The sequence below is a fragment of the Paralichthys olivaceus genome, chromosome 8 (assembly GCF_024713975.1).
Source record: "Paralichthys olivaceus isolate ysfri-2021 chromosome 8, ASM2471397v2, whole genome shotgun sequence".
Lineage (NCBI taxonomy): Eukaryota > Metazoa > Chordata > Actinopteri > Pleuronectiformes > Paralichthyidae > Paralichthys > Paralichthys olivaceus.
In genome coordinates, this window is record NC_091100.1 from 3,750,537 (window position 1) to 4,030,285 (window position 279,749).

Genomic DNA, 279,749 nt, shown 5'->3' on the forward strand with positions numbered 1-279,749 from the left:
AGGGGCTTCCTCTGGTGTCACTTCTTCAAACTGCAACCAAAGATTTACTGTGAGCGTGTGGAGTGACCTGTACAGTGGCTCATGACAGACAGACAGACAGACGGACAGACTGACAGCTGACAGACAGACGGACAGACTGACAGACAGACAGACAGAGAATCAGGTCAACATCAGATTCAGAATCAGACGCAGTTCGTTGATCCCTGCAGGGAAAAGTTTTGTTACAATAGTTTTAGCCAAGAATATAAATATGTACTGACCAAGACAATAACATCTAATAGAAGTAAACAACATAGGTAAAACTATAAAATAAAAAAGGTTTTAAAACATATGTGCGTTATAATACAATGTGTGAAATGAAGCTAAATAAGAATATATAAAGTACAGTAAACACAATAAAGACAGAGGTTTCTGGAATCAGTAGGTTACTGATATGAAGGAGAAAAAAATAAAATAAAATAAGTGTAAATAGATAAATAAATGCAGAAATAACCAATGCAATGCATAAATGAATGAGAAAATAAATACATTGATATATATTTATGTATTTCTATTTGTTATAACATTTATTTCCACATTTGTCTCCAGATTCATTCATTTCTTTCTACATGTATTATCACATTTATTTATTTAATTATACATTTCTACTATTGCATATTTATCTATTTATATTTTAAAACATTTTTATATTTCTGTGTCTATAGTAGTTTGACCCTGTGGCCACTGGGCTACACTCTCAGTCCAGTAGATGGGGGTCAAGATTGTTTAATCGGTTTTACCAAACGCTAGAAGAAGAATCTGTTCTCTGTAAAGAGGAAGTGTGAGTTTCTATGTTTCTGTTTTTAAACGTGTTGTTTTCCTGGAAAGAGGAAACATGAAGTTCACAGTTTTAAAAGTGTTTATCTGTCAGCACTGACGAATGTGCGCAACCGGAAGAACTGTGACTGTTTTTTTAAATCTCTGTTTGTGTTTATTACGCGACTTTTTACTTGTGGAGAGAAGAAGAAAAGTTTTTGTTTTCACCAGGTAACTTTATGCTGTTTTCAAGCTTCATTGTCAGAAGGTCAGTTCAGTTCACTTTAATTCAAAACGTTAATTTAAGAATAAAATAACCCGGAACTCACAAGCTCACGTGTCAGACTCCTTTTAAATAACAGCAATTTTAACGTACAAGCGTCATTTTTATGGTTAAAACAATGGAGTTTAAACATTATTCTGACTTTGTCTGAGTCGTGTCTGGCCGATCTGAAATACGGCTCACATGTGATTTATTTAGTTTGCTCGTATTTCAACGCAAACCTCTCTCTGTTGAAGTTGGTGTGGATTTCAGTTTGCAGCTTTGATCAGAGTCAGTGAGATCAAGAGTTTACACCGAACTGTAGATCAGTTAAAGTTATTTTAAAGAAGTGTCTAATATCTGCAGTATTCAGGAGGGAACGTTTGAAATACACCAGAATAAACACACCGAGGCTCATCAGTGATTTACAAATACAAATACAACCAAACACATAGAACTGGAATCAAGAAAATAATCAAAAAATAATATATTCATGTAAATATAAAATCATCTTGCCTGAATTGAATTAAATTATAACTTTTTGCCTAAAAAACTATAAAATAAAGAAAAATCTGTCAATTTCACTAAATACAGAGACATCACTACATAGCTTAATTAAAACAAAATACAATGTCCCATCTAATTTGAACAATTTCACTTGCCTCCTTTTCCATAATGTTTAATTTTTCCTATTATTTTCATGTATGAATAACAGACTGTAAAACAATGTTTTGTGCTGTTTTGAAAAGAACAGTCTATTGTCTCACGTCAGTCTCCCACAATGATCTACTCCTCTGGCTCCACAGAATGTCCTCCGCTCTTTCTCGTCATGTCCTCTGGGAGTCTGAGGGGCTGGTGGCCTACCTCAACCCACGGCCCTGGACCCCAGGCTCCAGTATCCTGGAGAGCTTGAACCCTGGCAGCCCAGGAGGAAGCATCTTCCACCTGCAGGAGCCTGAGTACTTGTCCTGGCTGCTGGGGGCGAGAGCCGTGTCGGAGCTGCTGTGTGAGAGGTTGGGGGTTCGTAGGTGTGCGCTCGTCAGCAGACCCCACAGAGACAGACCTGCCCAGGTGAGAGCTGGAGAGTGCAGCCAGTGAAACCTTTTGAAGGTTTATGATAATATTTTAAAGCTACCTTTTTTGCCAATATTGTTTTGCCAGCACCAATGTATCTGCATTTCTGAAGCTATGAAGTCAAGCATTACTCAAGAGTTTTACTTCTGCCATGATGGGAAAACCCTGAATCTTTTAGTCCCTCAAACGTTTTACAAGTGAAATAAAAGGTTCTTGCAGACAAGTGGAAATAAGGCAATTTAACCCATCGATGGCAACTACATCCTGTTCCACTCCAGTCCACCAGATGGTGATATTGCTGAACACTATACACATGAGGCAGTAGGGAATCCTCCAGCACAACAACAATCAGCAGCCCACAGGTGTTTAAAACAGTGGATGTGACAGTTTGTCTCATTCATGTTTTCATTTTTCATGTTATTTTCATTTCCACAGATTCGTGTCCTCCCCTTACATGGTCTGGATGCACAGTGGCGCCCTCACCTGGCGGGAGAGGAGGAGCACAACGCCCAGGACCCGGGGTACTGCACGTCCAAGTCAGCCCCCAGATGGAGCGACTCAAGCCTGACAGAAATCCAAACCAAGATTCGAGCCAAACTTCCGTCTCCCAACGCTGCTCCCAACCTGACTTTCCTCGGGGACGACCCGGCTCACCCCGGGCTGTTCTCACGCATTGTGCGTGGGGAGGAGCAGCAGTGGCGTGTGTGGGAGGACGAGGGTCATGTGGCCTTTCTCACGCCTTTCCCCAATTCCCCTGGACTCACTGTGCTGGTCCCACGCCGACCTCTGACCTCGGACATATTCAGATTAGAAAAACCTGATTATGAAGGATTGGTGCTGGCGACTAAGAAGGTGTCCCGCCTTCTCGAGGAGGGGCTGGGTGCCTCTGGGGTGGGGCTTATTTTCGAGGGTTTTGAGATTGACTACGCACATGCCAAGTTGATACCATTGTTTCCACCTTCATCATCAAGGGCAGGAAGTGACATCACTAAACCTGGAGCGCCCCAGTTTTACCCCACCTACCCTGGATATGTGAGCTCAGAAGATGGACCTGAAGCCGGCCTGGAGAGTCTGACGGAGATACACACCAAACTGACTCAGGTCTAAAATGATTCCCGCTCGTGTGCTCACACGTCACGAGTGAAAACTAAACCTTCTTCATTTCATCTTTATTTCAGAAAATGCTTTATACGTTTATTTGATCAATACAAACATTTAAAAAAAATTTTTTTTAAAGTATCTGCGTGAAAATCAAAATATAGATTCCAAAGATAATTCTAAACTTCAAATCTTTTCAAACAATGTGTACCGAGAGTTTTTAATCAGAACAAATACAATGTATATTTGTGTATTTTATGTTTTTAGTATATGGTCCAATGACATCATGTGCCTGGCCACTCATTACATTCCTGCTAATTGGTCCCCCAGTGTGTTTGTCCCATGATGAGACTTAATAAATGACTAATTGTTTAATCAGTGCTCTGTGCCCCAGTCACCGCTCCAGGCCGTCATTACAGATGTGTACGTGTTAATGAGAAGTTTTTATTATTGAGATGAGAGGAACCAAATCAACTTTTCAAGAAAAATGTTAAGCTTTAAGGCCGACAGGGAAACAATTTCACAGACAAAACGATTTACAAAACCTTAAAATTATTTATTTTCAAATCGTTATTTTACCACAAAATCTATTGTCACAGACTAAACTTCGATTAAAAACATTCAGAATCTGGAAAATCTGCCAGAATGTGAAACAAATATGTGTTGTTGAATCCATCTTTAACTAGGTTTAAAATTTTTTCATTAACATATTAAATACATTTACAATTTATGTGTTTAAATATTATATGAATTCTGCGACTGTTCGCTATAAATTGCTGTAACGTTCGGTGACACTGACACAACGAAGTCAGTTTGAACCAGATGTTGTTGTGACTGTTTTTGGTTTTGTCCGGCAGATTATTAATTTATTCGTGATTGGTGAATCGATTCCTACACCTTGACATCTTGGGGATTCTCGGACAGACTCCGCCTGCAGCACCTGATGTCCTTAAGTTCCATCTTGGTGATGTAGAGAAGAGGCTCGAGGCTGCTGCTCAGGTCCATGAGGGCGAACACGCTGGTGCTGATCTGGCAGTGATACTGCAACAACGAGTAGTACGCTACAAAGGGCATGAGCGCCACAGGAGGCAGGTAGTTGACCACAATGATGACCAGGATGATCAGCACGGTCTTAAGGGCCCTTTTCTTCACTGGGTGCATCACCTCCTTCCCCGCCACGGAGCGGCGGAGCACCCAGATGATGGAGATATTGCAGAAGACCATGACTGCAAAGGCGAAGAGGATGACGCCGCCGAAGATCCCGCTGGCCTTCACGACATCCAGGAGGCTTTTGGCGACGCCATAAGCCAGCGTGAAACCCCAGACGACCACAGAAATGCCAATGCGGATCTTGTTGTCACGGATACCAGTGAACAGAACTGGGTGGACCACTGCGATGTAGCGGTCGAGGCAAATACACACCTGGGGTAGCAGAACAGTGAAAGAGGGTGATGTCGCTGCGCTGTTTATTCTATTTCTACTTGTTTCAGATTCAGGGACTTAAATCTGAATGAGTGCAGAAGATTTAAAATGAACACTGAAGTAAAGAAAGTGCATAAATATGAGAATAATCAGACAGAGGCAATTCTTTAAACCTGGAGATAAAGTGATCCAAGTACAAAATAGTGATAAATGATCAAGATTAAAATGATTTCCCTTGACACAAGTTACTAAAATACCTTGATGAGATTTCTATTTAACAAAAGAATAATTATAAGAATAAAGAAGATATGATGCTATTTGATCAAATTCACAAGACACTTATCTGAAATATTGGAAACAACAACTCACCAAAAAGAGCGGTGCTATGTCCTTGACCCCGTAAGTGAATCTCTGAAAGAACCAGATATTGCTGTCCCCCAGCAGCAGGCGGTTCACCATATCTATGGGTGTCATCAGGCAGAAGAAGGCGTCCAGGACGGCCAGGTTGAAGATGAAGGTGTCCGAGGTGGAGGCGTCGCTCTTCTTAGAGGCGATCTGCCAGATGACCAGGATGTTACAGGGGGCCCCCACGCACAGGTTCAACACCTTGACCATGAAGTAGAACACGTAGCCGTAAGGGGCCACTGCACACAGCGGGAACTGGTACCATGGCGGAGGTCCAGGGGGGCCGCCCGGGGTGGTGGAGTTGACGTTGCCGGTGGGACTCAGCGTGGAGTTGAACATCGTCGGCTGATGCAGGTAGAAGAGGCTGGAATGAAAAGAAAGAAGTTGGGATAATGTTTCTGAGCATTACTGTCAGAAAGGTCATTTCATCTTCTTACCTCAACAGGGTTCACGATGTCCACAGTCCGACTGAGCTTCACCATGAGGAGAGCTTCTTCATGTGGCACCACATCAACAGGGCCAGTGGCTTTTTAAAGACCATCCACTGGGACCGGTGCCACTTTTGGATCGGACCACTCTGATGAATAACAGGTATCAATATTGTGTCTGAAGCTGAACTATGATTGGGCAGTTATGCAAAATAGAGCTGCTAAGCCGTCTTCAGTGATTGGACGGTTTGGTTGGCATGTAGAAGTTAAAGACGCCCCGTGGGGAAATGTTAATGACTTTATTGCCTTAGTCTTAGTAAATGAAAGAATGTCTTTGCCTGCAGGACATATACAGTAACTGCCTCTGTGCAAAGACTTCGACGTGTCATACGGACAGAGTAGTATTCTGAGAATCTGCGTTTTTCTTATTCACGGTTAATGCCAGGGTGTAAAACAGTAAGCTGGTCCCAGGTCTGATCCTATGGGTGCTCTATGTACAGCAGCCCTGCAGCCGAGCGTTCGTCCCACTGATGCAACTGTTCAGTAAACAGGTGATGCAAGGTAAGCAGACTGTTCATGAGAAATCTAATGCAAGGTGTTACTAACTCGCCCTGACTGGGTTCAAGGCTTCAGAAAGAAAAACCCTGAGGGCACACGAGCTCGCAAAGTCGAGACAAACACCCGCGTTCACACATGGTGTCGTTTGTGTCTCACTTTTATGCCAACACATTTTACACATCCGCACTTTCCTGGTCATATGATTCCTGGTCAGACTGTTAGAACAGGAAAAGGAAACGTAGGATCCAGTGTTCTCGGAGCGTAACCATAACTAGTCTATTGTAACCATTGTAGCCAACATTTAATTTCAGCATTTTGTTTGTGCAAAACACCTCAAAACTATAGAATGACGTCTAGTTGACTCAGATATTCAATAAGAAAAGTCAAAGGAGAAGAAAAGGTAAATAGAAGTAAATGATATAAAGATATATCAGGTCATGTTGCCAGTTATGAAAAGTAAAAAAGTGAATATCCAGCTTTAAGCAGAATGTAGCAGGCAAATGAATAAAAAGGAAACTGACCATGATGTTAAAATAATGGACAGGATGTGAGGATGCAGCTCATGTCCAGGAATAAGTAAAATGAGGTGGTGTCACAATAAACAGATGATGCTGTCTTTACGCACCGGGTATAAAAACACACCCAGCGTTATATTTACATCCACAAGTGTCTGTCAGCTGTTTGTCTGCGGCCGTCAGAACTGATCTCCTCTCTCAGGTAAAGCGATTGTGAATGTTGCTATGACGGAAGCTGTTTTTATTTACTTGAACCTTAAGTGTTGTAAATGCACAGGTTCATAAAACTTACATTTAAGATAATCTAAGATAAGTAAATCCTTCATTAGTCCCACAAAAGGGAAATCTGCTGTGTTGCAGTGGCAAATAGGACAATAAAAAAAAATAGCATCAGTAAAAGTAATAAATAAACAAACATCCAATATAAATGCAAGATAATTAAAGAGAATAGAACAGATACAGTGTGAGCATATGAATACTTTAAAATGTGTAGAGTACATGACTGTATCTTAAAAAACATTCAGCAGATATATTTGATCACATCTGGATGATGACCTACAAATAGTTAATAAAAAAAGGGCAGAACAGTTATTTATGATTCAAATTATACAGCAGTGACCTCTGTAAAAGAAATTGTGTCACTTTAATTGTGAAAGAAAATAATTTAAGTACTTATATTATTCAAAAGTTGGCCTCTTCGTATTTCCCTTTGTTGCATCATGCTTATCTGGCTTTTGCCTTTCACTTGTTTTATTTTTCTAAATAAATGCAAAAAATACATTAGTTACAATGATTCAGTCTAAAAGATAAAAGATGTGCAGAGTTTTTGATCATTGGGAGCTACAAGAAGTTTGAGCAAGAAAATGGGTTTGTGTTAAAAGTTTTGGTTCTTTCAAAAATGTTTATACGCCCAGAATGAGTGTTCGTAATAAGTTGATATACTCTCTTACTATGACCGCCCCCATGTAACAGCTCGGGGACTCACACTAGTTTTTATTTCATTGCAATGTAAATTTAAGTGATTTTCCCTGCAGGCGTCTGAAAGATAAATCACAGGAAACAAATGGAAAGGTTAGAGAAGTGAGTTTGTTGCCACGACACTTTACTGAATTCAGAGAGTCCGGAGCTGCTCCAGCAGAGACACAGAGTCAAAGTCAACACAGACTGTGGTTCCACCGGACGCCTCACACGCCATCATGTAATGTAAATCTATCGAGCGACCGGCTGTCTCAGAAACTCAAAGATTTAAAAAAAAACAATGTATAACATCACCACACAGAATAAACCCAGAGCTATAATAACAATAATGATTTGAATGTGAATTTGCATCATGTGTACAACACCTGGCACAAGAAAAATAAACCTGTGATGATGTAACGATGGAAGAAACTGGTCAGAAGCTTTGAATCTGTCGGAGAAAATATAAAAATAGATTCAATTCTTCAAAACAACATGAAAACAAAATCTACGGAATAGTTTCTGAAAAGACTTTCTGTATCGGTCTCTCGTTACCTCGGCCGAGGAGGTCACGTTTTCACCCGTCCGTTTGTCTGTTAACAAGATTACACAAGAAAACTCCAGATGATAACCAGGAAACCCGGTGGACGGATCAGGGGAGAGCAAAACATTTCTGTTTCATGTTTCCTCAGGGAATAATTCATGGATCCTGATGAAAGACATTTGTTTAAGAGTGTGGATTCATTAGGGGACTGTTGGGTTTTGGCGGAGGTCTACACAACAACAACAACAACTGCAGAACATGTTGAAAACAGCTCCTCTTGAAAAGCTCCTCTGGCTGAAGTCTGAACATTTCCTTGTTTGTGCATCGAGCAGATAAAGTTGTTTGCTTTCACTTAGATCTTCTGCAACGTTCCGCTCTGTGGGTTTGTCAGTGCAACTGATGGAATTCCTCGTGTAGTGTTGATATTTAAAGCTTTACAACATGTCAGCCCTTTAAAGGTGAAGCCAAAAAACATGTCACCGCTAAACCTTGTCTCCTCCATGTTAGCATGTGGGACATGGACGAAACTAAAGTATTAATTAGAATTTTTTTTTCTCAAAGATGGCTTCGTCATTTTAGCTTCTAGATATGTTTGGTTTAAATTAGCTATTGATGCTATAACACGGATGAAATGATGGACAGCTGAGAACGGTAGAGCACAAGCTCCTGTATCCAAGATATTTTGGCTTCGTTTTTGTGCCAAAATATCCTTTTGCCAAAAAAAGGATAGGAAGCTGAGATTCGTCACATCATGGAACCTTTAGAATGTTTAACACACGTGACGTTAACACTCCCATATTTTTTTTATTTTGCAGATATTCAACTGAGAAATTCATCTCAACCTCAAGTATGGGAAACGTCCCCGGTAATGAAACCATGAGCAACAACACCTCATCAATTCGGTACGATAAGATCTTCTACTGCTTCCTTCCCACGACGGTCATCGTGCCTCCACTTGCAATGCCGGCCAACGCTCTGGTCATACGCCTCCTTCTGATCAAACCTGGCATCTGCTGCTCCTCGGAGATCTTCACACTCCATCTTGCGGTATTAGACTTTTTCTTCGGCGTAATGATTCCCATTGAGTTCATCTGGTTTGTGTTGGTTCGATCCCTGGAGACGGCCCACTTCATAGCTTGGAGTTTGAATCAGGCGGGAAGGCCGATCCTGCTCTCCCTGTTGAGTTTGGACAACTACGTCGCAGTCTGCCATCCGCTGGTCTTCCTCCGCCTCAAGGATCCCAGGCTGAGGCTGTCGCTGTGCTTTGTGGTGAATGTCGTCACGGCTTTCTCTTGCTGGCTGATGAAATTCTCCAAAGTGTACAGGTGGAAGGTGATGTCCTGGCTCCTGTGTTGTGCCATCGCGATCACCTCGACCTGCAACGTGCTGATTCTCAGATCCCTCCGCCAAACAGGCCCCAGCAGGAAGGAGCTGCACCCGGTGAAAAAGCGTGCATTCAAAATAGTGCTCACTTCCTTTGTGCTGATCATCGTCCACTACTCCCCTTCCTTCTTGGAATACCTGCTGAGGGTGTTTCTTTTAGGTCCCTTCTCAGCCCTCGCCAGTTTGACCTTCACGGTTCTTTCTTTGAGCAGCGTCGCTCAGCCTCTTTGTTATCTCCAGCGCACCAAGCAGCTGCCGATCCCATGTCACCGCAGCTCTGCTGCTGAGACAAAAACTGTTGCCACGGTTTAGAGACTGACCTTCGTGATGGAGCAGATCCAGAAGTTTCCTATTTCTTTGCAGCATTTCCCACAGAATTAATTCAATCCATGGCGGTCGCTGTGGTGCACAAAGGTTGTATGCCACCTGCAAACCATTAGGTCTGACTGTCTGCGTGGATGGTAAAAACTTTATTCGAGCAAACACAGGGCAAATAATGCGGAATATAGCATCTTACACAGCTACTCAATGCAGCAACAGAGCAAAACAACAAGTTAGAGATGTCTTATGTTATTTTAAGGGGGAGGAAAATAATGTTTGGTTAATTATGAATCTGACAAATTAGAAAACAGTCCGCTGCCAGAGTCGAGATAATTATTGGGAAACGCTGCGTTGTCATGGAAAAATAGGGCATTAGTCTTAGCAGAGGTTTGTAGCGTTTTCATCAGTGTTTGTTTGTTAGTTAGCAAGATAACGTAATATCTATGTAGATGGGTGGGGCCTGATTCAAGAGAGAACCTATGACTTGACAGTTATGTTTCCTATTGTTCGGCTTTGGTGGAGGTACGAGATCTTCTGAGTGCCGTTCTAGTTACATGTGAGATTATTCAAAGGTTAAAGTAAGTATGGTTAGTTTCTGCATGTGTGTAAATACTTACAAACATAAAATTACTAAATTTGTATCTTTGATTCTTAAATTTGGGAAACAGGATGTGAGGTGAGGGAAGCTACTCAACATTGATTGTGCGTCCTCAAAACCATTAGTTATTTAAAAATGTGCTTAAATTATACGCTACTACATTGTCTTTGTGTTTGTGAATCTGTTTCTGTAATGAGCATGTTCAGCATTGGAAAACATAACTTTTAAAACAATAAATGCAATAACAAACTATATATACTTCAATGTTTTTATTTAATAAATCATAAAAACATCCCAGTTTGTCTTACAAACAGGACAAAGAGAACACGTCAGGCAGTATCTGCTAAATGATATTGTTCAATTTAAAGAGAGAAAACAATTGTTAGCCATGAACGTCTAAATGTGTCATTGAAGCTACTTTCTATGAACATCAGCTGTGTTTATATTTAAAAAAAGATGAAGCTAATTGACTCTGATGAACATTATCTTTCTTCTCTATGTTGTTTCATTTGGCTTTAAACACACAATCACACAGTTTGCATTTTGTCTTCAGGTAACAGACACAGCATCGTGACTGTAGAGGCTGTTCAACAGCTTCAAATATATGAAAATTAATGTAGGAGGAGACATTATGAGCTAAACAAAACACATCCGATATGATTTTCATCTCAACAGCCAATCAACATTCAATTCAGTTGATCAAAAGTTCTCCAAAGTCATAATTCATGGTGACATAAACAATTTCCAACGTGTAAACTTTAACGATTATACACACGTCAAGTCGATCCGACAAAAAAAAAAAAACCCCACATGAATTCAGACATGAATATTTTCATCTTACAAATAAATAACATCTTTCTCTCCTGGTTGCGTCGCTCATTCAAAACTAAAAGTTTCACGTACAAGGAAGCAGAAACGCTGACATCACAGAGTCAACATGACTCCGCAAGTTTAGAAAAAGAGGTTTTCAAGTATTCAAGTACCAGCAATAAATTACTGAGCTGAAACTCACCAAAAAAAAAAGTTGAAAGTGAATGAATGGCTGCATTTTTTACCTTTCGTATATAATATTAGATTCAATTTAACTTACAAAGAACAAACGATGCTGAGGAACAGACATTCAGTGCTGCCTTGTGTTTACAGGACTCGATTTACATGCTTGACTGAAAACTTTACAAACTAAATCTTAAGTTTTGACCTTAGACCTGCACTGATTCAATAATGAGTTGATAAACAAAGCACATCCATAGCTATCCACTCAAAATGTACTCAATACTTTTTTTAACTGAATAACTTTGCATTTCAGACTGTTGGTCCAACATAGTAGATATCTGAAGCGACACTAAGGGATGTGGGAAAATTTTAATTGCACTTTCACTATTTTTGCCATTTTTATATCCTGAAGATTTAATGTTAAAAAGGCAGATTGATCAAAAAAGAAAATAATAATAATGTCAAACATTCAGCTGCTCCACTGTACCTTGTTAAAAAATGTGTTTTACTGCGTTTTATCTCCGGTGGGATTGTAAAGCAGGAAATATCCGATCAAAAGTAAATACTTATTAATAACAGCAAGAGTTAAAAAAATAGATTTTGTGGCACACTCATATGTCTGACAGCATAAAGCTCCCACACGGTTATACTAGGTAGATTTTTGGTTTTAAGAAATATAATTAACACGTGGTAATGTACATTTACTCAAAGCCAAGTGTGCACTTCAGCTTTTGCATAAAAAAAAACCTCCTGTGATTTGTCCACTACAACATTAAGCAGTTTCAAACCACAGCAAACCTGCCATTCATCAACATCAAACACGTTTCAGTAGCATTAGCATGGATTGCTTTTCTTTAAAAAATAAAAACGACATTTCAAATGTCCCTCCTGATATGTATTAGTGAGACAAGGTGTTGCAGTCAGTGGATCTCACGTGGAGGCCATCTTTCCGTGCACACGGAAGCGGTACAGACACGTATATTCCACGTGACCCCAGTTACTGAGGACACGCAGCTCCACACATCTGTAAAGCTCCTCACTGGGGTTCTGGTGCCGGAGAAAAGAGGAGAATGGAGAGAGGGAGAGAGAGAGAGAGGAGGAGGAAAGATAAGTTAAATGTGAACATCATGTTCCGGTCTAATATATAGAACAGGAAGTCGTAAGGTCATAATTTGACTCTTTGTAAATATGGTCTTTGTCCATTTGCGGTCCTTTCACATCGGCCTTGTCTGGTCCGAACTTTTCACTTACGTTTGATCCAACAGATCCAATGTGAAAGGTTCCTCTGAACGTTAGTCCGACCAGGTTCAGACTTTCAGGTGTGAAAACATAAGATTTGATGGTTTGAACTCACCGGCAGCTGAAACGTCTGCGTCGACTCTCCGTTCTCATCGTAGGTGAAGGTCCCCAACAGAGTTCCTTCCTCTGTGTCGTTTGTCATTCCCTGCGAGAGAAGTTACAGGCGTCAGGATTGCGAAGCCACTTTTTGTGACTCACTTTTTTCCCCCACTAAGGTTTTAATCACAGGGCCTCGTTTATAACGAATGACACCAAACAGTGTCAAGAGAACTCACGTAGACTTCAAAGTCTTTGGGTGCGGAGTCGATGCGGCCGGTGGGGGAGTTGTAGCGCGGGAGGTGGTCCAGTGTCACATGAGTGATCCTCACAGGGTGAGACAGAGAGATGACAAGAATTCCCTGGACACCGTGAAACGCCCAACATTTCCCTGGGAGCATCACAGGGTAACCCTGCGGAGGGAGGGAGAGAGGGAGGAAAAATGAAACTGGTAAATCTTCACCTGGTTTCAAAGCTTTGAAAGGAAGAAGACAGAGGAGACTGAATAGCAGAGGACGGACGGACGCAATAAAAGTTCAAATGTGAACGACCCCAGAGAAGAAAACAGAGGTGTTGTTTCATTTTACCTGGATAACAGTGCGTGGGCTTTCTGATGGATACCACAGGGGGAAACCAAACAGCGTCACACACGCTGAGCGAATACGATACGTCTCCGAACACCTGGTACTGATCACACTGGCACCTACACACACACACACAGGTAATTAGTATGAATGCTGAGTAATCTGTAAAGACGTATGGTTGAGTAAAGTGACGGTGACATGGAGATGTTCCCGACCTTGAGTTTCCAGGGCAAAGTCGGCCATTTTATCAGCCACGGGACCTCCAAAGTCAGAACCGCTTCCTTTGTCACCAAGCCTGAGGACGTCCTGCTCCTGACACACAGTCACACACGGGACATCGTAAACATCTAGAGCCCGTCAGTAGTCTCAGAGTCCAGATCTAGATCTCGAGTGTCTCTCCACGTACCTTGATGCGGTCGGTGAGCCACTTCTCCATGGCCTGTTGGAGCTCTGGGGTCAGATGGTCGCGGACGGGGGCAGTGTGGGTTTCAGGACACGGGGCTGGGGGAGGCATCAGTTGGATGGATGACAACTCCTGGGAGAGCTGCAAGAGAGAGGCGGTCACGTTTTAGTCTCACGATCTCAAATAAACGTGTCAGCAGGTTGGATTTCTGCGGACATCTCGAGCGGCACTGTTACCTTGGCATTCTCAGCCTCCACAGCTTGGATCCTGAGGCTGAGGCCGGCGGCAGCAGTTTGACTGTCCGTCTGATATCCCACCATCTTCCTGTCCAGGCCGGCGACCTCCTGCTTCAGACGCAGCCGAGTGTCCGAGTCCACGGCGCCAAGACTGGCTTTAATGCCCTGCATGTCCAGATTCACCCGCTCCTTCATCTGAGAGAGACAGATGTGGACCCAAAATGTTACTGGTTCTTCTCGTCATCATGCTAAAATCAGCGTGTTCTCCGTCATCACCACCGGATGTCACTGGATTTCATTTTAACGCTAATCTCCTCCACCTTGACCTCACCAGGTAAAGACCATCACACCACCCACAGAGCAACAGACAGATTCTCTCACCTGGGAGAAAAGCTTCTCCTGCTTCAGCAGCAACTCTGCCTGCAAACAAACACACACGCAAAATTAGGTTTAGTATCAGAATTTGACCCTTTTTGTTAAATTATAGTGGAAATCTTGAGGCTTTTTATACAAATAGATGTCGGTTGAGTCTCTGTTGGTCGAGGAAAGAGGTAAAACAAAGACTGAGCCAATAGCTCAGTGAGAAAAGTATTGCAATTTGATTCAAGCCTCTCACTCTGTTCTCTGCTGGTCACAGACTCGTGTCCAGCTTCAGATCACAGTTCCTCACAGATCAACAGTAAGGGCCATGACTTATTTATCAAAGTGAAAATACTTTATTTTGCAGCCTCCAGAATTCTTTGACCTGAGTTCGTACTTTCAAGCTGGTTTACAAAAAGACTGTTTTGGTAAAATTGGAAAAGTTACAACATGAACTGATGATCTGCTTCTTACCAAAAGATGCTGCATCTTCGCTTCTACAGCGGCAGCAACGACAGCTGGATCCTGGAGGAACAGAAACACCCAACATTCACATCCCAGATGGTATTTGTCATAAGGAACTATTCTTTACACTTATGTTTGTCTCATATTCTGTTTTTTCTTCATTCAAATGTTTTTCTTGTGTAGTTCCACTGGAGGAGATTGTCGGACCTGCTTGAGTCTTCCACACACACACCCACAATCAACAATCCAATCACAACCCCAGAACCACAGCCCCTCGTGTTCTGAACCAACATCCGCACAGTTACTAATATGCTTCAGAGTGCGAGAGGATCGTCAGCTCGATTGTAAAGTCCACGTGTTGTCGCTACTCAGAAGCAGATGACTCGTCTCTGGAGTCTGAGTCTCTGGAGGAAATCATCCAGTGGCTTGTTCATCTCTCTCTGGACGTTCCCTGGAGTTGCTGGTCTCTGCGGAGTTAAAGGCCGACGCTGCAAACCTGACTGATTTGATAATCTACGATACCGTGAGTGGCCCTTACACACTATTAATAGAAATGCTTTAAGTTGGTTTGGGAACACACACCCACACACACACTTCCAATTCTTGGAGGCTAAAATGAAATTACAGACAGAAACACAAAATGAGTGACATGCAGGTGAGTCCTACCACCACAGATGCATGGTGCATGGTGTTGGGTTGTTGAGGAGGAGGAGGAGGAGAGGCGGAGATGACAGGTCGACTCTCGGGTTTAGTCGGTGACGGGGTCTTTGCGACGCTCATGTAGGAGATGAAAGAGGTCAACAAGGGGAAGAGGAACCACACACCTGGAGAAAACAGGAGTCATAAGAACAGTCCAGAGAAACAAAGATACAGTCTGCGAGGAGTAAACATCATCTGGTGACATCACCCGTCTAAGATCGAAACACTTATGAAACCTGAAGTGACTCATTCGATCACACTGAGGTGGGGGAGCAGAGGAAAACTGTGTGAGTCAAAACACGCCATGCCACCTATGCAGACCGACTTCCTGGTACTACTTCTAATCTAAGTTAAGTAGTTATTGTTTGGAATTTCATTATCCCACTTTTTTTTTTTTTTTTTTAACAAAATGTACAAAAATATAAATAGAGGTAGAAACCAATCATCAAAATTTAAGGATTCTTGCAAGAATCTAACAAGGTCAGTGAATTCAATGAATAACAAAAACATATGTTAGAAAGTAGAACAGGGGGTCCGCTGGTTTGTTTGTCTTAATTAGTATTAAGTTTAACTTAAAACTCAACATGTCCGAGGGGACGACGAGTTGTCTCCTAAATGTAAAACTTATAAAAACCTTATAAAATGTCACTTACACAGAAGCACGAGGAGGAGGAGGAGAAACAGGCCACAAGCTTTCTTCATGTGACTGGTGAAGGAAGCGTTTGCTGTGGGGAAAAAATGTAGAATTACAGGGATTTTAATAATCTGGAGTTGAGACTTGTGCAATGATCGTGAAAACACAATGAGACAGCTGTACGTATGCAGACACGTGGCAGCGTGAACACATGCAGCACAAGTCGTACTTAAGAATGCCGGTAAAACAATGTACACACCGAGTAAACACAAAGACAAACTTCTACCGACAACGTACCTAAAGCTGTCAGGTGCGTTACTTTGGATCGAGCTGCTTCAGCCATCAATGAGGCCGAGTCTGCGGAAAAAGAAACTAGACAATGAGATTATTAAATCGTGAGGCCGGACACATTAAAACCCATCATTGAATGTTTGTACTCACCCATCAGACTGAAGAAGGCACTGCTGATTCTGCTTCTGTATCCAGAGCCGGGAGCCCCGCTCGTGCTATCAGAGCTGCTGGGGGCAATGAAGGGCCTCTTGTAGATCCCCTCGGAGGACGAGTAGCCGGAGCTGTCCACTCCGCTCTGAGTCGGCTCCTTGTGGTTGGGCCTCAGGTGTAATCCCGGCCTAGTGGAGCTGTAGTGTCCAGCGTACAGGCTTCTCTCTGGAGGCACCGAGGGGCAGCGTGTGGGGGTCTGACTGCCGGATGATGACGGGGTCAGGGCAGGCCGAGGGGTGGCTGTGGTGAAGACAAAGGGCTCTGTCCTCATGATTGCCTTGGGCTGGCTGCTCGAGGGAGAAGGACTCAGGCCTGAGAGACGAGGACGAGGAGAGAAAAGTAATGAACTGTCTGAAGCTCTAATAGTATCTCGAGAAGTGTAATTGTGATGGGTACTAAAGAAGTGCAGTGTCAAATCGGTGCTATTTGGAAATGCAATTAATCCAAAACTTATTAAAATTAATAAACTTTCAACAGGTCCAATTTACAATGACTTTGAAATTGGGAGATTAATGGTGGCAAGTAGACAGATGAGTTTTTTTAGACAGACTTTTTCTGAACTGCCCCTGTTTGTCCCCAACCATGTTTCATTCATGCTATCATCATTATTATCTATTTTAGCTTTGACAGGAAATGATCTCATTATTACTCTGAAACAAAGGGGAAGTTGTTATTTAGTTTTTACCATCACGCTGGTCTGCAGGGACGGGCGACTCGAGGCTGGGTGAGCTAGCATTGCTATTGGCTCTGCTGGAGGTTCGGGAGCCGGCCTTGCGGGTCCCTGCTTTCTTCTTGAAAACCCTTGGTAAACAAAACACACACACACACACACTTATTCAAGTTAACCTTAACATTACAGTTTGCACTTAAACACACACACACACAGAGTTACATACTTGACAGGGTTTTCCCGGTAGGTTATATTCGTCACGCTGCTTGAGTCAGACTCTTCGTCTGAGTTGTAGTAGCCACCGGACAAAAGACGAGAGCTCCTTCGAGACATGACTGAAGGACAGAGAGACACAGAGAGAAAAACAATAAGATAATAGGACCAAAACTAAAACATCCAAATTAAAGGTTTCTGTCACTTTAGGTAGTTGTTGTTATCACACTGATGTCTTGTGTCTCCTAGATTCGGTGTAAATCAAATATTTGATGCTATAAAAACAGGGTGAAAGGTCATTAGAAGTAGCAGAACTTTTTAATAGCAGTTTAATAACAGTCGTCATACATGAGTTTAAGCAGTGGCAGCATTAGCAGCAGTTCAAAGTGGTGCCAGTTAAAAGGAGATATTAGTTACACTAACAGTTTAAGTATCTGACAGATGCTCTCTTGGTTAATCTTAGCCGCCTGTAATCCAGACTAATCTACAGGAGCCGTCCTGCTGCTCGAACACTCACTGAGAGCCACAGAGCATAAATTAAAAAAACATCTAAGAAGCATCTGAAGCTTAAAGAACAAACGGAGCCGCTGTTAGCGTGCTACGACACATTCAGAGACACATGCAACACATCACAGCAGATTACAAACAGCGTGCGTTAACTGAGCCAGCATAAGAATAACGTGGAGATAACGTCACCGTTAAACAGACGGTAATGTAGAAGACGAGAGCAGTGACAACAGCCTCATTCTTTGTTTCCCGGTGGCGTTTGTGAGAAAGTGACCAGTTTAACTTTCAGACACGCTGCCATCACAAAGGTTACGTAACGGGGCGTCTTAATCTGAGCGATCTGATTGGTCACTGGCGTGTTCTTATGGCGCGGATCATTTGCATAAACCGCAGCTCAGGAGTTTAACTACTTGTGTTAATGTTTCACGTTTATCTCTGTTTGTTCCGTGAAAATCCATGGAGCCATCATTTACTTTTGTAATAAGTAACAGGGAGATTTATCACAGTGTCAGTGTTTCCAAAATATCTGTGAAACTAAAGCTTAGAAAGGCTGCTGGGAATTACGGTAAACAGGTCTAATCCACGTTCATTACTACTTCAAGACTGCTGTAAACAAGTTGCACAAGTATCGACTCATCTGACTCCATGGTCATGCCAACAATTTAAAAATATATCTCCATCCACACAACCTTCGTTTTGCAAATTATCTCCATTCAGGCAAGAACACAAAAACGACTACAAGCGCTCAAACAACAAGCATGCCGGGCGGGTAGCTGACGACAAAGACGACATTTAGGATCCGTTGATCTAGCTCAGATTTTCTCCATGTATACAACACATCAAGAGTTACGGGACACATTTTAAAAAGAGGACAATATCTATTCTATGAACAACCACTTCTGTAGGAAAGAGATTCCTCTCTGGGATCCAGTCTCATAACTTTACAGTATATCCTGCGTCCTCCTGTGACGGATTAACATGTTAAGTCTTATAGAAGAACTAACCTGGTGAGGGTTTGAGTTATATTCTTACGATATGTTCGGCAGGACTACAGCAGAGCAGTAACTAAGTCATGCTGCTTAAAGAGCGGCAGCAGAAAAGGGAAGCTGTGGTTGCTTGTTGGCGGCAGATAGAGACAGGAAGTCACTGTGACAGCAGAAGCGTACACATTCTCTGAAAAGGGAGCAGAGGCAGCTCAGGTGCTCAACATCGCTATATTAAATGTCAGCATCTTATTCTTTGACTTTATCCTCCCCCACTGAGCGACGGAACAAAGTAAATGAGGAGTCTCAGCATAAAAAAATTAAGTTAAAGTTTCCACTGTGCTACACCGGAGCAGTGATAACAGTTATATTAGCTGCTCTCGCTCTGCTGTGGTTTCATCTCTTCTTTTTTATCCAACCAGTCACTAGGCTCATTATGTGCATTATATTCAAACTTGCACCCTGCAAGATTTTCAGTACGGGTCGTGGTAGAATTTGCGTACATCACTTGATGGGTGATATTACAGGCAGCCGAGATGCTCACTGACCACAGATTCAGCTACTTGATTTTCATGAGCAAATTTGAATAGCTGGGATTAGAAGGATAGTGACATATTCCTCCATGCTACAATGACACTCAGTAAAGTGCTTTCCTCCAACAGCCCCCCCCGCATGAAACCACATTTAATTTCACTGAATCTAAATTTGGATTTGCAACAAATTGCACAGAGAAAAGTGAAACCTTGGTAAAGGCCCCATTATTGGCACAAAACAAAGAGAAACAACGGTCACAAATCTTCCGATCCGTCAACAGCTGGTATCTGTAACTGCAGCTGAATACTTTCTTTCCTTTTCGCACGGTTACGGTCACATTTCTTTCTTCCCAGCACGTCAAGAGGCTTTAGCTCAGAGTGTAGAGACGGGAGCAGTTTGCACTTTAATTCCCTCAAATCCTCCTGTCCACTTTAAATGGCCTCTGAGTGCAGCCTAGCGCAGCACTTTTACACTCCTGAACACACCGACCCCCCCACCTTATCCAAGCAGAGGACACCACAGCACTGAGCTGATCCTCCTGCTTTGCTTTCATTGACAAAGATTCCCAGTGCTGTAGAAACACACCACACATTCTTCCATAACCATACCCTGTTTGTTTCTAGATAATCCTCCGACCCACTTAATCTACAAGTCAAAAAGAATTTAAATTCTCCAAAGATCACGATAAACCATGTTTTGCTTTGGTTAATGTGGCGCAGCACGCAACTCCTCCCGTCCCTGAGGTGTGACCGAGCCATGAATGGGCACATCTCAAAAAGAAGGGAATATTGCCATAAACAGATAGAAGGAAACCTGCTTCAGGTCCTGTGTGGATCATGTGCAGAAGCAGCTGTTCATTCAGCCTATGAATGCTCATGTGAGCCGTGTGACGTTACAGCATCGCTTCCAATGATTCCAGTGGAAAATGAACAAACCCTCGCCAACGTTCACCATAAAGAACAGCAGCAGAGGAGCACATCACATCTGGCTCGTGTCAAGTATTGTCAGAGCCCGGCCCACAGGAAGTGACGTGGAAGCAACACTTGAGGGTGAAACTGTCTCCTGAACATCAACATGCTGCCCCTGTAATCCTCATGAAGTAGAATGGCACAAAGTAGAGCCATTCATACACCGAGGCCCAACCGTCCCCTTATAGATCCAGCTTTTTATTTAGATCTGCAACAACTCAAAAGCTTTGAGTCTTTTTTAAATCTAATTAATTTTTGGGGGGAAATCCACTTATGGTTTTTTTGTGTAATCCTTCTGACAAACAAACAGGGAAACAACAAGGAGTGTTCATACAAGTGAAATTATTTTGGGGAATAAGAGAGTAATGCAGGATGGACTGACTCTGGTGAAGAAGAAGACAATCCTCACATTAGAGAAGATGGGTCCATCGCATTTTAGGTATTTTGGCATCGTAAAATGACTCAACCAGTTCATCGTATCAAGATAGAAGCAACTTTCTGTCGATCGACTAATCGTTTAATCGCCCGAGCCCAGCGGTGAACTAGCATCAGAATCTGAGGTAGCAGAGATCCGGGTGTAGTGCTGATGTTTACTCAGGGCCGGGCAGGGCGGGGCGCTCTAACTGGTTTAGTGCCCTGACCACAGACACATGGCAGGGCACAGACAAAGAGAGAACATGACATGGGAGGATAAGAGAAGTAATAGAGAGAGAAAAAGCTGCAGCGGACTGATTCTGACAAAGACAAAGGAAGGGAGGAGAGAAAGGTGGAGAAAGCACAACAAAGATGAAAACCTGAATGGTGGACAAAGGGACAGAATGATAAAGGGGAGAAAAGATGAATGATGTTTGTAAGAATGTGTGAAACAATGTTGTGGGTTGAAGAGCCAGCGATGGAGTTTGAGTTTTTTTTTTTACAAATGAGAGGAAAAAATGCAGGAATGAGAAGCTGGAGTGAAAATAAGAAGTAACGAGAGGGCAGCGACAGGAATGCAGAGAATTAGTCTTCATCAAACCCACAGGGGACTGGCAAACGGTTTGATTCTGTGGCTAACTTCAGGACGGTGCCAGTGTAACATGACGCAGACATACGGAGCAGATGAGTCATCTGGCTTCACGCAAATTACCCCATCGCCTTTGAGAAGAGAAGAAAACTAGTTTGGCAACAGTTTTTAAAACTGAGCAGCTACTTAATAAGATCTGTTTGTATCAGCGTGGACCAGATGTTTGATTCTCATCTTTCCAGTCCTCTCTGTGTCTTTACTGCCATAAGTTTACAGTCGTGTGCAGCTGCGAGCCTGACTTCAGGAAACTTCCTCAATTCTCATTTTTATTTTACAACCGTCCCCTAATTTGTTGCAGCTGTTTTAAATCTGCATCTCGGTTTATTTCTTCTGCTTATTTTATTTATTAAACTACATTACTGCAATTCTCTTGTGTTAGTGTTATGGATCAGCTAATAAAATGAATTAATTTCAGTTACGTCTGCTTACATATCTTCTTATGCTTAACACCAGCTATGATAACTAGTAACTTATCATCAATTTATATCTAAGTAACTCTAGAATAACTTTTATTTAACTTATAGCTGATACACATCATTTTGCTCAGTCTCTGCATCTTATTGCATCAGCTCCTCAGCCACATATAAAACTTTGTTTACATTTAACATGAAGAAAAAGTAGATTTTTCAAATTCTATATATTTGGTAATACTTGTGTTTTTTAACTATACATAGTCTTATTACATAAAAAAATAGTATGTTAACTTAACTAACCCAGAATTTTAAATATCGGTTAAACATCTATTCCTCGTCTCTTCACTGTACATATTTTTATTAATTTTACACTATGTATATTACTTTCTTTTCCATTCATATCTCTCTGTATCCCTTACACCTAAGTATTATTATCCTTAAGTTGTGTCACTTATCACTTCAAAACTAATTTAAAACAAATTTCTCCCTAATCAAGGATTTTCTTAACTTATCTCAAATCTAAATCCTAAGTAATGCCCAAAGTTACTTTTCATTTCAGGAGAGTAAATATGATTTAGGAGCAGACGTGTTTTAATTGTTGTGGTTAGATTCTGGAACGATGCAAGTTTTAAACTTTAGTGTTCCTCCATGTTTGTTTTCAAAAAAAACTCAGTGAAGCCTTTGTTGAAGTTTACAAACGTGACACACTTGTTTGCTTTTAAACTTTTGAAAACTTGATGACTGAATAAAAAAAAGAAACTACTTCGATGTAAAGTTGAAATAAACACAAATATGTTTTTTGAATGATGCTGACTGGTCCCTGAACGCAGCAGCAGCAGCATCCTCCTCCTGAAGTGACCGTGAAGAAACAACAACTGGACCGAGACTCCGGCTTCAAGATGTTCGAAGGAGATGAACCCCAGTTCGAAGGAGATGAACCCAAGTTTGAAGAAGATGAACCCCAGCTCAGTGTCCACCTTAAACCCCTGGAATCATCTCGGAGACTTGAAACTCACCTCGTCCAGTCGCAGCGGAACCAAAAAAAAAAAAAAAACGTCGCCGAGTTCAGAAGCTGTCAAACCTCCAGCTCAGCTCCGGGAGTCCTTCACGCAAACGTGTCCCGACACAAACAGCCGCGTATTCACCGAGGGACGCCCTCCCCACCACCACCAGGTCGGAGCGGGGAGCCGCGGGACGTGACAGCGGGCTCAGGGACTCGAACACACGGACAGTTGCTGTGACAGCTCCGAGGATTCGAACGCTACTGATGCTAACAGCAGGGGCAGCCACACTTCCGGGTCCGGGCCCTACAGAATAAAAGCTGCTCGCGTCCCCAGTTAAAAACACAAGAGTGTAATTATGTGTTTATATGTTTTTGTTTCGAGAAATTACTTTAAAAAAACACTTTTAAATCTTATTTCTGCGTTAGGGATTAGTATCTGTGTGTATGTGTGTTCCTCCTTTGAGCTCATGTGTGTATTTCAATCTATGTTGTGTTGTATTTTAATTTGAAAAATAAAATAATCATTACTTCAGTGTTCTGCATGTTTTTATTTCCATTAATTAATTTTATTGTTATCATTATAGGTTTAATGATTTACTTTAATATAAATTCACTTTTCTCTCAAGTTATGTTTAATCTTTCTCAAGTGAAATTACATTTTGAGACCTTTGCATAAATATGTACGTTTCCAAGTTTTTATATAAATAGGTTGTATTTGTGTTAACTTTTTATCCATGGTTATTATTTAACAAAGTTTATGGTCAAACTGTAAAATATTGGTAACCTTTATTTGTCGTAACACATTCAAAAAAATATATAAATGCATTTCTCTCAAATCAGGTTGAATTTGTCTTAATGTTTAAATTACATTTGCATGCTGACAGGTGATAAGATTTTTTTTTAAACATGGTTTGATTTCAATAATTTAAGTATTTGTTTGTTTTTATCTTCATTAATTCTAACATTATTTTAATTCTGTGTTTTAATATAAGATTATTCATTATGTAAGATTATTTATCAGGACGAAAAAAAAATTCTTTCATTTCTTTATTTTCCCTTCTTCTTCTTCTTTTTAAATATATTTATATATTTTTGGTCCACGTCCATAGAAATGATGTTGTACACTCACACTGAAACTGTTTCCGGTCTCGTCCTAAAGGTGGCACACACAGGATCTGACAGTAATGAAACCTAAGGGCGCCCCCTGGTGGTGATCTACATCGTGTGGCCTGTGTTGAGCTGCTGTTGAGAGCTTCTGACACACAGTGGAGCCAAATAACTGTTCATGTTCATCCCTGCGTCAATGCAATATCATTAAGATAATGCCTGTGGCTTCTCTCATAGATTTATATCATTATATATATATATGTTTACTTTACAGTGAATTCTGCCTGATATGTGTTTTATTATTTGTTCACATTTGCATCATTGTGGGAAGATTAAATAGTAGGAGGACCTCTCTGTGTATTCTGTGATGTAATGCGGTTTAAAAGCGCCACAAACTGCAGTAACTATAGTTGAAAAAGCAGTATTTATTGTAGGACGGATGTATTACTGCACACTAGTTTAACAGAGACAGTTATACACTGTGCTGATTATCTCTTCTCCAAAACATGCACTGTATATAAGACCTTTTTAATGTAATTTGATTCTCTGAGGTTAAAGATGTGACATCACCAGCAGCAGGTGATGCAACCAGTCAAGGTGAAAACGTCAGGGCAGGATTTTGAAACCGTTCCTTTGGTGTGCTCGTCACACACCAGAGACTGAAACCGCCGGGAAAGCAGAACAAAATGCTTTTAAGGGAAACCCTCTGGGCTTCGGTTCTCTTTGCAGTGTTTCAAGTATCTCAAAATAAACCCAATCTGACCTTATCACTGGGCAGACGTGGTCCAAACAGAGGGAGGGTGGAGCAGGAGAGAGAGGTATTTACTCCACAGGTCATTTTTAGGGGGTGAGCAGCTCAGAAATGCGACTGGTATGTCTGGATTGTTCTGTATTTGATAAATAATTTCAGAAGAAGACTATCAGCAGCACAGACAGGGCCCCTGACCCCCGAGCTGCACCAACACAATATATGTGTGTGTGTGTGTATTATGCATGAACATGAGGTTTTGTGCATGTGTATTTACGCCTGTTGAACCCATTGTCTCCGAGTCTGTTATCATTATGCAGCAGTTTCCTCCGACTGGGGAGAGAGAGACAGAGGGGGAGGGGGGGAGAGGGAGAGAGAGAGAGGGAGAGAGAGAGAGAGGAATACACTCAATTATCTGTTTCTCAACAATGAAGAGTTAAAGAGTTGACAAGCTCATCCCCCCCCCGAGGACGACTTTCATCACAACACTTTTTTATGAGCTCTTTCACTTGTCCCTCCTCACTTCAACACACACACACACACACACACACACACACACACACACACACACAGACACACACACACAGAGGCAGACTCCCACCCTGCTTATCTACCAAGCTGGTGCCTCAGACACAACCAAATTACGTAAACAAACAGCTGACATCATGGGCGCACGCACACACAAACACAAACACACACACACACAGAGTACATAACAGTGACTTACATTCATTTCATGAACATTAACATTAACAGTCAGCACTTGCCTAACACTAACCATTACCTAAAACCTAAACTTGACGTTAACCTAAACCTTAAAACTTGTCTTCACCTTAAAACCTAAGTACACACAGTACACACACACAACTACTCAAAGCTTTCCTGTTACTGGTCTGAAGTCATTTGGTTGGAATGTGATCAAAACAGTTAAAGTGTTTGTATGTGACAGAGAGTGTGACGTGCCGGGGGGGGGACCACACGCACACACACACAGAGGCATTTTGACAGTAAGACATTGTAAAATATCTACTCAGACACACACACACACACACAGACTGTATGAGTCATCACCAGCGATCTCTTATCAAGGTGTAGAAGGCAGCACATCGTTAATCCACCAGTCACACTCTGAATGTACACACTGTACTGCAGCTGTGTACGTTGTGTTTACACATGATAACGTTGATCTACTTTGCAAATCTAGAGTCAGACCTGTTTGTTTTGTTCCTGGATGAAGGGGACAGGTCTTTGAGCCGGCTGTTTGAATACAGTTTATTTAAAAGAGATGCTGCGTATACCTCAATATGTTATTTGAGCTGTACGACAAATCGTATTACTCAATTATATGAGTAATACCCCATCGTTTATTAAATGTATAGACAATCTGTCGTTCTGGGTTTAATATGGCTCATTCCAGTGTTTCAAACCCTCTCAGACCTCACAGGGCCAATGTTTACGGAGACTCCGCCGTTCGGGATGTTCTTGGGGTGTATATGTGGCAGCCACAGTGTGAGTGTGTCGTGTGCTGCCCTGTTTCCCTCCGCTCCATTTATTCTAGGTCACATTCACTGAATATTTCATGGCTCAAGTCTGGTGAAGAGCTCAAATTTAGATGGTTAAATCTGGGATGGGGTCCAGGCATCTATCGGCCGACCTGTGCCACCTTTAGTGAAGTCAGCACATGAAACTGAGTCGTCCTGGTGAGTCCGTCCACGTCCAACCATTAGATATATATATATATATATATATATATATATATATATATATAGGGTTGCGGAGCGAGCTGGAGCCAACCCTAAACTATTGGCAGATATTTAATGTAGAATAATCCTCAAGATGTTTTCACTAGATAGTTTCATCTAAATTGTATGAATTGTAGTTTTCTTAACCCCAGAAAAGACCCTTTATATTTAAATACTTATATTTACATGGAGTGGACCCTCTCTATGGAGGCTGCCATGTTTTTTCACATTAGTCCAGACTGGACAAACTAAACACCTTTAAGTTTTTATGACAACTGAAGCTGCCACAGGTTCTTTTTCATGTTTAGAAGTGGAGGGGTGATCAACACTTGATATCACAAAATTCTACAAACTGTACCTTTAATATAAATTGTAACGTTAACATGAATCATCATTATTTTCTTTCTTCAGGCCTTTGAGGTTGGAGGAATGTTCAGAAAATCCACCAGACACACAACAGCGTTACCATTCATCTGTCACGTGATGAATTTAAGTTCAATATTCAGTTTCAGCCTCCAACAACTGCTGAGGGAAATATCTGGCTCCTCTGCTAATAAATGCTCCACTATGTTCACCAGCTTGTTTTGGACTCTGTGTTCCCCACAGTGTTGAATAAGGAGCATATTATTTTCATCTTTTAAATAGCTAAGTTAGGTGTGTGGGCCGTTAAAGCCAAAACCATCAGCTAAAAGTTTTGACAGAATTATTAAGGGACCACCTTGTTTTCCTGTAACATAATAATAATAATAATGATAATAATCATAAAACCTCACTTTAATAGAACTAATACATACATGGGAGCAGAACAACACAAAACCACACAAAAATAAGAAAGATCACAAAAAATTAAATATTAAAAACTTCCTCCAACTATCCACAGAGGAAGCCAAGCACATGTTGATATACAAGCACTCGACCAATTGAGTTTTTAAATATACATATATATTATACAACTTTTTTAAAGAAGACATAGTTCATGATTTCTACTAAATCCAGAAACCAGGATCAAAACATTGTTGCTTGGGAAGTCGTACCCTGTGTTGTTACTGAGTGAAACAATTAACGAGAGGATACAAAACATGGGAACAAGGAACCACAAGTGCTTACTCTGCCACAGGTGTACGTCTCTCACCGTAACACTCCTCCTCTCACATCGGTCTCTGACTCACCTTGATGACATCGCTGCGGTGAGGTCAGCGCCCTGCCCGGTGGACAGGGAGCGGATTAAAGCTGCGGAGCGCTGCTGTCACACTGGTCTCAGGGCGGCTTAAGCCTGACCACGCGGGGCCGCTCCGTGTGGCTCAACAGATTACAATGTGTGCCACGCCGCCGGTGATGTCATGAAGTTCAGCCCTGCACATGACCTATATCGGTACCATCGGTCTTTCTTCTTTAATGTCATGGTTACGTAAAATCTGTTTAAATACTTGTCACCTGACCTGTTGTGTATCCTTATGTCACTTTTGGAAGACCTCTCCTTATAAAGGTGCGTCTCCCGCTTCACCTGTTGTACTCTGTGGCGGAGCTACGGGATGTTTCAGTCGTTCAAATTTCAGTTTTTTAGCCTCTCCGATATTATGTTTGTAAGTTCACTCGCTGACTTAATGTCATTGTGTTGTATGCTGATGTATTTCTGTTGTTCAATCTTCATTGGGGCTCAACTGATCACCTCCAACTCATTGTTAAGCCCCCTGGTGGAACCTAATAGAAGTGATTTGACTGAGTTTGCTGTGCACAAGGAAGTTAAAGAAAAAAACTATATAGCAGAAACTTTCCAGAATCAGTTTTCCCATGAGTCAGCACATCAACACATTTGATTTTCTTCAGAACAATAATGTAGGTGATTAAAAAACAATGTTGTGTGTTTTCCCTTTAAGAACACCGTGTTGTTGAAAATGCCTGTTATGGAGGGAATATCCATCCTGTTTATTCCATCCAGCACATTCCAAAAATGACACAGGTCGCACTTCGTCATCTTCCTTGCAGGAAAACAGATTTGAAGGTGGAAATGCCCCTCGGCTTTCTCATGAGGGGCGTTCTTTGGAAAAATACTAAAAAAAGAAGCAAGCAGCTGCCAACATGGAACTTTATAAGCAAGTGTCTTTATTTGGTCAGTCAGGGAAACCCCACTAACTCCGTCGTCTGTGAGGACGACTGATTGGACAGGAGAAATGGACAGTTATCATCGAGACTGTTTTTCTGGGTTTGAATTTCTTGTGAGAGCAAGTTTTACAGTCTCTTGACTTTACTGGTCTGTTCACCACTTTGTAGATGGAGCCTGAGATAGGGATGTTTGCCTCTTTTCATTTTCAACCAAAACCTGTTTGTGCTTATTTAAACAGAACGTCACAGAAATAATCACCGTGGCTGCAGGGTGGTGCACAGCAAAAGGGTACATTTGCATTCCCACATTCACCTCCTGCAGGGAAACCTTGGAGGAGTTCAGTGCACGTCTGAGAGCAGTGCCGGTGTGTGAATGCTAGTTACTGTCGGCTCTGCCACAGGGGGCGTGACACATGTTCAGCGCTATCGGCGGCTGGAAACGCGAATCGATGGTAACTTCATGTTTTCACCAGACACATGTAACCATGAGGAATAAGCATCTGACGTCTGTTTCTCTCTCTCTCACATACACACACATACACACACACACACAAACACACATGCACGGTTTGGTGAAGGCCATGTCCTCTTATCTTTGTGTTTATCTGTGTGTGTGTGTGTGTGTGTGTATTTCTTGAGTGTAAGACCTTTGGATCGCAGACATTTTCGTCGGCTCTCACTTTCTCCTGCACCTTCAACGATCTCAAACTTAGTTTCAAGGTTAGCGGTTAGCGGTCAGTGGTCTGTGGTCAGTGGTTAGTTTTAGGTTGAGTGGTTGGGAACAGAGATGTAGCTGAGGTTGATGAGGTTAAGGTTGGGGAACAGCATTCTGTCAGAGGTTCCTCACAGAAACTAAAGTATAAGAATGTGTTGTGTTGTGTGTGACACTGTAGGAAAATACAAGCATGAAACAGTGTGTGTGTGTGTGTGTGTGTGTGTGTGTGTGTGTGGTACAGGGGTAAGTCCTTGTCATATAGTGTCACTTATTAACGAAGCGTTCCTGCAGTCTCGCCAGTGGGGAACTCTTTATCAGTGACCTCACAGCTAGTGGACAGAGAGAGAGAGAGAGAGAGAGAGAGAGAGAGAGAGAGAGAGGGAGAGAGGGACGGAGGAAAGGTTCCTTAAAAGGACAAGTTGTGTTGTTTTGTTGGTTTCGGTCGTCAAACAACCTCTCATCACTTCCTCAGATTGTCCTGTGGATGAGTCGACCGGCACCAGAGCCTCAGTGAGAAGAATGAACCTCCTCAGTGGTATATTTCTACCGAGTGAGTAAGAGAAGGTGCTGTTCTACACAATCCACCGCAAGTTCTGGCGTAATTAATAAAATTATAGAATTAAACACAGCGTTGTTGACACTACTCAAAATCAAAAGTACGTTTTTTGGCAATAACGCTGAATTTACAGAGTAACATGACGCAGCAGTAGAAGGGTTTCTAACTACTGCTGCGCGTACGTGCTAATTTCTTCTTCTTCATTTTGGCAGTCTAGACGCTGACGCCGCACCTTTTTCCGGTGCAATGCTATGACGTGCATTGAACTTCTTCTTCAGCGTTGAGTTTGAAAGAGCGACTGAAGTAAAAGATGATTAAAAACTTCTCTGTACACCTGCTGATTGAGGTGGATGAACGAGACAAGCTTTTAATTTTTCTTGTTTTAAATTGAGGTGTAAAAAATGGTAAAGATAAGAAATGGCTGCTGCCAATTTCTGCTTTTGACGTACTTTGTAAACTTTGGGAATAAAGTGATTTAACGTGTACTGTGTTGTCATGTATGATTTTGTTCAAATATACATTTATATGACAAACAGTATGAGTGAGAACTGTCTCTGTGCTTTTAGACAGCTCATGTGAAAGTTGGTCTTATCATTTCTCTGAGTGTAAACCCCGTGAATCACTGCAGACGCATCACAACAAGACTGTTTGAGCCTATAAATAGCACGAGGGCTGTAAATTGTGTAACGATGGATACGACCACATCAGTAGAAGTACACACAGACACATGACGGAGAACAGTGTGTCGTAAATACTTCGACAACACAAAGGGGAAAATGTGTGTGTGTGTATTTCATTTAATCAGACAATCTGACTAAGAGACAATTTATCTTTTTCGCAGTAATGACCCATTCCACACACCTCACCTCTGTCTGATAAAACCACAGTTTCTGCCGCCGGCCAAAGGGCAGCACCGGAGCGGCTGCAGGAGCTGGTGCCTTGCTTGACGGCAGCTTCTCTAAGGAACGACTCTGGCTTCCTCGTGTTAGCCTTACATGAGATGCAAACCATCAACCTCCCAGTGACGGGTTTATCCCTCAAACTTTCACCCACCTTTCCTTCGCATGTGTGGGTTTCTCAAGTGTGTGCATGCAAAACCGTGGGCGTGTTCCTGAGCATCCGAGCGTTCACGGATTTACAAAACCAAGCATCCCCACCTGGAGGGAGCTGCAGACACCACAAACCTTCTCCTCCTCACCTCCTCAGGGAGTCTCCCTCTGAGCTCATGTCTGGAGCTCTGCCCGCAGCCTGTCTGAACCCGAATAACCCGGCAACACTTTTTCTTACTTGACTGTGTATGTCAGCAGCATCTCCTCAGTAACATCACTGTTTAATATTCATTAAGTTTGCGAGCGTTTAGCCCAGAGGGAGCGTTTTCTTTAACCCTGGCTCCAAGTTCATTTTTGAGTTTTCTGTCACACGTGAAGGGTTTGAACGACTGTGCGCAAAGTACCCTCATCGCCCCCTGGTGGCTGGCTGCAGTTTAGATCATTAACCTGGCCTCCTCCATGTTAACAGTTTGGACATAGGCTGGATTGTATTGTTCAGCTTCACTACACAATACGCGATGTGAAACACAAGGGTTCTCTGAAACTTTGATGGAGAAAGTGAATAAGAAATCAGAGCCGTTATAAAAGTGGAGAGTCGCTGTTGCGCTCTTTTGTCACATGTCTGAAGAGCAGGTCATGGTGCGCAGAATAATCCAGCTTAGAAAAATTTAAAATAAATACTCCATTAAATCAAAACTGTCGTCACTCAATAGAATAAACTCTGCTTCGTTTGCTACGTCTCGATAAAGTGATTGTGCAACGAACTGTGGTGAAGCTATATCGGGCAAATGGAATTTGTTATTGATTTAATGATTGCATGATTGTTGAGGAGTTTGTTTTTTTTAAGCATGTGTGAGTGTGTGTGGAAACTTTGGGTCAGAATGTCTAATGTAGGACTGAAGCCTGAAACCAGGATCCACCCAGAGAGCCTCACGCAGGTCTTATCAATGGAGCCATTGATACATGAAAGGCCAGGACGGGTGGAGCGAGTGTGTGAGAGAGCACGAGTGTCTGAGTGTGTTAGAGTGAGTGAGTGTCTGAGTGTTCGAGGGGAAGAGATTTACGAGAACAAATCCCCCCAGATGTAGAGTGTGAAGCAAACTTCAGACCTCCATGTTTGTCCAGTTCACGACCTTCAGGGAGTTTGATTTTTTTAACGACCTGCGGACATCAGACCTTAACTTTCCGCTCGCACAACGTGTCTTTTAACTTTCAGGCTTTCAGTGTAAAATGCAACTGCAAGTGTTCATGTTCTCCGTGTATTTGTTTGCGTTGACCCACGTGGCTGCAGGACCTTCACTGAGATCCAGTACAGGAAGACAAGTTGGAGCTTTATCAGTAAATATTCGTGAATTGTAAATGAACAATGGCTTTCAATGGTTTTCCTCCTCCTCTCCTCCTCTCCTCCTCTCCTGGCCCGTCTGTCACCTCCTCATATCTGTCTCATCTGGTTTCCCTTCACTCTGTGTTTGTCTGTGCTCAGTCTTCCACAGTAAACTGGTGTTGGAGCAGCTGTCTATGTTTTGATTTTCACTTGTTGCTCTGTGTTTCAGTGCTACCTGAACTGTGGCTCACTCTCAGCGTTCATCCGGTGAGACACACACACACACACACACACACACACACACACACACACACACACACACACACACACACACACACACACACACACACTCAAACACAAACACACACTAGCTCTACATCAAACAGCAGCGCATCAACAGAGGTATGATGACACTTGGATGACATCATGAAAATTACACCGAACATTAGACTGTAGCAACAGCAAACAGACACGAGCAACATCAAAGTACATTCACATTTTATACTGATGATATAAAATAAAATATAAAATAATCTTTCTGTCTATAACTCTGTGCACCTTCTAGTATTATGGTCATTCATTATGAGGGCTTATAAAATGAGGATTTAACTGGGTAATAGTAGTTGTAGTTAAAATAATAAATGTTCATTGGTAAGATAAGATATAAGATCTGTGCTCTCTAAAACATGTAAGCACCTCCTCCATGTTAGTGAATGGGACATGGACCAAAATAAAAAGTCCAAGTGCAAGTCAAATCATTTTTTCTTACAGTAAAGGCATTTTCACTTTCATACACAGAGGTACGTTCAACTATTTAAAATCTGAATAAACACAGTTTAAGATTGAAAGATTAAAATAAAAGACGTACAAACTTGAAAGTTGCGGAGTTCGATTTTCACTCAATTAAAAACAGATTATTTTATTACTGTGACGGTCCTGAGGTGCACGGGTGGTGTCATGTCGGCAGAAGTCAGGGATTAGGCAAAGTGAAGGATTTCCAGACGTGTCGATATTCATCCTCTGGAGGGAAAAAAAGAGAGAAGGAGATTATCCTGATAGTTGCGTAATCTCGGTGTGTTTGTGCATGAGTGTGTGCATGAGTGTGTGTGTGCTGTGGTGAGCAGACAGCCCAATTAGTCACTCACTCAGTCGAGTCCTCGGGCTGTGAGCAGACACACACACGTCACATCAGGCGTGCAGCTGCAGAGCTGTGTACACAACTTTACACTGAGGAACACGACCGGTGATGAAAGAGCTGCAGTGTCACTTTTTCAGCTGTGGTGTAATGGGTATCTTGGATTTTCCCTTTTCTCTCCCTTCCTCTCTCCTTGTCCCCTTTTCTTTCATCTCAATCCCTTCTTTCCTTCCTTCCCTCACCTTTTTACCTTTCTTCGTTCTTTCCCCTGCTCCCTCTCTTCTTCCTGTCCTTGCATTGGCGTCTCTCCCTCCTTCCACCACTCAATACCAACTTTGGGTATCTACACCTCTTCATTCCCTCATTCCTGGATCTTCCTCTTTCCTCCTTTCCTTCCCTTATCTCCCTCTGTCTTTTTCACTCAGTCCTTCCTCTCACCTTCTCTGATCTTTCCTCCGTTCTTCCATCTCCCCCCTCCCTCCATCCACGATCCAAAAACCAGCCATGTTTCTTAACCTCTATAATCTAATTTAAGCAGCTAGACTCATGATGTCATTCTTTTTCTCCATCTGTTTTTTCAGCATCCCTCTATCCCTCTCTTTTTTACTTGTTCATTAACTTCTCCAGGGATTAGGTGGTGATGTCAGTGCACTTGATTCTCTCTTCCATTGTCTCAGAGCTGTAAATCCCCTCGATCTGTATCTGTTAGTCTGAATTGTCTTTTCCATAATGAAAACTATGACAGTGTGTGTGTGTGAGAGTGTGTGAGTGTGTGTGTGTGTGTGTGTGTGAGTGTGTGTGTGTGTTTAACAGCAGTCGTTAAACACTCAACAAAAGGGGACAAGTGAGTCAACAAGGGACGTTTTTGAGGTCGTCTGTTGGTCATGCTTTAAATAAATGAAAGCAAATAAATGCAAAAATGCAAATTCTTTACAAAAATATGCAGAATAATATAAACCAGACAGTCAGTTTCTCTCTCTCTCTCTCTATCTCTCTCTCTCTCTCTCACACACACACACACACACACACACAAAGTTCAAGTGGAGTATCAACATCTTCAGTGTTTGAAACTAAGAAATGAATTGCCAGAACACTGTTATGTGAATTCCTCCATATCATTTTACGCCAACAAATAGATTTTACAGACACATATGAGGTCACTGTGATCTCGAACTTTGACCTTTGACAACTAAAATCTCATCAGTTCATCTTTGTGTCTTTTTACCACATTTGAAGAAATTCCCTCAAGAGGTTTTTGAACTGCGTCGTTCACAAGGCAAAAAAAATGTCCTCTGTGAAGTTCACAGTTTGTCCTTTGACCTTTCGACAACCAATTTCAAATCAGGTCATCCGTGAGCCCGAGTGAACATTTGTGCCAAATCTGAAAATCGCCCTCCGGGCATTCTCGAGGTCTCGTGTTCAGAAGAATGGAATGGGCTGATAAACGGATGGATGGATGGATGGATGGATGGATGGATGGATGGATTGCCAACCTGAAGATATAATGAGGAAGAATAAAAATTGTAAAATGTATAGTAAAATGTGTGTGTTTGTGTATACTTGTGTGTACCAATCTGATAATGACACACACATATATAGCTGCTTGATCTTCGTGTTCTCGTATGAAGATCAGGTTTGCCATTATTATCGGATTCAGAAGATTAGCACACACCTGCATGGCAGTACATTAGAGAGCTCTCAGATTGGTGTGTCTGTGTGTGTGTGTCTGTGTGTGTGTGTGTTTAAATGTGTGTATTTATGTGCATCACACACTAAACCATCTTGAAAGGAAGTGAGATGAAAGAGCTCTGGCCATTTGAACCTCTTTAACTTTCAGCTTCCTGTTATTACTGCCCTGCCACTGATCAGTTCCTTCATGAAGGACGAAGCAGCAGAGCGGAGGACACTGATACTTCATCCCCTCATATGGTTCGTGGGTTAATCTGCTGGTGTGAAGTCTCGCCAACGTACAGACTAATGTAGACAGGAAACAGTGACGACAGTGACGTGAGAATTCAACGTTGAGAACACACGTCTCTCATCTTTTACTGTGGACAAATGTCTTATAAAACCAGATTTAAATCCACCGCATCAATTAATGAATTATTCTCTGAGGAAATGTTGAGTTCATGATCCAGAGTCACACCTAAATTTAATGGGATCTTCTTTGTGTCATAACCGACCCGTCCACAAAGTTTCAGGGAAACTCTTTGACTCTTTGGTAATAAACGTGCACAAACACATTATCTAGAAATGCAAACACACACTTGACTCCCCACTTCTTCAGGATTGACATCTATAAGTTTGTATATAGTTTCTGGCACGAGTACACACACACACACACACGAAGCAGCAGCACGCACAGTGGAGTATTAATATCAAAGAATGTAATGAACGTGCAGGAAGTCCAGTAAATCAGATAGTGTTTGTGGAGGCAGAGTGGAAACCCGATGCCCTTATTACCTTATCACAAGCTGTAGGAACAGGTCGGCTTGTCACTGTGTGTGCGTGTTGCCTGGTTAGACTTTAAGAGAAGGTGCATTCCAGAAATAGTTTGAGCTCACAGTCATTTTCTCCTGCAGTCTCTCTCTCTCTCTCTCTCTCTTTCCTCTTACATCTTTCATTAACCCTCCTCACCTGCCTTCCAGTTCTGACCCATTTTTCATCCTCCCCTTTTTTCTCTGGGAATAGTGAGACTTCTGACACGGTCACGCTGCCCACAGGGAAAACCAGACATTTCACATTTCCTGCATTTAGTTTGTAAAACTCTTGATTAACTCATAAGATTCCTCTCCGTGATGTTGGAGGACGTTGTTCTCGATACCGATCGACAATAATCTCAAAATTATCTCAAAATGAAAAAAAAAAAAAAATGAATGAGCTGTGATCCACTGTTGAGTTGCATGAGACCAGAGTGACTCACCTCAGTCTGGGGTCAAACGTTAAGTCATTCCAGACCCACACCCACAGTCTATGAGTCAAGTCCTGCAGGTTAAATCCAAACCAGGTTACAACTCTTCATAAACAAACCAATGTGCAGGTCTACGGACGCATGTTGCATCACTCTGCTCTGCTTTTCTAAAATTAACGAGTCGCTAATTCAGAAAAACAGATAAAAATACATTTCTCAACTGAATACAATAAACTTCCATAAAGGTCAGCTCTGGAATTATTTTAAAAAAATGTTATTTTTTTCTTATGTTTTATGCATCTGCAGTTTCACAGTATTAAATTACCAGAGCTTTTTGAGGCTACATGATTTTGATTTAATTTCCAAATCTACAACAGCACACACCTCCACCAAGGCCCGATGATGACAAGACCCAAGTCAAGATCTTTTTAAATCAAGATCCATTAATTATTCTCGGACTAATCGACAGAAATGTTGAAAAACGTCATCTCGCAATGACAAAAAACTTTATTGGTTTCTTCCTTCGGTCATGTGCAGTAAAAAAAAAAAGATAAATATATAGGATTCGCCGTTTTCTTGCTGCTTTTATCTTTTTTTTTTTACTTAAATCAAATCTCCAAACCCTGTTTGTTCTGGATAATGAAAACAAAGTCTGGAAAGCAAACAGCTCTTCTCTCCACTGCATCTGTTCACACAAATGATTTTCAGTGTAAAATAACTTGATGCATAGACAACCTACTTCACCAGCTTCTCAAAATTCAAGTGTTTACCCAGTCTGAGCTGCATTCAGGACAAGGACCCTGACTATTTGGGGTCATACACAGCCAGTGTGGAGCAGACTGCGTGGTGAAAGGATGAATGTGTCCTGAAGTTCATATTCCTCCTGCGCTGACGCATTTCCTCTTCTCCACATATCCACACAGACTTTTCTTAGCTCCTCGGTAAAAACCACAACTGTGCAAATTTACACAGAAAAACCACCAGAACTTCCCCACACGGTAAATTTAGGGAAGTGGCTCTCCATCGAGCGTGTGCGATATGTGCGTTTGCGTCTGGCGTACGTGCCGTCTGAGCCTCGGCTGCGTGCACATGTGCGCTCACACCAGCTTGTGCTTTTTTTGTGACATTGATGAAGCTTTGTTCCAAAATTAAGAGCTCGGGTCCTCGTCGGTTTCTAGTCTGTTTGCCCCCATGTTGGGGAAGTAACCTCGGCTGGAAAGAGCTGTGGTCGTGCCTCACTGAAAGTCGTTCATCGCGGGAAAAGGAAAGGTTAACGAGTCGGAGAGGTGGGAAACACAGGTGCAGGGAGGTTTTTCAGTAAATTCAGATCTCTCACTCTGCAGCCATGATGCTGCAGGAGGACAAGGAGGAAGAAACTGGATGGCAGCAGGATTCCTCTGTCGTCTGTTCACTGCTGCTGCAGAGATTTTATTTACACCGCACTCTCTGTCACCACATCCCTAAATTAACATTGACTCTAGCTTTTTGGTTAAGATGTTCCACCGGACACAAATATAATCTAAATATGAATTACTGCAATGCACCTTTGCACAAGTGCTGTCTTTGAGTTTAGCAGCAAATTTAATGTGAGCTCATATTTCAAATGTGTGGTTGTAAAATCGGTTTTCTCATTGTATAACTATTACCTCCAGGTATTTGCATCAGTTTTTTTTGTTTGTTTGTCGGCAGGATTGTGTTATAAGACAGAATGAATTACTCAGAGATGTGGAAAGATGCAGTGTGGGTCAGGGAAGAAGCCATGAAAATTTGGTGTGGATCCTAATCAGGGGGCAGATTCAGGATTTTTCTTTTAACATTTCGAGATAGAAGATTGGAGATGGAGATTCACCAATCTCCCTGGGAATAATTCATGTACAGAAAGAAAACCTTCATATATAGGGAAGTGATATTTATGAGTGTGTGCACTTTGGTTCAGCTTGGTTGAACTTAAGGGAGTGTCGGGCCTTGGCCGAGGTTTGCTCTCTACTGAGCGTCGTCAATTCTCTTAAAAAAGGAGGAACTGTCTGTAAATTTACTAAATATAATTTGTTGTTGTCTCGTGCATCATCCTCGTCGTATTCTGGTTCGAGGAAAGTTTCAAACCAGAGCAGAGGATTTGCCCCTGAGGGCGGCAGAGCGGTGGAGGGACGGGGTGAAGGAGGTGCTTCCCCGTCTCAAGGCCGTCATTTGTTTTTACAACGGAAAATCCTGTCAAAGCTTCACAGCTGAAATTTTTAAACAACTTAGGCAAACGCTGCTCCGCACTGAAATAAAACTCTCATTCATTTCTGTATGTTTCTTGTGTTTTTAACTCGTAACACATCCCATCCTTCGCAGGCCTCATTAAATTATAGTATTTATACTCTTATGCCTTGTTTCCACACAACCAAAAGTGTATTCACTCCCCATAAACTCTATTTCATTAAATTCAGTCATTTCACCTGGAATTGTTTAATCAAATAAAAATCTGAGTTAAGTTTTAATTTATTTTGGTTAAAAAAAAAATTAAATAAATGTGTGAGACTTCAATAAAGATATATTGATAGTAATAAAATAGACATTAACAATGTGCTTTGACCAACCAAACATAAAGCCACGATTTTAATCCGATTTTCCACAAAACCCGGTGACGAAAAAAACCAACAAAATTATTCTTTCTCACATTTCTGTGCATTGAACACGAGGGGGTGGACTCCATGCGTGTGAAAGGGACACGAAACAAAAGTGTGTGACGATGAGGCGTGAGGTGAGGCGGCTGACGTCAGATGATGGTGATGATGATGAATCACAGCTGGTTTTTAGCCAAAACAACTTAAAATGAGACAAATGAGACAAATCCGTCCTTCAGTGGTGACACAGGACTGAGACACAACATGAGCTCCTCAACTTCCCCAGGTGAACAGAAAACTATTTTCTAGTTAGTAAGTAATGAACTGCTCTCCGTTAACTAAATAACAAATAAACAATCTGTCTGTTTTGAATATTACGACTTTATTTTTGAAATGGCAGAACTTTTTATCCTAAATACTCAACACGCTGTACCCATCGCTCTAATACAAGTGGTGCTGTGTTGCGTTCACTGACCTGAGAGGAATACAGGAAGGCTTTGTTGGCCTGTTTTTGAGTATTTCTGAGTTTCTTTTTGTATTTATGAATCAAACTGTCCTTTTCTCCAGCCCCTGCTATGAGATCAAGTCAGCAACACAGTGAACGTGTTAAGAAAGTGCATGAAGGGGCTTTTTGATGTATGACACCGAGACCTTACAGAAGACCTACGGAAAAGACTCGTGGCCTGGATGTGAAAGGATCACAGGGCGACGAACAATGTGAGGATTGAGCGTGGCTGAGAGAGGAGGAGGAAGAGGAAGAAAAAAGAGAGTGAGGAAGAGGAGGAGTGTGCAAGGCTTCCAACCCCAGAGGGCAAACCTCATGAAGCTTCAGAGGACTTTTTCTTTTTGGAACGTGGAGGAAGGCGAACCTCCAACAGCGATACAAGTGGAAAGTCCCACTAATTTGACAAACCACCGCTCAGATCAAAGCCTGTGTGTGTGTGTGTGTGTCTGTGTGTGTGTCTGTGTGTGTCTGTGTGTGTGTGTGAGGACAGTGCTACACCTGTGAACACCTTCTGGAGGAATTGAAAATATGACACTGTAACGTTGCAGCGTGAAGTTATGAACTGTTTGTGTTCTTGTTGATATTAAACATGCTGCAACAGGATCTGGTTCTGAATTCATAGAATTCATAGTCGAACATTTTACGTTTTAATTTGAGCTTCACCGTAAATTCCTATGTTTCATCGTATTTCTATGTAATATTATTTATCGAGTGTTTGTTGTACTATATCATGCCAGGGTACACCAAGTGTTTTATGTATTTTACTTGTACAGGTTGTTATTTGGCTCATTTTTAAATATTGTATTGTTATTGTCTTTGTTTGTATATATTTCTAATTTTGGCTGGAGGGACTGTGAGGGAAATGAAGTTTCATTTTCTCGATCAATAAATTATTTCGGATTTTTGATTCTTTATTGTATACGTACTTGTTGGAGGTAATATAATAAAAAAATCTGAATCAGAAACATTAGAACAAACATCAGTGTGAAAAGAATCTCTTTGGAAAAAATGACTCTGACTTGTACTCTGACATTTTAGTTTGTTCCATGTCCCATCTGCTAACACGGAGGAAGCGTGCTAGCCACAAGGGGGCGATCAAGATATTTTGGCCTCACTTGAGGGGAGCTGTCTCAACAGTCTATGCTGTCACACCAAATATTAAAGTTCATAGACATCGTATAGTGTTAAATACGTGATGTAATGAATCATGATTACATTTTGAATCACACTGTTTGTTATTCTTTGCTCTGATTCTCTCTCTGACCCTCGTGTAACAACAGTGAAGCTTCCCCTCATTAACCAGACTCAGGGTCATTAACGCCACGCTGTCACTCCCACATGTAAACACAGCGACATGAGGAGCTGCACGTTTCCCCCGCAGCTCCTCGTGCTGCTCTGTTTATCTCAGCGTGTTCACAGCGGTGACACGGTGACGTCACCGTATCCGTTCTGGTGAACTCAGTCGGTCGTTATTGATCGATTCCAGAGTGATGATATTGGTGTTCTGATTTGTGGGAGTCACTCATTCACCGATGTGTGTCAGCTCCTTTAACTCTTTCACGACAGTTTTAATGAGAAACTTCACTGAACTGGATTTTTCTGTGATCAGACGAAGTGAATGTGCTTTGATTTTTATCGAACAGTGACGCAACATTTGCAATGAAAACAAAACCTGAATCAACAAATAAATCACCAGCAGAGAAATACTGGCAGTGAAAACTGTTGTGTTGGCATCGAGTCAAGTATTTGACAACTTATCCCTGAGAAATAAAACACAACCATCACATTACGTTCTTCTTCTTTTGTTTTTTACATCGTGAATTTAACTTTATTTTTTTCATTGCCAATGTTTTACTTTAAGTTCAGCTTTTGTTTTCGATGGATAAATACATTTTCACAGCTCAGAAGACCAAATCAAAGTGAATGATGAAGTTGATTGATTGATTCAAGTTATAGTGAAGTTGCCCCCCCACATGGGCCTTCACCTTCTCAAGAACATATGTTTTTTATCCCGATGGTTTGTTTGTCTGCAGGTACAAAGATGAGTTTCACAGTTTGTCTTTATGATGAGAATTATTGAGGCTGTTGAGCATAATATGATGTTTTTATGAAAAGAGCACGTGTAGTAAACTTGATTGATTTGACTTTATCGTCCATGAGATGTGATCTATTAGTGACGGAGCTGCAGGTGTAGGGGGTATAGCTCAGTGGTAGAGCATTTGACTGCAGATCAAGAGGTCCTCAGTTCAAATCTGGGTGCCCCCTCTGTATTGTTTACTTTACATTTGTATTAAATCAAAACCTGCAGATATACACGAGTATTTCAAATGTTGGGAAACCTGCAAAAAAAGAGCAATTCACACTTTTCCCATTTCCTCTCCTGTTGTGTCATGACTCATGACCGTGATAGAAATCAGTGTGTCAGAGGCAGGAAGTGGAAACACACAAATAACGTTACTGTGGTTATCCAGCTCAGTGAAAATTCATCAGTCCGTTGTTTCCATGAAATACTGAGCCATGCTGATGTATTACAGAAACATTGTGTATGAAGAGGGGGTATAGCTCAGTGGTAGAGCATTTGACTGCAGATCAAGAGGTCCCCAGTTCAAATCTGGGTGCCCCCTATAGATTATTTAATGAAAACATGGACAACAAAACCAGTGAGACAGAAAAGATTGTGATTTGATGTGTACTCATGATTCAACACACTCAGCTTCTTATCCATCAAACCAGGTAGGATGAACCCCAAGACTCACAGTATTCACTACACCTATGTGACGAGTGCTCACAAACGCCAAAGAATTATACTGAAGCCGTTTTTGAAATAATAATCAGAGTACATTTTGCTCCGGTAGAGTTTTGTCTTGGCCCATATCCCTCCATTCCACCAAGTTTCAAGAAAACTGGCTCTGTAGATTTTGCGTAATCCTGCAAACACACAGACAAACAGACAGAATGAGCCATGAAAGCAGTGATAGTCTGTGATAGTCCAGATGTCAGCACAGACCAGAGAGCTCAACGTGAGGGGGTATAGCTCAGTGGTAGAGCATTTGACTGCAGATCAAGAGGTCCTCAGTTCAAATCTGAGTGCCCCCTGTGGTTGTGGTTCATCTGGGCCGGAGCCTTGTTTACTTTATAACTGTGGTTTGATTGTGAGCAGGATTACACAGAAACAACATGAGTGGATTTCCACAGAACTTGTTCAGTGGATCCTACATGTGCTGGGAAAGAACCCGGACGTGGATCCGGATCAGGGGTGAATCCATGAATTGTTTTTCTTTTCCTTTAACAATGTGAGATACGGCATATTTCTACATTTTCATTAATTTCTCCAAAAATTTAAAAAAACAGACGTATTTCGGGCGTTACTATAAATGAGTGTTTGCAATTTTGTGCAGATCCAAAAGAAAAACTCTGGATGAATTAGATTTAAATATGGTTTCACTGGAGTGTAGCTGCTGTTTGTTAAAAAGACCTGTTTTATTTTGAAGGGGCGTTATGGGATGTTATCATAGGTTATACCTCTCACAGTGTCGGGGGGTGTAGCTCAGTGGAAGAGCATTTGACTGCAGATTAGAAGATCCTCAGCTCAAACCTGACTGTCCACTTCAACTAAGATGTCCTCAATACACATGGGCCTTCACCTTCTAAAGAACATTATGTTTTCAATCCCGATGGTTTGTTTGTCTGCAGGTACAAAGATGAGTTTCACAGTTTGTCTTTATGATGAGAATTATTGAGGCTGTTGAGCATAATATGATGTTTTTATGAAAAGAGCACGTGTACTAAACTTGATTGATTTGACTTTATCGTCCATGAGATGTGATCTATTAGTGACGGAGCTGCAGGTGTAGGGGGTATAGCTCAGTGGTAGAGCATTTGACTGCAGATCAAGAGGTCCTCAGTTCAAATCTGGGTGCCCCCTCTATATTGTTTACTTTACATCTGTATTAAATCAAAACCTGCAGATATACACGAGCATTTCAAATTTTTTGGAAACCTGCAAAAAAAGAGCAATTCACACTTTTCCCATTTCCTCTCCTGTTGTGTCATGACTCATGACCGTGATAGAAATCAGTGTCAGAGGCAGGAAGTAGAAACACACAAATAACGTTACTGTGGTTATCCAGCTCAGTGAAAATTCATCAGTTACGTGCACATAATAAAAAAAATTCCCTGTTGTTTCCATGAAATACTGAGCTATGCTGATGTATTACAGAAACATTGTGTATGAAGAGGGGGTATAGCTCAGTGGTAGAGCATTTGACTGCAGATCAAGAGGTCCCCAGCTCAAATCTGGGTGCCCCCTATAGATTATTTAATGAAAACATGGACAACAAAACCAGTGAGACAGAAAAGATTCTGATTTGATGTGTACTCATGATTCAACACACTCAGCTTCTTATCCATCAAACCAGGTAGGATGAACCCCAAGACTCACAGTATTCACTACACCTATGTGACGAGTGCTCACAAATGCCAAAGAATTATACTGAAGTAGTTTTTGAAATAATAATCAGAGTACATTTTGCTCCGGTAGAGTTTTGTCTTGGCCCATATCCCTCCATTCCACCAAGTTTCAAGAAAACTGGCTCTGTAGATTTTGCGTAATCCTGCAAACACACAGACAAACAGACAGAATGAGCCATGAAAGCAGTGATAGTCTGTGATAGTCCAGATGTCAGCACTGACCAGAGAGCTCAACGTGAGGGGGTATAGCTCAGTGGTAGAGCATTTGACTGCAGATCAAGAGGTCCTCAGTTCAAATCTGAGTGCCCCCTGTGGTTGTGGTTCGTCTGGGCCGGAGCCTTGTTTACTTTATAACTGTGGTTTGATTGTGAGCAGGATTACACAGAAACAACATGAGTGGATTTCCACAGAACTTGTCTGACGGATCCTACATGTGCCGGGAAAGAACTCGGACGTGGATCCGGATCAGGGGTGAATCCATGAATTGTTTTTCTTTTCCTTTAACAACGTGAGATACGGCATATTTCTACATTTTCATTAATTTCTCCAAAAATTAAAAAAATCACACGTATTTCGGGCGTTACTATAAATGAGTGTTTGCAATTTTGTGCAGATCCAAAAGAAAAACTTTGGATGAATTAGATTTAAATATGGTTTCACTGGAGTGTAGCTGCTGTTTGTTAAAAAGACCTGTTTTATTTTGAAGGGGCTTTATGGGACATTATCATAGGTTATACCTCTCACAGTGTCGGGGGGTGTAGCTCAGTGGTAGAGCATTTAACTCTAGATTAGAAGATCCTCAGCTCAAACCTGACTGTCCACTTCAACTAAGATGTCCTCAATTCAAGTTATAGTGAAGTTGCCCCCCCCACATGGGCCTTCACCTTCTAAAGAACATTATGTTTTCAATCCCGATGGTTTGTTTGTCTGCAGGTACAAAGATGAGTTTCACAGTTTGTCTTTATGATGAGAATTATTGAGGCTGTTGAGCATAATATGATGTTTTTATGAAAAGAGCACGTGTACTAAACTTGATTGATTTGACTTTATCGTCCATGAGATGTGATCTATTAGTGACGGAGCTGCAGGTGTAGGGGGTATAGCTCAGTGGTAGAGCATTTGACTGCAGATCAAGAGGTCCTCAGTTCAAATCTGGGTGCCCCCTCTATATTGTTTACTTTACATCTGTATTAAATCAAAACCTGCAGATATACACGAGCATTTCAAATTTTTTGGAAACCTGCAAAAAAAGAGCAATTCACACTTTTCCCATTTCCTCTCCTGTTGTGTCATGACTCATGACCGTGATAGAAATCAGTGTCAGAGGCAGGAAGTAGAAACACACAAATAACGTTACTGTGGTTATCCAGCTCAGTGAAAATTCATCAGTTACGTGCACATAATAAAAAAAATTCCCTGTTGTTTCCATGAAATACTGAGCTATGCTGATGTATTACAGAAACATTGTGTATGAAGAGGGGGTATAGCTCAGTGGTAGAGCATTTGACTGCAGATCAAGAGGTCCCCAGCTCAAATCTGGGTGCCCCCTATAGATTATTTAATGAAAACATGGACAACAAAACCAGTGAGACAGAAAAGATTCTGATTTGATGTGTACTCATGATTCAACACACTCAGCTTCTTATCCATCAAACCAGGTAGGATGAACCCCAAGACTCACAGTATTCACTACACCTATGTGACGAGTGCTCACAAATGCCAAAGAATTATACTGAAGTAGTTTTTGAAATAATAATCAGAGTACATTTTGCTCCGGTAGAGTTTTGTCTTGGCCCATATCCCTCCATTCCACCAAGTTTCAAGAAAACTGGCTCTGTAGATTTTGCGTAATCCTGCAAACACACAGACAAACAGACAGAATGAGCCATGAAAGCAGTGATAGTCTGTGATAGTCCAGATGTCAGCACTGACCAGAGAGCTCAACGTGAGGGGGTATAGCTCAGTGGTAGAGCATTTGACTGCAGATCAAGAGGTCCTCAGTTCAAATCTGAGTGCCCCCTGTGGTTGTGGTTCGTCTGGGCCGGAGCCTTGTTTACTTTATAACTGTGGTTTGATTGTGAGCAGGATTACACAGAAACAACATGAGTGGATTTCCACAGAACTTGTCTGACGGATCCTACATGTGCCGGGAAAGAACTCGGACGTGGATCCGGATCAGGGGTGAATCCATGAATTGTTTTTCTTTTCCTTTAACAACGTGAGATACGGCATATTTCTACATTTTCATTAATTTCTCCAAAAATTAAAAAAATCACACGTATTTCGGGCGTTACTATAAATGAGTGTTTGCAATTTTGTGCAGATCCAAAAGAAAAACTTTGGATGAATTAGATTTAAATATGGTTTCACTGGAGTGTAGCTGCTGTTTGTTAAAAAGACCTGTTTTATTTTGAAGGGGCTTTATGGGACATTATCATAGGTTATACCTCTCACAGTGTCGGGGGGTGTAGCTCAGTGGTAGAGCATTTAACTCTAGATTAGAAGATCCTCAGCTCAAACCTGACTGTCCACTTCAACTAAGATGTCCTCAATTCAAGTTATAGTGAAGTTGCCCCCCCCACATGGGCCTTCACCTTCTAAAGAACATTATGTTTTCAATCCCGATGGTTTGTTTGTCTGCAGGTACAAAGATGAGTTTCACAGTTTGTCTTTATGATGAGAATTATTGAGGCTGTTGAGCATAATATGATGTTTTTATGAAAAGAGCACATGTACTAAACTTGATTGATTTGACTTTATCGTCCATGAGATGTGATCTATTAGTGACGGAGCTGCAGGTGTAGGGGGTATAGCTCAGTGGTAGAGCATTTGACTGCAGATCAAGAGGTCCTCAGTTCAAATCTGGGTGCCCCCTCTATATTGTTTACTTTACATTTGTATTAAATCAAAACCTGCAGATATACATGAGTATTTCAAATGTTGGGAAACCTGAAAAAAAAGAGCAATTCACACTTTTCCCATTTCCTCTCCTGTTGTGTCATGACTCATGACCGTGATAGAAATCAGTGTGTCAGAGGCAGGAAGTAGAAACACACAAATAACGTTGCTGTGGTTATCCAGCTCAGTGAAAATTCATCAGTTACGTGCACATAATAAAAAAAATTCCCTGTTGTTTCCATGAAATACTGAGCCATGCTGATGTATCACAGAAACATTGTGTGTGAAGAGGGGGTATAGCTCAGTGGTAGAGCATTTGACTGCAGATCAAGAGGTCCCCAGTTCAAATCTGGGTGCCCCCTAGAGATTATTAATGAAAACATGGACAACAAAACCAGTGAGATTTAATGTGTACTCATGATTCAACACACTCAGCTTCTTATCCATCAAACCAGGTAGGATGAACCCCAAGACTCACAGTATTCACTACACCTATGTGAGGAGTGGTCACAAATGCCAAAGAATTATACTGAAGTAGTTTTTGAAATAATAATCAGAGTACAGTTTGCTCCGGTAGAGTTTTGTCTTGGCCCATATCCCTCCATTCCACCAAGTTTCAAGAAAACTGGCTCTGTAGATTTTGCGTAATCCTGCAAACACACAGACAAACAGACAGAATGAGCCATGAAAGCAGTGATAGTCTGTGATAGTCCACATGTCAGCACAGACCAGAGAGCTCAACGTGAGGGGGTATAGCTCAGTGGTAGAGCATTTGACTGCAGATCAAGAGGTCCTCAGTTCAAATCTGAGTGCCCCCTGTGGTTGTGGTTCATCTGGGCCGGAGCCTTGTTTACTTTGTAACTGTGGTTTGATTGTGAGCAGGATTACACAGAAACAACATGAGTGGATTTCCACAGAACTTGTTCAGTGGATCCTACATGTGCTGGGAAAGAACCCGGATGTGGATTCGGATCAGGGGTGAATCCAGGAATTTGTTTTAGACATGGTTTCACTGGACTGTAGCTACTGTTTGTTAGAAATACCTATTTTATTTTGAAGGGGCATTATACGACATTATCATAGGTTATACCTCTCACAGTGTCGGGGGTGTAGCTCAGTGGAAGAGCATTTGACTGCAGATCAAGAGGTCCCCAGTTCAAATCTGGGTGCCCCCTGAAATTCTGATTAAACTGTGTTCATGGGTGAATTGTTCAGTTTACAGCTGACACCTTCTAGACTGTGGCTGAGGTGTGATTTTGCTTCATGTGCTTAAAGTCTGGATGTGGAGGTGCATCAGAAAACCAGCGTGTGCTCCTCCTGCATTAATAAAAGGTGGTGCTCAGTGCTTCACGCTGACGGAGCCTGGTGACAGCCTCGTTCCACAGCTGCTCCACGCTCATTGTGCTGTTTGTATATTTAGCTGCTCTCTTCCACTTCCTCTGCTGTTGACGCTGGGAAAGCACACAACAGTATCGCCGCCATTCCGCCCTCTCGGCATCCTCCCCCCCTCTTCCTCCTTCACGCCTCCCCTCGACTCGGTGCTCCCTCCTTAACTCGTCGTCTCTTCAAAGCGTTCGTTGAGAAAGAAACTCGGAGGTGATTCACAGAGCCACAAACAATGCCAATGGGCGGCCGTGGTTTTCCGGGTCACCCTTAAATTTTTGATTGACCCCAGTTCAAACACAATATGAGGCTGAAAATGGAATCTGGGTCTGTAATGTCTAAATTGAGACCACGGCGGGAAACACCAGCAGATATTAGTCATACTCATAAGTTGGCAGCGTTGATCACTTAAGTATTCATGGTTCCACAGTGATTATTCCATTGTGTACTTAAGGGAGCTGTTAAACTCATTTTCCCAAGGATCACATGAGCTGTTGGATCTCACAGTCTGTACAACATACAGACACACAAAAACTCACACAAACTCTGTGCACGACTACATGTATTATTACTTTATTTACATATTTCTTTCTTTTTATGTCTTCGCAATGAAATAGCCAAATAGGACATGTTTTCGCCCCTGGCCGTTTGCTTTGTTCAGCAGGATTACGCAAAAACTACTGAACCCCGACCACAGCTGCATGTAACGCCCCCCCCCACACACACATGGGCCTTCACCTTCTAAAGAACATTATGTTTTTAATCCCGATGGTTTGTTTGTCTGCAGGTACAAAGATGAGCTTCACAGTTTGTCTTTGTGATGAGAATTATTCAGGCTGTTGAGCATAAGATGTTGTTTTTATGAAAAGAGCACATGTACTAAACTTGATTGATTTGACTTTATCGTCCATGAGATGTGATCTATTAGTGACGGAGCTGCAGGTGTAGGGGGTATAGCTCAGTGGTAGAGCATTTGACTGCAGATCAAGAGGTCCTCAGTTCAAATCTGGGTGCCCCCTCTATATTGTTTACTTTACATTTGTATTAAATCATTCCTTTCTCATCTCCGCTCCTGTCGTGTCATGACCGTGCTGGAAATCAATGTGTCAGAGCAGGAGTTGGAAACGCACAACACAAGAAAGTGCCATGGAGACCAGGAACAACATTGTGTGGTTATCCACCTCAGTTAAAATTCAACAATTACGTGCACATCGAGAAAAATCATTATCAAGATGTAAGAAACACTGAGCTATGCTGATGTATTACAGAAAGGTCACAGTGTACAGGGGGTATAGCTCAGTGGTAGAGCATTTGACTGCAGATCAAGAGGTCCTCAGTTCAAATCTGAGTGCCCCCTGTGGCTGTGGGTCATCTCACCCAATGCTTTGCCTTATTTAAAGTTACACATGTGACTCTTAACTTCCAGTGAGAGTGAAAACTATAAAGTTGTAAATCTGTTGTCTCAGAATACATTGAAATGAGTGAAAACTATATACAACTGGTTTGACAATAAACATCTTGAACTTTTACAGGGATGTAAAACTTCACTTTCATAACTTAATTCCACTAATTCATGTTATATAAATAGAATATATATGTAATTATTGATAAAAGAATTCAGTAAGAGTCATTAGATGACGACAGTATTATTCCTACAGCTGCAGAATGTAATTTTCTTCTTCCGGCGACCATTTGATTTCTCTTCATGAATTTATTATCCTTCCACCGTAAAGGTCAACTGTATCTCAGACACTGTTCAGTGTTTGTGTCTGTAATCGTCAAAGAATTTCACTAGTCTGGGTTTCAGTTAAAAAAATGTGTAGCTTCTTGTGTTCGTCTAAATCCTGTTTTCAGATTCCAGACATGAATGAGACAAATTCAAAAAAAGGTTGAATCCATTACTTGACGGCAGCAGAGACAGAAACGACATCACGTGAAGCGAAACAATGCTAATTTAAAATGTGAGTGGATTTTTATGGCCACTTGTGATTTAAAATAAATAGACAGAGAATAAAGTCCTTACAAACCATAAGGTTGTGATAAAAGGTGCAAAACATTTAAGTTTTGTCTCATTAAAATGTTGTATGTTTGTTATTGATATATATTTTGCCTGGCACTGTTCATGTTTGTTAATGTTCCTTCATGCATCGTGGAATTTAGGATGGTTTTTTAGTTTCAATATGATTTAAGAGGTTATGATCGATTGGGTTCAGTAGTTTTTTTAAAGATTTTGCTGACGGACAAACAGCAATGCAGAGATAACCTCTGTTCAGTTATCGATCCTGAGGGATTTATCTCAGTGTCGATACAGTTGTGCCTCAGACAAACAGTTGTGTGGAGGTTGCGCGTCGTCGAAGTGTGTGACCCGCGTTTGAACTTTGCAGAGAGAGCGGCGGCTGTTCGCCTCTATCCTGCAACAGGCTGCGGTGACACAGGAAGCTGGCAACAGGACAGGAGAGGGGGAAAAAAAACCAGTCCATTAATTAGGTCAGGATATTTGACAGGAAGTTAATTAACACTCTCACACGGAAGCACACGCTCAGTGAGGTTTTCAAAAGGGAAGCAGGGTAGTGGGAGGAGAGGAATCACACACGTGGAATAAATAGAAGTGGAAAGACGCAGCCTTCAGAGGATCCGACAGACAGATGGTCCGACTTTAACTCACTCAACTCATCTTTTAACCACCTCTCACTGTCTGATGGATGAATTACTTCAGTCTAGTCAGAGGGAAACAGTTTGTCTGACCTCAGAGTCTGGATCGCAGTGAAATCATTATCTTAGCTCCATCTTGATAAGTCATTAGATGTGTCCGGACACACACACACACACACGTTAGACACAGTCAACACATTCAACAGACATGCTCCTTTATTCATCCACCCTTTTTTTTTTCCAGGGGAAAAGATTTGGTCATAGAGTTTTTTTTCCCTTCCCACAAGTGAGACTTCAGAGTTCAGTCACGTTTTATGAATCCTTCCTTTGATTGTGTGTCAGAACCAAAGTTTTCATGCAGCAAACCAATGTCGACAAATCCATCAAGCATAAGCAGACGACAGGACGTGTGTCAGACAAGATTCTTCAGTGCGCTCCCTGAATTACAATGTGAAACTCAAACTAACAAATGGAAAAAATGGAACAAACACATGAAGCTTGGCGTAAAAACACCCTCAATAATTTATTTTGGCTTCTTTTTATTCATTCTATCTCTGGTGAGAGTCTCAACTTAATCGCTTTTTGACTTTTCAGCCTTTTATTGTTTTTATTTTATTATATTTTATTATATTTAATTTTACTCTTGCACCTGATGAGAATTGTGTTGATGTTGTGTTGCCTCTGTGCTTCACAATGAAACCGTGATGTCACACACACATCCATGGCTCCCAGTGACACCAGTGCAAGCTGCATACCTGCTCAAACACACACACACACACACACACACACACACACACACACACACACACACACACAGTATAGGACTACATCTCCTTCCTCTCTGACATACTGGGAATTCCACGTTTAACACCGAGGACTGAGAGCATGCACCACTGTAAACCTGATACACTTTCAAATTGTCGCACACACACACACACACACACACACACACACACACACACACACACACACACACACACACACACACACACACACTCACTGTGCATGTACACTGTGGTCACTGTGGTCATAATTGAGATGAGTCGTCATACCTCATCCTGTGTGCAGGAGCAGTGTGTCCCCACAGTCTGTATCACCTCTGTGAAAGGTCAGTATTTATCAGTACATATATACATGGCTGTGTGTGTGTGTGTGTCTGTGTTTGTGTGTGTGTGGTCCAGGAATAGCTGCCCTGGGACGCCTGTTTCCTCTGTCTTCCCTCTGCATGGAGGAAGAATAAAGCAGGACCCCTGACTTCCACAGCGATCCATCCAGCCGTGACCCCAAAATGAAACCTCAGAGCTTCCTGGAAAACAGTGCCAGTCTGCTCTGGAAATGTGCACGTGATTTGTCTCCTGGTTGACGATCTTCTCAGCGCAAGACGGACAAATGACATTCCCGAGTTCTCGGGACAAACCTGTACAGAGCGAGAGACATCCAGTGTTTATCAGAGAGCTGTTTTCACTCTCCTTTGCTAATTTTATGAGAAATATTATGGATAAATAAATGTTGTACTAAAGAAACTCCACAGCTTCTTGAAAGTCTAAGATCATGAACTTTTATGGTTTTAATTGTCAAATCTTTAGATTTATTTCTGTCTGATGTGTTTGAAAGACAAAACAATTTTCTTCTTCAGGTTGAATCTGCAGTAAATGTTTCCTCGGTGATGAAGCGGTCACAGAATTGTCCAAACTTTCTGTTCCTCGTTGTTTGGTTTCACATCATCGTGCCTTCAATCCACAATAATCCCAGAGGATTACAACAAATGCAAAGTGAGTTTTTCTGATAAAAAAAGAACAATAACAAAGATTTGCCCCAGATCTCACTCAGAATGTCCTGAACCAGGCAGAGCTTGCAGATGACGTAATGCAGATTTGGTGTTTTATATTAGAGGAAGAGAAACCGAGCAGATACATTACAGAAGTTAATGTTCCTCTTTATTTTATGATATATTCTGGATTCCAACATAACGAAAATGAAGCTCAAAACCCACAATCACCTTTTACTATTATTTTATTTTATAATATTTGTTTGCCTGGAGACTGAAAAACAAAGTAAGAATTTCATTACTTGCACATGACAATAAACATCTTGAACTGAATCTATTGGTTTCAATCCCTTTGCACATAAAGACCAAGGCTAACTCTCTCTTGGCGTGTTTTCATGGAACAACACCATAAGATTCTCTGCCGCCCAACTTGACCTGGACTCCCCGGCAGAAGAGATATGGTATCTCAGACTCTCCTGGTTAAATAAATGATGGATAAATTTTAAAAAAAACAAAATTCATTTAAAACAATTAACATTTCCAGATGATGTAATGTGGTTGTTTATGTCATCACTGCTGTGGTGAAGTGTTCTTTCATTCTAATTATAATAACCTCAGATAACAGCACTTTAAATAAACATCCAAGAGCAAAAAAACCAGTATCACAACATCAAAGTTATTATATTACCGATAGGAATGAAAACTCTTATATCATGTTTCCTAACTTCCCCTTTAAGAGCAGCCATGGGCCCCCAGGTCTCCCTGCTCCTAATAAGGAGGTGGTAAGTCCTGCCTTCCAGAGGAGAGGACCTGGTGCAGAGTTGAGGACCAAGGTCAAGTTTGGCACCTGAGGACTCGTACTTCCAGTTAGATACTTTCAAAATAAAACCTTATATGTACTGTCAGACAGTGACATAACTGAAAGACAAATACAACACGAACACCATCAATCATTAATATATCAGACGAGGAAACCATTTAAGTATTGGAGTTATTTTTAACACAGATAATTTTTACTTCTTGCGACAAATACGTTTGATGGTAATCTATGCATTTTATATATGATCTGCGCGATTTGTACTTTGCAATACTCCATCGTATGTAAATATTTGTTATTTTCACGATTAGCAATCCTTTGTTTTCTTTATTCATTCCTCTGCTTGGATGTTTGGTTTAAAGTCAATAAATTCCCCTGCAATTCCAAACCAGCCTCTTATTTTGAAAAGGCAAATCTTTCGGTTTCCGGCGTGCTTCTGCGTTTCTCTGTCTGACTTGATGGTTTAAAACTTGCTTCTGTTAGGAAAAGCTGCTCCACCGCCCGAACGGCAAACACAGAGGAGACGCGCAAGAGGCGAGAACAACCTGATCCAGCGGAGCCAGTGAGCGAGAGGCAGCAGATACGCGGGGAGGCAAAGTGTGAGACGTGCAGGGAGCTGACAACCACGAGAGAGACATTCACATCGGAGCAGATGCCACGAGCAGTCAAGTGAATCGCGCCGGGATGAGAATAATCTGACTCCTTTTTGCCGCGGAGCTTCCAGAGAATTACGCACGACGCGCTGTTCCAAGGTGACCAACTTTTACGCGCAGACCTCTGGAGTTGTGGGGGTTTTACTCATCCTGCATTTTCTTTTTTTTTTACACTGAAGTGCGATTTTGAATCGGGGAGCTCGTTACCTGACACGTTTCTTTGGAGTTTTGACATTAAAGTGGACGCATCTGGCACCTTTACGCATTTGAGCACAAAAAAATCGCACATTTGGAGACATTTTTCTGGAATCATTACGCGGACTCCTCATCACACTGACTGATAGAATTGGAACTGCGTCGCTGTAGATTCCCTCAATCACAACAGCTCGCGTTTACGCACCTGTCCCACTGCAGCCGTGACGTCTCTGGTAGTGAGTTTTTGGGTATGGACACAGTCAGACGTCTCGCCTGCGCGTGAGTCACCGTGAGCAAACATTTGGACAAGCGTCGCTTAAAGGCAGTGGCACATTGCGTTGGGATATCTTAACGGTGCGCGTCTCGCACAGGCACAAGCGGCCAGCGCGCGGCACCGGGACCAGGCTCGGTGCAGCCGGGGGATTGGACACCGACGTGCTAAATGCCCAGCCGGTCGCTTGCGGCTCCTCAGGCTGGGCGGCGACATGAGGTCCTCGGTCCTGCTGCTGCTGCTGAGTGCGCTCTCAGCGGCGCTTCTGAGGCTCGGCAGCGCTGAGGTAAGACCGGGAGGTGCCGGTAAATGCATGACCGAAGAGGGGACACACGGATTCAAATGTGTTGACCTGTCAATGAACAATGGATTTAAAGATGGAACCATTAATGGTGCAGTTGTTCTTGTGCACTTGTTCTTTGCTATATGAGAGAATACTGAGAGAAACAGATCTAGGACCTGAATTTAAAATATTTCCACCATGTCAGAATAATATCCTGGTGATTTCAACACCTCTCACAGTGAGTGGGCCACGGTGTTCCATTTGAGAACCACTGCTATTAGGGAACCAACCACCAGCAAGAATATCAGAAAAACTTTATGCTTCAAGGTAACACAAGTCTAATTGATTTGATTGGATGGGTTGGGTTTACCTCCACTGCTCCACCTGGTTGAGTCGGAGGAAAAAGATGCCTCCGACTTTATTTTGTGCTCTTTACCAACTAAATCCTCTGGATGGGGTGAACGGTGTTGAAGATGTTTTATTCCCTGTGACCAGTTTCTCTCTCCGATCTCTTACCAGCCTGTAAATACTCAGTCGTCCTGAGGAAACATGGGAAAAGCTTGTGTCTCAGTTAGTGTGTGTCACGTAGACAGTGTCAGTCGAAAGAGGACGAGATATCTGTGGTGGACACGAGAAGAGAATCTGACATCCATAATCCCCCTGTGGTGATTCTACCACCTGTGCATGGGGATGTTTTCTGAACTGCACCTTTCTGAGCGTCTGTACCTTTTCCTCCTGGGCTGCGCCTGTTTCTCTCCACGGTTCCTTTTTTATGTTGCGTGGTCGTGATTCTCCCGAAATGTTGCAAGAAGAGTCACAGTGTCATAGAGAGAGAGAGAGAGAGGAGGGGAGAGAGGAGGGGAGAGAGGGTGAGGCAGGGCCTTGGCTTCGGGCCAACAGCAGCAGGAGCTAAAATCTACCCATCAGCCCAGCTGCTGTTTTCACTGTCGCACCACAGCATCAAGGTCCTTGTTGTCACTCTGTTGATGAAATCATTTCTCTCTCAATCACGTTATTTCAGTGTCTCATTAAACCTCATGTTTGCAGCAGACGCTCGTGTCTCTGCACATTGATACCAACAGAATTTCCATTCGTTGATGGAGATGTTGATCCTCAAACATTGAACAAACTTCATGAATAGATTGAAGGTGTTCGTCCGTTAGTTTTTCTCTGTGCCAGCGATTCTGACTCGTCTTTGTCCCGTTTTTAACTCTTAACTGTTGGTTTGCAAGATTACGCCAAAACTCCTGGATGGATTATTGCGAAACTTGGAGGGAGGATGAAGTGTGGGTCAGAGAGCAGCCCATTATATTTTGATGCGGATCCAGTAAATTTTTCTATCACTTACTGTAATATTGTGAGATTTTGCATCGTTCGAGTTGATTTCTCAGAGAATAATTCATCGATCTTGACGACTTCGATTTTTCTTTGGGCCTTGGCGGAGATTTGCTCTCTCTGAGTTTCCCTCAAGTTCTTCTCAGGAGAGGACGTAGACGTATCATATCAGTCCTGTCGTTCTTATTTGATCACGTCTCTGCTCAAAACACTTGTAGGTCCTGCGCACGACCTGTCAGCTGACCTCTGGGAAGCCTGTGATAACATGTTCTGTGTTATGATTTTGGAAAACGTCTCATTATTAGTTAAATAGAAACAAATATCTGCTGTTGTTGGGCGACAGGACGTGAAGTCTGCTCTCTGGAGTTTCACTGTACGTTTGAGCATCTGCAGCATCCATCCTGGTGAGCAGTGTGTCAGCCATGATGACGTGTTCTCAGCTCTGAGGTTTTGATCTTCGGCACGTTGAGCTTTGACGTCGCGTGTTTCTTATCAACCGATGTCGGAATCTCACGGCGTCTCTCTGGCACAGCTTCCTGAAACAATAAACTGTATTCAAAGATCATCTTGGTCACCCCCTGGTGGCTGGCTGCAGTATAGCTCATGAACCCCACCTCCTCCATGTTAGCAGATGGGACATTAAAAAGTCAAAGACTGGTTTCTGTCTTCTTAACTAGTTCTTATCACACAGGAGCACGTACAGTATCTGTGGCTCTACTCCACCATCACTACTGCCACATCTTTATTTACAGCCTTCGCTTGAAACCAATGAACGCAGCAATTCACACGGTCCACAGTTCACCTTCCCCCGTGAGCCGCTGCCACGGAGGCTCAGTGCCTTGCACAAGGGCTTTAGGCAGTCGGGCGTGAAAATGGCTGTCACTGGACTCGACCAGTCGTCCTGTAGTCTGCGGGTTAATCACGGAAACTATTAGCACCTCTGATGACTTGTGCGTGAGGAGATCAGCTGCAGCTTGAGGTAACACTGGAAAGATCTGACAACTTTTTATATTCAAACGAACACTGACCTGACATGTGACCTGAGAGAGAGACGGCATCAGGTCGACGTGTGAGTCACAGATTCTGAACTGTGTGTGTGTGTGTGTGTGTTTGTGTGGGTGTGTGTGTGTCACTCTCTAATCCTCATCTGGTCACAATGTTTAGTCCTGTGATGGAACAAATGGAGACATCTTTGACGTCGTATAGTTCGTCCACAACTGTCTTTGGAAAATACTGTGGAAAAGGAATACACATGAATGCATGCAAGGACGCACACACACACACACACACACACAAACACACAGACACACACACAGAAATCATCAGAATTTACAACTGAAAGATCCTTTTCTATTCACTGTGCAGCTGCTGTGTCAGTGAGTAATCCAGTCAAAGTGTGTTGCTTATACAATATGTTCTTTAACACACAGACACACAGACACACACACACACACACACACACACACACACACACACACACACACATTGAGAGTTGTTACGGTTCATTTTTAAATCCATTAAACAGAGGTGGAGTCAAACACACAACAGCCCTCACTCACCCGCTCAGGCCTCAACATTTTCATCATCTGTCGTTTCAATCAGAACTACTGCTTCTACACACACACACACACTCTCACAACGACACACACACACACCCGCATGCAGCTGATTGGTGGCTTTTGAACAGGTTGCTGTCAGACGGTTGTCTCTGCGAGCGAGCCGGGATGATTTGCTGCTGCCTTGCTTGATCCATTTTACATAAGAACAGCAACTAATCTGCCGGGGATTTCACGGACTTTGTGTGCTGTGTAGCTGTGTGTGTATTTGTGTGTGTGTGTGTGTGTGCACATCTGGGTGCCTGGCCGAGTGTAGCTGCGTCATGTGTTAGTGGACATATGTGCTTGTGTTTTTGTGTGTGTGTGTGTGTGTGTGTGCAGTGGGGGGGTTATGCCTCTGTGTGTGTGCATGTGTGTCAGATAGAAAAGCGCAGTGGCACATAAGAGTATTTGTTTGTAAGCCCCGTGTGGTGCAGCATTAGAGGAAAATCTAGTCGAGGAGTCTTTTCTATAGGTTTTTTAATAATAGGAATAAAAGTAGTGAATAAAAAAAGTTGTATAGAAATGTTTTCATATCCAATATTAAAAGTTTTGTAGGTTTGCCACAGATATGACACTTTTGTGTGACTGGGCCCTAAAGCTGTTAAAGTGGAGCCATCAATATAACTTCCAACTTTCCCGAACAGCAGATTATGTCCCCTCCTGCTAAAAGAACTCAATTTATTCTATAAACTTTAATGAAGTAGTGTGACAGCACTCGGAGCAAACTCTGACACGTCTGGGTTATGTGCCTGTGGCTGCTTCACAATAAAAGCACCCCAGTGACGCCTCATTGCTTCCAGTCATCCCACCTGCACCGGAGGGCTTTTACTTTGAAGCTAAAGTTAGTCTGTAAAGCTAATTATTAACTTGAAGTGGCTGGTGTTCATTTACCTGCTGTGGCTCTTTTTGAAATGGACGATTTGGCGTCACCCTTGGGCGGCTCTCATGTCGTCCATCTTTATAAACACACACACACGTCTATGATTCTGAGACACAGGAACAAAGAGCTAGAGGAGTTCACTGCCTCCACTCAACGACAGTCGTTCCTCCTCCTTCTCCTCTTTCCATATTGTCATTTATTTTCCCCTTGTCATTTCTCCTCTATCCTCATCTCTCCATCCGTAGCATTCTGCTGTTGGAGGGGAGACGTCCGTTTATCTGTTGTGCTGGTTTGTGTGCACCCACATCTGTATATGTGTGTGTGTGAGTGTGAGTGTGTGTGTGTGTATCGAGTTTATGCGACAGTTCGTTGGCCATCTGCCGCGTATGATAAAAAAACACATGTGTTGTGACAGCGCGGTGTGATCGTGAGTCACTCATCACACTGTGTTTTTGTATGTGTTTACTTTCTATCACATTGCCTCCAACTATTTTAATGTTTGCATGTGTGTGTGTGTGTATGTGTGTGTATGTGTGTGTGCGTGTGTGTAAGCACTCAGCTGGACCCATAATTACATTCCATTACACTTCACCTTTCTCCTCAAACATTCCATACAGTCTCTTTGCCTTCCAGGCTTCCTCCGAGGCCCCATGCAGTGTGTGTTTTCATGAGTGTGTGTCTGTGTGTGTGTGTGTGTCTGTGTGTGTGTGTGTGCGACCTGCTGGTAGATCATGTCATGTTAGCAGACAGCCTTCTCCACCCAACAGTTCAGCTACACACTCTCACGCAGTGTGTGATATGAGAAACTTCAAGTCCACAGTCTTCTCACTCATCACAAACCTCCACAGGCCTGTTTCTGTGTGTGTGTGTGTGTGTGTGTGTTTGTGTGTGTGTGTGTGTGTGCGTTACATGGAGAATGAGGAACATAGTGTCAGAGTCATTGTGGCTAATTTAGCTCTTCTGCTCAAACCACTATTATTAGCTTGTTGTCCAATCCCTGCTCTTTTTTTAACCAGTGGTTTGTTGTTTGTCCATGTGAGGAACTGTGTGTTGCACTCTCCAATGTGTGTGTGTGTGTGTGTTGTGTGTTTGCAATCAACACTGGGGCTGTAATGATGCAGAGTGAAAACTGCCCCTGCATCTGTGTGTGTGTGTGTGTGTGTGTGTGTGTGTGGCCCTCTGGACAAACTGGGCGGACAGTTAAGTGGTTAAGCATCCGTATGAGAAGTGGAAAAGATGGGGTGAGTGATTGTGTGTGTGTTTTTTAACTAGGTCAGCCAGTGGCTCGTGAAAGTCATCCAGGTGTCCTGAGCCGCCGCCGCCCACAGAGCGAGAGAGATGGAGGGAGGGAGACAGATAGAGAGGAATTGAGATATATATGTGGTTGTGGCACTATTAGAAACCACTAGAATGTCACTTAGTCTCTTTTCAAAACCACATTTAGATTTTAAAGCTCCAGATATTTATTTGGACCTGCAAATTAGGCAGCAGTCCTGAAAACACATCAGTTTTCTTCCTCAACATCCATGAATTACACATTTTTGTGCTCAAAGTCAACTGTACAGTGAAGAGTAACTGCAGGGGGCACCCAGATTTGAACTGGGGACCTCTTGATCTGCAGTCAAATGCTCTACCACTGAGCTATACCCCCTGATACCCAAACTAATCACGAACACATGTCGCCATTGGACTGTATCTGTAAAACTAAGTAAACACACTATATAGAACGTTTTCATTCATAAATAAAACATCAGAGGGTTGGAAAGAGAAAAAGAACTGATATAATTTAAACCCATTAATGTTTAACTTTGATTAAACAGTATTAAAATGATTCTGCACTTTAATGGATAAACCCTCCGACTTACTTAGATTCAGATTCAGAGTTCTGCCTTCATCATTGAAGAGGCGACGTGTTTACTCATGAGCTACTTTAAACACTTCATGTCTGAAGTCATTTTGTATCGTGCAGGAGGATAAGAGTCTTTTTACTTTTCTCCTCTAAAATATTTTCTCCTCATACTCTTCACACTCCTTAATTTGTTTTGGCATCTTTCTGGCATGTGACTGTATCGAATCCTGTTGCAACTGCTCCGAGATAATATCGACTTACAGCCAACCAAAGCAGAATGTGACACAGAACACTGTGCAATCTGCTTTTGATCTCCACGCAGAAACCGCAGGAGTCTCCTTAAGAAACAGCCAGACTGAATCTGTAATGAATTCCTGCAGTGGCATTCATTAAAAGTTCATTAAATATCACGGCCTTTATCTTTTTCCCGTTTGAAAATACACGACTTGCATAACTCGGTTAAATGAGAGCAAATTTCGCACAAGTAGTGTGTTGTATAACGAGCAGATGTTTTCTACTTGTAGTGTTGAAAAAGGTGGAAACAACACAACACAGAACGTAAATCTTATTCTTGATGCTTAGTGACAGAACAGAAATGGAGAAAGTGTGTGTGTGTGTGAGAGAGAGAGAGAGAGAGAGAGAGGGTTTCCTGTCTTACGTTTGAGGGTAAACAGACGAGGAGAGAGTGACAACAGCAGCAACAAACACAATCACAAGCATCATTTCCTCTGCAGGAGGAAACAAAACTGGAGCACGAGTTGAGCTAGAGGACTGAGATGGCTCTGTCTCTCTCTCTCTCTCTTCTCTCTCTCTCTCTCTCTCTCTGCCGCAGTTCATTTCAATCCTTTCAATGTTTCAAGATAAATAACAAAATTAGAAAAACACACACAGTTCAGGGGCGGGACCCTCCGAAGGACGTAGTCCACCAAGGATGAATACTCGAAGACTTGACTGAACCTGCAGCATCAAATAAGATGTCAGGCCTGAGAAAAAGAGTCTGATCCAGAAGAACTGGTGCAAATCCAATCACCTGATTGCTTCATTTTGCAACCGATGACTTTGCACAAGAACTATGAGATATGGAAGGTTTCTAACACCCTGGTTATCTTATCTAGTGTCGGGGGGAAAGTTGCTGTTGGACAGGTCTTGCCTCATTATGACTTATTTGTTGAAATTAATCTTTATTTAGAATTTGGGGCGTAGCTGCATATTCACCGGGTTCGCTGCACCGTTGGTGTTTGTAAAGTATCATCAGATTAAAACAGTGTCTCTCTCCACAGGGCGATCCTCTCCCTCTGTCGCTGGTCGACCTGGTGAGGAATTCTCCCATCTCCTCTGTAGACGAGCTGAAAGTGCTGCTGCTGCAGGAGGCCAATGCAATAGGTACTACACACACACACACACACACACACACACACACACACACACACACACACACACACTAATTACACAGACGTGGAGGAGGTGAATCTGTGTGAGGCCTGAAGACATAGGAATGCAGTAAGAGAGTATCATGCCAAGCACCATGTTAAAGCAATATTTACCAGAGACAGCAGAAAGACTGATGAACCAGCTCAATGTGTGTGTGTGTGTGTGTGTTTGTTTGTGTGAGTGTGTGTGAGAGAGAGAGAGAGAGAGAGAGAGAGAAGTTGTGACCTTGGTGAGCGTCAGACAAACTGAGTCAGAGAGACTGAGAAAAAACTTCACAGCACAAGGTCACTGCATTGTTCTCCTGCTCTGGATTCCTTTCTGGGTTTTGAAATATAGATGTGTGTGTGTTTGTGTGACAGAAATACACACACACACACACACACACACACACACACACACACACACACACACGCCCTACATCTCCAACCCCAAACAAAGTCCAAACAAACTTGTGCACACAGTCAGACACGCGCAGCTGATTAATTCATTATAAACGAATCCCTCTGAGAAACCAAGTCACACATACATATATTAATGGATTGTCGTTTGATCATCTGTTAATGCATAAATAACACAGTGACATAACAGCCACCATGGAGAGGAACCAACAGAGGGAAGGAGGAAATGACTCAAACTGTTTGTACGTGGAATCATTTTGAAACCGAAGCCCCATTACGAAGTTTCAGCGAAACAAGAACGATTCACTTTATTCTCTTTCCTTCCCCCTTCTGTCTGCGGAAGTTACTGAAACCTGCATTCTCTCCAATGACCAGCAGAGGTCATAGCTAGTACCGTCCAATGGGTGCAGGTGGAAGCTGTAGGTAGGCGTGTAGCGTTGTCAAGCTCCACCCCCTGCTCCTCTAAATATGGTTACTTGGTTTTGGTTTCAAAAAACCAAGATGGCCAAAAAGGACAAAACGCCAAATTTGAGATTTCAAACCAGTGGATGCTCTTATTTGATTTATGACAAAATTCCAGCAAAACTAATGATGTTAACATCCGGCAGTGTTTTGTTGTAATTAGCAACAGTAAGCATGACAACACGCTAAATTAAACTGGGGAACACTAAGAATAAACATTAAACCTGCTTAGCATCGGTGTATTAGCATGCAGACTTTAGCCGTGCAAATAAAAACATGACCTTTTAATCTCTGAGATCAGATCTGAAAAAGAAACTGTTTCTAAGAACAATAACAAACGGTTCTCTCTCTGCACCGGCCGTTAATTAGGGCTAACAGGCAACCAAATACCCCCTACACACACACACACACACACACACACACACACACACACACACACACACACACTCCCGAATGCACATGCACGCACAGTGACCAAAGGCAATCAACACCAGGGATATAATTAGCACCGAGGGGGGCTACAGTATGTAATGACGGCATGTGCAAACACAGACACACACACACACACACACACACACACACACACACACACACACACACACACATTTAGAGAACCACACATGAGTTATATTTAACAACTCTATCTCTCCTCAACAGTATTCTTGACGGCGGGAAGACAAATTGTGGCAGAAAATAGCCTAATTGTTTTAGCAGGGGCAGTAAAAAATGTCTTCCTGTGTGCCGTGAACAATGAGCTCGGCTAAAAGCTGCTAAAAAAGCCTCACATGGCTGAAAGAGTTCTGTCGTCACTTGTGAAAGTGCTGGCCTCGATGTTGCCCAGTTTTTTTTTAACACAGACGTTGGAAAAATCCTTGATTTTATTAACTCCCTAATTGTGTTTTTGTTTTTGTCTCATTCTCTTTTCCCGTCCTCCCTCGTCTTTTTCTGCAGAAGAGGAAGAAGATGAGCAAGACGTTCTCACAAACCACACCCACGGCAGATATACCAGAAGTCTTGGTAGGTTTTTTTTTTTTCTTTGTGTCCCTTCCTGTTTATTTGTCTTTATCAATCCTTCTCTTGCTTCCGCCTGTCTCTCATCACTCTTCGTCCTGGTTTTATATCGTTGTGCTTCTCCCTGTCTGACCCTGCACAGTGGAGGCACAGCCGGCGCAGCAGGCGGCCTGTAAAATTCGGACAGAGGTGATGGAGGTGACCAGGTCCATGCTGGACCGCCGCAATGCCAACTTCATGCTGTGGCCGCCGTGCGTGGAGGTGCAGAGATGTTCGGGCTGCTGCAACACGAGGCTCCTGCAGTGCATCCCCACCGTCACCTCCAGCAGATACCTGCAGGTACACCGTGCACGCTGCTGCCATGAACTTCAAATAGATTCAGTAACTCTGGTAACATTTCCTTTAAAGACTAGAACCAGAATAACACGAGGATATAATCGTTTTACAAAATCAATTTACAGTGTTCCGCTTTTTAAATTTAGAGATTGGATTAACATTTTGCGAAATACAATCAAGCATTTAGTCGGACTGGAAACACGCCTGGCTCAAGAAACATTATCATATGTTGTCTGTTACTCCTCCAACACATAACGTTCAGCGTGAGTCAGAATCTTCTATAATCTCAATCTGAATAAAAGTGTAAAACACTGCTGATGGACTCTCACTCAGCCAGGTCAAAGGTCAGATTCTTGAAAAGTGTGTTTTAATTTTGTTCAGTTAAATAAACAATATATTTAAAAGTCATTTCTCTAATGTTTCTTTGTTCCTCCTCTCCTCCAGGTGATAAAGATCCAGTACATCAACAGGAAGCCTCACTACGACAAAGCCATAATCTCAGTGGAGGATCACGTCAGCTGCAGGTGTCAACCTGCCACGTCTTCCACGTCTTCCTCGTCCTCTTCATCCTCGTCCCCCTCGTCCGTTCCCGTCGCTCGCTCCCCCGTTCAGAGCAACCCAAACCCCCCTCCACCACAGCAGCCTGCCTCCTCCTCCCACCTTCCCCTGCCCCTTCCACGATCAGTCCACCCTGTTTCGCCCAAGAATCACGCATCCAAGGCTGACCTCCATCGCCATGACGACCTGAAGCACAACCAGCAGCACTACCATTCAGAGGAGCGCGAGCCGGTGGCCAGGCAGTGGCAGCAGGGCAGCTACACCCAGCTGGTGCACTGGACACAGCCCAGGGTGCACCAGGGGCCCGTGCACCAGCCGATCGCCGGGGTGCTCGGATCCGTCAGCAGCTGGCCGTCGGAGGCGAGGGCGGAGCACAGCGTCCTGGGAAGTACGCAGCCGGTCGGGCACGGGAGTGGGTATGAAGGGAGCAAGGAGGAAGACGTGGCGAACAGTGAAGGGCATCATCCGGACCACGCCCAGAGGCAGCAGCAGGTGCTGCAGCATCAGCAGAGACAACAGTATCAGCAGCAATATCTGTATCATCACCAGCCACATCGTCCACAGCCGTACAACCACGGAGGAGCCGAGGAACCAGAGCTGAGGACGCAACATCGACTCAACGCTCCTCAGTCCGACAGCGCCTCGCCCCCCGTCAGCCCGACACACCCACCCGCATCAGAACAAAACCCCACCCTTCCTCTAACCACCAATCAGAAAGACTCAGTGACCAGCCAAATAATTACAGAGGTCACAAAACAGACTGAGACTGAAGCAGTCAGTCAAAAAGAAGGGAGCGAGAGGGAGGAGAGCGGCTCGGCCAATAGCGGGGACTCGGCCAGCGCCGAGCCGGCCAGTCAGGGGAAGGAGAGAGACTCTAAGCTGACCATAGAGGATGGTCATTTAACAGAGGAGGAGAGGAGACACAAACTTCTAGAGATGGTACAGAGTGAACCGGATAAACAGACTCCTCTTCATCCTCATCCTCCTCAGCAAAGACCAAAGCCGACCACGTTTAAAACAGGTGCCGCTCAGCTGTGTGAGAATGTGTGTGTCAGTGTGGATGCTCATAGAATCCTGATTACATCCTGATTGAGTTTCACATTTCAACGACTAGGCAATTAAAAAAAATTAAAGTATAAAATAGAGATGTTCCAAAACCATTTTAACTTTCAAGACACTGATTCTAATACCTGGACTTCGACGATACTGAGCACTGGTCTGAGATACCATGCGGTTAGAAAAACAACAACTTACTGTATTCAGTATATTTTAACAGCTGTCGTATTGTGTGGCTCAGATCAAACCCAGTGAAAAACAATAGAACTTCTTCTAGTTTCATGGTCGTAGCTGAAAAACAACACAGATGAATGAATCTATGAAGAGGCCGTCAACAGCAATCACTGAGAATCTTCAGCTTGAAACTGAATTTAAGTCTTGCATATGATGCACGTCGCACGTTTTCATATGTGGGACATGTAAAAAATTCTAATCAGTTCCCTTGAATTCAATCAAATAGCACAAAATTGCAAATCTTTACATTTAAAATCCTGTAAATATGCCATATATGTGAAAAACATTCTTGACGCCGGTTTGGTTTAGCACCAAAATTAAAAAATGTCCTAAACCCCTTCCACATTTTTCCACCATGTGTGTTGTGGCAACAAACAAACCAACCAAACAGCCAGGGATGACAATATAAATATAAATTTAAACCAAGCTTATTACACATACTGATGATTCATACGTAAATTTGTAGTTCAAACGTCAACAATAAAAACGGGGCCTTTGTGTATTCAGTACAAATATTACAGACACACCTCTTGGCGCAGTTCCACAATGTTGCTCCGAGCCAAAAACAATTCTTTGGAAAAATCTGGAAGATGCAGGATACATCGATACACGTTGGAGAACTTGTTTGTACAATTGCTGCTCTCGTTATTTGTTTTCGAGGACAGATTTACGGAGGGTTGACAACCGTTGTGTTCCAGTGGTCGTGTGTGTGCGCTGCCTCTGTGCCGGAGCGTGTTGTAATTAGAGCGGTTCACGTGTGAGAGAATCAGTGTGAGACTTTTCCAGGGCCGGAAGCAGCTCACTGCACACGTATGACCGTAAACACCACTTCCACGTGTCCTGCTATTCTTCCTCAACCCCCTGAGAGCCTCGCGCCCAAACAGCTGCACTTCCCACTGCTCCGTGTTCCACTCAAACCTGCAGGCTTTGTTATGCAGGCTTCAAGGTTATCAGGTGCCCTTCAGAGTGCAGCGAGAGCCACGACAGGAGCTCCACGCCCAGTTTCTGTTCTCCCCTGCTGCTCTATAACGCTGTTTACACCCAGATGAGACTGTTTAAGGAGACGTATTCTGCCTGTGTTCAGAATTTAAATTTGTTTAGTGGCTTGAAAAGGTTTACGAACTCTAAAAACAAAAACTCAAACTGTCCAGTGCTGCAGCTCCTCTGTTCAGCCTCTGTCTGAAACACTTGGTTTTAGGCTCCTGTCTCTTTAAGGGCCCCCCCCCCCCCGATAAAGCCCAGTCTGCTCTGATTGGCCGACTGAAATATAAGTGTAAAGATATCAAATCGTAGAAAAGCCAGATCACATCCAGCGATGGAATAAAACAAAACAACAAAATGTTATTAAATGTAAAACTATAAAAACTGCACAAATACACAAAACTAAAGTGGAACATTTTTATTTATTTATCTTTAACACAACTTATCAGACAAAACCACTAAAATGAATTTCTTTACTGCTTTGTTTTGTTGTTTACCCTCATATTTACTTTATTGTCTTTTTTTTTTTTTATCTCACCCAGTCGACTCTACTGTGGCCCCCATGTCCCCCTCTGCACGTCAGGCCCCGTTCCGTCCGGCCTCCCCTCGCCGCAGGAGGAAACACCGCAAACGCATCAGCAAAGCCGCTCTCAGGGCCATGATCATGTAGAGCTGCAGGTGAGAGGATGATCTTTTTGTTTTTAACGTGACGCTGCCGGGCGGCGTAATGTACTTTAAAATCTTTACGAAGTATTTTTTCGATGAACTGAGGGATATTTTGAGGAGCTTTAAAGAAGTTTTACAAAAGTGTAACAGTGGAAAATGAAAAAAATATCACAGTTATCTCACGAATCTTCTTTTCTTACAGGAGACGCTGAACTAATCCAAAGCTTTTGACTCGACGCGTTGCTCCAAACGGAGAGATGAAGAATGTGGGATTCTTGAATGTGCCGACGGTCGACTCTGTGGACAGAGGTGACGGACACTGCTGCTGTTTTTCCATTGGACGACTTCAGACGCAGTTACCGTTCCTGCTCCAGAGCTGCCGCAGAGCATCCAGCTTCATGGATTTGAGAAGAAAAAAAAAAAAAGAAGTGCAATCTTATGAACTCGTTGGACTGGAAGTTATTTGTCAAACTAAACACTGGATCTTAATCCTATGAACCACGAACATCCCGCTAACGAGGATCGATGGAAGTTTATCAGATGCCCAAAGCTAAAGTGCTGGAGCGTCCTTGCAGTCGGTGGCCATTGATTGGCTCCTTTGACATCGAGCTCAACTACTGATCGGTGAAGCGGACGATGACTCGGACTATGACGTCGCTATTTGAGGCTAAATGTGGAGCACAAGCTGAAAGTGGAGACGTGGAGGACTGGATTTCTACACTGGGACAATAACTGGAAATGCAGCTGAGGCCTCGATGCCAAACATTACTGTTATCTTACAATGTCTAACTGTATCTAACACTGGAGTAGCCATACACTGATCATAACACTGACCTTAGAGAAGTACTCCGCTGTGTACTGTAGCTTCATGTACTGGAAAATATCAATAACCTGCTCATTTTGTACTACTGCCGGATCCAAACAGAATAACAAATGCCTGCCTAGATAACGTGTTATGAATATTCACATTAAAGCAAGTCTTAATGACCTGGCTGTTAGAGACGCTGTTATAGCCAACACTGTATAAATGCTTTTAGAAAAACGATATCAAGGGGGGGGAGAGAGAAAAACTTTATTTCTTAACTTATTTAAAAAAAAAAGGAGGATGCAGAGTTCTCCGGTTCTCAAGTGTAATTATTGTTGCAAACGTTTCAGATTATAATTATTGGTTGTCCAACTGTTACTGTTATGAATGTTATTTTTAATATAAAATAAAAATGTTCAAGAAATATAAAGTTAACTTAGAGTCGTCTCTGCTTTTGTTTCACTTTTTTTTTTTATCCAAGGAGTCAATGTTTTGTGGAGAGCAGAAGAGACAGAAACGCAACGGCTTTTAAATGTTTCTGTATTCATATGAAGATAGAGATTAACGGAGCAAAAACACCAACAATAAGTTTTTCTTTTTGTGTTTTGTTTGGAGAGACGTTCTACTTGTGTGATAAAAGAAATCAGTCGGTCTTTAAATACGGTTCGGTGAATGGATGACCTCAAATATTGGCCGTTTGCCGCCAGAGGCTAATTCATTGTCAGACGATGGGTTCTAAGATCGCCACAAACTCAACAAGGGATGTGTTCTGGGAAGAACCCTTTACATTTTGGTGCAGAACTGGATTAGAAATCGTTTCATGTCTTTCTTTAACATTGTGTTTTTCACCAGAGAATAATTCAAAAAATCTTAATGAAAAAATGAAGCAATTCAGGTCTAAATAAAAATCCAGGTCTGGTGAATTGAAATGCGATTTCATAATGGGATCCATGGGCCTTGATGGAGCTTTGGTTTTATACCCCCCTCAGTAACAGGGGGTGTAGCTCAGTGGTAGAGCATTTGACTGCAGATCAAGAGGTCCTCAGTTCAAGTCTGAGCGCCCCCTTCAGATGAATTTCACTGAAACTCAACTCTTGGTGAAAATGAAGGCTCTGCCAGGGACCTTTAAATTCTGGTGAGTTTAAATACAAGAGTCAGTCTGTTGACCTCACTGACCTGAAACAAAATCTTGATGATTAAATAATATTTATTTGTGAGTGTGTGAAATGTGGTGCAGCTCGATTGAAGCCTTTGCAGAGATATGTCCTCTTCTGAGTGCCAATCTAGTATTTGCATGTTCTGTATGTTAAATGACGTATGCATATAAGTACAAGTACATGCATTTACATGCCTGTTTAACTCTTAAGTGTGTGTGTGTGTGTGTGTGTCCGTGCACTTGTACAGTAGACCCGTCTGCTAATCTTTGCCCTGCGGCTGCAGCTCTGTCACGCAAAGCGAGCGAGGGGTCAGCAGAAACATCCAGTTGGTATAGCAACTTGCCGACGGACACGTCAACAGACAAGTATCGTATGGTGAAAGAGAGATGAGGGAGCGGGGGGCACGGGGGGAGGAGTGTCAGTCCCAGGAATGGACTGAAGATGAACGACGACGGAGTGGGAGAGGGAGAAAGAGGGAGAGAGGGAGAGAGGGAGAGAGGGAGAGAGGGAGAAGGCCCAGCCAGGGGTGAAGTGAGTTGAAGACATCACGGCAAAGTGAGAAGGAGAAAAAGGCAGAAGAGACAGAAAAAAAAATAGAAATGTGCCAGAAAAATATATGACAGAGTAAAAAGGTAGAAGCAGAGAGAGAAAGACAGACACTTGTCAAAAAGAGAGAGAGTCAGTGTAAATGTCATTCTGTTGAGCAACAGGGTTTCCCCTGCAGACCTAACGCGGTCAGCAGATTCTTCTCTCTGAGAACGATGAGTCAGCGAGTACGTTACCAGGCCTCGAGGTACACAAACACTAATGAACACACAAACACACACACACCCTTAATAAGACTGTGGGAATATGATTTTTTTTTTTTTGCAGGATATGTTCAACATATGTCTGAAGTTTTAAATTCTGTTGAAGTACTTGAACTGTTTTACGGCAATAATAAGAATTTTCCAAGTTTAAAAATGTTTCCGAGGCTTTAAAAGTAGAAGGAGATGCTGACGAGCCTTTAAGCTTCCTGAAATAAATAAATTAAATACCACGCAGGCCAACCACAGCAGAGATTGTAGCTTTGAGTCACAATGAAGTGTGGCACCAGAAAAACCTTGATTGTGAAATCCAAACGCAAAGAAGCCACAAGCTGCTCTAAATTGGCAGCTATTAATAAGAAGGAGGAAGAGATAATAGAAGAAGATGATGAGATCAACAGATGAGGATTTTGGATAAAATCCATGATATAATTAACACTGCTGAATTCTGGGTAATTGTCTGTTCCTTCTCTCGTCCTGAAAAACTGAAAAAAATTGTCTTGCCGGTTTTGCTGATCAAACGTTTTCTACACGCGGGGGATTCTGTCAAGAACACAACGTCATCAAGATCGAATCTGTGACATGTTTCTGAGTTCCTGGAAAGGAGAGTACATCCCCTCTCCTCCTCTCCTCCTCTCCTCCTCTGCTCTCCTCCTCTCCTCTCGGTCATGAACCCACGGTTTGGTCCAGCAGCCAGGAGGCATCTAGGTGTGAGGTCGTGTGGTGTGATGAACCAATGAGGGTGAGCCAAAGTTCAGCCGGGTCACAGGGGCCAGACAGACTCCGTGCACATGCAGGAGGCGGCCATACTCGTCCCTCTGACGAGTGTGCGTGACTTTGTCCGTGTGTTGTGAAACAAATGGAGAGTGTGTCTCCTGGCACAGTGTCCCCCCCCCCCCCCCCGCGAGTGGCTTAATGAGCTGCTAGCTGGCGGCCAATCACGGTCACCGGCAACCTCCGAGGTCACACCAAGGCGTCGTGCGAAAACAGTGCGGTCGGCCCGCCCACGTTTGACGCACACCTGACAAGATGCACACACACACTTGAGGTGGGGTCACGGCGGTTGGGGCAGATAAACACACACACACACACACACACACACACACACACACACAGATGTTTACATGCATATATGCAGACAAGTTACGCACACACACAGACACACCTTCCTGACTCACCGCTGTGTGTGTGTGTGTGTGAGTGAGATCTTATCCCTTTCACCTGAGGGGAGACATGACACGACTCCCCAGAAAATGAGTCATGGGGAGCTGAGTGGAGCTGAACATGCACTTACTACACACACACACACACACACACACACACACACACACACACACACACACACACACACACACACAGAGACACACACAAGTCTCTTCTTAATTACTCCATTTTTTTTAAATCAGTAGGGTGAATAAGGTGAATAAAAACAAGACAAGAATGGTTCTCAGTGGAGCTCTTACCTCCACAAAGGTGCAACTTTCCCTTCAAATTCAATAAAACTGCACCAGACATCACGGATATCTTTCTCAAAGCGTCAAATGTACATTGAGTTGAACGTAGCTAGTAAGTCCCAGGGACTCAAGCTCTGTTCGAACCCACGGTTTTCTCTAATACCTGAAAAAGCACGAATATAAGTGAGCAAAGTTTATGGTTATCTTTCGAAGTTAAAGCTACGGCTGTAAGATTGATAATAAAACAAACTCTCTTGTCTCGGCTCACTGTCAAACAGAGATTTTGCGATTTCTGCACGACAGACGACTCAGAGGCGCCGAACACAAGACGGAAGAATTTGTGTTGTTTTTGTGTTTTTGTGGAAGAAAAACTGAGAATCGTCTGAACATTGACGATGCTGTCTCTGAAATGAATCTACGTAAGAGGGATTTCACACAAGCTTGTTTCTTTAATTTGACTATGAACCAGACTGGAGATGTTTAATTTGATGCCGTTTTTGAAAAGGGAGTTTAAAAATACATATGTATTTAACGTTGAAAAGTCAGATTTAAATAGATTCTATAGACAAACGTTCAGTAAACTCTTTATTCTGGGGTGTTTGGCTCAGTCTGACTCTTATTGTGACAGACTATGTCAATATTATCTGTCTGTCCCAATGGGGAAGTGAATCTCCCTCCTTCCATTTGTTTGACTCTCTGGAGGAAACCCAGCTGACCACCCCACCCCACCTACAACACACACACACACACACACACACACAGACCCACACACACACACACACACACACCAGTCTCCCTCCACCACAATAGTGTTGTCATGTGCTGAGAGTGTGTTTGTATGGGCTGGGCTGCTGGTTTGGTCTCCCTCTTGTTTGCTGTGGGGGTGTTGTGGCTCCATGTGCAGCCTTGTCTCGTCCTCCCACACTTTGTCCTCAGTCCACCCTCTGTCCCAGGACACACGCATGCACAGCCCATGAGCACAACATGCTGAACACTCATTTACAAATTCTGGCCTTCCTCTAGAGGACTGGACTGTAGGGAACCTCCTGATACGATATTTTAACTATCCCCCAACTTCACCCATGACAACTAACTTCAACACTTAAACTTGAGCAGCTTTCCGTCTTTCGGGAGAAGTGAAAGTCCGGCTCCAGATCTTGTGAAAGAAGGTCTGAAGCCAAGTTCTAAGTTGCTGAGTGCAAGTAAAGTCACACGTATTTGTAAGCAAACTGTCAGTCAGCTGCAAGTCTCTCAGTTCTCTGAATATCCATCATTGAATCAACAGGGCAGTGGTTTAACACTCTGCTGAGACCAATTCCTCACAATGCAAAGGCCCAGAAATGAGATGAATGTCCATCGAAGGCTGGACCCATGTTCTCTTTTGTATTAGTCTGGGATTCTGCAGGGAGTCGGGTCAGAAGCACTGAGGTCAAGTTCAATTTAAGACTCAAGTCATAAACTGAGGTCTGAGCCACACGACTGCGTTTTTCAACTTCGCTAGAGATACGCCTGGAGTCCACGCTGCTGGACCGGGTGAAACTGAGATGTTCTGAAACGATGACGGAGACTCGAACAACCACTTGCTGATTGGGTCTTTTTTTGGGGGGGGTCTTCGTTGATTCGTCAGGCTCGTATCACGTGACCCCATTCCAGAATGAAAACAACCGGCTACTAGAGTAGAACACAACATGGAGAATCGATTGCTTCTACCTCCTTATGTGCATCTCAGAAAACAATGAAGTAGCTCATCATGCTCAACATTCTTTTGAAGAAATGAAGAAAGACCTCACTTTACAAAACGGTCCAAACTTTTTTAAGAATAAACGGCTTTGTGGTCACATCATTCAATTTCCTGTTATTATCCGAGGGAGTATAAACTCATAATTACTGGACTAAGTGTGTGGGAGAGAGAGGAAGATCGTCGTCTCTTGCATTTATCCGTCACCCTCACATAAAAAAAAAAATCTATTTCACCTCCCACCGTGAGACGTTCGGATTCTTTAGAGAATTCTTCGTCTTAACGAATATGTTTTTTGTCCGGTGGGAAATTAACTTTCCTTCACAGGGAGCTCACTCGCGAGGTCGTAACAGGAAGTTGAACGTGCCCTCATGCTCGGTCTGAAAATACTTGGAGAGAGTTTATTTGCACAGGGACCCGAAGTCAGTTGTTCATTAACCGTGAATTTCAGTCCGGAGAAAAGCTGGAGCCCGCAGACACCTCGCAGAATTTCAGGAACAAGTTTATTTGTCCCGGGGCTCTTGGTTACGGTCACTAAGTATTAGCTCATTTCCAGATGTGGAATGAGGTTTACAGAAGTGAAACAAGAAGTTCATGTTTGTCCATCCCCCCCTCCTGTCCTGTTTTTCACACATAAGTGCAAACACCACCCCCCCTCCATGTATTCCTGCATTTTTTTTCATCGCACTCTTCTCATCACGCTGCTCTGCACTTGTTCTTTACATGAAAACAGAAGGAAAGCGTCGTGAAAAGAGGAACAATTCTTTCCTTCCAATGAAAGTCTCTGGGTGTGTGTGTGTGTGTGTGTGTGTGTGTGTGTGTGTGTGTGTGTGTGTGTGGGTGGGTGGGGGGTGGAGGGGGATAATCCGGTATCCTTGTTGCAACATTTTCTATATACTCACATCCTCAAAAACACACTAAATAATAATCGCTAATAACCTTGAATCATGGTGACATCATGGTCATTTCTCTCATTGAGATGTGAATATCGACTTTATTTGTGCTTAGGATGTGCCGACTCTGGCTCAGGACGCATCCGGACATCAACCAATCGTTGTGCGAGTGAGTGTGTGCATGAATGGGTGAAGCCAACGTTTTCTGCTTTGCGCAGCACTTCGTTAGAGGCCCTTTCCCGTTTCAACACGACCTCGTGTTTGAGGTCTGAGTGTTGTGAGTTTGCTGCAGAAGGACGAGACATCGAACACGTCTGGGACGGAACACAACCGATGCACCATCCTGATCGTGGCTGTAAACTGCAGCCATCAGTGCTTTGCTCACTTTTTTCTGCAGCTTCTCAAACAACTACTGCCGCTGTTCAAATAGCATCTAATGAGCCCCACCCCCACCCCATTTCCTCATAGGGACCGATGAGGACAGAGCTTATACCGAACATCACCACCGTACATCAGGAGTGGATCCCTGCAGCCAGGAGGAGAAAGCTTCACGAGAGGCCGGAGCTGTGACAGACACCGATTAAAGCTCCTGAACGTTACTAATCTGAGTGTGATGATCACATGTCCACATATCTTTAGTGAATATCTCCTTCATTAATGGTCAGATTCTTCATTTTCATCTGTTCTGTTATCTTTTCGTATCGTTCCTCCTTGGTAACTCGCTCACCTCCTCGTCACTCACTCTTTGGTGTGTTAACAGTCCGACCTCACACTCAGCCCTCTCACTCGGTAATGACCCTGATCTCTGTCTCACTCTCTAATCCGCCGTTGTCCTCACTGGCCCACTGCTTATTATCATGTAGCTCAGCTGCCCTGTCATACCCTCTCCTTATAGGACATGTGTGTGTGTGTGTGTGTGTGTGTGTGTGTGTGTGTTTTCTTTGATTAAAACTGATTCAGGACATGTCGTTAGTTAAACTGAGCTGAGGAGTCACACACACATGTAAAAACCTCTTAGAAGAGATTGCAGATTTGAATGTGATCTACTCAGAGCTCGTATATAATGTGAGTTTATAAATGTTGTAGATAAGTTACGCTGTGTGCACCTGTGATGACTTGCATTTGAATTAGGGCACGTGCATGTGTGTGTGTGTATACTTGTGCACAATTTTGTGCTCACATGTGTGTAGAGCATCGTTTCTCTCCATGCACTTGTTTGTTTGAATGTTTGTGTGCTGTAATTGGTTTGTGTGTGTGTGTGTGTGTGTCTGCATGTTCCTGCATATCATTAGCATGAAGTCAGTGCAGTGGAAACTCTGACAGTGGAGGTGTGCCGCAGCCTTGGAGGCTTTAGCTTATGTAAGAAACCAGGTGTATCTGCTTATTAACACACAAACACACACACACAAATATAAGAAACACACACACGAAGAAAAAGATTCACATCTTGTCGCATCTGACAAATGACTGTTGACCTGAAAACTGACCCAAGATTACCGACTAACATCTCAGTGAGACCGGAGCAATTTTATTACTGGTAAAAACATGCAAAGAAATTACATAAATATACATTTTCCATGTGAATATGTTATTAAACTATCTTAATTTTCCTTCTTACATGAGGAAACATGGGGCTGAGAAATCATGGTAAATGTGTACAGAGGACAAGAACAATTACAGTCTCAGAATCTTGCCATTTGTGACTCTGACAAACAGATCATCATTCTTTTATCACGTCACCACTGGACCCACCAGTGCTTCTGCCTCTCAGATGTTATCTCTCTGTTCCTCTCCTTTGTTGACAGCTGAAAACCACAAGAACAGACTTTTCTCAAAGTCACAAGTCAACACTCAACATCCTCTCTTTCTTTTGACCCCCCCATCCCAGCAGCACCACCGCCCCTCACACACCCCCTCTGTCTGTTTCTCTGGATTTTGACAATGGCATTTTCTGTGAGCAAGTGACTAAGACTCAAAGAATGTGAGTCTGTGTGTGTCTGTGTGTGTCTGTGTGTGTGTGTGTGTGTGTGTGTGTGTGTGTGTGTGTGTGTGTGTGTGTGTGTGTGTGTGTGTCCCTCTGTACTGTCACAGGCTGTCAGGACCAGAGGGAGAGAGAGAGATGAGTCTCATGAAATGACAGCAGGACAGTATTTCAGCCTCCCATTGTGGTCGAGTCGGGGTCACGGAGTTGGTGTGACTGTCAAAAAGGAGCGAGAGCGAGAGACAGAGAGGGAATACAAAGCGAGGCTACTTTGAATGTCAAAGTGTGTGAGAGTAACTCGACTGCGGAGAGGACTGTTCGAGAGAGTCGGAATATTTTATACCCAGATTAAATCTAATTTTTGAATTTTTTGCAAATGGAAAATCTAATCTAGTTAATTAAAAAGGTCTGATTTTACCAATTAATTAATGTTTTGGCAAAAAATTACCTATTTATATATTTTTGTCGACGTGTATTTTCTGAGAACTGCAGCCGTTTGTTGACGACAAGTTAAGTTTGTGAATCAAAAGAATCAAGACAGCGAATCATAGAGCTGAAAATGCTTCAGTATGATTAACTCACATACATATCTGTAAGAAAATCCCACACTGGATCGACCTTCATGATCCAAATCAGTCGTGTTATCTTTGACAGACCTCAGGTCTTTGGTTCTTATTTTACTCGACGTCTCAGAATTCTTTGATTCGACGAACCACAGCATCCTTCCATCTGTCCTCTCTCCAGTATATAGAAGCATTTTAGGCAAAGCGCACTTCAATGTGCCCAGCGTGGACAAACACTCTTCTCTAAGGTGCCAGGGCAGCTTCTCTTTGCAGCATCTTCTACTTCATTGGGTCCAATTATCCACTAACATGGCTTCTCATCCTCTGTCTACGCAGACGACACTTAACTAAACCTCTCATTGTCGCCAGATGAGCCCACAGTCTTGATTCTTGACCCTGATTTTCTAAGGTCACCTACTGTACTGGAGCTTTCCTGATGTCACTTAAAGATGAGCACCCTTTAAAACAGCAGCCACTCTCTTAGCTTGCTAAAAGGTGCTCGGCATCTTGGCTAAGTTCTTCTGTATGTGTAGACTGTCTCAGTGTCTTCTGTCTCTTCATGTGTTCTTAGCCTGACTCCTACTTCTTCTCAACTCTGAACACAGTTCTGTATGAGCACAGTGGCTGCAGCTCTGGCGTGTTTTGCATCAGAGTGCTGTTTTTCAGCTCCTGAGACGGGAAGTGCTACCTTAGTAACACGACGAAAACACAGGAAGTACAAACTGCGTGCCTCGAATTCCAACGTTAACATCTTACACCAGTGATGGAGAGAGAGGGAGAGAGGGAGAGAGGGAGAGAGGCAGAGAGAGAGGGAGAACAATGAGCAGTTTCAACCAAAAAGACATAAATGTTCAAACTGGAGCGCTGGTGTCAGACAGATGGTTGCACACACACACACACACACACACACACACACACACACACACACACACACACACATACACACACACACACACACACACACAAAAGGTCAATTATGAAGATGTGGAAAGAAAAGACAATTAGGGAGGATGTGGACGAATACACACGTTTCTCCAGAAAACAGTTGCAGCGGGAATCTTATCGTGCACTTAAAGCGGAGACATAAATCATAAAAACCTAAAACTTTCCTCTGGAACATTTCCTGACACATTTCTCAAAGGAAAATAAATAAAAAAATTCACCTTGTCCCTCTGCTGTAATAGAAGCAACTCTTCATCCTTGGACGGACCGACGGTCCACTTGAGTGATGACAGCACTTACATTAGTCCTCCCTTTGTCCCTGGTTGATTTGCTGTGGTGCAGTAATACCTTTGGATTACTGTGATGAGAGGAACAAATACTTTTACACTCTACTACATGTAGATAGAGACAACTACACGTGAATCAGTTCTATAATCATCCACAATGTTGAAATCGGACAATGCTGCAAAATGCTGCAGTGTTGGATCTTTTCAGATGATTTTTTTGACCTCCACCGAGGAGGTTATGTTTTCATCAGGGATGTTTGTCTCAGTGTTTAAGTCATTTTGAGCTAAATGCGTCTTCCATCATGATTGTCAGTGTTAGAATATCAGAGCAAACGTGGATTACAGTTCGTACTCAGACGTGTGGACTCAGATGTGAAGCCTTTGTCTCTGTGAGCTGCGTCTGCTCGTAACTTTCCTCTCGAACTCAATCTGCCGTGACTCTTCGTGATTGGATTTCTCGTCCCCATTAGCGCTACATGCTCTTCAAAACATTCCTGTGAGCATCAGGCCGACTTTATCTTCACACACACACAGAATGAGCTCGTCCCCTCGAGCGGTTGCGATAACAGTTTAAGCGCAGGCCGTAAAAGTAAACGTTCCCAAGAATCATTCATCGTCTGCACATAAATGTACAGTGGTGCGACGTGGTGTATGATAGGGTTGAGATGAGTGCATGAATTTCTCGGGAGATTCAGATTCTCTGTACGTGTTTGTTGCATTTACATCTGTATTTTTATCCTCTAGCTTTAATCAGATCATGGAGGACGGATTTTAAGGGCAGGTCTGAGCATTTTCTCTCACTGTTCCTTTCCTCCTATTGCTTAAATCAAACTCTCCTCCTCCTCCTCCTCCTCCTCTCTCTGCCGTTTGGCCTCGCATCACCTCTCTCACCCTTCCTCTTCAGCGCCTCCCTCCATCGCTCTTTCTTTCTCTCCTCCTCTCGGGCCTCGCTGTTTGTCAGCCGGGCTCGTGAGTGACGTTATTATGTTGGCATAGATTATGCTCGGCCCAAACGCTGGCTGGATTTACTCCTCTGCCGCTGCTGGCTCCCACTGCCCTCTCTCCATTCTTATCCTTGCTCTCTCTCTCCCAAGCTGCCTTCCCCCTACCCTCCCTTCCTTCCTCTGCATCCCTCAATTTTCTCCTCTTCCAAAAACTCTCTCGTTCCCCTTTCTTCATCACTCCCTGTCTTTCATCATCTTCCTTCCCTCCTCTCTACCTGTTTTGTACTTTGTCATTTCCTCCTCTCTCATGACTCCATCCTTGTCCTCATCTGCCTTTACTCCCCCTCCACCCCCCCACCAATCTCTCTTTCCATTCTCCCTCCCTCCATCACTTTCAGCACAAGGCGGCCAAAAGTATGTGGACATGGAAACGCACATTAGATGATTGTTAAAATTTAATTCTAAAATCGTGGGCAGCACTATATTAGCTCAGACATTTTTGTTTTGTAAATGTAGGTTTAAAACCCGTGACATCATTATGTATTTGATTAAATGTTGGTAATTCTGTTTATTGCATCTTGTGTCAGTCAGGTCGTACACAAGCTCCGCATCAAATGGACGCAGGGTATGCGAATCAGCAACCTTGCGTACGCGTAGCTAACATCAAGTATATTCCGACCCTTAGTCTTTCCTCTTTACCTACTTCTAAAACTTTTTCCAATCCCGGTGGCGTGCACTTTAAAAGTCTTTTTAAAAAGTTTCTCCACTCTGCCTCCTCTCTGCACACACATCCCTCTCTCGCCTGTCCTCCCTCCCTCCTCCCTCCTCCCTCACACTCCGTGTCCCTCTCTGTTCTGACAGTGTGATCCATGGGGGCATTATCTTTCCATTATCTGTCCATCCCATAATCGTTTCCCTCACCTCGCCCGGCGTCTCTGGAGAATATTAATCAGCTCACAGACAACTCTAATCACTGCTCTGGGGCTATAACGGGAGCTGCAGTCCATCAGGCGGTAACCACACACTCGCTCGCACAAAGACACACACGCAGGAACAGTTTCCAATTAGTCTCTCACTCTCTCTCTTACTCAGGGCGTTATGTTCACATAAATCATAAAATAAAAAGCTTAGCACCTACAGATTTGGCCGTTATACAAACTGATACACACAAACTTGAGCAATTTGTCAGGTTTACCCCCAGACTTCACACAAAATATACATTCCAACAAGTCATACATCACATAACCCTGGTGTGCGGTATAAATCAGGCAGGAAAGCATTTGTAGCATCAGTTAATGACCTTTGAGATGCAGAGGATAGCAGCTTAGCAGCTATCATTTCCCAGACAGCTGTCATATCTTAAATTGTTTCAAGAGGTTTGAGGAAGCCCACAACTTACGTTGGTTAAGTGTTGAGCATTTCTTTAAGAGATGGATGGAAACTGCTCGTACGATGGCATGCATCTACGGAGAGGTCCAGTTTAGTATAGGTTACACAGGCAGTGATGTTGTAGCGGATGTTTTTCTGGCTCATATTTTAGCCCCTGAAAATCATCTGAACAATAATCTGAACATCCATTCAAGATAACTACGCCCGGCATTTTCCATTTTTCTGTATCCGAATGGAGGGTGTGTCACAGCTTGTCAAATCCTTACGTGTTAAATTGATAATTTTAGGCTTTAAACATAAACCTGACTTGACTTGACTTGATAACACAGCGAGTCGAAGGAGGTTTAGTCTCCGAACGGTTCCAGGGACATCACAGCATGTTTTATTGCGGTGGTTTTTACTGTGCCAAGATCTCAGTCTCGTTGAGCATATTTGAGCTGCTGTCTTGGCTGTGGAGCGAGACTGTGCAGCCAATGTGACGGCCAATTTAAAGTAACTGCACAACCCAAGCATCAGAGTAGCGAGGATCACGCCATAAAAAGTTTAATGATATGAAGTTTTGGATGGTGGGTGGGAGAATGGAGAAAAAAGGGACAGAAGAAAAGTGTCAGAGGACACATAGCTTTTGGTGAAGCTGGTCAGGGACGGATGTAATAGAAGGGGGCAGGAAGAGACAAGAGGGGAGGATAGTTAATCAGCCATGTGTCAAAGGTGATAACGGTGTAGCTGAGTCATGGACCTGCTCCCAAATGTAAGTTCACAACTGAAAGTAAAGTTATTTGCAGCCTGAATAAGATACTAAAAAAGAGTCCACTCAGAAATAGCTAATTTGGACAACTACAGTAAATCAAGGTATTCTTTGTGTTGTGGCATTACATTATAATAAAAACATTTTTTTCCATCCATCCATTCATTTCCTTCAGTTTATCTGAGGGTTGTCAGGTTGTGGGGCAGCAGGCTAAGCAGGAAGTTTCAGGACATGGAGTCTACTTGAGGGTCTCCTCCCAGTTGGACGTGCCCGGTAAACCTCCGATGGAACGCTCCCAGCAGGCATCCTGAGAAGATGCCCGAACCACCTCTGGCTCCAACAACGGGCTCCTTGAGGTGACGGAGCGGTGACTCTACGTCCTCCTTCTTTCGGACGCTAAACCAGAGCTTCACCACAACAGTCCAGTGAAACGCCTTCATTACCGCTAACGCCACATCGACCTGCTCGTTCATCGTCCCCTGACTCGTGAACAAAACCCCAAGCTATTTAAAAATTCATTTTTAATTTTCCAGACACTGGATACCTTTATGTGTACGTACATGCTGTATCACACTGAGTCACCGAGCCAAGTTCATCCCATAAATCCTTCCGCGGCACATAACTGAAGCACAAATGAATCCAAATGGCAGAAGGACAAAAAGGGCAAAAGATGAAAGAAACGAAATGCCCCCCCCCCCCCCCCCCCCCCCCCCCCCGACAGACCTCTTTTTCTTTACAGAATGATTTTGATTATGAATGGCTGCCCCGGGGAGGAGGAGAGCAGAGAAGAGGAGGAGAGAAGGGAGGGATGAAAGGAGGAAGATCAGAGGCTGAGGAATGTTCGCCATGGGGGGTACACGAGGACTAAACACACATGAGGCCATGGATGTCCACACGCGTGATTATCAGCACATGTGTACCTTTAAAAAAGAGGAGTATGTGGTATCATGTACATGCAACTGCACAAACTGGCAAATGCACAAGAACGTGGATCTGCTCACACACATTGCTACACAAGTCGTGTCACGATGTCAAGAGCGGAAAGAGTCCTGAAATCCCCAAATTCTGACAGAGTTGGAAGACAAGTCGGGAGGAGTGCAGTGTAGCGTGAGGTTGGATTTTATGGAAAGATAAGGGATGAGGGGTTGCATGAGGAAGTATGTGTGTGTCTGTGTGTCTGTGTGTGTGTGTGTGTGTGTGTTTGTGTGTGTGTGTGTGCGAGCGCAGATAGGCAATAAATCCCAAGGGGGACTGCAGCAGACACAGCTGTTTCACACCCGTCCAGATGTCAGAGGAGAAGGAGAGACAGAGAAACATAGAGGGGGGAGACGGACATGCACAGACCCATACTGTACACATCAAAGACAGTACAGTAACACACACACACACACACACAGACCCACACCTACACACTACAGATGTCGTTTGGACTCATTGAGAGCATCAGGAAACACTTTGAACTCAGCGAACAGGCTCCTCTTCCGCACCGCGGTTAAAGTGTTGGAGCCGCGAACCCCCGGCTGTGACCTGCAGAAGCTGCTCTGACGGAGGTTCTGAGTTCTGGCCTCTGTCACAGCAGCAGCTGGCTGGTCCGGTCACGTTTGCTGTAAAAATACTAAGCATGAAATCATCTCTGAGTTTGCAGCTCCGCTCTGTGAATTTCATCCAGGTTCACACAATAATCTGAATAATGAATGTTGACATTTGTGACGATAAAGAATAGATAATGACTCCATCTGCGTTTAAGTTGGTTGCATTTTTACCTTTCACTTTTACTATGACATCAAATCTGAGCCCAGGGAACCAGATTTAAAGAGAACGCGGAGCGGATGGTGCTTTGGTTTCCTGTTGGTCACTTTCCTCAGGTAGCAAAAATGGTGGAGCAACCAAACTTACTGCGGAAAATCTGACTGACAAAGACAATGAGGAGCGTTAATGTGCGGATGTGCCTCAGGATGTAGAGTGGAGTTGAGTAGAGTTTCTAGTCAAACACGATTCTAAATTGTGCTCGGCCTCCACAGGCCAACACGTCATCTAAAGCTAATGGGCTTTGAGATTGGTTCGTCATATACATGCATAAAAAAAACAAGTTAGCACGAGGGGCAAAGTTTGAACAAACAAACTGTCCCATCTGACATGTTTTGGTAATTTAACGTTTGGCAGCTTCAATATTTGTCCAGTGTAATTCAACTCATTTACAATGAGGTGCAGCCCTTTCATCCCCGCTGTGTCATTTGTGAAGCTCGACTGCAGCCGAGGAAGAGAGCAATAAAGCGTGTTTGGATTGGAGCATGATTGATCTGCCCACGGGCGGCTCTCAGTGGGAGGTGACGGCAGCGCCTGCCAGCCGGAGCCACATTTCATCTGGCTGCGCCTGAAGAGAGTCGGACCACGGACACAGGTCAGACTGACCGTAGTTCTCTCACCGGCGGCCTCTCGCTTTCCTGTGTCATCTTTCACTCTTATGCTCATGTTGCTCAAGAGGTATTTCCTCAGGTTTGTAGGGGGAAATAATAATTCTGCATATAATTGAAAACTAAACTATTGATTTGAGTGTAAAATACAGGTTGAGAGATGTACTGCAGGTATCTTAGAGAAAAGGTATAATTGTACTTTTTGGCATTGTGTGTAACCCAGAACAAGACGATTAAACAATATCAATACATCGGTTTACGAGGATGATGTGGTAAAAACTCCAGGTTGAACAGTTCTGTGTGTGCTGTGTCTGTTTGAAGTGTTAAAGGATGTGAAGGTTGTGGCGTCTGAGTGAAAGACGATCGTTCTCCCATCAAGTGGCTGATAGGGGATGGATGGATCCCCCCCCCCCCCCGCACACACTGAGAGTATCACTAAAGAAGGACTGTATCTGTTTCCCTCTTCAGGATGTTGTGAAAGTGAAAGTGGAGCCGTTTGCTGTCTTTCATACGGGTGCACACACAATCACACACACACACACACACACACACACACACACACACACACACACACACACACACACACACAGGCATGTAAAACCTGCATCTGTCACCTCTTTAAGTGGAAATTTAAAAGTGATCCAAGCGCAGCTGCATGAAGATGTTTGAAGGGAGAAGACAAAACACCAAACACGTCTCCTCCTTGAACCATAACCGACAGTTTGGTCTTTTCTTGTGCCGACAGCCACTGAGCAACCGCAGTATCTTGTGTGAGGCCACATCAGACGCTGAGGAAAACCTTTCCGAAGCTAACTTCAATATGCAAACGTCAAGGGGCACCTTCACCACCTTCACTCCATCCTGCGCTCTGATTGGCTGATTGGATACTCCTCGATATTTAGCCCAAAGGTCGGTGAGCCTCACTTGTACCTAGCTAAAGGGGAACAGGGTCAACAACTGTATGATACTAAATAAACTCAGAGCAACAAGAAAACATCACATGCACTGCAAATACTCGAATTTATCTTTCAATTCATGGTATCGGTTTTCTGGTTTTATCTATGAACTGCTGTAGGGAGGGTCTGTATCAGATCATTAATCGTATTATAGGATTAATCTGGTGCGTGACAGTTTCCACACCAAAGAGCTGCATCACAGCCTGACAGAAGACACTGGATTCAGCTGTGTCACCGCGAGACCAACCACAGAAACCAATTCAAACACATCACGGTCGGGGGGGGGCCACTGATACGCAACCGCCACAAACAACAGCGGAGGTGTGAGTCCTTCGGTAGTTTATCCACACGAGGCCCATCAAGGGCAGCAGCTCTTTGTTTGTCTAAACCCTAATTACAGTTTGGACCGTCATGAAACAGCTTCCGCTCTGACATCAAACACAAAGTCAGTGAAGTACAAAGGCTTTCATTTTTTCCTTTTGTTTCAGATGCCAGCGCAGCAGAAGGGCCAGAGCAGCGCGGGAGGAAACGGTGGAAAGATAACGGGATTCAGAACGAGTCGGCAGAGAAAGAGAATTGGACAAAGACAATAGGGGAGACAAAAATGGCGCGGCGACACAAGGAGACAGACAAGAATGGACGAGAAATAGAAACGTGATAAGAATGATGGATGTAGAGAGAGAGAGGGAGGGAGGGAGGGAGGGAGCGGGAGAGCTGCACATACACATCAGAAGAGTGGAAATGCCATTACGAGATGAAACAGATCAGAAAAAAACGAAAGTCACAAAGTTAATTTACAAACTTCGAGAACGAGCGCCTCCAGTTCCCACCTCACCAGAAAGTAAATGAGCGAGGTCGTAAATCGGAGGGACTTTTCCTGATTGTTTTCCTTTCTCCGTCACTTCAGGTTAACAATGGTCTATTCTGTGTTTCACTGGAGACGTAACACACCCACACACATGCACGCACTGTTCCCAGTGTGTGTGTGTGTGTGTGTGTGTGTGTGTGTGTGTGTGTGTGTGTGTGTGTTTGATATTTCTGGGTTCTTCTGATGACGATGTGATGTGATGATGATAACAGTTTATTATTGTGCACGTAGGTGTGTGACAAGGAAAGTGTGTGTTCCTGTTTATCAGTTGTCAGTTTACACTATCCTGTGGAGGTGAGGATGTGTGTGTGTGTGTGTGTGTGTGTGTGTGTGTGTGTGTGTCTCCTACATAATATCCGCTTCTACCTTTGTACTTTGCAGCTTCCAAATTTCTCTGTTTTGTCTCCACCAACATTTTAAGGGTGAATTAAAACGTTGATTTGTCTCATTGCTGAACTTTAACCAACGTTTTCCTTCCTTCATCGTTCGTTTACGACAAATATAAAAGTTTATTTTAACAATCCGTAACAATCTATTTACCAATCTTATTAATTATGGTTAATATCCGTCAAAGTCCTAATGGAAGTTGAGGACGACTCACTGGACACGTTGCCGGTAAATCATAAGACCGATACACGAGGACAATGAGAAAACAACAGCAGTTCAGTGAATCATTCAAACACACACAATGAACAATAACAAAGCAAATTCAGTTTCGTTTTACGAAAAGCATCGACTATAACACCTTCGCTTCAGACAAACCAGGTTGGATGAACACAGAGTTTTCCAACGTCACTCTGCAACATGTTCATGAAGAGCTCTGCACACACACACAATGAAAAGAATGAATTTTCAATGAACTTGATTTACCTAACCCCACTCTGCACGTGTCTGGACTGTGGGTGGAACCAACACGGACACAGGAAGAACATGCAAAGTCTACACAGAGAGTAAAAGAAGGAGAATCACCTTAAATACGTTTGCAAAGAGAATCAAATAAAGTTATAAACTACGAATTTGAAAAGTCTTCCAGTGCTTTTCCTGGATTCTAGACTCAATTTTAATGTTGAAGTTAATCTTTGATCTTTTTTCTCAAAAAAATCCCAACAAACTCCATCTCTCACGCGCTCGCTCACAAAATAAATGATTCTCCGGGCTTAATGTAATCCAGCAACACAGATGTATATCTGTAAATCTCCTGTTTTTATCATTCTCAACATCAAAAGTCTCTTTTTTTGTTTTTCTATCCTCCTCCTCTTCTCGACCTTTCAATCTGTTTCTCCCTCTTGAGTCCTCCACCCACCTGTCCCAGCCCCTCACCAACTTTTAGACATTTAAGATCTCTCACACACACACACACACACAGTATCCTCACACCAACGTCTCAGGCCAAGTTCTTGACAACAGACTCCCAGAAGTCTCTGCCTCCTCCACAGCTTCATAATTGACCTTCTGTGTGTGTCTGGCCATCTGTGTGACTCCACTCGTCCTGTTTGAACATTTTCACTGTGACTGCTGCTCACTGCTCCAACTCTACTTGTTTTCTTTGCCCTCTCTCTCTCTCTCTCTCCTTCGTCTCTCTGCCCATCCCTTCAAGCCCAGCGGGCCTAAACGGAGATGACAGTATATCGATCAGTTTCTCCTTGTCCTCCTCCTCCTCTTCCTCGTCCTCCTCCTCCTCCTCCTGTGAGATGGAAAATGTACCGCAGTATCCTGCAGGTTTAACCGGTCGTGCTCCTGCTCTGACTGCAATACGGCATCAATCATATGGATTGTTTGTTATTTTCCATTTTGGCGTAAAGAAATAAGGCTTGCACCCAAAAAACTCAGGGGATTAAAACGTTAAAAATAATTCTATTTGGTTATTTTATCACAAATTCAACGTTATAAGCAGGAATGAAGCAATAGTTATTTACCATGTGTTGAAATATTCTAACTGTATTTACTATTTCCTGGAAACAGGAATGAAGCTGCGCAGAGCGATTAAGGGCGATTTAATTTCTTGTCCCGGAATCTAATTTACAGGAAGCTGCTAATGGTGATGATGATGATGATGATGATGATGATGATGATGATGATGATGATGATGACCTTGATCATGAGGACTATGTTGGTGCTGTGTCTCTGCAGCACACAGCCAGACTGACCCCCTCTAACAAGCAGATCAACAGCACCGCTCGGTGGTGATCATGGGGAAAGATTTCATCACAGGTTCACAAACTCATATTTAAGATTATTATTAAATCACCACACACACACACACACACACACACACACACACACACAGACACACACACACACAGAGTCGGTGATTAGTGATGTAATATTCACGGCTCGATCGTGAATGACTCAGCATCTCAGTCCACCTCCTATAAAAGGCTGTGATCATATGAGATGAAAAATAAATAAGGAAAATTGATGAATCCAGGACTTCTGTGTAAATTCTTTCACCTGTTCACTGATCAGGTGATCACACATTCATCATTTTACAGAAGAGGATACACTCTGCGAGTACTTTTACTTCAAATACGTTGTGTATTTGAAAGCAGTTACTTACTCAAGTATTTAAGTAAAATGTTTTTTATTTTTTATATAAATTTATATATATTTTTTTATTCTCCTCTTAAAATATGACAGAGAACTATTCGTTGTTAACAAATTACATCTTAACCGATGAAGTTATTACATCTAAATAAATGTAATGCATCATAACCTGTGAGCAGTAAAACAGCGCCTCCTTGTGTTGTCAAATGAAAATATCAAGCGTGTGTGTGTGTGTGTGTGTGTGTGTGTGTGTGTGTGTGTATGACAGATCTCTACATGATCATAAATGAGGATGAGGAGGGTGAATGTCTGGCGACTGGAATAACATAAGATGAAGATGGATTGAACTCATCACCAAAGACCAGGAGCAGACAGACGGACCCATCTCTCACCAGGCTGCTTGTGTGTGTGTGTGTGTGTGTGTGTGTGTGTGTGTGTGTGTGTGTGTGTGTGTGTGTGAAAACACATGTAAACACATACACACATCTTCTTATTTGTCTTCGTTTGACTCGGTGTCAGTGGTTCTTCGTCACTGTCTCTCAGCAGAAGAAGAGTAACACAACAACGCTGTGCTGCTCACATGTGAGGTCTCAGTATATGAAACCTTTAAAGTGAATCAATTAACAGCAACAATTAGACTCTGTGCTGCCCGATGACTCTGCAGTACCTCACAGAGGCCAACGAGGGGCAGCACCTCACAGCACTACAGATTTATGAGGAGCAGTTGATTCAGTTCAGATCATGTATTGTAATTCTTCTTAAAACTTCAGAAACCCCCCAAACCGCTGAATTTGAGCGACTGTTGCTGCAGTTTTAGTTTCCTCTGTTGTTAACTGAGGTCATTCGGGAAAGTTTCGCTCTCACACCTACGCTCGCCTGTTCCCATTCCTCACACCGGCACTTGTGCCTCATATTCACAACCATCACTCACTCTGTGTCAGACTGTCTATCATGCCGTTCCTTCAGCTCTGCATGGGCCTGATTGTTTCCCCCCTGCAGACTCCTCAGACTTACGTCTTTGCCCTTTTTCCTGACTTCTCCCACGTCTTCCTCTGTTCTTTCACTCTCCTGTTTCTAACTCCTGACCCTCACCTTTGCCATTGCCTGTTCCTTCTTAAGCAAATATGAACCCTGACATTCCATCGTTTGGTTTTTCTGAGTCATGCATTCACCTGTTAACTGACCTGTGACCATTCTTTTCCAAGTGAAACAGTCTTTAAAGTGGACAGAGAGATAAAATCATCAGGGTTGTTTTCCTCAGACTATAGCGAGCGTCTCCAGATCAACAGAGAACTATATGAGATTTATAAAAGTATTTCCTACATTATTTATTCTGTAAAATAAAAGTTTTCTCTCATCAGCAAACGCAGATGAAAGCATGAGCCTGTGAAAGGCTGGTATCATCAGATATTATCGGCCGGCAGAAATATCAGTCGAGCTCTGCTGGTACACGTCCAACAAATGTTTAGCCCACCTTCTATGAAAAGGTCTAAAAAAAAAAAACATTTTCAAAAGCTACATAACTCAAACTAATGGTGGGGTTTACCTTATCAGGAAACTTTAAATGGATAACCTCCTCCCTGCAAAAACCCCTTCAAAAGCAATTTGGGTCGCAGAATAATGTGATTTTGAAAAAGCAATCTCTCGAAACAACTGCAGTGAGAAACAGCCACAGCAGAAGCGGCAACTTATCATGATGTGATTTAGCTGCGCCCCGTGCTATTCTGAGTGGGAACCTGCCGCAAATGGGAAAGTTTTATTCCACTAAGGTTTAGATTTAAAATACAGGAGTTGCCAAATGAGAGAAAAAACAAGAGGAGAAGGTGATTCAGGTCGAGAACCTCACATCTGTTTATTTCACTCAGGAAGGTTCAACTATTTCAGTCCCCCCCCCCCCCTCCCCACTGGTAACTCACCTGTGGTGGTTGAAAAGAAGATTTACGATTCTTTAGGGTATCACAAAAAAAAACTGATGCCAGTTACTGTGGTAACTGGAGGAGGGTATTTTTAGCCGCGCCAGCAGCTCAGCTCTGTGGACGGATATCAGTCTGTGGCTCCACTGCGTTTGGTCCACATAGAAATATCTCAACAACCACACAATGGATCACTGTGAAGAAAATCTGTATTCACGGTGGCCAGAGGATGAATCCTCAGTAAAACCCTGACATTTGATTCAGCGCCAGCGCCGACCACTGTCCCAGAGTGAACCAGGGGCAGCTTCACCTCGTGGTCTACGAGCTGCAACATGCGATGTTAGCCATCCTAACTAGCTGCAAGCAAACACGCTGGGCCCACTGAGAGCGTGCTGGCACTGAATATCATGTTCATAACCTTCAGTGTCAACTCCACTGGATAGAATCCCATCTCTGCCTCACCGGTGATCCACCGAAAACTGCATTCGGAGTTTTCAGTGTCCCACGCTGTCACCCACGGGCTCAGGTTGACGGCTGTCAGTTACCAGCAGCTCGTCGTTCATCCTCATGGAGACATGGAGACATGGAGATTCTGGAGATTCTGGAGATTCTGGGGCCAGAAGTGCAATATTAGCATGACAGCTAATATTCTGATATTGAGATTGCATTCAAAGTAAAGATAAGACACACCGCTGAACTGCTTCTGCTCAGATTAGCTGACATAAAATTATAATATATACATTCTATTCTGACATTCATCATGAGCTATTTGCATGTGTTGAGCTCTCTCGTCCACCGTACTGTCAGGTTTAAGATGAAAGCATCAGATAAATGTAAGTGGTGAACAGCAGGTCAAGACCGTGGTGGGCTTTTATCACCGCAAATACGAGGCAGTGACTGAAAACAATCACACGGCTTCATAACCCCGAACAAAAGGTGTTTGTGCTCACGAGGGCACGGCTGACTTCTGCACCACAAAGAACCACAGCGTTTATTTCACTCCGCCGGCCCAGTGTCACCGCGCTCGTCAATCACTGGGATTCTCATTTGCTCTCTAACAGTGGAAAAGCCAATCGATTTAATTGGAAACAGAGTCACATGTATATAAAGTTATCGCAGAGAAAAACTGGTTGATCATCATGTCCCCTATATCTCGGTGAGAGTGAATTACAGAACAGAGCCTCCACATCAGTGTGCCGGGCTTCACAGGATCAGACGATCAACGAAAAACCCATTAACACCTAAAAAAAACATAATTTACACCCACGTGTCCAGGGAGCACATCTGTATTTTAGGATACTGTTTAAAAAAAAACCGTTCTTTGGACATTTATCTAAAATAAGTTGCATTTTTTCCCAAACTGGCAACTTTCCTCATTATGAAGAAGCAGATAACGATGTGAATTTGTCGTCAAATTCTGGACGTATTTCCCCTAAAATGCTTACTCCTCGAAAAGGAACTAAACAAGCCCATGAATACTCAATAGAACGAGGGTGCTTCCGCTTAAGTACGGGCAAGTTCCAGTCACCTCTGGTGCGATGAGCAACTTTTAAAGATGCATAACTTACACGGTGTCTGGGAGAGGCGGTGGAACGGGAATATGAGGGGAATAATTTTGCATTAGAGATGAGGGAAAAACTGTCCTGCCAGCAGAGGCAATATCTGAATATCCTGAGGCGAGTGTGAATGAAACGCAGACACATGGACGAAATGTGAATGTGTGGCGTGCGTGAGACAAAGACATGGAGGACAAAAACAAACACAAAATCCAAGAACATGTTCCCACAACCGTCTCAGGTCCGATTCCAAGAACAAATGTTCGCACGCAGCATCGAATTATCACAAAATACCATCAGGTGGTTGAAAGCAAGAGTGATCTGGCAGGAAGCTGTTGGACAGTTGCCAGGTAATATGTGCTCCACCCTTAAAGAGACAGTGTGGAGGAGACTGTGCAACAATATATAACGTCCTCTTACTGTTTGTATTCCCAGAGCTGTTAACTACACCCCTCGTCCATCTTCTCCACCCACCTCTCTTCTCCAACCCCAACAGGTGGAGGTTAGGGTCAGTTTCTCCATACGCCCTTGAAATGATGAACGGTTCTTCATCTTATTGGCTTCAGATTGTCGTTTGGACGCACTACGTTCAACGTTATAAACGTAGAATAAACAGACGAGCCGTCAGAGCAGTGACGGCTGGGACCGATAAACCGCAGCTGATTCTCCAGTTCAGGTTCTGTGTAGTCGAGCTTGACAGAACTTTGAATAAACAGGTGAGTCTTTGTGCAGCGGCAGGTCTTTACCTCAGGTCCTGTGGACAGAGTCCTGCTGCAGGTCTTCATTACTGCAGGTCACTCTGACAGTTTCAGAAAGAAAAGCTGCATCCAGCATCACTGAGGGCCCAAGTTAACGGCCCAGTCCAAACATGCAGGTTCAGAACGAGCATTGCACTGGAGCAAAAAACACTGAATCAACGTACACTGAATGTAAACAGCTTTTTATTAACAAGAGATAAAGAAGTATAAAGTAGCTTCAAGCTCAGTCAGCAAACCTCTGAACTGTTTGGAGTATTATTATTTGTTTTATACACCGAATGTTCTGTACTCTGAGATATTTTCTTCAGGCTGAGCTGAGCTGAGCTTCCCAGGTTGATGTTAAATCTACAACAAGCCCGGTGCTGCTCTGCTTCTGCAGCGTAAGAACAAATCTAAAGCTAAGAACTTAAAGATGATCATTAAATTAGTAGAAATGTGAAATGTAAAGGACATTAACTCTCAGTGCCAAGTAGTTTCTCTACCTCCCTTGAATGAACCTCAGCCCTTCTCTCTCAGGCCTGGGTGTTGTAAACCGAGAGGTCAGAGGTGAAGGTCACATACAGTTCCCATGGAAACTGATTGACAGGTCTCTTGGCATTGACTTTCTGAACCCTGCTCTCCTTGATCATCAGTTGGACGTCCTCGTCGTCCAGGATGCGGATGAGGTCGCCCTCGGGGTCGCGGTAGTTCACGGCGATGTCGTCCTCCTTGAAGACGTTTCTGAGACACGGAGACGAAAGTTCAGAAAGTTTAAACCTCGGTTTGAAAGGATAACGTCAAAGCCTAAAGTTTCAAAAGAAACAATCTTTGAGAAAAAAATCTGTTTGACTTTCTAGTTTTGGTTTGTGTCCCATCCACTAACATGGAGGAGGTGGGGTTTATGACGCTTTGGCTTCACTATCTTTTAAATTCAGTAAATGGTTCACATCAACATTAAAAGAAAGTAATGTGAAGTTACTTTTATTACAGTTTAATGTCGGATCACAGTAAATGCTAAAGTAGAGAGCACCACCTCTAACACTGTAACATATGAGGCACAACGTGACGAAGTATTAAATCTGATGAAGGACAAGCCCAGGAATATTTAAACACTTCCTGCCACCGAGAAATGGAAGGACACGGGAAGGACACCGAGATCTGGATTATCACGTAAAAGTCACGTTTTATTCGTGGTAAAATCTCCACAAAGTACTGCATGATTAACGGTGTGGTGAGGATCAAATACTATATTTAAATATAAGAACAGCAGTGTGATACGGTCAGAGCTAAAGACAGAATCACCATCAGTGAGGTATGTTTATTCTTCCTCTTCTCGTCTCGTCTCCCCCCCCCCCCATCTCATCGTCCTCCCCTTCCCTTTATCAGAACCGAGCTATATTAAAACTCAGGACCAGGGTCTCATCCATCCTCCTGCAGTGCAAGGTACTGGGGCCCGAACGCAGAAAAACAATAATGAGCAGATAAGCAGTGGAAATGAACTGATTATGAACGGGGAGGACTAATCATCACAGCGCTCACCTATCTAAATTACCAGATAATGAGAGATCGAGGGAGAGGGAGAGCCACAGAGAAAAAGACGGAGAAGAGCAGATATGACGGCGTAATGACCATGTGCATCCGGTGATGGCGGCGCGGTGGGAAGGGAGGTGAGGGGAGTCGGAGGTCCCACAGGAACCAATTTGATGAGGGGTGATGATTGGCAAACGGTAATTTGCAGGTTTTTGCGGCGCACAACAGCCCCGATGGCGGACCGGTGACTTCGACTCATCCGTGTTCTGTCTAGAATTTTACTGCGACTTCACGATCATAACACTCAGGCAGAGAAACACACAAAGGTCCGCAAGTTCAATCTGAGCATATCGGGGAGGGACAGTGGATGTAAAAATGTGTTCGGCCGCGAGAAGAAAAAGCTCGGAGCCGAGACGGATTCAAACACTTCGCAAAGCAGAGGTCAAAGGTCACCAGTCGGCAATTAGTAACTTTTCACTGATGTGAGACAGAAGCAAGAATCTGAGGCTTTTCATTCCTATTGTGATCATAATAGTATCATGGACACATCCTCCGCTGACTTCACTGCAACCTTTCATCAAATATGTCAGTGTGGGATTCCATTAGCACATTATTTAGAAGGTGTGGTGATTCGCTCGCACGTGTGAGAGGCTGCATCCGATCGTTTCCCCGAAAACAACTGAGCAACAGTCCAGAGGAATCATTAACACATTATTTCTCTCAATTATTGTTTCCCACATGAGTGATGGAAGAGACAGGAAACACAATATCTGTTATTGCTTTCGTACATCGAGTCGTTTGTTGAAGAAAATGAAAACTGCGTGTGTTCTCCGAGGTGACGTACCTCATACGAGACAGTAAGTCCTTGTATGTTGGCTGGATGGTGAGGTCCTCCTGTACACACACATCTCTGCACAAACACAAACACACAATCTGAAAGGAGAACTTTTGAAACTGTCGAGGTTTGGACGTTATTAAGCCGTTCGTTAAGCCGTAATGTGATGTTTCTAACTCCTGGTATAAATGTAGTTTAAGGTGAACTTTTTAGTATTTAAGTATTTTGCCTTTTTTCATGACGTTTATCTATGTGTGGTCACATTCTAAACATTTTAGCATCAGGATCAACCTCGACAGTCGATCATATCCAAGCAAGTCTTCACTCAAACAGAATCTGAATCTGTTAGAATATCTAGTTTCAACATTACAAAACTTTCTTTTGCAAATTTGTGTCAGTAAACTAACGGACAGGGGTGAAAGTATAACCTTCCTGACGAAAGGTAATTAAACACACTTAAGTATCTTCTTGAATACACACAAACACACATCCACACAGTTCCTCCTGAGCAGACCTGGTGACGACTCCAGAGGGGGTGAACAGGAAGCAGCGCAGACAGCTGTAGGTTTGAGCTCCACCTTCACCTTCTGATTCACTCTCTGGGAGGGGCTTTATGATCTTCACGAAGGATTCTGGGAAAATGCCCGTCTGATTGTTCACTGTGCCCTGAAGAAAAGAAAAGAGGAGAGAATAAATGGTCGGACTGATAAAACGCAGACGATGGGATGAGTTGATGATTTGAAGGAGAGAAACACGAGGACGGAGCTTCATCTAGAGACACGTTTTCCAGACTAATGAAGCTATTATTCATAATATGCTGCTGACGTTACAACCACTCATCACAACCGTACAGCGTTTAATACCCTCCAGGTGTCTATTTACTGAAAGTCTAGAGAAAATTACACGGAGCACATCTCCAGCCGTTTGCTGTAAAATGAAACATCCAGCTTATCAGAAAATACTATTGTTTGTTAAATCGATGAGAGCGTCCCATCAGTCCTGAGACGTGCAAATCACTACAGGCTTTTTATTTTCGAGCATTTCAACGATCTGATGCAACTCGTCTAAAGGTTTTTACAGAAGCCGTGATAAACCAGGACGTTTGTCGAGGAGCTTCCTGGACCCTCTCAGGTTTGTTTGGACGAGCTGAAGACAATTTTAAGGACTTTATTGTCAGTTTTGACTTCTTGATCCAAAACAAGTCAGAGTTTGGGTTTAATATGAGTGATCTGGATAAATGCTGTAAAACTACAGGTAACCCATCATGTTCTACGACCATGCCATGAAAATAAATTCGGATTTGTTTGATAGGAGAGTTTGCCTTAGAGTTTTCTCTTCTTCCATTTTTTTAAGACTGCAATCAAGATTCGGGGAATGAACAGCTTTTAGTGAATGGAGCTGTACTCCACCCAAAATAAATTAAGTACTAATACCCAGAGTATCTCTGTAGGTGACAAAAGGAAGTCTAAAGATGATGTTAAAGATCCCTATCGTATACTTTATAATGTCATATACGCTTCTTTCCTCTCCACCACTCAGTTAATCTAATTTCAAGAATATGGAAATATTTTGGTGATTTCTTAGTGATGTGGTTTTTGTGAGCCCTGAGAAGCATCACAGCAGCGAGCGCAGAAACTTTGCAGCTTCTCCTGCACGGAGAAGTTTCTCATGTTCTCTGGGAATCCTGAAACTGATGAGATCTCTCTACTTTGGTGCGTTGGAAACATTTACCTTGATGCACCAGTCTGCCCGTTGGATTTGTCACGCTCTCCACCCACAGCCTCTCCCTCTACTGACTAAATCAAATGCACTCAGTCAACTTTTCACGAGTTGTAAGTGTTGCATTAACCTCGCCCACCGTAAAACACAAAAAAAAAAAAAACACTAGGGTGGATGCAAAGTTTCCAAAACTGACCAACGAGAGTGTTTGCAGCGTTGCATAAGAATAAACAGATTATCATTCTTCTTCTCCGTGATGATTTCTAGGATCCGTATCGAGAAAGCCAGGGGCAGGATAAGTGCATCCTCCTCCTCCACTCGCTCCCTCGCTCCCACCACAGCTTCCACCTCGTCTCTCTCTCTTTCTCTCTCTCCCACTCACCCACTCCCGGCTTCTCATCTCATCACTCCATCTCAACACCTCACGCATTTTCATTAAACACGTTTCCTGACCTTCTTCTTTGCGTACCACGTGACAAGGCAGGTTTTCTACGACAAATGTTTCTCGGCATTGAATTTCCATGTTGAGAAGCTAATTAAAAATGTCCCACATCCCTTTTTTGGTACGGCAGCGACTTCCACGTGACACTTGCAGTGTGGAATCAGGTCATTTTGTTCATTAAGTAATTGTTCCTGTAAAGGAAAGTGGAGCAGGACACCTCCGATCACACCAGTGACTGTTCTGCTCTGTTGCTATGTGGAGATGACACAATTTGTAATCTTTCTTTCAAAGTGTCATTAAAATGTAGGAAAAGATATTCTTCATGCGAAGGTAAACGCAAAAGGAAGGAATAAAGGAGCAGGTATCATCAATTACGACAAAATTAACGAGTATACACAGGCGACCGACTCCGTTCCCCGTTGTGCAGTTTCCTCTTTTTCTGCTTCCGGTAAGTCATGTTCGATGTCCCACATGCGACAGAAACTGAGTTCTCTCACGTCGCTGTCTCATCTCTTCAAGTTTTGATTGACACAAAGAAAAGGTTACGCTGTTGTTAAGATATAAAAAACAGAATGTACACAACGCCCGAAGTGTGTTATAATGTTGTGCCTCAAAAGATCCAGTGGAAAGATGAAGAAAAGGGACAATCGAGTTCCCCCGGGGTGTCATGACTCCATCACTGCCACTGGGAGCTGGAGTTATTAGACCTCAGAGTAAATGTGATTGTTTTATATTCTCATTAAAGACAGGAGACAGATGTTTGCAGGTTTTTTTTCGACCGATGGAAAAGAGTCTTCACATAAACCAACAACTATTCACACCTACGGTTCAACTAGAGTCTCCAATTAACCCAACCTGCAGGTCTCTGCACTGTGGGAGGAAGTCAGAGAGAAAACCCAGAGGAGAACACAACACCACACAGAAACGGCCGAACCAGGATTCGAACCATGAACCCGATGAGGCGACCGCTGCACATTGTCATGATTTTGGTGCTGTGCGATGTGCTGCAGTTCCCAAACGTGGAGCGACGACAAGATCGCAGTCACACAAATGCTTTTCATTTTGTTTCTATTCATTCTTATTTCCTTCCATCTCATCCTCTCATCCTTCTCCATCTCCCCTTTTTCCCCTCTCTTCCTTGCTCTCTTCATCCCAAACATGTGCTTATCTTTTCCTCCATCACTTTCCTCTTCCCTCCTCCACTCTTTAATCTCTTTCCTTCCCTCCACCGTCCTGATCAAGATGCCTCCCTCTCTCCCTCTCTTTCCATTTTTACACTTGTGCGTCCTCTCCCCCGCCACCTCTTCAATATCTCTCCCATCCCTCCCTCTCACTCTCCATCCATCTTTCACTGCCTTCCACTCTCCTACTCTTACTCTCCCTCCCCCTCTCTCTCTTTCTTTCTCTCCTCCCTCTCCCACTCTCGCTCCCTCTCTCTCCGTTCTTACCTCCAGCCAGTCGGCGTTGACTCGTCGCAGCAGGAAGATCACCTCTCCCCTCTTCAGGCTCAACTCCGCCTTGCCATTGCCGCGAAAGTCAAACATCGCCTGGAAGACACACACACACACACACACACAAAAGTCAGTGAGAAGAGAGAGAGAAGAGAGCAGAGAGACGGACACACTCAACTCAGAGAAAAGAGACGCTGAGAGCGGACAGGTAAGACTTCACACACTTTTAACTGATGGAGAATAACGTGATGTATGAACAGTAAGAGAAGAACAGAGAGAGGAGGAAGAAGAGACGTTTTAAAAGAAATGATGAAGTTCAGGTTTGATGTGTGTTTGCATGTGGAGCAGATACTTGTTATAATGTATGATAGCATCTCGTATTATTGTTGAATCCAGCTGTGTGATGATGCATGTGTGTGTGAGGTGGAGCTGCAGTGCTGATCACTTTCATTATCAGTTATTACGTAGATTTGAGATTATTGTCCTTTCTGAAAAAGTGACACGTGTCAAAGTCTGAGGTCCAGTTCTTCTTCTTCTTTTCCGGCCAACTTCCAAAAATCCAATTACATTCACGTCACAGTGACATGAACGTGGTACGATGCATGTAGTAGTTAGTGTGTGTGAGAGAGAGAGAGAGAGAGAGAGAGAGATTAGGTACAAATGTATGAGCTGTTTGCTAAAGTGATGAAGAGGAGATGCCCCGCTGCAATGCAAGTGTGAGTATGTGTGTGTGTGAGAGAAGCTAATCAGTCCTAACTCATGGTCAGCCGAGTTAAATCAGCATTTATGTCAGTGGGGTCGTTATCGATGCTTAAAACCAGATCGTTGTCTCCTCCATAGACACATGGATGAAGAAGTCGCCTGAAGTGGCACAAACGTGTGTGTGCAGGGGAGAGAGAGAGAGAGAGAGAAACAGAAAGTGAGAGCGTAAAATTGGAAGAGCGTTGGAGCTTTGGAAAACGAAACGGGAGCCCAAAAAAAGAAAAAAAGAACGAGGAGCGGTTAAAGCAGTGGGAGGGAGGTGAAGGAGAGGGGGAGGAAGAGGAGGAGAAAAGGAAAGTGAAAGTTGAACAGAGGTGCTGAGAGTTGGTGGGATACAGTAATCCTCGCAGGACAGAGTGTGAGTGAGGGAGTGAAAAGGAACCTCTGCTTTCCTGTGCCATGGGAGAAGAGATGAACTGCTGCATTGACCAATTTAAAATAATGATTACATTGTTGGTGATCACCTGATTTTTACTCTAGCGCCACCATGAGGTTATTACAATTATCTGCACATACCTCCAGCAAGGCCCAACAGCCCACTTGAATTAAATCAAGCTCCACCAAATTACAAACACTCATAGATATCAGTCCTCTGAATATTGAATTAATTATTCCCTGGGACACTGTAGTGAAAAACTCACAAAACACCGTCTCTCACAACGACCAAGAAAATGAAAAACAAAAATCCTCGGTCATACGTGAGTGAATATGGAGCGAGTATCGCTGGTAGACCCAACACTCATTTCACCGTTCACAACTAAAACACTTTTATAATTCTGGTGAATCTCTACTGACAACTATCTGTTACCAACTTCACAGAAAAACGTACAGATCGGATGAAAAGTTTGGTTTGACATGTTGTTAATTAAGAATTACACATAAGTACGTGTACATGTTCAAGCATGGACGTGTCTGTAGGTGAATGATGGACTGCATGTGCAAGTGTGTGTGTGTTAGTGAGTGTGTGTGTGTTAGTGTGTGTTAGTGTGTGTGTGTGTGCATGAAGAAGAAAATGAGACAGAGGCAAGTGGCCGATTAATGAAGCTGGGGAGTGAGGGAGCCGGCTGGATTAACAATCCACTGAGATTACCCTGACCCTGACCCTGACGACACACACACAGACACGCACGAACGCGCGCGCACACACACACACACACATACAGGGTTTGAATTCATGGCTGTTATTTTTAATGCATCATTCCAGAAGATGTTTCATAATCACGCTGACACGCCGCTGCCTGTAATTTATAGATGATGTGAAAATGTGTTACCGGGGCGATAAGATACTATCTCCAACAAAAACACCAAATATGATGTGACAAAGCAATCCCTCCTTTCTCTACACCTCCTTCCATCGCTCCCTCTCTCGCTCCATCTCCTCGCCATCATCATTCTACCTCTTTATTCCCGTCCTTGTCCTTGTTCCACATTTGTCGCATCTGTTTCTTTTATTCAATTTGTTCTTTTTTTTTTTTTTTCTCCCAGTCTCCACTAACAGTTCATTCTATTAATAAAACCAATCCATGACTATAACAAGTCCGTTCTGTGGACAGTTGACCAAATAAATAATGTATGTGTTATTTAAAAAGCTGCATTAAAAGCAATCACTTCATTAAACTCGATTTCTTTTCACCATCTGCTCACGTGAAAGTAAAAAGGTGACCAACAAAGACAATTATTCACCCTCCAAGTTAAGCTACTGAAACTGAAATCTGAAAAACTGTCCAGAAAATCGGGATCAGACATTTTCCTGAGTTTGTCTTTCACATGTAAAGAAGCAGCAGGAGATTGTTCGGGTCAGACAGGACTTTGTCAGGAACATTCGAGCGAGAGATCTCGGATGTGCTGCAGGAGGTCCCGAACAACTGACTCGGTCATTTGCGTTATCACATTCAGCCCCTCCGGAAAAATACAGCAAAGTATCCGGACTTCAGTTTCATGTCTGAAGGCAGCTCACTGACATACATACAACGACATCACCACGACCCTGCGAACCAAAGACAAGGGGCTCGATCCTCCACTTTTTTCAAATACCACCATGTGGCATCAAATCTATCAGAAGAATGCACACACCAATTTTCTACTCGGCAGTGCGAATAGACCAGAATGCAATGCTGCTTATTTCGTTCGTCTTCCTGTTCGCTGCAGCTGCTCCGTGTTGATGAGTCCTGGGTGCCCGATGGAGAGCAGGTCTCTAAATGTAGCCGTCCAACCCTTGGGTTCACGCAGCCACAGGAGCAATCATCTGGTACAATTAGACTTGCTGCCGACCCCGCCTTAATGAGCTTGTTAAACCTTTAGCTCATTAGTCTGGCAACAGGGAGGAAGAGATGAGCGTTCAGGGGTTTTTTTCTTTCTCTCTCTCTCCCTGACGTTCGATAAAAGTGTCACATTTTAAGTAGATGGCCCACTTCCTCGAAAGCCCGGAGAGAAGGATCATAATACATGAGTCTGAGAATGAGCACAGGCTGCAGAGGTTGTGAATCTCTGTGTGGCTTTTCAGCCGTCACGCAACACAACAACAGGATGGATTTGGGTTTTATCAAAACTAATAGTTCTGCGTGAAGAACATTCAAAGTCAAACGTTCCCCCTACTTCTCAGACATTACTGTACCTGGCATTTGTTAAAGTTTCTGACCGGCTGACGAAGTCCACAATTAACTCTCTGTCTGAAAATAACTGTCTCTCATGATGCTGGATGCTCCACTTTATTTTTATTTCACTGCTAAATGTGTCCGTCTCCTGCTCGGCGATTGACAGGCAGCGTAGACTGGGTTTAATGGGTTCAGCCGGAAACACCGAGCCCTGTGATGAATGAGCTGCGACAGTGAGATAAACGAAGCGACCAAACATCGTAGAAAAGCAGAGTTGGATGATTTTTATCTGGGTTTTTCACTGTGACTCCGCTTTTAAGTTCCACAGAGTGAATCCAGTCGACTCGGGAAACCTGCTGACGAATCAGCTTCATCACTTTAAACGTACAATATGTAACTTTGGCCACTAGGTGTCTCACCATCGTAAGAACAAACATCGTGAAGCAGCTCTTGTCCCATAAAACTTCTTGGGTCATTTAGTTTTCCCAGTTTTTTTCTTCGTCGTACATCGTACAAGTTATAGCTTCTCATTCCTGCTCCGGTTATTTGACCTCTTTGACCCTTCTACTGCATATAATACACGTAAAGGTGAACTCAGGATTCTAAGGTCGTATCTCTTCCCATTGAGAAGTACCGAGTGTACTTTACCTTCATTTAATCTTTTTTTTTCTTTTTCCTCCGAAGGTCTTTATCTAAAATAGGATCTAATTTCTGCTTTAATGGCTCTCACTGCAGAGGAGAAGGAGCTGAGCCTCAGTCGATCACGACTGCTTTGATTTTTAATTTGTAATTTTATGGGGTTTTGTGCATTTTTTCACTCAATCTTTTCACCTCTTTGACTCTTATCGCTCCGACAAGCTGTTCTGAGAGAGAGAGAGAGAGAGATGTTCCCATTGTCCCTTCCCAAAGCCAAACCTGGACTTTTAACGTTATGTAACCCGGTTGTTGTTCGGCCTCGCTCAGGTTAAACCCTTTGAAAAGCAAATAAAAAGAGAATTTATGCCAGGGAACTCCTTTTATTGACAGTCAGAACTGAAAAACAGCGCTAAAAATTAATTAGCGTAACAAGTATGTCCTTTAAACTGCTTGAATCGTAATACTTTCATAAAGTACACGTCGCTGTTTTACTTGCAGCATGAAGTATCGCCCAATTGCTGAGATTTAGAAACTCTGTTAATCACTTCTTCTCTGCTCTTCTCTGATTTTTTGTAACCTGAGTGAAACTAATGTTCTTTAAAGACCTGGTCCGGGATCAGTGCATAGATTCACGTACACACCGATGCATCACCTTCAGAGGCATTTCTGACACTAGTGTCGTTATCCCAGTGTTTCCCATTAACTATGTAGACTGTAGCAGCCCGCCACTTTCTACTTTGTCCTGCCACAGTTTCATAATGAAATTACAATGAGTAACTTGCAGCACTATTTGTCGCATGCTCGTGCTGTGGTCCATCATGTTGTTACCGTCCACGCAGACGGTCAGACCTCACATTTCGGCTGCAGTTGTGGCATCCAGTTCAGAAACTCAGGTGTCTGAACATCTCTAGTCTGTTCCCGCTTCGTTGTCTTTCGTGCCCCACTTTTTCTAATCAGACAAACTACCCCTCGGGCTCGTGCATCACTAAAAGCTCACGTTAACCAAGAGCAGCTTTTCCATTTGACCTTGTTTGAAACTGATATCGCCAAAGTCAACAATTACTCATCACACGCTGTGGGGTTGAGCCTGAGCTGATGCTAAGTGGAGTGGAATGAAGTGTTGCATAGTGTAAACACCAACGTTGGTACCAGCTCTACTGTGACAAATGCCTGCGCCCTCCTCCAATCCATCAGGATCAGAGCGGCCATTGATCATTGTTCGGACGGAGTTTAACAGCCACTTCCCTGCACTGAAAAAGACGCACGGCGGGTCACACACACAGAGGAGCATCCATCTTCCTCTCTTAGAAGGAGAGAGCGAGCTAAAATAAATGTTGAGTAGGCTGGTGGGTCTGGTAGAGTAGAGCGCAGCGATGTTTTACATCTGTGTGGGAGAGAGGGGAGGCAGAGGGGGAGGACGGAGTGAAATGGAGTTGCTGCTACTAGTTTGGCAATAAAAGACCAGTGAAGTGTGCAGTGAGGGATTCAGTGTGTTTGTGTGCAGCCGATGGTGCAAGGTTAGGACAAGTGATGTAAGGGGATAAAGCACACAAGAGCTGCAGAAACACACACACACCCACACACACCCACACACAAACACACACACACACACACACACACACACACACACACACACACACACACACACACACCACCTGCAGATAAGAACTCATGTTACAGCTTGTTCTGGCTGTAAACACAACCACTTATAAAACGAGACAAACACAAACACTTGCACTGCAAAAATCTCCAGTTTATCAAGATACTGAATCGTCCAAACTTTACTTTTCTAAACCAAGTTTTTAAATGTGGCTGCGAACAATGAGAACTTTCAACACAGATTAATCCGACAAACACCGATTCCGTCTCTGATGAAACTTCAGGGGAAAAACGACGGATGACAAAGGAAAAACCTTGAGGCCAAAGTCACATATATGTATATCAATTATTTGACTTATTTCAACCATTCACTCATAGAAATCAACTTGATTTAACGAGTGAAGATTTAAAAAAGGACAATGGGTAAAGGTTGAAATACTCTGCACACAAAAACTGCTGCACTGGCAGATTTATTTTACTAAAAGAAACGACACAAGTGCATATTTGAATGTGGCATCATTAGCGTGCAGAAGCTCTATCCATCCGTTGAGAGGGGACTGGGATGATTGACACACGGTGCTCGGAGCAGCTTCCTGTGAGCTTTTCAAGACCAAATGAAAATGAACTGTGCAACAAAGAAACACGCAAATAAAACATAAACACATCACACTGCAAATCAGATGAAACCGTAGTATCAACATCATTACTCCCACACACACTATTACTCACAGTCACAAGTGTAACTGCACTGATTCGATTTAAAAATAGGTATTTGTGTGCATGCTCTTGTTCTTCTGTCTTTGTGAGGACCCCTGCGAGTTGCACGCATTAAGAGTGGGGACCTTTTTGGCTGCTACTCACTGAAGGTTGAAGCGTTGGGGTTAAACAATAAGTACAAAAGGAGGGTTACTGGAGGAACTGTGTCAACAAGAGTACCGATCGATCGGCTTCTTTGCCTTCTGGGAGAACTTTAACTTTCAGGTCATTAAAACTTCAACTCTTGACCCAACTGAGCTCCTGCACCTGCAACACACCAGCTACAAAGGTCACACGCTAACGCACAACTTTCTGCAACGACTTCAGGATATAAACTGCCCCCCTCCCCCCCATATTCGTTTGAGCGCAGAGTGTGAACGGAATAAAAATGAGAGGATGCAAAGAAGAGGAGGAAGAGAGGAGGAGGAAGAGAGATGGAGGAGGAGAGATGGTCACAACCTTGAAAAGAGATGGAGGGAGGGGAGAGGAAAAAGGAAAAAAGGACTTAAGGGGTGTTTAAAAAAAAAAAGGGAGATGAAGGGGGAGAGAAGGTAAAGTCAGGAGGGAGAGGGAGGGGGGAGGCTAATACGAAAGGAGAGAAGGATACAGAAATTAAAAGAGGAAGTGAAGCGAGGCGGGAAATATTGATGAGGTCAACGGAGTCACAGGCAAGAGGGAGGAGAAGAAGAGTTGCACAACACTTTTAAAATCATCCTCATTGATTTGTCACATCAGTCGATAGAAAGTAATGCAGAGATGTGGACGGGACAGAGTGTGTGTGTGTGTGTGTGTGTGTGTGTGTGTGTGTGTGAGTGTGTGTGAGTGTGTGTGAGTGTGTGTGTGTGTGTGTGTGTGTGTGTTGACAGGATCATATGTTATTTCTCGGGGTGATGTGGTGCATTCTGCGTGGTTGTTAGACTAAGGAGTTGTTGCTCTGTGGGTGGCCATGGAGATTGTTACCAGAGCAACAACAACAAGAAAGAACGATTAACAGCACATAGATACCTCTGCCCTCGGGGAGGAGAAGAGGTCCATCTTCGGTTTGACGGTTTTTCTAAAAGACAGACAGAGAAGAGACGAGTCAGACACGTGAACATCGTCAGCAGGCGTAATAAACAGCAGAACGCATCATCTCTTGATTAATTATAATGATAGTTATCAGAGTTATAACTTGATCTGTGTCGCACCTTCCACACAAGAACTGCAGCTCAACGTGCTTTACAGAGAATGTAGGTAAAAACAAATGTTAACATGTAATTCACGTAAGAGAACAGATTTTAAGAGTTTAAGTTCAAATGACATTTAAACGAAAAGGAAAGAAAAAAGAAAGATAAATTAGAAAACAGCAAAGTCAGTTTGTCGGTCGCTCCATCGCCTTCATTCAGGAAACAACAATCTTAAACTGCATCCGAACATTTTCCGTGAGAACACAAATGTCTGAGTCAGCTGCTCTGGACATTTTGTGGAACTATTGGTGCAGTGAACCTCGTAAAAAGGTCAGAGCCCATGTGAGCTGGATTATAGCTGGAAAATGTCCAGACACAGCGAGTAAGCACATGTGTTGATGACGTTTCTCTATTTTCTCTGAAAGAAATAAACATCAGGATTCATCCAGTCTTCTCGCACCATCTTTAATCTGCTGGAAAACATAAACCCAGTGATTTCTGCGTTCTTCAAACACGAAAGAGAAACTCTCCGATCAAAATGTGTTTGTTGCTTCAAACTAATCACAGATGGTGTGATGGATGTGTTGTACTACAGATGTGTATTTCGTATGCACGCTATCCACCGCAAGCATCTCCGGGGCGACTGTGATATTAAAAAGTGCAGTGATTCAATAATTAAAAAAAGAAACTCAATGATCGGGTAACTGCCACGAGGTAATTAGAAAAACAGGTGAGGTGTATGAACGGAAATTCAATAAACAACTTGGATCACTTTGTACCAAGTGTGGAAAATTAAATTACATCTCTCAACTGCAAGAATTTACAGCCAACATCTTGCAAAAATCAGGTGGTTTCTAGGGCAAGGAGGGAATCAAACGTGTGGCAACACCCAAAAGAGGAAACATCACAGTTCCGCGTGTTGTTTCAAACACACAAACCGACCGTGTGTCCGTCAGAGTAGCAGCAGATCAGGTGTAAGAGCAGAGGAAGTAACCAGAGTCGAGCTTTGCATCATTTCCTGTTGAGAGAGAGTCCCTCTTTACCACATCTGCTGCAACCTGACCACAGGCAGATGAACCAATCAGAAGCCGGAACGTTCGTTATAAATGAGGAAGTAGAGCTTGGAAAAGAACAATAAGGTTCAATGAACTTTTCTCGGTTCTAAATTTATGTATCATCACCTCTATTGCTTCCTCGTGACTTAAATGAGAGGAGGAGGAGGAGGAGGAGGAGACGGCCGAGGCAGTCTCTTTGTTTTATATCAACATTTCTAACTCCAGTCAACAAACTGTTCTGTGTTGTAGATCCTGACATGACGAACACAACACACTGTTGCATGTTGTATCTCTACATGTGTGTCTCGTGCATCCATTCATCAAGTTTCACAAAATCCAATAACGTGCAGCAAGCGAGCGGCTACGAGAGATGTAACGTCAGCAGGGGATCAGACGACGAGGAAGATCGCGTCGCTTTAATTTGTCCTTCAACAGATTAAATTAAAAAACGTACAATAGTTTAGTGTGAATAAAGAGTCACGAGGACGAAGCTGGTGTTTTTATCCTCTTAATAGATCAGGAGTGATTCGGTGATTGGTCCGAACTGTTCAGCGTCTCCAGCCGAGCTGTGTTTTGTCTTGTTAGCAGGGTGTGCAGTGGGGGGGGGGCAGTGCTTACACTCTGCGGGTCGGTGGACGGAGACGCCTGAGGGCCAGAGGTTGATGTTTGCTGTCCCGTTCCGTCTGGTAGAAAAACATCCGGAGAGCCTCGTCGAGCAGGAGCCATATCGGCAGACCCAGAAGCCCCTGGCACAAGAGGAGAGAGGGGGGATGAGAAGAGGTCGGCTCGCGAGGATAGACGATTGGATGAAGGAGCAAGATGAAGGGAAGAAGCGTGAGAAAGGTGGAGATGAAGTAGAGATGGAGAAAGAGCGTGGAAGGAGTGGATGAGGAGAGAGGGAGAGAGAGACGTAACGAGAGTGATCACAAGTGCAAGGCGAGAGAAGGCGAGGGAACGTGGCAAAGTAGAAACCACGTAGGTTGAGGGGAGAAGCAAAAAAGAGTAGAGAAGTGAGTGAGTGGGAGAGAGGGAGAGAGAGGGAGAGAGAGAGAGAGAGAGAGAGAGAGAACCTGATCGTGTTGCTGCAACATGTCAGAAGTCGCACAACTACAGTCAGTCAGACGTGATGTGGGCACAGGGCAGAGCAAAGAGAAGGGAGCAGCAACGCCTACGTGCTGAGCTCCATCTGCAAAACCACGGCTGAAATATCCGAGTCAGTGCTTCTCCACCTACAGCATCGCTCAGCCCACCGAGCTGTAGGCTCCTGCGCCGCACGCTGCAGAGGAGGCCGACCGCTCCTTCCCCTGCGTTAAAACTCCAAGTGATTACCTTCATGTACGTGTTGAGCTCAGGGATTCTGCTCTCTGCGATCTCCTGCTTGTTGCCGATGAAGACTTTTCCTAACGAGAAATATGAGAACAGAGAGATTTACAGGATGACATCATGTTGTTGTTGCTCAGTAGAAAAAAAAAACAATAAATGTGAAAGTTCCCCCCTGTGGGGTTTTGAACCCGTGGACGCACATACATGAGGGGTCACATATTGTAAATTCCTTTGGTTGATTGACGGGGGTGGGAATGAAGAGGCTCAGCAATGTGGCAACAAAGACAGTAATCAACACGTCTGCTGATGAGAAGCAGAACAATTTCAAGCATTTTTTAAAGTTTTGCAAACGTCTCATGAGTTGGAGGAAGAATCCAGAGACCAGTTTATCCAGAGATAAAGTTTATCCTATCGTATGGTAATACAGAGTTGAAGGAGACCTCCATGAAAGCTTCTGATAAAAAGAGTATTTGTGTTTTATACAAACTAATCTGGCTTCTGCACATTAATGCATGTGAGTGTTATTTCTCCCGCTGCTCAATTTCTTGAAAAACACAATCTATCCCAGCACTTTCTGGGGTTATTGGCATTTTTTAAATTGAAAAAAACATCTTTCTTGAAACGTAGCAGCCTCCGTCCTGACTATCGCACCAAGTCCAGTCGGAAATTAAGAGGCGCAAACTCCAAACACTCTAAATCAGCCCCGTCCACGATTCATCGAGTCCATCTAACAGGATTTAGCACAGTCTTAATGAGCCCCAGCAATATTCAGCTCTCGCTCTCTCCCCTCAGTTCCTCTCATCTCACTCACTCTTCAGCTCGATAACTCACTCAAGACAGAAATTCACCCATTCACTCTCCATCTGATGAATCATTCACTCGCGTCTCTTCATCTCTCCCCGAGCCGCGATGGATAAATGTCCTTTTGACCTTGAATCTATCACACAGCTGTTTCTATTTCTGTTTTCTATTGTAGGACGTGTGATGGATCTGGTCCAGACAATATTCAGGTGACTCATAAATAAAAAAATAAAAAGACTGAGAAACAGATGAAAAAAAAAAAATAGATAGATATTCTCTATTAGGGATTTCTCATTAATCAAAAAATATACTTTTCCATTATTTTTTTTTCTGCTCCCACCCGACACGTCTGTCTTATTCTCTTTTCGTCCTGATGAGATCTGGCAGTGCAATTAAACCCATCAGATCTAATATTATCCTGCAAACTCCTCAGTGGCAGATGCTAAATCAGAGTTTGTAGCAAAATAGAACTTTCCCAATATAGCAAGAGACAATGAGGGAGACAGAATGAAATCCGATGAGGACGTTCAAGTTAATTTTCACAATAGAGACAAATGTCTGCATATATAACATGCGACTCTAGAGTTATATCAATCTCTATAATGAAAAAGAAAGAACGAAATTTAAGATTTATGTCAAGTACAGCGGATATAAAGGGATATCAGATTCCCAGAATTACTTAGACGTCCCCATTATTGAAAATAAGGTGAAGTAGCTGAGTAGAGAGAAACCCTGGAAACACCACGTTACCCCTCAAACGAGAGCCGGAGACAGAAGGTGTCCATAGATTGTAGTTTTTTGGAAACCGTGCTAATATCTGTATCGTTCAAAAAGACAAACTATGCATGCTACAAACTTTTAAAAAAAGAAAACAAATTTAAATACTGTTACATTACACCTGGATAAAGGTTACTCTATATTTTTCCTGCCATTACAGAGACATTCTGATGCGGAAAAACGGCCTCATTCTTCAAAAGGCATTTCACATTTCGTTTTCACCTTCACTTTAAATGCATTTTTGCAAATACTGCAACTCCGCATGTCAAACCGTCCGCTGAGGGCAAGTTAAAGCACCTGCCAAGAATATGAATCATTTGTACCTTTACTCTGACACAGAGCAAATAAAGCTGGAATGGAGGAAGAGACGTGCGGGGCAGGACGGACGGGGGTTAGAGAGAGAAGAGATCAGGGAACAGCAGGAGCCTTGTTTTGTTGGATCCTCAGTTCAGCACAGGTGCAGCGTGAAGATGAGACAGATGCTGTGAAACTCGAGCACACACAAGATCACTTGTGTTTTTTTCTTCTGGGTCCTTATGCGCGGTTGATGAATAACGTCTCGCAGGTTGTTAAAGTAAGTGATAAAAAGATAAAAAGATCTGGGGCCGAAACTGAAAGAGTTCCTTCTTGGCCCGTGTCCCCTCCTTCCCCCGAGTTCCATGGGAATCGGTTCGTTACTTTTTTGTATGATCTGACTCACAAGCACACAAGCCAACCCTGAAATGGACAAAGGGACAGAGTGAAAACCATTTTGATGAAGGTCATAAAACCAACATAGATATTCAGACTTCAGGGAACCAGCAGGTTCGCTGATGCTAGTTTCACTGACTGTAGGGACAGAAAACCGTCAGCCGGTCGTTCCATCGCCATCATTAGATGGAATGATGAAAAATGTGTAAATAAAAGAATTGTCCAAGAGTAATACCTGGACCAGACACACACACACACACACTCTGTCCTCATCTCTCCCAAATCAATGGTCTGAGCCTCCCATTCGAAGCCTTCAGGCTTTTATTGCTGCAGATGTTGGTTCCCAGGCTCCGTTAATCATCACAGACACTGACGGCGGCTCCTCAGACAAACAGACGGACTTATGGGAAAACAATGAGCTGCAGAATAAAACCAGAGCCACTGAGCAGACGAGGACAAACACGGCAGCTCGGCCGACGCCTGAATATCGGTCCGGTGACAGTCTTGGACATCTGTAGTGACTCTGAGAGAAATTAAGAAGGAAACAATAATAAAAAAAACTGTAAATACATTAAAAAACTTACGGTGCTCAAGCTGAAATTGATACAACACAGATTAACTATTGCACAATAACTGGATTTATGTCTGCCTCAGTTTGAAATGGGGCCCTTCAGCCTCTGAGTGGTTCTAATTTAAAGTTCCTTCTCCCACCTCTTAATCTTCTTCATCAACAGCTCACTTGCACGGGCCAATGACTTTTATTCCCCGGACCTTCGACCATTAAAAGTCCAGACGTGCTCTGATGCTTGTATTTCTTCATTCTGTCACTTCATCATTCATTTTTTTCCCGCTCATGCAACTCACCTCCTTGTCATCCTGCGACTTCATGCTGCATTGCTGTTCCCACGTGAAACACATTCCCAGCGGGTTTCATCTTTTGAAATAGTTTATGGTTCGGGATTTTCTACAAATCACGGTTTTTCTCTTTAGTAAAAAAAGACCCGCTGACTATAAATTACCTAATCGTTCAATCTGTGGAGATCCTGTGGGTCGATACGTCATCTGAGAATGAGCGGGACCCAGAGTTGAAGTCAAAAGTTATGGCCGTGACCAGGAGGTGTAACAAAGCAGCCACGAGATTTAGCTCCACGCTGCGGACAACAGTTCTACGAGGAGAAATACTCAAACTTCTTCATTTGACTTTAAAAAATAACTTTCTCAAACTGTAGCCCTCAGTAGAGCGCACACCTCCATCACGGCCCAACATAAATAACATTTAGAATTCCACACGCTCACAGATATCAGTTCCCTGAATATGCCTGAGTTTCATTTCATTTTCGTTCCCTGGGAAATCTGTGAAAATGTCAGAAAAAAAAGAAAAAGAAAAGCTCTATCTTGTAGAAGTCGAAAGATGACGTGAGTAAATGTGTGAAATCGAATTTAAGAAGTTTTACTGGTAAAAAAAAACCCCATTTGACCTCAAAGGGAGTTTGCACATTTGTTGAGATATTAACAATAAATCATTAAACTTCAATTTGATTAATATTTAGATTCAGATAGATAATATCTCACATTCACCAGGGATGCAACGCAGCACTTTCAGGTCTCGAGCTTCACATTATTATGCAGAAACATGTTCCTGAAATGTGCCGTCACTTTCCCCCCGTGGTTTGAGCGGAGCTGGATTTATGGAGGAGCGAGTTTGCACCAAAATTGGGTGAAATTATAATCGGATCTGTAGGAGCCGCAACACTAATTAAATGATTAAACTTATTTCAACCACCACTCATGTGTTTTGGGATTATCAAGCACGTCCATCACATCTAAATCCTCTGAATACTCACAGACAGGAGGGACGATGATTTGTGATAAACTCTACGTCCAACACATGCAGCGGATTTAGATACTTTCACAAAAGCACGTTCAGATGGGTTTCAGTTCTTCAGCCACGGGGGGGAGAACAGCTGCCACCGCACACACCCAGTCTGTTCCTCTCCATGTGCATGAAGCGGAGCAGAATGAGTTTGCATTTGAAGGTGAAGGTTAAAGAGTGATTCGGCAGAAACGATGCGGGAAAGCAGAGTTTTCCTCTGCAGTCAATCAGCAGCTGAGCCTCCACACAACGGAATCACTGAGCTACTATCTGCAGACTCTAAAACCACGAGAGAATTTATATCAATCTTTCAAGTATATAACTGATTAATGCAATTTTATTATTATTATTATTATTAAAAATGTAATAATGAAAATAATAAAAGCAGCTTTATTGGGATTTAATGGACGTGTGAGCGAATCAAGGTCCCACTGATAAACTTCAATAAAACAAACTTATCAGAAATACTTGAACAAATAAGATTAAGATTTGACACTAACATGAAGGTGGTGGAGGATATGAGCTTTACCGCAGCCAGCCACCAGGGGGGGGGGGGGGGGGGGGGGGGAGATTGAAGCACTTTGGCTCCACTTTCATCTCATCATCTGTTTAAAACACTGACGCCTCAGGAACAACCCATGTTGCCTGGAGCAGAATAACATTTGGAATCCGAGACTGTTCTTAAACATAGTTCAGACGAGACATTTCCTGTGAGATCTGAAGGGATAGATTTCAGAATCACACATCGTGATGAACTCCGCTTTGAACCGTGTGTTCAAGAAACACACACGTACAGTATTTAAACAATCTGAAACCTGACGCCGGTTTGCATATTGTGACGTGTGTGAGTGTTTGGGTGTGTGCAGTTATCAGATGGAGAAACACACACACACACACACACACACACACACACACACACTCACCTGGCAGAGACGGCAGGATGCAGGTGTTGGGAGCAGGTTTCTCTGGGTCTTCAGGCGAGTACCTGGACTCCAGGACCTGGTGCAGGTTGAAAAACTCTCGGTACCTCCTGTAGATCAGATACTTGCTCCCTCCTTTCGTCTTCACCTCAATCACAAATCTCTGCAAGACGACGAGAGGCAGAAATGAGAATTACATCTGTATGCAACACTTTACGAAGTTTGCGATTCCAGACTCACAAAGTAGTCGATGAAACCTTTCTTCTCCTCAATATCAGCGATGGTGGCGCTGATCGGGACGTTATTAGGCAGCTGGTCGAAATCACTGAGAAACACAAGCATCACATGGTTTTTTTTACACTGAAATACAAACTTTAATGATTTAAAATCTCATCAGTGCCATGCTCCTGGGAATCAAACTTCACTGTCTTCACTTGCTCAGTCTTATTATAGTGTTTTAAGTATTTCTTTCACTGGCACCTCAGTTATACTTGTTTATTCTACTGCAGCTGCTGTAATACACACATTTCTCCCCTGGGGATAAATAAAGGATTATTACAGGATTCACTTATTTTAACTGGCACCACGTATTAAGTCCTCAGCAAGAATTGTGGGTGAAGCCTGAGCTTCGAACCTCAACTTTGAAAAAAGTTGTGCAATATTGTTTTTAAAAGTTAGAAAACAAGGTGAAATCTTTTATCTCCGGAAAAACTAATTCACACCCTCACCTCCGCTCACCTGGCAACTTCTAACACAATTTCAAAAACTCTCTTAATTGCTTTTAAAGCCAGACGGGCGTCTCCCTATATTTCAGACCTTTCAGGAGCCTGAGCTCCTCTGGTGAAGTGTTTCTAACCATTCTGAAGTCTAGACTGGAATCCAAAGCAGACACTTTGGAACAATCTAAAAGACATTAGAGAGCAGAACCTGTGTCATCTCACTTCTCAACATCTAAAACACAAGATTGAAGTTTGAAAAAAAAAAACTAATATCACATGATGTAGAAAGCAGAAACAACCATTCAACGTTTGATTGAGGGGAGATTCCCCTGAAGTCTGACGGTGGAGCGCAGAAGAACCTGAAACAGAAGTAAAAGCGCTCACTTCCAGGCGAATCCGAGAATCCGGAGCATCACACACACACTCACCTCTCGTCTCGGAGCTGCTGCGGCAGAGGCATCGTGAAACTGCGGCCGCACACGAACTGCGCAACTCGACCCGTGAGCGCGGACAGACGCGTCCGTCAGCGGAGGTGTGAGGCTGCAGACTGAGCGGAAACATGCGACAGGAAGAGAGGGCTCCATAATAAGAGCAGAGGATGCGGAGACAGCACATGACCCTGCAGCTGGGATGGTCCAGATGTTAGAGATGTTTTGGAGGATGGTTGGGTTAAGATAAGTTGAGATAAGTTGAGATAAGTTGAGATAAGATAATCCTTCAATGGAGAAATTTGCAGTTGTACAACAGCAAGAGTTAAATTTAGTAATATCTAGTGTTGAAGTTTTATGTTGCAGCTGAACAGCCCTCACCTCTTCTTCCAAACATGAAGAGGAAACTGTGGGAGACTTTATTTTTTATAAAAACTCAAAAGGTGTTTAGTTTGTCCAGTCTGGACTCATGTAAAAAACATGGCTGCCTCCGTAGAGAGGGTCCCCTCCATGTAAATATAAAGTATTTAAATATAAAGAGCATTTTCTGAGGTAAAGAAAACTACAACTTATACAATTTAGATGAAACGAACTAGTGAAAACATCATGAGGATTATTCTACATTAAATTTCTGCCAATAGTTCCCTTTCACCTAAATCTTACACACTGGACCTTTAAGTGTGAGGAATATACAAATATATAACTGAATTAAAGTAATATATGCAGCATAAATAAATACAGTGAACCTTCGATAGTGAGCAGACAGATGAATGTAGCGCGGTGAATTTTCCTCGGTTGAGAGCGTGAAGGTTCAGCCCACGATGGTGCGTGTGGTTTTACCGGGGGCAGAGCGGGTTGTACATCAAGTGTCAGCTCAGTTCAATTCAATTAAAATCCACCACATTGTGTTTGTAAAGGTGTGACGTCCTCTGCTCTTATATAACGTGAAGAAAATGTAAAGTATGAGGTTTGGCTTCATTAAACAAACACAGAAAGACAGTTAACCGGTTTACACTGCTGCTGGGCTGGGTGTTCGTAAACCTGCTGCATCTGCCGTGAATTAGTTTGAATCAGATTTTAAATATATGAAACACTTGGGTCACATCATGTCTCTGCGCCATAGATTTTAAATAAAGATGGAAGACATGACAGTGTCATAAAGTGGTTTGACCTCCCCCTGGTGGTTGGCTGCAGTGATGCAGTCATAAACCCAGCTTCTCCCATATTTGTGAAAAGGTCACGGACCAAACTAAAAAGTTCAAGTACACATTGGATCATTTTTTCTTAAAGAGAGTTTCTGTCACATTCATTCTTCTTGTAGCTGTGTTGACTCCTCCTCAGGGAAATTTCCCGCCCGTGATGCTGAACTGTAACAATCATGCCGTCCTGCTGGTCTCTAACTGTGTGTGTCTGCTGTCTGTGGATAGGGCGGCCGAGCACAGTGAATTTATTAGAGCTGTTGCATCTGGAAACCGAGCAATGACACCGCAAGTAAATAATCAAGACACAACAGGAGCCTGAAGGATGCTGGAAAAAAATGAGGGAGGCTGAATATTTATCTGACGGGTCTCTGTGGATCAGTCACGACGAGAATCATCCGCTCATGAATAAAACAAGACACCGAAATTCTGTTTTAGTTCGATTTTTACTCAAAACTTCTCTGATAAAAGTTTGGATTTAGTGATTTGCCCAAACGACAAATTCAGAAAATGATTAAATCTGAGGTGCATGACTCCAGCGTCTTGTTCTACCAGTTCTACCTTCTAGCCGGTGAGAGTTCACGCACCGCTGTCACACAAAGAATCAGCTGCAAGGTGCGTAATTACATTGTGTAATCTTCTTATGATGAATTCACATGGAGTCATGTTGGAGTGAAAACCATTAAGGTTTGTTCAGTTAATATTTTCTACAGATTTCAGCCGAATAAGGTGAAGCGACACATTTCCAACATTAAATCTCAGGTGATTAAATTCAGCAAAGTGTGTGGAGAGAGTGAGACAGAGATCTATGGGCTCCATAAGAAAACATTTTATCACCTCTAAATCTCAATTCATATCTGGCCTTAAATATTTGATAGCGTTATTACGCCCATTACATTATATAGTAGCTTGGACATCCTTCAATCCAGAGACACCACAGAACCCAAGAGCTGACCCCAGAGAAGAGAAGAGTCCCCTCCGTCAGAGTAAATGTGATTATAAGAATATTACAACACAAACGTGTTCGACACGAGCAGCAAAGAACAAACTAGAGGCCAAAGTAGATTTAAATCAGAGGCACAGTGAAAAACCGACAATGGGACATTTCTGGGTCAGAATCGGGTCAATATGCAATATTCAGCAGGAACCTTCTGGTTCACGAAGCAGAGAATCATGGGTAATACCCAGCGTTCAGTTGTGTTTCAGTTCAGTGGGACGACGCAGTGAAAGATTGACGGTCTTTGTTTTTTTTTTTTCTGCACAGTGAAACGACTTCATCACATTATAAATCCCCACATGTGTCTGCAGAGGGCGCTGCTGATCAGTCAAAGTCACACAGAGCGGCTTTAAGCTCAAGATGAGATGTATTGTGTTTATATCTCTAATCAAGCGTATCTCTCTGAGCAAATCACACTGGGCAATGGTGTGTCAGTGACTGTGCAAGAAAAAGTGCAGTAGAGGGTGACGCTGCAAAGAAGAGGGCCTGTGTGTGTGTGTGTGTGTGTGTGTGTGTGTATCTAATATATATGTATTCACAATAATCTTCAGTTTAAATGTTTTTGTTCACCACGACATTAAACGATCAAATACGTACGAGCAACAACCTGTTTTCTGATTCTCTCTCCATCCTCCAGAGTCCTGCTCTCTCTCTCTAACGTTAACAACATTGTGACTCCTTCATTATCCACGCTAACGGTCTCAGCCTGATTCCGTCTCGTCCTTGACAAACTCCCGAGTCGCCTCTCCTCAATTATTTCATTGAAATAATCACATCCATACAATTCCTTACTCTGCCCGTGTTCTCCCCACCTCTCTCCTCCCTCCATCATTGTTCTGCAAATACTGGAAAATGCTGATGAGGAGAAATTGAATGGAGGAGACAGCGCTCAGGACAGAGAGAGAACAGAGGGTCAGCACAGGGCATGACGAGACAGAGAAGAGCAATTTATTCCCCCACACTGGCGACAGTGGCACGAGGCATCATGTTTTCTGCTTGTCCTTGTGTCTGTGCGCACGCATCAGATGGTAGGTCCGTCCGTCCAGGTATTTTGGACTCGATACCTGAAGAACGACTTGAGGGAATCGTTTCAAATTCGGCACAAACGTTCTTTTGGACTCACGGATTAACTGATTCAATTTCAGTGGTCAAGGGTAAAGGTCAAAGTCATGACAGCCTCACAACACAAGTTTTCCTCTTCTGGAACATTTCTTAAATCTGCCTTTTCCAGAATTTCTCCTTCATGTTTTGGGAGTAACGCTCCGTAGGTCCCAATTCATTTTGGACCTTATGAACTTTACTACCCAGAAGTTGTTGGAATGGATATTTCCTCTACATTGGAAATTCTTCTAGTTATAAAGTTCTACGACAACAATTATAAGATAAGCAAACTTTGTTTTTTGGCATTTCGATGCGAGGACTTGTTACAAAGAGTCCAAGAGAGGCAGTGAGGTCGAGTTTCTATTTCCAATGGGAAAGTAAAATTAAGAACTTTTACTTCTGCACCAGTTTATAAAATGCTCTCGTTTCGTTCAGTGCCGCGACTCCGTTAGATGAAAAAGGTCCCAGGACTTCAAGTTCACGCCAGACGAAGATTTGATGTTGAATTAAAGTTTAACGGTTGAAAACATAAAAACCAGAACCTGCCAATATTAACTCAAAGGTGCTCAACAGTATCCAGAGCTTTAAAAGTTAAGTATGGGTTTTAATAGTAAAAGATCTCACGCCCTTTACTTTAACTGGCTGCAGCTTTGTAACGGCTCAAGTGGCTCATATCTCTCCTGCATGCTCCGATCATAATTTCATTCATCTCTCTGAGTGGGAGCAAGATGATTCACGACATCACCTCACAAAAGATAAGAGTCAGACAGAGACACAGGCTGTCAGAGCTCTTACCGGATAGAGATTGATGGGTGATAAGACCAACACAGATATGGACGCACAGAGAAAAGGAGCAAAATCGTTGGATTACAGATTTATGTGAAAGTGAAGGAGGAGGAGACGTGAAGGGGAAATTAGCAAAGGGATTAGATGAAAGATGAGGTCGTTTGGGGTGAAAGACAGAGACATGAGCACGTACGACCTCAGTAACAGCTTCCTGCTCTCCTGCTGTCCAAGTTTGGTGAATGGGTGTATATGTACATACACATAAGACTTTGCATGAAGTTTAATGTTTAAATATAAAAAAAAAGAACTTTAAAGCAAATTAATTTAATATATTTAACAGGACAAATGTTTAGTTAACAAGTCGTCAGCCGATGAGCGACACCAGCTACAAACTGTCAGCCTGCAACCTCGATGGTTCTCCTGCTTATCTTGAACCAAGCATCTCTCAACTTATTTTAAAGTGACAACTGTGGCAGAGGGAAGACACAGACTCCAGAGCTGCGAGATTACAGAATAAATCAGGGCAGATAAGAGTAAAAAGGACGGACGTGCGTAAAAAATAAATAAAGACGAAGACGAGGGTCGTGCAGAGAAGAGGGAGAAGCCCTGGGTGGAGATAAGGGGGCAGTTAGATAAAGTAGTGTTATTAATAGGCCTGTGTGTGATCTGTTAGCGCTGCACAGAAAAAAAGAAACACACAGCCGCTCTACCTTTCTCAAGATAGAGAGAATACTGAGAGGAGGGGAGGAGGTGGTGGGTGGAGGGGGTTTATGGTGTAAGTGTGTGTTTTGCAGCCTTAAAAGTCTTATTGTGTCCTCCTGCCCAACGAGCTCGTCTTACCTCCATCACTTCTCCTCCTGCCCTCTGTGTCTCCTCCCCGGTGCATCCATCCATCCATCCATCCATCCATCCATCCATCCATACATCCATCCATCCATCCATCCATCCATCCATCCATCCCTTCTTTCAGACAGTACAGAGAAGAAATATTCAATGTTGCAGCAGAAAATATCTGATTCACATACAGGACTCGGGTCTTTGGTCGGTGCGAGGCTTGAGCTGCAGGCCACTGTGAAAATAAATGGAATTCATAATAACATAATATACATCCTCAGTGTGTGTGTGTGTGTGTGTGTGTGTGGCAGTTTAGCAGCAGTTATTAGTTTTACATATTCTCGATGTGTTTCATTGTTGTTGGAAAAAAGAAAGATTCAGGGCCAGATGCTGAGTGAGACTACCTGTGTTAATAAAATATACTTCAATGAATAATACACTTGCTGTGCCATGACTCACTGTTCCTCTACCAAAGTTTCAATCTTCAATGATCTCTTGTGCGTTCGCGTTTCTGATCTGAAACCATGTTGACACACGCTTCAAAATATTAAACTTTTGCCTCCTTCAGGGAAAGTTGACTGAGAGTTTACGACTGAAAAAAACTTTTTAAGATGCAGATTCTGGGCTTGTTTCAAAGCAAATGAAAAGACAAAGATTAAATCTCAGTGGAGCTTAAATATAACGTCACATGTCGAGGAGGTCAAGGACACTTTGGACAACCAACCACAGCTTTTGTCAATGAGGGTCAAGGATGTTGTGAACACACTTTTGGCTGCAGGTATGTTTTCACCCCAGAGAAGTTTTTAACAACTGTGCTAATAGATACCAAGAACCAGAGGAACAGGTCGGATCAGTTCGTTGTTTCAAACCAGGCGACCTTTCTGTCTCGACCCGACTAAAGTACAAAGACCTGAGACCTGAGACGTTGATTTATTCTTCAGATATTCAGTCATTAGTGGGAAAGTTTTAACAGCTCAGCACAAATAAAGTTTCTCTAATTGCCTTTCGACGACTGTAATGGGTGGAGAGACAGTTGAGAACAAGCGAAGAAGCTGTGACTCGGGACAGAGCGCAGGTCGTTTATGAATCGGAAGGTCGGTTGTTCGATCCCCGGCTCCTTCAGTCTGCGTGTGACAGTGGATGAATGGGTGATGGATAGAGAAAGACTGTGACCTGTAGTGTCAAGTACAGAAAAGAAAGGGTCGACTGACACTTTGTCCTTCACTCAAGGAGGTGGAGGATGTATGAGGGATCACCACAGCGCAGCCTGCAGGGGAACTATAGAAACTACTCCTCTGGGCTCTGCCACAAGAGAACACACACGATTGAGCTCAGTTCCCTTTTAGACACGAACACGTCCGTCGAACATCTGTCTTGACAACTGGACACTTGATTCCAGACGCTGGCTGTAAACACAACAAGCCTGAGACTCCAGCTCAGCTCTGACACCCACAGGCTGCTGCACTGAACTGCAACTAAGGGCAGATACAGTTTTCATGTTTTCAACCTTCAGGGAAACATCCATGTCACATTTTAGCTTCAGCTTTACTTTCATAATGCAAAGCGCGGTTTTCCACTGTGCCCTCAGAAGTTCCACTGGAAAGGTTAAAGGTTAAATGACTTAATGCTGCATAACTCACCTTACCTCATTGTGTAAAGTGCTTTTAGATACTGTATGCTGTGATTTAATGTTGAAATACACGTTAGACAGAGGAGGTGTAGTTCAACAATGTATTTCCAACAGAATGAATCATGCATAATAAAGTGCATCAGCTTATCCACCAAACCCTCCACCTCTTGTGCTCCCGTCTCTTTGAAATATTGCTCTGTCATTTCTCACCCTGCACCTCTTCCTTCTCTCCAGCTGACAAAATGACGATGACAGATCTGTTGAAAGCTGAGGAGATCAAGAAAGCTCTGGAAGCCTTCGAAGGTCTGTAACCATTGTAGGATTGACGTTCACGTTCTCAGCAGACACAGACCCACAGAGGAGTGATACTGACAGTCACAGTAAACGCAGACACGTTGTTCAAGCCACATAAATAACCGAACTAAACATTTCTCTTTTTGCCTCTTGAAGGAGAAACATTTGATCCGAGAAAGTTCTTTGAAATGGTCGGGATGAGGGCCATGTCAGCCGAAAACGTCAAGAAGGTCTTCCGGGTCCTGGACGTGGACGGCAGCGGATTCATAGAAGAGGAAGAGCTCAAGTGAGGGATTCACAAAGACCCAGAAATACACAAACACACATAAAAACAAGGCTCTAGGCCAATAAGCAGTAAATTGAGAAGTCCGTGCTCTGTCCTGTTTTCACTGAACACCGTGAGGGATGATTCTCTGCAGGTATGTGCTGAAGGGCTTTTCCAAGGAGGGCAGAGATCTGACTGATGCAGAGACAAGAGAATTCCTCAAAGCAGCAGATAAAGATGGAGACGGCAAGATCGGCATTGACGGTGAGAGAGAGTTGTGTATAATTAAAGAAAAGAAGGCAGAGGCTGCAGCACAGGAGCATCCAACTTCAGATATAAGCTAAATCAAAACAATGGAATTTCAGCCGTGGATCATTTGTCTGAAAATAAAGAATATTGTTTTGTACAAAACGCACATCATGGTTTATGTGTTCACGGGAGTTAATTTACTTCAGTTTGAACAAAAGTCATCAGTGCATCTCTTAATACTTTGCAAACAGTATTCAAACAGAAATAAACGGAGCATCTGTTCGACGAAAATTAATAAAATACTGAGCAATCAAGTGCATATTCCCATCAGCAGGACAGAGTCTGTGGGACTGAGTAAAAACAAAGCACAGTGTGTGTTTGTTTGTGTGTGTTTTGGAAGAAGTGTAACAGAGTGGCTCATAACAGTTTGAATCACTTTTGGACAGAAGACCTTTTTACCAAAAAAGCACCTGATCCCTTACATGGAGGAGGCGGGGTTACAGACCTTGCACTGCAGCCAGCACACCAGGGGTCGATCGAGACGCTGTGGCTTCACTTTTGCGGATCAGTCATATCGTCCATCTTTAGATACAGTCTATGGTGCATGGCTCACTGGACAAGTTTATGCTATAATTTTCACCGGAGCTATTTCTGCCTCGACAAGTCTGGAACTCTGTAGTTCAGGAAATAATATAAATCAGTCCACAGCTGCACAGAGTCTACTCAATAGATTTTTTTTTCTACAATATAGAAATAAAGAATACTGCCATCATTTTCCTTTCAGCTGTAGAGTCTGTCCTATAATCTTTGAACTTTTTCCATTTCGACTCTTCTCTTTCAGAGTTTGAGACCTTGGTGCATGAGTAGGGGACGGCTGAACACCCCTCCCTCCTCCTCCTCCTCTTCGTCCCTGCATTCATATTTTGTAACGGCCACCACCAAACTCCTGTCACCTCCCTCTGGACCCCCGAGCATGGAGTCACACCAGAGCTGCTCCCCCACCAAACCTGAGCAGAAGCAGGCGGGCAGGAAGTCACCGTGAGGAGAAACATACAGGCGTCATAGGAACCAGTTTCATTTTTTATATATATCACATTGACTCGCTCATGCTGTTTGAGTTTCAGAATCATTCTTGATGATTTCATGAGGATAGTTTGTGGTCTGAAAACAGGTGGTGCTAGTGCTGTAGATGGTGTAGATGTTATAAAGACTCCTTGAATCTTCCTCTGTGTATTTCAGGTTGTGCATCTTGTCTGATTAGTTTTACTTCTAGATGTTCACATAACAGTGCACTTTCCTCCCACTCCTCCTCCTCTTCATCCACCTTCCCTCACCTCACCTCCTCTCCCCTATCCCTTCCTCCTCCTCCTCCTCCTCCTCCGCCTCTCTCCCTGCCTTCGATCAGATGATGTAGTTAAGTAAATATGATATATAAGACGAGCTGTGAAGGGAAAAAAAAGATCTGAGTAAGAAATGATAATAAATAAAGGTTGAGTAATAACTGTCTTTTTACTTATTGTTGCTCACAGTCGACACAAAACATTCAACTCACTAAAACACACTGAACAATTTAAAACGTGTCACAGAACAGCGTGAAGCATAAATACTGCGTTAGCATCAAATATCACTTAAATCAAATGTGAAAGGATTTGTATGTTTAGATCTGTCAAATCTGATCTTCATCACATGACCAAACCAAAACGATGACAGAATAAAAGAGCTTCGGTAAAAGAGATCAACTAAATAAACACGGGTTGATATCAGCTGATAGCTGTAGCTTTGTATTTATCAGACAGATCTACCATCTAAGGAAAAGATTTCAAGCATAATGTTGTAATATTGCGAGAATAAAAGTGCAATTTAACAGGAAAAAGTCATAATATTTGTAGAATAAGTCATAATTGAAAAGGAAGTTGAAAATATTGTAATTTAATTAGAAATAACTTGTAATTTAATTAGAAATAACTTGTAATTTAATTAGAAATAACTTGTAATTTAATTAGAAATAACTTGTAATTGAACAGAATGGAGTTTTAATTTATAAAGAATGAGAAAAAACCCACAATATAATCGGAATTAAATTGACAGTTTTTAGCGATATACTGTATATAATAATAACAATAAGTGTATTTCCTACAAATTTTACAAAAGGAAACCAGCACCTATCAACATTAAACTTTATGATTTTGATATTGAATCATTAAGATGTACTGCAGACTTTTAGTACAAGAAACACCTCATCTTATCTAATACGGGACAAGAAACTCAGCAACTCTTCCTCAGCTCTTCTGGATCAGACCTTCACGTTTCAGATGAGACGACATCACACAGAAACAAAATAAATGCATATCCTGCCTCCACAACCTGATCTGGCAGCGTCACTCACAAACCCCGCCTGCATGAGCGCTGAAGGGTCAGTGGATCCGAGGAGAAGATCTGTCATTGGTCGTCGTGGGTCGAAGCTTTACTGTGGCGAACGGGTTCGTGCCTCTGAAACGAGAGGATGATGGAAAATGTTACACAAAAACCCTCAGGTGCTCAGCTGCCAACACACATGAAGTACACAGTCTTTGGATTCTTAAAGACTGAAACTGACGAACACTTTCATTTTGTCTGGATTTGAGCATCTGTCAACTGAACCAGATTTTTGATAAACTGTGAAATGCGTGGACAAAAGAATACCTGGATAAAAACTAAAATAATATCGTGTCAACCACCAAGTGCAACAAAGGAACCTAAATATACATCACACCTGTTTTAATTTCTATGACGAGTGAAATTTCCCGAAGTGTATTCAGGTTTTGGTTCACGCTGATATAATTTTTCAGGAACAGCACAGATGGTGCAATCTTTAATAAAATGTATTCACTGAGTCCAGAGAATAAAAACTAGGTTGTTGACACACTGATAATTACCTGGGAAACAGAGGGTTTTCAGGTCCCTGGGGCGAAAGAGCCTAAAACAAGAGAGCACTGTCAATGTGAAGAACCCAAACATCAAACTAGAATTTCTGTATCAGAGTAATTTAACATGGAAAAGGAATAAAATCCATTTCTTCTCAGTATTAATCCTCTGGTACCTGCACATCAGATGCTGACTCACTCTTCCTCTCAGGGAGAGGGGAGATCGGTTGAAAGTCTGACGAGCTCCTCCTGAGATTCTGACTCTGTGGAGGCGGCGGCGGAGGAGGAGGCGGGTGTTCGCTGTAGCTCTTCGTCTGACCGAGCCTCATCTCTGTCGCTGGCTCCGCCTTCTTCTCTGGGAGTGGAGAGATTGGCCGGAAGTCCACGGAAGCTCTGCGGTTGGGCGTGGCCGGGGGCGGGACATCTCCGTAGCTCTTGCTCTCCGATTGCTCGGTGTAGGTGTCAGTGGGATCCAGCAGATTGTTCATACTGTGGCTTCTCAGGGAACCACCGCTGAGGGAACAAGCAGGATTCACACGTGCAGGTGCAAATGTTAGAATACAGACAAGTACATTTCCCTGAAAAACACCGGTGTGATTCTTACCTCGTCGCTAAAGTGTTGGAGAAATCTTCAATCGGCGCCACATAGGCGGCAGGGAACCAGCCCTGACTGGAGGAGACAGAGACACAGAGGAAACAGAATGATGTCCTGTATCAACCATTACACTATGTTCTGTACACTTTACATTTAGTTCATGGTTTCAAGTGGTAAATATTATGTTTTACAGCTTTTTTTACTCTAAATGACACTTAGATCCATGTGGTGTGACTTTCTGGGACCATTAACCTGTCACCATTTCCAGAACTATTTATTTATGTCTGATAATTCATATGTTTATTCATTTCTCTTGTCAATAATAAGGAGTATAAAATGTAAGTTGTTCCTCAGTCTCATAAATGGATACACATATTTTCTTTTTTCCATCCACTCACCGCAGGCTGCTGTCAGTACGTCCGTACAGCCAGCCGTTGCGCGGCTCCTGGACCAGGACGGTGACGGTCTCTCCTCTGTTGAAAGGCAGAAGCTTCGGGTTGGACGAGGAGGGGTGAGACACCAGGGCTCTCATGGATCTTCCTCCCCCCAGACCCAGAGATTCACCCACTGAGCTGGAGCGAGAGCGGCTGGGCAGAGGTGACGGTGCTGGAGCAGGAGAGGAGACGGAGGAGGGACAGAAAGAGATGAGCTTTGGCGTCTGTGGCTGACAGAATGTGTCATGTTAAGATACAGGTACTGTGATTAGTACTGTATGCCTCCCACCTCTAGAGGGCACTCTGCCCAGGGCCTGTTGCTCCCTCCTGGCCCACGACATGTCTTCATCTCTGGCAACCGTCTGCAGCAGGGAGCTCACTGAACCTCGGAGCTAGAGACGCATCATACACAGGTAAATTAACTTGAAGGAAGAAGATGGTGCTGTGCAAGTGTTATAGTGTGACGCCATAAATATCCCAGATACGAGTTCCCCCATCTTGTGCGTTTGACGTCGCATATTCAATCAAAACCAAACTTACTGGAAACAAATGACAGAAACCTTCTTTGAGAAAAATGTATTGGACTTGTATTTCAACCTTTTTTTTAGTTTGGTGCATGTCCTATCCAGTAACATGGAGGAGGCAGGGTTTATGACCTATACTGTAGCCAGCCACCAGGAGGTGATCAAGAGCCACCTAATATGAGAATGTACAGCACACTGAATGTGTTCTGAGGCACAAGCTGGTGCAGTCTGATACTTCCACACACTTCTCCAGAGTGTGGAACATCATTTACTGAACTGTAATGTTCCCGTCGACCTGTTGCTACCTGTGCCTCTTGGTCCAAATGTGTGGGCGTGCGAGGTCTGGACCCTCTGGTCTCGTTCACTTTCTCCTTCCACCCTTCTGCTTTTTGCTGAAGAGATGCACCGGTCTGAAAGCAGAGACGAGAGGGAGAGAGGAGAGCGACTCATTAAGTCTCAGCCTGATCAGGCAGAAGCTAATTCAACAGCAACGCATCAGTAGGTAAAGACACTGAGACGAGAGTTTCAGATAATCAAACTATTTATCTACTTAACTAGAACGTTTTGACTGAAGAGACATTTGAGTGCATTTCATTTTGGCTCTGGACTTTCTCTGGAGTTTCGTCTTTCACATTTGAAGAACACATTTCAGTCAGAGCCATTGTGTTCGGGAAGGACATCACGTATAAATGTCCTGTGTCACCAAAACTCTCGAATCTCGTTGACTATTGAAGTTGATCTCTTCGTCAGTGTCTTCTGCGTGAATGAATCCTCTTCTACAATCCTACATTCTTTTTGTTTTGTTTTTTTTAATTTTGCGTCTGTCACGTGTAAGAAATGTCGTCAGCACACCCACTGGCTCGAGGTGAGTCCTGCAGATCATCTGCAACGTTCTCATATCGGGCTCACTCAGACAGTCTCTGGAGTTTTTACTACCGGGGTTTGGAGGAGAAACTCTGGAGATGTTCTGCAGCAACTGACTCTGACATTTGCGTTCTCACTAACAGCCCCTCTGGACAATTTCAGGAGATCGTTCAGAGTTCTGTGCAGGTCTTGAAGCAGCTGGATTAGCCTGAATTTAGCTGCATTTAAACTTTGCAGCACAGGAAACCAGCAGCCTGTTTCTTTGTGTGAGGACACAGGAGGCGGCCGGCTGCTGCGCTGGGTTGACCAGTTGTTGTGTGGTGTATATTCATGTACCTTGTTTATGAGGAAGAGGAGTGACTGAGTGAGGCCACAGTGTTTCTCTGCCAGGAAGCGATACCTCCTCTCCTCCTCCTTGAGGATCTCTTGCTGGCTCTGCCTCAGGTACAGCATGTACTCACTGTTCTCCTGAAACACACGAAGCACAAATAACCATCCAGAGGTGCAGAAGTGTAGCCACTGGACTGTGTGTGTGTGTGTGTGTGTGTGTGTGTGTGTGTGTACCAGAGAGTCTCTGAAAGCTCCTCGTCTGAGCTGTTTCTCCAAAGCCTCGGCCTGATTCCTCACCTCCAGCTCATAAACTCTGCGACTCCCCTGCAGCACGGGAAACAGCTCGATTCAACAAAGTCTGAAGTGGTGAGGATGAGTTTCCCTGAATTTGTTGACACTTTGTTTTTCCACAGACAGTTTTGGTTTAGAGCAGCACATTCACAGACCTGTCCCAGATTATATCTTCACTGCTACAATTTAAAGTTATTTTTCAGGGGCTCGTCAAAATAGAATTTCAAGAAATGTTTGTTCAACATATGCATTTAAATCCTGTTCACAATCCGATGGGTTGAGCCACACAGACGAGCCAAACCATCGTGATCCAATCAGTAAGTCCACTTACAGAAGAAGAAAACCACTGATAAATATCTTCCTGACACTGACAGAATATTTTATTCTCTTCAGCCAATAACAGAAAAAAGTTTGATGAATGCTGAGAAAGATGTTGAATAGAATAGCTGCCTGATTGTTGACATAGATCATCGCTTGTCATCAGGCTGAAGGATTTTCTCCTCTGTAAACTCACATCAATGTATTCCTCGTCCAGCTTCACGTTTTTCTCCATGGCTTGCAGCACCTCAACCTGGAACCATCGAAACTGTAGCAAGAAGAAAAACGATTCTGCTGTGATGTAACTAAGTTATTATGGAAACTCTTCCCCGTGCTCAAAGTGTCGTGGACATCATGGGCTTGATTGTTTTATTTAACTAAATCTATATGCAAATGTAGCCGGTCCTCAGGCTGGTGTTTTTCTTATTCACATCACTACACGACACTGCAATCGAGCACCAGGGTCCGAATGGCTCAATGAATTTTAATCAGGCAGTGAATTAAAGCAGGAACCTGTCAGGGTCATCTCAGGGTAAAAGGGTAAACAAGTGTAATTCCCAATATGCAGAATTGATCTTTGATTAATTGTGTTACATCCGTGATATAAACGTCATTAGGAGCCAGCGGAATGAGTCTCAGCTATCAATTAGGAAGTTTCACATGGTTTAGTAGAATCATATAACGAATTGATTTCAAACTTATCGGAAAAAAACAAGCGTGTGATGAGAACTACCTAAAAGGACAGAAACCATTTTTAAGAAAAACGTATTTAAGGTGTACTTAAACTTTTTAATTTGACTCACATCTCATCTATTAAGATGAGTGAGGCAGGGTTTACAACCTTTATTGCCACCAGGGGGCAGTGGAGACACTAGTTTTGACTTTTCATGTCATCCCTCTTTTTATAGAGTTTACTACCTATAAGGTTCGTTTAGCAAGATGAATTTCTACTGTGCTAACTACCATGTTATTCAGATCCAATATTATTAATTTGAATGGAAATGACAATTAACAGAAGACATGTACTGACCACACCCTCCATCTCTGCAGTGAGTCTCCTCTGTGTGTCTGATATTTGGATCAGGACGTCCCCTGTTTAAGACAAAACCAGAGCAACACACATCAAATTGCCTCAAACAAAAATAACTGTTGTGAGAATATTGCACGTGATATTTGTTCTATTGAGTATTTTAATGCGTGTACAACAAAATGTCCCTTTAAAGAATTCATGTGTAAAAACTTTCTATCACTGATTTTGTTTAATTAACGTCCATTAGAAAAGAAAGGAGCAACATGTGAGTGGTGCAGTAATCTGATAAACGACTTTAACACAATTCAGCCCGAGTCAAACAGACTCTTGTGTAAATGGTGGAAAGTTAGCGAGGCTCTTTGTTTGACTGGGGCCTCTGCTCTCGTCTATTGTGATGGACTGTGGTTGAACTAATGAATTGAGTGCAGCTGAAAGACTGTCCCCATATATAATTCAGGGGCCGTCACTCAATAGGGCCCGAGGTCACGCTGTGGCTCCCTGACCTTCTCAGTTAGCCAACGTAGCCGAACCTCTCTTGCTAGCACTTGTGCACGAGCCCACACACACACTCAAAGGAGACGGGTTAGCTTATTTGCTAATTACTGCCAACAATGCTATCGTACGTCCCCAGGGTCGAAGTGAAAGTGAAGCTGGGGAGGATGTACGCCGGGCAACGTACGAAAGAATTCATAAATCCAAAGAAAGCAGTTCAAGAATAATATAACGGTAGACTGACATGTCCTCCAGGGTGGACAGCCGCACGCCCGTCAGGTCACTTTCAAAAGGCAGGAGATCACTTTCTTTATTCTCGATGGTTCTTGCCAGAGTGCCTTGTTTACAGGAACGCACTTGCAGTGATGAAAAAGGCCAAGTGTCCTTACAGCTGCATTGAGAGTGAGCATGGATAAAGTTTTCTGTGCCCAACAAGAGGCAGGGCGATGTTTTGAGCTGAGTGAGCAAAAGGCTAAGGAGCTGAAGGGGAGTTTGTGAAGGTTCCACAGATTCAGATCCAGTTTCCCTCTCTGGACATAAAATCGATAGAACCGACAGATATAAGCGTGGGATCACGATCGAGTTTCATACAAGGCAGCTGTGTAAGTCGTGCACCACTCTATGAAAGGTGAAGTTATTTTAGAATCATCAATACCATCTGACATCAGGTGCCTCAGCAAACAGACACGGCATTAGAGACAACGCAGTGTTCAAGCGTCAAGTTACGAAAATTTTATAGGAAAACGTTTTCCCACCTGATCGACAGGAACAGTTCTGCTTCTGTTACGAATGCATCAAATTTTAATATAAACCCAGTGATGGAACGACTGAGTGATCAACGAGACAAACTTACCAAGAGAGCGAGAGGAGAGCGTGTGAAGAGCCTGGTCACCCATCTTAGCCACAGCACTGAAGTAGGCCTCACTGCAAACAGCCAGTGCTGCAGTACACAAACAAATATACAATAATAAGCACATCTTACAGCTTTTAACCAGTTACACGTCTCCGACTTCACACAAACCGCTCTATTTCTATTCACTTCATTCACACAAGCCTCGCAGTGTCGACACGCGATAGGGGATTTATGGGCAGGTGTAGTTTTACCGCCTTGTTGCCCTGTGACTGACGTCCTGTTCTTGTTTTATCAGGCAGAGGTGCATCAATGATACATGCTGCTCACCACACTACCAATGTAACACCCGGACAAACACACAGTGAAGCTAACACAAAAGGTTCTTATTGTAAATGTTGGTATACGTCATGTTTTCAAGAAAAGATTTAAAATCAACTACATGTTGTTTTCAGTCCTGAAATATGAGTTTTACATATTTTATTTTACATACAATGAAAATGAACTTCAGCAATAATATTAATAATTAACGCATTATATTTTTAATCAATAGCAGCACAGTTCAATATATACATCGATATAATTCTCATGCATTGTGAAAGCAGAGTGAGGAGGTAAAACACAACATTGATCTCAGATTTGTTAAATGATTCTCTGCTTATTAAGAAAACCACAACCTTCACTCAGTCTTTAAAAGTAAAATAAATAATAATGTGACATTTATGGATATCATCTGATAAGAACATTTTTATTCAGATATAATTTATTCCATATACTAAACATATCACTTTTCTGGAAATAAAACCTCACACAAGCCCAGTGACTTAAGAAAAAAAATTCACAAACTGTTCACAAACTAAAAGTTTGCCGCTGCATTAAAAACAACCCTGATAAAAAAAAGTGCTAATAATGCGTAACAGACACCGTGGATCTTGTTGCAGTAGGTCTATGACCTTCTTGTCAGAGTTCCCTTGTATCCTTGCACAACCTGAGGCTCGGTGATTTCTGTAAAATCCATCAGCTCTGATACCACCGACATCACCATGGAAACATTTTTACAGCACCTACAGCATAATGTCCTTTATATTATTGTTATTATTAAGTATATATTACTTATTCTGGCTCGTCCAACATGGGACTAACAACACGTTGCTAATTATAACGTTAGAAAGTATGATGTGCAGCTTATAATAACACACGTGCAAAAAAAAAGCCAATTCAACATCATATGAAGTTCCTATACATATTTATACATACATATTTTCACACATTCTGTTAGTGTGTGTAAATTGAAAAATTAAATGTACAGATGGCAATAATCAAATTAACTGTGCAAATGTCTGTGTGTGTCTGTCTGATACGCACGTGCACACTCAGACGATCACTCTCTAATTGAATCACCCAGCCGTGCACCCTCAGCCAGTCGCTCGTGACGCTCGCTCACCTTGAAAAGCTTTGACGTAGCTGTTTCCTAGAGCAACAAGTTTCTGGAGGCCTGGATTGAAGTGCTCCATCAGGTTCTGCAAACACAAACACAGACACACACACACACATAAAAAGACCAACATCCCTTTTAAGAATAATGTAGCACGACCCATATGACTCAGGCCATAAGAACCAAAGACCGAACAATAATATAAACTCACCGAATAGACGGTTAGAGTTGATCTGTGCAGCTGGTCACTACTGGCTCCTGACATTGTGACTGATGGAAATATAAACTTCTCACAAAGATAAAAGTCTTGAAAGTTGAACGTCAGAGACAGAAGCTTCTGTAAAGAGTCTGTATTCCCATTCAAGCTTCCTCAGTCGGTTCTTGTCCTGTGTATCAGCGTCTTGAGGCAGACAACATCGAACAACCGTGCTTTCCTCCCTCTCTCTGCCTGTTTTCATTTGTTGATGTTCTCTTTAAGCCCCTGTCATCAGCAGTTTTCATGGAAAGAGTGAACAAGTGAGGAAGGAGAAGAGGAAAGGGAGTAGGTGCCATCGATACGACCCGGCCAGGTAAATTATTGATTGAGGAGGACGACGGCTGTCCAACTAGCTGTGATGCACACTCACGCCTAGGATAGTAACTTTGGTGAAACACACTGCTGCCTAACAAACGGTAGACTATTAAATTATCAAGTAGTTAGTTGCACAGATACGACTTCGTCCGGAAGCATCACACATAAAAATTCAAATGGAAATAAGAGAAGAATCAATAAAACAAACCATCATATCGAATCCAGATGAAAGCTGAAACAAAGAGTTGAAGACAGACAGGTGATGAAAGAACATTTTCTACACAGAGCTGGACTGGAGAATCTATTCAGTATTTGTAATGTAGTCGAAATTCTCTAGTTTGAATATTAACAATTTTTAAATATTAATATTCACGAATGTAAATGGATTTTCTTATTTCAGTACTGAAAATTCAAACACAAAGTAAAAAGTGAGGAATACATAATTTTCATCCTCCATTTTCAATTCGGCTCATCAAAGTGTTTGTGTTTGTGAGTTATAAGTTTTCTCTTCAGAATTTATTGTCATAGATTTAATCGCAATAATTTATCACACAATACAGGCGGCATATATTCAAAGGACAAATGAAGAAATGAATTCGGACGATACCAAGTTAAATTGAATATACTCTATATATTTGCATCGCAGTGAAGTGACATTATCAGACCAGTTGTCAAAGCACTTTGTTAATATTGAGGGAAATTATTGCTGTTGTCACATAATGCAATCATCACAGGATCAGGATTTCAATTAAATGTCAAAATATACAAATAACAAATAATAGTAATAAAAAAAACTATAGTTTGGTTTCCAAAATTTCACTTTCAATACCTGGAAATTGTAGTGTTATAAATGTGTGACTTTAATAAAACTAATAACTCTGTTTTTTCTCATTTATTCAACCTGCTACAGAAAATATGAAAAGAAACCATTTCAGTCCTTGCGACTTTTACTGCAATGTTAATTTAACTGCTGACATGTTGCGTGTGCTTGTGTGACGAACATCAACATCCTCTACCCTGCAGGAGTGACCAAGTCTTTCAATGGGGGGGTGTCGTCCAAAATGACCCCATCACCACCACCGTCCCCGCTCTGTTGCTTTTGGCAACGACTCACGGTCTCCAGCACGGTCTGCAGACGCCGATCGAGAGCAGCGAGGTGGGGCTCTGACAGCAGCGGGGCCGCTCGGTGCAGGGGATCCTGGGAGAGCGAGGCCCGCATGACATCACTGAGACGATACTGAGGCAGAGACAGGAGACGCAGGCGAAGCCACGTGGTCTGACGGATCCTGGAGAAAAAGCAAAATTAAAGAAGAGGTGTTGAAGAGGAAAGGACAGGATGGACCTCTGATATAACACCCAGTGTTACTTGTGTTTTTATGATACAGAGGTGATTTTCTTAAGCATAAACAATTGAAGAAATCTGGATTATATCACATATAAGGAAGGAAGAAAGGAAAATCTTTTATTTTAACTAAATGTAGCCAGAGAGGACGAATATCACTGTGGACTGTACAAAGACAGGCGATGATTTAAGTAAAGAAGAAATTCGTATTTTTATCAGACTCTTGTTTGTACCTGCAGCACTGTTCTAGTGGAGCGAGGATGGAAGGCTCATCTTTGGAGTGACGCCCAAATCTGCAGTGACAACACAGTCAAAATCAGTAAATTACAATAATAATAAAACTTTATTTTTCCAGTCTTTGAAATTGAAAGGAAGTCCTTGCAGACAAAGTTGAGAAATCACGTTCAGGGGCCCAAAAACATGTTTTGTGAGGCCACTGTGATGTTTGACCATGAAAATATAATCAGTTAATCTGTGAGTGCTCTTGATGTTCTGTGACAAACATGAAGAAATCCCCTCAAGGTGTTTTTTCAGATATCAAAATGTCTCCGGCGTCAGTCCCCAGCACAGATGCATACAAACTAAGTGTGTCTACATGAACACTGATCATGAGAACAATGAGAAGAATACTTGCGCTCTGCCGTTGTCAAGGTGCAACAGAACAGTGTTGTTGCCAAACTTCTCAAAAGTCTCATAGTGGTGTCGGTCCATGTTGCCTGCGGGAGGGAGACGGAAGAATTCTGTTAAATATTAAAATATAACCACTACATGGTGAACACCCAGTCCTACTATTGACATAACATTTAACTTAATCCATAAATCAACAATTGAGGGAATGGAAACGCTGATAAACCACCTGAAGAAACAAGCTTTTAGTTATGTGAGGTTATTTGGTGCATTTTATTTTTTTGAATCGGTGCTGATGTCCCATTTTTAAAACCGTTCAGAAGATTTACTCCACCTCTGTCAGCTAGTTTGGATAAAATGTGAGAAACTGTCTTTATGACATTGTGCAACAATTTAAATGAAAAATCTAAAGTTTTACAAAAAGTATGCACAGACATTTTACAGCAACTGCAAATGACTTTGAGGATTAACGGGGTACAAGCTTTTTTGAAGTGATGCTGCACCAATACATCTTTGCCAGCTTCAAACAGTGAGAAGGAAAAATCAGTATTTGACTCACAACTCCGATTTGATGAGAACACTGATTCATTTGCTGAGGAAGCTTGGAATCCTCTTCGGTGTCCGCGAGAACATTTTATGCAACTTTTTATCAAGAGTCTTTTAAACATTTTCAGTTGTGCGCTGGTTCCATGAGCTGTCAGTGAAAGACAAGAACTACTGATTCAAGATCACTGGAATTCAGGCAACAACACCTGAGCTCTCTCTGGAAGAGGTGAGTGGTTCAGAAAGCAGAAAGAATAATGAGTCAACGCGACCATCATAAAAATGGTTGGTAAAATTAGAGAGAGAGAGAGAAAGAGTGAGAGAGCATAAAGAGTAGGAGAGAGAGCAGGATGATTTTTTTCAGAGCAGACTCACAAGCCTCACTCGTCTCAAACTACACAACACTGGATTTAACCTGGCATGAAGGGGAACCTTAGTTATAATGTGAGCGTCTGCCAGACCCGAGTCTCCCAGCTTTCGCTCTTCATCTAGATAGAGGGGGCAGTGGTGGACTGGTAACTGAGGGGCGGTCGACGAGGGAGCCTCAGAGACTCGAACGTTACGGGGGAGGGTGTCTTGGGCGAGGTTTGTGCTCCTGACTCGAGCATTGAGGCAAACAAGGGGCATTGAGCATGGCTGCTGAGAGTCTGTGCACTGCAGCGCTCCCAGCTGTGTGTCCCACGATGCCCCTCTGAGCTCCAGGCCACAGAGATACACAGCATCCACAGGAGATGAGGCTGGGTACTTGCCGTCACTCAGAACCTGCGGGGACAAGAGAATGATCAATTTTCATCCTGTAGTAAAAGTAGATTCACTGTTTTCATCCACTGGTTTCCAAAACTGTAAAGTCACTTTACTATGATGTCATGATTTACCTGAAAATGAAGTTCTATATCACTGATATATCTGAGATTTTCTCGAGCCACCTTCCTCATTAGTGCCACGAGAAATCCTCTTGCATTTCTGAAAGCAGCCAGTCGGTATGCACCGGGTGGATCTGAGGTGTTGTTGTGCCCGACATAAGCACTGAGCAGCTCTGCCCTCCTCTCCAAGCGAGACAAGTCGGGGAGGGAAGTGAAGGTCGGCCAGCCGCGATGAACGGGCTGTTGCAGCTGTGACAGGAGCGAGGACACCGTATCAATGAGCTCACCCCACTCCGCCTGGAGGAAGTCACTCAGGGAACTGTGAGAAACAGCTTCTCCATTTTTAACTCCGCTGTCACTCCTGTTAGTGAGGTAACTCTTCAGAGCCAGCAGTCTGTCTCTGGCGTGGCTGTAGGCTGGCACCGTGAAGGTGCGACGTGAAGTCCTCGCTGTTCCCAGAGGATTCTGGGAGGCCTGCAGCAGAATGTTCAAATTGTGGCTGTTGATCTGGAGTATCTCGGCAGCCACATCCTCATTAAAGCCCAGCACGACGGGGTCATTGATCTTCGCTGAATCCCGAAGATGATGCTCCAATATCTGCAGTAGTCCTGGCAGATCTGAGGACAAAAAAAACAACAGTCGATACTAGAGATTTCCTGCCTCCTGCTTTCTCTACCCAGGTGCAAACCCCCCCCCCCCCCCCCGAATGCTCCGGAGATTATTTTGTTGCTGTGAACATGTCTGACCTCATTCCCTCCAGTTCACGCTCTCATCAATTAGCTTATGTGATGCAAACTATTCAAAATACGGGACATTAGGAAAGTTGTGTGGTTACCGAACTGGCCAGGGTTGCTGATGATGTCTGAGAGGATGTGTTGCCCACTGCCCCAGAGGGGAGACACTTTGCTGAGGCAGGCCTTGCCAATGTTTTCCACCACCTCCAAATCTGCAGAGTCGAACACATGGCCGCCGTGCACCAGGTTGCCTAAGAATGAAAAGTACAACACGATTAAGAAAAAACAGAAAGTAAAGTAGAGGGACAGGTTTAGATGTGATTGCTGCCTCACCTGCTATATACTGCAACGCTTTAGTCTTGTCTGGACAGAGACTGCTGATGCAGTTGTGAGCATTCACCAGAGCCAGGAGGTCGCCCTGATCCCTGGAAACAATCCACAAGTGTAAACTCTTTATCCATGATTATACATCCAGCATTTAAACAACTCATACATTAATCCATATCATGTGTACACACTATATTATCTGCAGTAGACATTATTCAGGCCCATTTCCTCACCAGTTGTATATTCTCCCCTGGCCTAAGTATTTACAGGTCTGTCTCTGCAGTAAGATGGAGTGGAAGATGGCACAGCGGAGGAGGAACTCCTTGTTGTCTGCCGTTAAACCCGACAGTGATTGACTCTGTGTGATGGAAACAACCTGCTGCAGGGAGCAGCTCAGCTCCTCCTTCAGATCCCAGGGAGAGTCGCAGACCAGAGGCAGGCAACACATTCGCACTGTCGCTGTTTAATGAAAAAAAAAAACCAACCATTATTTATTGCGTCTGGGATTAAAAGGAAAACTTAACTTATTCAAAGCGGCAATGGAAATAAAATGGATTACCTGGTATGTGGCGTGATGAACACTCTTGAGTTATAAACCACAACCGGAAGCACGGGTGAGTGGGGCATCGCTCTCCTGTGAAACAGTAATCACGGACGCAGACGAATGAGTTTACACACCGGACATTAAATCATGTGTTAATGATCATGACTGATGCAAATACAATGTGAAGGGACTCTTGATGGATGACCTACCTTTGAAAGACGAGATCAACTGACTGAGGCGAACCGTTACTTTATCATCCCATCGCTCCAACAGATGACAGTCGATCAGAACCAACCAGTGGCCGTCATCGACTGCTTTCTCCAGCGCTGAGAGGATGATCTCTCCGTCACACAGAGCCCCTAAAGAAATGACTTTTACCTGAAAATAAAACATATTAATTTAGTCAAACAAGAATGTGTAGACTGGTATCAAGTTAAAACTAAATAGAACGGTGTGTTACCTCTTGTTTAGCCCCTGTTTCTCTGACACAGTCTGCCAATGTGTTTATTAATCGAAGAGGCCGGATACTTGTCCTGTTTTCTCCTCCTGGACTTGGCAAGGTAAGAATGATGGGTCCTTCATGTTTGAGAAGGTATCGTGAGAGAGACCCTGGGTTCCCGGTGTGAGGGGTCTCAGACGTCACAGTCCGAACGGGCAGGCAGAGCTGGGAGGCAGATATCATGTCAGCTAGTCCCTCGAGGCGGTTTGGGTTCAAGGTTTTCCAGAGGAGAGCCCGCTGAACCAGGGACAGGTGGGAGTGTGAGTGACAGGGAACGGCGCTCGCCACAACAGAGTTTGGGAAGCGCAGGTATTCCTGCCACTGTGTGGGGTAAGTGGAAAGTGAGGAAAGCAGCCCTCTGAAGGCTGGGATACTCTCCAGGCAGAGGAGCTCCGGGTGTGTATGAGGGGGTATCCAGCCGGGCAGAGAGGAGGTGGACTGTGACGCAGTCTGAGACGGGGGACAGGGTTGATGTTCAATGTCTTGAAGGCCCCTGAGGAAGGCCCCCCTCTCACCCTCAGAGCACAGCTGATGGTGTTGCAGCAGAGCTACAGACACCAGCAGCTTCAGAACAGGGAAGTGACTCTTGAAAAGAAGAGGCCTGTACTGGAGCAGCAGCTGGGAAACCATCTTGTTCCTAATCTCTGGCTCTATGCCCCTTGGCACTTTTCCAATGGCAAACGACACTAATGGCCTGTCCTTCTCGAGGAAGACGTCTTGTATAACTGCGATGAAGCGGCGTAGGGAGAAGAAGTAGCCAGGGGAAAGACGGGACACCTCCTGCAGGGACTGGTAGAGGGCGGCGGCCAGCCTCAGCAGCTGTCGGGGGGTGGCAACCAGAGCCTCGTGGTGCTCCAGCTCCTCGCTCAGCTGCTGGATCTCGGTCTGCAGTTTCTTCATCGCCTCTTGAATGACAGCCGCGTTCACGTGAAAATCAGAGTCCGGCGGCGTCAAGTTGTTCGACTGCAGGACGCAGTTCATCAGAGCATCCTAAGACAAGAATGAGTACAAGTCAACAGATGTACAGCAGCTACGAACAACAGCAGATCGCAGCATCATATATCAAATCACATTTTGCATAAAAGCCCCACAACTTGGCAGCTCAATTAAAATAATGCATAAATCAGTCTCAGGGAGGAGGTGATAAGAAACATGGAGATGAAAAGTCAGACTAAAGCTCCTGATCTATTTGGTGTGATGGTAAACACAGTGGTGGAGTCACCTCTTCTCTGACTAGTTTCTCCTGCAGCAGCTGCTTGTCATTCTGGAGCCGTCGGTGTTGAATCAGCAGCTCTTTACACTCGGATTGCAGCAGCTGCGTCAGCATCAGCTCCTCGATCTCTTCTGAGCTCAGGGAGAGGTCGACGACGTGGACTTGGGCCAAGATGGATGGATGGATCCCTGAGGAACAAGAGCAAGAATAAATACTCACTACTTATGGGTTAAGAGAGCTCACATCCTAAATGTACAGAGTCGAGTTCATTACTGTTTAAGGTTTTTTTAAAGCCAGTGGTTAAAAAGAGCTGAATCCTGTTTTAACACGATGTCATTACGATCTGTTCATCTGTGAATCGATGACAAAACCAAAGCGAGCTAGAAACACACAGTCTCCAAATGATGATGAATCTCCATCAGAATAAAACTACACAATAGGGCTGGTCAATTAACCGAATATCTATCAAAACCAACATTTAAAACCTCTTTAATGTTGCTTCTATCGGTTAATTCAGTTAATACTTAATCTAAATAGAAGTTTCAAATAATAGAGATATTGGTTTGAAGTCATATCGACCCGAAAAATTTAATGCATCCAGGATAAAAAAATCAACAACTGCAAAAACTCTATAAAGCCAAAATGTACATTCATTCCCCTGAGATCTATCCTTCACTCCTTTTGCATTAAAAACACCCAGTTAGACAACTTTCACAGAGACAACCTCTGTTTATATTGACTCGACAAACCGCTCTTACCGCTGCTGAGCAGTCGGACGGGCAGACGAGTGCTGAGACAAAGGCGAAATTCACGGTGGGTCGGTTGAACACGCTGCTTCATCCCTGGAGGGCAACATCCAGCAGGGGGTGCCAATCGGGCCAGGAACTGGGAACTGGGGTTTGCGTGTTCCACGTGAGATACCAGAACTCTCCAACCTACAAAACAAAATGGTTGGATTGACTTAAGAGTGAAAACACTGAATATATTTGATTACTTTCTTTAGTGCAGAAACAGCTAATTCACCCTTCTCAGCAGCCTGGTCCAGTTTCTCCAGCAGCTCTGGGTCATCGGCACAAATCACCATTCCACAATCGATATCGTCACCTGAAGAGCAGATACTTGTCATGTTTTGTTTTTTCTATACAATTTACAACTCATCCTATTCTATAGAGGAAACAGACGGACTTCTGGTGGCTGAAAACTAAAATTAGGATGACACAGGATGCATCAAACCCCAGCACAGATGTTGTCTCAGGACCTACCTGTGAGGCACCAGCTCTTGGAGCTTCTCTCTTGATGTTGCTGGATGTCTGCCAGTAGAGGCCAGCGCTGACCCAGGGAAATTCTGTAGCCCCACAGCAGCAACTGGACCACAAGTCTGGAAGATAGCGAGTTCTGGAGCCGCAAGTCGCTCAGACCTAAGGCCCGACCCAGAGGAAGCTGCGGCCTCTCAAAAACATGGATGGGAAAACCGAGATGTGGAGTAAGAGATGCAGGGTCTGACTGTGTAAACAGGGATGTTCTGGGGTCCTCTGGGTTTATGTTGATGCTTCCTGTCTGACATAGCTTTCTCCACTTGGTTAGTAGCTCTGTGCGTACATCAGGAGGAAAGGGGCCTGAATAAGCCATGATTGCAGCCAGGATGAGGGCATCTCCTGGTAGGTTTTGATTTTGTAACTCTGCCTCCTGAAGGGAAAATAGAAAGACATTTTTTTTAAAATATAATATAATATCCAAAAAATAAACAATGTTTAAGTGACATGTACAGAGTATTTGGAAATTGTGTTACCTCAGCAGCAGCTCTCCAGTCTCTGACATGTTCCTCCAACTGCTCAGCAGTTACGGTAAATTCTCTTTCTATTCTCTCAGCTTCATGCAGCTTCGTCAGTAGCTCTTCTAGGTCCTTTTGTGTAGACTGAAGCTGAAGCATCAAATCCTCCAGACCAACGCATGCGTCCTCTTTGTGCTGCTTGGCCTGGTGCAGTTGACCTCGCACCTCTCTGTCCAGCGCCTCCAACTGCCGCTTGATCAACAGTTGGTATCGCATACAGAAGTATTCATATACAGCCTGGACCCATCGACACAGGGACTCACAGGCCTGGCTCACCTCTCGCACAGCCTCTGGCACAAACTCAGGACTGTTGACTATCTGGCGGAGCTGCCGCAGTTGTTCATGCGTCAGGATGAACTGGTCAAAGAATTCCAGCTCCTGGTAAAAGGAGAAACAGTATATTAACACCAAAGCAGCCACTTAACACTCAACAAGAATTCAACACAACAATACCGAAGCGTATATACTACACACACTGGAACAAGTACCTTGTACATGTGTGTGTCTTGTTATTTTACAGTATTGTATTTAATTTGCTGACAGTCGCTAATTATGAAGTATCCCAAAAAAAAATCTGTTCCAAAATCTAGAAAAATTACATTTTTCCACTTACATGAAAAAAGTTTGGTCGTCTAAGAAGCTGTTTAGCACTATCCCAGCCTAGCGGATGGTTGAACAGCAAACAAATAGCATCCATGACTATCACCACTCCATCAGGGGGCTCTCTGTAGTGACGCACCTCCTCCAGGTCAGAAAAATCCAGGCATTCAAGAATTTTGAGGCATGACAGGAACACAGGTTTCAACTAGAAAGACAAAAGGATTCATCTTCAGTGACACTTCCTCTAAATGTTGTGAACTGCTCTAAAGGACAGCCATGAGGATGATGAAAATGCTTCTATGAATATGTTCTATATTTATAATGATAGGCTTTTTATATATATAATCTATTTACCTGCTTATGAGCTTCCTTAATCTGTTCTTCCACGTCTTGCTGCTTGTTCTCCACTTCCGTACATTTCATCTGAGCTTCCTCTAGACGGGTTTTCTGGTTATCGACAGCTCTGATGAGAAAGTTCTCATGCTGCAGGAAAAAGAGGAGGAGAACAAAGCTTTAATGTAGAGATTTTTCATTAAAATATTATTTAAATTACAATATTAACTGATGTTTGCATGTAGCTTGGTTAGATTGGTCAGCTGAGTTTGTCGGTGTGAAATGAATTGACAATGGCCCCTGCAGTGAAGTATGTTGTTCAGAATACATAAGTCTCTGAAGTGCACTGAATATGTTGCTTGCAAGACTGTTCGAGTCCTTTTTGTCTCTGATGACAAATAACCTTGATGAAGAATCGAATACTGCTGCAATATTATACAGAATATTGATCCCACTCGAGCTGAATTGCTGTACAATACCTGCTGGATCTCAGCAACCTTGATCCTCAGTTTCTCTAAGTGTAGTTTGTTCCGCAGAGTTGTTCCGTTCAATACATCCACATGAGACAAAACAGGGGTGACTCTGAAAAAAAAAGAAGAAGTAATTATAGACCAAAAGTGCAAAGAAAAGATAACTTTGATAAGGTCAATGTTTCGCTTTTGTTGCAGCTGTGTCAGATCTTGTTCAGGAGGTAGTTTGCAGTGAGACGATCAAGGTCATGTTCATTAAAAAGTGGAAACACAAGAAGAAATTCTACTCAAATACCAGAAAAAGACAAATTACCTGTTGGCTCGTCGCTGCCGCTGTTTGCGCAGGTGGATGTAGAGGTAACCAAAGTGGGTGATGAACTCCATAAAGGTCAGAGGGTTAAAAGGCTGAGCTTTGAGAAGGACAGAGGCATACTGACATGCAGATCGATGGATTCCTGCCATAGCCACTGACAGGCTGGCCACTGAGCCATCTGTCTCCACTGAAATAAATTTAAAAAGAAAATTAAAGTCAGGATATAGTTCAGAAACATCTTTTTTTTTAAATGGTTAAAATGAATGAGAATAGACTAGTTTATGTGAAGTTACTGACTTTTGTGGGGACTGGTTTTGAGAAATTGAGCAGCAACTCCGACCAGAGTCTGTCTGGACCACGGCTGGTACACTTCGACGCAGCAGCTCAGACTCAGGGCCTTGGTCACTTGTCTCTGGAAAGTAAAAACAAAGTCCTCCGGTTAGGCCTGCACTTTTTAAGCAAGACTGAACACACAACAAAAACACGGAGCTCGCTGTGATGTGTCAGTTTGGGGAGAGGAGGTTTGGAAAATACATTTTGAAAATAAAATTAGTTTTTCTTATTTGTTTGTTTTTATGAATGTGATCTGAAAATTACAGTTTGTATCTCATCATAAAATACAGACACGAAGCTCGAGTGACAGAATAATTCAAAGAAAATACTCACATTCCTAACGTGGGTTCCATCGCTGGTGGAGGACATCAGAAGGAACACATGGATATTTTTGTGGACTTGGCTCAAGTACCTCAAATAAAAAATAAATAATGAACATGATTTACAAAGTAAATTCATTATATTTTCCAAATTTTTACTGTAAGTGACTAAACTATTTTCTGATAAGCACATTCTGGTGAATGATTTTGGATTAACATAAATATACCAACGATACTAGTACTACCACATCACAATACATGAGCATTACAAACATTTATGGATGTCAGTAAATTACATAAGGACACAAAATACTGACTGAATGTACTTCTAGGTCTAATTCTTCAATAGGACAGTACGATGGGGTTGAGCTGCAACAACTATCAGTTCTCAGATGAGAATTGAAAGATCACTTGGGTATTTCCTCTTACTTATCAAACATCCAACTGTGCATGACAGTTTGTCTTGACTTTCTCACGTCCATCACACTGGAAACCAGGTTCTTCAGCTTCTCCTCTGTGTAGAGCCCATTGAAGGTTCTGCGCTTCATTGCCAGCAACAGTTCTTCTCTAACAGACTGGCCGACTTCCTCATGGACCAGTATGATAACATGGACTCCGTCCACTCTCGTTTGATTCCCAGCCACTTTTAGGATTTCGTGCAACTTGTTCTTATTGCCTGAATGTACCTCCATCAACCGGTAGCCTGTAAGATCAGCGGCCAAACGTACAGTAGTTTTACGTCCTGTTCCTCTGTCTGAGCCAATCAGCACTCCATTACCTCCAGGTGTGAGCAGTGCTCTGAGTATATGTAACAGTTGACCCACTCTCTGTCTGTGCACAACGTATTTGGATGTAATCTTGTTATTAGCAACGCCAGGTCCTTTGTCATCTCCATTTCTGTCGATGAGAGCAGGCAGCTGCTGCAGTAGTACATCAAGGTCTTGCTCCTTGTAACCAAAGACACATTTAGAACCGTGTTGTCGATCAGTTGAATCGAAGGTCTCAGAAAGCTCTGGACCATAAACAAGCCCAGCCACAGTGCCCTCCATATGGTGAAGAATCTGGAGCTGCTGAGGGTGAGTTGTCAGGTTTTGTCTATGGCTTGTGACAGTGGGTGGGACATGTGTACCATCAGAGAGGGGTTCACCATCCAATCTAATGCCAAACTGTGTTGTTGCAACCTTTGCTATAAGTGACACAAGAGTTTTGCCTTCCTCCTCAGAGCATCTATCATGAAAAGTCCTCATGCACTCATGCATCCAGAGATGTGCTACTTTTAGTACTGATTCCTCTGGCAGGTCTGGAGGAAACCCAGGTCGTGCAACGACCTTTTTCTGAATTGTCCGTGTGTTTTGGAAGTTTGGCTGCCACAAGTACATTCCCTGAAACACCCTCTGCAGGTCATGATGGGAGAACATGAAATAGGGCCTCTGTTCACTCGGCTGGAATTGGTCACATATAGCATGATATAGAGTTTGAGTTGCAGTGATGATACCACATGCCATATCCTCACAACTCTGTTGAAGTGGCATTCCTTTGAGCCAAGCTTGTAGCCTTGGAGAATGGACGGACAATATGATGTCTGGAGATGGGCTCGGGAGTACAAAGATGGAGAACAGGCGTGAGAGCCGGGAGGATATCACATTACTGTGGTAATTGCCCAATCCAGAGGCACAACAGGTAGCCATGTAACTGATGAGTCCTGAACACAATGACTTGAAGTGGTAGGTATCAAATGTTACAATCTCTCCCTTTGAAATACTCTGTCGTAGTGATTCTAGAGCAGTCGATGTCTTCCCAAAGACATCTGTCAACAAGAAGAACACAAATATTACTGTTATAAAAACTCAATCACATTTAAATTTAATCATTTTAGCTCTTCTGAGGTGAATGTTCGTACTCACCACAAGGGGCTTCGTGCAAATCGTCCACAAACAGAAGCAGTCTTGGCTCTTTGGTCGCAGAACCCACAGCACCTTTGTGCTTCAGACAGCTGATGTTACTCAGTATAGTGCGCAGGTCTCTGGAGCTCAGGAGTGGACTGGCTGTTAGGCTGATGTTTGGCTTATCAAAACATAGCAAAGATTGAGACAGACTGGTTTTTCCAGAGCCGGGATCCCCTGCGAGCAGCACTGGCTGATTTGCCTCCAACATGAGCTTCAGTAGATAGGTGTAGCTCCCAAACTATGTACAAACAATTAAGAACAGTTGCAAGTTATCAAATGTAGTGATCAGCATATTTATCAAATTTCACTAGATGAAATGTTCAAGACAAACCTTGGGAGTGATGGAATTTGTCAACAGTGTTTTCTTGGTGGACATCTTACTCTCAGGGTTAAAAAAGTGTTCAAACACACTCTCATCGTCAGGAACAATAATTTTGTACCGGCAAGAAAACAGCACTTGGCGAACTTGCAAGTCAAACTGTGGCCAGTGCCTGAAATCAAAACAAACATACATGAATGTCAATGGTTACTGATATTCATCGAGGAGACTATCTGTTTGAAAAAAATTAATATATTGCTATTTTGATAGGAAAGATTATACAACAACAATAAGTAAAATCCTACCGAGGACGCAGATGTCCGCCAAATCCCCAAATATAAGCCAACAGAAAAAGGTTTCTGGTGAACTGCTTCTGTTTGCTTTGGGCATCGATGTCTGATGTACCGGCTCCATGTAAATCTGGAGAGACAAGGGTTAGTTTTTAAAATGATAAAAACCACCATTACTATCACAAGGTCATAAGTCGATGAACAATAGTTATACCTGCTTTGTCTCCAAGTGGTGTTGCCTCGGCTTTTTCTACTTGCTTCCCAAAATGTTGTAGGAGGGCGGATAAGATCCGAACAAATGAGGTGATTTCTTGCAGTCCATAGGTGGAGCTTTTGGAAGATTGACCTTCACTTTGGACTGCAGAGGTTAAAGCCATCTGCCTAAGTGAACTAAGAGTGCTGGAGAAAAGATCTTCAGCTAGACGATTCCACATTTTCAAGGTTCCCTGGTCTAGTTTGTATTCAGAGTGGAGAACATCCATTTCATTCTTCCACACAGCCTTCCACAGATCACTTCCTGTGAAATGAATGAGGCTACAGCGGGTCACTGCAGAGGGGCTTGCATCACTTAGGTCTGTGATCTCCATAAGTAGCTTTACAGATGATCGGAATGGCACAAGTTTTTCCCCTGATGAGAGGAAGAGATAAGGGTCCTTGGGGTTGCACAGAGTGGTTAAGTAATCGAACCAGCCGGGCTGTCCAACAGGCTCGCCATCCATTACCATCCATTTCACTATTGGAGTCTGACCACTATTCCTCTTATTGTTGCACAATTTAGAACTTGTGTGTTCCCATCGTCCTGAATCTCTCACCACTTTTGGAATAGCTCCATCTTGCCAGCTTCTCTTTTCACAGAAGCAGCCAAACAGCTCATCATGGGACATGGCATTAGGAAATAAAACCACAGTATCAACTGACTGCCAGATCTGTGGATCTGCCTGTGGGGGGTCTCCTCTAATCACATTGTCATTTTCAAACACATTTTCCTTTGCCTTGGCAGCCAGACTACTGAGCGCTCCAGCCAGAGCACAGTGACAGGTTGTTTTTCCACTGCCTGAGGGGCCTATGAGCAGTACTGCCTGAGACAATTCCATTTTTTGGTAGAGTGTTAGAGCGCTGCAAATGGTTTCTGTGTCAGGATGCAACTGCTTCCTTTGTAATTCTTCTCTGATTGCTTCTTTAAGTTGGTTGTTTTCTTCTTCTTCAAAATATTGCTGGAAAAGAGGAAACTCCCATGCTGTGGGGAATTCATCCTTGAAAATGGTGTAGAACTGCAAGGCTTTCTTGTGGCCATAAACAGCCGGTAATAAGACAGAAATAATCCCTTTGACAAGGGCTCTTTCTTCCATTAAGCCCTGTATAATACACAAATGAGATCTGGGCAAATTTTGTTTTTCAAATTCTTCGCTTTCCACCTCAGGATCTCTGGCAGACACATTTTGAGAAGAGACAAGGTCAGTTTTTTCTGCAGCCTCTCTTTTAGCCTCATCTGAAATCTTCTGTTGCATCACACTTTGTTTTAAATGCATTTCAGAGGCAGAGATGATCCTTTGCAAGACAACAACAAAGCAGTTCTGTTCATCTGTGATGGAATCAAGCAGAATGCGAGAATCCTTAGCCAGATTGATGAGAGACACCAGACGTTGACTCAAAGACATGGCCTCTGAGAAACCACTGGAAGTCAGCGTCACTTCTGCAATGATCCTGTAACTTGGACGGGTCAATGCGACTGGTCTCATTGCAAATCGCAGTCTCTCTGGAAGCTCGAATGTGTACCCCCTTGAAGAGATGAGAACACATCCATAGTTGAGGTTCGCAGAAATGCCTTTCCCTGCGAGTATCATTCGACACTCTGGATCAGTACTTGTACATCCTATGACCTCATCAGCAGTCTTGTCCTTTAGATTCCCATTTCCTGTGAACCCACTGAAAGACTGGTGGATGTCTAATAGATGCTGTCCCAGTGACGATAGGACCCCTTGTGTTAGTAAGTCCACAGAGTCAAACAGAAGCCATGCTCCAGTCTGGAGGGCACCAAACAGCATCTGCTGGACAACATCAAATCTCATGCTTGGATAACACTGTACAGTGACAACCTGTCGCCCCAGTGCTTTTCCTAACTGGACCATGGTATTTTTCTTTCCAGACATGCAAGGTCCAGTCATGAACCCACAACTGTAGCTGGTCAGAGAAAGGAGAATCCCCAGCATTGCCCGATCTGTAGAAGGAGTATGCACCATCACCAAGTCTTCTGGACCAAAATACTCATAGCCATATTGGAGGTGATGGCCCAAAACATCAATGTAACACGCTGGATCATCAATGCATTTCAAACTCTGATCTTCTGACTTTATATGATACTTCATCATGGTAAGCCACTCGAAAGATGACCCCGGTTCACACTGCACCTCCATGAGTTGATTCAGCTGCTGTGCATGATTCATTGTAAGTTGCACTAAAGCGCTCAGACACACCATCGTGTATCTAGAAACCAGAGGTTCACTTTCTGCCCCTGTGCCTCTGTCTCTTATAAAACGGCTAAGGTTTTTCAGTTTTTCAGAGTTGAAGGCCTTTATGTTGTTCAGCTTCTCTGGGCTTGATTCTTGGAGAGCTCGGAGAACAACATTGGACCATACTGCTTCCTCAGCCACCAGCAAACACTGGAGAGGGTATTCAGTAAGCAGATCCAGCACGGATTGAATATTTTTTCTGCCATTCGCAATCTGAAGCAAGACGTCCTTCTTGTTCTGTGCCAAATCTTGACTGGATCGTTGAAGCTGGTTTTGAGCAACATAACATTGTTTTACAAGCTGCATCATGGTCAATTCTAATTGTTTCTCAAACTGACTAAACCAATCCAAGGCATGAGGATTTGACTCTAAAGGAGACAGAAAGGTTATGTGCTCCTGGAGGCTGGCGAAAACCCCCAGCACCTTCATCTGTCTGCGGCTTCCAGATGTAACCCCATCAGTCTGGCCATCTCTCGTATAACGTGGAATTTCCCTATCCACTTCAAGTGTGTGGATCGCTTTAAAGCATTTGCGTACAAAGGGTTGCAGCGTGAAAGGCACTGGGTGAGAGGAGAGTAGTTGTATTACTTCCCTGTTGCTCAAGAACCAGAGTCTTGCAAACTGTTCACGGAAGGAATCCAGGAGATCCACCATCTGGTTGGAAATCGATTCCATTGTAGACAGACCATCGATGAGTATCTGGCGAAGACTATTACCATGAAACTTCCCATTTGTTCTTGTGGAATGTACGAAGTTCATCACATAAGGGTTGGCTGATATACTCCGCATCATTTCCTTGAATGTCTCATCAACCTGTTTGAACTTCTCCAGCTATGAAGAAACACAAACATCCCATGAATTGATATGACATGTAAACGCTGAATGTGTCAGCATTGCAAATGTTTGACTTGTGATGACACATACCAGATCCACTCTTTGAACACTGAGGAATGTTTCATTCAACATCAGGAAGGTCCATGTCTGCTGGTATCTTTCAAATAAACCGAGCAGGTTCTCTATTAATATTGAGAGAAAAAGCAAAGGAATCCATTCAATTCTTACAGTTCAAACTATTTTGCAAAAAGCAGAAAATAATTGTAAGTCATATTTCTTACCGAGATCTTGCAGTGATTGTTTCCACTCTTCAATCTGCTGCCTGAAGTCAAAACTGTATGGAGACTTCAACATGATAGACAGAGCCATCAAATCATTCTCTATCTCAGCAAAGTGCTTCTCAAGACCTGAATGGGAAGAAAACACAAGTTGTGAGCAGAATTTTTTTCACAAATTTCCCCCAAACAACAGAGCAAAACACAACAAGATTGCTCTGGCCCACACCCAACACCTTATTTCAGTGTGTATACCACATGGAATAATGGCACTTGAGCCAGATCTGGGCCACAACCAAAGCCAGAGCGATGCTGCATGTCAGCCAATAATAAACTAAATAAACCAGAACTAGCCAAAATCTTTCAAAACAAGACGGCAAGCAGTGCCACATTTATACCAGAAGTGGTTCACAACATCATAGTATAATCTAAGCATGCTAAGAAAGACTACATCTCTCACTCGATATTGAGCCTCACCAATACGGATGAATCTTGCATTATCACAGGAGTGTCGACTGGCAATTTGGAGCTTTGAAATAATTCCCACAGTGGGTTTCTTTTCCTCCGTTAATCCATGTTGTTGCTCACAATGCTGCCAAACAGAGTGAGTGAATGTGTCCAGCTGAAAGAGTTTGGCTTTCCATCCCTGCTGAAGCTTTTGGAAGGTTTCCTCCATGTTGTTTTCTGCTTGTGCTTCACTGCATATCTGATAAAGTATAAGGTACCAGTAATAATATAATCATTCAACTTTTCTTTCTATTGCACAAAATATTGTCAGTATGTAACATTTCTCATACTCGTACCTTGCTAATTAGGTTCTGGTGAACTTCAAGCTTTTCAGACATCAGGTCAGCGACAGTGACCTTCTTCTCTGGGACATAGAGTCGGCCCATGCCTGCCAGAAGGAGTTTGTTTTCATCATTTCAGATAGTTCACAAATTATTCTTATGTTACAATATGAAAGCACTGTCTGACCTTCAAAAATAGCTCTCCAGTGTTTATGTCTGAAAATGGGGCTCTGTAGTTTGGCAAAAACTGAAAGCTGACGACTTAAACTGTCCAGATTTCCTAAGGTCCCCTGCAGCACTGCATCATGGGTAGGTATGATGCTTGTTAGAGACAGAGCCTGCTCCTTCCACCCGGCAATTCTCTCCTGGGCTTGTAACACCACAACCTGATGGAAAATTGTTGTGTAGGGTTGAGTCACATGGTCAACAAAACAGTGTTTTAACTCGCGCAACACATGTGTAAATTCAAGTTAAGGTCAATTTCAAACTGTATGAATCTGTCATCACCATGAATGTATATACATAATATCATATATTATATCATCTTGTCAATAAGCAGAAAGAGTTTTGACAGTTACCTCACTGAGATTCAGCTGTTTCCATTCTTCTGTCCATGTTGTGTATGCAGCTACCAGCTCCCACAAGTCTTTACAGGCTGTGATTTTCTGAATATCCGAGGTCAAACAGGTAAAATCTGTTGTATGTTCTGATGGGAGGAAACAGAACGTTATAATCTGATATAATTATCCTTCCCAGTTTTTCCCCGTGGTTGTTGAAGCAACTAAAATTATCTATATCCATAATTCATACCTCGTAAGTTTTGACTGTTCCTGTTAAGTTGCTCCAGTTTTGCATTTAGATTGTGCACATGAGTGCACATATTGTTCAGTCTGGAAACCATCTCTTTGACATTCTGGGTTGGGTCAAGGAAGGGTCCGCTTGAAGCTTGAGAGACCGTATTTCTGAGGTCAGAGACCAAAAATTGGACCATTGTGTCTGATGCATTCACCACTGTAGGAACAAACTGGCGTACAGTTTTGTCTGCCTCCTTCAAGAGGGGTGTAAGGCCGTCCCACAGGCCCAGCATCTAAATATAGAGCACAAACAGAAGCTCAGTGTTTAAAAAAGTAATCGCTCAGATGTGGGTATCAATGAAATCATTTTACGCCTACAGACCTTTTCTTCCAAAGTCAGCTCCTGCTCAGTCATCGCTCTGTAGTTCCTGCCAATGGTGTCCTGGAGGGAGTGAATGTACTCAAGCTGTTTCTGTGTGTCTGACATCGTTCTCCAAGACTCCGTCACCTGCAGACAGGGGGACATATTCATCACTTATTCATTTTACCATGTTATCATGCAATTAATCTCTTATGTTGTTTGGATGAAAACAATTTTACTTCAGCGTCATTGATTATAGGTTTTGATTTGATTTTAAGCTTTGCAGGTGTACACCACTAAGACTTAGAGAGGCATAAGACAATATTCTTGTGCCTACTGGCTGGATGTGTACCTTCCCTGGTGTGCCCACAAATAAAAGCACTAAAGACCTTAATGGAATATGCATCACCTGATTATTCTGAGATAATATAAATTCAAAACACATTTCCTCTGATAAGGCAGAGCCCTTGGGATGAATAATTCAATTAAAGTGAAAGTGTGACTAAGACAGGAGTCTCAAGAGGATTAGAATTTCCCATCACCCTCCCATGTTAAGGTAACAGATACTACTTGGGGTATAATCTTTTGATGAGATCTTTTTCTAACCCTTTGGGATTTGCATCTTTTTTGCATTAGTTACCTATTTCTATGTTTGTTTTGACATTTTATTTCTCATGCAAGTATGTGAAGTTTAGTGAGTTTCTGTACCATGAGAGAATATTTGGAGAAGTCAGGTAAGTCTTTTGGTTTTGTCTTGACTCTGGCTGTGGTCTTCTCCAGGTCTGATACAAGGCTCTCTGACTGCAGCTTTATCTGCTCAACTAGGTGCTCGAACACCTCCTCCTCAATGCGCCTCAGCTGTCGCCCTGAATTTAAAACAAAGGTAACAAGCACGGAATTATTATTAAGACCTACGTTTTTTTTTTTTTACCCATGAAAAGACTACTGAGGTGATTTCCTGGTTTCATGCCTATTCCTCAAGACACATACTTGAATAGGAATCATTAAGACTTCGAGTCACACTGCAGAGGAGATATAATTACTTTCATCAGACCCATACATACATAGAGTTTCCTTTATGTGGGTGCAGTGGATTATGAACACTTGGTTGGAGGTAGAGATTGATGAGGGAAATGTGTTGATTTGTTGAGCCCAGTCGCGGATCTTCTTAATATGCTCCTCATACTGTAGAGCAGGCTGACCCCTCATGGATTCCAAAGAGGCTCGGCTACATTGACTAATGAACGAATGACTGTCTGCCAACAATTTGTTGCTCTCACACAGCTGCTGGATTTCTAAGAAAGCTTCCTATAAGTGAGAATTAATAAATACATGCATGAGCTGGTGTGCATATTTTTTCCACAATTACTGATGTCGTCAACGACTGTGTTTGAAAGTGAGACTCACCTTCATGATCTTGGTCATCTCTCTCTCAACGTCTTTTGAAAAGTCACTGACACTGATCTGCCACTGCAGCTGTGTCTTAGAGAGAGGATAGAAGCAGCCGCGCACCGTGTTGCCCTGCACCATCTGCATGGTTTGGTTTGACAGCGAGTGAGCTGGCAGGTCTCTGAGAAGTTGCCAGCAGCACAACTTTCTACGACATGTCATTTCATCAGTGTTCTCATTGTCTGCTGGGAATTAAAACACATGGATACATCAATTTCAATTGTTGATTGAATAAATTAGGGAGGTATTATGTATCTGCATCTGTAGAAACAGGAATGACAACATTTGGCCGGATTCATGAACATTATCATATTCAACAAACCTCATAGTATCTAATATCAAAAAAATAATTCTGTGAGAGACCAGGAACATCTTCAGTGAAAGTGACCGAACCTGTGACAGGATGATGTTCAGTGCAACAGAGGTCAGAAGTTAAAGGCTGATCAGTGACCGAGCTGTCGTCGATATCAAGGCTGTTGCTGATTTCCAAGAAGAATCCACTAGTGTCGCACATCTACCAGAGAAGAAAGTTGTAAAAACCACCCACACCTGTAGGTATAGCTTTAATTGCAAATGTGGAATTTTTTTAAGTTACCTGAATAACGGAGTTTCCAACAGTCAGAAGTGCTTCACTCACTGCTTCCTGAAAGAGATGTACCGGTGGCTCCACAGTCAGCTGACTGCTCGCACCGAAACACAGCTCGGTGCTGAAAAGACTACACAGCTGAGATTTCTTTCTCTAACAAACACAGAAAAAAAACATTAATGGCTTTATTTAGTGAAATATTCATTAAATTATTTTAGAATTTGCTTTAACTGATCCTTTCTGCAATATTTCATTGAGCAGTGGTGCTTCACAGAAAGTTTTTTTATGCATGTCTCTCCTGGTTATAGCTCAAGGGCAGGGTTTAACAGTGCTGAGATCTGAACATACTGTGGATTAAAGATGTGCCTTACAGACTAAAATGACAAGGCTAATACGTTTTTAATCAGCTTTAATTATTTTCTAGCAGAAAGCTTGTTCATGTAGAGGAACACCGCAACATAGAATGGATTGAATGAATGCTTGTGTCACCTTCAGAAAATTGCTGAGAAAAGAGACGACATCTTGACGGATGACTGTGACGAGACTCTGCACAATCATTCGATTGACGAGGGAACCAAAGTTCCCCAATCTCTGCAGGACAGTTTCAGAACGAGCAAACTCCTTATCCAGATCTTGCTGGTGAGCCAGGTGGAGGTAAATGGGTTTGTAGCATATATTTGGCTTTTTAGCATATTGCATGTGTGACTGCAGCTCCTGGTGTGACTTAAAGCAGTACTCTTTCACCTGGGGATAGAAAAGAATAACAAGAAGTCATTTCAGGGAAATAAAGTCTTTAATCTCAGATAATATAAAATATGTAAGTTCTTTCCAATACTCCAAAAGCTCTTAATTGTTAACGATATTATTTACACAGGTTGAAGTTGTTATATAAAGTACCGCATTAAGGATGGCAGAGCGACACTGTGATAGCGTCTGCAGAATGTGCAGACACTCTTGATTCCTGGTCATCAGAACGTTCTTGAATTCCATCACTGTGTAGGTGTGCGATTCCTCTTGGGGCAGCCAGTGTGTCTCGTTCAGATCCTCCATCAGTCTGTAAAAGATACAGAGTTAATGGATGATCTGAACATGCTAAAGTAAAAATTTGTCCTACTTTACATTTCAAATTTACAGAGGTCAGAATCAATGGCTACACAAATTCAGAGCCATTCATTAAAAGTCTGATAGTCTGTAAGTATTACTGACAGCAAGTCAAGGAATATTACATCCTGGTTGTTTTCAGACATGACCTCTGGATCTGGACATTTTCCAAAGTTTGCCCTAACATGTGAAGAACAAAGCAGGAATTTATCCGGGTCACAATAACAGTAAAATGTTGAAACATTCAGGTGAGGGGTGGAGCCTGGTTAGAGCAGCAACAGGCAGGATACGATGTTTAAATTCCACTGAGGAAAGCACAGTAAGCACATGGACACTAGTGTCGGCCCTTATCACCAAAAGCTCTTTGATTTTTACAAGGTGACATCTTCGTTTGTGTCTTCTACGTGTTTGGCTCCTCTTTTTAATCCTTAAAATATTTTTATTCTTCCAGTTTCACGTCCGTCGCGTGTCAGAAACATCATAATCACACTTGCTCATTTTACGAGAGGAGAAACTGACATTTGCAATCTCAAAAACTCCCCCTTCCAGAAAATTCCAGGAAATGTCCAGATGTGAGAGCATGTGGGAAAGCAGCAACACAGTGCGCTGGCTTTATTAATCCTGTAACCGTGACTCAGGTTTGCTTAAACTTACTTGGCGAACAGATGAAGAGAACTTCTGAACTGAGGTACAGCTACAAGCAGCATGTCCTGCAGGGCCTTGCACCTGCGCTGAAAAACTATCTTGCGCACATTTCTATTCCACCTGGCAAAAAAAAAAAAAAAGGGCACAGGCAAAATGAGATGAAAAACTGTCAGTAGCAAGACAGACATGAATTACAGCCTTTATGTACTTACCAGGTGAAAAATTTCAGCAGCCTGAAGTCTCTGAAAAATGGGATTCCCTGCAAATCTGTCCACAACACAGACTCTCTGTGCCACTCAGCCAGACTGACGAGTCCACCATAACCCCTCTCTGTCACATGTACCACAGAATTGGGGGAGAAGACGTAATACTCTGAGCCAGCTTCATCGGACTGGACCACTTGCAGATCATAAGGTCTAAATAAAAAGAGCATGCATCAATGTTTATTCCTCCTTTAATGCATTTCATAAATTTGTAAATGAAGAGATCTATAGAGGTATGAAATTACAGGATGGTAAATATTCAGTTGTACCTGTAAGAGTTTCCATTTGCTTCTTTTAGGTAATAAATCTTCAATTCTGCCTGGTGTCCTTTCTGGGCAAAGATTTGAATGACTTCTTTTCCAGTGAGTGGATATTTATTTGCTTTTACAGCCCTTTTATTCTTATCCTTACGTGCTGTAACTTTTGTTAATTCATCTTCCTCCGTGAGACTGAAACAATAAAAGCAGAGCAAACAAAAATGAAAGTCAGTGCAGACTCAAATAGCTTGGGGAGTAAATCCCGACACTAACGTTACTTTTCTAAGTGGAAAAATATCAGTGTGACAGGATTTTAAAAAAATAAGAAGGATAAAAAGGAAAGTATATGTATTTGCAGATACATATTCATATATCAAAATAAAGACCAAGACACAACAAAGCCTATTACACTCCACCACCAATTTAATTCAATTATGTCATCCTATTTCATCACGCTGTTTTTTAATAAATGCCTAAACAACAGGACTGTATATTTTATAAATCACCACAGTCTGCACTATTTCATGTACCTCAGTGAGAATAACTCAGCAGGACATCTTAGTTGTGAGATATCAGTCTGTGAGGCCATCCACTGAGGCACTTTCGATTTTGTGTCCTCCATGGCTCTCCTAGGTCCGACAATATGATGAGGAGGCTCCACCACTGATACAGATCTTTCAGAGGGGACATTTTGGAGAAGGGGTGTTCGGCTGAACAGGGGCCTACTCACAAAGGCTGCTGAGAGAGAAGGTGTCTTTGTGCACAGGGGAGGTAAAGTCACTTCAGGAGGGTGGGTCTTTTTCTTAACCTTAGGTCCTGAACGTGGAATGTCTTTACCACCGGTCTGAGAAGAAGAGGGTATTTGAAGTGATCTCCCCTCTGAAGTGGCCGACAACATGCTGCTAATCTTTTTCTCAAGGCCATCGGTGGTTTCATCTATCCCACGCTTTGTGTTGCCAAGTGACATTTAGTTCTGGAAAGAAACATAAATAAAGTAAAATATCTTGATTTCACTGCACTGACTTCAAGTTTAGCAGTCTTGTTTAGTTTGGATCACTTTACAGAACATGAAATTCAAATCATCAGCTTCATGACACAAGATCATAGATTGTTCTCTACTGGTGAATTCTCCTTTGATGTAGAACCTGGAAATCTTTTGTTCAAATCATGATCATATCCCAAGTTCAGCATCAAAGGTAAACCCAGTCCAACAGTAGATGGCGGTAATGTGCGTTGATGTTGGTAGCCGCCTGCTAATAAACCCAATGAAGAAATAAATAAGGAAATAGAAAATACTTTATTGTCTACCTCTGTCAAAATATTTACATAAAAGATACTTACATAACACACGACAACCAAATTTGATTGATTGATAAAAAGTTTGCATGAGAAGGAGTGACTGTCTTTATTGATTAAGATGTTTTATGGCAATAGGGAAAACTGATTTCCTTTAGATTTATTTTTCTCAAATTAAAAGGCAGATGCTAAGGTACATCGCTGAAGACATGTCCCGAACATCCGCTGGTGGTGGCTAACATTTGCTAACAACTGCTGGTAGCTGGCAAGTTACAGTAATTAGTGCAGAAGACCTTCAAAACGCACAGGGGATATTCTCCATCCTGTCCTATGTTCTAAAATGATGATCTAAGTATACATATATATATATGTATATATATATATATATAATTCAAGGAAAAGAAATCTACAGGAAATCAGTATATATACAGTATATAGTGTTCGAACAGGTAAAATGTCATCGATAGATCATCGCTGATTTACAACAATTCTTACAAAACGTCACAAATATACAGAACTCTATCTCGTTTTGACTTTTGGCTCCATTTCTATGTTCACTGCATTAAACTTCACGTCATTTATCCTCCATCACAACACAACACGCTGCTTGCTAGCTAGCTTGAAACTTGGAGTTAGCTTGAAACTTGGAGTTAGCTTGAAATCCCTGAATATTAACCCGTGACGTCGTAAATCAAAGACGTTAAACTTGACGCACCATTCCGCGCAGACAGAGAGAGAGGGATAGATCACAGGAGGGCGTGCCTCTTTAATAAATAGGTTAATAACGATCAAAGACAAGAGGAAACAACTTTTCTTACCTGCCTTTGAAGAAGTTGTCAGCGCAACCACGGCGACGGCTCGTTGCCACGGTAACGCGCAGTAACTTCAGATCTGAAGGTCAAACTCTTATTTCCTGTTCTGATTCTGTCTGTGGCACTAAACTCCACACATAACTTTTATCATTTTATCTTCAGCTTATTTAATAACCCTGTTTACAACCTCGGTCTTAATAGTGACAGATGTGAAGATCCTCCAGCAACTTATCTGTTAAATAAAAAATCTGTTCCCGTTTGTATCAAAAGCACATTTATCATTAAATCAATGATTCTGATTTACATGTGGGACTTTTCAATCTAGTGATCTATTCTTATTAGTCACTGTAACATAGGTAGATATCTACGGCTCAGTTATGGAATCGGTTGAGATTCAAGATTCAATGGGTCGAAAACAACAATCACAGCAGATCACATGACACAACACAGGACAACCTGAACCATAGAAACACGACATACATCTGTGGAAGTAAAATACAGAAAGGAAATTAAACACAATAAAAACTAGTGATTAGAAATGCACTACAATACAAAATACAATAAAATATAGTGGTAGTTATTGCTGAGCATTTATAAAGTGCTGACGCAGGATTGAGGAGCCATTTAGTGATGTGATGGTTCTACAGTCCTGTAGTATTTTACATGATGTAGAAGAAAGCAGGTTGACAAGACACATATTTTTGGTAGATAAACGAGTGAAGGGCTCCTGGTCTGTAGATGTGAGCACATTGTTGTAATTGAGGCGTTTCTTCAAAGTGAAAATATCAACATTTGTCTGTTTAGTGAATCTGCTCAGAACAAAAGAACAGAAACACAGCTGACAATATACGGGCATTATATCATTCTTGTTCATTCATTCTACTGTATTTTAGTTTAGTTTATGATGTATATTAAGGTGTATATTTATTACTTTAGTTTTATTTTAATTTAGTTTTTATGTTCACTGCTGCTCCGCCCCCTGATGGGCACAGGATCAAGGCCTGTAAGTGGAATGCAGCCGTCATTAAAGTAATGATATACACCTGAGGCTTTGCTGCTGTTGCGTGTCAATATGTCTGCAGTGAAAAAAGCTCTGTTGACACAGAAACATGGAAACGGTTTCAATGTGTGTACGTACCAGACGATCTGCTGACACCTATACAGAGAGTTTAAACCATTAGATCCATAACAGATGAACATACTCATCAAGAAGTCCAGTATGACCATGTCTATGAAGTCCACCAGTCTGGAGCCTTTGTCGTAGGGGGGGGTCTTTTTCACCGTCGAGCAGTAGTCGGACTCTGTCTCCCACCTGAAACACACAGATTTCCATTCACGTTAAATGATGATACGCCTCTATGTGTGTTTAGATCAGATTCAGACGGTGTTTTTTTATTTCCATCACTTTTTCCTGGATGTACTATAACACACTGTGGTTATATAAATGCTGCTGTCACTGATAAGGACAGATTTAACCAGGAACAAGCAGGAGGGTGATGACAAGAATCTGGTGCAAGAATAAAAAAGTTTAGATTGAGAGAAAATGTTTTTAATCATACTCAGAGAATTCCAGGCGCTGGAGTCTGAAGAAGAATCAACATTTGCACATTTTCTTTCTTCTATGAATAGCAACTCTGCAAGTATTTCAAAAATGCATGAGGCATTGATTAATGATGATTTATTCATATCAGCTGCATCTGTAACCCCCAGTGAACAGCTACATTAGGTCCAGCAACCTTTTTATTGTTCTGGCGTCTTAGTGAGAAATACTGGAGGCATGCTGAGGAGGGATATATCGAATCGCTTCATATCATCCAGCTCACTGTTTCCTCTCCCTCTCTGACCACAGACCAGACAACCACTAACTTTGCCAGCTTGCTGCGGCTGTACGAGCGTCTCCAGGGGGATCTCCAGCTCCTCCGGGTGGCCAGGGACAGGTCAGGGAGCATGACGGCCAGGGAGGCCTCCAGGTCCCTGGGACGACCGCACACAGCATGTTCTGTGGAACAGTAGTAGGAGCACCGGCCATAGAAGCACACATTACCCACTAGGGGGAGCCAGAAGAGCATAGAAGGAGGAGAGGAGGAGAGGAGAGGAGGAGAGGAGGAGAGGAGGAGAGGAGGAGAGGAGGAGAGGAGGGGAGGAGAGGATAAGAAGAAACAGGAGAGGAGGTGAGGTGAGGAGAGGGGAGGGGAGGAGGGGAGAGGAGATGATAAGAAGAAACAGGAGAGGAGAGGAGAGCAGAGGAGGTGAGAGGAGGAGAGGAAAGGCAAGGAGGAGCAGAGAGGATAAGAAGAAACAGGAGAGGGGGGAATAAGAGAGAGGAGAGGAAAGGAGAGGACAAAACAGGAGAGGGGACACGACAAAGGAGAAAATGGGATAAAATAAATTGTGGGGGATTATTACTATTGAGAATTAGAAGAAAGTAAAAACATTCATATACATTCATTATCAGTCGACATACAAAAGCAGTTTGAGTATAGAGAATGGAGGAGTGTGTGTGTGTGTGTGTGTGTGTGTGTGTGTGTGTGTGTGTGTGTTACCAGGGGAGGTAAAGAAAGTTCGGGCCAGCTTGCGGTCGGTGGTGATATCTTTTATCTCTTTGATCACATCCACCAGCCGCCCGACCACAGGAGGGATTCTCCTGAAACCCAAAATCCTGCAGAGGGGGACACAACAGAAGAAAGAGACGAGGACAAAGACAAGAAGAGAAAACCAGGGAGAAGAAACGAAGGAGAGAGAGTCAACACAATACAGAGTTACATAACATGCATTCTTGTCATCGCTGCCATTTTCATCCTGCATTTCAGTCGTCGTGCTTCTCGGATGAAAAGGTTCCTCGGACTCACCTGTCGAGGTGAAAAGCAGCTATTTCTGCATTGTGCCTCTCGAAGTCTGAGAAGTAGTAGAGGTTGTAGTTGGTTTCGTCATCTCTCTCCTGCCTGCCAGCGAGAGGCAACGTCAAGCTAACGTACATAATTCATGAATTACATTCTGTACATTCTCCTGGAGAAAAGTAAAGCAGCTCTGACAAACCTCAAGTTGCTTAAATTTCAGTTTATGAAATACAATATATGAATATCCGCCACATTCCTTCCTAATATTTAGTGAAAATACATTTCTCAGTTGTCTTAAGGCTTAAAAATCTCCCTCCTTGCCTTATCTTCAGTGTCCAGTCTTAATCTACTCAATTCTTTTGGAAATGATTTGGAGAATGTGATTTTTTATTTTACATAGATCATTTTCACACACGCTCTCTCTGATGTGGCCAGCGTGTCGGGGGTTTTGCACTTGTTGACTCACTTCATGGGTTTGAACAGAGCTTGTCCGTAGTTGGGAAATGACATCACCAGCTTCAGTTGCGTCCCTCCAGACTTCTGCACTGCAAAACAGTACTGAGAAGGTTACCATAGCAACAAAGCTCACAGCACATGCACACACACACACACACACACACACACACACACACACACACACACACACACATTAAGGAAAGAGACACTTCAGTTTGTGCGTCACCATGAAGACACAGAATTTCGATCAGACTCCGCTGTGTCTGTGTTTGTCTCTTTTTCTATATTTGGTTTCCAAACACTTTGGATTCATTCACTGTGAGTTATAGATTTCTCTTTAATGTCCGTATCTGTTTTCATCCATTTATATATTATATATAAAGTTTTCCATCTTTTCTTCTTATCTTTCCTTTGACTTCCCTCTGCTTCGTATTTTCTCGGGAATTAACAATATTTAGATTTACCCACAAACATTTCAATGTTGTGCACTTTTCCAAAATGTAAAAAAAAAAAATTTTTTCATAAACCTTATTATTGTGACTCTGTCAAGTTTATTCTGAAAGAGTCAGAATTAATTTAAAGTGATTCTGAACCAAATGCACGGAGACAAAAGCATCATCTATTTCTCCACATTTTCATTTCAGGGCTGTGATACTGAATTCAGGAAATGATGAACACAGATTGAATGTGAGTCATTGTGCCTTCAAATCAATTAAAACTTTTGCCAAGGTCGAGCAAAGATTGAACCAACCACAGCCTCGTTACCGAAACAGAAAACACTCCCTGCACATGCTCACGCTGCGGCCGTGTGACTTTAGCAAAAGAACATTCCTCAGCGTTGCAAGTTGACGTGGAGAGAAAACAAGAACTACCGGATGTTTTCTTCTGTTGTATGTTTTCACCTTTGCCCGTTTATTATTGATAGTATATATATATATAAATATTTAAATTGTAATTTTTCTCCATCACAGACCAAAATGTCCTCACAGCAACATTACTCTCAGAGGTCCTGTCCTCAGAAGTTACACAAAACAGTCCATCTGTCCATTTCTCCTTCCTATCTTCAGAAACTGCTCGTCCTTCTGGGGGTCGCTGCTGACATTGGGCGAGAGGCGGGCGCTCACCCTGAAAAGGTCGCCAGTGTTTGGCCCGGCCTCGACTAATCAGAACGCGGTGAAAGAGTTGACCTGCAGAGAAACATGCACCAACGCTGAGATGTTTACGCCCAGCGGCTCATGTATTCACGTCCATCCTCTGCTGAGCCTCCGAGGCCCCTCAAAGCTTCACAGTAGCTTTCATGTCAGGAGAACTTCAAAGTGAGTCTGCATATGAAAGTCTAACCTTACACCTGACGTGTCAAACAATCACAACAGCCCTCGCTTTCCTGCTGTCCTCTCCCTCCCTGCAGCCCACCCACCTCCACTCCCACAGGTTCAGGCGGGTGAGGAAAATTACTTTCTGTAAGATCTGCTCCTTTTCAAGTTTCCCATCGTCTACTTCAAAAACACCCTGCCTCTGTTCACCCGACACCTCAGCTGTCAGTCACGTGGGTGTGACACAGGCTCCGTGCTCTGCTCTGACCGAACTGATGGAGCTGGACAAATACCAACAAAAAAAAAGTAAAAGCCGCACAAACACGGACTGAATGAAAATGAAACGCAGAGGCCGTGGTGTCAGACCTGCACTGACGATGCGGTGCGTGGCAAGCTGCTGCGTCAGAGCCTCCATGTTGGGGTCACGATGAGGGTAGAGCTGCCAGCGGGAGATGCCCAGGTGGAAGCTCAGCCAGGGGGGGTGACTGACGCTGCTGCTGTTCCACTGGACGGCCTCGTAGCTCCCCTGACTGGCACTTACCCTGGAGAGAGTGAGGAGGGAAAAGGGAAAGAGGTCATCATCAGATTCTCATTTACAACCCACTTATCCACATTGAATGCTAAATGAAATAGTTCATCGAGGAAAATTGAATTGGCAAGAATTCTTATCATGTTTTTTTCAACAATAAAGAGTCACCGAGGGCTGAATTTGATTTCTTCATCGTTTCATTTATTTCTTTATCTAAATTCCAATAAATCAATATTTCTGTAAATGTGCCGACGTTTTTTGATTCCCAGTTAGTTGCAATCAGAACTGAAACTGTAGATGCAGAAACCTAAAGCAGCAGTAATGTTGAGCGTGCAGCTTCAAGGACAGAGTGTCCGTGTGTTTAAGCAGTCCACTTACAGCTTTAGCTTGTTTAACCTTGTGTTTAAATGTCTTTAAGTGATGAGTTGCATGTGGATAAACTGTACTGGATTGAACACGGTGCCTGAAAGATGCTGAAATAAGTCACAGGAGGCAAAACCAAGTATGTTTGGATGAGGAAAGTGCGAGAGAGACGATGACAAAGGAGAAAATCTCGTGCACACACAGTTTCTCACGACACTGACCACATCTGCGAGCTCTCCTCCGTAACCTTGACCTTTGGTTTCACTCTCAGCAGCCAGTCGTCCTCGGGGACAGCAGGGCCGGGCATGTTGTAGAGCGGATGGTCAAACAGCGCCTTCAGTTTTGACATCCCAGACTCCAAAGGTTCCGCTCCGTTGTTGTCACGGTGACCTGGGCTGCCAGCCACCTCGATTGAAGCGGGAACCGTTCCCACGTGACCTTTGCCATCCTCATTGGCATCTATATCGGAGGAAGCTCTTTGGGCGGTGTCAGCTGGTGGATCAGCGAGACCACTGATCCCTGTAGGGGCATAGCTGGTGCGTGCCAGTTCCCTACGGATGTGTGTGTTGGGTGACGGCGGGGAGTCGCACGGCGGGTGGTAAATGGAAAGAGGTACGAGCGCCAGGAGGAGCTGGAGGAAAACGACGATGAAGGCCAAGGACAGACAGATTGTCCGAGAGCGACGGCGCATACACCACATCATCCTGCTGAGAGGTCAGGAGAGGTGAACGCATGAAGGGAAGAAGAGAGGAAGAAAAACAAGTTAGGAGAAAACAACATCTAGAGATGGAACATGACCTTGATGATAAAAAAACATTCAGGAAGCTTTCAACACTTTAAAAAAAAAAAAAAAATTGATTCACTCGCATCTGCTCTCGTTCTCGTTTGACTTTTGATTTACTGGAGTCGCAGACAAAGTCTCGAGATAAACACAGGGAGAAAAAAAAGCAACTTACAACTCAGCTTCCTTCCTTTTCAAAGTGCTTCCCCTCACACAGCGGGTGTTCTCGCTTCTCAGCACAACAAAAGAAATCTCTGCCCAGCGTCCACACAGACTTTACCCAGCTGTTTGAGCTGCTCCGCGGTTCTGCCACCGAGCTCAGGGCTGGAGAGGCGCCAGGTCAGAGTGATCTGGACATGGATCAATATGTTTTCTCTTTTAAAGGTCCAGCGTGTGAGTTTCATCTAAACTGTATGAGTCGTAGTTTTCTTCACCATAGAATGGATCTTTGTATTTAAATACGTTTTGCGTTTCAACTTAAGTTCACCACAGGTTCAGTTTCATGTTGGGAGGGGGAGGGTGAGATGAGGAGTGTGCAGCTGCAGCATGACACTTCACCTCTAGATGTCACTAGAGAAACCTCTCTGATTTGGAATTGGGAGAACCTCAAGGAGGTCGCTGGAGGAACCTGTCAAAAGTTAAAACAACTTTCTTGAGGAAACTTAACTTGGTTCCGGAAGGATCTTTATGTGGAGTTTGGTTTCCTGGGCCGTACAGACCAAACTAAATCTGATTGTTCTCTCATCTGGTGGAAGGATGAGACATGGGGACGAGAACGAAGCATTACATTTTTGGATCCAGGATTTTTCCCCCACTCACTATGTAACATTGCATCTTATTAGTGATCATTTCAATGTTAGAGTTAAGTTCATTTCATGTTTTGATGGCGATGAAGAAAATCTCCAAATCTAAGATTTCTCTTTATACCTGAATAAAATCCTCTGTAGCCGAGAACAGGGATCCATATCAAGGCAGAGTCAATGATAACTACATTAACTCCACTATAATCTGTATTAATGAGATGGAAGGAGGGGCATGGATGTAAAAAAGAACTGAATTCCAACAGAGATTAAAACTGAATAATGAACGGATGTTGACCACTGATATCTACGAGCGTGTTGATTGAGTATAAGGAGACTGTTGGACCTTTGGTATGTGCTCCAGTGAGAGCCATTCTATTCGGTATTAAATCTGCAGCCTGCGTGAAGCACTGAAAAAACTAATCCACTGCCACCAACTGTTGCTGTTGGAAACACCGTCAGACTTCATCGCCTGTGGCCTGAATCACAAACCAGTGAATTACGAGTCGTGTGGCAGAGGATTTGATGAAGCAGGATTCATAAACAGGCGGTGGGCGAGACACATGTTTCATATTCTGAGTGTGTGTTTGCACCGAGACTTTGAGTCAGGCCTCCCGGAGCGTCCCACAGGATGCACACGTTCTGTGAAGTGAGGCTCTTTAAAGTCTGTGTGCGTATCTGCAGAGATCAGATCCATCCAGGAGAGGTTAACAGAAACGCATGTGTCACACCTGTGTGAATGTTAATGTGACGCTAATTGGGAAAAAAAATGCATTCAGCTTTCTTCAACAAAATGAAATGTCTCGCTCGCGAATCACAGGATTATGAATTATCGGGGCCGGCAGTTAGTGAAGAGCTTCCCCTGCTGTGAATGTCTGCTGTTCCCCTGGAGGAACCTTCGAAATGCAAAAGTCCAGTCGTGGCGGTTGCTATGATTTCTATTAGGCAGACGATGCAGCTTTGACTTGTTTAATTAAAAATGATTAAGAGCTTGAAATGTGTGGCCTTTATGTTTTTTTTTTACCGTGGACGCAGCCTCGTGGTGGAACTGGTCCTCAAGGTGCTCCGCATCACATCAAACTGAAGAGTGCACGGCAGCATATTCTGTGAGGGTGTGACCTGTTCGAAGACGCCATTAGGTTTTTGTCTCAACTTTTTATTCTTCTCAACTAATGAATGTTTTCCTGAGGATCTCTTCGAGGCGTCAGTGACACAGATTAAATCAGACAAACAAACGACACCTCCATGTCTCCTCGCCTTCTGGGCCTTTCCCTCCTTTAATAAGCGTCTTAGTTTGAGTCTCATGCACTCGTTCTGTCTCTGCCCCTCACTGATGTATTATAAACAATCCGTCTTAGACTTCCTCCATACACAATGTTCATCTTTTATCTTCTCCGCCTCTTTCTTCTCGCTCCATTTTCCCCAACACACTTACGCTTCCTCTTTTATTTCAGTCTGGAGACGTTCGAATGAAGCTCTCACACACACACAGCTGCTGATGGTCAAAATGGGAGCTGCAGAAACACACACACACACACACACACACTCATTAATATTGAATAGTGTTTCTCATTTCTCAATTAAATAAAAAGCCTACTGGCGTTGTTTAGATGAAAAATGTATCCCCCCCCCCCTCGTCTCTGCTGTCCTCTGTCGCCCTCCGTCTCTGACTGGTGGCTGCCTGATACGCCCATGTCTCGCTCGACTTCTCTCTAACTCTCTGTATCCTTGAGCGACTGTTGAAATCTCTAAACTTTAAAAAGTCTTCTTTACCAGCAATCGAATTCTGAGAGCTGTCAGTCACTTTTTCTTTTTCATTTTCTTTTACCTCCTATACACACACACACATACACACACACACACACACACACACAGTCAGAGATGCTCTCACCTTCCACCCTTCATTGCAGGAGGTAAGGAGGTTGCTAAGATACAGCTGCGAGCTTTTCCAACATCGATGGTCCCAACGTGCTGAGAGCACACAGCCGTGTTTCAACTTCAATAGTTCAATTAATCACCTGCCACAACCACGGCGCCTGTGGAAATCTGAGCATGGTCGTGTTTATTAATTCCACTGCTTCAGTATCATTTCTGTCTCTTTATTCAGTTAAAAAAAAGGAGTGTGTCTACATTTCATTTAAAGTTTGATGAGGAATATTGTTATCATACTCTTATTTATTCCTATTTATTCAGTCGGCCTGAGAAAAGTCAATATTAAGAGCGTCTGGACAAACTGAGTAGATAACATTGATTTTTTTGGGGCTAAAGCCGAAAACACATATCAAGGATCAAAACATTTCTGATACCGATATATTGTCTGATATATGACGAAGAAATGTAATTATAGATAACAATACAATTGAAAAAACAAATGCAGCCAAATATATAGAACTTGAATTCAGAATATATATATATTGTTTAAATGAAATGTCAACTCTTTCCTCGTTTGTTTACTCTGTAATAAAAGCTAGGGAAAATAATCAAGTACGAGCGCAGTGTCGATAAAGCTGGTGAGTCTCAGCCCTGCAGCTACACAACACATTCAAGTGCGAAGTCGATAAAACTTCTTGAATTAGTAGATTGAACACCAGGCACCTTCTCAGCTGCGTCATCATCCTTGTGTTTCTCTGCTTTGCATCTGAAGCCCTCACTGACTCACCATCCATCTGCACTGACCCCACCCTCATCCACAGCACAATCATCTCCATCACATAACTCTTAAACCTGGCCACCCCCTGGAATCAGTGGCTCAGACGGCCCGACTCGAGAGCCGGTTAACGAGGCTCCTTCCTGTGCACAGGGGAGATGGCGTTTCAGTGTTGAGAGTGAGCCGACCAGCAGAGTCTTTAGTGGCTCTGTGGCTCTTTGTATGAATTTTTTAACAACGCTGAGGAGCCCCGGCGAGAGGGAGGAGAGATATATAAAGAGCGTCTGGGGTGAATAATGAATGAGATGCATCACAGGGTGGAACCATGTTTACTGACACAAGACCCACCGGATTAATCTGAGGGTCGCTGCGATGAGTGCAGAATGTGTCGGCCCAGTTTATGGGAAATCGTCCATCCAGGTGAATCTGAGATAAAACCATGAGTGTATAATATTTGCAAATCTAGATGCATCTGTGTCCAATTCATTCCTGCCATTAAAAGGGAAGATGCAGAAGGGCGGGATGGAGAAATGCCACATGCAGTATGTACCTGCCAACGTTCAGCCGTTGATTGTCTGGGTTCAGACTTTGGTCAAGAGCTGGAATGATTCTATTTGAGCAGCTTCTCTGGATGAGACATTCTGGGTCAGGGCTGCGATGAATCAAAGCCAATAAAAGATCTCTACGTCTCTGAATGGGTTCTGGATTTATTCTCACTGACAAAGTCATTGAACTATGATGTTTCTCCAGGACTTCAGATTTTAAAAAAAACAAAGGTTCCTTTTCCCTTTTGGCCAACTTCACAAAAAAACAAAACAGAAAAGAATTGATATTGTTCAGCAGCTCTGGGTCTAGTGTCGATCCCTGTTGTTAAATGTAAAATTCACAACACTCAGAATATGTATGTGTGTAATCTCAGTAATGAATCTGTGTCCTAACCATCAGGTGAAAGCCACATTCAGTTTCCTGCAGGAGCTGGACAGCAGAGAGCAGACTGACCTGATGTGGGGTCATGGTGTGTTTGTGGATTCAAATGTTCAGGATGAAGTCGCTGGATTTAGCTCATCTGTCAACAATGGGTGCCTCCCTCCCTCCCTCCCTCGCTCCCTCCCCCCCTGCTAGGTCAAAATGCCCTCTACACTGTCACGGTGCAAAAGAGACACTGCAGTTACATAACGTTTTACTTATTTCTCTTAAGCACAAGTGTCACGTTTTTCTTTTAGCCACAATCTATAATTCTCTTACTGTAATTATACGTTGAACATGAGGTTTCTGTGCATGTTTTCTAAATGTGTGTCTACTCTTCTATATATGTTTTATCTATTTTAGAGCTTGATCAATTTATCAGATATTTGTCTTTGCTGACATTTCGGTATCTGCGTTAATGTTTGCCAGTGTACGGAAACTTTAACTTTACAGAATAAACAATGCCAGAAGGAGATGCCTTTACGTTTCCAATTTAATATATATGTCTTCAATCAGGTTCTATATATTCAGTTTTATATTAGTTTTAATTATTTATAATACATTTAAATTCATAGTGACATTCCGTGTTGCCTGCTTGTTAGTCTCATTTGTAGTTGCCTGATTACAGAATGTGCACATGCTGCATCATATCCCCATAAACTTTACTCTTTATGTTCCGTAGATCAAACTATAGTGCATCGAGGACTGAGAGGAAATTACCTCAAACCTTAATTAAAGCTGATGAGTCTCTTTCTTTTCTCATTTTATCTTTAATTAATTAATGTTAAACTAAAACTTTATTTTCCTGAAGACGAAATTGCCTCTTACATGATGTGAGCGTGTGGGTGGAAGCTTATTTTTTCTCGTTGCTCGTACAGACGGATGTTAACTGAAGTAGAGCAGCGCTTTAAGTGAATTATATGAACTCGCTCACTGACACCACGGCACAGTGTGGATCCTGCTGTCAATCAGAAACTCTGCAGAGACGTTTCAAGAAAATCTGACTTTGAGCAACTTCTTTCCAAAATATTTCTACCGCCTTTAGAGGGAAGTTATATTCTAAAATTGTAAATCATCTTTGCAACACGACCTTCTCCAGTTTCTCAGGGAAAACCTGTCTCAGGAAGTTTCCATCATTCATTTTGACGAGTCCCTGACACTCCATCGTTTACCTTTTTTCTTTTGGGTATTTTTCGAAGCATTCTCCTCTGCGCGTTTCTTATTTATACGAAGTCTCGTAAAAGCAGTTGCTGGCAAGTTATTCCTCTGAGTGACGCAATACTTTTACTTTATTTTTAACATATTAAACGCAGCCATTCAAATACAAAAAGTATTGGTACTTAAAACAAACGTGTCATTTCACTCTTGGCGCTGGCGGAGCAGCCACTAACGATTCGGTAACTGCATTTACTGTCATGAAAAATAAATGATTTTCCTTTTACACGTTCCTATTTGGTCTCTACTTACAAGAAATCTCCTCTCCCCCAGCAGCTACTATCTCCTCACCACAGGCGTCACAAACATTACATCTGCGTCTGATTCATCCGCACAAAAACATCCTGCCAGAAATAAAAGAAATGTCAATGTTGTGAAGAACACAGGCGACAATCTAAGTTCCTATTTCATCACATTTCAGAGTTTATTGTACAATCAGGTCAGTTCACACATGATGGTCCGTTGTGCTGGATCATTAACACTGGCATCACCATGAAAACAATCACATTGCTTGTATCACTCAGCGCGGTGATATTGTTCGGGATTATTACAAACAGCTTTACAGGGAGAAAAGGTGGATCGGGTTTCGTGTTGTTTGGCTCGGAAGACTCTGAGCCTTTCAGTTGTAAGAAGATGCCACTGGTCTTTAAAAAGAAGTTTTTCAAGTCGCATCAAACTATGTACACATAAAAAATATTACGAATTTTATTAAAAGACTAGCACGGCTTGAGAGAGAGAGAGAAACACGAGTGTAAACGGACAGTTTACTGTTGACAAAACTGCTGAGGGAGGTGAAAATGAAGTGTTACTTCAAAAAATGGTGTGTGTCCAGCACACACCAACATATAAACTCACTCACACACACACAAGCTCCCTGAAGAGGAATGAGGATAAAGGACTTTGGAGACCCTGGCTGGCTGTATTAGTTTGTAAAAGTTGAACTTGCACACACAAACCCGAATGTTCAGAACCACGGAAAGAAACAGAAAGAAAAGTGACAGACAAGGCAGGAAGCTGTGTTAATGCCAAAGTGACTGCTGCTCTCAGAGATTCCCTTTCAAGTATTTTTCCTGCCAACTAACTGGACGAGATCTTGAAGTGGTGGTTTATTATCTGCCACAGTGGCTGGTAGTGTGGACAAACTGACCTGCCGCAACACAAATGTTAACCAGCATCTGGTTGGTTGGGGGGGGGGGGGGGGGGGGGGGGGGGGGGGGGGGGCGAGAGGAAGGAGGTGCTACGAGCACTTCCACACGCACACGGCCAGGCTCCCTCCGAAGAACATGTAGAGGAGGTTCTTCACCTCGTGAGTGACCTCGAAGCCGAAGCCTTCGCCGATGACTACGTGCCACGAGCTGCCGAATTTCTTGTCCATGGACTCCTTGATCATCTTCGCTGCACTCTGGAAAAAAAACGTCACAGAAAACAACTTGTAGGGAATCAGGAGAGTTAAGAGTGTTTTAATATCCTTTCAGAGCTCGTTACCATAGAAAAGGCAAAGCAGTCACACAAACTTGAGACAATGCTTCCAGATAAGCATCAAACATCGACAGCACAATACACACTCACCTCATTGTTGGTGGCGAACTTTTCACAGGCTGTAACACAAAGCTCCATGGTCTCCACCCTCATTTCTTCTGGCATGTCCGTGTGCTGAGAACCACACATATTGTAAAGGTCCACATTGATTCCTAAATATATTTTATGAGTCTCTATATTCTACCACGTGTGCTATGGACCAACGAGCATTCAACAAATATGCTGATTTAGGATTTTTATAACTTAAAATACAAGGTTAATGTTAAATATTTGTTTCTGTGTGCCGCCAACACAAGTGCCACGTGTGACACATAAGCCGCACTGCGTCACAGATGGTACTGTGGTCTGTTGCCGTCTTTCTTTTATTTAACACATGACTAACATTCATCCATCTTTCATATGAAAAACCATGTGTGAGACTGTGAATGCAGTTTCAGAGGACCCAGTTTGAAACATGCATGTTATCCAAAGGCTTTAAACAATGTGGCTTTTCACTCCACTTTCAACTGTGACCTGATATCAACACTTTAATTTTTTGGGCTGGAAGACGTTTTTTTTTTTTTAAACAGCATGATGATACATGTTGAATTGAAAACGAAGTTAACCAATTATTACACCAGCCAATGTGATATAATCTTATTTGTCAATTAATTATGGATAATTTGTCAGACTAATTGAATTGGCAGGTTTAGTGACCGAGCCTTGTTCATCACTTTTTAGTGCCCCCCGGAAATAACTTCAGTTGAAGTGTGGGGATTTGGATGTGTTGTCATATTGTTGAAGATATTTTTTTCATTTGCACGTGTTGTGTGTGTTTGTATGTTTTTTTAAGTTGTAGTGTGCTGAGCCCTCTGGACTTTTGAGAGACAGCTGTTAAGTATCTGTTGCCTGATGTGTTGAGGCATCAGAAAGTCAAGGCTGCATCTTCATGATGGCTTGTATGTTTGGTGACTGAAGAGTCAACACACAAGGTACTAGTATTTGTCTCTGGGTAATTGAAGACGCATGTACTCCATAAGGCAGGAGGCTGCAGGCCATCGGGACCAAAACCACAAAAACAGTTTTTTCCCCTGACTGCTGCTGCTCATCAACATCACTGCACTGATGCCTGTGACACTTTATACTTTAAATTTCAAGAGCAATAACTGCGCTTTGCACAATCCAGTCTCTAGTGTTTACTAACAACGTATTGCAAAATCCCTCCCCTGGTGCTAGTAGTATTTCTTATATTTAATTTTGTGTCCAGTTTGTTTTATATTTATACTTGCACAAATACACCACAGCAGATTCTTTGTACGTGTGAATCTTGTTGGCAATAAAACCAGATTCTACAGTGGCAGAGAGCTCAACACACTGCACATAAAGACACCAACTTCATCAATTTGAAGAACAACACAGACAAACTCAGAAAACATCTTCATCAAAACGACACCGAAAAAAGGTTTCCAGGAGACCGAAAAAAAAGTGATGAACCCGAACATGAGAAGTTATCGAAGTCTGAGACTCGTCAGTGGTGACGGAACTTCACAAAGCGTTGAAATACGACCAGGTCCACCACTCTGAACAGTGTCGTTTTCAATGTTTTTCTTCATTTGCACTGAGGTGATGTCTCTCGGCCACAGAAGGATTTTATTGCCAAGCAGACTCTCACACACACTCTCACTCTCTCACACACACACACACACACACACAGTAGGAATTTGCTGTGGTGTATTTGTGCAAGTATAAATAAGTAGGAGACAAAATGAAAAGACACCATGAGCACCAGGGGGACGGAATTGGAGCAGCACGTTGTGAGTGGAGAAAGTAGAGAACAACTTTGTCATGGAGTCAGTCGCGGTTGACGTGCAGCCACTGAAACCTGAGACCTGGGGAGAGAAACTCAAACAATGAACGCGTCCCGCCGACGCCACGCTCTCAGGACGAGCTGCTCCCAGGTTCTGCCCCGTGTCCCACTTCCTACCCTGATGAGAGGGAAGCTGTGCAGCCTCTTGTAGTCGGCCTCTTCCTTCTTCCCCTCGGCGGTCGCAGCCATTCCGACCCCTGCGAACCCACAGACCCACACATGTTAACCACACACATGAACCCAGCTGGTGCAGGGGGGGGGGGGGGTACTACACACATCTGCAGCTAAGGCTAAGTTAGCTAACAACACTTAGCCGTTGCTAGCTAGCTACAACGAGCATCTCGCCGCAGATTCCCGCCAGACAACAAACACCAGACTCCGGTGACCGAGACACAGAGGGCGGACAGACTCTTTAAACTCACGCGGGCTTTCGTCGCGTCAGTGTCGGTTACTAGCTTCACATGTTTTACTAGCTAGCTAGCTAGCTAACCTGGCTAGCTCGATAGCAAACAAGCTAAAGGTTCGTGGTTTCTCCATCAGCTGAGACACGTTCTGACCCGCGGGGTCCACAGACCGAGTGTGGTCGAGTGTGTGTCGGTGGTCGGCGGGGGAGAGTACGGACGCGGGGCTACTTACGAGGCGTCAGTCCTGCGGGAACGAGTTTGACTCTGGTCGGTTGTTAAGGAGACATCTTCAACAACTGAGGCTGAGGAGCCGGGCCCCGCCCCACTGCAGGAGAACTCCGCTCCCATTGGCTCACAGGCTGTCAATCAACTGAAAGAAGCCTGCCTTTCACCTTCAGTGTATTTCTGTTGGAAATGAATCAATTAACCAATCAACCAATCAATTAACCAATCAATCACATTTTATTATGTATATATATATTCACATTTTCACAAATCACAGTTCGTGTCATAGATCACGAGGTGTCACATCCTCAGTTCTCTCAACAGGAGTAAAACTACCAAAAACAAACTATTAACAGCACAGCTTCCTGTAGCTTCTGTTATTTATCTTTAAATCTGTGTTAACATTAGTTGTCAATACTCTGCCTCAGTAACTTGTGTCTTTCTATCACATGATACTTTAAATATTTGCATCGTGAGTATCTCCACTGGCACGTACTTCTTCACAGTGACAGCTTTGTAGTAGTTCTGGTGGCTGGACATTCAGCTGCAGTGAATTTATTCTGGACTCATTTTGACCCCTATTATTATTCTATCTATCTATCTATCTATCTATCTATCCATCCATCCATCCATCCATCCATCCATCCATCCATCCATCCATCCATCTATCTATCTATCTATCTATCTATCTATATTTACAACATTGATTAGAAGAAACAGTTTTTTACTTAATACACAACGGACACTTTTATGTTATTAAATATAATCATAATACCATTTTATGTAACATCAACTAATGGTTTCTGATATTTTATTTCTATTTGTTTCTATTTATATGTTTTTTTATTCTATTTGTTCTTAAATAAATCCACTGAGCAACAGACTGTATTTCCACCCTTTATTATAATCGGCCCTCTCACTGTCTCTGTCCCACATCCAGCTGGAAGCATCTGGGTGGAATCCCCAGGTGGAGTCCTGACCCAGAATCATCAGTCTGCTCTACACACACACACACACACTTACACACACACACGTACACACTCACACACACACACAAAACCACAAAGCTGTGAAAGTGAGATAGTCCCACTTCTCTCAGTGTGTTTGTTGCGTAAACCTGGTTTGTGCTTTTAGCATCACACTGGAGCCGATAAACACCAGCATGAACATCTGGATTCATTTGGTGTCTGAAACCATGGCTGTCCTCAGGATTAGAGAGGATTGTCAATCAATCCCTGGAGAGACAGACAAACAGATCACATGATTATTTTCCTCTCCTTAATTCTGTCTGTCCTTGTCTCGCAAGTCTTTGAAGACCGGGTTTAAATCTGTTTGGCTCAGATTAACAGTGACTTTGAACAACTAGGGTCATGACGACTGTGTCTTTAATTTTACCTGTGCTCACAATATTATTGTGTTTCCCTACAATACATATCGCATAATCTGTCAATAGTTTTCAATACAATCTTACCTGATCCTGCCTAATCTTATTTTACCTATCTAACCTTACCTTACACTTTCTTTTCTTATCTTATCTTACCTTTCCTAGTCCCTATAAACTACTTCTAAAGTGCTATTCATAGGCAGTAGGCTATACAATTATTTACTATAATTGATTTTATTATATTCCTGCTTTTGGTGGTGTTCATCATATTGATGAACGTGGCTCATGCATCAGCCACTGCGTGCACTCGCCTTGGGTCAAGTGAGAAACATCTCAAAATTACACTGAGAGAGAGCGAGAGAGGGAACATTAAATACCCAGGTGAGACGCTCACAGAGAAAAGTGCCAGAGGGCCGGTAGGAAGCTGAAATAAAAGTGTCAAAACACAAGGAGGGAAGGAGATGGAGATGTTTTTCACACAAGGTGGAGTGAAAAAGATGCCAACAGGTGAGGAGAGACGGATGAAAGAGAGGTGGAGGAGATGTTGGTATAAATACCTGGAGGAAGGTTTTCACCGTGAGGGGAAAGTGTTGTATAAACACGTTGTGGTAAATATGAGATGAGGCCAAATGTTCAATGAAAACATCAACATGCTGCCTCACTTAATGATGAAGAAAGTGGAGGGATAATGGAAGATAGGTTCAGAGCGAGAAGCAGTTCAAGGTGAAGGACTGATCGACGGGGAAATTACAGTGTGGGATGTGGAGGATGTGGAGGGTTGCTAGAGTGGAGAAGAGCAATAAGTGATGAAGCGAAGCATCGCAGAGAGAACTAAATTCATCTGTAGTCACGAGGAAGGCTGAGACTCGCTGCGAGCGTCTCTGCAGCAGAGCACGAGCCATCAAATGGAGAAAGATGATGAAAGGGCTGAAGTTTTACTGTGAAATCAACATGGTGAGTCGACATGCGACAGAGAGCGTGGTGCAGGGTCAACCGAGGATTTTCCATAAAGTCTGGAGAGAGGTGATTAAGGTGTATATATAATTCAACAGCAGAGGAAGCAGATTGTGGGGGAGGGGGAAGGAGGACCCCATGTGACTCTGCTAACAAGCTGTGACAGAGATCAACAGAGACGCAGCAGAGATTCATCATCATTAAAATCACTGAGAGGGAAGAAATCCCTGATATCTCCTGCAGCTTCATCCCTGTGCGTTTGTTCGCTGGTTGATTTGTTGTTCGTCGGGAAGATTAAAACCTCTGGACAGATGTGTCAGGAAACAAACTGTTAAATATTTGCTGCGGACCTGGATCAGGTGGTGGATCCAGGAATTTGCAAGAGAATCATTCATGGATCTTGACGACAAAATAATCTGGCATATTTAAGAAACTCGTATGAGTGTGTGAAAGTTGGTGCCTAAAATTAAGAAGTGTATACATATTCATAAACATAATAAAAATACAACTATATCCAATATTTGTATGTATATATACTACGATATAATACATGTAGTAACAGACGTACTTCAACAACACAGGTTTTGCTATTACTCATTGGCAGCAGCAGTAACAATGGTGGTTTGGCTGTTATGAGCAGTTTCAGGGATTAAAAAACTATGAGGAGTTGAGTCATAGTCCTTCGGTCATAACTCTGATGTGTGGTGGCCGGAGGGAAAGAGAGGAAGCTGAGCTAAAGTGAGACCAATAAAATAATGAAATGTTACCAGTGGGAGGTTACACATCAGATCACAGTTCAGCCGAGGCCCAAGGCTAAGAAGTGTTGTGTGTGTGAAGATCAGTGGCCACGAATCAGAGCTTTCTTTTAATCTATGAGTAAACTATTACGTCTACATGAAAAGACGTGTTTCTCTGATGAATAACCTCCTCGTCGTCTACACATTAACACACACACACACACATACACACACATAAATTGAGCTACGAGTCTGGAATTGTCTTCATAACCATTTTTATTATTTTATTCCATCTATTTCACAATATCATAGAAGATCCATGAAGATGCAAATAAGGACGAGTGCAACACTTTCACAGCCTTCAACGACCAAAAGCATGAGACAAGGAGAAAAGTGACAGAGAGCGAAGCAGAAGAAAGAGACGACGACGACGACGAAGAAGAAGAAAACATTTAAACTTTTGTCTTCACTTGTTTCTTCGGGCACCGGAGCCCAGACAGGCACTTCACAAGTCAGTGTCTTATCCTATGTGTTGTAATCGTACAGGCTGAAGTCTTGAGGTAAAACGGATTGTGTTGTGAGATTCAAACCCTCAACCCTCACAGTCTCTCGAATCTTGATTCCTATGATGTCCATTTTGAACTTGCATTGAACTAAAGAGAACAGAAGATTAGGACTCGTCGCTAGAATGGAAGTTTACAGCATCACAGCATTGGTGAATATATATATTTCTGGCTGAAGCTACACCAGATAAAAAACATCCGGGTGTGTTTGATTCCAACCTTTGGTCTCCACCATGTTTTGTGATGATTATTGTGATGGAGATAGAAGCAGATAATAATTCTGTTTGAGGCTATACTGTTGTTCTGGCACAGATAAGATAGAATAATTATTGTTAAACACACTTTACATTAAATCTCTAATATGACTGGATATTTTACATTTATTTAAAAAGTCCAACACACAGTAACTGACTGTGCTGTAAATAATGTGTCTAAAGGAACACGATGTTGTTATTTTGATTGTGCTTAATATTTATATTACATTTCTATGTTTTGAAATGTGCTACATAAATAAAGTCTAATATTACTGTTAATATTTTTATCTAATAAATCAACTTCCTGTCAACTTTCGTTAACAATTCATTGTGATCAAAGAGGGCGTCGGGATTGAGGAGAAGCTGATGTGGGAATCAAATGCATCACATGTGCTGTTTTAAATCTATTTAATTGGTTTGTGTTGTTTTTTGTTTGTTAGGTGATGACAGACGCCTGCTGTCGACTACCTCGGCTCCGAGGTTAAATAAACACAAACATTTCATGCTGATCTTTTATACAGAGTTCCATGTACAGTACAAAATGGTCATCAAGGAAGAAATCCTCACTGTCGGTCGTGTGTTCTGTGAGGATGTGATTTACCAACAGACATCTGTGTGCTTCAGAGAGCGTGGGGCAGCTTACGGAGTTTACCAACTTTGTCATTGACACATTTCTAGTTTGACCCTGGTCATGCACATATACTCACATTCCATCTGGATGACATTCAAGGATACATCACGATGTCAGAAAACGCACTCAGGTTGGTCACGATGTCAGGCTACAGCCACACTGGGGCGTTCTCGTTTTAAAACCGAACGTGTTGTCGCTCTGTATTGTTATGCTGGACTCACACTTCCACGTTGGACACGTCAACCATAACGCTGCTAATTCACTTTGTTTGGGGTGATGGCATCTATTGCGTTGTGGTTCTGTTGTGTCGCGTTGTTCTCGCTGCAGAGCTCAACTTCCAGCCAATGAAATCACGTTCAAGCTAACACTCAAGGGCAGCCGCTAGCCAATCAAATAGATGGATAGATACTTTACCGTCTGCCACAGAGCTCCACAGCCCCACAGACGGTTATGTGAAAGCAGAGGCGGAGGCAGCTGGTGAACCCGATGTGTGTTAATTTATTTATCACTGTATTGATAGCATGTTGTGTGTCTTGCCACCAAGAACAGGTGTCAACTGTCAAGCTTTTAAGCAACACTTGCGTGTGAGTCAAACATAATAATCTCAGTCCGCACTAACACTTCTGGAAAAGCATATCACATGACCACTGGAGTACACTGGGCATGTGCGTGAATGCGTTTCCAAGTTATTATTTCAGGTGCTTGAAAACTCCCGAGTGATGTGGCTGCAGCCGTGAGTACAGTGAATCGTTTTCAGACGTCGAGTGTTAATTTCAGACGTCAATCAAAGGTCGAGCGCTGCTTTGTTTGAGCTGCAAATCTGACTTTGCAGGACTGTGAGCTGTGTGTGTGAGAGGCAACAGCAGGGGCAGCAGACTGGCACAGAGCAACATTAGCAGAGATACATTACACAATATACTGTACATTTATAAGACCACCGTTTTACCAAATCATGGTTTCGCAATATAGAAAACTTAAAAGAACACAGACGTTACTCAACAGGATCTTATAGAGTCAAAACAAATTGAACAAAACTCCTTTTGTTTCACACTGAGTGTTGAAGTCAGTGTTACCATGATAGCATCACTTTCAGCTAACTGGACAGGGCAGAAAGAAAGATAGAACTTTGTGTCTCTTTGTTGTAAAATGAAGAAAAGGATTGGCTATGGCATCATGAGAGGTTCGTCCATATCTGCATTCAACCCCGACCCAGCCCTCTGCCTCAACAACCACGTGAAGTGAACTGGCCCAACAGATTTTTACCCACAGCAGAGAGCAGCCGGAGCCAATTAATAATCGCTTATGGAAATATTCCATCATAGTCCAGTTCATGCCAGAAGTTGATCCACCCATGCAACCTTCAATATTCACGACTAAACTCATCGTATCTCACTGCAGAAGTTAACACACGAGCGTGGACACCAACACAAAAAACAAAACAGATACACCACTCTGAACGACCTAGGAGCCCTAACCTGTCATCCACCAGAAAGGTTTCCTTCCCCAAACAAATAAATATACTGTAAAGTCCAATATTACGTGCCTTCAAACTCCTGAATCAACTCCCAAAACGACCTATACCACGACCACCCATGGCCGAATTCTCTTTGTCACCCCTCACTGTTTCGGGCTGGAGGGGTTGGATCTCTGGGCAGCGTGGCAGGGGTCCAGGGACTCCTTGGTCGCACCGCCATAGACATCTACGTCGTGGTCGGTCCAGGGGGCGATGTTGCCAAGCGCGGGGGAACTGCACTCGGCCAGGGCAGCCACTTCTATGGGCTTCAGCACCCGATCCCACAGGTTGAACTGGGAGAGCTCCCCGACCAGGGCCTGCGAGGCATCGAATCGCCCGCCCAACGTATCCTTCGGGAGGAGATTGAAAAAGGTTAAAAAGTTAAAATTCTATCAGGATTAACCAAGAGACGAAAGTTTGGTTTGATTCACTCTCTCTCAAAAGCATCCCCTCACTGTCCAGTGGCACCGAAACTGCCTGGGCAATTTTTGAATTTATACATGTTGTATATTGAGATGATTATTATATAATCTCTAACCCTGAGAACTGCAGGACATTGCTGTGAAGTGAATAGTGTTTTTATTTTCTGGCCCAGTGAGAGTTAAAGTGCATCAAAAGCTTTATCCAGACAAAGAAATATTGTGTTTTGATGATTCCTCTTTAAAAAAGATTTTTAAAAAGTCCATTCAAAGCATCTTTGAAAAATGAATGTCCAGGGATCATCATTCATCCACCAGACAGATTAATAAAGCACTCTCCCTCTCTCTCTCTCTCTCCCTCCCTCCCTCTCTCTCTCTCTTTAGAAAATGTTCATTAAATCAAGTGTTGTTGCATCATTGCAGCATCTTGCAGCATTGGTACCCAGAGCGCTCTGATTTGGATCCTTTATGCATGGACAATGAGATGCCGAACGGCCTTTGCGTCGTTCTTATGACACCGTGCGGGACTGAAAATGTCAGACTTCATAATGGTTATGTAACGTGGTTGTCTCGCTAATGAAGGAGAGAGAGGGGGCGACCAGTGTGAGGATAAACATCATTAAGGTTTCTGTCTGTTCATGTGTGTCTGCTGGTGCGCCCCTAAAAGAGTTTATTCATCCATCCATCCATCCGACGATTCATCTATCGAACTGTTCATCCGTCCATTCATGCATCCATCTATCTGTCCATCCATCCATCAAACCATCCATTAATCTGTTGATCCATCCATCTATCCGTTAATTCATCTGACAAATAGTCCATCCATCCTTCAATTTACTGCTCCATCATCCATCCATCCATCCATCCGTATATCTGTTCACCAACCAATCTGTCCGAAGTCCATAATTTCAGTACTTCATCCATCCATCCATCCATTCATTCATTGATTATGAGATCCATCCATCCGTCTCACCTGCTCCTGTCCTAGTATGAGGACCCCTCCTGGTTTGATGGGGTGCCAGGCAGCCAGTCCCTCCCCCCTGCCCTTCATCTTCCCGCCCTGATAAGCCTTCCATACCCCGTCCCTCAGGGTCCAGCTGACACAGATGTGCTGCCACTCGTCCTGCGGTAGGGACAGGGGCAGCTGCGCCACCTACGGGTGAGAGAGCACAGTGGCTGTGGTTACACCCTCCCTGACAGGTTTATGTCAGCAGAGCTCGGTCCTGCCCCAACCTTCCTCCCATCACTGCCGCAAACCAGCACTCCGCTCTGTCATGGGGGATATAAGCCTAAGCTCTATAAAAAGAAAGCAGCAGCACACAACATAAAACGACAGCTGGATAGAGCTGGCCTCTGTGCCGTGTCCCCTCGGTAACATATGTTTGCTGTGGGCCCACAATAAACGTGACAAAATAAAAAGACGGGGTCCTCTGGGACGTTTGCACCATTTATTTTGGGAAGAAATTGTATTCAAATGAATGTCCCCATTTGCTGTTGTATTTATTCTTGGGTAAATCACTGTTATTAAAATGCAATTTTGAATCATTTATGCGTTGCTCAAGAGAACCATCTGTTTTAGTGGGCGGATTCATTTTTTATTTCTTTAACAGTGACGATTTCAATTGTTGGTGAAGCAGAGAGGGCAGTCAACACACATATACACCAACCCACATCTTGAACATTCATATACTCGCTGAAACAGTAACAGGACTTTTGCAATGCTGCAGTTTGTTTTCATGTAATCTTAATAAAGAAATGGCTTTGGTTACCTGTAGGTTAACAGTTCATAAACAGAGCAACAGAAAAGGAACACATCGACCCAAATGCATCGACTATCTGCTTTTTAATTCATCTGCTTTCATACGCAGATAGATGTAAATAGAGAAGAGCGCCCGTTCCCCACCAGAGGCTAATTCATCGTCAGTAGACAGCCAATTGGCTCCGAGATTGGTATAAACTAATAACAATTTCCATTTTAGAAGGAAACCTGCAGGGTACAACATGTTCAATCTTTTTCACCAGAAGTGGTCATTGATTTCCTTTCACAAAATACACTTCACAATAAACAACCTCTATACCTTGTCGTTGATGAGCAGCTCCACGGGGTTGTGGACGCCCTGCAGCAGCACCAGCTCGTTGGGCTGCCCCGGCACCGAGTAGGAGAAGGGGGTCCCGATGCCGCCTTCTTTGGCCTTCAACCACACGCAGGCAGTGAAGGCGTACATCTCAGTTATCTCCTTCCTCACCAGGCCGTACATGTAGTTAGTCCGCATGGGGAAGGAGAGGACGAAGCCGTCGGGGAACGGCGGCTCTGTCAGCGCTGAGACGAAGGAGATAAAGAGAAACAGTCAGACGGGGAGGTGCAGGGATGAGGCCGACAGATAGAAGAGTTGTTGATGTGTTAATGGCCCATTCATGCAAGGACACTGTCATTCGTACTTGTCCCCGCCAGTTTGTGCACCAACGCCCCCACAGCGCCTGTTACAGGTAACGATCTACTCTTCTAACTCGAGGCCACAGTGAAGGTCTTGCAGCAGGAGGATGAAGAGACAGGCGGAGAGTTCAGGGGAGCGACAGAGATAAAAAGAGACTCGAGAAGTGATTTTCTTTTTATCCGTCTCTCTCAACTTCTCCCATCGTTAGCTCTCACCTACAGTTACCTTGAAACCCTTCAGAACCAATGTGACACTTCCCAACTGCATCACTGTCGGCCGCAGACATTTATGAATATATTCGTTATGAAGTTTCGCAGGTTCTTGTGAACGGCAGTAATTAATTTATGTAATTTTTTTTTTATTTCTATAAACCCCTCCCGGCCCCATTTGACATTTCACAACCTTCGGAACTCATGAATCACCTTGTTTTAATCCACTGTCTCTTCTCTGCTGTGATGACACCGTTCGCCCACAGAGCTCATTAAAGTGTCAGCTCTCATGTGAGTCATCTCAATGAGGCTGTGGTCTACCACCCTCTCTACAACAGGTCATCCATACATCCCTTCATCCACCACCCCATCACCTTTACGTCTCCCCCACACTCACTGTGTTCGAGCTCAGTGACGCGGTGGTTGACCGTGTCGAGCCCCTGATTGATCTTCTCGTGTTGCCCCTGAGTCTCCTTCCTCATGGCCTGACGCTCCTTTTCCAACATCTTGATCTTCCTCTCCAGCTCCCCCTCCAGGTCCTCCACCCTCCAGGTGCCCTTTCCACGCCCGGGGGACACCTTAGGAGAGGTGGGTTTGGAGGCAGGGGAAGCGGGGGACGCGGGGGACGCAGGGGAAGCAGGGGAGGCGGGACGGCGGCTGCCTGGGGCTGCAGGTGGGGAGGAAGCACTTCCGGCAGATGGAGCAGGGGCCTTGACGGTGTTACCAGCCGGGCTGCTGCTGCTGCTGCTGCTGCTGCTGCTGCTGCCGGTGTTACTGCTGCTGCCGCTTGTACCCACGGATGAGTCGCTGAGGTTCAATGCAGCAGGGCCTATCTCCGCCTGCAAGAGAGGGTGGGGGGGTAACAAAGGTTGAGTAGGTATGTAAAATATATTAACGATGAAAAACTCCCAAGCAGAGATGAAGAGAGTTAATAAAAGAAACGCAGTGAAGAGAAGAAAAGAGAAAAACCTGTTCATGGGAGATCTTTGATGAATAATAGAATTATAAAGTTATCTGACTGGACGTAGACTCCGGCTCCAGAAAGTGAAGCCAGTGTGTAAGAACCTTAATCCTGCAATCTCTTGTATGAGCGTAATGAGTTTCTATAGAAAATGACTCTATTTCTCACTTGATTTATAACGTCAGTCAACATTTCCCTGAAGAGTTTATGGACTCAACTTCTTCTCGTATGGTTTAGCACTTCTCAACATATTATTTACAGATAGGACGTGAAAATGTGTTTTTCTGTGTAACATCAATTGAATTGTAAAAGATAGACACAGTCTGCTTTGCTCGGGAGCCAAACATGCTCAGCACTGCTTTTCCCTTCATTCATTTACTCTTGATGGATATTTTCATAGCTTTTCATCGCCTTTGTGATGTTTTGTATCTGCGAAGCTTCCAGTGAATCTTGATTTTTTTTTTTTTGATGCCATTTGAAGCTCTGAGATTCCCTTTTATAGTTTTTCCCTAAAGAAGATCTAAAGATGAAAAGTTCTGCTTTTCAATTAAATTCTTTGCATTGGACTTACGCAGACTCTGCCTTTACTCTGAATAACATGAGTAGCACAAACATCTCTGGCTCTGTCTTCCGTATAAAGTGTGTTATGTTTATTGCAGTTTTCAATGATTACGTATTGATCAATTTGGTTTAGTATCTCTGCTGGAAAGATTGTGATTCATCTGATTGATTCAATTTAATCGTTACAGTGAACATCTGGTCAAGATACTGGACGTTTAGTTCCCGATCAGCTGCACCTGGAGGACGTTAAGACATTTAACATAAAGGCAAAAGTAGAGTCTGTTCCTCTCTTCGTTGCAGCAGCATATATAGAACAATGTTACTCTTCAGGACAGTAATATAGGAAATGATACAGACGGAGGAGGAGTAAAAACACAGTGAGCGGTGTTGTGTTTATCAAAGTATCAGACCGACAGCGACAGTATTAGAATTAATCGCAGAAGTTGGAAAAATGCTGCTGTTTGAGAATAAGATGCTATGAGGGCAATAAATAACAAAGAGACAGGAGCTGAGGCGGGACTGGATCTGCACATCCAGGATTAAAAACTAAATGAATATGTATATAGGGAATGGCCTGTGATTAAAGTCTCAGTTATTCTGCAGGAAATGAATGCAAGTCAATGCAAAGTCTTCCTGCAGAACAGAGTGTGTGTGTGTGTGTGTGTGTGTGTGTATTAGGAGGTGATTTGCGGTTGTGCCTCATTTCATTGTGTCTACTTGTGCTTATATTTCATGCACGGACTCAAACCTCCACCCTCACTCATGCACCCTGACATGCTCGATACACACACTTCTGCAACGACACAACTACCGGGGACTGAAAGTGTCTCTGTCATACAACATGTGACGTCCGCGTGTTGTCAGTCACACAAGTGAAGATATCACGTTTGATGGGAAACAAAGAAGGTGGTAGTAGACGAGCAGCGGCAGCAAAACAGTTCAGTGCAGATAAACCAGGCAGGACGAACACAACGTTTTCCAACTTCACTCTGCACCAGAGACGGTTTTTAAAAGGCTCTGCACACAACGTCCAGCACACAAACAATAAAAAGTGACAGTTTATTGTGTTTGAGGAGGACTCACTAACGTTAAGGAATAATTATGAGAAAACAGCCCATCCGTGCTCGTTAGAAGAAATTACAGAAGTAAGGGGAAGCAGCAGTAAAAAGAGAGAGAGGGAGAGATGCGGCTGTGGTTTGAGGCGTCTGCGAGGGCGATATTTAATATCAACAGAGCTGCTGAGGCAGGACGAGGTGTGGACGTCCAGGATATAAATTCACACTGACAGAGACAACCTTGTAACTGACTGTGCTCAGGGTGGCGCTGATGCTGCAGTGAGTGTGTGTGTTTGTTGCCTCTATACCTCTCAATCTCAGCACACACACACACACACACACACACACACACACACACACACACATACACACACACACACACACACCTGACTCTCCTCCATCACCAGCACCACCCTCCTCCTTCCTGTCCAGCCAGCTTCATCTTTTATTTATCCTCCCTCTCCTGCTGTTGGATGCAGAGATAGAGGGGGAGAGGCAGCTGGGAGGCGGGTGGCTTGCTGTGGGTGGGTGGGTGGGTGAGGGCCAGCGGGGTGGACAGATTTCCCTTGGGTCCATGCAGGGGAGCGTGTGCAAAATAAAAAGAGAGACGAGGAGTGACTTGTGAGGAGGTGATGATAAAAGCTGGAGGAGAGGAGGAGAAGGAGCTAAACATAGACGCATTTAAAGCCCTTATCTCTGAAAGCAGCAGAGGGAGGTGGCACTTTACTAAACTTAAGAATTGAGGCTGTTTTTAGTGAAGTATAAAAATATCTGAGAGGATTATTTCTCCACTTTTCCCCTGAGGTCTTAAACTGGCCTTCACACAGAATGCTCACTGGGAGAAGTGGGTGTTCAGGCCTGATTTAGTCCCTGGAAAACAATGGCTGAGTCATAATTCTGTTATGAGTCCAAATCTCCTGCTGTCAAACAAATGTGGAGCAGCAGGGACAACAGGTTTTTATCCAAAGTTACTCTGCTCTGGACTCACTGTGTTTCCACTCACCTCCAGTTTCTCTATGCGGTCCTTCAGGTCCATGATGGCCCGGGCCAGCTCCTCCACAGCCCGAGCCGTCTGCAGCTGCGCCGCGGTGGAGGAGCTCACCTCGTCCCCGGCCATGACGCGCCGGTTCCCGCTCCACACCCCGATGCTCCGCTCCGGGACGGTCCTGTCGTCCTCCAGGCCGCTCTCGCACTCGCTCAGCTTCCCCGTCAGCTCCCGGATCGTCCTCTGGTCCATGAGGATCTGGTCGTTCTGCTGCAGGACCATCTGCCGGAGCTCCTCCGCGGTGGTGCGGAGGTAAGTCCAGTCCTCGTCCCCGGCTCCGTACAGCGGCTCGTCCGCTTGCTGCTGCTGCTGCTCCCGCCTCAGACCCTTCGTCTTGCACTCTCCCACCGGCACAGGGGTGCAGATCAGGCGGCTGAAGCTGAACTGCTTGGCGGAGCCTCCTCCCGTCTCCTCGCCGAGGTTGAGCTCGTTCAGAGTGGGCACCTCCAGTCCGATGCCGCCGAGCGCGTTGCCTCCATCGTAGGACTCGGCGCCGTGCAGTGCGCCCAGCGGCCCGGCGTGCGCCACCGAGCCGGGCTCCAGAGGCTGGAGCAGCGACTCCGACGTCAGGGTGCCGTTATCGCTGAGAGGCGCGTCTTGTTTCCGGGGATAAACACTGGCGACGATGCAGATGACGGCGCCGAGGAAGGCCAAGGTGCCCGCTCCCACCAGCACCAGCACGAACTTCATACTGACTGTGGAGAGGGAGGCAGGAGATCACAGATAAATACACAGTCTGTGGATCCTGGAGGAGGAGGAGGATGGAGAGGAGTCTGATCACATCATTATCTCCATCTCACCCACACTAAGATAAACCCAGAGAGATGTTACGGATGTGGCACTTACGCGTTGAAGATGTTCTCCAGATGTGCTGCTGCTCCCTCTGTGTGGCTCCAGTGTATAGATGGCTCCGGGCTGTCTGGTCCAGAGATGCTGCCTCTCTCTCTCTCTCTCTCCCTCTCTGTCTCTCTCTCTCTGTTGCTAAGCTGCTCTCCTCCGCGCGTTACCATGGGGACCGCGGCAGAGGAGGAGCGAGGCTGTGGCCATGCGTCAGTCAGAGCAGCAGCAGAGGTGATGGATCAATGAGTGTGTGTGTGTGTGTGTGTGTCATTTTGGATGGTCCTCACAACGGCTGGTTCAGAATTAGGTTTAGGTTAGAGTTAGGGTTAAGCTGCCTTTGAATCCTTTCAACATTTCAAACAATCGCAACCTTGGAATTTATGAGCACGACAAGGAACAAACTCAAAGCACGACAAAATGTAAAACTCCCAGACTGAGGCTCGAGGGAAAACCATGATCCGTGCACGGACCAGCTGTAACACATCACCCGTAGATTCCTGGTTAGGTTTAGATGAGTCAGTAAGTGTGCAGGAAATTAACGCAAAGTCCACTGAAAGCCTGCAGACACGGGAACATAGAAGGTGAACGAAGCAAGAAAAAAAGGCATTTAATACGTGTGAATGTTTGGATCGCTTTGTATTCTGATGGAAAATAAAGATGTCCTCTCTCCTTGGTTTGCAGAGACATGTTTTCAAAACAATAAGACGAGATCGATCTCTCCCACAGATGTGATCCCTGCGTGAAGGATAATTCATCTGTGATATATTGAGAAATGCCACCTTAAGAGTAGCTGCCTCATTACATTGTTCTACTTGTGCTAATATCTCATGCATGGATAGAGGTGCACGATACACGCACCTCTGCAACGACACTGTTACCGGGGACTGAAATCTTTAAGTGTGTATCCTACATGTGCAGTCTACGACATCACATAATGATAAGTTAAACGAGTTCACAGGCAATTTAGAGTGAGGAGGAGGAGGCTCTGAAGAACAGAAGACGACGAAGAAGGAGAAACAGAAAGCTCTGGGGCCTCGACACTGAGGTTTCTGGTCTGAGTAGGCGGAGATGAAGAATGCGTTTTCCCCAGGAGGCCGTGCAAACTGCAGCGCACCACCAACAGCCTCTGATCCGACCCCGACACACTCGTCCTCTGTGGCCTTGTTCAGCAAACAAACACTCCAAAGTTTTTCCTCACACGCTGGATAAATCTCTTTTAGACAGTTTTTCTCTCAACATGAGTTCATTTATGCAGAGACGTGCAGCTCAGGATGAATCTGTGAAAACTTAACAGCTAACAAAGTTATTTCACTTCATCCTGAGGAGGACACGAAGCAATCTACAGAGTTTAATCTGTCCAATAAGAAGTATTTTTCTAACTCACGTCAACCTCATGGTGTCACCCGAGTAAAGTCAGGGGATCATCAAAGTCCTTTAGATTCATCCTGTGGGCACCGAAAACCACTGTTACAGCATTTCATGGCAATCCATCAAACGGCTGCTGAGATATTCCAGCGGGCTGGTGCAGATAAGGAGTGAATGTAAAGTACAGCTCGTCGTGTTGCTGCGTTTCTTCTCAGTCTGTCGAGCATCAACTCTCTTCCATGATTCATTAATCCCTGTGTGACTTCTGTCTCTCACTCTGATGTTTCAGACCTGTGAGACGTTTTCTTCCCTCCGACATTACCGAAGCTTGTGAAATGAGATTTGAGTCTGAAATATCTGCACAAAACTTACATGAGGTTTCTACAGGGAAAAAATATTCACACAAAGAAATGAGACATTTCCAGCTTTTACTTTATTTCTCCTGCAACGACAAAAACCAGCAAGAAAATGTGTCGACTCTTTTTATCCATATGGAATTTATGTATGTCAGGGCTAAATGTGGAATAATTGAAATACTCCAATGGAGCGTAAACGTTCGAGCTTCAGCTTGAAGATTCAGTGACGTCTTTCAAATCACTTCTTTAAACCCATTTTTACAGACTTGCCTAAATGTGATGTCATCTTTTCCATCTTTAATTTGGATTTATTGGCCTTTCTTGTTTTTAAGGACAACTTTTCCATGATGCTGTCTTCCATGAGTATCCTGTGTTTCTCAAACCATCATTATTATTATGATTATTATTATTTTTACAAACCTCCAACATAACCAGAGGCTCAAGCCCCACTCCAGTCGAGCTTCCCTGCAGAGACCAGTCGCCCAGATTGTGGATTAATCTGCAGAGGTGGTGGATGTTACACACACACACACACACACACACACACACTTGCAGATGTAGGCCACTCGTACCACTGTTCAGTTCCATCTGGCTCATAAGCCTGGTGGTGTCGTGCCGGAGAGGGAACAGACAAACACGGTGAGGAGACACCGCAGGACCACGTCCCTCTTCTTCTCTTCACTTCCTTCACGTGTCTGAGCAGCAGACAGATGAATAAAATCTGTTTGAACTCCACCTATGTGGCTTTTCATCTCAGCATCAAAACACTGAGAGATGAAAACCCAGGCGTGACGACCTCATCATCACCCCGGCCCTCACACTCCTCCTGAAAACAGAAGCTGCTCGGAATGCACGACAGCAGCTCAACAGCGCAGCCCTGTGGCACCAGGCGGACTGACTGATGGGAGTAGAAGACATGTACAGTGAAAAGCCATGAAATGTATGTCCATTCAGTTTGTCATTAAAGCTAAGGAGGGGATGATTTCACTATGTTTGATTGAGCTCATTCCAGGCACAAATGAAAGGCAGACTTTATGTACATTGAAATCTTAAAACAGGTTAGTGATGCTGTTTTTCTTGTTTTTAATGAAGCTGTAGAACATTTGTCTCCTTCATTTGGCCACTTCCAAACAGAAACAGAGGAGTTTTCCTTTTAAAAGTAATTTTTTTACCTCAAGAGATCTGAATTTTACACATTTGTCCTCTCTCTCTCTCTCTCTCTATATATATATATATGAGTGGATTTAATAGCTGTAGATGTTCAGTCAGGGTTTTGCTTCTATACATAGCCCCCTGTGGACGTCCTCTATTCAAGGACGTACGTTTCTTAGAGGAAACAAAATGAAAAAGGAAGCAAGCTGCTTTTTAAAGGAGCTTTTAATTAAAAGCCTTGTACAAGAAACACAGAAAGCAACAACGGTAACAGTTAACATGACACTGAATACATAATCTGTACAATAAGGGTTTGCAAAACATGCTTCAGAAGTTCAGATACATTTCAATGTCATAATTATCCTCCACCTCCTCGTCATTACCATCAATACAATGTACATTATTCATATTAGCATAAAAACAGACAGAACCACAGTCTTCACACATTAAAATCAGTCAGGGTTCGTCTTCTGCGCAAACCCATGTTGGACTATTTTTAAAAAATGGCATTCAAATAAAAAGCATCACATTAACACCATTATGCATATTTAAAAAAAACCAAACTATTAAAGTACAGTACAAAGGGAAAAACAGCTTAAAAAGCACAATGTCAATTCATTAAGCATATTTATCCGTACATTTAAAGGATCCTTCCTTTTTTCCTCAATTAGTGCCAAATTACTCCAGCACTTAAAATTACATCATATATATATATATATATATATATATATATATATAAATGCAACACAATTTAAAAAGGGGGAAAAAAGCTTTAAAAATTCAAATAAGAAAATCAACAGCCCTATTTGGTTGAACGAGAGGCCACTAAGTTGAGTTGTGCTACCCCGTATGAGAGAAAAAGAACGAGAAACGTCGCTTAGCAGCCTAACACCTTACACATCTACCAACTGCAAGAGTCACTTCTATCCACCACTTAAAGATATTAAAGATATAGTAGATGAAAACATCTATTCCAAACTGCGATATATATCCATTCGGAGGAGAAAATAATCCTTTAATTTATCGTGTTTCTGGAAAATTCTAGACGATTCAGTCCGTTCACACAAATCAGGATTGTAGTTAAGAACTGTCCTTCTTTAAAGTATCTTCATTTGAATTTGAGCTATTGACCATTTCACAACAGTGTCTATTTCTTCATATAATGGATCTGTCATTTTGGAATAAATCCTTCCATTTGTAACCCATCACTGAGTATTGAAACAGTATCGACGATGACTAGAACCATCCAGTATGTGACAGGAGAGGAGGCGACATCTTCCTCGTCAGTGTTTGTAGACTTGTAGAGAAGATGATAACAAAAGCAGTCATGTTATTACAGTTTACGATGAGGTGATTCTTAAAGTTACCACACTAAAGTTATGGTTTGAGAGTGTTTTTATTAAATCTGCTCTCTGTGAGAGGAGCCAAGTAAGACGAGGCAAAGGTCGCCTGGAGTGTAACTGGGGTTGAGTGGAGCAGCTATAAGGCAATACATGCGGAAGATTGTTTTTGAATACTGTAACACACAGGTACACCAGAGTAAAGTCAAGGTCAGGGAAGGTCGAGAAAGAGCAGAAAGCACCAGAGAAAGAGTTTGGAGTCTGCGTTCAATGGGCTGAACTTCAGATTCTGTTGAGGGTCAAAAAGTTTCATGGTAAAGAGCTTGTGGGCGTTGGACTATTTCACTTTTTAACAATACACCTGACATTCCACTGGTCGGGGAATTTGGACAAAAAAGTCCAAGCTCAGAAGAAAAAAAAATCCAAGAGCAGATATTTCACTTTCACTATTGCACAGAAGAGGTCTGAGCGCAAGAAGAGCTTAAGCTGCGGTGCGGAAAATCCGTCAAAGCAGCAAAATATCTGAGTGCAATTGAACAGTTAGAGCACAAGCAGGGGCTATTTGAGTGCAAGTGCAAGGTTTTGACTGAAAGCATTACAACATTAAATCAATAGGTCCTGCTCTCAAACTGAAAGACTACCGTCTCGAATAAAGATTTTTTTTAAAGGATCAAACCTTATGAAGTGAAGATTATTTCCTGACCATCAAGCTACATGACATCGTTTCCAGCTGTCCCATGATGCCACTGACAGAGGGCACACACAAAGTTGTGTAATTCAATCACTGTCTTGCTATTTTTACCCTTCATGAAGAAAAAAAATTGAACCAAGAGCAGCAGGGGAACCTCAGCTCCCATCAGAGGCGGCTCGGGAGTCGACTAGCCCGTCGACTAACCAGAAGGTCGGTGGTTCCATCCCAGACTTCTCCGGTCCAAAGTGTCTGCACTGTAGAGACTTAGAGTGGTCATCAGGACCACAGATAAAGCACTTGGCTGAAAGACAGACCCACGACAGCCAAACGAAGAAGATATTCACAGGCAAACCTGTTAAGTTTTGAACAAGCAACTAACACGAACCAAGTAGCTCACAGCTTCAACAAGTGACACTTTTTAGCTGCTCTCAGTTGGTAGCTTCAGTTTAAAAACTGTGTTCAGCTCATGGACCCTCTAGACCTTGACATGTTGAGAAGTTAAAAGACGTGAAGGAGAATATTTCATGACCAACCACAGGCCAGTTTAGAGTCTTGGAGGACGTTTCAGAAAAAGGTGGTGGGTTTGTGAGAAAACAAGGCAAGCAAGGAGAGACAGTAAGGACAGCAATAACTTAAAAACTACTGCTTTAGTATTTTCTTTGCAGTTTTTAAGGTTTGTGCGTGCATATAAATACTTACGCATACTGTACGTATATGCATGTGCGTTCAAGAGAACAAGAGGAAAAGGCCTTGAAAAATTGATGAACTACATAGAATAGGTCATTTTGTTTTGATGCAGTCAAGTGCATTGCATTTACCTCGCTGTATTGATGCAATATGAGAGTCCAACTATGTTAAGTGCAAAGACACAACACCTCATTTATCATTAACAAGCTGGACTTCAGATGAAAACAGGGGGCGGGAAATTGGCATAACACCTGAAGGCCGTCTGGATCGGCCTCCGCCGCAGAGCGTGGATCTGAAAATATATTTGTTTCTTTCAAATGCACCAACAAGTCACTTGATAAAGGCTCAAGCAACACACCAGATGGACAACACTTCCTGTTTGTGTTACACCAAACAAGATAAACTCATTATGTCTGGAACGAGTGAAAGAAAACAAACATCATTCCTCTCCGTCTGCTCCCAAGAGTCAGTGATGTGCAATTGATCAAAATATGGCAATTTAAGCGTCGACAAGGGCGTATTAGCTGCCCCTCTTCAAATTCATATATTTTCTTTTTAATAAAAATATGCTTTTTTTTCCCACTATTCAATGGCTGGGTGGTACATTTCATTTATCGATACACAAATATGGACAAACCATTAAGGAGCAGGTAGGAGGGGGCTGAAGTGGCAACACTGGCATGATATTTTCATATCAATGGCGATCGACTTCATAACATCTGCTCTCCTATGGCTTGGCAGGGGAGGGGTCGTCGGAGGTGGCTGCAGGGGGAGGGGAGGAGGCATTTTCGGGGCTAGCAGAGGGGGAGGCAGGGGAGGGGAACTCTTTTATTGTGACGGTGACAAGGTTGGTGGTGACATCAGTGACCACAACATCCTTGCAGCTTGGCGCCATTTCGGGATGCCAGTCAGGGTCTCCCTCGGCAGGCACCCTCTTGGGTTCGGTGGGGGCAGAGCTCTGGTCCCCGGGTGGAACGGAGGGGGGAGTGGTGGGCGGTTGACGTTTAGCCTGGCATTGGCGAGGATTTTTCCTGGCTCCTTCTGAGGGCTCCACACGGTCCAGGGCACCAGCCTCCTCGTCGTTGTCTTCCAATGAAGAAGAGGGTGAGGAGGGGAGGAAAGGTGATGCTGAAACCGCTGGGTTTGCATCCGAGGATGGGGCGGAAGCGGCTTGCTTGGCTCTTTTGGGATCCTCGCTGGAAGGTGAGGCTCCAGTGGGGGTCTGGGAGGTGGTGGGAGGTTTTCCCTCAGAGCCGCTGGAGCTGGAAGGAGATGGAGGTGACTTGTACTGAGAGGAGTTGGTGTGGCCGTCCCTGGTCGCTGTGCTAGAGCATGACCCTGGGTGGGATGGGAAAGCTGCAGGGCCTCCACACTGCAGCCCAAAGGGCTTCCCGTACATCGGGAACCCCAGCATCTTCAGAGGAGGCTGGAAAGGTCTATATGGGGCCTCTCCCTTTTTCCCAATGATGCGATTGCGTGAAGGGATGTTTTGGCGTCCGGTTGAAATATTCCTACTGCCAGCAGCTGTGCCACCCCTGCCTGGCTTGTCAATGACCTTCAGGTTGAGGATGATCCGACCTCTCTTGACCTCTCGTGGTTTGACCCTGCGGTTGAGGATGCGGACGGTCTCGGAGAACGGGGAGACATGCATGCGGGAGGGGAAACCACCAGGGTTGGAGAAAGTAGGCCCCATGGGGTCTGAGCGGGGCAGAGGACGCCTTGACATCCGGTGGCAACGGTGAATGTCCTTCTTTAGCTTGTGGGTGGCTGCGAGGGAGTTGAGTTTAGGAGAGAGTGCAACAGTTGAGGAAGAGGTGGACGAAGATGCCAATTGACGAGGTGAGGCAGAAGAGGAGGGAGGTGCTCGGATGGAAGAGGAACGAGATGAGGTCTGACGGGCGGTGGAGGCTAGGCGGGCGCTGGATGCTTGTTGGCGGACACTGGAGGCCTGGCTGCTGGGCTCTTTTTTATGACCACGTGCCTGAAAGAAACAATACACCTAAGAACCCGTGTTTGCAGGAGGGAGTTTCTGACTTTCACGGAAAAAGTTTAGTTGAATAACAGGATTTTAAAATATTCAATCTGCTTCCAATGTTAGTCTAACATTTACAGGTTTAATATGTCCAGATGCAGATGCCGAAAGAAGCTGCTTAAATACCAAAAAGTTAAATGCAGCTGGGCAGCAGGTGAAAAGAAATTTAAAAAAATATATCTAACATCTAAATCAGCCAACGACACCACCTTTGACCCCTTCGTGAGAACATGAAGCTCAAATCATGCAAATTCACAAACATTAAAATCTACCTTCATGACTAAGTTTTTGGGTTTCGGTCCTCTCTTCTTCGGGCCGTTCATTTCCCTGTCCCGTTCCCTGAAAAAGGGGAAACAACAGTTCACCAAAACAAGTTAAAAACAGAGTGAGACGTCTCGATGAGCAGCTATATGAAACAAATCAAATTAGAAGGTGGATGAAAGTTGTGGTTGTGTAAAAGTAGAGCAGTCAGAGACAGAGACTGCTTGAAGACGGCTGCTCTCTGTCTTCTCGTGTTCTAGTTTCTACTTGATGTCTCATTTTAGTTTTGTCAGTTTCGTGGCGACTGTTTTTAGCTTCACTCTTAACGTCGACTCTCACATCCAGCAATGCATCGCACTGGCAGCAGAAATAAAGGACTTCAGCTCAGATGGACTTTTTATAATCAAAAGAGAAGAGAACAGACAGCTTTATAAGATTTGAAATCCTACATGTATAACTCCTCTTGTGCATCCTGAGATATTTATATTCTTCCAGTTTTGTGTCCGTCACGTGTCAGAACCACCATCAACATGCCCATCGGCTTCTGGACATTTTCCAGCTGTATTCTCACACTGACATTTTCCGGCTGAGAGGAAAAGTTCCAAAAAAATGTCGGGAGCAACTGACATTTACGTTGTCACATACGGCCCCACCAGAAAATGTCAGGACACGAGGGCAGCTCTGACAGCAGCTATGGTGCATGTTCTATCATCGTGTACCAGCTCTTACTCACTTTTGCTCAAAGCCCATTATCAGCCTGCCATCCAGAATATTCTCCTCTGGCTCCCAGGTGCTGTGCCTGAACAAGGATGGAGCAACAACCACTTAATCCACATCTCAGGTTTGATATGAGGACATTTTGAAAACACAGCACAGAGAAATACCTCGTTTTAAAGAGACCGAGGGTTGTGATATTTACATTACATTCATCGTTATGAGTCGCACTTACTTCATTGCCCATCCTTTCCATTTTACCAGGTATTCAATACTCCCCTGCAGAAAACAAGACAGAAGGTGGATAAGCGAAAGCAGCAATTATATGACAATGAAGACAGATTTTAAAAGCGATCTTAGTCCTACGCTAATCTATATTTTGGGAGTTGTTGGATTTTTGTTGTCACTTACAAGGAATCAAATCCTGCAGGACACTTTTCAAGCAGAACAACATAATTACATTAATCTAACCATGTTTCAGTCCTTGTCAGGTTGGATATTCGTCTGGCAAACATCATACTTGCGCTCAATTATATTTCAGTTAGGGAACGTCACTTTTAGTTGTGGATGTTTTACCGCTGAGCTCACCCTCTCCCATTTAAAATCCCATACACTCGATGAAGTCATGATTTTCACAAACCCTTTTCCACACAGAAGGAACATGAGCTGCACAGCAACCATTAAATATCTGCATTGCCAAAAAATGGAAGCGTCGCTCTTAATAAAATTTGAATGGAGAGCTCACATCAAGCCTTTATATGGAAGTTCTGGTCTGTTTCCGTGCAGGCGATTCGATTACATCGGAATATAATATCTTCATTCTTGATATATTTATTGTTTTATAGTATTGTTGAGCATGTTCTTGTATTTGTATATCATGTATGGTGCGTTTTGTGCCTGAAACGTTCTGCTGCACCACAGGAACTTCAGTTTAGGTTCAACAAAGTACATCTGCATCTCAAAAAGAAGGGGCAGTGACTGTGTGTACCAGTCTCTTAAGATGGCATCCACCCTTCATTTATAGGGTCTTTTCTAGTATACAAGCCAAAACAGGCTGTACTGGTGAAACCAGAGAATCCAAAACAGACATTATATTTAAAATAACTATTAAAGCCAGTATGTTGAGTAATTTCAATTAAATGTCTTAATTGAGTTTTGTTGTGACCGGTAAATCATGTTGTGAGCTTCTGTAAATTATATAAAATTAATTGTAACTTAGGAACTAATAGGGAGGGATGTTAGGGGCTGTGTTGGCCAGCAGCTTTCTATTTTTTTTAAAATTACATTGAATGATTTGCTTTGTTTATTAATGATTATTCCTCTTTCTGTTCCTTTTCATTCAAGATTTGAGATTTTGTGTTTGCATTCAAATAGTTTTGTTTGGTCCAAGATGGAAATAAACTTTGTATTTATCCACATAACACTTTTGTGGAGCATGTTCTAATGATTGTGTATTTCCTGTGGTGGTGTGTTACACCTGAAAACTTTCTGCTGTGACACAGGAATTGCCCAGTTTAGGTTGAACAAAAGCACATCTGCATCTCAACAGGAGGAGGGCCAGCTGTGAAGTTCAGTAACCGGAGGCCTGACTGTGTGTACCCAGTCTCTTAAGATGGCATCCACCCTTTATTTATAGGGTCTTTTTTTCAGTATACAAGCCACAACAGGCTGATAAAAAAATAAAAATAAAAAAAAACCCCAACCAGCTGTGGTTGGTGAGCTGCTGCCTCCTCCACAGGACACGAGATCTGGGACTAATGCGTTTTAATGAAGCGTGATTCGGAGGCTGCAGAGGAGCACAGCCTCTCCAACAACATGAGCCTCCTCTCTCCTGGAGATAGTGGCCCGTGTAGCTTTAGCCTCTGTTAGCTCCAGCAGAGGAGTCAGGCCCCTCCATTTCCCTCCTCTCTCGCAGCTCCCGGCCTCTTCTTTGTGTCGCTGTTTTTATTGCCCTACTTTAACACGCCTGTGCTAGTTAGCATCGAGCTAGCTGTGGCTAACTACAGGCATCCGCCAGCAGCGAGGCCCTTGACTGGCGCTGTAAATTCACGAGCCGAGCCGAGCCGAGCCGAGCTGACCGCGGGCCAACATCTGCAGGCGGCCGAAAGACGCGGGACGGCGGCGGTGTGTCTCACCTTACGGACGCGGCGTTTCAGTATGGCTTCCGCGGCGAAAATACGATCCCCCGTCGCCGACTGCTCCATCTTTAGCTCCCCGGACTGAGCTGCCTGTCTGCGGGGGGAACAGCTCCACTGACTGCCCGGGCAGAACTGAGCGAGGGGCGGCACACACACACACTAACACCCACACCAACACACACTCTGTAACACACACACACAAACACACACTCTCTACTACAACTGCTGCAGCCTGTCACGTGGCCGGGGTCAGCCCCTCTGGTCGTCCTGGCAACGAAGAAGACACTCACGAGGATGCAAAGAAGCGCGCGCTGCTCTCACATGGCTGTGATGATGAAAGGAGGCGCCGCCATGATGACTTCTCTGTAAACACATGGAAACACACCGAGCACCAGTGTGTCGAGATCTGATGTACTGAACTTAACTTAACTTATCTCATCTGATCTTAACTTATCTGATCTTAACTTATCTCATCTGATCTGATCTTAACTTATCTTAACTTATCTGATCTGATCTGATCTTAACTTATCTCATCTTAACTTATCTGATCTTATCTGATCTTATCTGATCTTAACTTATCTCATCTTAACTTATCTGATCTTATCTGATCTTAACTTATCTGATCTTAACTTATCTGATCTTAACTCATCTTAACTTATCTGATCTTAACTTATTTGATCTGATCTGATCTTAACTTATCTGATCTTAACTTATCTGATCTGATCTGATCTTAACTTATCTCATCTGATCTGATCTTAACTTATCTTAATTTATCTGATCTAAACTGATCTTAACTTGACTTATCTCATGGAGACAGATCTGATCTTAACTTATCTCATCTTAACTTATCTGATCTAAAATGATCTTAACTTATCTTATCTCATGGAGACAGATCTGATCTTATATGGTCTTATCTTATCTTATCTTATAATCAGACCAGTGTGGGAGTAGCGAAGGATTATCTTATCTTATCTTCCAATGGGATCCACAGACAGCTCACGGTGTCTGGACCGTAGCCATGATGTTAAAAGCACAAGTGGTCCCCCCACCAGAGGCTGTTTCTTTCCGTGGTCTAGAGTAAACTTTGACATAACCTGCGGTGTGGCTCCCCAATCTTCCCATCCCCACAGAGCATACGTTACAAAAAGAGATGAGCAGTTTGTTCACTTCAGAGAGGAGCAAAAACAGCAAACAAGAATGATCTAACAGGCCCTAAACTACCATGCAACAACAAAAGGTAAAGAAATGACAAAAACATAGAACCTAAACCACAAACAAGGGGAAAGGATACTTAAAACAAGCAGAGCCTCGTCCTCTCTGCTACTAAACGTGGAGAGGTGATATTATCAATAAACTATAAATAAATCAACAGGCGTCATTTGATTCTCCAGATCAAGTCGAGCTTCACTGAGCTTTGAGTGAACAGGTTTTGAGCAGCAGGGTCTCTATTATTTATTTTTCTTTTGTGATTGAATTGTCTTGAGGTAGATAAACAATGTGATCTACAACCTCACTGTGTACTAACATTATATTATGATTTCTTCAGATTAAATCTTACACTTTAACCTTAATTATCACAGTTTTATTGCTCGGCTCTAATTCACAATGAGCTCAACCAGAAAACTCTCCTCTGTGCCGGAGGGCCCCGCCCCCCGCCCCCACGTTGCCTGGCAGCGCCGCCGTTCCCGATCTCCGATTGGAGCAGAGCCCCGTCCGTCATCGGTCCGGCGTCACGTTCGGTTGCAGTGACGCGGTTGTTGACTCTGTTGTCAGAAGTCATTCAGAGACGAGGACAGACAGCGAGCAGGTGAGACACGAGAGACACTTTGACACCTTTGAACGAGCTCAGCGGACACGCTCGTGCTCCGGATAATTGCCTCCGAGTGTTAGTCTGGTTAGAAATGAGAGATTCGAACCCACGGGGATCAGGAGCGGACACTGGGTCGCCCCCTTTAGATCCGGTTCAAATTGATCTTGGATTAGTGGAAACTCGTGAGCAGGGGTGAATGGCGACACTTGTTCGTCTTTTAAATGGACCAGCCTCGTTTCCAGACGGTTTCCATAGTGACTAAAAGGTCCTGTAAGAGTGAACAGGAAGTGGGAGGGTTGCTATCATCTGCTAATGTTGTGGCGTTGGCCCAGCTGATTATGAGCTGGTGTCATTAGCGTCAATCAATCAATCAATCAATCACATCATACAGCTCATATTCACAAATCACAGTTTGGGCTTTGAGGGGTAGTTCACCCAGAAATGTAAATTCACTCATTATCTCCTCAGTGTTTGAGTTCAGAAAACACTTTCAGTTTCAGGGGTAAAAAGGGTTGCATGCAAATCCAATACAATCGAAGTAAATGGTGATGCACTAATATAAATGTATGAAAACCACAGGAAAAAAAACAAAACATTAATTGCCTGCAATAGATGCAGGCACATCCACAGAATAACAAGAGTTACAACCTGCAAATTCTCTGATGGTGCAGTCCCTTTGTTCCACTCATCTAACCACATGTTATGGTCTGTCAGCAGCCATTAGAGGAAATATCAAGGGTTATTGCACCTGTTGCTGTTCCTGAGTCGTGACATCATTTCCTCCTGCGGGTAAAATAAATCATTCATTGCTGTTGACAACAAACCCTCCGGCTGCGGTGACAAGAGAGGCCAGAGCTGCTTATTTCTACGAGGGCTTCCAAAAATCTTTTTCTACCCGATGGAGTTCAGACAGACTTCCCCGTAGGTCGTGTCTTTAAACCTTTCTACGCAGGAGAATTTGGTGCCGGAGCTGCTTCTGAGCTGGTTTGACTTGCGGTCATGTTAAGAACCTTTTAGTTGGCTCTTACGCAGCCTAGAGCCACTGTATACATCAGTGGATATGTTACTGTAAATGTCACTCTATACGTTTCAGAGAGAATACTCAACATTCTTAATTTTGTTAATGATCATTTAATGCTACTTCTGTTGACTTTTAAAAGTCCTGAATGTAACTTGTTGAAACCTGCCCAAACCCTGTTGTTTAAAAATGGTGGTCACAATGTTTCGGTTGGTCTTATCTTGATGGTCTTGTTAGTCACGCCCCTGATTAAAGCGGGTGAGAGTCAGTTCCTTGGCATTTGAAACACCAAGAACCGATTGGTGATTTGGCCTTGGCTCAGAACCGGCTCATGGTGGAACCGGGGTAACAACAGAGCTCTCTGTTTTCTATCAGGTGACGATGCAGTTCCTTGGCCGGCTGTTGGACACAGTCTCCTCTGTGTCGACCCTCTTCACCAACCCCTACCGGGTCAGGGAAGTGCCGCTGGCCGACTATGGTGGAGGAGGCAAATGCTTGCTGAAAGAGGAGGGGCGCATCTTCTTATACAAAAACACCCACTGTCAGTCATGGGACTGCCTGCTTATGTGCCCTGAGACGCCTTCAGTGGTTCTGAGGTCAGTATTGAGTGCATGACACAGTGGGAGAGTGGAGATCTTATCACAGAGTGCTGATGTGTCTTTTGTTGGAACCGATCAAGAGTCTCAGCCGTCTTGACATTTGGACATTTGTGGTTTATGACCTATACTACTGCCCGCACCAGGTGGACCGTTTGGCTTCACTTTTTGGGAGCTGTCCTTTCGTCTGTCTTTATATACAGTCTATGATTCCAACCTTCAGCCGAGAACATCTTCAGGCTGGACCAGTATTGACCTACATAACAAGGCAGCTGAACTAAATCAGAGCCTTTATCTTGAATGAATTGAAGTGTAAAGCCACAGAGTGAAGTTCTCCTCTAATGCAAACATTATGATTCCTGTCGACCTAACATTATAAATTATAAATGGATTAAACTTACAGCATGCTAAAACACTCGTGCTAATCATCATAGAGCTGTTAAAGCTACTTCTAAAACTCAGTGTCACGGCAACTACAAATATCTGTTTTGTGATGTAAAATTCACAAATGTATATTAGTGTGAGGAAACAAAAAAAGAAAGAAAAATTCTTATTACCAAAAGTCCACATCAAATACAAAATTATGAGGCACTCTGAGGCTCTGGGCTTTTCTTAGTCATCTTTTCTTGTGGAGGGAAATACAGTTGTATGCAAAAGGAAAATTAGATTTTATTTGGATTCTTTGAAGTGAAAATAAATCAGTTCAAGCCCCACAGGAAACATAAACAATGAGCCTTTCTTCAAATGGTAATGCACTTTCACTTTTATTTCACAAACGTTCACAAGAAAAGAAACTGTTTTAAAGAACTGGAACAGAAAAGAAAGAAGCTTCTACAAACAAGTCAATGAACCGTAAACCTCAAAGTAAACCATGAAGTACAAACCTCATAATCCCCTGATTTGAACATTTGTGGGTAGAAACACGCTTTGCTGTGTATAAACATTTAACAATCGGAGAAAGTTTCACTTTTAATGTCTGTTTGCTACAAAGATTGTATTTACTCTTAAAAAAAACCAAAACAAATATACAATTTCCAGGTTCGGACAAACTTTTAAATACAACTGTACTCATCTATAATATTCAAACTTCTCTTTCGTCTTATCTTTAACATGCATCCACTGTCCTGTTTGAACCAGGCTGTTTCAGGTGGCATCGGAGGGCGACGCCATGAACTGGTTTGCGCAGTATGCTCTCAAACTTCGCCCCTTCTACGAGACACTTCCTCTGAAGGCTGAGACCACACAGCCAATTGTGGACTGCATCCGCAACCACCAGGACTGGAGCGCTGCCCACATCGCCGTGGAGACGGGCCTGAGAGACTGTCTCAAACATAACTATGTACAGAGGTAAGATTGGATGTGTTAAACTTGTACAACAGCAGCAAAAACTTTATACCCCCACGGGGAAGAGTCACTTATCCATGCCCCGTCCTTTTTCTGTTTCCAGTCAGATCAACTCTCGGGACGCATCAGGTCAGACGCCGCTGCATCTGGCATGTGAGCGTGGAGACTTGGTGTGCGTGAAGGAGCTGTTGGAGGAAAGCCAAGCCCGTACTGACATCAGAGACCGCAGCGGAGAGACGCCCATGCACTTTGCCGCCAAGCAGGATTCTCCTGCTGTCATCCAGGTGAGCAGGAGTGAAGTTTCAGAATCAGAAGTACTTCCCCCCCCCCCCCTCATGTTCTAAAGGATGGTCAATGAGTGCATCATGAAATCAGCAGTGTGTAACAAAAGGTTGCTATGGAAGTCAACAAAACCATGTTGTCGTCCATCCAGGTCCTGTGCTCGCGGCTGTGCTCGGGGGTGAACGAGCTGAACGGCAACGGGGAAACGCCGCTCCACGTGGCCTGCCGTATGGGACGCATGGAGGCCGTCAAAGCTCTGTTGGACGGCGGAGCCAAGTGTGATGTGGTCGGCGGCACTGGTTATCCCATCCACAGTGCCATGAAGTACAGCGAGAAGGGGTGAGGATGATGAGCCGCTGTATTTTCTGTGCAATACAATGAAGGCTTTCTATTCTATCATATTCTATTCTAATGTTGTGTAGTGAAGCTGTTGAGGTTATTGAATAAAGTCAAGATATTGTTTTAAAGGAAATGAAAAGCTTTTAAGAACTTTTTTGTGAATACAGGGGATTCTATGCAGTGTTTTCTAGAGACAATGGGTTATGTTTTTAATACTTAATAGTAAATAGTCCTCTTTCAATGTGTGTTTGTCTGTCAGCTGTGTGCAGGAGATCCTAAAAGCCGACCCAGGCCAGCTCCAGGCTGAAGACTCACTGTACGGAGGGACGCCGCTGCACTGGGCCAAAACTGCCGAGGTAATAAAATAATACTTCATGGATTTTTGAGGGTTAGAAATCTGTTAAATTACACACTTGCATTCTAGTGATAAACCGCTCTGTGCCAGTGATGGTCATCTGTTACTGGTGTTTCTCTGGTCGCTCAAACCAACTCGAATTAGAAATGTGTTAAAAGGAGTTTACAGACTAGATTCATGTTTTTTTTTTTCTGTGTCAGTTGTGTCGTATCCTGCTGGAGCATGGCTGTGCAGTGAACTACCTCAGTAAGACCGGAGAGAGCGCCCTCCACATTTTGACCAAGAGGGGGCGCTTCGAGGCGGCCATGGTGTTGCTCACCCACGGGGCAAATGCCAACCTGAAGGGCCAGGATGGGAACACAGCCCTTCACCTGGCTATGAAGGTTGGTGGACAGGATACATCTCTAGTCTTATCTTCCAGGTAAAAACCATAGGCTGTATTGAAAAGATGGATGACGCATATCCACTTCCTCTGGTTGCAGATGGACCACATGGAGCTGATCAAAGCTCTGATCGTGTTCGGTGCCGATGTGGAGATCCACAACGACCTGGGAGAAACCCCCGGACTGATCGCTGCTCGCACCAGCAAAGGTAAACGAAGTAGGAGGGACGGGGGCAGGGACGAGGAACTGAGAGGGATCGACGAAAGATTCTGTGAGAAAGAAAGAGGACAGGGGCTAAATTAGGAAAATAAGGAACAGAAAGGAAATCTGAGGTTTGACAGTGACCTGTGTGATAAAATTGTAGAACTTATTCTGCGTCATCTAACTGCCTGTGTTTGATCTCATGTGGTTTTCTTTGAAACGTTTTATAGGTGCAGTACAGAATCTTTCTGCCGTGTAGTGTCATGATGACTGATGATTCTCGCATGCAGAATTCACATCGCATGTTAAAGCACAAGAAACAGTCCAAAGACATAAAAATACAGAGAACTGTAGAAAAGGCAAAGTAACTGAGCTGGTCCCTTAATTGTGCAGTAGAGCAAAAAAATCTAAATTGTTTAATGTATATGTGTCTTCACCTTCTCGGCAGTAACAATAGTAGTTAACTGTGTAGTCATAATAAGTTTATTTTGAGATAATTGCATGTTGTGTGTTGTTTGCACATAGATATGATTGTGTATGAAACCACCATGATTCTCTCAAGCAGAAATGGTGATGAATAGAATTTGCTGTTATTGATTTTTGAAAATGCCTGATGATGCTTGCTAACAGCCTGCTCATGTTTCTCTCTCTCTCTCTCTCTCTTTTCTCTCTCTTTTCTCTCTCTTTCTCTTCTGTCTCTCTGTTGTTTGTGGTGTGTGCATGTCTTAACACATTGACTTGCTTGCGTGTGTGTTAACACGATAGGTCCTAATAGAAAGATACTGCTGGACATGCTGTGTAGTGTAGGGGTCCAGCGTTGCCACCCTCCGTCCCCTGGCAGCCCTTCCCCCGTCTCCTTCAAGGCCAAGTCTCAAACCATAGGTAACACCACTGAACCTCACATTTACCTCACGGCTCCACTTCTACAATTTAAATGTCTAGAGTCAGCGAGGAGCTGAATTTACTGTGAAGCCCTTTTACATTTTCAATCACTCTTTTATATTCATTACAGTTTGGCAGTTAGGCTGATTGTTCTCATCCAGTTTAACTTAGTGTAGCATCTTAATCAGCTCTAAAATGCAATGTAACTGCTGTAGGAAATAAGAAATATGATGGTACACGTACCTCTGCCAAGGCCCAGCAGTCGATGAATTATCTGGGAAATTGGTGAGAATCTATCTCAGACGTTTTCGAGTCATCCTGATAAATAAACCAACAGACCGGGACAAAAAATGACCTCCTTGTCAGAGTAAATAAATAATGACTTTAGCCATATTAAAACATCAATCACAGGGTGTAATATTATTTAGATTATTTATTTATTATTTGTCAGCAGCCACCCAAAATATGAATGTGAGTAGGCAGCACTGCTCTACTCCCAAATGTTGATGCTGATATTAATAATAATAGTTCTTGTAAAAGTATAGTTTAACTATTTCTTCTTAAACCTATTGGCCTAACTCACAAATAAAGTAACACTTATTATACCAAATCTAATATAGTTTTTTTTAACTGAATAGATTTTCATAGCAAACCTCCCGTGTGGCTTGTAGAAAACCCAACGCCCCCTTAAGTCTTCCATCATTTACCAATCACTTACTGGACCATTGTATTGTCATCACCACCAATAGCTGTTGTGATTGGCTGACAGGGTTTGACGACCTCATGCATGTGGGGGCTACAATCAGTGCGATGAGCAGAGGCCCGTCTGAAGTGGACGGACGCAGAATGGTGAAAAAGAAGTGAGTATTGGACACATTTTATATCATTTTCTGAAATGAGAGTACTCTTATTTGTTCGGTCGAGCAGGAGGCTGTTTGTTGAATTTAAAAGTCTTATCTGGGATTTGTATTTTTTTTAATTTTCCCTTTTTGTTATATGATACTAAGTCATTTTTGGTTTAGATATTTTTTCAGGCATTTTGGCTTTATTGACAGGATAGTAAGTGTGGCATGGGGAGAGAGAATAAGGGAAGATAAGCAGCAAAGGGCTGGATCATAAACGGACCTGCGGCCACTGCAGGAGGACTCAAGCCTCGCATAGTGGAAAATTGTAAAAAATATTTATAAAAATGAAATTAGGGGGTTACCTGATAACTGAATTGTTAGGGCACATACTAAATAGACATGCATGTCTCGAGCAGCAGGTTCGACTCCCTGCTGGCCGGACTGTTTTCATCAAGCCATTCCCCTTCTCTGTCCCCAACATCTCCTCTCTCCACTTTAACTATATGACAAAAGCACAAAAATACTTTTTTTTTTTTATTACAACAATCTATTCCCATCTCAGGCCTTTATTTTCCCCATGAAAGTGAAATAATGGTGAGTGTCAATAAACACCAGGCTATAAACATTTTGAATTTATATGAATTTTTATCATTTGGAATCTGGGGCTAGACTGATGGTAATTCCATATTAGGATTTACAGGGTTAGAGCTGTCACATCTGTGTCTGGTTCACTGAGAGTGGCTGTAATAATTAGGCAGCTTTTTATTGACATATGAAAGTGGTTGTATTTTCTCTGTTTCATTGAATTGGACTTAACTATATCATTGTGAGATGTTGAGGGTGGAGGTTGTAGTTTTTATTAAGACAAAGAAAAATCCTTGTTTATTTATTTTTTCTGATTAGAAATAAGAGAGATCTTAATGTTGCTGATTTGTAGACGACAAAGCTCTCCGATGTAAAGAAGTTGTTTTGTCCTCTGTTATCCTGTCCTCTGCTGCAGGATAGACAGTCTGCTGTGTCTGGATGGTGGAGGTATCAAGGGTCTCGTGTTGATCCAGATGTTGATCGCTCTGGAGAAAGAGGCCGGTCGACCCACCAGAGAGCTCTTTGACTGGGTAGCCGGCACGAGCACCGGGGGCATCTTGGCCCTCGCTATAATCCACGGTTTGTGTTTTTCCCTTTATACTTCACATTGTTTGTATAAAACTGCATCAAAACAATAATGGCGGTTCTTTTATACATAGGTAAGTCCATGGAGTACCTGCGCTGCTTATACTTTAGGATGAAGGAGCAGGTATTTAGGGGGTCGCGACCTTATGAGTCCGCACCGCTGGAGGACTTCCTGAAAAAAGAGTTTGGGGAGAACACCAAGATGACAGACGTCCAATACCCGAGGTAACAGCTCCTGTTTGAATGGGCTCACAATGCTCTCACAAGCTAAGTAATAAAATGCTCCAATGTTAGCTACATGATTGTGTAAACTACCAATACAGCACCACAGGAAAATATGCAAAAATAAAACCAATACTCATAAAAACGTTTCTTAAAGATTCAGTGTTCAGCCAATTAGCTCCCATAAAGAAGGCTGCGTTTCTTTCTTGTGGTGATCTGTGTTTGTTCTTTAGTTTCTGCTGCTTGGAGAAATTATCTTTAAATGCCTTCTTTTTTTACTGTGACTGGTCAGTTTGAGAAAATACAGCGCCTTTGAAGGTTTGAGCTGATTTTAGGCTTGGGAGAAAATGTCTCTGCTCTGAAACTTGCGCTGCCATCAGCGATCTTGAGCCAGAGCTCCAAAACTAGAAATCATGATATGAGGATGTGGAATCAGGGTCCAAAACATGCTCGACCAATCCTGAGACTGTCTCAGTTGCCAATCATGATGTTTCTCTAGCATCAAATAACTAATAACTGAACCTTACTGAACAGAAAAATTAACATCTGAACATACATCAGTCTACTTGGAGCTACATAAAATGAAAGACACCATTTTTGGAAGAATAATATTGAATGCGTTCCTTTTAGTTTGGTCCGTGTCCCACCTGCTAACATGGAGGAGGTTGGGTTTATGATCAATACTGCAGCCAAGCAGGAGGGGGATCCAGATATTGTGCTTTCACTTTCTTGTCATTTTGTTCATCTTAACATTCAACTCTACATCTGAAACCACTGAACAGAGTAAAAAAACAGTTGCCGTGAATTTATGTAATTTTGCTTCTGCAGCTGCACTTTATCCCCCTACTCTTTAACAGTTCCTCTTCTCTTGTTTCTCTCAACTCGTTTGTTTGTGTGCAGGGTGATGGTGACCAGCGTCCTGGCAGACAGACATCCAGGCGAGCTGCACATCTTCAGGAACTACAACCCTCCCTCTGTCCACAGAGAGCCTCCATACGCCACCACTGCCACATTCAAACCAATCACCATCCCACAAGGTAATCCAGAACTGCCACTTTGTGTGCATTGGCCTTCTGCACATGGAGTGCATTAAAACTACCACTGGATGGCGTCAAAATCTTACCTTTAGTGACTTTAAATCTCAACAGTAAAAACAATGACTCAGTTTAGTTAATTCAGGAAATGAAAAGCTGTGTGTGAATGCAAATCCCTCCATGTGAGTTTGTGTGTCACTGTGTCCAAGAACAAGTGCAGTTGTCGCCGTGTTGTTGTTGCAGGATGGGAGGATGAGGATTTGTTGATAGTAGGATACACAGAGGAGCCCCGCAGAAAACATAGGAAGGTGACAGATGAAGGTGTGTGGGTGTGAATGAGAGACGACAAGCAAGGAACAGCTTCACAAAGATTTTAATTCTGTCAAAGTTTTATAACCTCGTAAATTAAGACGTTTAAAAGTACAGCCGCCCCATGGATGAATGTGTTTTTTTGCTGTTGTGCAGTTTAGATTAGTCATTAACCATCTTTCTCTGAAATTTGGAGTTTGAAAACTGCAGTTTTGGCTCATTCTCAAATTTTTGTCTTCACATCAGAACAACTCGTGTGGCGAGCTGCCCGCTCCAGCGGGGCTGCTCCCACCTACTTCCGACCAATGGGCCGCTTTCTGGATGGAGGGCTGCTGGCCAATAACCCGACACTGGACGCCATGTCCGAAATCCATCAGTACAACAAATCCTTCAAAGCAGAGGTAGGAAAAGAGCAGCGTAATATTTTTATTTCTCCCTCTTTCTTCCAATAATTGCACATTCAATCGTTAACCTACATGGATTTGTTGAGTATTCATTTGTCATTATATCATTCTTTCTATCTGTTCTGTCACTTTCTAACTCATCTTGACACTCCTGCCTCTCAGGGCCACAGGGAGGAAATCAAGAAGTTGGGTATCGTCGTCTCCCTGGGGACAGGTAGGCCACTTCATTGTGTCTGATCACAACTAATAATATATGTCTTAATTCAAAAGTCAAGATCACTTTCTCAAACTGAAAGTGTCCACAACCACTTGGTGCTGGCAGGAGTGTGAATGGCATGTCTATCTCATACCATAGGCCTTATTCCCCCTGACCATTCTATTTAAAAGGTACGAAGTTGGAAAGGAGGGTAGGCATCGTTGTTGTTCTTTATTTCCGTAGCAGAACCTGATCAGTGTCTGTGTAACAGGGAAAGCTGACATGGCTGGACACCTTTTATTCCTGAACTCCAGCATGTTGTCTTAAATCCTTCACTGTTAACATGCAGAAACAGCTCTGTTCTACCAGGAACATCTGCACAGCACAGCAATGATAAATTTAGATCAAGGCCTAACGCACCACGTTATAAACATGCGTCTGTAGGTAAACCCCCCCAGGTGGTGGTGAGCTCTGTGGATGTTTTTCGACCCTCCAATCCTCTGGAGCTGGCCAAGAGCATTGTAGGAGCCAAGGAGCTGGGCAAGATGCTGGTGGACTGTGTGAGTTGAGCTACGGCAGCTGCTTCCATCTCTTTGTTTTGTTGTTGGACTCTTAACCATAAAATGAATCTGTCCCATGAGTGAGAGTTGTGTTTTTCATATGCTGTAGCCTAATTGTCTTCCTCTCTGACTGAACAGTGCACAGACTCTGATGGCTGTGCAGTGGACAGAGCCAGAGCCTGGTGTGAGATGATCGACACCATCTATCACAGGTTTGCTGACAATGAACTTGCTTTGGTTCTTATTTACCACTAACTCTGCTCTCTGCCCTCGTCCAGTATAGGTTAACACACCAATACTCTGACATCTGGATAAGACAATAGGCTGAATAAGAGACTCTTTTAAACAGCATTTTCTGATTCTCTTAACCTGAAAAAGGTCATACTCAGAACAAGCAGATGGGATTCAGAAATCCTCTTTTCTACTATGAGTTACATTTAATTACATTATATACTGTATGACCGTTTATACAGACATTAACAGTATGCAGAGCTATCCATAACTCTATATTTGGCTCATTTGCAGTTTCATATTAATGTCTCTGAACCTGAAAGTATCTTAAAACTCTTTACAATGTGTTCATTTGTGCAGGTTGAGCCCCCAGCTGTCACAGGAGGTGATGCTGGATGAGGTGAGTGACGCGGTCCTGGTGGACATGCTGTGGGAAACTCAGATGTACCTATATGAGAAGAGAGATATCCTCCGATCCCTGGCTAATCTGCTACTGGATAAGTGACCGCATGAGAAAATCGTGAGGAGATGGAGGCTGAGAAGACAGACGGACTGAGAGGGCAGAAGAGATGGTGCATATCAGGAGAGGTGGAGTCAAAGATGAGAGTGGCTGGTCAGGGCACAAAGCCACTGGTGTGATACAAACACTGAAATCTACTGTAATTGAGGAAACAACTGACTTCACATTGCGTACTGAACGGCAGGTTATGTAGCATCATGTGACCTTATCACTGACCTTATCATTATCGTGTTTTATCAAGTTTTCTGTTTGTACCGGAAGCGGTGAAGGACAGAGTGCAGAGTTTACCTTCCTGAGTATGTGAATACAGACTAAACCCATGAGGAAGTGGTCTCTCAACCAAATCAGACAAGATGTAGCGCATGTGAGCTAATTGTGGCTCTTCTCAGTGGTTGGCGTCAAATAGAGTGTGAACAGGTTCTAATTCATTTCTCACTGGTTGTGTTTAAACTCCAACGCTCCTTGGCACATTCTACCTTCACATTCTCCATGAGGTGATATTATAGAACAAATAAGAAATCTGCTTTATAATGAAGCACTTGGATGATCTGGGGGCGATATTAAAAAGTGCTGCCTTGGACCCAAATTTAAACCGTTTCCTATGTCCACAATTCTTTTTCATGGCTTTATGATTTATTTATACTGACTTCGAACAGGATATCTAACTTCACAGCTACCTTTTTTAATATTTAACTATTATTTTGGGTCTGGAGACTAGACTTGAATTATCAACTGAGTGGAAAGACAAAGAATGAGACGACTCAATGCAACCTGCACAACTTCAGTTTGAGGCAACAAATGAATGATGTTTTTTGTATCTGGATTAATTACTGAAGTGTATACTGGTATGATAATAAAACTATATTAATATTTACAGATCCATCCATGACTGACTTGTTTCTTTAAAACATGTTGTTTGCGGTTTAATTCTTTCTGCGTCTCTCTGCCCCTGTATGTTTGATTCATTGATCACTGTGGCCATTAAAAGAGTTAAAGAAGAAAACTGCCTTGACTTCATTTAAAGGTACAATCCAGAGTCTATTTGAAGTTTACTTTAATGCAAAGGATTCAAACAACAATAATCGACACTGGTGCTGTAAAACATTTTTTAAAATTTTTTGTGCCGTATAAAACAAAAATATTTAAAACATTTGGTCAGAAAGTAATTTTTTAAATTAGATATACATATAAACATATGTTATATATATAAAAAATATAGTATAAATTCAGATTAAATGTAGAAATATAGACCGCTTGACAGTTTAGTACCACAAAAACTTAAATGTTAGCTCATTAGCTTCAGTCGATAGCATAAAGCTTCAGCACAGACAGATCATTTCATGTCAGATATTTTAGCCGTTAGCTTTCTGTAACTTAACGGCTGATACCCAAATAAGAATTATTCTAAAACAGAAGAGCAAAATCTTTAAAACAAATTTTATTATTGAAGAAGCATGTGGTTAAGCGTAGCTAGTTTTAGCCTATTTGGGTTGCTAGCATGACTTCACAACAGTTCTAGCTTAGCAAGAAAATATTTAGCTTGTTAGCTAGCGTAGCCGCATCCAGCTGGTAAATGTGTGAGAAGGAATCACTCGTTAAAAGAACGACTCGACTTCCATTTTGTTTTTTCTTTTCGTTTGACTTCGGTGACATTTAGAGGCGACCGTTAGCTAACATGGTTAAAGTTAGCTGCTGCTGAAAACAGACATCAACAAGTCATTTCCTGTGAGGTGAGTATTTTACTTTTTTATTAATAAACAGTACGTTAGCTTCCTGTAACTCGAGATCTCTTGTTACCCAAATAAATTCTAACATTAACAGTTTTATTTTAAAAAACCTTATCGACCTTTTACCGAAGTGACATTAATATATAACCAGTAAATGTTAGAGAAAGAAGTTATAACTATTATTAGCCAGCGAGATAAGTTAACATTTTTAGTCATCAGATTTCTGATGTGGTATTCCAGCCTGAAACATGAACCTTCGCCAAACATTTATACAATTTTATTAAATTTCAAAGATGGTGTGTAAAATATCTCGCTGACTGAAAGCGAGTCTGAGGTAAGTGAAGCAGATAATGACAGTGAAGTTCAACTGAATGCTGTCATTAGCACTGATTGAAATTTGAATTTAAGCTAGCGTTAGATTTAGAATCTCCACTGCGTGTTGGAAACCTGGATATTTTGTTTTCATGCAGGATATAACAGCAGTGCAAAAACATTTGGTTGTAACCTAAAGATGAGTTGAGGATCCCAACACTTCACAGAAGTTGTGGTATTTCTGTGTATTGTTTCTGCATGTTGCAGAGTACCAGTCAGTACTGTGGTTTTAACAGACTATTCACAAAAAAACTAAAACTTCCTTTTTTCACTTCCTCAAACAGGCAGTGGCTGTCACGGCTCTCAAATGTGCTGTCGAGGCGTCAAGAAGCTTGAGATGTTCCCCGCTCATTTACAGAAAGCTGCAACGCAAACTGATGGCCCTCAGTGTACAGTAAGTGCAACGCAGAGATAATGAAAGGAACAAATATCATATTAAATCACAGAGGCAGGTGGGTTGTCATTAACGAGCTTCACCCTGTCCATGCTAATGCTGATATTTTACAAAACATTTGGGCCTGTCATCTGCATGCAAACGGCACCATGACTCAGTTATACTGAGATTTTTACAGAAATCCAAAAGTGCAGATTTTTTAAATCCATGTGTAATTACAAATCAAAGCATATGGGTAACGATGATGTCACAGTTTGCTTCACAGTTTGCTATTATCACTGCTCCACATTGACCGGAGCCTGACTTTTTACCCAATTTTACCTGGAACACAGTATTCTACTCTGGTATTTGGTGAATTGTTGATCGTAGACTTTTTCGCCATGCACCCACTGGCCCAGCATGCTCGATGAGTGTTTATAGTCTTCATGCTGTAGTCGTGAAAGAGATTGTTTGTGTGTTCATGTTTGTTATGTACTATTTTCGGAGCTCCACTGACGGGCCAGTAGACCTGAAAGTAGAAATAAAAATGCCTTAGTTTGTAGACTTCTGGTCAATCATGTTGCAGCGGAAGTATATGTTATTTTATATTTATATATTTTTCTTATTTCGTCATAATGTTCTTTGATTACATTCAGCATAGTAGGTAACATGTTAAGTAAATACCATGACAATCAGATCAGTAGCCTATTAATACAAACATATAAAATCATGAATATGGTCTTAGGTAGCCTTGAATTTTGATTTGTCCTAAAGTCTGAAACACTTGTAATAACAGATGTTTACTCAGGGTTTGTTCTGGGTCAAATGTTGACAACAGCATAAGGCGTCTGTTCTTCTGTTGGCTGGTGTGGTTGGAGTTCAGAGTAGAGAGCATCTGTGTTGTTGGTGAACTGGATGCTGCTATAGAGAATGTCCTCCTTCTCTGTTGGTTGAGCTGAGATGTCATCGTAAACATGACCAGAGCTCATCTGATGAAGAGACAGAGAAACATTTAGATTTTCTATTTCTGTGTGTTTGATATTCTTGGTGATTCTCTTCATGAAATTAAATGATTCCAAATGGAGTTCAAATGAAAAACTGAATAGTACTGAGAAAACGAAACATGATTCATGTACAGTATTGTAAAATATATAACATCTATGGAACATATGGGACAATGCATCTCTGTTTCATTTGAACCATGGTTGAATCAGCTGTTTTGACTCGGCTGAACTCTCTGAACAGAGGAGGATGATTTTCTAATGGAAGAAACTGTTAAAATTCTCTCCTTCACCTGCTCCAAGTTGTCAGAGGTCTCAGTTCTAGGAGACTGGATGGAAGTCTTCTTTCTTCTGGTGAGTGAAATGAACAGGTGAAGCCAGGTTAGTGTGAAAGAGAATGTGAAAGTCATCGCTCCGAAGCAGAACACAGTGATGCTCACCTAATCCACAAGAAGACGATGATGGGTATTATAACCAGGAGAATAGCAACTATTCCTATGGCTGCTTGAGCCCCTTGTTTTCTGTGGACAGTGAGCATTTTATGCTGAGAGCTCCTTTGGAACATTTTAAACCTGCAGGAGTAGTTTCCTGCATGCTCACTGCTGACGGGGTCTAGAACCAGGTATTTGCTTTGTCTTTTTGTCTGATTCACAGTTTGATTGTTCAAGTACCAAATGTAGTTCATGTTGTCCGTCAGAGGACAACTGGTTCTGCAGGTCAGCGTTACTCTCTGCCCCTCGGTCACCTCTGCAGAAGGAGTAAACTTCACTTTCAGCTCTGAAAGATGAGATTGGTCAGTTGATAAAGACGTTCCGAAACAACAAAATTGTGTCTTCTGAAACAACCCAAATAAACAAAAAGGGTAAATGGAATTAGTTTGTTGAATTAGTTTCCTTATTAATATGGATAGTAACTTTCTATAGAAAATATGCAGGTATTTAAATTAAATACTGCACCTACCTGTGACGACCAAAGTGACTCCATGAAGAGCCGACCATTTCCCTGCATCTCCTTCTGTTCTGAATATGTATTCTGCTGAGTCATTCTTGTTCAGTTTATTGATTGTCAGGATGTGGTGGTTCATCACTGTGTCTTTAAACTTAATACGACCTGTACTCTTTATCAGCTCACCAGCCTCCACATCACTTCTCCTCTTCTTATACCACAATTTAGACTTTGACGTCTGGTTGTAAGGATCTGAGTATTCACTGGAGATGTTCACTGAGGAACCTCCCAGAGCACAGATCCTCCTGTTGACATAACTCACTCTGAGGCAGTTTTGAACACCTGAAACAGAGATTTTAAATAAATTCATCAAACAGTGTATCTTACTCGCTTTTACAGGCTCTTGACTCAAATCTTTGATGAATTATAACAGACCACAAACAGGCTCATACTCACAAACTTCATCTGAGAGCAAGTCCTCTACAGCACAGGAGTAAATGTCAGGAGAGGAGCTGAGAACTGGGGACTGTGGTGCCACATCCAATTCTCTGTTTTTGTACCATGTGATGGTTTGAGCTTCAGTCAGTGGACAGCTGGTGTTACAGGCCAGTTTGAAATGGTTCTTTGCTTCAGTCTTTTGAACATGTAATTCTGTTGGGAAAAAAAACAACAGCTTCTCACCAATTCATCTCTGCCATGATAATAACTGCACTAATAACTCGAGTGACCGAATAGTAACTGGATAAACCCTGCCATGTTATGTTCTCACCATGTTGAGTGAAAATCCATCCATGCTTTCTTTAGTTAATTTGTACACATACACACACATGTTTCCTTTCTTGACCAATTCATGCTTCACCTTAACCCAAACACAATTTATATCTTATGGTCTCTAACCAGGACCTAATGACCAGGCTTCAACATGTTAGGTAACTAACGATCTCTGGTGAAACACTGTGGATCTTGTGAATTGTTCAAACATTTTTAAAAGAATTAGAGGTATGGGATTGGGAGTGTGTTTGTGTGTAATTATTTGTGGAACTTAACCTCTGGGATATGTGATGGAGCACGGCTTATCTTCTGGTCTCTGCTGAAATGAGCACATTCTGCCTGTAGCATAGGTCACAGTGAAGCAGGCTGATGTGAGAGAGTCTGGACAAAAGAAAAAGACACTCTGTGGTGAACAGGTTGTCACAAGCTTTACAATTCAAGGCACCAGGATACGGAGCCACATGTTGTCACTCACCCACGGAGACTTCAGGGGCTCTGAGATGCTCGTAGCCTTTGAGAGCACATGAGTATGTGTCTGCTTCCTCGCTGCTGATTAGCTCCTGGTACCAAGGAGACCAGTCGTGATAGAGAAACTCTCTGTTCTTGTACCAGATATAGTTTGCAGGGCTTTCAGTCAGAGGACAACTGCTGCTGCACATCAGTGACACTGTCTTTTCTCCTCTGGCAGGAAGCACCTTGACCTGCAGGTCTGAGATGATGGTGAATCAAACAAGAATTAATGCACTGATGTTTATTTGCAGTAATAAATTAATAATAGATAAATGTGAAACACTGTACCTGCAACAAGGAGCTGAATTTCTCTCCCCGGACATTCACTTTCTTTGTCACTACAACAGTAACTGGTTTTATCACTCTCTCTCAGATCGTTGATCGTCAGAGTGAAGTTGCTCTCTTCAGATATGTTCACATGTTTTCCGTCTGCAAAGGTCTGATTTAAAACCTTCTCGTTGCCCTTCCAGTGAACAGTGAACCATTTCAATGTTGATTTGGGACGTTTAGCTGAGCAGTGTAGATCCACTGATGAACCTTTTAAGGCACAGATGCTGTTTGCTCGAACCCCTTCAACAGAAAATGTTTTTTATACTTCTTAACTGTGAGTAGATAAATCATAGATTATTGTCTTTGTAAATTTGCTGCAGTATACATGAAGAGAAGAATCTGAGAAAATATTCAGAGTGTAATCTGTTTTCCCAAATCAATCTACAATTGACTAATATGCTGATAAACATGTTAATTTCCTACGGTTCAGTTACAATTGACAGTTAGTATTGTAGACATAAACGTTCATTCATACCTGAGATGTACAGGATAAAACCCATGAACACACATTCAGCTCCTCTCAACAACATGGCCAGTGTTGTCTTCAGCTTCTCAACAGAAAAGAGAAAGAAAGAAACTTTTTATGAAAGCTCATTAAACATTCAACATGTTAATGGTAAAAATCTATCACAGAGAAAATGAAAGACTGAAGTCAGAATGGTCTGTTTGTCAGTGTGAGGCGATTTATCAGATCTCAACTTGTAAAAAAAATCACTTCCTCATCATTATTCTTAGTTTTTAAAAAAAGACCTAAATGCATTTCCTCTGTTATGTGACTCACCTGCTAACGTGCTGGATTATGCTGTCAGTAACATCAATGAAGTGTTGTCTTGTAGCAATGTTCTCACGACTAAAACACCATGTACATGACTTTCCACCTAATAACCACGAGATGACTAGTTTCATTTGTTAGCAGCAGTAGTCTCTTAAAGGTACAGTGTGTAGAATTCTGTGATAGCTAGGGTTGAAATTGCATGTTGCAGCTAAACACCCCTCACCTCACCCTCCCCTTCTAAACATGAAAAAGAACCTGTGGTAGCTTCAGTTATCATAAAAACTTAAAAGGTGTTTAGTTTGTCCAGTCTGGACTCATGTAAAAAACACGGCGGCCTCCGTAGAGAGGGTCCCCTCCATGTAAATATAAAGTATTTAAATATAAAGAGTATTTTCTGGGGTAAAGAAAACTACAATTCATACAATTTAGATGAAACGAACTAGTGAAAACATCATGAGGATTATTCTACATAAGATATCTGCCAATAGTTCCCTTTCACCTTAATCTTACACACTGGACCTTTAATAATCATGGACAGTAATAAATCAAGAGTTCATGTCCCACAGCTTTTAAACAAGTCTCTTTGCTGTTGCTAACATCAAACTAATTTGAAACTAGAATGTTGCTCTGACAGTCCATACCTCCACCAAGGCTAATAAGTTTCCATGTCAGAGCAATGTTTCCAGTTCATTATCCAGACTGTGGCAGCTCATCATATCGTACTTTGTCCCACCACATTTTCAGAATGAACCAAACCATTTTTGCGTTTCTCTTATTATTATAACAACGGATATCTAAATTGATGTTTGGCCACATTGCTGCATTGTATAACTTTGTGTCGTGCAATTTGCAGCACTTTTTTCCATGTGCTTACACTATCAACCCTTAAGTTTTAACCATCCCTGCAGACAGTCAGACCTCAGTTTCAGCTGCAGTTGTGTGCTTGTCCACCTGTCACTCAGAATAAACAATTTATATTTAATACATTTTGTGGCAAACTTCCCGTTGTGTCTTCTTCCTTAGGCCACGTCCCAACCCTCCACAAAATGTCATGGTTGTTCAGTTGTTTTTGTGTAAGATGCTAATTTACAAACTCAAACACTGATGATTTATGGCGTTTCTTCTTCGACGTTTTTATTGTTTTTCATATTTATATTTTGAAAATTAAAAGGTTTTAATGTTCTTTGTGTTTGTTTTTTGCTGTTACTTTGTGTAATGAGCATACTTACTATACTATTTACCAGCTTCAGTAGTTTGGTTATCACTTTGTGGTCCAATTACAAGTGTGCAGATACATTTAGCGTCACTGCTCCACATCTCAAACATTGACCGGAGCCTGACTTTCCCAATTTTACCTGGAACACAGTCTTCTTCTTGGTATTTGGTGGATTGTAGATTGTTGATCGTAGACTTTTTTGCCATGCACCTACTGGCCCAGCATGCTCGTTGAGTGTTTGTTGTCTGCAGTAGTTTAGGCAAAGTCTTTGTTTATAGAGATGTTTTTATTTTAGAGCTCCACTAACAGGCCAGTTTACCTGACAGTGGAAATAAAAATGCATTTGTAGACTTGTGGTCAATCACGTTTGCAACATATAAAAACAAATTTAAAAAAAATGTTTATTAGAAATATATATATATTTTTTTTACATTTTCATCATAACGTTCTTTGATTACATTCAGCATAGTAGGTAACATGTTAAGTAAATACCATGACAATCAGATCAGTAGCCTATTAATACAAACATATAAAATCATGAATATGGTCTTAGGTAGCCTTGAATTTTGATTTGTCCCAAAGTCTGAATCACTTGTAATAACAGATGTTTACTAAGGGTTTGTTTTGGGTCTAATGTTGACAACAGCATAAAGCGTCTGTTCTTCTTCTGTTGGCTGGTGTGGCTGGAGTTCAGAGTAGAGAGCATCTGTGTTGATGGTGAACTGGACGCTGCTATAGAGAATGTCCTCCTTCTCTGTAGGTTGAGCTGAGATGTCGTCGTACACAGGACCAGGGCTCATCTGATGAAGAGACAGAGAAACATTTAGATTTTCTATTTCTGTGTGTTTGATATTCTTGGTGATTCTCTTCATGAAATTAAATGATTCCAAATGGAGTTCAAATGAAAAACTGAATAGTACTGAGAAAACGAAACATGATTTATGTACAGTATTGTAAAATATAACATCTATGGAACATATGGGACAATGCATCTCTGTTTCATTTGAACCATGGTTGAAGCAGCTGTTTTGACTCGGTTGAACTCTCTGAACAGAGGAGGATGATTTTCTAATGGAAAAAACTGTTAAAATTCTCTCCTTCACCTGCTCCAAGTTGTCAGAGGTCTCAGTTCTAGGAGACTGGATGGAAGTCTTCTTTCTTCTGGTGAGTGAAATGAACAGGTGAAGCCAGGTTAGTGTGAAAGAGAATGTGAAAGTCATCGCTCTGAAGCAGAACACAGTGATGCTCACCTAATCCACAAGAAGACGATGATGGGTATTATAACCAGGAGAATAGCAACTATTCCTATGGCTGCTTGAGCCCCTTGTTTTCTGTGGACAGTGAGCATTTTATGATGAGAGCTCCTTTGGAATATTTTAACCCTGCAGGCGTAGTTTCCTGCATGCTCACTGCTGACGGGGTCTAGAACCAGGTATTTGCTTTGTCTTTTTGTCTGATTCACAGTTTGATTGTTCAAGTACCAAATGTAGTTCATGTTGTCCGACAGAGGACAACTGGTTCTGCAGGTCAGCGTGACTCTCTGCCCCTCGGTCACCTCTGCAGAAGGAGTAAACTTCACTCTCAGCTCTGAAAGATGAGATTGGTCAGTTGATAAAGACGTTCCGAAACAACAAAATTGTGTCTTCTAAAACAACCCAAATAAACAAAAAGGGTAAATGGAATTAGTTTGTTGAATAAGTTGCCTTATTAATATGGATAGTAACTCTCTATAGAAAATATGCAGGTATTTAAACTAAATACTGCACCTACCTGTGACGACCAAAGTCACTCCATGACGTGCCGACCATTTCCCTGCATCTCCTTCTGTTCTGAATATGTATTCTGCTGAGTCATTCTTGTTCAGTTTATAGATTGTCAGGATGTGGTGGTTCATCACTGTGTCTTTAAACTTAATACGATCTGTACGATTTATCAGCTCACCAGCCTCCACATCACTTCTCCTCTTCTTAAACCACAATTTAGACTTTGACTTCTGGTTGTAAGGATTCGAGTATTTACAGGAGATGTTCACTGAGGAACCTCCCAGAGCACAGATCCTCCTGTTGACATAATTCACTCTGAAGCACTTTGGATCCTGAACACCTGAAACAGAGATTTTAAATAAATTCATCAAACAGTGTATCTTACTCGCTTTTACAGGCTCTTGACTCAAATCTTTGATGAATTATAACAGACCACAAACAGGCTCATACTCACAAACTTCATCTGAGAGCAAGTCCTCTACAGCACAGGAGTATATGTCAGGAGAGAAGCTGAGAACTGTGGACTGTGGTGCCACATCCAATTGTCTGTTTTTGTACCATGTGATGGTTTGAGTTTCAGTCAGTGGACAGCTGGTGTTACAGGCCAGTTTGAAATGGTTCTTTGCTTTAGTCTTTTGAACATGTAATTCTGTTGGGAAAAAAAACAACAGCTTCTCACCAATTCATCTCTGCCATGATAATAACTGCATTAATAACTTGAGTGAGTGAATAGTAACTGGATAAACCCTGCCATGTTATGTTCTCACCATGTTGAGTGAAAATCCATCCATGCTTTCTTTAGTTAATTTGTACACATACACACACATGTTTCCTTTCGTGACCAATTCATGCTTCACCTTAACCCAACCACAATTTATATCTTATGGTTTCTAACCAGGACCTAATGACCAGGCTTCAACATGTTAGGTAACTAATGCTCTCTGGTGAAACACTGTGGATCTTGTGAATTGTTAAAACATTTTTAAAGGAATTAGAGGTATGGGATTGGGAGTGTGTTTGTGTGTAATTATTTGTGGAACTTAACCTCTGGGATATGTGATGGAGCACGGCTCATCTTCTGGTCTCTGCTGATATGAGCACATTCTGCCTGTAGCATAGGTCACAGTGAAGCAGGCTGATGTGAGAGAGTCTGGACAAAAGAAAAAGACATTCTGTGGCGAACAGGTTGTCACAAGCTTTACAATTCAAGGCACCAGGATACAGAGCCACATGTTGTCACTCACCCACGGAGACTTCAGGGGCTCTGAGATGCTCGTAGCCTTTGAGAGCACATGAGTATGTGTCTGCTTCCTTGCTGCTGATTAGCTCCTGGTACCAAGGAGACCAGTCGTGATAGAGAAACTCTCTGTTCTTGTACCAGATATAGTTTGCAGGGCTTTCAGTCAGAGGACAACTGCTGCTGCACATCAGTGACACTGTCTTTTCTCCTCTGGCAGGAAGCACCTTGACCTGCAGGTCTGAGATGATGGTGAATCAAACAAGAATTAATGCACTGATGTTCATTTGCAGTAATAAATTAATAATAGATAAATGTGAAACACTGTACCTGCAACAAGGAGCTGAATTACTCCCCCCTGGCATTCATTTTCTTTGTCACTACAACAGTAACTGTTTTTATCACTCTCTCTCAGATTGTTGATTGTCAGAGTGAAGTTTCTCTCTTCAGATATGTTCACATGTTTTCCGTCTGCAAAGATCTGAATTAAAACCTCCTTGGAGCCCACCCGGTGAACAGTGAACCATTTCAATGTTGATTTGGGACGTTGAGCTGAGCATTGTAGATCCACCGATGAACCTTTTAAGGCACAGATGCTGTTTGCTCGAACCCCTATAACAGAAAATGTTTTTTATACTTCTTAACTGTGAGCAGATAAATCATAGATTATTGTCTTAGTGAATTTGCGGCAGTATACATGAAGAGAAGAATCTGAGAAAATATTCAGAGTATAATCTGTTTTCCCAAATCAATCTACAATTGACTAATATGCTGATAAACATGTTAATTTCCTACGGTTCAGTTACAATTGACAGTTCGTATTGTAGACATAAACGTTCATTCATACCTGAGATGTACAGGATAAATCCCATGAACACACATTCAGCTCCTCTCAACAACATGGCCAGTGTTGTCTTCAGCTTCTCAACAGAAAAGAGAAAGAAAGAAACTTTTTATGAAAGCTCATTAAACATTAAACATGTAAATGGTAAAAATCTATCACAGAGAAAATGAAAGACTGAAGTCAGAATGGTCTGTTTGTCAGTGTGAGGCGATTTTATCAGATCTCAACTTGTAAAAAATATCACTTCCTCATCATTTGAAGAGCTCAATGCATTTCCTGTGTTAAGTCTCTCACCTGCTAACATGCTGGATTATGCTGACAGTAACATCAATAAAGCGTTGCCTTGCAGCAATGCTCTCACATCTTAAACTTCATGTACATGACTATCATCCCTAAAGTTTTTACCATCCACACAGACAGTCAGGCCTCCGTTTCAGCTGCAGTTGTGTGCTTGTGTACCCGTCACTTGGAATACACTTGCACCATATATTGAATTGTTTTTGTGGCAGACCTCCTGTGTGTATTCTTCATTTGGCCACATCCCATGCCTCCAAAAAATGTCATGGCTGTCAGTTCAGTTGTTTTTCTGTAATCCTGCTGATTCACAAACTTAAACACTGATGAATACATCATTTCCTTTGCGGAGGTAAATAACATTTGGCTTTGCCTTTGCCCCGGTATTGTGCAGGCTAGCACATATCTGCATCTGTTTATACAGTTTATCAGGTTCACATGTCAAATCCATATTTCAAGGTGAACTCTAATCTCATCAAGAGGCCAAACAATAACATCTCGAGTTAAACTGAAGTTTGATACCGTCACAATGATTTCTCAGAATCCATTTCAAAAAGACCTTTATGTAGACACACATATTGTTGTGTAATATTGTACTTTGAACTTTAAGAGCTATCTAATTTATGACCATAACTGATATACACGATAATACAATTAAATATCATAGACACAGATTAATTTATTGTTGAACCTGTGCTAATGGGATAAACACAACACTGATGATATATCACTTTATAAAAATTACATGATGAACTTATTATGCATTGAGCAGACACAGAGGAAACCCAAAGCTATGTTAATGAGCGTTTGGGGCCGAGCAGATAGAACAAACTGACTCTGTTTATATTGACAGCAATAATCTGACTATTGACCCTATTCTGAACAAGACATTTCAATTATGATGATTACATCAGTTGCTAACAGAATATTCAATTATCGTTATTATTCCAGCAAAGTGTGATTATGTTTTAAAGTAAATGCTGTAGGGGGGGGGGGTGTTACCTTCATAGTAACTGAGGTGCACTCACACAGGAACAACCTCCCTCTCTGTTCCACTCTGTCTTTCCTGCTATAATCACACAAAGAGTCCGTCAACGTCCTGATTTGGAGTTAACACAACGCTTCCTCCTTCATCTGGAAGCCAGCGTGGCCTTCAGAGTAGTGCCATGATGTCACCTCACTGTGAGTGTGTGTGTGTGTATGTGTGTGTCACATGTTAACACACACAAACACAGGGTAAACACTATCTCCATTACTTCCCTCCATTACCCCTCTTTAGACAGCATAGCATTGTTTGCGAGCCAGAATTACCACATCAGCAGTGCTCAGAATACACCCCACATCCTTCGCCCTCAACCCGGCGACAATGAGGGAGAAATCCTTCTTTTGGAAGAGGAGAGAGGGGGATTTCTTCTCTCTCCAGTTCCCAGCGTGGTAATAACGGCCGTGAGAGCTTTACTAATTGGCCTCTCAGTCTTTTGACAGAGCAGCGAAAGAGAGCAGCAAGCGAGGGGGAGAGAGGTTGAAAATGAGAATGATTGAGAGAGAGAGAGAGACAGAGAGAGAAAAGTATGTGTGGTTTCCACGAGCGTTTATGTATAGCATGTGTGGTCAGGTCAGGTGTGAATATAAGGCGTTTCCTGTTCAACTGTGTAAGCTGTGCCTTTTTGTGTGTTGCTATACAGGCTATGCATGATGTTTGCCAGTGTCCATCTCTGTGTGTGTGTGTGTGTCTGTGTGTGTGTATGTGTGTGTGGGTGGGTGTGTGTGGGTGTGTATGGTCAGCGGGGTTCACCAACTCTTCCTGATGACTCATCAGTGGAAAACACAATTAACTCCCTCACTGGCTCCCAATTATTTCCGCAGAGGAGATTAAAATCTTCCAACTGAAACGATGAACAATCGAGGACGAACAAACATTTGAATCAACTGTTCCGTTGGTCAAATGATCCAGCGCCGCCTGTTTTCACACAGTCACAGTTCCCTAACAGCTGTCAGCTGGACAGCCCGTGTCGATCTAAATTAGAGTGGTTTGTGTTTTCTTCTTCTCTAACGCTTACCTTATCACATAAATCAATTGGCAAACATTAGAGGGAGAGGTGATAGAATTGGAGGAAGAGGAAAGGGGAAGTGCTGTTAACCTTCTGTTGCACCTGGCTGGAAATGTCCAAGTGTAGAACTCAGGACACTAAAACGAACAAATTTCTATAAATGTTTCGGTCACATCACAATACATATATTTCATTCCTCCCACAGACATGCAAGCTTCACTGGAGACTACAGATTGCTCGTTGATATGTCTGGACATTTTCCTGAAATCTTGCTGAGGAGCTGTATGTGAGAACGCAAATGTCTGAGTCAGTTGGTCTGGACATAACCTGGACCCTTTTCCTTCCAGCTACCTAGTAAAATCTCTGGATAATGTCTGAGTGAGCTCACGTTAGAACACAGCAGGAGAATGTTCTGAAAATTGATGTAGATGCAAAACTGAAAAATAAATAAATAAAAGTATCTCAGGATGAGAAAGAGGAGCCATACACATTGAAGATGCTGATAGAGATGTCAACCTGGAAACACATCGAGATTCGAGAGCTTTTGTCGATAAACAAAATGGCTTGTTGGCGTGGAATCCGAATTCACTAAACTATAATCGTGGCCATTGTATTTCTGCCTTTTCCACAACCGTGATCATCAGTGTTCATCAACTCTGTGACGTCTCTCTCCATGTGTTTCCTGTCGCTGATTTTTAAGTCTCTGCTGTTGTCATCATTACAGTAGTTCCTCTTCTTGTTTATTCCAAACAGTGGTGTTTAGCTCAACAAACATCAGATCTGTTTGGCAGCGATGAAAAACGCAATTAGTCTCATTAATCTACTGAACTCAAGATGAGCTTAACCTTCACCATTGGCACCGGCTGTTATGAGTCTTTTGCTTTTGTTGTGTTCCTCACCTTGGTTTGAGTCCTGGAAAAGTTTCCACTGTTGCTATGTCTTCATGGAGCATTTGATGTGGAGATTGTGGGGTGGAGTTTTTTTTCGTTGTTAAGTTAAACTGAACTGATGTTTTATTCATCAGAGATCCGTAAAGCCTGAATCATTGTGTGGAGTGGACCCAGTGGTAGAGTGGCAGTCTGTTGCCTTGTTGATTTCACTTCCCTGTCAGTGTTTGCAGATATGAGAACTTTTATTTTACAGGATAAACAATGCACTTCTCCTCCTGTCTACCTACCAATCTATCTCTCTACTTACCTATCTACCTTTTCTTACTGTTATTGAGCCCCACTCATGATCCCCAATTCAAATATAGTAAAATTTTTGTTAATTGTCAATATTTTCTCTATATATCTGCTCTTTTGCACTGCACAAATAACGCCTGTCTAAAACGAGACATTTGTGCAGTCAATATGAATTTGAAGTGCTTCCCAGTCTTGTCTTTAGTGCAGAGTAAATCTGAATCAGATTGGTGGGAGGTCCGATACTTAACTGTAGACCCCTCCAGTTGAGCTAACTCTCTGTCGTCATGACTCTGACTTAACTCAGCACAAGGGCCCAGTGTTTTCTCCTTCCCTGACAGAAGTTAAATAAAGCATTCTCTCAGGGCCTTTATGAACAGACGGGCGGGACGGGCGGTGGGAGTGGTGGTGGCTGGGGGCGGCATTACATATAGGTAAATGCTGGCATATTTGAGATGGTAATCCAGGATAAATCTGCAGTTGGCCGATGACCAAACATTCATCCGTGGCACAATAGGATTTGGCAGCTGTCCAGTCGTGGACTTACTCTTGGGTTTTAGGGTGAAATCCATTCGGACTTTTTTGGAAAAGGCTTTAATAATTAATGTTGGCTGGACTGAAAAGAGAAGAGGAGGGTAAAAGTGTATAGAAGGTTTTTTTTTCCACCATGTGCTTGTGTGGTGGTTTCATGAATTAATTCTGGGATAGCCGTCAACCACCACCCTGCTGGTAAAAGTTTTTATCCCTCACTGGATTAACTTTTACTGCCTCTCTGTCTTTTAAACACTTTCTATTGCTGCTGGTATCTGTGGCACCCTATTATACTATTATATTTTCATCTGATTCTATTCCCATTGCTGGCATTCCCCTCTCCCACAGGACAGCATGTTTGGTGGGAAAGCCACTGACTGTAACAGACTGTGCTGAAGTGCTCCAGAGCAAGGTCACCAAAACCCAGTATGGTGTGTCTGCTTCTAGGAAAAGAACTGGAAAGATGTAATACAACAGAATTTTCCCTGGCTTGTTATAAATAAACTCTATAAAATATTTACTCCACTTACAAAGTAATTTTAGAAAAAGCAGGAGGAGGGGGGGATGGTAGAGGGCTTCTTTTTGGCTGAAAACTACATTTGGCTTGATGATCAGTAAAGAGCTTGAAACAGTTTTTTTAACACAATAGAAAATTAATCCTATGTATAGAAATAAAATCTAAAATGCAATATCAAGTTAAGTCGGAAGTTTATTTTAATAATAAATATTGTGTGAGTAGATAAGATAAACATGTAAACACATCTTATCTTATTTTTTGCATTAACAAAACTCTTTTACATCCCCTAGTGAATCAAATAATTTCCCCACAAAAGCCAAATCACCAATCAGTCTATTTACTAATGCAGCATATTAACTATTTTTACACTAGTTGTGTATCCAACTTTTACATCAGTAGCTGAGCTGGTTCAACTCTTGACTCGTGTACTGACGCTTCACGCAGGTTCGGGTTTGGGTCTCATAGCAAAATCAGAAAATAGGATTTACTCAAAGTCACTTTTACTTTTTTTTTCGGTGTGTCGCATCTGCTCACATGGAGCAGGTAGGGGTTTATGATCTATACTGCAGTCAGCCACCAGGGGGCAACGAAGACGCTTTGCCTTCACTTTTGCAGAGCTGTCATGACATCCATCTTTATTTACAGTTTACTAAACCACTTTCTGGTGTAACCAGGCGAAAAACTAGAAAATGTTGCTGTGCATTTAAGTTCCTCTTCCCTGTCCATGACTACGGCCCATAGAAAGACAACAGAAAAGACAGAAGAGACAAAGAACGAGTGGAATGCTTCAGAGGAGAAGCTGCTGCCAGGAGGACGTGACAGCGTCATGGCACGAGTGTCACCATTCAAGATCCGAATCCGTTCTGACCCATTTCACCTCCACTATTCCGGTTCTTTGTGTGTGTGTGTGTGTGTGTGTGTGTGTGTGTGTGTGTGTGTGTCTGTCTATGTGTGTGTTGGGCACACTGAGGCCATTCTGGGGGAGGTGGAGGGAGAGAGACGGGTGGATTTCTGTTGTGATGGTATTAGCCTCTGTCAGGCTAAATGGGCATTAATTGGGGGAGTGTTTGGTGCAACACAGGCGGGATTTTACACACACACACACACACACACACACACACACACACACACACACACACACACAAAGACACACACACACACATACACCCACACTCACAGTCGTTTCCTTTCATCCAGAGTAGGCTTCATCTGCTCTCACAGTTTTTTTTAGTTTTCCCTCCTTCTTCTCTTCCTACTTTCCCTTCTCTCTTTTTCTTCTTGTTTCTTTGTCCTCATAGGAACCTGCAACAATTTTAAATAACCATGAGCGGTCAAATTAAGGACACTGGGTAAGTAGCTGTAGTGTGTCTGTGTGTGTGTGTGTGTGTGTGTGTGTGTGTGTGTGTGTGTGAATGAATGAGAACGTGAGACAGACTAAATGTGTACGTGCATGTTTGAATGCTTGAGGCTGGATTTCCAGATTCCAGCGCTGCTTTATGAAGCTTTAGCTCAGGGAAGTTTTTTACATTCCCTCAACAATTTACTTGAAATGGATGAATGCAGACTTCTTCTCATGACACAGATTCTTAGTTTGACAGTTAAACTGTACATTTATGGTTCATTATTCCAAACCTGAACAGACAAAGGCTCTTTAGATTGACTGTGTATTCCCAGGGACCGTGCTGTCTCACACAAAGACATGCAGGCTGGGGTGAGGTTGATTGGAGACTCTTAATTGACTGTAGGTGTGAGTATGAATAGTTGTTTGTCTAGCAGCCTGTCCAGGGTGCATTCTGCCTCTCCTCAAACTGGCTCCAGCCTCCCTCGTTACCCTTAAAAAGGATAAGCGGTATGGATGATGGACGGATGTTTTTGTTTTCTGAGTTTTATATCTACAGTTAACGTTCTGAAGGCAGTTGGTATAAGACAGGATGCAAACAGCATAGTCTCCTGTGTCAAAGTCAAGATTCACATTGTCAGAAGTTAAATGTTTTAATTCATTCAATTCAATATAGCGCCAAATCATAATATACATGCTCTCACTTAACAAAGTAGGTCAAGACCTTAAAAAATGTATGGAGAAACCCAACAGTTTGTGAAACAGACAAATACAGTTGAGGTGTGATGTGAGCGGGTCAGCGTGTGTGGAGTAAAGTGTGTCCATGTAGCAACGTCACACTGATTTATGAACTCCTCAGGTGTACTGCATGTTTGACATGCTTAGATAAGGGCCAGGAGCCAACCCTGGGGCCGACGCAGCACAGATCCAACAGGAGGTCACACGTCTGGATAACTTCAGGACAACACAACACATGTTGGCAGAGATCGGTCAGAAGGAAGAGGCAGCATCATGACGGAACCACTTGTGCATTCGACCTGTTTTTCTTCCGTTTATTCTTGAGATCTCTTTTAACAAACTGCTTCAAATGCTTTTCTAAGTGATGAATTTCAGTTTGATGAACCTTTTCCTTGTGTATAGTACACATCCACCAGTCTCTCTTTCTCTCAGGGTAGTCAGTCTCCGGTCTGGATACTCAGTAATGAGCTTTATTACACAGCAATTAAACACTGACAGGGTCACCAATCCACACACACACACACACACACACACACACACACACACACACACACACACACACACACACACACACACACATATACACACTGACGGAAGAGGAGGATAATTTAAGGGACAAGTTTGACGAGCAACTGATTCACAAATGTTTTTAAGGAGGTTATGAATTAAGCCTCACTAACCTGCAATTTGAATTACTGTCAAATTGCAGTAAATAACAATTATGTTATTTTAGAGGAATTTTTTAAACTATTCATACAATTACGTACATTCAGCAGAAGGGTTTATATTTCCTGTATTTTTTAATAAAATCCAATGTAATTTTACCATCGAGGACATTTAGCAATTGAATAATCCTGTAAAAAAAAAATATATATATGATTTCCTGTTATATTAATTCATGTATATATATTTAAAAAGAAATTTACTGTATATGTATGAAAGCTATTAATATAAACTGTAAAACAATACAGCACATTTGTGGAATTACTTTTTTTGACACTTAAAGAGTTCTCAGGCTAATTTCTGAGCATCATCATCCATCAGTTTATAAGTACATCAGTATTTATAACCTGTGTGTAAAACAAACATCTGTCAGAAAAGTTAATTAGAAAATTATTGGTAAATAAGTTAGAAAATATATTAAAGGAAATAAACGGAAAATATCTGATTACAAATAGTATGTATGTGTCTATAGACGTGTGTGTGTGTGTGTGTGTGTGTTGTGTGTGTCTTCTGTGTTAGTGTGTTGTATATTCTGCTAAGCGCGTTCACTACGCTGCCACGGTGACGCGCACGGCTATATCCTGTGACTGGAGTGTCCTGACTTTATTCATTCCGATCACACGACCACAGGGAGCAGACATCAAACTCCTGTGGGCTTTTTTTCGGGAGCAAATCTTTTCTCGGTTCCTTCGTGCTTCCTCCACCTGGAACTGCACAAAACTGGGAATGTCTCCTTTAGGATTTTATAAATTCTGATGATACATTTCGAAGATGCTGAGCTGCAGGACGCACAGAGGTGTGATTTTAAACGAGCTGCACTAAGGAGACAATGATGGATACTGCTGGATGTGTGAATGTAGAAGAAAAGTTTTCGTGCTTCCACCGGACACCTGTTCTTTAGAGGCCAAACCCAAGAGAAGCTGGACATCAACTTGACCGCAGTTAGACTTGATGGTTTCATGAGCTTCATGTTCCAGACGACTTGTTTCCTTTGATTTTCCTTTGATAACAAACCTCCATCTTTACGGTGGCTGCCGGAGCAGAGTCTTCTTGTATCTGCCTCATCTTCACTCAGGAGTTTAAAGATCATTCAAGTCTAATAAGTTCCTGGTTCGCTCTTTTACTGAGACTGTGGTGGTGGCCTGTTCTCCCGAGGGATGATTGTGGGCTCCAGAGGCCAGGGAGCGACAGCCCGGCTCCTGCAGTGGACCACCGCCTCGTCCTGGTGCCTATGCAGCGGATCTGAGAGGAGATGAGAGCCGAGATTTTCCACCTCCTCGCCGGCTGCCTCTGCCTGTTACGCGCCGCAGCTGAGGTAAGAGCAAGTGAAAAGACTTTTTTGGTGGTTTACATTTGCTGCTGATTTCAGTCTGATTTTTATCCCATTTGTTGAAAGTAGAATAGAAACAAAACACTGAAGGCGGCACATGCAACACATACAAGTCACGTCTGCGTAATTACGCACGTTTCCTCTTCCATTGGCGCAGTTAGGCATCAGCTGAAACGAAGGGGCTGTGACTGAGGTTGTAAATTAGTGATGGCTGCATGTGTCTATGACCTTTTAACGCACCTTCGATGATCCACACCCCATTAAAATACATGCACTTTCTCCCCACAGGAGTCTCCTCTCCCCCGGGAGCTGTTGGAGCGGCTCTCCCGCAGCGACATCCGCAGCATCAGCGACCTCCAGCGGCTGCTAGAGTTAGACTCCGTAGGTAAATCGCTTCATTCTAATACAACTGACCAGGGCTGGATTACTGAGCCTATACCGAGCAATGGGGCTGAAGAACAATCAGTTCATAGGCTCTTAATGTTTATGGTAATCCACGAGCAGCACAATGAACATACACATGCTCAGCTGTTTTTTCAAAGTAAAGCTTATTGATAAAAATTGTGTGCAAACTCAAACCTCAAATTTGAACCAGAAGTTGCATGAAAATCATCTTTGCACGTCATCAGCAGCTGCCTGGAAGAAGTACAAGTAGTGCAGGTCGAGGCAAAGTTACTTCAGACTCGTGTGTTGGTCAGAGCTCCTGCAGCCTCCCTCCCCGTCTGCTCCTTGACAGACTGAATCGAGGTATTAGTTGCATCTGGTTCAGTGCACAGTGAGAGGATGCTGTCCGCTCATCTCATTACTGGAATGCCTCAGTGGATGTTGCCAGGAGACCAGCAGCCCGTCTCTGCTCTTTACACCCTCCATGAACTCTGAGGTATCAGACACTGCTAATCGTAATCTAAGAATAAGGTGTTGGATAAGATGTTATTTCTAAGGTTCCACTCAGCCTGTCAAAACAGTTGTATGAAGTTCAGGAGTAGCTTTATGAAGTTATAATATTAACATCTTGAGGTTTGTATAGGCATCCAGAGTCTTGTTTTTGCCAGGATGTCTACATTAGAAACTGCAGGTGGTTTTAAACCTGTTAGCACTCGGAGGGTCTCATTAAGAGGCAGTTGCATTTTGGGAATTGTAGTGCTGTGGGCTTTTCCTATAGGAGTAAAAGTTGTTTTTTTTACTTCTCCAACATTGATTCAGATGATTCTTTCTTTAAAACTGGTTCTCACAAGTCCTCCAAGTTTATGGTAGTGCAATAAAACATATTTAGTTTGTTTTGATGGCCTTGGTTGTTCCTCTGTGTCTAAACCTCCTGTGTATGTCTGAATCATAAAGTGAAGCCAATGCAGAAGTGTCTGTTTTATTCCAAACTTCATATACAGGTCACGGCTGGAATCCTGAGATCTCAGTCAGTCTCCACCCAGTTCCTCCAAATATGGTTACTTCTGGTTTCAATAAACCAGTACAGGGCTGGACTCACAAACAAATTTGTGATGTCAGAGTCGATTAACACTTCTATGTGAAACATTTGGAAGAATTGGCAGAGGAAGTTTAAACAAAACCATATTGTTGACTAAGTAAAAGATTGAATTTATTTATTTACATCAGGAAATCAAGTCTCTTCACCAGAACATGTTTCCTTTAAAAACATTTATTTCCTCTCAGAAACTAATCGGTGACATCTCTGTCATGGCATCTCAAGCTACAACTGAGATTTGTTAAAAAACAACAAACACAGTTTTAGAAACACCCAAAGAGAGATGGAAATAAACATTACACAAAAGTAAATTGGCTACAAGTCTAAACAACACCAGCGTTTTCCTTCCGTAAACACAGCAGATGCCAGTTCTCATTATCCAGGTAATAAATCAGAGCAGATTGAATCAGTGAGGTGAGACAGGAGCAAATAACTGCTGCATAAAACAGGATTAATTGCATTTATGCCTGGAGTCAGACTCAACATTTCTGCCAAGGAAACTTCTCCTCTGCTCTGAACTTCTCGTTGCATGTGAAAAACATTTGATTCATTTTTTTTTAACGTCTGCTGCTCAGAGCGGTGCCACCATTAATCCTGGCATCATTGAGATGCAAATGTCGAGTGTGACGGCTCCCTGGCTCGGTGGGGGTCAAGTGGCTCACTTCATTATGCTGTTGTCATGCTGCCCATTATTGGTTTGAGAGCAGGGCTCGCTGGAAGGCTGCTGTGTCGCTATGTATAATTCATGCTCAAATTCCTGCGTGGCAGGGCGAGCGAGACTCACACACACTGAAAGAGAGAGAGGGGAGATGTTGGAGGTGGAACTTTGTTGTGTTTCCGAAGCACATTGTGTGTACACAGGCAGGCGTGTGCGTGTGTGAGTGCTTTCACACACATGGCAGTAAGAGAGATGGGCGTGCGTGCACACACACACACACACACACACACACACACACACACACACACACACACACACACACACACATCTAAACAATAAGAGGGTGGTGTGGTGTCCAAATCAAATTAAAAGAGTCCTGCCATTACCTCATTTACTGGTTGTTGATTTTTCCCTGCAGTCCTACACACACACACACACACACACACACACACACACAGAGTGTTAACAGTAATGTAAGTGTTGTACATGGCCATTTTCAACCGATCTACATTCTGACCCTCACTTGTGGTCATGAGCTGCGGGGTCGTGACTAAAAGAACAAGTTCATGAAGAAAACTGTCTTTCTCTATGGGGCCGGGGGGGCGTGCTCAGCCTTAGAGACAGGGTCAGGAGTTTGGACATCCAGTGGGAGCTCAGAGGAGAAATGCTGCTAATAATGTTGAAAGGGGCCAGTTGAGTTGAATTGGGATAGTTGGGAGGTTTTAAGGTATTTCCAACTGGGAGGAGACTCACAACTCACGGGAGGGATGATATATCCCATCAGGCCTCTGGGACCCCCCAGAGGAGATGGAGAGAGGGATGTCTGGAACATCCTTAGCCGGGTGCAACAGTGACGTGACCTCGGATCACTTGAAGACAATAAATGTTTGCATGGATCTTCTATGTTTTTGGTATTGTGTTCAAGTCTGTGTATTCAACACTTCACTTGGATAAAAGACAAATTGCCCCTGTGCATATAAAAGTTATTACATATAACAATAGAATATTCTCTTCAGGCTGAGCTTGCTGGTATTCCCAGAGTACGGCTTCTGAGCCTTGGTTAAACGATCGGGTCACGCAACGCGACCAATGAATCAGAACTTAGACTAACATTTCTGTCTGGTAGTGTAGATATCTGTGATGTAGAATCAAACATTCACATGTGAAAATCTCAACAGACAGAATCCAATGATAGGTAAACTCACAATAAAGCTCCGTCTGATTCTCCAAACAAAGAAGCTCAGACAGAAGGTCGGTCCGTAATCTGAAGTCACTGGAATCAGTTTCTAAAGAAATTTAACTTCTGCACGAAGAAAACAACATTTTCTTCCGCGGACCTCGGGATGAACTCCCGCTGCAGTCTGTGCACGTATTCCTTTCTTTATGTGTATTAGATTTAAATTGTATCTGATACGCACACTAACACATAGAAGCACTGTAACTCAGTTACAGTAACCAGGTTAGTCCGGTAGTCTGATGAGGAGAGACTTGAAAGACGTCTGTCACAAACAACTTACTGCAGCATGTGAACGTTTTTCTCTTTTCACTTCTTTGTTGTTGGTCGGTGGATTAGTCATCAAGATATTTTGTCAGTCTAATGAAGATATAGTGGGTTTTTTTCTCCATGGCCTCAGAGTGTGTCAGTGTGTTTGACTGAAAGATCTGGGAATATTTCTGAATGGTGTGGTGAACCGTGAGAGTGTGTGTGTGTGTGTGTGTGTGTGACCTCTAATTGTGTGTGTTGTTTTGTCTTTGTCCAGAGAACGAGGTGATCGCTGAGACCAAACACATCTACCACAAGGACTTCTCCCACAGCTTCCTCGACCTGAAGAGAGCTCACACGCACACCAGACACAGGCGGAGCACTGGTAACACACACAATGACGCACGTGCACAAAACAAGTCTCAGAAGCTGGCACACAGTGGATAAATGAACTCAATAGCCACTAACATATAACATATATTTGTGTCTGATTATCTATCTGTCAAAATGATCACGATGACGGACGCCAAGGCCCAACAGTCCTTAAATGTGCCAAAGTTTGTTTTCATCAAGATCCATGAAATATTTCCTGGGAAATAAATGTCAAAGACACAACTTTCTTGGTGAAAAGATGAGGATTAAAATGTGATACCCAAATTTCTTCCCCGCCACGTTTCTTTAACCTTTGACCGCTTTGTTCCCGTGCAGTGGTGGAAGAGGCCTTGCCTGCGGGGTGCAAAGTGCGGACGACGATCTATGAGATCCCCCGGAGCCAGGTGGACCCCACCTCGGCCAACTTCATCATCTGGCCGCCCTGCGTGGAAGTGAAACGCTGCACTGGCTGCTGCAACACCAGCAACATGAGGTGTCAGGCAGCTCGCAAGCACCACCGCACGGTCAAGGTATAGGAAACACAAATATGTGTCCGCTCTACAGATATTTTTAAAAACGCTTTTTGTTATTTGTGTTAAAACAAAAGAATTGCAAGTAAACACACACACACAGCTACTTACTGGAGGTACACACCTACACTTGCCAAAAACAATTACTGCCGCTCGCTTAGCCATTGTCAGTTTGTGTGTGTGTGTGTGTGTGCTTCCTTTTGGTCTCTGCCAAAGCTGGAAATAAGACTCACTAAACCCAACTGGTTCAGAGTCACACCCCGCCAACTTGACACTGACCCAAGGTGTGTGAGTGTGTGAGTCAGTTGAGAATCAGTTGATCAACGGCAATGTAACTGACATTTATGAGTCCCAGTCTCCGCAGCTACAGAGAACAAATTGTGTCTTCATTAATATTGGACTAACACGTGTCCACGCATTCAACACTGCACTTGCTCCTTGGGCCCTTAACACACATGTCGAGAGTGAAGGTGACGTTGATCGGTTCTTGAGATATGCAAACCATATACAAACAAACAGACCTCTTCATGTAAAGATAAGTAAAATACAGATAAGATAAAAAAAAAAAAAAAAGAGAGAGGGCGACTGAGTGGGAAATAAAAGATGGAGAACGAGAACAGGTGTTTGTGTGTTGCCAGAGGTTGAGAGGTCCAAGTGGAGAAAGAGGAGCGCATTTGATTCTCTGTGCTTTGGCCTGATGAGACACAATCTCAGATGAAAGCACTCGTCCTTTGTCTGCTCACAGAGGAAATCAAAACTAAAGTCACTCACATGTGCGGAGATCCAGCGCTCAAGAGGGTCACGGCTGCAAGATGGACTCACACGCGGCCGGAGGGGATATGGCAGAGCGGAGGTTTAACTGCTGTGTGTCCATATGTGAGACAAAGAGAACGATAACATTGGCACTGCGATCGTAAACCTCACTGAGAGGCTGTGAGAGTGCAGCAGGTGAGAGTCTGCGTTGAATCTGAGGCTCTGGGACGATGGATAACGACAGATTGAAGCAAGGCGCTGCCTCACGTGTGGGCTTCGAGTTTCCCTAAACATGTATCGTGCAACATGCATCCATCGTCCACGTCATCTCTCTTCACCTTGTTGATATCAAACTGTGGAGTCTCCTTCAAAAAATCTTGTAACTCGAGGTGAGATCTGGAAGAAAAGCTAAATTTGAGCTTCTGTCTCCTTCTCTTCAGATCCATCACTCACTGTTGTCCCTGTTTGAATAATTATTGTATCTGCTCTGTTTCTATCGAAGCTTTCTGGCTCCCGCCCTTCGAGCGCAGCCGTGGGAACAGTTAAACGCTTGGATTGTGACTTTAGATCCTGAAAGTATCAGACTATGTCAGAACTTATCCTTTAAGCACCGATGGGTGCTTCAGCAGCACAGCTCCTCACCTGAGCTGAACCTCTGCGGCTGCTTTGTTTTTCAGTCTCTGCTCATCGGTGTCAGAGTCTGTTCAGACTTGAAGCAGAGATGTTGTGCAATCACACTTGGATCTCCCCTCATTCACTTCCTTGACTGTGATGTGAGCATCAAACATGAAGTCTATCCGTGTGTGTTAGTGTTTCTGTACGTTATAGTTTGTATGTCCATGCTTATGAGGTTTTTTTCGGCCCATTTCCTTTTTCACTAACCAGGTTCAAATGTGTGACGTGATTTGATGCAAAAAAAAAAAACATGCATCACCTGCTGGCAGCGTTAATGCTCCACTTATTCATCCAAACATTGTGCAGAATAACAAGCCGGAGAAAAGCATCTAGTCTGTAGCACAGTTAACACGTTTACAGTCAATCTGCTCCGCGTTAGAAGCTTCCTCTGTGATTTCCTGCTGGATCATCAAACTCATCCTCTGAAGGTTTTGTTGAAACCTTCAGAAATTAATTTTAAATTGAAGTGAACTGTTGCCAAGAGATCAAATTTGCAGGAATTTCAAATCATGTATCAAAGGCACATACATACAAATCCAATCAGTTTGCAGTTTATAAGGTTCACCACTCTAAACCTTTAGGCAGCGTGTTCTAAAATGTTCACTTCAATGATTCCGTGGGAAGGTGCCGATACGCTGCAATCAATACCTTAAATTCAGTATCTTTAGTTCACTGTGAATTCATGGATTTTATAAGCTACAGATTTCTAATTAGCATTTCAACATTTGAAGTTTCTTCAAAAACGCTGCACGTTCAATTTTTTGGTTTCCTCCGTCTGACTCTTTCTCTCTCTCTCTCCCTCTCTCACGCTCTCTCTCTCTCTCAGGTAGCGAAGGTGGAGTACGTGCGGAAGCGGCCGAAGTTGAGGGAGGTGCAGGTGAAGCTGGAGGATCACCTGGATTGTATGTGCACCAACAAACGCCACATCAGCCCAAACTCAGACACAGACAACGGTGAGTGTACAGCTGCGTGTGTGTCTGTGTGTGTGTTATTGTATGTGTGTCTGTGTGTGTGTGTGTGTGTGTGTGTGTGTCTGTGTGTGTGTCGGCTCATTTCTCATGTGAAGGTTGTTCCTGTCTGAATGTGTCTACTGACACCAGAAGAGCTGATAAGATATTTGAGGTATTTACTGTGCTTTTCCTCTTTGCCTCAATTAGTCCTCCCTCAGGGCAACACCCCCTCACACACACACACACACATTCCCCGACTCTCTCTCGTGGACTAGAGCCAACAACCGACTGCAGAATTGATCAAATGCATGTTCCCAGTTCCAACAGGTAGTTAAACCACACTGAGTGAAGTTGGATTCATAAATAGTTTTGTGTGTGTTTGTTAATGTTTGTGTATCATGACTCTAAAAAAGAAAGACACAGGTCCGATGCTCAGGATGCAAACATGTCCATTGATTTGCAGCTTTGCATCTGTGACATGAAATACGAGTGATCCGTTAATAGCATTAATCATTATTTAGAGATTAAATTCGGTTTGTTGATGAGACCGGAGGGTTTGCGGTTACGCCGTCCTGTAATCCAGAGGTCGAAGGGTCAATCTTGTGATTTCCTCCAGACTCCCTGTAAGTCACATCGACATCAGCTGAGTGAACTGCATCTTCAGCTCCTCTCACCACGTCTCACAAATGTGATGGCAATTTTTCACGATGGCGTCGTGTAATAATGTCTCAGTTTCACGTACTTTCACATCGTAAGTATCCGAATCCACATGATCTTGCCTCATGTGCACAAAGAGAAAAAGTATGAACTCAAATGAGACTCGGTTGAACGCATACTTCCTTTGAATCCACATTTAAATTCTCTAGATTCATCCGATCGCAATAAGAAACATCATCAACACCCCTGTTAGCTCGCAGTGAATCCTGCGGTGTTCTCACATCAGCTCCCTCGGACATTCTGCAGAGTTTTGACTTGGGGCTGGCAGGAGAAACCCAGCAGAGAGAATAGAGATGACTTTTATCTGTGCTTGTATTCACCTGTTCTTTCTTTCAACAGGCATCAGGTGAAGAGAGACAGATGAAAGAAGGAGTGAAGAAGAGAAAATGGACGCCGGCCTGAAGCACCTTTTGCCTCTAACATCTTCACCGCCTGGCAGCAGCGGCGGCGGGGACTGTGGACGATTGGATGGATTATATTCTGATCCTTTGGGAGGTTTGATGGAGAATCTCTGATCCTCAACTCTTCCTGACTAAACAGAAACTGAGAGCAACAAACTGAAACGAATCACAAACACGGAGAGGGTTTCCCTCGCTTTGATTCCTCGACGGAGAGGAGAAGAGATTAGCAACTGAAAACCTGGAGCAACGCAGCAGAGGAGAGGTGGATTCTGGGATACCGGAGGACTTATTGTCTGCGTCTTGAGTGTAAACCGCTCAGTGACTGGGATTATAAACTGGGTGGAATCCTTTCTAGAAACAGTGACTGGGATTAGATTTTGTACTCAAAGATTTACAAAGCACACACACGCATATACACACTCAATATATCCTCTTATTTTTATAACCTCTCATTTTCTATGGCTGTCTGTTTCTATTTAGGTATGTTATCACATGACGGAGGGACAAAGATCCTCCTCACATGTTACTGATACTAATAAACTATTTATATGAAAACAAATATCAGAGTATTGATCGTAAGAAAAAACATCAAATGCTTGCGTGACTGACAGATTTAAGAATTAGTTTAAAACGGAAAGAGAAACTGAACAGGCTTCACTGTGTGTGTGTGTGTGTGTGTGTGTGTGTGTGTGTGTGTGTGTGTGTGTGAGAGAGAGATAGAGAGATTATCTGCGGGATCATAATACTGAAGCTAAAACTCCTGTGAATTTCTAATTGAGAGCAACACACATATAAAACCTGACCATAGGAAAGACGTGGACACGCTGGAATAACTGACGACAGGTGATTGTGTTTTGTTTTAGTCTCAAAAGTTTCAGAGTCAGTTTTGTTATTTCAAACTCATGTCGAGGAAATGACAATGGCCTCACTTTAATCGGAAGGGAAATGTTTTCAGAGGTGACCTCATCCCGTTGACGTGGCGCAGAAGTGAGCTCATATCAAAACACTACACATCTGTCAGCCGCTCATTTAGTGTCCACTCTCATTAGCCCTCTTGCTTACATGCAAAGAAAAACATGCACTTCTATGAGACGAGTCATATTCAATAAAAAAACATCTAAAATGATAAATAAAACCCAGCGACAGAAATACAACATTTAAAATCAGTTTCAGTGCTGAACACAGCAAAATACGCAAATCTGATGTGATTGGTATGTGGTTGTACAAATCTTTTATTTGTGTCCTGTGTGTCGTCAGGTGCTTCTTTAAGTTTGTCGTGTTCCTTCCCTCGGTTTACTGGCAACACAACAAGGTGCCGACCGCCTCCAACTCTACAAGATGCAGCGTCTCGTCTAGTGTTCGGACATTTGCTGCCCGTCCCGAATCCTCTCACGTGAAACACAGCCACGCTTTCCACAGTTCAGGCATTTTGCTCTCGCGTCGACTTGAGTTTGTATTTGTGTTATATTCACAAAGAAAGGGAAACAACACACAAGAGGAAACTGGAAAAGCTGCACGTGTTTCCTCCTAATGTTGATTCCAATAAACAGGCAGATCCAGGGATTTCTTTTCACATTCTTTAACAAGTCAATAGAGGGCGTTAGGTTATAAAGTGGTTATCTAGTTGAGGTTATGAAATGCAGTGACTGCATAACCTGAAGCAGAGGATGATTAGCAGTGGGTTGAAAAGAATTAAACATCAACTGCAGTTTTTCGTTTCACACAGAACCACGAGTCTCCTCAGTCTAGTCTACGATTCTGTATCTGCCATAAACCCGTCGGCCTTCATGCAGAGCTTTCACCCGAATCTCATTGGCTTCATCAGATGTCACATGCTCAGTCGTCCAGATGGATTCCCCGACATAAACTTGTCCACTTGTCCGAAAATGTTTGCAAAAACTGCTTTGTTTCATTCTGCAAAAGTAAAATGGGATTTACGTAACAACAACACTGGTTTGGGGAAAGCAGCCAATCAGTAAACAGCTTAAATAAAGAGAGGACTGTGTTTGCTTCTCTCAGTGGTGAAGACATGATGGTTTTTCTTCCTCCCGTCCAAACCTGAAGCCACGGAGCCGAACCTCACGGCCACGAGTCGGTTCCATCCCCTGCTGGCATCCCACAAACCTGCTGTTTAGACTATTACGCTGCGGCCTCGTCCTCAAGCAGCTCAGTGTGTTTCAGACGTTAAACACTTATTGGGGCATGCTTCGACAGCTGACTGGACGCGTAACAAACTGTGGACAAAACAAATGTTTGTTGGTTGTGGCGTGGAAAGGGCAGACGAGACAGACAGTCGGGTGACTTGGTGCAGGCTTGAGGTGGCTTTGCATAACTGGCGTGTTGCTCTTGGAGGAGCTGGTGTAAACCATGTCGGAGACGTCGGCCAACGCCAAAACCAGAGTGGGCAGTTATTTCAAATTACATAAATTTCATAATTGTGTGAGCTGCACAAAGACAACACTGTGTCTGAAGACTTTGGTTTTGGGTTCACGTCTGTGAAATCTGCACAGGAAAGAGAAACGCTGCAGTTTCATCAGGATTCTGCAGAAAATAACCAACATGTGCATTTTTAAAAAGGGGAAGAGTCGTGTGGGAATAATGCTCCGAGAGCGTTTGTTGGACGGGGGAACAAAGAGAGGAGACAGATGGGGATAAGACTGTGTAACAGGGACTGAAAGGTGAGAGGGAGGAAATGAAAACAGACAGGATGGTAGCGTGTCTGGGTGTGTGTGTGTGTGTGCGTGTGCAGATGTGACACAATGAAAGCGTGTCTTCGTGTGTGGGAGTGGATAAAAGTGTGTGTGTGTGTGTGTGTGTAACAGATACTGCATCTTTCTCTAAAGCTCAGTTAAGCAGATTAACAACATGCTTGCTAAAATGCTGAACGCTCCACAGGTCAAATACAACTTGATGGAAGCTGACGGAATGTCCGACGACGGATCTCAGATCAGATTACTAAACCTCAGGATTCCTCCACTCTGCGATTGAGGAAGCTGAGAGTTTTCCTGATTCTGGGTCAGTGGTTTTCAAACACCTCCAGCTCCTGCTGTTGCTGATTTGGTCTCAGGAGTCAGGCTTCTCCAGAAGGATGGTTTTGCAGTCTCTGATCAACTTCATCAAACTGAAGTTTCTCTGTTTATCACACTCATGTATGTTCCGCTGTTTAGTGTTTCTGGTGAGTTTGGTTTTAATTGGTTATTCGATGTCATAAAAACAGGTGAGACAACAGGACTGACGGCTGAGACGAGGACAAAGCTGCCATGTCCCAGCTCTCGGCTTTAGGCTTTTAGGCTTTTGTTGCTTTGTCAGCTGGAGTTTGTTGAAGCTGCTAACTACCTGTGTGCTAACGTTAATTTAATGGTAACTAGACACAGTGATGTTTCACCGGGAGAACCTGGGATTTAAAAACCCCAGCTCAGACACACGCTGGTTGTTACCAGTGGGACGTTGATACCATTGATCCGCTCGTCACCAGTCCAAGATGGCAGCTCCCACATCTGGGACGTTTTGGCTTAAGGAAGTGGAAGAGGAAGTGGGAGAGGAAGTGGGAGAGGAAGTGCCGACCTGTCATCCATCTTTTTCTACAGTCTATTTGTAAAACTTCAGTATAGCGTCTCTGCACTGAGGAGATATTTTTCCAGAACCCTGCAGAGGCGTGTGTTTGGTCACTGCAGAAGCCGGGTGGCCCTTAAACAAGAGGCTCTGTGGAGTAAGAGGACTTGGACAAAGACGTGATGTAACTGTGGCGGTCAGAGACAAATTGTCTTTTGGCAAAGGACGACAGGACCGACCAGAGTCCAGCACGTTTAATTTAAGGTTCTTTCTTTCTTCTGATTTCCTCCCTTCATTCTCATTGTGTCGCACACAGAGCTGCGGAACGAACCGACCAGACAAGCACGTCCACCTCGTCGCCAGACGTGGCTGCAGCAGGGACGCGGACCGTGGAGGTTTGGCATCGCTGGAGGAGGATTTACTGCTGTGTGGTCAAGGCTGATGTTTTGGTGCTGGATCCAGTGATGCAGACTCTTCCTGTCCCAAGAAGAAAAGAAAAGAAGAGAGGAAGAGGAAAACACGAGGTAGAAAAAGCATTTGCGTTATAACCTGTTTTCTCATGATGCTAATTTTCAGCCGGTGTCCACATGTTTGTAATAAAGATCAGTGCTCTCGGTTTTCTCTCTGTCTTATGTCGTTGTCTTGTCACCCTCCAGGTTTCAACTTTCTTTCTGTGCAGCGGAACGAATCCATTTCTACTTGTTGGTCAGGACCATTTCCTCTTCCTGTGTGTCTCCTCCTTCCTGTTCTGCTCCTTCAGGGCCATCAGCTGCCCCCAGTACCAGGCTCCGGTCAGGATATCATTTAGTCATCCAGTAAATACTCGTGTATTTTCCTTTACTTATCCTTATCCTCCCTGCAGTTCAGGTGGAACAAAGGGTTATCCATTAATTGTCGGGTTCGGTGTTTAATCCCGAGCTCAACAGTTCATGTGTCTCAGTGGGAAGCCCAGTGATCTGCATGGTTGTGTTAGTAACTAAGCGTAAAGCATTTTGTCCCAGTCAAGCTTCAAAACACAGGTTACCAGATTACTGATCCCACGTCTCTGGGAAATGCCCGAGAGTCTGGTGCCACAGCAAATCGTTGTTTAATTATAATGGGCATCGTCTACATGTGACAGGCAGTAGAAAGAAGAATCCCAGAGCGATGGAGAAACTGCAGAATAAAGAGAATCAGCTCATTGTGTCCAACATTAAAAAATAAAACAGACAAAGTCCCTCAAAATGTTCGTCTGGTTCAGAAACGCTGAATCAAAACGTTTCACCGTTTGTTCTGTTGTGAGTTCAACTCTCAAATAAAAACAGTTTTACTGTATCATTCAGGCGAGAGGCGGAGCAGCCGGGTGCAGCAGGCGGACGCAGGAAGTGACGTATTAACTCTCTTAACATCTTGGTCGGTGTCTACATAGTTTTTTTATAATTATTTGCGTCTGTCACGTTTTAGAAGCGTCACCAACCCCCCCGCTCCCTCACAGGGAATCCCCTGCTGTGTTCACACATCGACTCCTCCTGGGTTTCTACAGACTTTATACGAGGAGGTGAAGTCTGCAGAAACACATGCACCTCCTCCTCTGGAGAAAACACAGAGGGTCTGTGGAGTCCAGTGCACGTCTGTAACCTAAACATCAATGTCAATCATCTCAACGTTTCAATAATCCATTTTTTTTCTGATGAACTCTCCAATGGAAAAGCCAGCCTATTGCAAAATGCTTAAAGAGGTCCCGGGGTTTATACGGAGACAGGAGGTAGAAGCGTGTGTTTCAGACAGAGGCTGAATAGAGGAGCTGCAGCGATGGACAGTCTGAGGAAAGTGAACGTCAGAGCGTGAAGTTAAAAACCTAAAGTTAAAATAATGAATCGGACCATGAGCAGAATACATGAGTTATTTACACTTTTCAGTTAAAAGTGTTTTTGGTGAAAATAATTTGATTTTGAACTTTGGAGACTGTCGGACCTCCTGCAGGGCTCCATGACGGCCGCTCGATCAAGATCAGAACTCCCCCCAAACAACCAATTTACCTCCCGACTGCAGCTCCTCTGTTCTCTGCTTGACTTCAGATCCGCTCTTTAAAGTCATAAGCCTCTTCCACTCACACACAAACACAACAAAACAAAAAAAAAGCTGTCCTGCTGTCAGCCACTCCAAATCACTCAACAAAATAGAGACCCCTCCTCCCCCGTCCCCCTCTCTCGTCGTCTCCATCCCCTGCAGCTCCGCCATTGTCTTTGGCTGCGCCGAGCAAAAGGCCCTGCCGCTGCCGCAGAGGGAGAAGCCGCGGTGAACTCAAAACAGAGCGGGGGAATGAGCTCGGGAGGGGTTAAGTGCTTTTTGATGTACCCACTGGAGGAGGGAGTTGGATTGTTAAGGGATTAAGGTGTGAGTCAGCGATTCCCAGCTCCCATAACCAAACACCGTCTGCGCTGCGGCACGAAAACGTCTTCGGCCTCCGCAGACCCAACGAGCCGAGCCGCGACTCTCGTCTAACCTATTTTGCAGGAGTGTGGCTGACGTGCGCGGAGATTAAACCCGATGTCACATGTAGCTGTGAGCAAAGTCTGTCGATCGCAGTTATTTTTATGTCTCTCTCACTTTAATCCCCCGGCCGCTGTGTTCTCATTTACCGCTGAGCCATTAAGAGCCATTGTGATGTCAGTGGATTAATATTACTGTACATGAGACCTGCAGCTCTCTTCGTGCCTTTTGTACGCAAAACATGCATGAATGTTTAAGTACTACACTCTGTGCATACTCCATTCAGAATGTCAGAGTATATTTAACATGGTATTGACGCAAATAAGGGCTATTCAGTGTTTTATTACACTTCTGTGTCATGAAGAGAAGTGTAGTTAAAGATCTAGAGGATTGTGGGAATTGAACATTTCCCGTTTACTTTACCAATTTGATTTCCTCCACGTTTTCCTTTGCATCATGGCTCCTATAATGATGGTGCTCATGATTCTTATTTTAACTTTTCCAATGTTAAAGATACACATCACAGTGTTCTACCACAGTCTGAGCCTCAGATGAAGGGATCCGTCTCCGATAAACATCCGAGCATCCGCGGCCTCAGCTTCCGTCAGAGTGTTGGAATAAGATCCTGGTTGAGAAGCGCAGGATTCCGTGATTGTGTAAAGAAAAACCACGTTCGGAGCTTTTCATTGGCTCTCTTGTGCGTCTTGTGTTGAGGTGCCACCATCGTCCGGCTCTTTCTTCACTCGTGTATTGAGCTCATTTGAATTATAGGCCTCTTTGAGTAAAACTCATGTCAGCGCTGAGAAAAGAGGGAGAGACATCAAGAGGCTGCGAGGAGGGGAGCGGGGGCGGGGGGTCTTATGAGGAGGTGAATGTGGAAGAAAGAGTCCACAGCGTTCCACTGGGCAGATAGTAAATCTGCTTTTATTATTGACTGAGCTTTAGGAGGCTCATGCTTCAGGGACCTGACCAGCAGAGTATTTCACGAGGAATGAGATTCAAACCATCCTGCGCTCGCTGACAGTTTGATGATTTGCCGCAACGCTAACAGGCAAGTTAATCATTTTTCTTCTTTGTCCAACTCACACCATAAATCTCTGGCGACGCCGAGATGGCAACGAGAGTTTATTCAGAAAGACACACGTCGGTATCTCAACGCTGCGGAGAACATTTAAAGCTCCGGAGGAGGAAGAGCAACACACTGCAGCGCTCGTGTTTGTTTGACCCTGGAAGACACGCAACCAACAGAAAAGAAATAAATGACCATCACATGACAAAGCCGGTAAATGTGCTTCATTCAAGGCCGCATAAAGGGAGGTCTGGCTTCAGAGACGAAGCCACGCAGTGAACCAACCAGCACCACAATGACTTCCCTCTTTATAACCGGCACCATTACGTAAACCGTCCTTTTCAGTCCCCTGAATACTCAGTGCTCAGGACCTTTCTCATAAAAGGGTTAAAGTGTAAAACTCACATGTTTCTGTGCGAGAACAGAAACACTGATTGACTCCTGCATTTCAGAATTCACCAGTTTTTTAACATTTTCCCTGTAAATGAGATTTACAAGACTTTCACATTTTCTTGATATTTTTTCCAGAGGGGCTGAATGTGAGAACGCAAATGTTTGAGTCAGTTGCTCCGGCCATGTGAGAATACGGCAGAAGTTTGTAAGCAAACGAGTAAAAGAGTGGACGCAAAACTGGAAGAATAAAAAATATCTCAGGATGAAAATAGGACACGTAGGAGACAGAAGACTGAAACAGACTTCACGTTGTGATGTGATTATCTGTCTATACGTCATGTCCTGCCTCCTGCTGCGGAGTTAATACATCACTTCCTGTCTCTGCCTGCTGCACCCGGCTGCTCCGCCTCTCATCTGAACGACGTGGAGAGTTTGATGCTGTTGTGAACGCGTCTCTGGGTAAACTCTGAATGTCTGAAAAACTAAAAGGTCAAAGTTCCTGTTACTTTTTCCAAAGATAGGCAGAAAACGAGAAGCATCGGCAAAGACAGGAAACGTGTGAGTGAATTCTGCGGAGCCACCGGCCCCTGCATCCATCAGACAAACCTTTTCCCCCTCGACGGAGAAAGGAGCAGCTGCTCTCCTGCCTCCACAGGAGCGAGACAGTTAATAAGAAAGAGACGAAATGATCCGAGGTGATTCACAGATCTTTCTTCTGCATCCAAATCTGCATGGCCTTTTGCTCGTGACCTTTGACTCACAACCTCCTGACCTCAGCTTTGTCCGGCCGTCAGGTGCCAGCTTGCCTTCCACAGGGATCCAGATTCCTTCAAGATGCTCTCACCCGAGGGGGTTTCAGTCTCTGCAGAACAAAGAAGGAAAAAAAATCACCAATCACACACCCTTGTCCATATCCTGTGAACGCTGCACGTGCACACACACACACACACACACACGTTTTTCTACTTGTGCATGTTTTTTATTATTTGCCCTTTCCTCTCGCTTCAATCTAATTTCACATTTCATTCCTGGCATGAGAGTTTCAGACATGCTTTAGCCTAAGACATCAAAACATTTGAAGGAGAATATGAAGTCGTTCAGCCTCCCTCTCCTCTAACCTCCTCTTTGATTTGTAACATCTTGCAGGCATCTTGTCAGCCGCTCCTCAACCGAGATCAAAGCGCGACCACTTTCGTGCGGAGATATCGCTCTTCACGGACGTTCTGCAGGTCCCGTCACAAATCATATTTGCCAACTGGCTTTGATACGGCTGTCCTCCTCAACAGGAACTCATATCGCTCTCCCCTCCTGCTCTTCGCCCTTCTCTCATCACGATACATAATAAGAGCATCACAACTTAAATCCAGGGTTTGAGGCGAGGAATCATCCCTGACTTCAAAAACAAAAAGGTTTCTATCTTGGCAGCGGTGGATTTCTGTGTTGTTTTCATGTTGGCACAGTTCCAGTGCTCTCTCTCTCTCTCTCTCTCTCTCTTTCTTTCTTCACCTTGCTCTCTCACCCAGTTGTGTCTTTTGTCTTCTCCTCCGTCCAGTGAAGCAGAGTATGTGGGATCAGACGTCGGGGAAGTGAAGAGCAAAGTGTTTCTCTGTCTCCTCAGCCCGGGGAGAATTTAAGAGCAGGAGACGTCTGAGGAACCGTTGTAAAGTGTGTTCATGTCTGCAGGCGGTGAAGTCAGGCAGGGGAACCTCCGGCCTCCGGGATGTTTCCAACCAGTGACGGCCCATGTGACAATTCACGAATAAAAAAAAAAAAACTCATCTCATGACAGCAAAGACATTTTTACTGCAAGAAAAGTGATTCTTAAAATGAGACGATTGACGATCGACTGACCGCTGATGTATTTAAGTTTTACTCACTTGGCACGGGTCGCCTGTCGGCCATGTTTGATTGTGTTGAGTGTTTTGCTTCTGACTCTCTCTCCTCTCTTCCTCGTGGAATGAACTTCATATATAAAGAAGTGTTTTTAAAATGTGAACCTTTTTTCTGTCTTCAGAAAACTGGTTGAAACCTGAAGTGGAATCCAGTTTTCACACCTTGACACGAGACATGGAAACGTTTTGATTTTATGGATCTTTCCTACGACTCTTTCCTTGACTTTGGTTTTTTTGATTTGTGTCTCAGTTATTTCTCAGTTATTAGTTTATCACTACCGGTTCAGGCTCTTCCTGATTTGACTACAAATCTACTGCTTATATGGAAACATGCTCCCCTCGACCCAGAGGTGAAATCTCCTGGAGTTTATCAGGTATATCCACAGTACTGACAGTTCTTCATCTTCTCCTCTCCATCATCTGCTCTTTCTTCCTCTCTCTCTATCTTCTTCTCCTCCCTCCAAAATGTATCTCCCCTTTAATTCCCCTCTCATCTCTCCGCTCAACGTCTTCACTTTCAAACATCTGTTGCTGTTTTACGGCTGCCCTTGACGATTTGAATTTATTGAGGCTATAATTTTCTTTGCGCATTAGAGGAAAACTAAATTCTACCTCTCTCCTCGTGTAAGTTGATTTAGGCCAGAGGACCCAAAAGTTCAACTGCTCACACAGAGTTTGTTTGATGCTGCTTTCCGAGCTGCCCTGAACTTCGGATGTTCTGACGGAGGGGCTGCATGTGAGAACGTAAATGTCTGAGTCAGTTGCTCCTCCACACGTTTCCCTCGACCGGAAGAATGTAAATAACTCGATAAGCCGATGAAGACGTCGACTCGGGAAAGACGACGTGATTCAAGAGCTTTTGGCAACAAGGGCCGATATCAGCGTCCTGGAAGATCTCCTGCTGCGTCCTTAAATCAAACACTTCTGCACACACTCATAGATTTCACTCTCCAATATGTGCATGATTATTACATGATTTATGAAATGCTTTATCTCGCATTCTTAAAGAAACCATCCTTCCACCAAGTTTCACTTTAACTCTTCCAGTAGTTTTTCTTTAATCCCGCTGACAAAAAAACCCAACAAATTAAAAAAACATAACCTTGATTCAGATTTTTTACAGTGAGTTATTCTAAATTGGTCTCTGGCTCTTCAAGAAAAAAAAGATTCGAAATCAAGGTATCATTCCTTTTTCTCCTTTTCACACTTGGTCAGACAAAAGGAATTATGGGTATTACTTGGTTTAAACCATGTCAAACAAAGATTCAAACAGACAAGAGACTTGTGTTGTCACATCAACACACAATCGTCTGCTCTGACAACCTCCTGTTCTTTTTTTCTCCTTAAGACGTCCGCTCTGTCCAGAGGTCGGGCGGCGGCGAGAAGATTTAAACAAGAACAATACAAGTCGAGTTTGCGATCGCGTCTTCACCTGTTGACAAAACAGCTCAGAGAAAGTAACATCCTGCCAAGACTTGTGTTTTCAGCCACCTCCCACCCTCACTCCCCTCGGCAAACATCTCTCATCCCTCGCTAATGGAGCCTCGCTCGATTCGCTTTGAGGCTTAAGTGAACTTGTCAAAGTCTCATGCTTTTCCCGAAGATGAAAAGGAGCCTTGGTGGTCTGAGAGGTGAAGGAGGAGAGAATGAAAGAAAGGGAGGAGGAGGAGGAGGCAGAGACAGAGACTTTATTATTTATTCACCCTGAGTCTTGTTGCAGTGAAGCTGCACTGAACTCCGGATAATCTCCTGAAATTATCCACAGGGGCCGTGTTTAAGAACGCAAACATCAGAGTCAGCTGCTGCAGACGATCTCCTGGGGATTTATCTGCCAGCCACCTTGACTGGGTGAACGTCGGAGTGAGCCGGTGAGTGATGACAGCTCCAACACCAGACTGATGCTAAAGTGAAAAACAAACAAATTAAAAATATAAATATCTCAGGATGAAAAGTCGGAGTCGTTCATGTAGGAGACAAGAAAAAATAGGTTTTGACGATTTCGGCCATCACTGTACGCAGAGAGCATGTTCGCCCCTCGATCCGAACAATCTTCTGCTGCATTTGTGAAAATCAAACTCCGGAAAATATCCAGAAGCAATTGTTCAGAGTTCATGTCTGAAAACGTCTCTAGTTTCTCTGTTTTTGACCTGTTTTGCTCTTTTCTTTGTCCCGGTTTAATCTCTAATCTCAGCGAGGTCTTCCCCGGCGAAGACGTGTGGCCAGAGGCTGCACTCAGGTGGGCCGCTGCCCTGCATGGTCCAGCTGTCGCCTGAGGGGAGGGTCTGGAACTCAGGACGCGGTGATGAAGCACCACACGGCCCCCGAGCTTCACTCAGACCTTTGGTGTGAACAAGCAGCTCTGTGACTCAGAGCTGATGGGACAGAGAGATAGAGACTTCCTGGGAAATGGATGGTTTGAAGCATGGGAGCGGTGCACATCAGGAACACACACACATACACACACCCAGGTTTACAAATTACAGAGGGTGAGAGTCGTTGACCCTCAGATAACAGGGATGGCTGCAGTGAGTCAGGGTCAAACATCACTGAGGCTTCGTGCAGAAAACTGTCAACAACCACAATAATGCTTCCACGTCTGCACCAAATCTGATAATTACAGTGTCATGTGACTCAGAACTGTGGTCTCATTTAGATTCAGATTAGAACCTGAGACATTTATTGTTCTTCAGGATCATTGACAACATTTTTTTATTTTTTTTTAATCTATCGACTAATATATTAGTATCGTAAATGTTTTACTCGGTATCAGCTGCAAAACATCCAAATCAGTCAGGCTGTAATTGAGACGGGCCTGAGAACATAGAAACCATTGTCGTGAGATAAACAAACAACCAACACACATAGAGCAGACAACAATCAAGTGACAAGTGGACAAGATAGATAGATAGATAGATAGATAGATAGATAGATAGATAGATAGACGTTAACACACTGTGTGAACGTAGAAAACTTAGTGAGGAAAAGAAAAGAGAGTCTCTACTGCAGCTCTGTGAAAATGAATGGCCGTGAATCAGGGCGGTGCTGAAACCAAACATGGTTCCATAGCATTTTAAAATAAGTCCATAACTAACTAGCGTTGGGAGAACTTGTGAAAACAACTTGAGAAAACACATTAGTGTTCATTAGCGCAGGTACAGCGTGTTCCCAGGACCAGGACGGAGCCGTTCAAACTGGCCCGGGATAAAGTTTGGCCCGGGCGCGAGTCTTGGGAAAAGCCCAGTCCGCAAGTTTCTGAGTGGGTGGCCTCTTCCAGAACCGCATATGGTTTCATGAACCATTCCTCTCCTGTGTGCATGAACATGCGGCGACAGGCAACACGCATGTGCACAAAACACACAGTCTGCACAGTGTGCTCCACTTATTGAGAGGGTTTATCAGTTAATATGAAAATGTTTCCCCTGTGGAAACCACCAATGGCCCAACCACATGAATTCTCCTTAAACTGGGAACGCGACTGGCGAACGCTTTGAACCGGCGACCACAAGACGTCACAGGACTGTGAGAGGGTTTCAGGGCTGAGATTGAGAGAGGGATAAGGTTTGGTGGAGAGATAGAGGGATAGAAACAGAAAGGGAGAAAATAGTTAAACACAAAGAGGATTTTTCATCAAACCATCACAAAGGTGCCTGTTCATATGAACTACTTGTATTTATAAATAATCACATTCTTTAATAAAAAAGAGTTTTTTTTAAATTTGAATAAAACCAAAATGTCTGAACAGAAGAACACTGGGGATCACGTTCACTGACAAAATGTTTTTACTTTATTTACTATACTCTGCTTTTAATTACACTTCACAGCTGCGATCGAACTTTCAATCTACCGGTCGATCACAAAGCTGCTTGTCTATAAAAGATATTTACGCAGTTCTCTACAAAACATTTGATTATCTCTCAGCTCACCGTTTTGGTTTCCCTGCCCACAGATTGACAGTTTTTTGGTGAATCTCGCTGATGAGCGTCACTTTCGACTTCAGCTGTTTCAAAGAAAAACCCAGAGTTTGCTACCGACACTCAGAACAAGTCACCGCAGACGTCACACGATAGCGTTAACAACTGAAACACTGTGTTGAAGGTGAAAGGGAAGTTTTAGTTAATAACAATCACTGGTTGCAGGTAAATAAAAAAAGAGTCGTTCACTCATCCATCATCTCAACCTCCACATGTTTAACTTCCACCTCGCTCTCACACTCTGCGGAACGAGCCTGGACGTGAACTGTGAATTAATCAGCTGCCGACGTGATCCCCGCTCAAAGTCTCACCTGGTTCAAACCAAGTTCATCAAGATGATCAACAGCCTCCTCGAAGTGAAGCCAAATAATCTTGATCGCCCCCTGGTGGCCGGGTGCAGCACAGATCATTAACCTCGCCCCGTCTTTGTCAGAAGACATATGAAATGGACCAAACTAAAAAGTCAGTAAAATTCTCTCTGAGATTGTTTGTTCTCGTCTTAATTCGATGCTATAAAAACAGAGTGATTGAGAGCTTAGACCATTGGTCGTGCACGTATTGGCAGGACCTGGATACCGCAGCTCCACACTATGATCACTGTTTAGACTCCAAATGACTTTAATAGATGGCGACGCCTGTACCCAGGATGTTTTAGCTTCATTTTTATGCAACAGGAGGGAGTGGAGACGTGTCGTTCATCTGTATTTACAATCTGTGGTTCGTGGTCTCTACTGTCGGATGGTTACCAGTACCTGGTCACAACTTATACATTATTTATTACGTAGCTCTGTTTTACCTGACTGGATCAACACGACAATGTTGAATGAAAACAAGTTTTAAATAGTTTCCTTGTGTTCGTCTTTCTTCTCTATTGGCTGCTGTAATTTGCTTTAGGTCAAAATCCCACCAGAGGAGAGACCCTCTCATTTAAAGCTGCAGATATGCATCAGTTACACACACACACACACACACACACACACACACACACACTGGCTTGGGCTTGGGAAGAAGAGAATTAGAGGAAAACCATAAAGACATTTACGAGCAGCCCCATGGCAGCCATCACCCAAACAGGGCCGCCGCCGCAGAACCGCAGGGGCAGAGAAACCCTCCGTCTGTTGACTCCACAGATTAGTGACTTAATATAACCAAACAAAGGCGGCCTTTCTCTCCGCTGCACTCAGGGAATATGCTGAAGAGGGAGCAGAGGAGAAACCACAGCACAGTTATACAATCTATTTTCTTTTTGCTCCCAGTGTCAGTGAAGTGGCTCCGCTGCAGTTTGTTCGACTTCAGCGGCGAACATGACCGAGAGCAGTGAACGGTCTAGAACAGATCAGACCTCCAGACAAGATCTCCGACTGTTTTCCACACGCAGTGTTAAAGCGTTGACGTCACACAGCCCGTCCAGATAATAAAGTGTTAAAACAACACGTGGTGCAGTGGAAACCTGGACATCTGACGAGGGCAGGATCAGCCTTGAGGCAAAGAGTCTCAATTAGTGGCTTTAAAACTAAACGGACAAAGAAATGTGTTTATTTGAAAATGTAATTTCTTGAATAGAATATGTCTTTCCCCCAGATTCTATTGAAATGTCACATGTGTCAAGACAAGTCAGCGCTTTTGAGAAATCCTAGCTAATCGTGTTCATGCAGCACCTCTCCAAACTCTTTCTGTTTCCTCTCGAGTCATTTCGAGAAATCATTGAACTTCTCAGGTTATGAAAATCTACAGTAGCCTAATAATAATAATAATAATCTGTAGTAACTGTTTTGTGAAATCTTCTTTTAAATTTCTTTAGATGCACACGGAGACGCCGAGAGACCATTCAGTAAATTAGTGGCAGAGTCTGTAACCAAAACAGACGCATCATCTCCATAACAGAGGCGAGTGTGGAGTGTCACACTGGACATCGTTTCACTTCTGCTCGCTCTCACTCGCCGTCGCTGCCACTCGCTCTGCCCCGGAGCGATAGCAGCAGCTGTGTGTTTCTGAGAGATGAATGTGAGATGTGCAGCTTCCTCGGGCTGAGGAGCAGGACACTGACTGGTTATGTGAGGAGGTTATGCAATCGTTTCTTGTTTTCTCTGATCACTCGTGTCTGTTACCTTTGCCAAGGAGGTTATGTTGTCACCCCGACCACTCGCTTGTTGTTTTGTTTGATTCTTGTCGGCAGGATTACGTAAAAACTACACGACACATTTCCACGAAACTTGGTGGAAGGATGAGACATGAGCCAAGAAATAACCCATTACATTTTCTGGACCAAGGGGAGGATCCAGGATTTTTTATTTTGCTTTCTTGACAATGCGTCTTTTGGGATTTTCACAGATTTCCCCAGATCAGAAACATTTAGAGGACTGATATCCATCAGTGTGTCCAGTTTAGTGCAGCTTGATTGAATTTAATTCGAGTTTTTGGCCAAACTGTTCTAGTTTGTGGCATGAAACTGTGTCACAGAGGCCGAAGGGAGAGGACGGCAGATCGTTGAGCATGTTTGCAGTCACATGATTTAGTCAAAACAACGAGTTCAGACAAAGTGTGGAAGAGAGGAGGGTTCACTTGCTGCCAATAAATCATGACAACAGCACCAGACTAAACAATGGAAGTGTTGGGATTGTGAGAACTGGGTGTTTCCTGGTGACCTCCTGGTTCTTCTGCATTTGTGTTTTGGCTCAGACTTCTCCACCAGAACTCAGGCTACGTCCACTTTACTACATTTTCAAATTTCTTTCCACACAAGCATTCTGTCTCCATATACTCACACGCCTGGAACATCTTGACTACCTGCGTCTTTCTGCGTACATCCAACCCTCTTTGTTCTCCGTCTGCTTGAGGAGCAGCCCGTTACAATTTAATGGTGCATCACTTTGCAATAAAAAAAAAAACCTGAATCAGAAGTTAATCCACGTCTCCCAGCCAATCAGAGTAGAGAAATATCCACCGTATAATGTGACCGGGTGTGGTGTCGTTTTGATGTGCGGGGTTGACGTCAGATTTTGACGTTTGTGGCTCGTTCTGCAAAAAAAAAACAGATTTTCCTCACAATTGTGCGTCTGTTTGAGCTGCAGGAGCAACAATGTGGGTCAGTCACATCGTGTCCCTCTGTGTCTGTGTTATGGCTCGAGGTTAAGAAGGAGCCGCACCGGGGTCTGACAGCTGGGCTTATATATCGAGCTCTGGTACCATAACTCATAACTCTAACACACTAATTACAACCACAGAGCACCGCTGCTCTGAACCCTGTTCCTTATGACTGTGTGTGTGTGTGTGTGTGTGTGTGTGTGTGTGTGTCAATGAGACACAGTGAAAGCACAAAGACAGATATTATTCATGTTTTCTGCATTAACTGTACAGAGCGATATTTCTATAGAAGTCTGTGAGAAAATGACTCTACTTCTCATTCGATTTATAACGTCAGTAAAGTTTTTAGTTTAAGTTTGTGTCTCAATCTCTAGTTTCAAGTCGTCTTCGACACATCGTGATGTTCATTTTGTAAATTATGATCCATTTAGTGTCAAATACATGATAAAGCTCTACTTGCATCGGGGCGTGGATACAGTGTGAATGACAGCGGGTAACCGTCCAACGGTTGCAGGTGTGGGCGGATAGTGTCCTCCCTCTCTCAGTTAGGCCCCACCCCTGGCTCCTCCAAATATGGTTACTTCTGGTTTCAAATGATGTTCGACAAAACGCCAAACTGGAAACTTCAAAAGTTTTAAAGTTAGTGTAAGGATATAGGTTCAGGTTGTGGTTAGTGTGAAGGTTAGAGTAGGTCTCAAGAAAATCAATGTGGGTCAATATAATGTCCTCTGAAGTCAGAGAGAACTGAGTGTGTGTGTGTGTGTGTGTATGTGTGCGTGTGTGTGTGTGCAATTGAGCGAAGACTGACACCCTTGCCCCACCTCCCGCTGATCTGACTTGACCTCAGACCCTCCACCTCCAAAGCTGGAGAGATTAAAAAGCAGCGACTGACCAGCTGATGAAAAGTGAAGCTTCAGACAAGTCAGCGATATTCAAATCTCCAAAACCCTCAATATTTAATACACACACACACACACAACATGACATATCTCAGTCAGGTACTGGAGGTCGGAGCATCTTTTCTGAGATTAGATATTTACATTAGTGAGTGTCTGGTTTCAGCCTCCTCTGGTTTTTACATTCCACACAGACAAACACAGCTGGGATGCTGCTTTGCAGGTCGTCGTGGAGACGGCGGGGAATGAATAAAGATGGCGGGGAAACTGAAAGAGAGAGAGAGCTTTTCTTTCATCAGGTCACACTCGCTGACATCTATTCAACGTGTCCGCGTCGTAAAGACCCCGACGTTACACGGAAGTCTTGATCTTTCTACTTTGCTTTTCTTTGTCTGTCAAACTGTCCTGTCACATCAATGGACTGTGTCTCTTTGCTCGGACGGGTTCAACAAATACGAGGGAGATGGTGTAAATGTGTTCGTTGTCGTACTCTTGGGCTTAAAACTCAACAGATTATACTGGTTACATTCATTTGTGGCTGAGGTGAAAACCATTGTTCAAAAAAAGGTTTAGTAACAGTTTACAATAAAGTTCTCAGTCGCTGTGATGAACAAAACATGCCATGACACCTGACTGATGCAGAGGAACATGGCTCTCGCCCCACCACCCTTTCAGTGACCCTTGACCCCTCACCCTCACACCCAAAGGTCAATGTCCCATCACAGCTCTGAGAAAGTCTGACTGCAGCAGGGAGCAAAGTGAGCCTTGGTATATTATTTTATTTTATTTTTTTGTTATTTCACAATCTAATAATCAATTATTACAAATGTTTCCAAATTAAAATCAAATGCATTGATTGATGTCTGTCGTTTAAAGCTCACTAACGCCCCCTACTGTCTCTAAAGTGCATGAGCACTTCATTTAAAAAGAATCTCTCTGCCACCTCACGTTTTGTCTTTACAGAAATAAACTTCTCATCATACAGTCCCGACAATTAGGTTCATATTTTACAGGAACGGAAATTAGTAAAACCTGAAATTATTAAAAATGTAAGTTATAATCAGTCCATGAAAAAGATAACACATTTTTTTAACTACCATACACAACCCAATGTAATAGTACAAGTACTGTGGTAAAAGCAGAATGAATACTTTGAATACTTTGAATGCAGTAAGTTTCATTACGACATTGCGACTTTTATTTTGGTAATTCTTCCTCATCCGCTCTGACACCGGAAGTGACGCTCAAATGGCGTCCTCCTCTGCCCGGCTGGCTCCACGCTGGCTAACAGCCGCGGTTTCTTCTGGAAACCGCAGCGGTCGTCTCGTCGTCGTCTCCTCCGGACATGCGGGGCTCTGCTCGGGGACGGTTCCGCCGGCTCTCCGGGCAGGGTCGGCGGTCAGCCCCGGCTCCTGGAGACCCGGACACGGGGTGACATTGAGGGGAGACACAGGTGCGATGCTAAGTGTTAGCATCACAGTCAAAGTTAGTGACACTGAGATCTGAGCAGAGGTTAAGACGGAGCTCCTGATGCAGCTGATGTCAGGTCCCGCCGATGTTACATCATCTGGAGGCCGCGATTTCAAAAGTCTGCCTCTGTTTACTTCCTCACCTCGATGGAGAACGTCACCAGGTCGAGGAAAGGAATGAAGGAGACGCTGCAAGGAGTTAGGAGAGGAGAACCAGCTTTATTTATGACACAAGAACCACAGACGGTCTGAGTTCTCTGACTGTCACGTGTCCTGAGAGAAGATGTTTTCAGTTCATACGAAGAGACAAAAGAAATAAAACTAACTTATAGCGAGATAATCTAATGACGTGAGGGAAATATATGGATAAAACCTTATATAAGTGGAAACATGTTATGGTGTCCGTTCCACAATTAGGGGCTTGACATTACTTTTATGTTTGTATTTAGTTCTAATTCTTATTATATTAAGTTCAACCAGCTCGTTGTTGACCGGCTACATGTGATAGAGAAACTAAAAAGAAGTTCAGATGATCAGTTTAGGAATCACATCAGTTCTGGATCGTGTCTTGAGAACAATATAAAAAACCGTTCTGTTAATTTTACATTTATGCAGATCTGCTCAGGTGCCACTCCCGGGCTGCTCTAGCCTCATGATGTGGGGAGTACTCTTTATATAAAGTTCCTCTTTACATCCTTTTCTCTGCAGGGGTGAGATTCCCTCATGTCACCAGCTGCCGATCCCTCCACACCAGCAGCAGGCTGACAAACAAGCAGGACTTCTACGAGGTGTTGGGTGTTTCCCGTGACGCCTCACAAAAGGACATTAAAAAGGCGTATTACCAGGTCAGAGACGCACGTTCAACATCTACACAGTCGACTAGTTTGTCATTAAAAATAGTTTTGTTGAGATTTGATAAAGCAACAGGATCGTGAGGTCTACTTTTAACAAGCTGTTGAATCTTCTTACTCCCTGCTCTTCTTCTCTGTTCTCTCTGTTTTCTGCGCATTTTCATTTATGTTAAATCATCTCTCACCAGTTGGCAAAGAAGTACCACCCGGACACCAACCCGGACGACCCAGGGGCCAAAGAGAAGTTTGCCAAACTGGCTGAAGCCTATGAGGTAAAAAACAAAGTCACGATTATAGTTCCCTCTTCTAACGAGGAGAAGATAGAAGTTGAGCAGCAGCATCAGGTTGTAATTGTCTTTCTGTGTGTAGGTGCTGAGCGATGAGGTGAAGAGGAAGCAGTATGACACGTACGGAGCGGCGGGATTCGACCCCAGTCGAGCCGGGGCCAGCCAGCAGCAGTACTACAGAGCCGGGGGGACGAGTATCGATCCTGAGGAGCTCTTCAGAAAGATCTTTGGAGAGTTTACTGGAGGGATGGGCTTCGGAAATATCAACAACATGTTCGAACAAAGCCCAGAGGTAAGAACTCATTAAGTTTTATCCTTAATGTGTAGTTGTGTTTTATAGCCAAACATAATAATGAGGATGGAAGAGGCCAATGAAATATGAATGTCAGTTTTGCGCGTCTCTGTCTTTCCCTAGTTTGTGATGGAGCTGACGTTCACAGAGGCAGCAAAGGGAGCGAATAAAGAGCTGAGTGTGAACATCGACGACTCCTGCACAAGGTGTGATGGGAAGGGCAGTGAGCCGGGCACCCGAGTGTCACAGTGTCACTACTGCAACGGCACTGGCATGGTGAGTTTCAGAGCCAGATGTGTATGTGAGGTCGTCTGCAGGACCCCTGACGAGCTTTTGTTTAATCACGTCAGGCTCCGATTGTTCCGTCAGTTCGATTTTCTCTCAGGATATGTGCACATCGCTGTCTGTGTCGCCCCCTGCAGGAGTCAATCAACACTGGTCCCTTCCTGATGCGCAGCACCTGCAGACGCTGCGGTGGGAAGGGATCCATCATCACCACGCCCTGTGCTCTGTGCCGAGGGTCAGGTCAGACTAAGAAGAGGCAGACGGTCACTGTGCCCGTACCTGCTGGTAGGTTTTCATCCTGGAAGCTTTAATTTCTTTGACAACTGTACTAAACGTGTTGATCCTCTTGGATTCTCAATGTTTTTTAATCTTTGTAAAAAAACAGTGAATCTGTGCATCTTTAAAAGATCCACACATTGATTTGGACATATTTAAAAAGATTTATCTGATATTTGTCTCACAGGTGTGGAAGATGGTCAGACAGTGCGCATGTCAGTAGGTATAAAAGAAATCCTCATAACATTTAGGGTAAGTTTTTCCTGTTATATGTCTTTTTATATTAAATCAAATTTCAATCAAATGTGATGAAATAAATGTATTCATTACATCCAGAGTATCAGGAGACACTGAACATCAGCGAATGTATGAGAGAAGTTTGATGTGTTAAAAGTAAAAACATCTCCGTGCAGGTCCAGAGGAGTCCAGTGTTCAGGCGCAATGGAGCAGACATACACTCAGACATGCCCATTTCTATAGCTCAAGCCATCCTGGGGGGCACGGCCAACGCACAGGGCCTCTACCAAACCATCAGTGTAGTGGTGAGTGAACAGAATATATTATCTTTTAGATAGATTTGACGAGTCAGTCATTTTGTGACGGGCACTCTAAATTTGCAGGTTTCAAAATCTTTGGCAGGAGCTACTTCACTGAAAACTTTGAAATCTCTACCTCATGACCTCAATTAAGAAATGTTAATGGGTCAGTAGAGCTATTGGGGGAACACACAATGAGCTAAGTGCTAAGTTAAAACCTGTGTTCCCATCATGCAGCTTTGCTCCAGAGGTTTCGATACTCATGCAAATTCGTATCATATAATTTGAGGATCTCAAACTCATACAATTCCTCTCGTTGGCTGAATGTTTTCTTTCCATCGGTTGCGAGCTTTTGCCCTTTAGCCCGTGCAGAGAAAACACTGTGAACAGAATGGATCTCAGAGCACAGTGGTGCTTTTGTGGCATTGTAGCCAAAAGGAACCTTTTAGCAGAATGGTAGTGATGTGGTTTTTCCATTTTACTGCTGAATGAAGACCACATGCACTTCTCCCAGAACACTGATGCCCGTTCATTGTGCGTGTTTTCAGATTCCCACCAGTTGTCAGGCCAATCAGGTGATCCGGCTGCAGGGGAAAGGTATTCGGAGGATGAACAGCTACAGCTACGGAGATCATTATCTTCACATCAAGATAAGAGTCCCCAAGTAAGAAGCTATAAATCTATGTTGGGCTGCTCAGTAAAGCTTGTGGTTTTAGATTCATGAGAAACTGAGAAACATCTGGACCGCTGTGATTTATACATTTAAAATTTCGAAAACGTTTTAATATGAAAATGTTACAATCAGGCCGTGTGTGTGTGTGTGTGTGTGTGTGTAAATACTTGGTCGACACTGTATTCGTATATTTTAACTGTATCTGGTCTGTTTTGTTTTCCTGCAGGAAGCTGACGCGTCGACAGCGCTCTCTGTTGCTTAGTTACGCTGAGGAGGAGACGGACGTGCAGGGAACCGTCAACGGCGTGGATCCTTCAGCAGGTCAGGGATAGGAGTTCAACTCCACCTTTTTAAATGGAGACATTTTCTCCAGCCTAGTGTGGATGGACACACAGACACAACCAGTCTCTGAGGTCTGAGGTCTGGTGATGCCATCAGTTGTAGCGTTAGTAGTTGAGCTGATCCAGTGCGTGTGTGTGTGTCCAGGAGGGGGCAGCGGCGCTCCAGGATCTGGTGAGAAGGCGACCAGTTCAGAGGAGGGACAGGAAGAGCAGAAGGAAGAGGGAGGATTCTTCTCTAAACTAAAGAAAATGTTTAGCTGACACTCTGCTGCAGGTGGGGAATTAAACACTTCACTCCTTCATCAGTAGACATGTTGATTTATCGTCAACAGTGCACAGAGTCTTCAGTGAGTTTAAGCAGACAGTCAATGTTCGGCTGTGCTTTTATATGAGGACAGAAACTGTCGTTCTAATCCACGAGAAAACACAAAGTCTGTGAACTTTACAAATGGAAGATTACACAGCTTTTCAGTGGCAGAAGCTCTGGGATGATTCAGATATAAAACATAATTAAAAACTTATCACGCTGATGTATATGTTAGTGTTCATGTTTTATTTTAATTCCTTATTTGATGTTATGATAACTGCACAGACTCAGACGGCAGCAGTCGTATCCAGGATATTTTGTCTCGATTTCTAAATAGTGAGAGGAGGTGGAGAAGTGTCGTCCATCTTTTCATACACTCCATGGTTTTCCATTATAGAACTGCAGGTTATAAATATTTCTGCTTAGCGGAGAGGATCTCAAAACAGCCGCAGCTTAAAATCCACTTTGTTTTTAAGCAGCATTGATGTTGTCTAAATTTTGCTTCAGTTTTGTACATTTTTTTACAGGCAAAAAAAACCCAACGTAGAAAATGGAAGAAAAGAAATCCACTGAATGCTCCTGCACGCCGTCTCCTCCTGTGGGGATGAAGCGAGGAGGAGTAAGAGAGAGAGAGAGAGGCATGGGGATTTTTGTGTTGACACAGTCGCACATTGTTGAAGCTGCGGTCGGCAAACAGGCCACGTAGATGTCACGTCCACCTACACACCCACTGATCCGTCACCACACACAGGTGCTGCACGGACAAAGAAAAGAAACGCGACGGAGACGGACGACTGTTGTGGCGTAACTCTCTTCTTCTAACTCTGCTGACTGAAACTTCCCTGCCCCTCGAGTCACGAGGCGTCAGTCCGTCACTCTCTGTTCAGTGAAACCAGGAAAATGGCGACAGAAGTTTATAGTCAGCCGGGACAGTAACAGGCGTTTGCATGGATTGTAACAGGACAACAAGCAACGCATTGTCGGGGTTTGAGGAAGTAAATTGCACCGTGACGGTTTTATTATTTAATCTGTTACTCTGTTTATGGGAACCACAGCGTTGTAGAAAACTGATGTGTATGAAATGAAGGTTGTTTGGAAAGTTCCTGAAAAGGTCTGTTAAATTTTTCTCTCGTTATATTACAGCTGAATTGATTTTCTAACCCTTAACAGTGAATCAGCTCAGCGTGAAGTCAGGGGACATGTTTTCCACAGCGCAGCAGTCGATTCTGCTGGAGAATAATAATATTTACATGGGTTTATTTATTAGAATTTCTTTCCAGTCGTTAAGATTTTCATGGTTCTTTGGGAAGAAAATCAACAAACGACTCTTATTTAATGGAGAGTTTAATTGTTTTGTCCTAAGAAATTCTCTATTTCCTCTAAAACTCAAATAACAGTAAATCACATTCCTTTGCCAGTCCCCCGTTTAATATAAGATTTAAATAAAATATATTTTTAGGATCTACACCAAATTTCACACACTCGGACATCATTTTTTCATCTAGATGAATTATTCCCTGACAAACAAAAATGTTGGGAAAGGCCCAATCTCAAATTGTTAAAGACTTAAATTTATCTTTCTTGTGTCACGTCCCACCCCTGCACAATATTTCATGGAAGTTGTTTGAGTAGTTCTGTGTAATTCTGCTAAATTACAAACGCCCTCCTTGGCGTATTCAATCCTTTCTTCAGGAAATAACAGGATTTTTATGTATCCAGTACAATAATCATGTATTTCCCATTTCCCCTCCATGAAATTGCTGAATAAACACATTGCAGTGCTGCTGACTCTGACTTCATGTTGCATTCTTTTCTGAAGGAATGAAAAACAGTAAAAGTGGGAACCCTGATTGTGAATATTTGTTGCAGTGAAATCCAGACTGACTTGATTTCATTATGTTTGTTGCATCTGTGAGTGGCAGCAAGAAAAACATTAAATAAATACGTTTTTAAACTGGACGTTAACCTGCAGTGCTGAAGCGCAACCAATGGAGGACAGTGTTGACGTGATGGACTGCAGCTCTAACTCTGTCACTCACTCGCTCAGACTCTGGGTTAGGGTTAGGGATGAAAACCTATAGGAGTTCAAGATATTCTTCAATAACTTTTTTTCTGAAGGTCATAGAGACTTGGAAGTTGGTTCCATCTCCACTAATGTGGCTATGCCCGATCCATTGGTACCACCCCCGAGCTTCTACGACCTTTGGAAGGGGTAGGGTTAGGGTTGTGATTAGTGTTTGATTTTTCGGCTGTGATTAGGGTTAGGGTTAGGGTTGAAAACCTATAGGAGTTCAAGATATTCTTAAATAACTTTTTTTCTGAAGGTCATAGAGACTTGGAAGTTGGTTCCATCTCCACTAATGTGGCTATGCCCGATCCATTTGGACCATCCCCGAGCTTCTATGACCTTCGGAAATGGTGAAACCACCAAATCTATAAAAAAAAGTACAAGATATTTTTGAATAACTTTTTTTTCGAAACTCCTAGAGACTTATGCATTTCATGAGTAATAAAGGGTGGGCTGCCACGCAACCACACCGAATTTCAGCACGTTTCGAGCAAGCAGCGCAGAGTTATTCCAATTAATCCCTAATATGGGTTAGGGTTGCAATTAGGGTTAGGGTTAGGGTTGTGATTAGGGTTAGGGTTAGGGCTGCTATTAGGGTTAGGGTTAGGGATGAATACCCATTGGAGATGAAGATATTCTTCAATAACTTTTTTTCTGTAGGTCATAGAGACTTGGAAGTTGGTTCCATCTCCACTAATGTGACTATGCCCGATCCATTGGTACCACCCCCGAGCTTCTACGACCTTTGGAAGGGGTAGGGTTAGGGTTGTGATTAGTGTTTGATTTTTCGGCTGTGATTAGGGTTAGGGTTAACGATGAAAACCTATAGGAGTTCAAGATATTCTTCAATAACTTTTTTTCTGAAGGTCATAGAGACTTGGAAGTTGGTTCCATCTCCACTAATGTGGCTATGCCCGAGCCATTGGGACCATCCCCGAGCTTCTATGACCTTCAGAAATGGTGAAACCACCAAATCTATAAAAAAAAGTACAAGATATTTTTGAATAACTTTTTTTCCGAAACTCCTAGAGACTTGTGCATTTCATGAGTAATAAAGGGTGGGCTGCCACGCAACCACACCGAATTTCAGCACGTTTCGAGCAAGCAGCGCGGAGTTATTCCAATTAATCCCTAATATGGGTTAGGGTTGCAATTAGGGTTAGGGTTAGGGTTGTGATTAGGGTTAGGGTTAGGGTTAGGGCTGCTATTAGGGTTAGGGTTAGGGATGAATACCCATTGGAGATGAAGATATTCTTCAATAACTTTTTTTCTGTAGGTCATAGAGACTTGGAAGTTGGTTCCATCTCCACTAATGTGGCTATGCCCGATCCATTGGTACCACCCCCGAGCTTCTACGACCTTTGGAAGGGGTAGGGTTAGGGTTGTGATTAGTGTTTGATTTTTCAGCTGTGATTAGGGTTAGGGTTAGGGTTGAAAACCTATAGGAGTTCAAGATATTCTTAAATAACTTTTTTTCTGAAGGTCATAGAGACTTGGAAGTTGGTTCCATCTCCACTAATGTGGCTATGCCCGATCCATTTGGACCATCCCCGAGCTTCTATGACCTTCGGAAATGGTGAAACCACCAAATCTATAAAAAAAAGTACAAGATATTTTTGAATAACTTTTTTTCCGAAACTCCTAGAGACTTGTGCATTTCATGAGTAATAAAGGGTGGGCTGCCACGCAACCACACCGAATTTCAGCACGTTTCGAGCAAGCAGCGCGGAGTTATTCCAATTAATCCCTAATATGGGTTAGGGTTGCAATTAGGGTTAGGGTTAGGGTTGTGATTAGGGTTAGGGTTAGGGATGAATACCCATTGGAGATGAAGATATTCTTCAATAACTTTTTTTCTGTAGGTCATAGAGACTTGGAAGTTGGTTCCATCTCCACTAATGTGGCTATGCCCGAGCCATTGGGACCATCCCCGAGCTTCTACGACCTTTGGAAGGGGTAGGGTTAGGGTTGTGATTAGTGTTTGATTTTTCAGCTGTGATTAGGGTTAGGGTTAACGATGAAAACCTATAGGAGTTCAAGATATTCTTCAATAACTTTTTTTCTGAAGGTCATAGAGACTTGGAAGTTGGTTCCATCTCCACTAATGTGGCTATGCCCGAGCCATTGGGACCATCCCCGAGCTTCTATGACCTTCAGAAATGGTGAAACCACCAAATCTATAAAAAAAAGTACAAGATATTTTTGAATAACTTTTTTTCCGAAACTCCTAGAGACTTGTGCATTTCATGAGTAATAAAGGGTGGGCTGCCACGCAACCACACCGAATTTCAGCACGTTTCGAGCAAGCAGCGCGGAGTTATTCCAATTAATCCCTAATATGGGTTAGGGTTGCAATTAGGGTTAGGGTTAGGGTTGTGATTAGGGTTAGGGTTAGGGTTAGGGCTGCTATTAGGGTTAGGGTTAGGGATGAATACCCATTGGAGATGAAGATATTCTTCAATAACTTTTTTTCTGTAGGTCATAGAGACTTGGAAGTTGGTTCCATCTCCACTAATGTGGCTATGCCCGATCCATTGGTACCACCCCCGAGCTTCTACGACCTTTGGAAGGGGTAGGGTTAGGGTTGTGATTAGTGTTTGATTTTTCAGCTGTGATTAGGGTTAGGGTTAGGGTTGAAAACCTATAGGAGTTCAAGATATTCTTAAATAACTTTTTTTCTGAAGGTCATAGAGACTTGGAAGTTGGTTCCATCTCCACTAATGTGGCTATGCCCGATCCATTTGGACCATCCCCGAGCTTCTATGACCTTCGGAAATGGTGAAACCACCAAATCTATAAAAAAAAGTACAAGATATTTTTGAATAACTTTTTTTCCGAAACTCCTAGAGACTTGTGCATTTCATGAGTAATAAAGGGTGGGCTGCCACGCAACCACACCGAATTTCAGCACGTTTCGAGCAAGCAGCGCGGAGTTATTCCAATTAATCCCTAATATGGGTTAGGGTTGCAATTAGGGTTAGGGTTAGGGTTGTGATTAGGGTTAGGGTTAGGGATGAATACCCATTGGAGATGAAGATATTCTTCAATAACTTTTTTTCTGTAGGTCATAGAGACTTGGAAGTTGGTTCCATCTCCACTAATGTGGCTATGCCCGATCCATTGGTACCACCCCCGAGCTTCTACGACCTTTGGAAGGGGTAGGGTTAGGGTTGTGATTAGTGTTTGATTTTTCAGCTGTGATTAGGGTTAGGGTTAGGGTTGAAAACCTATAGGAGTTCAAGATATTCTTAAATAACTTTTTTTCTGAAGGTCATAGAGACTTGGAAGTTGGTTCCATCTCCACTAATGTGGCTATGCCCGATCCATTTGGACCATCCCCGAGCTTCTATGACCTTCGGAAATGGTGAAACCACCAAATCTATAAAAAAAAGTACAAGATATTTTTGAATAACTTTTTTTCCGAAACTCCTAGAGACTTGTGCATTTCATGAGTAATAAAGGGTGGGCTGCCACGCAACCACACCGAATTTCAGCACGTTTCGAGCAAGCAGCGCGGAGTTATTCCAATTAATCCCTAATATGGGTTAGGGTTGCAATTAGGGTTAGGGTTAGGGTTGTGATTAGGGTTAGGGTTAGGGTTGTGATTAGGGTTAGGGTTAGGGCTGCTATTAGGGTTAGGGTTAGGGATGAATACCCATTGGAGATGAAGATATTCTTCAATAACTTTTTTTCTGTAGGTCATAGAGACTTGGAAGTTGGTTCCATCTCCACTAATGTGGCTATGCCCGATCCATTGGTACCACCCCCGAGCTTCTACGACCTTTGGAAGGGGTAGGGTTAGGGTTGTGATTAGTGTTTGATTTTTCAGCTGTGATTAGGGTTAGGGTTAGGGTTGAAAACCTATAGGAGTTCAAGATATTCTTAAATAACTTTTTTTCTGAAGGTCATAGAGACTTGGAAGTTGGTTCCATCTCCACTAATGTGGCTATGCCCGATCCATTTGGACCATCCCCGAGCTTCTACGACCTTCGGAAATGGTGAAACCACCAAATCTATAAAAAAAAGTACAAGATATTTTTGAATAACTTTTTTTTCGAAACTCCTAGAGACTTATGCATTTCATGAGTAATAAAGGGTGGGCTGCCACGCAACCACACCGAATTTCAGCACGTTTCGAGCAAGCAGCGCAGAGTTATTCCAATTAATCCCTAATATGGGTTAGGGTTGCAATTAGGGTTAGGGTTAGGGTTGTGATTAGGGTTAGGGCTGCTATTAGGGTTAGGGTTAGGGATGAATACCCATTGGAGATGAAGATATTCTTCAATAACTTTTTTTCTGTAGGTCATAGAGACTTGGAAGTTGGTTCCATCTCCACTAATGTGACTATGCCCGATCCATTGGTACCACCCCCGAGCTTCTACGACCTTTGGAAGGGGTAGGGTTAGGGTTGTGATTAGTGTTTGATTTTTCGGCTGTGATTAGGGTTAGGGTTAACGATGAAAACCTATAGGAGTTCAAGATATTCTTCAATAACTTTTTTTCTGAAGGTCATAGAGACTTGGAAGTTGGTTCCATCTCCACTAATGTGGCTATGCCCGAGCCATTGGGACCATCCCCGAGCTTCTATGACCTTCAGAAATGGTGAAACCACCAAATCTATAAAAAAAAGTACAAGATATTTTTGAATAACTTTTTTTCCGAAACTCCTAGAGACTTGTGCATTTCATGAGTAATAAAGGGTGGGCTGCCACGCAACCACACCGAATTTCAGCACGTTTCGAGCAAGCAGCGCGGAGTTATTCCAATTAATCCCTAATATGGGTTAGGGTTGCAATTAGGGTTAGGGTTAGGGTTGTGATTAGGGTTAGGGTTAGGGATGAATACCCATTGGAGATGAAGATATTCTTCAATAACTTTTTTTCTGTAGGTCATAGAGACTTGGAAGTTGGTTCCATCTCCACTAATGTGGCTATGCCCGATCCATTGGTACCACCCCCGAGCTTCTACGACCTTTGGAAGGGGTAGGGTTAGGGTTGTGATTAGTGTTTGATTTTTCAGCTGTGATTAGGGTTAGGGTTAGGGTTGAAAACCTATAGGAGTTCAAGATATTCTTAAATAACTTTTTTTCTGAAGGTCATAGAGACTTGGAAGTTGGTTCCATCTCCACTAATGTGGCTATGCCCGATCCATTTGGACCATCCCCGAGCTTCTATGACCTTCGGAAATGGTGAAACCACCAAATCTATAAAAAAAAGTACAAGATATTTTTGAATAACTTTTTTTCCGAAACTCCTAGAGACTTGTGCATTTCATGAGTAATAAAGGGTGGGCTGCCACGCAACCACACCGAATTTCAGCACGTTTCGAGCAAGCAGCGCGGAGTTATTCCAATTAATCCCTAATATGGGTTAGGGTTGCAATTAGGGTTAGGGTTAGGGTTGTGATTAGGGTTAGGGTTAGGGTTAGGGCTGCTATTAGGGTTAGGGTTAGGGATGAATACCCATTGGAGATGAAGATATTCTTCAATAACTTTTTTTCTGTAGGTCATAGAGACTTGGAAGTTGGTTCCATCTCCACTAATGTGGCTATGCCCGATCCATTGGTACCACCCCCGAGCTTCTACGACCTTTGGAAGGGGTAGGGTTAGGGTTGTGATTAGTGTTTGATTTTTCAGCTGTGATTAGGGTTAGGGTTAGGGTTGAAAACCTATAGGAGTTCAAGATATTCTTAAATAACTTTTTTTCTGAAGGTCATAGAGACTTGGAAGTTGGTTCCATCTCCACTAATGTGGCTATGCCCGATCCATTTGGACCATCCCCGAGCTTCTATGACCTTCGGAAATGGTGAAACCACCAAATCTATAAAAAAAAGTACAAGATATTTTTGAATAACTTTTTTTCCGAAACTCCTAGAGACTTGTGCATTTCATGAGTAATAAAGGGTGGGCTGCCACGCAACCACACCGAATTTCAGCACGTTTCGAGCAAGCAGCGCGGAGTTATTCCAATTAATCCCTAATATGGGTTAGGGATGCAATTAGGGTTAGGGTTAGGGTTGTGATTAGGGTTAGGGTTAGGGCTGCTATTAGGGTTAGGGTTAGGGATGAATACCCATTGGAGATGAAGATATTCTTCAATAACTTTTTTTCTGTAGGTCATAGAGACTTGGAAGTTGGTTCCATCTCCACTAATGTGGCTATGCCCGATCCATTGGTACCACCCCCGAGCTTCTACGACCTTTGGAAGGGGTAGGGTTAGGGTTGTGATTAGTGTTTGATTTTTCGGCTGTGATTAGGGTTAGGGTTAGGGTTGAAAACCTATAGGAGTTCAAGATATTCTTAAATAACTTTTTTTCTGAAGGTCATAGAGACTTGGAAGTTGGTTCCATCTCCACTAATGTGGCTATGCCCGATCCATTTGGACCATCCCCGAGCTTCTACGACCTTCGGAAATGGTGAAACCACCAAATCTATAAAAAAAAGTACAAGATATTTTTGAATAACTTTTTTTTCGAAACTCCTAGAGACTTATGCATTTCATGAGTAATAAAGGGTGGGCTGCCACGCAACCACACCGAATTTCAGCACGTTTCGAGCAAGCAGCGCAGAGTTATTCCAATTAATCCCTAATATGGGTTAGGGTTGCAATTAGGGTTAGGGTTAGGGTTGTGATTAGGGTTAGGGCTGCTATTAGGGTTAGGGTTAGGGATGAATACCCATTGGAGATGAAGATATTCTTCAATAACTTTTTTTCTGTAGGTCATAGAGACTTGGAAGTTGGTTCCATCTCCACTAATGTGACTATGCCCGATCCATTGGTACCACCCCCGAGCTTCTACGACCTTTGGAAGGGGTAGGGTTAGGGTTGTGATTAGTGTTTGATTTTTCGGCTGTGATTAGGGTTAGGGTTAACGATGAAAACCTATAGGAGTTCAAGATATTCTTCAATAACTTTTTTTCTGAAGGTCATAGAGACTTGGAAGTTGGTTCCATCTCCACTAATGTGGCTATGCCCGAGCCATTGGGACCATCCCCGAGCTTCTATGACCTTCAGAAATGGTGAAACCACCAAATCTATAAAAAAAAGTACAAGATATTTTTGAATAACTTTTTTTCCGAAACTCCTAGAGACTTGTGCATTTCATGAGTAATAAAGGGTGGGCTGCCACGCAACCACACCGAATTTCAGCACGTTTCGAGCAAGCAGCGCGGAGTTATTCCAATTAATCCCTAATATGGGTTAGGGTTGCAATTAGGGTTAGGGTTAGGGTTGTGATTAGGGTTAGGGTTAGGGATGAATACCCATTGGAGATGAAGATATTCTTCAATAACTTTTTTTCTGTAGGTCATAGAGACTTGGAAGTTGGTTCCATCTCCACTAATGTGGCTATGCCCGATCCATTGGTACCACCCCCGAGCTTCTACGACCTTTGGAAGGGGTAGGGTTAGGGTTGTGATTAGTGTTTGATTTTTCAGCTGTGATTAGGGTTAGGGTTAGGGTTGAAAACCTATAGGAGTTCAAGATATTCTTAAATAACTTTTTTTCTGAAGGTCATAGAGACTTGGAAGTTGGTTCCATCTCCACTAATGTGGCTATGCCCGATCCATTTGGACCATCCCCGAGCTTCTATGACCTTCGGAAATGGTGAAACCACCAAATCTATAAAAAAAAGTACAAGATATTTTTGAATAACTTTTTTTCCGAAACTCCTAGAGACTTGTGCATTTCATGAGTAATAAAGGGTGGGCTGCCACGCAACCACACCGAATTTCAGCACGTTTCGAGCAAGCAGCGCGGAGTTATTCCAATTAATCCCTAATATGGGTTAGGGTTGCAATTAGGGTTAGGGTTAGGGTTGTGATTAGGGTTAGGGTTAGGGTTAGGGCTGCTATTAGGGTTAGGGTTAGGGATGAATACCCATTGGAGATGAAGATATTCTTCAATAACTTTTTTTCTGTAGGTCATAGAGACTTGGAAGTTGGTTCCATCTCCACTAATGTGGCTATGCCCGATCCATTGGTACCACCCCCGAGCTTCTACGACCTTTGGAAGGGGTAGGGTTAGGGTTGTGATTAGTGTTTGATTTTTCAGCTGTGATTAGGGTTAGGGTTAGGGTTGAAAACCTATAGGAGTTCAAGATATTCTTAAATAACTTTTTTTCTGAAGGTCATAGAGACTTGGAAGTTGGTTCCATCTCCACTAATGTGGCTATGCCCGATCCATTTGGACCATCCCCGAGCTTCTATGACCTTCGGAAATGGTGAAACCACCAAATCTATAAAAAAAAGTACAAGATATTTTTGAATAACTTTTTTTCCGAAACTCCTAGAGACTTGTGCATTTCATGAGTAATAAAGGGTGGGCTGCCACGCAACCACACCGAATTTCAGCACGTTTCGAGCAAGCAGCGCGGAGTTATTCCAATTAATCCCTAATATGGGTTAGGGATGCAATTAGGGTTAGGGTTAGGGTTGTGATTAGGGTTAGGGTTAGGGCTGCTATTAGGGTTAGGGTTAGGGATGAATACCCATTGGAGATGAAGATATTCTTCAATAACTTTTTTTCTGTAGGTCATAGAGACTTGGAAGTTGGTTCCATCTCCACTAATGTGGCTATGCCCGATCCATTGGTACCACCCCCGAGCTTCTACGACCTTTGGAAGGGGTAGGGTTAGGGTTGTGATTAGTGTTTGATTTTTCGGCTGTGATTAGGGTTAGGGTTAGGGTTGAAAACCTATAGGAGTTCAAGATATTCTTAAATAACTTTTTTTCTGAAGGTCATAGAGACTTGGAAGTTGGTTCCATCTCCACTAATGTGGCTATGCCCGATCCATTTGGACCATCCCCGAGCTTCTATGACCTTCGGAAATGGTGAAACCACCAAATCTATAAAAAAAAGTACAAGATATTTTTGAATAACTTTTTTTCCGAAACTCCTAGAGACTTGTGCATTTCATGAGTAATAAAGGGTGGGCTGCCACGCAACCACACCGAATTTCAGCACGTTTCGAGCAAGCAGCGCTGAGTTATTCCAATTAATCCCTAATATGGGTTAGGGTTGCAATTAGGGTTAGGGTTAGGGTTGTGATTAGGGTTAGGGTTAGGGCTGCTATTAGGGTTAGGGTTAGGGATGAATACCCATTGGAGATGAAGATATTCTTCAATAACTTTTTTTCTGTAGGTCATAGAGACTTGGAAGTTGGTTCCATATCCACTAATGTGGCTATGCCCGATCCATTGGTACCACCCCCGAGCTTCTACGACCTTTGGAAGGGGTAGGGTTAGGGTTGTGATTAGTGTTTGATTTTTCGGCTGTGATTAGGGTTAGGGTTAGGGTTGAAAACCTATAGGAGTTCAAGATATTCTTCAATAACTTTTTTTCTGAAGGTCATAGAGACTTGGAAGTTGGTTCCATCTCCACTAATGTGGCTATGCCCGATCCATTTGGACCATCCCCGAGCTTCTATGACCTTCGGAAATGGTGAAACCACCAAATCTATAAAAAAAAGTACAAGATATTTTTGAATAACTTTTTTTCCGAAACTCCTAGAGACTTGTGCATTTCATGAGTAATAAAGGGTGGGCTGCCACGCAACCACACCGAATTTCAGCACGTTTCGAGCAAGCAGCGCGGAGTTATTCCAATTAATCCCTAATATGGGTTAGGGTTGCAATTAGGGTTAGGGTTAGGGTTGTGATTAGGGTTAGGGTTAGGGCTGCTATTAGGGTTAGGGTTAGGGATGAATACCCATTGGAGATGAAGATATTCTTCAATAACTTTTTTTCTGTAGGTCATAGAGACTTGGAAGTTGGTTCCATCTCCACTAATGTGGCTATGCCCGATCCATTGGTACCACCCCCGAGCTTCTACGACCTTTGGAAGGGGTAGGGTTAGGGTTGTGATTAGTGTTTGATTTTTCGGCTGTGATTAGGGTTAGGGTTAGGGTTGAAAACCTATAGGAGTTCAAGATATTCTTAAATAACTTTTTTTCTGAAGGTCATAGAGACTTGGAAGTTGGTTCCATCTCCACTAATGTGGCTATGCCCGATCCATTTGGACCATCCCCGAGCTTCTATGACCTTCGGAAATGGTGAAACCACCAAATCTATAAAAAAAAGTACAAGATATTTTTGAATAACTTTTTTTCCGAAACTCCTAGAGACTTGTGCATTTCATGAGTAATAAAGGGTGGGCTGCCACGCAACCACACCGAATTTCAGCACGTTTCGAGCAAGCAGCGCGGAGTTATTCCAATTAATCCCTAATATGGGTTAGGGTTGCAATTAGGGTTAGGGTTAGGGTTGTGATTAGGGTTAGGGTTAGGGCTGCTATTAGGGTTAGGGTTAGGGATGAATACCCATTGGAGATGAAGATATTCTTCAATAACTTTTTTTCTGTAGGTCATAGAGACTTGGAAGTTGGTTCCATCTCCACTAATGTGGCTATGCCCGATCCATTGGTACCACCCCCGAGCTTCTACGACCTTTGGAAGGGGTAGGGTTAGGGTTGTGATTAGTGTTTGATTTTTCGGCTGTGATTAGGGTTAGGGTTAGGGTTGAAAACCTATAGGAGTTCAAGATATTCTTAAATAACTTTTTTTCTGAAGGTCATAGAGACTTGGAAGTTGGTTCCATCTCCACTAATGTGGCTATGCCCGATCCATTTGGACCATCCCCGAGCTTCTATGACCTTCGGAAATGGTGAAACCACCAAATCTATAAAAAAAAGTACAAGATATTTTTGAATAACTTTTTTTCCGAAACTCCTAGAGACTTGTGCATTTCATGAGTAATAAAGGGTGGGCTGCCACGCAACCACACCGAATTTCAGCACGTTTCGAGCAAGCAGCGCAGAGTTATTCCAATTAATCCCTAATATGGGTTAGGGTTGCAATTAGGGTTAGGGTTAGGGTTGTGATTAGGGTTAGGGTTAGGGCTGCTATTAGGGTTAGGGTTAGGGATGAATACCCATTGGAGATGAAGATATTCTTCAATAACTTTTTTTCTGTAGGTCATAGAGACTTGGAAGTTGGTTCCATCTCCACTAATGTGGCTATGCCCGATCCATTGGTACCACCCCCGAGCTTCTACGACCTTTGGAAGGGGTAGGGTTAGGGTTGTGATTAGTGTTTGATTTTTCGGCTGTGATTAGGGTTAGGGTTAGGGTTGAAAACCTATAGGAGTTCAAGATATTCTTAAATAACTTTTTTTCTGAAGGTCATAGAGACTTGGAAGTTGGTTCCATCTCCACTAATGTGGCTAGGCCCGATCCATTTGGACCATCCCCGAGCTTCTATGACCCTCGGAAATGGTGAAACCACCAAATCTATAAAAAAAAGTACAAGATATTTTTGAGTAACTTTTTTTTCGAAACTCCTAGAGACTTGTGCATTTCATGAGTAATAAAGGGTGGGCTGCCACGCAACCACACCGAATTTCAGCACGTTTCGAGCAAGCAGCGCAGAGTTAATCCAATTAATCCCTAATATGGGTTAGGGTTGCAATTAGGGTTAGGGTTAGGGTTGTGATTAGGGTTAGGGTTAGGGCTGCTATTAGGGTTAGGGTTAGGGATGAATACCCATTGGAGATGAAGATATTCTTCAATAACTTTTTTTCTGTAGGTCATAGAGACTTGGAAGTTGGTTCCATCTCCACTAATGTGGCTATGCCCGATCCATTGGTACCACCCCCGAGCTTCTACGACCTTTGGAAGGGGTAGGGTTAGAGTTGTGATTAGTGTTTGATTTTTCGGCTGTGATTAGGGTTAGGGTTAGGGTTGAAAACCTATAGGAGTTCAAGATATTCTTAAATAACTTTTTTCTGAAGGTCATAGAGACTTGGAAGTTGGTTCCATCTCCACTAATGTGGCTATGCCCGATCCATTTGGACCATCCCCGAGCTTCTATGACCTTCGGAAATGGTGAAACCACCAAATCTATAAAAAAAAGTACAAGATATTTTTGAATAACTTTTTTTCCGAAACTCCTAGAAACTTGTGCATTTCATGAGTAATAAAGGGTGGGCTGCCACGCAACCACACCGAATTTCAGCACGTTTCGAGCAAGCAGCGCGGAGTTATTCCAATTAATCCCTAATATGGGTTAGGGTTGCAATTAGGGTTAGGGTTAGGGTTGTGATTAGGGTTAGGGTTAGGGTTGTGATTAGGGTTAGGGTTAGGGCTGCTATTAGGGTTAGGGTTAGGGATGAATACCCATTGGAGATGAAGATATTCTTCAATAACTTTTTTTCTGTAGGTCATAGAGACTTGGAAGTTGGTTCCATCTCCACTAATGTGGCTATGCCCGATCCATTGGTACCACCCCCGAGCTTCTACGACCTTTGGAAGGGGTAGGGTTAGGGTTGTGATTAGTGTTTGATTTTTCGGCTGTGATTAGGGTTAGGGTTAGGGTTGAAAACCTATAGGAGTTCAAGATATTCTTAAATAACTTTTTTTCTGAAGGTCATAGAGACTTGGAAGTTGGTTCCATCTCCACTAATGTGGCTATGCCCGATCCATTTGGACCATCCCCGAGCTTCTATGACCTTCGGAAATGGTGAAACCACCAAATCTATAAAAAAAAGTACAAGATATTTTTGAATAACTTTTTTTCCGAAACTCCTAGAGACTTGTGCATTTCATGACTAATAAAGGGTGGGCTGCCACGCAACCACACCGAATTTCAGCACGTTTCGAGCAAGCAGCGCAGAGTTATTCCAATTAATCCCTAATATGGGTTAGGGTTGCAATTAGGGTTAGGGTTGTGATTAGGGTTAGGGTTAGGGTTGCTATTAGGGTTAGGGTTAGGGATGAATACCCATTGGAGATGAAGATATTCTTCAATAACTTTTTTTCTGTAGGTCATAGAGACTTGGAAGTTGGTTCCATCTCCACTAATGTGGCTATGCCCGATCCATTGGTACCACCCCCGAGCTTCTACGACCTTTGGAAGGGGTAGGGTTAGGGTTGTGATTAGTGTTTGATTTTTCGGCTGTGATTAGGGTTAGGGTTAGGGTTGAAAACCTATAGGAGTTCAAGATATTCTTAAATAACTTTTTTTCTGAAGGTCATAGAGACTTGGAAGTTGGTTCCATCTCCACTAATGTGGCTATGCCCGATCCATTTGGACCATCCCCGAGCTTCTATGACCTTCGGAAATGGTGAAACCACCAAATCTATAAAAAAAAGTACAAGATATTTTTGAATAACTTTTTTTTCGAAACTCCTAGAGACTTATGCATTTCATGAGTAATAAAGGGTGGGCTGCCACGCAACCACACCGAATTTCAGCACGTTTCGAGCAAGCAGCGCAGAGTTATTCCAATTAATCCCTAATATGGGTTAGGGTTGCAATTAGGGTTAGGGTTAGGGTTGTGATTAGGGTTAGGGCTGCTATTAGGGTTAGGGTTAGGGATGAATACCCATTGGAGATGAAGATATTCTTCAATAACTTTTTTTCTGTAGGTCATAGAGACTTGGAAGTTGGTTCCATCTCCACTAATGTGACTATGCCCGATCCATTGGTACCACCCCCGAGCTTCTACGACCTTTGGAAGGGGTAGGGTTAGGGTTGTGATTAGTGTTTGATTTTTCGGCTGTGATTAGGGTTAGGGTTAACGATGAAAACCTATAGGAGTTCAAGATATTCTTAAATAACTTTTTTTCTGAAGGTCATAGAGACTTGGAAGTTGGTTCCATCTCCACTAATGTGGCTATGCCCGATCCATTTGGACCATCCCCGAGCTTCTATGACCTTCGGAAATGGTGAAACCACCAAATCTATAAAAAAAAGTACAAGATATTTTTGAATAACTTTTTTTCCGAAACTCCTAGAGACTTGTGCATTTCATGAGTAATAAAGGGTGGGCTGCCACGCAACCACACCGAATTTCAGCACGTTTCGAGCAAGCAGCGCGGAGTTATTCCAATTAATCCCTAATATGGGTTAGGGTTGCAATTAGGGTTAGGGTTAGGGTTGTGATTAGGGTTAGGGTTAGGGTTAGGGCTGCTATTAGGGTTAGGGTTAGGGATGAATACCCATTGGAGATGAAGATATTCTTCAATAACTTTTTTTCTGTAGGTCATAGAGACTTGGAAGTTGGTTCCATCTCCACTAATGTGGCTATGCCCGATCCATTGGTACCACCCCCGAGCTTCTACGACCTTTGGAAGGGGTAGGGTTAGGGTTGTGATTAGTGTTTGATTTTTCAGCTGTGATTAGGGTTAGGGTTAGGGTTGAAAACCTATAGGAGTTCAAGATATTCTTAAATAACTTTTTTTCTGAAGGTCATAGAGACTTGGAAGTTGGTTCCATCTCCACTAATGTGGCTATGCCCGATCCATTTGGACCATCCCCGAGCTTCTATGACCTTCGGAAATGGTGAAACCACCAAATCTATAAAAAAAAGTACAAGATATTTTTGAATAACTTTTTTTCCAAAACTCCTAGAGACTTGTGCATTTCATGAGTAATAAAGGGTGGGCTGCCACGCAACCACACCGAATTTCAGCACGTTTCGAGCAAGCAGCGCGGAGTTATTCCAATTAATCCCTAATATGGGTTAGGGTTGCAATTAGGGTTAGGGTTAGGGTTGTGATTAGGGTTAGGGTTAGGGTTAGGGCTGCTATTAGGGTTAGGGTTAGGGATGAATACCCATTGGAGATGAAGATATTCTTCAATAACTTTTTTTCTGTAGGTCATAGAGACTTGGAAGTTGGTTCCATCTCCACTAATGTGGCTATGCCCGATCCATTGGTACCACCCCCGAGCTTCTACGACCTTTGGAAGGGGTAGGGTTAGGGTTGTGATTAGTGTTTGATTTTTCAGCTGTGATTAGGGTTAGGGTTAGGGTTGAAAACCTATAGGAGTTCAAGATATTCTTAAATAACTTTTTTTCTGAAGGTCATAGAGACTTGGAAGTTGGTTCCATCTCCACTAATGTGGCTATGCCCGATCCATTTGGACCATCCCCGAGCTTCTATGACCTTCGGAAATGGTGAAACCACCAAATCTATAAAAAAAAAGTACAAGATATTTTTGAATAACTTTTTTTCCGAAACTCCTAGAGACTTGTGCATTTCATGAGTAATAAAGGGTGGGCTGCCACGCAACCACACCGAATTTCAGCACGTTTCGAGCAAGCAGCGCGGAGTTATTCCAATTAATCCCTAATATGGGTTAGGGTTGCAATTAGGGTTAGGGTTGTGATTAGGGTTAGGGTTAGGGCTGCTATTAGGGTTAGGGTTAGGGATGAATACCCATTGGAGATGAAGATATTCTTCAATAACTTTTTTTCTGTAGGTCATAGAGACTTGGAAGTTGGTTCCATCTCCACTAATGTGGCTATGCCCGATCCATTGGTACCACCCCCGAGCTTCTACGACCTTTGGAAGGGGTAGGGTTAGGGTTGTGATTAGTGTTTGATTTTTCGGCTGTGATTAGGGTTAGGGTTAGGGTTGAAAACCTATAGGAGTTCAAGATATTCTTCAATAACTTTTTTTCTGAAGGTCATAGAGACTTGGAAGTTGGTTCCATCTCCACTAATGTGACTATGCCCGATCCATTTGGACCATCCCCGAGCTTCTATGACCTTTGGAAGGGGTAGGGTTAGGGTTGTGATTAGTGTTTGATTTTTCGGCTGTGATTAGGGTTAGGGTTAGGGTTGAAAACCTATAGGAGTTCAAGATATTCTTAAATAACTTTTTTTCTGAAGGTCATAGAGACTTGGAAGTTGGTTCCATCTCCACTAATGTGGCTATGCCCGATCCATTTGGACCA

At 43.0% G+C, this 279,749-nt stretch overlaps 16 protein-coding genes, 4 long non-coding RNA genes and 17 other non-coding genes across 68 annotated transcripts; 26 read left to right on the forward strand and 11 right to left on the reverse strand.

Annotated features, from left to right (window-relative positions):
- The first annotated feature begins 787 nt into the window (after positions 1–787).
- LOC109639286 (uncharacterized) lies at positions 788–10,612 on the forward strand. 15 transcript variants are annotated; one of them, XM_069530078.1, is made up of 8 exons: positions 788–1,026; positions 1,864–2,128; positions 2,567–3,232; positions 4,087–4,677; positions 5,096–5,410; positions 5,502–5,647; positions 5,930–6,045; positions 8,874–10,612. In XM_069530078.1, the coding sequence occupies exons 1-4, from the start codon at positions 920–922 to the stop codon at positions 4,129–4,131; spliced, it is 1,083 nt and encodes a 360-aa protein (XP_069386179.1). In that variant the 5' UTR covers positions 788–919; the 3' UTR covers positions 4,132–4,677; positions 5,096–5,410; positions 5,502–5,647; positions 5,930–6,045; positions 8,874–10,612. The 15 variants fall into 15 exon arrangements, with proteins under 15 accessions (XP_069386179.1, XP_069386176.1, XP_069386177.1 ...); XM_069530068.1 differs by having other exon boundaries at positions 801–1,026; positions 1,807–2,128; XM_069530069.1 differs by having other exon boundaries at positions 801–1,026; positions 1,807–2,128; positions 5,129–5,410.
- Positions 10,613–10,614: 2 nt separating this feature from the next.
- sun2 (Sad1 and UNC84 domain containing 2) lies at positions 10,615–23,209 on the reverse strand. Of its 3 annotated transcripts, none has more exons than XM_020102613.2 (16): positions 22,938–23,209; positions 17,467–17,575; positions 17,256–17,371; positions 16,511–16,882; positions 16,367–16,426; positions 16,089–16,160; positions 15,403–15,560; positions 14,746–14,796; positions 14,293–14,331; positions 13,912–14,106; positions 13,679–13,816; positions 13,488–13,584; positions 13,276–13,391; positions 12,928–13,101; positions 12,708–12,797; positions 10,615–12,400 (listed from the first exon to the last, which is right to left on the reverse strand). In XM_020102613.2, exons 2-16 carry the CDS (start codon positions 17,571–17,573, stop codon positions 12,284–12,286), a joined length of 1,902 nt encoding a protein of 633 aa, XP_019958172.2. In that variant the 5' UTR covers positions 17,574–17,575; positions 22,938–23,209; the 3' UTR covers positions 10,615–12,283. The 3 variants fall into 3 exon arrangements, with proteins under 3 accessions (XP_019958172.2, XP_019958173.2, XP_019958174.2); XM_020102614.2 differs by lacking the exon at positions 22,938–23,209 and adding an exon at positions 18,965–19,082; XM_020102615.2 differs by lacking the exon at positions 22,938–23,209 and adding an exon at positions 18,150–18,278.
- Positions 23,210–27,411: 4,202 nt separating this feature from the next.
- Positions 27,412–30,380, forward strand: LOC138411205 (uncharacterized). The gene is made up of 3 exons (XR_011243860.1): positions 27,412–27,893; positions 29,812–29,889; positions 30,108–30,380. It is a non-coding gene; the product is annotated as an uncharacterized lncRNA (long non-coding RNA).
- Positions 30,381–41,621: 11,241 nt separating this feature from the next.
- On the forward strand, positions 41,622–41,693 carry trnac-gca (transfer RNA cysteine (anticodon GCA)). Its single transcript has one exon. It is a non-coding gene; the product is annotated as a tRNA-Cys (tRNA).
- A 287-nt stretch (positions 41,694–41,980) lies between these two features.
- trnac-gca (transfer RNA cysteine (anticodon GCA)) lies at positions 41,981–42,052 on the forward strand. Its single transcript has one exon. It is a non-coding gene; the product is annotated as a tRNA-Cys (tRNA).
- A 400-nt stretch (positions 42,053–42,452) lies between these two features.
- trnac-gca (transfer RNA cysteine (anticodon GCA)) lies at positions 42,453–42,524 on the forward strand. The gene has a single exon. It is a non-coding gene; the product is annotated as a tRNA-Cys (tRNA).
- Positions 42,525–43,281: 757 nt separating this feature from the next.
- Positions 43,282–43,353, forward strand: trnac-gca (transfer RNA cysteine (anticodon GCA)). The gene has a single exon. It is a non-coding gene; the product is annotated as a tRNA-Cys (tRNA).
- Positions 43,354–43,665: 312 nt separating this feature from the next.
- trnac-gca (transfer RNA cysteine (anticodon GCA)) lies at positions 43,666–43,737 on the forward strand. The gene has a single exon. It is a non-coding gene; the product is annotated as a tRNA-Cys (tRNA).
- A 400-nt stretch (positions 43,738–44,137) lies between these two features.
- trnac-gca (transfer RNA cysteine (anticodon GCA)) lies at positions 44,138–44,209 on the forward strand. Its single transcript has one exon. It is a non-coding gene; the product is annotated as a tRNA-Cys (tRNA).
- Positions 44,210–44,991: 782 nt separating this feature from the next.
- Positions 44,992–45,063, forward strand: trnac-gca (transfer RNA cysteine (anticodon GCA)). The gene has a single exon. It is a non-coding gene; the product is annotated as a tRNA-Cys (tRNA).
- A 312-nt stretch (positions 45,064–45,375) lies between these two features.
- On the forward strand, positions 45,376–45,447 carry trnac-gca (transfer RNA cysteine (anticodon GCA)). Its single transcript has one exon. It is a non-coding gene; the product is annotated as a tRNA-Cys (tRNA).
- A 400-nt stretch (positions 45,448–45,847) lies between these two features.
- On the forward strand, positions 45,848–45,919 carry trnac-gca (transfer RNA cysteine (anticodon GCA)). The gene has a single exon. It is a non-coding gene; the product is annotated as a tRNA-Cys (tRNA).
- A 782-nt stretch (positions 45,920–46,701) lies between these two features.
- Positions 46,702–46,773, forward strand: trnac-gca (transfer RNA cysteine (anticodon GCA)). Its single transcript has one exon. It is a non-coding gene; the product is annotated as a tRNA-Cys (tRNA).
- Positions 46,774–47,086: 313 nt separating this feature from the next.
- On the forward strand, positions 47,087–47,158 carry trnac-gca (transfer RNA cysteine (anticodon GCA)). The gene has a single exon. It is a non-coding gene; the product is annotated as a tRNA-Cys (tRNA).
- Positions 47,159–47,542: 384 nt separating this feature from the next.
- On the forward strand, positions 47,543–47,614 carry trnac-gca (transfer RNA cysteine (anticodon GCA)). The gene has a single exon. It is a non-coding gene; the product is annotated as a tRNA-Cys (tRNA).
- A 285-nt stretch (positions 47,615–47,899) lies between these two features.
- trnac-gca (transfer RNA cysteine (anticodon GCA)) lies at positions 47,900–47,971 on the forward strand. Its single transcript has one exon. It is a non-coding gene; the product is annotated as a tRNA-Cys (tRNA).
- Positions 47,972–49,126: 1,155 nt separating this feature from the next.
- trnac-gca (transfer RNA cysteine (anticodon GCA)) lies at positions 49,127–49,198 on the forward strand. The gene has a single exon. It is a non-coding gene; the product is annotated as a tRNA-Cys (tRNA).
- A 266-nt stretch (positions 49,199–49,464) lies between these two features.
- trnac-gca (transfer RNA cysteine (anticodon GCA)) lies at positions 49,465–49,536 on the forward strand. The gene has a single exon. It is a non-coding gene; the product is annotated as a tRNA-Cys (tRNA).
- A 4,328-nt stretch (positions 49,537–53,864) lies between these two features.
- On the forward strand, positions 53,865–68,853 carry pdgfba (platelet-derived growth factor beta polypeptide a). The gene is made up of 7 exons (XM_020102608.2): positions 53,865–54,821; positions 61,761–61,863; positions 63,723–63,788; positions 63,925–64,121; positions 64,563–65,697; positions 67,490–67,625; positions 67,816–68,853. The coding sequence occupies exons 1-6, from the start codon at positions 54,750–54,752 to the stop codon at positions 67,615–67,617; spliced, it is 1,701 nt and encodes a 566-aa protein (XP_019958167.2). The 5' UTR covers positions 53,865–54,749; the 3' UTR covers positions 67,618–67,625; positions 67,816–68,853.
- trnac-gca (transfer RNA cysteine (anticodon GCA)) lies at positions 60,211–60,282 on the reverse strand. The gene has a single exon. It is a non-coding gene; the product is annotated as a tRNA-Cys (tRNA).
- A 559-nt stretch (positions 68,854–69,412) lies between the features above and the next one.
- trnac-gca (transfer RNA cysteine (anticodon GCA)) lies at positions 69,413–69,484 on the forward strand. Its single transcript has one exon. It is a non-coding gene; the product is annotated as a tRNA-Cys (tRNA).
- A 12,631-nt stretch (positions 69,485–82,115) lies between these two features.
- On the forward strand, positions 82,116–87,963 carry LOC138411298 (uncharacterized). Its single transcript, XR_011243945.1, has 3 exons — positions 82,116–83,721; positions 84,480–84,643; positions 85,179–87,963. It is a non-coding gene; the product is annotated as an uncharacterized lncRNA (long non-coding RNA).
- Positions 87,964–92,495: 4,532 nt separating this feature from the next.
- On the reverse strand, positions 92,496–114,604 carry ncf4 (neutrophil cytosolic factor 4). Its single transcript, XM_020102603.2, has 10 exons — positions 114,385–114,604; positions 113,478–113,562; positions 113,241–113,400; positions 108,183–108,253; positions 107,472–107,599; positions 105,638–105,686; positions 98,283–98,381; positions 95,188–95,339; positions 94,683–94,748; positions 92,496–93,049 (listed from the first exon to the last, which is right to left on the reverse strand). Exons 1-10 carry the CDS (start codon positions 114,414–114,416, stop codon positions 92,842–92,844), a joined length of 1,050 nt encoding a protein of 349 aa, XP_019958162.1. The 5' UTR covers positions 114,417–114,604; the 3' UTR covers positions 92,496–92,841.
- Positions 98,348–123,240, forward strand: pvalb7 (parvalbumin 7). The gene is made up of 5 exons (XM_020102604.2): positions 98,348–98,493; positions 121,166–121,234; positions 121,382–121,511; positions 121,645–121,754; positions 122,581–123,240. The coding sequence occupies exons 2-5, from the start codon at positions 121,174–121,176 to the stop codon at positions 122,604–122,606; spliced, it is 327 nt and encodes a 108-aa protein (XP_019958163.1). The 5' UTR covers positions 98,348–98,493; positions 121,166–121,173; the 3' UTR covers positions 122,607–123,240.
- A 471-nt stretch (positions 123,241–123,711) lies between these two features.
- baiap2l2b (BAR/IMD domain containing adaptor protein 2 like 2b) lies at positions 123,712–132,757 on the reverse strand. Its single transcript, XM_020102632.2, has 14 exons — positions 132,017–132,757; positions 131,815–131,890; positions 130,374–130,460; positions 129,029–129,090; positions 128,195–128,266; positions 127,624–127,713; positions 127,396–127,527; positions 126,501–126,605; positions 125,961–126,063; positions 125,636–125,843; positions 125,247–125,312; positions 124,819–125,155; positions 124,655–124,695; positions 123,712–124,229 (listed from the first exon to the last, which is right to left on the reverse strand). Exons 1-14 carry the CDS (start codon positions 132,068–132,070, stop codon positions 124,154–124,156), a joined length of 1,509 nt encoding a protein of 502 aa, XP_019958191.1. The 5' UTR covers positions 132,071–132,757; the 3' UTR covers positions 123,712–124,153.
- A 230-nt stretch (positions 132,758–132,987) lies between these two features.
- LOC109639243 (extracellular serine/threonine protein kinase FAM20C-like) lies at positions 132,988–170,042 on the reverse strand. 3 transcript variants are annotated; one of them, XM_069530920.1, is made up of 11 exons: positions 169,954–170,042; positions 163,514–163,999; positions 162,767–162,942; positions 161,098–161,176; positions 160,644–160,736; positions 160,338–160,453; positions 159,661–159,841; positions 158,997–159,106; positions 134,353–134,434; positions 133,952–134,011; positions 132,988–133,662 (listed from the first exon to the last, which is right to left on the reverse strand). In XM_069530920.1, the coding sequence occupies exons 2-11, from the start codon at positions 163,993–163,995 to the stop codon at positions 133,389–133,391; spliced, it is 1,653 nt and encodes a 550-aa protein (XP_069387021.1). In that variant the 5' UTR covers positions 163,996–163,999; positions 169,954–170,042; the 3' UTR covers positions 132,988–133,388. The 3 variants fall into 3 exon arrangements, with proteins under 3 accessions (XP_069387021.1, XP_069387022.1, XP_069387020.1); XM_069530921.1 differs by lacking the exon at positions 169,954–170,042 and adding an exon at positions 164,249–166,359 and having other exon boundaries at positions 134,349–134,434; XM_069530919.1 differs by lacking the exon at positions 169,954–170,042 and adding an exon at positions 164,249–164,803.
- LOC109639249 (dynein heavy chain domain-containing protein 1) lies at positions 134,604–158,778 on the reverse strand. Of its 2 annotated transcripts, XM_069530917.1 has the most exons (44): positions 157,801–158,778; positions 156,217–156,659; positions 155,699–155,878; positions 155,379–155,582; positions 155,176–155,286; positions 154,318–154,474; positions 153,910–154,164; positions 153,430–153,573; positions 153,228–153,348; positions 152,793–153,019; positions 152,450–152,693; positions 152,094–152,251; positions 151,407–151,532; positions 151,041–151,317; positions 150,809–150,936; positions 150,418–150,616; positions 150,246–150,337; positions 149,920–150,148; positions 149,449–149,574; positions 149,258–149,349; positions 146,038–149,164; positions 145,839–145,953; positions 145,546–145,705; positions 145,173–145,452; positions 143,698–145,075; positions 143,282–143,360; positions 142,913–143,027; positions 142,616–142,802; positions 142,312–142,414; positions 141,854–141,982; positions 141,513–141,704; positions 140,858–141,277; positions 140,331–140,754; positions 140,092–140,172; positions 139,827–140,003; positions 139,078–139,256; positions 137,817–138,845; positions 137,566–137,734; positions 137,372–137,446; positions 137,046–137,271; positions 136,819–136,910; positions 136,587–136,736; positions 135,764–136,368; positions 134,604–135,650 (listed from the first exon to the last, which is right to left on the reverse strand). In XM_069530917.1, exons 2-44 carry the CDS (start codon positions 156,651–156,653, stop codon positions 135,249–135,251), a joined length of 13,401 nt encoding a protein of 4,466 aa, XP_069387018.1. In that variant the 5' UTR covers positions 156,654–156,659; positions 157,801–158,778; the 3' UTR covers positions 134,604–135,248. The 2 variants fall into 2 exon arrangements, with proteins under 2 accessions (XP_069387018.1, XP_069387019.1); XM_069530918.1 differs by lacking the exon at positions 157,801–158,778 and having other exon boundaries at positions 152,793–153,016; positions 156,217–156,815.
- LOC138411299 (uncharacterized) lies at positions 157,744–163,108 on the forward strand. The gene is made up of 5 exons (XR_011243946.1): positions 157,744–157,879; positions 159,644–159,806; positions 160,414–160,651; positions 161,732–161,774; positions 162,155–163,108. It is a non-coding gene; the product is annotated as an uncharacterized lncRNA (long non-coding RNA).
- Positions 170,043–170,100: 58 nt separating the features above from the next.
- Positions 170,101–173,861, reverse strand: LOC109639240 (dynein axonemal light chain 4). 2 transcript variants are annotated; one of them, XM_020102606.2, is made up of 4 exons: positions 173,723–173,861; positions 173,204–173,283; positions 171,271–171,354; positions 170,101–171,103 (listed from the first exon to the last, which is right to left on the reverse strand). In XM_020102606.2, the coding sequence occupies exons 2-4, from the start codon at positions 173,273–173,275 to the stop codon at positions 170,939–170,941; spliced, it is 321 nt and encodes a 106-aa protein (XP_019958165.1). In that variant the 5' UTR covers positions 173,276–173,283; positions 173,723–173,861; the 3' UTR covers positions 170,101–170,938. The 2 variants fall into 2 exon arrangements, with proteins under 2 accessions (XP_019958165.1, XP_069387023.1); XM_069530922.1 differs by lacking the exon at positions 173,723–173,861 and adding an exon at positions 173,509–173,656.
- Positions 173,862–177,048: 3,187 nt separating this feature from the next.
- Positions 177,049–187,432, reverse strand: nptxrb (neuronal pentraxin receptor b). 3 transcript variants are annotated; one of them, XM_069530995.1, is made up of 6 exons: positions 187,283–187,432; positions 186,494–187,131; positions 183,212–183,653; positions 182,249–182,490; positions 181,144–181,323; positions 177,049–180,101 (listed from the first exon to the last, which is right to left on the reverse strand). In XM_069530995.1, the coding sequence occupies exons 2-6, from the start codon at positions 187,124–187,126 to the stop codon at positions 179,856–179,858; spliced, it is 1,743 nt and encodes a 580-aa protein (XP_069387096.1). In that variant the 5' UTR covers positions 187,127–187,131; positions 187,283–187,432; the 3' UTR covers positions 177,049–179,855. The 3 variants fall into 3 exon arrangements, with proteins under 3 accessions (XP_069387096.1, XP_019958176.2, XP_069387095.1); XM_020102617.2 differs by having other exon boundaries at positions 186,395–187,131; XM_069530994.1 differs by having other exon boundaries at positions 186,395–187,181; positions 187,283–187,401.
- A 2,924-nt stretch (positions 187,433–190,356) lies between these two features.
- On the reverse strand, positions 190,357–198,401 carry cbx6a (chromobox homolog 6a). Its single transcript, XM_020102648.2, has 5 exons — positions 198,010–198,401; positions 196,110–196,153; positions 195,894–195,959; positions 195,172–195,238; positions 190,357–194,848 (listed from the first exon to the last, which is right to left on the reverse strand). Exons 1-5 carry the CDS (start codon positions 198,076–198,078, stop codon positions 193,595–193,597), a joined length of 1,500 nt encoding a protein of 499 aa, XP_019958207.2. The 5' UTR covers positions 198,079–198,401; the 3' UTR covers positions 190,357–193,594.
- Positions 198,402–199,663: 1,262 nt separating this feature from the next.
- Positions 199,664–211,595, forward strand: pla2g6 (phospholipase A2, group VI (cytosolic, calcium-independent)). Of its 7 annotated transcripts, none has more exons than XM_020102644.2 (19): positions 199,664–199,819; positions 201,216–201,436; positions 202,574–202,783; positions 202,884–203,064; positions 203,214–203,401; positions 203,661–203,757; positions 203,957–204,139; positions 204,239–204,347; positions 205,106–205,222; positions 205,992–206,082; positions 207,068–207,231; positions 207,312–207,462; positions 208,360–208,496; positions 208,737–208,814; positions 209,049–209,203; positions 209,369–209,420; positions 209,847–209,962; positions 210,101–210,174; positions 210,554–211,595. In XM_020102644.2, exons 2-19 carry the CDS (start codon positions 201,222–201,224, stop codon positions 210,696–210,698), a joined length of 2,463 nt encoding a protein of 820 aa, XP_019958203.2. In that variant the 5' UTR covers positions 199,664–199,819; positions 201,216–201,221; the 3' UTR covers positions 210,699–211,595. The 7 variants fall into 7 exon arrangements, with proteins under 7 accessions (XP_019958203.2, XP_019958206.2, XP_069387100.1 ...); XM_069530996.1 differs by lacking the exon at positions 199,664–199,819 and adding an exon at positions 200,616–200,747; XM_020102646.2 differs by lacking the exon at positions 199,664–199,819 and adding an exon at positions 200,622–200,743.
- Positions 211,596–211,750: 155 nt separating this feature from the next.
- LOC109639247 (B-cell receptor CD22-like) lies at positions 211,751–217,701 on the reverse strand. 3 transcript variants are annotated; one of them, XM_069531002.1, is made up of 11 exons: positions 217,524–217,701; positions 217,218–217,290; positions 216,701–216,982; positions 216,378–216,611; positions 216,179–216,283; positions 215,588–215,782; positions 215,147–215,473; positions 214,627–214,963; positions 214,480–214,537; positions 213,990–214,174; positions 211,751–213,714 (listed from the first exon to the last, which is right to left on the reverse strand). In XM_069531002.1, the coding sequence occupies exons 2-10, from the start codon at positions 217,270–217,272 to the stop codon at positions 214,007–214,009; spliced, it is 1,761 nt and encodes a 586-aa protein (XP_069387103.1). In that variant the 5' UTR covers positions 217,273–217,290; positions 217,524–217,701; the 3' UTR covers positions 211,751–213,714; positions 213,990–214,006. The 3 variants fall into 3 exon arrangements, with proteins under 3 accessions (XP_069387103.1, XP_069387102.1, XP_069387104.1); XM_069531001.1 differs by having other exon boundaries at positions 211,751–214,174; XM_069531003.1 differs by lacking the exon at positions 217,524–217,701 and having other exon boundaries at positions 211,751–214,174; positions 217,218–217,411.
- Positions 217,702–219,116: 1,415 nt separating this feature from the next.
- Positions 219,117–222,802, reverse strand: LOC138411313 (B-cell receptor CD22-like). Its single transcript, XM_069531000.1, has 9 exons — positions 222,581–222,802; positions 222,064–222,345; positions 221,741–221,974; positions 221,542–221,646; positions 220,951–221,145; positions 220,504–220,836; positions 219,984–220,320; positions 219,837–219,894; positions 219,117–219,533 (listed from the first exon to the last, which is right to left on the reverse strand). The coding sequence occupies exons 1-9, from the start codon at positions 222,633–222,635 to the stop codon at positions 219,345–219,347; spliced, it is 1,788 nt and encodes a 595-aa protein (XP_069387101.1). The 5' UTR covers positions 222,636–222,802; the 3' UTR covers positions 219,117–219,344.
- A 6,597-nt stretch (positions 222,803–229,399) lies between these two features.
- On the forward strand, positions 229,400–239,859 carry LOC109639258 (platelet-derived growth factor subunit A-like). The gene is made up of 6 exons (XM_020102627.2): positions 229,400–231,266; positions 231,570–231,666; positions 235,180–235,287; positions 235,611–235,804; positions 238,059–238,185; positions 239,239–239,859. The coding sequence occupies exons 1-6, from the start codon at positions 231,204–231,206 to the stop codon at positions 239,247–239,249; spliced, it is 600 nt and encodes a 199-aa protein (XP_019958186.1). The 5' UTR covers positions 229,400–231,203; the 3' UTR covers positions 239,250–239,859.
- Positions 239,860–248,700: 8,841 nt separating this feature from the next.
- On the forward strand, positions 248,701–253,493 carry LOC138411171 (uncharacterized). The gene is made up of 2 exons (XR_011243832.1): positions 248,701–250,546; positions 250,870–253,493. It is a non-coding gene; the product is annotated as an uncharacterized lncRNA (long non-coding RNA).
- Positions 253,494–257,825: 4,332 nt separating this feature from the next.
- Positions 257,826–263,734, forward strand: LOC109644728 (dnaJ homolog subfamily A member 3, mitochondrial-like). Of its 2 annotated transcripts, XM_020110170.2 has the most exons (12): positions 257,826–258,082; positions 258,807–258,943; positions 259,138–259,221; positions 259,319–259,528; positions 259,652–259,804; positions 259,951–260,098; positions 260,277–260,341; positions 260,503–260,631; positions 261,174–261,289; positions 261,525–261,619; positions 261,785–261,913; positions 262,474–263,734. In XM_020110170.2, exons 1-11 carry the CDS (start codon positions 257,878–257,880, stop codon positions 261,898–261,900), a joined length of 1,458 nt encoding a protein of 485 aa, XP_019965729.2. In that variant the 5' UTR covers positions 257,826–257,877; the 3' UTR covers positions 261,901–261,913; positions 262,474–263,734. The 2 variants fall into 2 exon arrangements, with proteins under 2 accessions (XP_019965729.2, XP_069386199.1); XM_069530098.1 differs by lacking the exon at positions 261,785–261,913.
- Positions 263,735–279,749: the final 16,015 nt, after the last annotated feature.

Excerpts from the sequence above, each read along its gene's own strand:
- LOC109639286 (XM_069530073.1), top strand. The coding sequence starts at position 920 with ATGTGCGCAACCGGAAGAACTGTGACTGTTTTTTTAAATCTCTGTTTG. Across the intron at positions 1,027-1,806 it reads AAAGTTTTTGTTTTCACCAG|AACAGTCTATTGTCTCACGT; the intron begins GTAACTTTATGC and ends TGTTTTGAAAAG. Across the intron at positions 2,129-2,566 it reads ACAGAGACAGACCTGCCCAG|ATTCGTGTCCTCCCCTTACA; the intron begins GTGAGAGCTGGA and ends TCATTTCCACAG.
- sun2 (XM_020102613.2), bottom strand. The coding sequence starts at position 17,573 with ATGTCTCGAAGGAGCTCTCGTCTTTTGTCCGGTGGCTACTACAACTCA. Across the intron at positions 16,883-17,255 it reads CCCTGCAGACCAGCGTGATG|GCCTGAGTCCTTCTCCCTCG; the intron begins GTAAAAACTAAA and ends CTCGTCTCTCAG. Across the intron at positions 16,161-16,366 it reads AACGCACCTGACAGCTTTAG|CAAACGCTTCCTTCACCAGT; the intron begins GTACGTTGTCGG and ends TTTTCCCCACAG.
- pdgfba (XM_020102608.2), top strand. The coding sequence starts at position 54,750 with ATGAGGTCCTCGGTCCTGCTGCTGCTGCTGAGTGCGCTCTCAGCGGCG. Across the intron at positions 64,122-64,562 it reads CCTCCAGCAGATACCTGCAG|GTGATAAAGATCCAGTACAT; the intron begins GTACACCGTGCA and ends CCTCTCCTCCAG. Across the intron at positions 65,698-67,489 it reads GCCGACCACGTTTAAAACAG|TCGACTCTACTGTGGCCCCC; the intron begins GTGCCGCTCAGC and ends TATCTCACCCAG.
- ncf4 (XM_020102603.2), bottom strand. The coding sequence starts at position 114,416 with ATGCCTCTGCCGCAGCAGCTCCGAGACGAGAG. Across the intron at positions 95,340-98,282 it reads TCAACGCCGACTGGCTGGAG|GGCACAGTGAACAATCAGAC; the intron begins GTAAGAACGGAG and ends TCTTTTCTTCAG. Across the intron at positions 94,749-95,187 it reads CCCTCTGGAGTCGTCACCAG|AGATGTGTGTGTACAGGAGG; the intron begins GTCTGCTCAGGA and ends GTGTTTGTGCAG.
- pvalb7 (XM_020102604.2), top strand. The coding sequence starts at position 121,174 with ATGACGATGACAGATCTGTTGAAAGCTGAGGAGATCAAGAAAGCTCTG. Across the intron at positions 121,512-121,644 it reads ATAGAAGAGGAAGAGCTCAA|GTATGTGCTGAAGGGCTTTT; the intron begins GTGAGGGATTCA and ends GATTCTCTGCAG. Across the intron at positions 121,755-122,580 it reads CGGCAAGATCGGCATTGACG|AGTTTGAGACCTTGGTGCAT; the intron begins GTGAGAGAGAGT and ends CTTCTCTTTCAG.
- baiap2l2b (XM_020102632.2), bottom strand. The coding sequence starts at position 132,070 with ATGTCAGGAGCCAGTAGTGACCAGCTGCACAGATCAACTCTAACCGTC. Across the intron at positions 129,091-130,373 it reads GCTCTCCTCTCGCTCTCTTG|GGGACGTCCTGATCCAAATA; the intron begins GTAAGTTTGTCT and ends TGTCTTAAACAG. Across the intron at positions 124,696-124,818 it reads AGTCAGCATCTGATGTGCAG|GCTCTTTCGCCCCAGGGACC; the intron begins GTACCAGAGGAT and ends CTCTTGTTTTAG.
- LOC109639249 (XM_069530917.1), bottom strand. The coding sequence starts at position 156,653 with ATGTCACTTGGCAACACAAAGCGTGGGATAGATGAAACCACCGATGGC. Across the intron at positions 155,287-155,378 it reads CTGCTGAAATTTTTCACCTG|GTGGAATAGAAATGTGCGCA; the intron begins GTAAGTACATAA and ends TTTTTTTGCCAG. Across the intron at positions 153,574-153,909 it reads TTCTCAGCAATTTTCTGAAG|AGAAAGAAATCTCAGCTGTG; the intron begins GTGACACAAGCA and ends TGTGTTTGTTAG.
- LOC109639243 (XM_069530920.1), bottom strand. The coding sequence starts at position 163,995 with ATGATGTGGTGTATGCGCCGTCGCTCTCGGACAATCTGTCTGTCCTTG. Across the intron at positions 162,943-163,513 it reads GAGGAGAGCTCGCAGATGTG|GGTAAGTGCCAGTCAGGGGA; the intron begins GTCAGTGTCGTG and ends CACTCTCTCCAG. Across the intron at positions 160,454-160,643 it reads GCTGCTTTTCACCTCGACAG|GATTTTGGGTTTCAGGAGAA; the intron begins GTGAGTCCGAGG and ends CCCCCTCTGCAG.
- LOC109639240 (XM_020102606.2), bottom strand. The coding sequence starts at position 173,275 with ATGGCTGCGACCGCCGAGGGGAAGAAGGAAGAGGCCGACTACAAGAGG. Across the intron at positions 171,355-173,203 it reads ACAGCTTCCCTCTCATCAGG|CACACGGACATGCCAGAAGA; the intron begins GTAGGAAGTGGG and ends TGTGGTTCTCAG. Across the intron at positions 171,104-171,270 it reads AGTTCGCCACCAACAATGAG|AGTGCAGCGAAGATGATCAA; the intron begins GTGAGTGTGTAT and ends TTTTTTTTCCAG.
- nptxrb (XM_020102617.2), bottom strand. The coding sequence starts at position 187,126 with ATGAAGTTCGTGCTGGTGCTGGTGGGAGCGGGCACCTTGGCCTTCCTC. Across the intron at positions 183,654-186,394 it reads ACCGCATAGAGAAACTGGAG|GCGGAGATAGGCCCTGCTGC; the intron begins GTGAGTGGAAAC and ends CCTCTCTTGCAG. Across the intron at positions 182,491-183,211 it reads CGTCACTGAGCTCGAACACA|CGCTGACAGAGCCGCCGTTC; the intron begins GTGAGTGTGGGG and ends CCTTCGTCTCAG.
- cbx6a (XM_020102648.2), bottom strand. The coding sequence starts at position 198,078 with ATGGAGCAGTCGGCGACGGGGGATCGTATTTTCGCCGCGGAAGCCATA. Across the intron at positions 195,960-196,109 it reads TGGAAAGGATGGGCAATGAA|GCACAGCACCTGGGAGCCAG; the intron begins GTAAGTGCGACT and ends ATCCTTGTTCAG. Across the intron at positions 195,239-195,893 it reads ATAATGGGCTTTGAGCAAAA|GGAACGGGACAGGGAAATGA; the intron begins GTGAGTAAGAGC and ends CCCCTTTTTCAG.
- pla2g6 (XM_020102644.2), top strand. The coding sequence starts at position 201,222 with ATGCAGTTCCTTGGCCGGCTGTTGGACACAGTCTCCTCTGTGTCGACC. Across the intron at positions 203,065-203,213 it reads ATTCTCCTGCTGTCATCCAG|GTCCTGTGCTCGCGGCTGTG; the intron begins GTGAGCAGGAGT and ends TCGTCCATCCAG. Across the intron at positions 209,421-209,846 it reads CGTCGTCTCCCTGGGGACAG|GTAAACCCCCCCAGGTGGTG; the intron begins GTAGGCCACTTC and ends ATGCGTCTGTAG.
- LOC109639247 (XM_069531002.1), bottom strand. The coding sequence starts at position 217,272 with ATGTTGTTGAGAGGAGCTGAATGTGTGTTCATGGGTTTTATCCTGTAC. Across the intron at positions 216,983-217,217 it reads TTTTATCCTGTACATCTCAG|GGGTTCGAGCAAACAGCATC; the intron begins GTATGAATGAAC and ends TTTCTGTTGAAG. Across the intron at positions 215,474-215,587 it reads CTTGCTCTCAGATGAAGTTT|GTGTTCAAAACTGCCTCAGA; the intron begins GTGAGTATGAGC and ends TCTCTGTTTCAG.
- LOC138411313 (XM_069531000.1), bottom strand. The coding sequence starts at position 222,635 with ATGTTGTTGAGAGGAGCTGAATGTGTGTTCATGGGATTTATCCTGTAC. Across the intron at positions 221,647-221,740 it reads AGCCCCTGAAGTCTCCGTGG|ACTCTCTCACATCAGCCTGC; the intron begins GTGAGTGACAAC and ends TCTTTTGTCCAG. Across the intron at positions 220,837-220,950 it reads CTTGCTCTCAGATGAAGTTT|GTGTTCAGGATCCAAAGTGC; the intron begins GTGAGTATGAGC and ends TCTCTGTTTCAG.
- LOC109639258 (XM_020102627.2), top strand. The coding sequence starts at position 231,204 with ATGAGAGCCGAGATTTTCCACCTCCTCGCCGGCTGCCTCTGCCTGTTA. Across the intron at positions 231,267-231,569 it reads TGTTACGCGCCGCAGCTGAG|GAGTCTCCTCTCCCCCGGGA; the intron begins GTAAGAGCAAGT and ends TTCTCCCCACAG. Across the intron at positions 235,805-238,058 it reads AGCACCACCGCACGGTCAAG|GTAGCGAAGGTGGAGTACGT; the intron begins GTATAGGAAACA and ends TCTCTCTCTCAG.
- LOC109644728 (XM_020110170.2), top strand. The coding sequence starts at position 257,878 with ATGGCGTCCTCCTCTGCCCGGCTGGCTCCACGCTGGCTAACAGCCGCG. Across the intron at positions 260,632-261,173 it reads ACCAAACCATCAGTGTAGTG|ATTCCCACCAGTTGTCAGGC; the intron begins GTGAGTGAACAG and ends GCGTGTTTTCAG. Across the intron at positions 261,290-261,524 it reads ATCAAGATAAGAGTCCCCAA|GAAGCTGACGCGTCGACAGC; the intron begins GTAAGAAGCTAT and ends GTTTTCCTGCAG.